This window comes from Acomys russatus, chromosome 18 (genome assembly GCF_903995435.1).
Source record: "Acomys russatus chromosome 18, mAcoRus1.1, whole genome shotgun sequence".
NCBI classification, from domain to species: domain Eukaryota; kingdom Metazoa; phylum Chordata; class Mammalia; order Rodentia; family Muridae; genus Acomys; species Acomys russatus.
Genome location: NC_067154.1, coordinates 8,066,564 through 8,354,921, shown reverse-complemented (window position 1 = coordinate 8,354,921; position 288,358 = coordinate 8,066,564). Strand labels below are relative to the sequence as shown.

At 45.0% G+C, this 288,358-nt stretch overlaps 4 protein-coding genes across 7 annotated transcripts; 2 read left to right on the top strand and 2 right to left on the bottom strand.

The window, feature by feature from the left end:
- Positions 1-29,109: 29,109 nt before the first annotated feature.
- Positions 29,110-58,440, top strand: Pnoc (prepronociceptin). 2 transcript variants are annotated; one of them, XM_051161045.1, is made up of 4 exons: positions 29,110-29,225; positions 44,855-45,004; positions 54,885-55,331; positions 58,343-58,440. In XM_051161045.1, the coding sequence occupies exons 2-3, from the start codon at positions 44,879-44,881 to the stop codon at positions 55,284-55,286; spliced, it is 528 nt and encodes a 175-aa protein (XP_051017002.1). In that variant the 5' UTR covers positions 29,110-29,225; positions 44,855-44,878; the 3' UTR covers positions 55,287-55,331; positions 58,343-58,440. The 2 variants fall into 2 exon arrangements, with proteins under 2 accessions (XP_051017002.1, XP_051017001.1); XM_051161044.1 differs by having other exon boundaries at positions 54,885-55,275; positions 58,343-58,439.
- A 5,128-nt stretch (positions 58,441-63,568) lies between these two features.
- Positions 63,569-102,480, bottom strand: Znf395 (zinc finger protein 395). Of its 2 annotated transcripts, none has more exons than XM_051160723.1 (10): positions 102,394-102,480; positions 74,156-74,419; positions 72,848-73,080; positions 70,629-70,738; positions 67,883-68,121; positions 67,229-67,329; positions 66,455-66,755; positions 64,819-64,911; positions 63,953-64,056; positions 63,569-63,721 (listed from the first exon to the last, which is right to left on the bottom strand). In XM_051160723.1, exons 2-10 carry the CDS (start codon positions 74,396-74,398, stop codon positions 63,610-63,612), a joined length of 1,536 nt encoding a protein of 511 aa, XP_051016680.1. In that variant the 5' UTR covers positions 74,399-74,419; positions 102,394-102,480; the 3' UTR covers positions 63,569-63,609. The 2 variants fall into 2 exon arrangements, with proteins under 2 accessions (XP_051016680.1, XP_051016681.1); XM_051160724.1 differs by having other exon boundaries at positions 74,156-74,416; positions 102,394-102,475.
- Positions 102,481-141,655: 39,175 nt separating this feature from the next.
- Positions 141,656-192,199, bottom strand: Fbxo16 (F-box protein 16). Its single transcript, XM_051160587.1, has 8 exons — positions 191,840-192,199; positions 187,463-187,598; positions 177,463-177,498; positions 170,042-170,248; positions 168,589-168,753; positions 164,501-164,730; positions 159,200-159,302; positions 141,656-141,817 (listed from the first exon to the last, which is right to left on the bottom strand). The coding sequence occupies exons 2-8, from the start codon at positions 187,559-187,561 to the stop codon at positions 141,656-141,658; spliced, it is 1,002 nt and encodes a 333-aa protein (XP_051016544.1). The 5' UTR covers positions 187,562-187,598; positions 191,840-192,199.
- Positions 192,200-205,058: 12,859 nt separating this feature from the next.
- On the top strand, positions 205,059-255,797 carry Fzd3 (frizzled class receptor 3). 2 transcript variants are annotated; one of them, XM_051160722.1, is made up of 7 exons: positions 205,059-205,348; positions 216,669-216,865; positions 220,208-221,225; positions 242,728-242,876; positions 244,744-244,977; positions 249,054-249,066; positions 254,069-255,797. In XM_051160722.1, exons 1-7 carry the CDS (start codon positions 205,160-205,162, stop codon positions 254,207-254,209), a joined length of 1,941 nt encoding a protein of 646 aa, XP_051016679.1. In that variant the 5' UTR covers positions 205,059-205,159; the 3' UTR covers positions 254,210-255,797. The 2 variants fall into 2 exon arrangements, with proteins under 2 accessions (XP_051016679.1, XP_051016678.1); XM_051160721.1 differs by lacking the exon at positions 249,054-249,066.
- The last annotated feature ends 32,561 nt before the right edge of the window (positions 255,798-288,358 follow it).

Here is a 288,358-nt window from a genome sequence, read left to right as displayed (position 1 = left end):
CAACACACCCTTTACCCACTATGCTTCAGGGGAAATTTTTTTAATGTGTGTGTGTATAATTTGTGCATGTATAGTGGGGGGCGGTATGGTGTGTGTATGGTATGTGGTGTGTGTATGTGCATGTGTGTGTGTGGTGTGGGGATATGGAGTGCTGTGGTGTGTGTGGGTGTATATGTGTGTATGGTGTGATGTGGTATGTGCGTGTGTGTGTGTGTGCGTGTGTGTGTGTGTGTGTGTGAGAGAGAGAGAGAGAGAGAGAGAGAGAGAGAGAGAGAGAGAGAATGGGCATGCACTGCTATAGCGTGTGTGTGGAAGTCACAGGACAACCTCAGATGTTGATGTCACCTCCCACCTTTTTAAAAACAGGGTCTCTTCTTCACTGCCATATGTGCCAGGTTAGCTGGCCCATGAGCTCCGGGTAATTTTTCTGTCTCTGCTTCCCATCTTACCACAGGAGAGCTGGAATTGCAGATACAAACTCTCATGTCTGGCTTCACATGGATTCTGGGCATCTGAACTCAGGTCTTCACACTCTCCCCGCAAGCTCTTTACCCACTGAGCCATCTCCTGCAGCCCATCAGGAAATGGTTTTGAGTGCAAGCAGAGGATAATCTGAATTCTTTTTATTCTTTGGCCTGATGACACAGTCTGCGCCACCAGAATGTAACCACATTTGATTGGCCTCTCTTATTTCTATTCAAGTATGAAATCTGAAATTATTGAAGAAGGCAGCAAGAGTTGGGCTCTGTTGAATAGTGATGGGTGCATGAGTTGAATGGTGACAGAGGAGTCATGGAGAGTGCGTGAGTCACGGAAAACACTGTGCCTTCTATCAGATGCTAAGTCGGTAAGTGTAGCACACTCAGGAGCTGGAAAGATGACTCTCAGCCCAAGAATCAGTGCTGAGTGGATTTCTAATCTAGTCTTTAGAAAGCATCTTCTCCTGCGCCTTCGCTGCTCTCCGGGATAATTCTAAGATATGGCCAATCATCATTGATTTCTTTCTCCCCAAGAAGAAAAATAATCAAATGCCGGAGGAAAGACCAACTTTCTACAACTGAGCTATTTTGCACCCCAGAGAGATTCTGTTGTCTCATCTTCAGTATTAAAATTCATGATCGCTCAGCCCCAAGGCAATAGGTTATAAAGACAAGGAACTATAAAGACAAGGAACACATCACTGGATGCGTAAGTCGAGGAAAATGTGAGTAGTGAGTTATGGCACTACCCGTGTCATGAAAAATACCTCAATTGCATCCCTGATTCAAAACCTCTTGATTGCTGCTCACTCTGTCAGAGCCGGATTGCCTCTATGTGGAGAACTCTCAGATAGAGGCATCGATTTCTTGACTTAGCCTGGATACTATTGGTACAGCTTTAGTTTTCACTGTTCCCACACTGAACTGGAATCAGAATCACGATGCCTGATCGTTCTTAGCATCCACAGAGCAGACTGCTACCAGACAAAGTGACCCCATGATGGTTCATTTTATCACCTTGATTCATCAGGAAATTTCTCAGGGTGCTCATGAGGCTCATCTTTGGAGTAATGTCAATGAAAGCATTTCCAAAGATGGTTAACTGAAGAGGAAGACTTGCCCTGACAGTATGTAGCACTGTCTCACAGACTGGAGACTAGGACTAGTTACTTTGGGGAAAGGGAGAAAGGCGGAAGTCAGCTGAGTGTCAACATACCCCTCTCTGCTTCCTGCTCCATGGAGATCTTAGGAAGCCAAAAGAGGTTCTCTACACCTCCAGCCAAACCATCCCAGCTCCTGTCCCTTCTCTGCTGTGTGGACTGTGCCCCCTTAAACAATGAGCCAGTATAAAGTCTTCCTCCCTTAAGCTGCCTCTGTCAGATATTTTGTCCCAGCATTAGGGAGAGTAACAGATGGAACCCCCACATCTCTCCATATACAGAGAGACAGAAAGGACAACGTCTCTAAACGCTCTCCTATGCCTCACACGATTCCCACTAGCTAGCTCATACTCCGAGCATGACACCTCATGGTAATTGCGCCTTCATATCGCCTGTGATGTCTATCAGTGCTGTGTTTTCACATCATTCTTCAGTGACTCTTTCAACGCCTTCCCCCCGCCCCTGCTTCTTTTACTGTATTTATCTTTGAGGTTTGGCTGATTCTTGAAACTTCCTCAACACAATATAACGTGTACCTCTTTTTCCTACAGCAATTACAATCCTGAATGGTGTCTCTGTCATTCTGCCATGTCTTCTCCCTATAGCATCAAAATTAGCACACTGAGAATTTACTAGATAGACTGCTGGGCTAGATGCAGAAATAACACAAGGCCTTGGAAGAATCCATATGAGACTTTGAATACAGTGTATCAGTAACCAGAGAGAAATGATTGTCTACAACAAAATCCAGTTTCTAATTCATTGTCGGGCTCGCTTGCATCCCTCTTTCGACAAACTGTGCACTTGTTCGTGTCCCACGTGGTCACATTCTACATGTGCACGCTCTGCATTTCCGGTTACAGCATTTGTCCTTTTGTCTATATCCACGACTTCCGAGCCATCTAGCCCTTTTGTGAACGGGGAGAATTCAACAATACATTTTTAGTCACGAATATTATCCTAAATGTTTGCTTTCAAGCTTCCAAATGGGTTTTGATTGGACATATTCTCTTCCCCCATGTCACTTGTTTTCTAGATTTTATAATACAAAGGTGCTGAGAATGGATGCAGATTTCAACCCACGCAAATAGCATGTAAATGACATATAAGTGCACTCACCTGAAGAACTGAATTCATATCACCCAAATGTTGCAGATGGTGGTGGCATTATAAAAGCGCATTCATGCATAGCCTTTCTTGCAGTGCAGACTCAACCAGTGAGAAAAACAATGCATCTTAAATCACATTCAGGGACCAGCGAGATGGCTCAGTGAGTAAAAGCGTTTCTGGCCAAGCCTGAAGGCTTGTATTCAGTCTCAAGAAACATACAAGGAAAGACAGAATTTATTTCCAAAAGTTATCCCAACCTCCGTGTACACCAGGCGACACACTAGCTAAATAAGTAATGAAAAAATAAGTAACAACCAGATGTGCAAATGTATAGGGTGAACTACACATGAATACTCTGGTTCCACTGGGCTTAGTTTTTCTTTTTTCTTTTTCTTTTTCTTTTTTTTTTTCATAATGCCAGTGACTCACTGATAGCTGAGTGGGGAACCTTGGGTGATCAGAGATCTACCCTCTCATTTGCCCTCCTAGGTCGCTAAGTCAATAGTGTTTGTTTTCACTTTGTGGCATAGTTTACTTCAGTTTTTGTCACTGAGAATGCTTTTAGGACTGGACAATGGCTCAGTTAAAAAGTACTTCCTGTAAGGACATCGGACCTGAGTTCAAACTTCAGCATGTGCCTGCTACTCCTAGCTATGAGGGCCTGAGGTAGGAAAAAAAATCATTGAGTTTGGTCATCAGCCTAGGTCCGGGCTTAAGGGGAAACCCTGTCTCACGAGATTAAAGAAGAGAAGGACGGAGCGGGCCACCCTACACCTCGTCTGGTCTCCCCTCATGTCCATACATGCAACACGCGCCACCCTACACCTCGTCTGGTCTCCCCTCATGTCCATACATGCAACACGCATGCATCTACTTGCGTGCCTGTGCACCCATGCAAGTGCTCCCATGCCTGTGCACCCATGCAGGTGCTCCCGTGCCTGTGCACCCATGCACACAGATACTTACACAGATACTTGCCTTTATTTATGGAAATTTGTTTTTGTTCCATAACCATCCCCCAGAATAATATTCCAGTTGGCTATAGAAGAGTCGTAAATTTGCATAATCTTGTTTTTCCTAAATCTAAAGCAGAACTCCCAATTCTGGCTTGGGTTAGGTTTCTAGTTGGGCTGCCAAGTCCAGCTATTTGCATGCCCTCATGTAGGGCAGATTAGGGGACTCTGATGTGCCCTGGGGGCTGGGGCTCCTGTGACCCAGAGAGACCCAGACAACAGTCAGGAGACACCTGGGCTTATTGGCTAAAGCACCTGATTGGGCCTCAGTTTTGGGGGGACCATGAGAAGCCCTCCTTTCTCCAGCCACTTGGAAAGAGAGCAGGTCAACCAATCAGGAGGCGTTGTTGGAGGTAGAGACCTATGCCGTTGGGAAGAGTGAGCACTGATTGGCAGGAAACCTGGCTCCTCCCAGGTCTGTGGGCTTACTTTTCCCTCAGTGTTACAGAGAACAGGGTTTCTACCAGCCCACACCTATGCTTCGTCTCACACTCAGTCACCCAGGCTCCCACAATCACATTGGCCCATTAACCCAGCAGAGAAGGCAACAGGAGGTCACCACGGTATACTTCAGCCAGCATTTTCTCAGAGCCCCCAGCATCCGGGCTGGCCCACGGAAACTATCCTTTAAGTTTGTGACATGTCACATCCCATGAAAACCTGGCACTTCTCCCCAGCAGAACAGAAAGCCTGAGCCCCGTAGCAGCGTTGCCTGGCTCTTAACCCCAATCCTCCGGGCACACATAGAGAGACAGGGTGCCAGCGTCAGTGGGCACGAGGGTGTGCCTTTACCCAGCTCTCTCCAGTGCCTTCTCACTTAGCTCAGGTTGACACCTCCTGTAAGAAGCTGTCCCTAAACCCAGAGGTAGGTAATATGCCCTCCTCAGGATTCCAATGGCATTCTGTGAATACCTGTCACAACATCCACCACACTTGATGTTGCCCTTCTCCTGTGCTGGCCCCTACCAAGCTGTCAGTGCTCATGGCTGGGCTCTTTGACTTGTTTTTGAGCCCTTGGTGCCTGGCATGATGCCAGCCACAGGGCATGGCCACAAAACGTTACCGGTGGAATTAAATCAAGCCTGTCACAGTTTCTAACGCCATTGAAATTCTATCCAGAAAATGTTCTAACAACACTTAATGGGTTCTTGACATACAGTATTGCATCTCAGGGGCATTTCAAAGGTTTCATTTCCAGCAGGCTGAGACAGAGGGGTCGTGAGGTTAAGGTTAGCCTGGGCTACATAATAAGACTTTGTCACACACACCATTTAAGATTAAAACATTACCTAGCTTCAGGTTTCTACAGAGAAAACGCCTTGGCCAAGTGATCAGAAACTCTTCTAATCTAGGGCAGAAGAGCTTAACTGTTCACATCAAGTTCTTCAGAGCTGGTCCTCCAGGTTTCAAAGTCACATAAACTGCGGAAGTAGGCCACTGCCTGTCATCAGCAGAGAAGGATGCTTATCCTGGCGGAGGACCTGGCAGTCTTGCCAGCAGGATCCACTCAACCAGACTGGTGTCACTCGGTGTCTGAGTAATACCCACGTTCCAGTCCATTGCTATGCATTCCTCCCCAAATCCCTTTTTACCTGGCCTGATTAAGAGCTGTCGCCTCACCAGCATGGAATTGCTACCACACACTTGCCTCCAACTGTCACAGTTCACAGACACTGGGGGGTAAAAAACAACTTGAAAAGGGGGAAAGGAGAAAAATAAAAACTTTGGAGTGTCCAGGTTACTAAGATTGAGGGAAAGGAGAAAATGGAGGGCAGGGGCCTAGCTAGGGAGTAAATTTTCACACTTAGCCGAATGTGTATTTCACTAATGTGACAAAAGCTTCCGCAATCACTCCGTTTCCTAGGAGATAAGGGCTAAACCTTTGTGGGTGTCAGTTTGTCCATACAGATACCACCACTTCAGGCCATTGTCAGAGGATGTAACTTTGAACCTCCCACTCCATGTTCTCTGAGAGAGCTCCTCTGGTGGACGAGCCATTCAGATACAAGCACTAAAGGCCCTACTTCTGACTTCCCTCCTTAAGCGCCAGAGTCTGCATTCCCAGCTCCCATGAACCCGCTCTGCATAAAGTAGCCTTGTCCGCAGAGCTCACCAGAAGTTCCAACATCAGTTGTCACTGAGCTTGGAAATATTGCCTAGAGATGTGAGTGAAAGGTGATCTTGTCTGGTTATGAATCTTATTATTTAAAGAAATTATTCACTGGGCATAAATATGGAACTAGGTGACTCAGTGGCAGAGCATCTGCCTATCATGTACAAGACCCCATGTTCAATCTACAGGATAGCACAAAAAAATGTAACATTTCTGATGATAACAACAGCAATAATAATAATAACTCCTATAGGAAGAAGCATCTGAGAGACTCACAAACCAGATGAAACTAGTGAGATCAGGGGCCCAAATTAAACAGGGATCTTGGGACAATGAAGGACATTAGTGGGAAACTGGTGAAATTCAAGTATGTCTGGGATTGAGTCAGTAATTACCAGTGTTGATTTCTTAGCATGGGAAAGGGTTCTATAAGGTATATGTAACAACAGGGAATTGGGAAGGAGCATAATCAATGTTTCTGTAGATCTGAAATTACTACCAGATAAAACATTTGTTTCCATTTTAAAATGCATAAGAAGCTTCAAGTCCAAAATAAAATGCCTCCCCTAAGAGTGTCTTACGCAGTCTCCTTTTCAACAACAAGCACCCATAGCTCACGGTCTTTTTCATTCTATCTTTGCTGCTCAGAGCCAAGAACAGCAAGATGGCTCAGCATATGCAAATCCAGCAACTTGAGTTCAATCTCTGGCACCCACATAAAGGTGGACAGAGATCAGACTCCTCAAAGTGGTCCTCTACCCTCTACAACATGCACTGGGCAGCACCCCCCAATACATATGCGTCGTGCATACTGTAATATTAATTTTAAAATTATTATTAAAAAAAAAAAACTAAAAGAATGCTCAGAGCCAAATCCTATGCTGGAGGACATTGGTTTCATTCTCCCTTAGAGTTTTCATGTTTCCTTCCTCGTTTTTCTTCATCACTGTTTCCCCTTTTGCATCAGAATCAAAACCTCACCTTGCTACGTTTCTGCTGTTGTCACACACCGTCTCTAATCCTTTTAGGAGGGAGACAGCATTAATCATAGACCTGAAAACTGTCCAAGGGAAGGAGGCAAGCTCGTGAAGACTCAGGAAAGCGTGGGTCACGATGTACGGCTGCAGGAGTCAGGCTCCTTTAGGCAGAGAGATGACTCAGGGGAGAGACGATAGTTATCTTCAAAAGGTTGAACATTGCCCTTGAGCAAGCGGGGGGAGCTTGCTCCATACTGCACTAAGAGGCCAAATCCCAAGTCTGGCTGTGCAGCAAGGTACGGAAGACCTCAGCCAGAGAAAGGCAGAACTGTGCAAGGCCTGGAGCTCCTGAAGATGCCTGAGGGGTCACCTGAGTGGGCTCTCAGGGATGCACACAATGCAGTCACTGCTAGTCAAAAGTCTATATTGATGTCACACCCGTAGCCTGGACCATCTGACAGAAAGTCCTCTTGAAGGGTCTGAAGTATAAGATTTCTGGGCTTTTTCAGCTGCAAATTCTGAGACAGACAAAGTTGCTCACCTGACATTCTGAGTGACGGCCATGGAATGCAATGCTTTCTCTAGTCAGGGTGCCCTTTGTAGCTGTGCCCTCCTTAATCCTCCAGAAACTTCTCAAGTTGATCCTACAGGAAAGTTCCCTATGCCTTCCCAATGCTCCTGTCTACAGCAGCGGCTTGTCAGCTGGCTACAGCGTGACATCCCAGAGGGAGAGCCTGGAGCACCAGCTGATGTTGATTCAGAGAGAGTGATGGGTGACTGAGCCAGGTGACCCATTTAGTCAACAGCCACAGCCCTTGTAACTCACTTAAATGTGTTTAGAAGATGCCAGAAGGAAATCACCTTGCCTGAGTAGCCTAGCTTCCAGAACTCCCTCTCCTCTGGATTTGGGTTATTAGTGCTGTGTCTTATACCAGTGTCACAGTGTGGTCCCCACTAGTTACATCACCCTGTCTATACCGTATGTTACCCAAAGAGCCTCACAGGTACTTCTGAGGACTCTTAGTTAATGCTGTCTATTATGAATGAAGTTGAACCCATATTCTTAAAAAACAACAATAACAACACCTTAAACTCAATAATGAGCCAAGGGTCATTTAAATGCTTCTAGAGGGAGAAAGGTCAACAATGGGGGCATGAGGTTTCAGTGGGGAGGGGCATGTGGAGGTAAAGAAGAGGAGTGCTGACTACCACAAGGATGTTTGAAAAGGCCGTATGGGATCCTACTGTTTTATAAACTTGTGTGTGTGTGTGTGTGTGTGTGTGTGTGTGTGTGTGTGTGTGTGTGAAGCTACATGAGCTACCCTACATCAGAAATAAATCTCCTCCCAGAAGCCACAGAATGCCAAATATAAATCTCAGTGACCTAGTGATAGATATATGGAGTCTGAGAGATCCCAAAACAGTGCAGGCTGTTAACCTTTGCTCTTGGTTTCCCACTAGAACAAGACCCTACTTACTGCTAAAGAACTTCATACTTTGATTACCAAACTTACAGAAATCAAGACCTTATTGACCTGAGAGCTTCCTCCCTGCTGGCTGTCCTTCATGGTTCCAGAAGATACTATACAGGCTACTAGGGGAGAAAAGTCATCCATAGTCTTATCCAGCTATGAACCCTTTGATCTAGAATATAGACTGCCCTGGGAAGATATACCACAAAAACAATAGTTGCACGATGTTAAAGGAACAACCAAGTAATTTCTGATTAGATTTAAGTCCCACTCCACAGGAGGAAAGTCATTCCTGGAACTGTAGATTTAGCCAAGAAGTCATGAATAGGAAGCTCATAGGCCTTAAGGGTAAACCCACTACTAGAATTTTTCTTTTTTCTCTTTTTTAAAGATTTGTTTGTTTGTTTGTTTGTTTGTTTGTTTATTAAGTATACAGTGTTTTACCTGCATTTACACCAGAAGAGGGCGTCAGATCACATTATAGATGGTTGTGAGCCACCATGTGGTTGCTGGGAATTGAACTCAGGACCTCTGGAAGAGCAGCCAGTGCTCTTAGCCTCTGAGCCATCTCTCCAGGCCCTAGGATTTTTCTAAATGGATATTGTATCATGGGCTTTAAGCTCTCCTTTTTGAGGTCTTTTGTCACAAGAGGTTTTATTTTAACATCTGCAAAATGGTTTGGCGGAATCACCCAGTGATCCACTCTTGGGACGCTGGTAGGCTACTATGCTCTGCTTCAGCAGAGAGGAAACAGCCTGTGTGATCACAACCTTCTGCAGCAGAACAGGGACTGGTGGCACTGGCTGTGTGAACTGGTGCAGGAAGACAGGCAATGGCTCCATGGATAACCACAATCACAAGTCAGAGAAAGAGATGCCAGTCTCACCAAGAGGAATATACACAGTAGGAAAAGGTAACTGCTGCCCACATTTTAGCGGAGTGAGCGATAAGAAGTTTGACGGCTTGTCCCAGAATGTTCAAGTACCATGTACAAGGACAAGGAAAAGCAACAAACGAAGCCCCAGGATTACATGTGATAACAGCATTACAAAGAAATGTGTTCTGCTCATAGAAGCGTGGGTAAGCTTATTAAACTAGACCTTCAAGACAGCAAGTGTTTTATCAATGGGGCCACAGGAGAGGAACGGGAAGGCGAGGAGATCTGAATCAGAATGGTGAGTTATAAATAAAGACACAGAAGCAGCAAAATTAAAACTGACTTTCTGTAGGATTAGAAGCAAGTGATCAGAATTAAAAGGAGGGCTGAAGGGCACAATGCTTGCTAAGGAATTTCTGCCTTGCTTAGGGGCACAGAAGGGGTGGGGGTTGTCCCTCATCCTGAGAGAAGGCTCCAGAAGCACTGAGGAGGCTGTAAGCACCAGAGGCACAGAACAGAAGCTCCTTTCAACTGTTCAGTGTTAGGGGTTCAATGGGCAAGGAGCAGGAAAATTGGAAGTGACCCACTCTAGAACTGTCTAGACATGACCAGGGTTTCAGGTTAAGGCCCAGGCTTCTTGAAAGTCAGGATAGTGGCATTAAGAATGAACACACTGGCTGTGCTGCCACTGAGAGCCGTGATGGTACCCATGGCCCATGATGCAGCAGACGACTGAGTTTATGTCCATGGTCCGTTCTACCACTGGTGACCATGGCACATGCTGATATCAGAGGTCATGTCCATGGTCTGTGCTGCCGCCAAATCCATGGGAAAGTCCATGATCCGTGCTTCTGCTGACTGTAAAGGGCAAAGGCACTACTTTTGCAATGGTGTTGATGACTGTAGATGCACAGTTGAGAAAGAACCTCATAGAACACTCCTATGACGACCCCTACCTCCATCCTATCCCAGCCCACCCCCCCAAAAAAGCAACAGCTTAGACTCTTAAATATTGTGATAAGGATGCCAAAGTGTAGCTCTCCACAGCTGATAACTTCTGGTGGGTGTGTGGGTAGGACACGAACAAGTTTTCTACTGGGAGTGTGACCATGCGCCAATGAGTATATGGATAAGACAATTGGACTTGTGTGGGTTTTTTTTTTTTTTTTCCTTTAGGGAGGGTCACAAGGGTTGGAAGGGCAGACGTGGTAGACTGGGAAGTAAGTGTGATCAGGGTGCACTATGTAAAAATCCCCAGATAATCAATAAAAATATTATGTTGAAAAATACGGACACAGTGGCAGAGCACTATCAAGCTCCATACCACTTCTCTTCGTCCTCTCATAGCTGGGCTACAATAGGGTCCTTGGAGTGTCACTAGCTTCCAGTCTCTTCCTCACAGTCAGTCACCCCCAGTCTCCCTTTCTTTCCAGGCTCAAGGAGTTCATGTGGTTCCTGATGACATTTCATCAGGCTCCGGGCAGACAAGGGAGAGGAAGGTCCTCTGATTACTAACCGTGATCCCATGTCACCAACCCCTTGCCCATGGGGGCTGCCTTGCCAGACACGTTCTGTCTCCAGCACAGGTGATCCCACACTGAGTGCTGGCCCTGGCGCCTCCTTGTCTTATCTGCCCTGCTCCTCTGCCGCCTTTCAGTGGACTCACATTCCTCAAAACGCTCCACTATAATTTGAAAGTAGGCTCTTGTTTAATGTTTGTCCTCTGACTGGTAGCACTCTTCCAGGAGGCCGTGGGACCTTAAAGTAGAGCCTGTCGGGCAGAAGTATGTCTTTCAAGGTGGGCTTTTAAATGTTAGGAGCTGGACTGGAGAGATGGCTCGGTTTAGAGCTTGTTCGGCTGTTCTAAAGGACACAAGTTCAATTCAGTTCCCAGCACCCACATCAGGTGGCTTGCATCTGGCTATAATGCCAGTTCCAGGGGATCTGACATCACTGGACTCTATGGGCACATATACTAATGTACACATGCCCCTACACAGGTACACACACACACACACACACACACACACACACACACACACACACACCTGCACATAAAAATGACCCTTACAGGTTGTAAACGCCTTCTGGTCTACCACCTTGTTAACGGTTTCATCTAGCACTTACTAAGCCACTTCACCATTCTGTCCTTGCTGTGACGGACTGCGATTCTCTGAAAACATGAGCCAAAAATAAATCTTTCCTTCATTTGTTATCCGGTCAGGTATTTTATCAGAATGACACAAAAGTAACTGACAGGTCCATTTTGAAACACCTCTGGGAATAGCTTGGGGTGGGGGTTGGGGGGGCGTGTTGCCTCAATTCTAGCACACAGATGGCGGGCATGACCTACAGGTAAGCTCCCAGTTTGGATTCCCTAGTTCCTTTCTCACTACTGAAAACTGACATCCCTAGAGTTGTTCCTGCTTCCCATGAGGCTCGCTTCTAGCTGGTATGATCATGGCTCTTTAAATCACTCCCCCTGCAGATAGTAGAAGACAGAACTCTGCCTCCTGCAGAAGTCTCCACTTCCCCAAGTCTCTGGCTCCATCTTTCTATCCATCTACCAAAGAGCTAACAGAATGATCTGAGAAGGCCCCCTGGCTGCCCAGGGGTCCCAGAGTAACCTGCTTTCCTGATATCTATAGATTGACAGAAACAGTGAGAGCCAAGATTTCACCAGCAACACAGAACAAGATAAATCCTGCTGATAAGCAAAGCCTTGAAACTCCTCAATGACAGCCATCTGCTAATGACCTTGGGGACAGGAGATAAGAGGAATCAAAGCTACAGATAACCCCTTAATCTAATTATTTTTTTTTAAAGACTTTGCACATCAAATCTGCCACTCCAAGCTTACAAGACACAAAGCAAGCCAGCAAAGGGCTTTCAGGAAGAAAGTAAAATTCAAAGAATGAGAAAGACAGCAATAGACTCTTGGCAAACGGTGAGGATGGCCCAAGGCAGTTATTAGCCACAATTCTGTCCACACTCGCTCCCATTAGTGGTAAGGCTTAACTCACATCGCATCACTCCCTGGACAGACTCTGTTCTTCAGCCACTTAACAGTCACAATAAATTTTTTTTCTGCAGTTCCATTTAAAACATTATCCCCTAGGGGGTATTTTAGTTTATTTTGAGCACACTATAACAAATACTCCCAGCCAGGAGCCAAAAAGGCAGACAGAAGAATCTGCCCAGCCTGAGGAACTCACTAGGCAGTGGTAGGCTCGGGTGGGGAACCAGGTCTGCTCCAGCTCCAACTCAGCTCCCTTACACTTGGAGATGAGCACAGAGAGTTCCAAGGCCTAGGTTCTCACACCCACTCACTGCCAATAAAACCCATGCCCATCTGGGTCCCTTAAATCTCAGACCTCGCCTAATGTAAGTGATATTCTCTGCCTGTTTGCCGCAGACTTATAGCCTGAGTAGAAAGATTTCTCCATCACCTCCATCAAAGAAGGGTTTGTTGTTATCTGTGGGCAGCATGGCTGGCGTTGGCTGCCATTTATCAGCTGCTTTGTGTTCTGTCTGAACAAGAGAAGTCTGTCATAAAGGCCACACCTTTCCTACACACTGCACAGGCAAAGGCAGTGACCCAGGAATACAAGGTAAATCTGGCTCTTCCCACCAAGGGCTTCGGACTTCTCTCTGCCCCGTATTTAGGGAGCAGCTTCCTGTGTCCTTGACCTATGATGCGGCCCATTATGGAAGAATCAGGTGCCTAGGACCATAGGACATCTTCTCATGGTCTTCTACTCATGTACCACAGCTGTACATAGTCCCCAAACAATGCTCTGAGTTCCAGGAGTCACCAAGCAGTTGCTTATAAGAACACTGGGAAGCCGTGGTCTGCTCCTACCCTATGGTGCTATGAACACTTCCTGGCTTTCATTGAAGGGATAGGAAGTGGCTGTGTATGCATCTCGAGATGGAGCACTTGTTCTATCCCCATCCCAGCAAACCATACACATACACACTACAAACTAGAGAGAGGATAAGCTTAAAGATTAAGAGCCTGGTGTGCTGGAAAGATACAAGATATTTGGGTTCAGGGCAAGTCTGGCTACGTGTGAAGAGAATGGCCATAGTGGAGAGCTCCTAGAACAGTCTTGACTGCTTCCTGTCACCCCCCTGGTCAAGAGTAACAGGGTTGCCTTTTGCCATGGCTGACTGTCTGTTTATCCTCCTCCACTTACATACATTAAGAGTGAGATGGGGGGGTGGGTAGCTGGAGAGATGGCTCAGCGATTAAGAGCACCTTCTGCTCTTCCAGGGGTGGTCCTGAGTTCAATTCCCAGCAACCACATGGTGGCTCATAACCATCTATCATGAGATCTGGTGCCCTCTTCTGGTATGCAAGTGTACATGCAGGCAGAGCACTGTATACGTAATAAATAAATCTTAAAAAAAAAAAAAAAAAAAGTGAGATGGTGGCTCTTAGTGATGAGAGGAAGTCACACTGTCCCAGGCCAGCCTGCAGTTTGACTGCCTTCAAAGCCAGCCACCAGCTTGGGACCTCTGGATGATGTCCGTGGCCTCTTGTTGTTTCACCTGAAAGATGAAAATGATGTAATACATCGAGCCCTCCATGAGGTAGTTGTTGAGACTATCAGCTCAAGCAATGGGAAACATTCATTGGCTCCTCTGGGAGCAAGCGTCCACCCAAGAGAAGTGGAAGGTACGCCTCTACGCCCAAGCACTTGGAAATGAATGGCCCTGAGCAGAGTCCCGCAGGCAGGCCATCCGCAGCACACAGTTTCTTCTCTTTGCTAATTCTAGCTGTCATCTCCACCCGCCCCTCAACCAGTGAGATTCATTTTATAGGCTCTGCCACCTCTTGGGATAATGGTTCTAAAAGCTTCCTTCCTACGAAAGTCCTTCCAGTATTTGGAAAATAAATGTGTGTCCTCTTGATCCCCTGCACGTACCAGTTCAGACATTATGATCACATTTATGCATCAGCTTCAGCTTTGCAGCCCGAGGCATCCTGCCCCTAATGGCAAATCAGCTTGGTCCCCTTAATCACCAAGCCCTGCTCAGTCACTGCTAATGACCAATGACATAGTTTAACCAAGTCGCATATGCATGAATGTGGGGCAGATTTTTAATCAGCTTTGAAGGCAGTGTGTGGGCTTTGATCTGTGTTACTGACTGTGGGACCCGCTGAAGAGTCTGTTACACCTGATTTCTGTCACACATTCTGAGTTCACTTTCCACACGTGCGAACAAATGTCGCAATTGCAGTAGAAAGATGCAGGGAAATGTTGGCATGTGTCAGTGTACTGTGCCTCCTCTGCTTAAGACCCTTCAGGGGTGCTGCAGGGTACCTTAAGACCCTTCAGGGGTGCTGTAGGGTACCTTAAGAGTAGAGTCTATGGTAGTTGGACTGACACGTGACCATAATCAGACCCCTGACCTGATGTCCCTACCTCCCTGCAGAACATCAGCTACGAGGACTCTGAGTCACCTGCTGACTTCTATTCGAGCACGCCACACTGCATCTCCCTGCTGCTCACATTCACCAGCCCTACCCTCCACAGTTGGGTGCTCATCGGTCCACTCACTCTAGCAAGTCCCCCAGTGTGTCTCTTACTTTGAATTCTAACTCTTCATAAGGACTGGTATTTATGACATTTTGTAAGGAAGAAAATTCCAAAGAAAATAGTATTTGCACACATTTTATTGTATCAAACTTATTTCATCTTGCTATGACCCTAACATTCCATTAAAGCCCATTTCACCCAAGGACATTATATCTAAGAGATGATGGGATCACACAGATGCCTCTTCTCCTGCGCCTCAAAACAGCTTACTACTGTGTTATCCTGGAGATGTTCATCTTTCACTGTTACAACTGGGCCAGATGTGGCGAAAGTAAGTTTTTAAATGGAAGAATGATTGCTTTGCCTGGAAAGATGATGACACAGGGAGAGGAATATGCCTTGCATTTTCCTGTCTGTGTGTGTGTGTGTGTGTGTGTGTGTGTGTGTGTGTGTTATGATGGGTGTGTATCGTGCATGTGTGTTCATGCATGACAGGCACACGTGTATGCACATGTGTGAAGGTCAGAGGTCATCCTCAGGTGTCTTTCCTCAGGTCCTATCTATCTTCTTTTCTTTTGAGAGAGAGTCTCGCTGGCCTGGAATTCACCAGATAGGCTAAGTACACAGGCTAGAGAGCACCAGGGATCTGCAGGTCTGCACCTTTCCAGTGTTGGAATCAAATTCGGATCCCCCATGCTTGCCTTGTAAAAATGTGGGCAACTGAGCTGTCTCCCCAGCTCATCCCCCATGCTAAAAGAATGACATCATCTTTCATGGAGCTGTGAAAGAAGGCAGGAGACACTATCTTTGTGGTCTACTTTTAGCCTTCATGGAACACAATTAACAATTCAGAATTTTTCATTTTCTATCTTTAAAGGAAAAAAAAAAAAAAAGAAAGAAAGAAAATGGACCAAGAAAGACTTTCCAAATTATTAGATGAACCAGAAGATAAGAGGAACAGCACTCTCGATTCTAATAATGGGGGTAAAATGTACTTTATAAGTGAAATCTCAGACTATGAGTCCTCAGGTGGCTCTACCCTGAGTGGATTTTCTCAAACAAAAGAATTAGTGCATGAATAATACATATTTGTGGACAAAGAGTGAATGTAGGATTTTTTTTTACCCTGCTAGACAACAGGAAGGACTTCATCATGTTATAATTTGGGACAAGATTAGTTGAATCCCTACCGAAGTTTCTAGGGCAGTTGTGTTCAACGCCTTCTGACTTGAAATATAAAAAAATAAGTAAATTATCCAGTGCAGTCTGATAATAGAATGGCGGTGTTCTGAGGTTTGAAGTCCTGATGAGGTGCTGTCTACCTTCTGGAACTTTCTGTTGCTGTTCCACCTAGAAATTTTGCTGTCCCAAGAACTTCCACCAAGCAAAGCCCTGAGGTAAGCTACATTCTCCCTCCCTGCCCCCTTCTCTCTTGTTCTCTCTCCTTGGTGTGTGTGTGTGTGTGTGTGTGTGTGTGTGTGTGTGCGTGTGAGTGTGTTGCACGTGCAGAGGCTACAGGAGGCTATTGGGTTTCCTTTCTGTCTTTCTCTACTGTATTCCCTGGACAGGGCCTCTAACTGGCAGCTCTTGGATTATCTCCATCCTGCTCCAGCACAGGGCTCAAAGGCCTGTGTGGAACCCTGCCCATGACACGGGTTCCGAAGATTTGAACACAAGTCCTCATCCTTGTATAGTAAGTGTTCTTACCCGCTGAGCCATCTTACCAGACATTATCATCTTGGCTCCTTACCTAAGGCAAATCATAAGGCTCTTTAGGGCAAAGATATTTACTCAACAAACATTTAAGGACTGTGGCTACCCATGGGACATAATGTCAGAAAATTAAATATTATCTCCATCTTTGAACCTCTTTCAAAGTAAACACACACACACACACACACACACACACACACACACACACACACACACACACATACACCTCAGCCCTTCAGTGTGACAGATTTATTTCTATACTCTGACATTCCCACTTACTGTCTGCAAGATCTTGAGAAATTTTCTTTAGCTCTCTGAGCTGTTCTCTTCTCTGAACAGTGGTGAGTTTTTTGTTTTGTTTTTTTAAGAATGTATGCTAATTAGCAAGGTCTGCCATAGCAAAACACTACAAACTCAGGGAGTGAAACAACAGACCTGGGGCTGGAAAGATGGCTCAGTGGTTAACAATACAGCCTGCTCTTCTAAAAGATCCAGGTTCGATTCCCAGCACCCACATGGCAGCTCACAACTGTCTGTAACTCCAAGATCTGACACTCTCACCCCAACACCAACACCAACACCAACACACATAAATTAAAATTAAATAAAATATTTTTTTTAAAAAGCAGACCTTTGTTCTCACAGTTCCAGGGTCTGGAAGTCCAAGGTCAAGGTGTCAGCAGAGCTTAGCATCAGTCTTCTGGGCTCACAGACACTCTCGGGTGTGTCTTCATGGCTGTTGCTCAGCGTGTCCCTTCATCTTTGTATAAACACGCCAGTTGTACTGCATGCACTAGGGCACACTTATATGACTTCTTCCAGCCTAAATCACTTTTCAAAATGAACTGTCCCTGATGATAGTGCTATCAGGGGCTAAGACTACAGTGTGTGTGAACTGGCGTGCAGAGCGGGAAGGAGGCTAAACTCAGTGCACAACAGACCTCTACAAAGATTATAGTATATACATGTGTGTGTGTATGTATGTATGTGTGTGTGTATGTGTGTATGTGTGTATGTGTGTATGTGTGTATGTATGTATGTATATGTACTTAGTACAGCACAGATGGTCAAGTTGAAAGTGTCCATCACTTGCAATGATGTCCAAGTCAACATCTTTTTGCAAAACGAACAAATGAAAAAGAATGAATTCAACGGCCATGCTTGGGAAACCTTCTCTCATTCTCCAAACTAACTGCAACCATTCCTTCACTTCTGTCTCTTCCTCTTACCCGTCACTCACAAATGAAATCATGAAGTTCTGACACAATGGGAATCTTGTCTTTTAGTCATTGGCTAGATTAGCAAATCTATCATTATCGGCGCACAGTCGGTGCTTGGCAACTGTATCCTTGAATTCCTCACACGGTTGCGAATACGTAGTAGGTACTTAGGCTTGTCTGGTGATAGAGTCTATCAGAAAAAACAAATCTTAGCATCCAGGCTTACGAAGAATAGGAGAGAAATTTCCTGATCTGGGGTCTGGCAAGTTGAATCCAAGTAAGAACGCGGATACTCACCTGCTTGTAGCTGTAAGCCAGTCACCCTGTCTAAACCGCCTTTCTCCGACCTCATAGCAAAATAACAGCACCTGTTTAGCACAGTTGTTTTGAAGCCTCCATCTGTGAAATCCACTATTCTGTCACCAAGTAGATCAGTTTTGGCTAATTGTATAGGGTTTGTCCAAATATGCATTGTTCAGGAAGAGAAAGGCCAAAACGAATAACACTGCGCTGTGATCCAACTGGATTAAAGTGAGCAGCAGATACAAATTTGAAATGGAAAGATGAGGTGTCCTAAAGGAATGAGAGAAGATTGGACTAGACGCTTGGTCCTCGTCTTGGCATCCCTGGTGCTAAACCAACCCTCCAGATTTTTTTAGCATCCACGGAGCACACACACATAAACACGCGTTGGTAGGGCTAGGAATATTTAGTCTGTGAGGCCATTTTCCTGACCTGTCTGTCAGTCATCACATCCATTGGAATAATGGGGGTGAGGGAGGAATAGATTCATGTTGAACCATTTGGATTCTTTCTTGTGGTTGCTTTCTGATCTGCAGCACCAAAGGCCATGGCAATTTGGGGATTTCTTGTGCCAGAAAAACATAACATTCCCTCTAAAACTAATGGGGTCATTCTGAGGCACAGGAGGGACTGTCAAATGTGGGCCAATTTGAATATCAAAAAATAATATCGCACTAAGTGTGTATGACCCATTGAGCATCCAGGGTGGGGTTCATCACCAGAAATCAAGCCCAGGGAGGGCCTCATGCACTCTTTACTGAACTACATTCCCAGGCCACTGTTGTAAGATCTATGCATCTACAGTGACCATAAAGGTCTGGAGATCATAGTTTGTCTATCACACACATAATCCTGGCCTAGATCCATAGCATTGTGTCAAGTTAATTAAAATAAGCAAATAAATATGCTTATAAAGAGAGAAGAAAAAGAAGAAATGAATGAACAGAAGGGAAACCAAGAAAGGAATCAGAAAAAAAAATCATCGCTTTGCAACTCTCAAGAAAACCTTTGATTCAAGTAAAGATAAAGATTCTCCCCACCCTTTTTTAAAGTGCTGAATAAAATGTTATGTAATGAGAGATGGCTCTGCAGCTAAGGCCACACACTGCCCTTGAAAAGGGCTCTGGTCAGTTCCCAGCACCCGCCCATGTCAGGTGAGGCACAACTGCCTTTAACTCCAGCTCCACCAGACCTGACTCCTTTTTCTGGAAAGGGGGTGCTTTGTAAGTAATACAGACACAAAAGACACACACAGTCTCCAAGCTATCACCTCACAGGTCTCTAGACGACTAGAAAGAGATCAAGTTCCCTCACACTGGTCTGTCAGCTGCTCTCTCTAATAAGGAATCCAAACAGCAGTTGTTTGCTGTATGCTAATGCAAGAAATGCATGGTGTCATAAGTTTAAAATGAATCAAACCAAAATGAAGGAACACCAGTAGAATCCATAGTTCAGCAAGACCACCGAGCAGGGAACGTCAAAAGGTCCCTGTCAGGCACAAAGTAAGACACAAGGACTGTTCTAGATTTTGATGATTTAAAAAGTGGCCTCAAAATACAATGTATAGCAATTGGTTCCTGCATCTTTTTAAGTCATAAAAGAAATATTGGAGACACTTAGAAAGCTTTAAATATATATTGGATCTTAGAGGATGTTGAATTGTGATTGATGAGGATGAGGAGACGGGAAGGAGAGTACATTAACTTTAGTTGGTACCCAACAAGGAAAAGCCCGTAAGCAGTGTGATAATGTGTAACTCGTGGTTTCACTAGCAGTGAGCAGAAGAGGAGGGGAAGTCTGGAGCAGCTTTGATCAAGTTACATTGCATAGGTGTATGAATTTCTAAATATTAATAATAATACTTAAGCTGTGACCATGGGATTTAAAGATACATGCCTTTTTAAAGTTTAAAATGGATACTACCAAATAGTAATATCAGTGGCCTCTGATGAAGTCCAAATGGTTTTTTTGTTTGTTTGGTTGGTTGGTTGGTTGGGGTTTGTTTTGGTTTGGTTTGGTTTGGATTTGATTTTTCAAGCCAGGGTTTTTCTGTGTAGCCTTGACTATCCTGGACTCACTTTGTAGACCATGCTGGCCTCGAACTCACAGTGATTCGCCTGCCTCTGCCTCCCAAGTGCTGGGATTAAAGGTGTGTGCCACCACTGCTGGCTGGTTTTTTTAATTTTCCTTTTATAATTTGTGTAGACTTTGAACTTTTTCTCACAGTAAGTATATATTGGCTGTGGAGTTGGGGGTGGATAAAGTTCTCATTTGGGAAGAAAATACCATTTCCTGTTCCACAGTGATCTTTCCAGTTGAGGATGCTCCTGGGGCAGCTGTTCTCTGGTGGGATGCCTTTTCGCTCAGCAAGGATTTCAGCTTTCAAAGACTGGCTATGTTTTTTTAAAGTCCCCACTTCCCCTGAGCATGTTCCAGTTCCACTGCCTAAGTGTTGCTCTAATCATGTGAAACAAAATTTTGCGAAGAAAGACGTCCACACCCAGGCTTGCATGTGCGGCTCCCTCCAGTTCACATCTGTAAGTCCTTCTCCAGGCCGCCTCTGAAATCTATGTGTCACTGATTTCAAACCATCTGGACGCTGTTCACATTGGGATGTGTCCTGTTTTTATGTCCCTACAAACTGCATTTGACAAGCCCAGAAGGGTCCAAAGTGGCCAGTGTCTCGTTTGTGTGCACAGCTCTGGGCGCAGTGCCTGGACCGAGAAGCTTTGTTGCATATATGCCGATGAATAAATAAGAATACACAGAATTTTGCTGCCAAGGGAGATTTGCTTGCTGTCTTGTTGAAAGTATACACATGCAAGAAGCTATGGAATACAAATCAGAATGTTCCCAGCCCCACCTCTGAGCCCCACACAGAGCCCTCTCATGCCTTTTGTCTCCAGGCAGCAGGGAATTCAAGCAGAAAATTCACTATTAATGGTTCCATAAAACATTCAGGTCCCAGATGCAGCCCCGTGGAGGCCGCGTGACAGCCCGGAATACAGATGTGTTTCCTCAGTAGGGAGCCAGTTCTCAGTCAGTCCTCTGTGTGTTAGGGTATGACTTTGGCCTCGAAAGAGCCAGGCTTGGGGAACTCTGGCCTCTTCTTCCACAGACGGAGGATAGATAAGAGGCAGAGCCAAGGGCCTCTGGGAAAATTCTTGTCCTGGAACAGCTGCGAGACTGTATGACGTTCAACACAAAAGAGTGACCCCCTTCGTTCGCGTTGAGAAACAGCCCCCTTGCCTGAACGAACCATTTGTCTCTGCGTGGATCTTTGGTGCTGCGCTTGTGTGTTTCCACAAGTAAATTCCAAGGATGTCAGCTCGTGTCGGGGTCTGGTAAATGCCCTGGAATGACCACGGGGCCACGTGTCCATGTGTTCAAGTCTACCTAAAGCTTGCAATAACCCACATTGAGAAGAGAACATGGAGGACCAAGAAGGTGGCAATAAAATGCTTGCGTCATTGACTTTTCATGGATGGGGGGGGCGGGGAGGGGAAGAATGGACTTTGAAATGTGTTATTTTATAGTACAGAGGACTGAAACTACTTTGTCCTTCCTCCCCGCCCCCCCCCCCGAAACTGTATTTTATATTTTCCTCTTCAGAACCACGAAATAGCTTCAGGAAGATAGGCATCTCGCATGAAAAACACAATTTTGTGAAACGGCAGTATCAGCTTTAAGCCAACTTGTCTGATATGAGTCAGGGAAGGAGAGGGCGAGGGCTCTTCCCCGCACGGAAGCGCAGATGGGCACTGTAACCATTCAAGCCTCTGAAGGGACGGGGATGGGGGGATAGGGGCTTGGGGGGAGAGGAGGGGAGGGGATAGGGGGAGATTGGAGAGCAGGGATTTCCTAATCTAGAAATAGGAAATGTCAAGAGATTAAGAGGTTTTTTTCCCCCATGTAGCGCTATTGTCAGGAGGCAGAGGACGCTTTCCATATTATTGCTTAAGTATTCCATTGTCTGTTTTGGTGAAGCTCTAAGGCTGTAGACAGTCCCTCCGAGCCAGCCACTAACACAGAAACACTCTCCTGCTCTTTCCAGTCAATAAGTACTGTGGGCCTAGCTGAATGCTCTAAAATACTGAGTAAATAGTTGCCTTGTTTTTTTCCTATGGCCCAGAAAAGCCAGAGTTCCCAAGGCCACCCCTCCAGGCTTCTGCCACCTTATTCAACACTCACTGCCCATGGATCTGAGCCCCGGTCCCACTCCACCTCCTGCTCACTCTTTCTGCCCACCCAGATGTCACTTGCTCTTTGAGACCCCACTCACTCCGTTCCCATTGTCCCTACAAGTGGGAGTCCACATCCTTTCAGGGCCTAATAATCTTTGCAGACACTCTAACTAACTACCTTACGTTCCTCTGCGACTTCTAGCCCAGCTTCCAAACCAGACAGTGCGCTCTACACCACATTTTACTGAGCACCCTACCCATCAACTTTTTGGGTATCAAGAAATATTTGGTGGGGCTGGGGATGAAACTCAGCTGGGAGAGCCCTTGCCCAGCATTCCTAAAGCCATATTCAGAATCTCCAATGCCACACCAACCAGGTATGGTGATGCAGGCTCATAATCCTGGCAGTGAGGATGGAAAGACCAGGCCATCCTTCATCACACTACAGGAGAGAATGGGAGACTAGAATCTCTGACAAACGGCAATGGAGATGAGTTAGTTGAATCAGACAATATCTGGAAACAAGGATGAATGAGGAAGGAAGAAAAAACAAAGTGACTTTTTTTTTTTAAATGTCATATGGAGTTGGAGAGATTGCTCCATGGTTAAGAGCATTTGCTACTCTCACAAAGGACTTGGATTCAACGCCCAGCACCCACACGGCAGGCCATAATTGTCCATGACTCCTGTTCCTGGGGATCTGATACCCTCTTCTGAGTTCAGGTCCAAAACTCGCACACAGTGCACATACACTTTCTCAGGCAAAAGACTCATACACATAAAATAAAAACAAATAGTTTTTAAACTACTATAAACTTAGGCGGTGACACTGTGACCACAGAAAATTTGGACAGGGGCCAATAGGGGTATGACATCATGGTGAGCATCAACATTGAAGGAGAGCACCCTGAAGGCACTGGGAGATTTGTGCGGAGAAAGAAAACACATGGGACACCGCCAAGAATAAAAACATGAGCTACTGTATAAAACTTTCTACTTTAACAAGGGACCGGGAAGATGCAGGGCTCGTGTGATCAATGAGGAACTTGTATGTATTTCTGGAGAGATTTAAAACGTGAGAATATCAATCAGAGCTACCTCCCGGCATCCTGACCAATCCACATTTTACAGAGTTTTCTAGGGTCCATGGTCAAGCTCTAATATGATCAGATGCCGTCTTATTCTAAATACCACCGCATGCTTTTTTTTTTCTAATGTTTTTATGGTCTTAGCATTGAAGGCTCAGAGTCCAGGGTAGGGGCGTGGCTGGAGACATAGCTTTCAAAGTTCAGGGTACAGCTTTTATAGTGACCAGACCGCTAATATGGAGCCATGGGAGCCGTATGAAGAGCTCTAGGCACACCCATCTGATACACCCCACCAGAGGATTATTGTCATCCCAGGGTCAACAGCCCCCGACCCCTGTGGGTAGCAGTATGACAGACCATTATTCACCAATGTCCCCACAGTGAGCTTCCATTCCCTCTCAGTGGTGGTGTCTACCCCCCCCCCCCCCCGTCCAGTGAGCATGGCTTCATTTTTTTCCCCATTTCATACCCTCCCCGCAAATTCCTCTGTTGAAGATTTAGCCCCAGTATTCAGAACACCTTTAAAGTCAGGGCCTTTGAAGGTGTAATTAAAGGCAAATGCAATCTCTTAAACGGACTCTAGTTCAATGCAGCCAGGTGTCCTTGTGAAGAAAGTATGACAAAGACAAAGAACGAACAACCATGTGAAGACTCGGGGAGAAGGAGGGGGCCAATCCACTCGAGAGCCTCTAGTGCAAACCAACCTGGCCTCTAGAACAGAAAGACAATAAACGCCAATGGTTGAACTGGCTCGGCGAGCAGGACTCTGCTACAGCAGCCCAAACAAACTACCACACTCCCCGCTCCTCAGCCTTGGCTGTGTTGAAGGCAAGCTGACACTTCTCAGCCCACTCAGAACCTGCGATGTGTCTTTAGACTCTTGACGTTTTGTTCAGAAGTGATAAACACCATGTCATTTCTCTCCTCACTTGAACTTAATTTACTCCCATCTTGAACCACAATCAGCGCCTATTGTGGGCCTCCTAACTCTAACGGACTGAGCCTCTGTGGCACAGGCCGCGTTGATCAGCACTGCCTCTCCAGCGTTAGCACCCCTTCTGCTCTCGCAGCACCGAGCACAGTACCCACTCCCTCTGTCAATTCCATACCTCCAAAGGCCATCACCTGTGCTTTGCATGAAACGTCTACTCACTTAAAATCTAGCATTTTTGTCTTCTTATGGCAGTTAAAATGTCACCAAAGGTGGCAGGGGGAGGGGGGAGGGGTGCAGATAAAGGAGATTCACCTGACGCTATTGGTGGGGGCGTAAATTAGTAAAACCCTTAAAGAAAACAGTATTAAGTTTCCTCAAGAAAGAAAAAAGTAAAAGTAGAATGAACATATGAGCCAGCTACCCATTACCAGAAATACACCCAATGAAACTAGAACCGGTATGTCAAAGAGGTAAGGGGACTTCCACCTTCACCATAGCCAAGATATGGAACATATGTACATGTTGATGGGCCCAGGAATATTTTTTTTTTAAGTGGTTTGTCTCTATAAGAAAGCAACAGAATCCTGTATAGGACTACAAGGCATTATGTTAAGTGATACAATCTAAACCCAGAAAGACAAACACCAAATGTTCTCCTTCATAAAAAATGAGCTTTAGGAGTTAAATTTAAGGGCTGTCAGAGGCTCAGTCGATAAAAGCACTTGCCACGCAAACCTAACCACCTAAGCTTGGTCCCTGGTTCCATGGTAAAAGGAGAGAACCAGCTCCCAAAGCACTCCCGTGACCTCCACGTACACACACATGCTAATGGAAACAATATTCTAAAGAACTCTTAAGTTGAACTTAGCCTGCTGTGGTGAGGAATGCCTACGCTCCCTGACACCTGGAAACCTGACTCAGGAGGATCGTTTAAGCCTTGGAGTTTGAGACCAGCCTCAGCGAAGACAAACACCGAATGTTCTCCTTCATAAAAAAAAAAAATTTTTTTTTTAAATGAGCTTTATGAGTTAAACTTAAGGGCTGTCAGAGCAAGATCACATCTTAACCACACTATTGATGTCACAGAAGTAGAAAGCAGGATAGCGATGACCAGAGACTGGGAACATCTGGAAGTTAGTTAAGAGCTTCAAGAACACAGTTAGGTAAGAGGACTGCGTTCTAGTGTTCTGCAGCACCGTTTGTGATGATTTTTTTTTTCATAGCTAGAGCAGAGGATTGGGATGTCTATAACAGAGAAACGATAAATATTTAAACTAAATAGCAAAGATAATAACTTCATTCCACACCGTACCCACGAATCCGCGGTCACATGATACCGTAACGAAGGCGCTAAATGCCTAGGCTTTGTTATTCCGTGCTGTAGACACGGCTCTGTATCACTCAAAAACCTTAAATATGAACAATTCTCATGCATCAATTGAAAAAAAAAAAACATTTTGGGTTTGAGATGTGGCTCGGTAGTACAGCACTTTCCTTGCTTGTGCAAGGCCCTGGGTTCCCATCCTCAGCACTGTGTTAATAAATAAACAAGTAAATTACTCCAGTGGGGGCAAACCTGTTTCTTAGACATCGCTGATGTTCACCTTGCCCTCAATACTTCAAAAGTCCATCCTTACTTTGACACGAAGTCACGGGGAAATGTGTCTATTTTTAATGTTCTCTTATGTTGCAACTTGAAAGAGTCTTAAAAATGTGAAGCCAGGTGCCCTCTTTGGAAAAACAGAAGCAGCATTTCCAGCTGGGACCCTGCTGCTGTGGTTACTAAGGAGACCAGTTGGCTGTAGGTGCCTTAGTCCATCAGTAAATCCTGGGCAGGCGGCCACACACCTGTAAGGAAGGTGCTCTTCTCTGGCCTTCTGAGAGAGGAAAATAGCTGGGTGGGTGGAGGGAGGTTAGTGGAGTTCTCCAGAAGAGGCCACGAGGTTCTGAGCATTTTCTTCACGGGCAGCTCCTCTCCAGGGAGGATCTGATGCTTGATGGAAGAGTTTGCGGTGGCCTCAAGACTTTCCAGTGGGAACTGCCGGACTGTGCTCCCTTAGTTACCATCTCCTATAGCCCTCGGCCTGAGCCCTCCTGCAAAAGCAGGGTTAGCTGTTCCGGGAATAGAGGGGACGGAGGGTAGAGCGGGGGGGGGGGGGGGGGCGTTTGGCATCCATCAAGGTGGAATTCACAGCAGCTGTAGCACATAGCGTGCGTTCTTCACATGGTGGTCCATAGCCAGCCCCACCTCCCTAAAGCTCCACAGCCATTCAAATACCATGAGGCCATAGGGGAGCGGAATAATGGGAAAATGGGGGGGGGGGGAGGAATGGGAGGATACAAGGGATGGGATAAACATTGAGATGTAACAAGAATAAATTAATAAAAGAAAAGAAAAAAAATAAAAAATAAAAAATGAAAAAAAAAAAAAAACAAATACCATGAGGCTGCAGAATCAGGAGACAAGCAAGGTTCTGTCATGTTAAGGCTCTGCCTTTGGCATTAAATGTAACACAGCAACCTATAACTGAGCACTTAATGACAGTGGAAATAAAGGAGGTGGGTTTTTTTTTCCTCCTTTAAAAAACGGTGATCATTGGAATATCAATATGGCAGGTTCACAGCCACAGGAAAGGCAGAACCTTCTGTATTTCTTTTGAATCACCTTTAGCCAATGAATGTTGTGGTGGGTAACACTGTCAATTTGGTGGGATTTAAAATCACTATAGAAACAAGCCTCTGGGGGTTGGGGGGGGAAGTTTCTCAACTAGGTTGACTGACGCAGAAAGACGTAGCTTAAGTATGGGCAACACCATTCCTTTTGCTTGGATCCCAAGCTCAATACAAAAGGGAAACTGAGCTGAGTATCATCATCCATCCTGCTCCACTTCCGGGCTGTAGTTACAACATCACACACACACACACACACACACACACACACACACATTGCATCAAACTCTGCCCCATTACATTCCACTGTGAAGGACTGTACCCTCCAACTGTGAGTCGAGATATTCCCTTCCGCCCTTAGATTTTTGCTTCCCAGAAAAAGAAAAAGAAAAGTAGCCATTATACAGCTTTCAACCTCAAAGTTTCTCCGAGATCCAAGATACCAGGCAAGTATGGTGGCACACGCCTTTAATCCCAGCACTTGGGAGGCAGGGGCAGGCGTATCTCCGTGAGTTTGAGGCCAGCCAGGTCTACAAAGTGAGTCCAGGACAGCCAGACAGCCAGGGATACACAGAGAAACCCTGTCTGAGAGAGAGAGAGAGAGAGAGAGAGAGAGAGAGAGAGAGAGAGGGAGAGGGAGAGAGAGAGCAGTTAAAACTCCAGCTCACATATTTGTGTTCTAGGGTTCCAGAAAAGGGGAAGCATGGAAGAGGGAAAGCCTCTGCTGGATGAGTTGAGCCCTTAAAAATAACTTGGTTGAAATCCCACCTAAAAACTAGTGGTTTGAAGTCAGATGTGGTGGCGCACACCTTTAATCCCAGAACTCAGGAGGCAGAGGCAGGTGGATCTCCGTGAATGGGAGGCTAGCCTGGTCTACAAAAAACGAGTCCAGAACAGCCAGGGCTCTGTTATACAGAAAAACCCTGTCTCAAAAAACAAAAACAAACAAAAGAGTAGCTTGACTTTCCCTGACTACCTCAGTTGCGCCAAGAGCTGGGAGAATGCACGGTTTTAGCCGAGCATGCCGTCCGTCACTTTAAGTAAAATCAAAGCCACCAATCAATAAGACATAACAAGAGGGATGGGAAAACATTGGGCAGGCAGCCAGCAAGATCTACCACAGTCTCCCCACACCCCATGTCATACGGAGAATTCAAAAGAGTTCGTGCTGGCTGCTTTGACCCACCATGACCAAGTGGGCCTCAGAGATTTTGGTGCTGAGTGGGCAAGCCGGTTCCCTGGGCCTTTTCACTGGGAACACGCGTGAGTGAGAACTTCATTCTCACGGGTTGCTCTTAACCTGGGCAAGTGCCCGCTGTTTGCTTTTCGTTGAGCTATAATTTCTATAGGAACAAAACTCAGCATTCTAAAGCTCTCTTCCGTCACACTCAAAAGAAACCCGGTGCCCGTCAGTGGTCAGGGTAGGAGCTTCTCTCAAGCCTCCTCTGCCCTGTCAGCACACACCAAAAGCCAGACTTGCCACTTGAACGGGTAGCCTGCTCTCCTTGGATGGTGAAAGCCTTGCATTCTGGAATGTTTTAAATCTTCGTAGGAAAATTAAAAAACAGCATCCTGGTGCAGTCGTCCCCCCCTGGGGGGCAAGGAAAGGGGTCCACAGGGACATGAGAGACTCCCCGCTGCCTGTGAACCACCTGTGGGCAGGTCACTCCTTGCCTGAGCGAAGAACATTTGCAGCAAGGGTTGGGGTGTGTTCCACAGGCTGCAATGCCCTAAGGTGCAGCAGCAGCAGCTTGGAAACTGCCCTGGATGCAGATGGAAGACTTCAGGTAGCACCAATGAGAGCGAAGAGACAACGAGGTGGGAGAGAACACAGCACGAGCACTTAATGAGGGCCTCCGGGTTCCAGATACACATAGAATCTCACCACCTGACTCCCATTTTGGGAGTTGCTGCACCCATTCTACAGAAGGGAACCCAAGGCCCACAGGAGATGCACCTTCTCCAAGGGGAAAAGCTGAGATCTTAGCGTCCCTGCTGAGCTTGTGCTCCGTTATGTACACTGCTCTGTGCTCTGGGCACCTGTGGAGAAAACCTCTGGAACAACCCTGATGCGGCCTAGCGCTCACCACCCCAGTGGGGACAGCACCTTAGGAGGGGGCTCGGCTGAGCCGATGGGAACTGGCCAGGAGCTCCCCCTCCCTCCTGTGTGCTGCCTGATCCTCACTCCTCAGGCACAGAGGTTACTGAAGAAGACTCCAGGTTTTGGGGTCTGCCTTAGCCCTTATCACCAGGAGTCTGTTTTTTTCTGAGTGACTTGCCAGCTTTCCCTGGCTAAGCCATCCTCACAGTGACTCTGAAAGCAACCGGAGAGGCAGCTGAGGGATCCTGGCTGATCCGGAGTCCAGGTGAAGCAGGCTAGAGGCTACGATGATGGGGAGGTTAGCATGTCACAAGTCTGAACGCAGTGCAGGGGAGGGGGCTGGCCAGGCAGGATTGTAGTTGGGCCGTTTGGTTGATGAAGGGGGTCAGCGTAGGCATGTGTCATCGTCGAGGTAGGCAGGGAAGGGGAGGGCTGTGCGAGGGGGGAGGATATATATATGCTAGCGTAGCTGACACAGAGGAACAAGCCTCACTTCTGAGAGAGCCCTGTGACGAACAGCGTCAGGTAGGCAATGCATGTGGCCCCAGCACCAGCTGGCTGGCACTATCTGCCCGGAACCCTCTTGGGAGAGCAGGGCAGCCTGGCCGGCTCCTCCAGCTCCGGTCTTTTGTCCACTGTGGCTGCTTGCTGGCCTCTTGTGGGATTATGGCTTCATTCATCTTACTCTCGGTGTTCCGATGGTAGAGAAAGGGGGAGGGCTGAGGGCTAGCTAATCTCAAAGAGAAATGGAAAAGAAAGCTGAAACTTGGAAATGAAGAAAAGTTTTGTCTTCCCAGTTGTGGCCCCTATGGGTGATGGATACACACGGAAGAGGTGGCTGCGGGAGAGCGGGCAGACATTGGGAAGGGGTTTGCCATTCAGAGTAGCCCTAGGAAGCCCCTGGCACACCTTACAGAAGACTTTTGTTCTGAGGCTTCCTGCCCTTTGTGCAAGCTGCTGTCTGGTGTCATTGAATCTGATGTCATTCTGGCTTGAGTTCTCTTACACGCTAGTGGAAATTGTTGGTAATGTGAGGGGAAAGACCGACCCGAGGGCTGAGCTTCACCTGTGTGCATGGCTGAACGCAGTCAGTCTCTGGCTGGGTGAATCTCATGGGCGTTTCTGAAGGCATGACCTTGGTCCTCCGGATCCTGGGTTGTTTCAAGGTATCCTTTCTTTCTTGACATCTTTCTCCCCACTGTCCGTCTGTCCCACCTCAAGGGTCTCTGCCCAGATCACATGGAACTCTCTCACACGTCAGAACATCTGAACCCTCTCTGCCCTCTCTCAGCTCTTCTCTTTCTCCTCCTCTTCTCTTTGTGCGTCTCTTACCCCCACCCCCTTCTCTGCCATCCTCTCCTCTCCCCCATCTCTCTTTGAAAATGGGCAAGTTGAGGGGGGCGGTGGGGAGGGGGGTGGGATTTCAAGTAAGGCAGGATGATTTGGAAAGGGGGCTATTTAAAGCATGCCGCTTTGGACTTGAATACCCCAAGCCTGGGCTTAAACATCTGTGGTTAGCTTCCTCCAGCAGCTCATAATTGCCCCAATTATAACCAATAACATTGTTCAGCAGCCTAACAAAAGCTGAGCTCCACACGGCACTTGCCAGCAAGCCCAAACGAGAGGTCTCATCACAGAGGGAGAAAAGTAACTACCCGGCTTCGTATCCAAACCTCCCAAAGAGAATGCTGTGGTTTCTCACTGCCAGTGGGTGGATGCCTCACACACCCTCCTTTTTCTCGTTTATGAAGCCTAGCAGGGAGATACCCTGCAAGTTTTCATCAGTGCCATGATACCTTAACAGAAAGGAGTCGTCTCCCTTGGGCTGGCTGACTCTCCTGCAGGGGCAACTGCTCCAGACATTCACCTGCTTTTCCAGGTGACCCTCACGGCGCTGTCTGTGGAAGAGGGGCTCTGGTGCAGCTGACGGTCTCATCAGGTGCAGCCGCCGCAGCAGCTGCTGCTGCCTTATCAGCTGAAGTCCGAGGGCACTTAGAAAACTCAGCAGGTTTTGCATTGCCGGTGAAGGGAGTAATTGCAGGATTAGACATTAGCGGAGCCTGAGAATGGAGCTGTCACCAAGCAATTCCATCTTCAATCAATCAGGTATTTATCAACTACACCCCACCAGGCACGGGAGGCACGGGAGGACTCTATAGATTCAGCGGAGGCGCTAATAACAGCACTTTGTTTGTGCAATGATTTACACACTCCGCACCCATTATCTCCAGCAGCAACCCTGGAAGGCAAAAAAAAATCTTTATCTCAGAGTTACAGGGACAGGACCCAGGGCACCAAGCACAGGCCAGTGCAGCTGTGCCAGGTCTGGTGCTCGCTTCCCTTCAGGTCTGCAGTGCTTGTAAACTAGGAACAGGCACACAGCACAGACAGAGCAGGAAGCAACTCAAGAGAGTGGAATAAGACGGGGCTGGGTCTGATCAGCCCTACACTTGTGGTCCAGATAGTAATGCTGGAGGAATTTGGGGAAGGCACTTTCTCCAGAGACTGAGGCCAGTGGAAGGAGGGGTAAAATTCACATGGATCCGGGGTTTGAAGGCAGCCAAGGACAAAAGCACGAAAGAAAGGCAAAGGAATTAATATTTCTTAAAACCATGAATGACAGGCAGTAATCTAAACTTGGCTATCTACTTATTTCATACACACACACACACACACACACACACGGTGATGATATGAGGTTTGCTCCTGCATTGTTTACTTGCAATGACATGATTCAAAGACCCTTCCTTCCCCCAACTCCTCCACTCACACTAACCATAAGGACATTTTTAAGTTTACTCTCTGCTCTGGGTCATCAGGTATTTTCAGAAAGAATGAACGCATCTCAGAAAATGAGAGTCACCTTAACATCTGCTTTTGGGGGCTTGAGTTCCTGGGGACTCATTAGACAAATGGGATCTCTGAAACCCACAGCTGCTCCCACCATCTCCTGTAGAACTTGCATTCTAACCACAGGCTCTAGCCGTGAGATTTGGGGCACACCAATTTGAGGGGACAAGGGAACACAAGTTGACTTTTCTGAGCATCATAATCCTCGGTAGGTTTACAACCACTTTAACCCTCAACTTTCCATGGTCCTAAATTCCTAGCAGCTGCTTAGGCATTGCAGCCACAAAGACTAGCCAGGTGGCGGGGGGGGGGGGGGGGGAAGCTGGGCTTGCCTCCGGGCTAAGCAGACAAGGCTCTGCGGCTTGCAGTGTCACAGCCAGCCTCCTTTCTCCTAGTGCTGGTCCTCTGATCTTCCCTGCTCCTGTCACCCCATTCATCCTTTCATTCATCCAACCAAGGACGTGCGTGGTGTTCCTGATAGGAGCCAGACAGTGTGTGTGCCAGTAGTGCAGAGCCGTCAGCCATCAGCTTTCTTCCGACTCACCATCAAAGTCACAAGATGTGAATGAGCCCAGACCAATGGTCCCCAAAGGGGTTTACCAACCCAGATACCTCCTAATGTTATTAGAAATTGAGATGTTAAATTATTTTTATTTTAGTGGACACGTGTGCGAGCGCACGCACGCGCGCGCGCGCGCGCGCGTGCGCACACACACACACACACACACACACACACACACACACAAACACACAGAGTTTCCCCTGCAGGCACATGTGGAATGCAGAGGTCAATATCAGGTATCTTCCTCTACTGTTCCTCACTTTATTCACTTGAGCAGAACCATTCACCAAACCTGCATTTCCGGCTTTAGCCAGGCTGACTGGCAAGCAAGCCAGCAGGATCCACTCGTGTCAGCACCCAGCCTGAGCACTGGAGTGGTCATAGGCACGCAATACCACTCCTGGGTTTTTATATGGGTTCTGGGGACCCAAGCTCAGGTCTTCATGTTGGGCAACAAGCGTTTTACATACTGAGCCATGTCCCCATCCCCTAGATCTTATCTTTCTTAATTTGTACACTAGTGGATTTTATAATATATGTAACATGAACAAAGAGGTTGGGAATGGATATTCAAAACTGATTGCTGGAGTAACTAGACAACTAATTTAATTCTTTATTTCAAAATAGCTAGTGTACAGGATTTAGAGCATTTGCTAAACCAAAGAATGATAAATGTCCAAGGCAGCAGATGTGCCCACTACCCCAACCTAATTGCTATACATTACACACATGTGTGGAAATAACACACTGCGTACCTCCATAAATATGTATAATCTTGTCAATTAAAACTTTCTTTAAAATTGGTTGCTAAGCCGGGCATGGTGGCACACGCCTTTAATCCCAGCACTTGGGAGGCAGAGGCAGGTGGATCGCTGTGAGTTCGAGGCCAGCCTGGTCTACAAAGCAAGTCCAGGACAGCCAAGGCTACACAGAAAAACTCAATCTCAAAAAAACAAACAAACAAACAAACAAAAAACAAAAAGAAAAAAAAAACCTGGTTGCTAGAGATAGAAAATTAAGTCAGAAGATTATATGAATCTAGATTTGCCATTCTCTTCCTTTATGGGTTTTCTGATAATTTTTAAAAGAACATAGAGTGATTTTATAAATGTAAATAAAACCTTTTAAAAATCCATTTAAACTGATCTTGACAGCATGTGTGGCAGCATTTACCAGAATCAGGAAGGCGAACATTAAGAGCATTCCCTTCCTATGTGTGACAGCTAAAAGGACATGTGTCTGGCCTCCCTCCTGGGAAGCCAACGCGTCTTCATGACCTTCATCCGGGGCTGTCTGAAGCCACTGCCCTGTCTGTCATCTCCTCCCCTCCCTTTTTCTTGCTTCTCTAACTGGTAGAGGGCAACCCTGGCCATTCATAAAATCAAAGGATATTAACCATCTCATGCAACTGCCCATTTTTGTAGGAAGAGAAATCCAGGCCCAGGAGAAGAAATTGTTGTCCTAAAGATTACACAAGTAACAACAGAACCAGATCTGGAAGCCGGGACCCTGTCTCCAAGCACAGAGTCCTGTCTCGTTCAGAGCTCTACCTGGGCACCCTTGGTCCACATAGGGTGTGCAGGTGCTTTGTGCACTAACACACATACACACACACACACTGATCCCATCCTCTTCTCTCTGGGTAGAAAGTGACAGCAGGAGAGAAACCTTTTCAGAGTAAATGCATCAGTTAGGTAGTGGTTATCCACACCTTTAATCCCAGCACTCGGGAGGCAGACGCAGGTGGATCTCTGAATATGAGGCCAGCCTGGTCTGCAAAGTGAATTTCAGAAAAGCCAGGGGGAGGAGGGAGGGAGGGAGGGAGGGAGGGAGAGAGAAATCGTATCTATTAAAGGAAAGAAAGAAATCGCTCTATTATGGACATTTGAGCTGCCGCTAACCTGGAGTTTCGTGCCCTGGGCTATGAGAAAGCCTGTGACTCTTCAGTGCTTCTATTAGAGAATGTGGGTGGAGCTTTTTCCTTCTAGATGCATGTGTGGCCACTTCCTTTTCACCAATGACATGTATGGATAGTGTTCTTTACAAGTTATAGATGACGTTTATATTCTGTAATCTGGAGGCAACTTAATCTAGCTTTCTGGGGTAAATACAAGTTTATAGGGCTAAGTAGCTTGCCTAACTAATAAATAGCACAGTCCTGCCTGTGATGGATCAGAGAACCAGAATATGAGGAAGACCCTGTATGCTACCCATGATGCATAGCTGGTAGATTGTGAGTGTCTCTTGGTGAATCTGAGAGAGGGACTGAGTCAGTCCTCCAAATGAATTCACATGAAGAAAGATCATCAGAGGTACCCTCAAAACCTAAGTGTGGGGGTGCAACCCCAGCTCTGTCCTCTCACAGTGCATTTCTCCCAGCCTCAGTCTCCTCAACTGTAAAATGGAGTTGACAGCACTTAGCTCATAGGATGGAATCTCATAAAGCCTCTGGCTCTCAAAAGCTGTCAGTCACGGGGATTCCTTCCCAACAGAGCATCACAGGTCACTACCCTTTTCTTTGTTTTCTTTTTAAAGATTTATTTGTTTATTATTATGTGTGCAGTGCTCTTCCTGCATGTACACCTGCAAACCAGAAGAGGGCACCAGATTTCATTATAGATGGTTGGGAGCCACCATGTGGTTGCTGGGACTTGAACTCAGGACCTTTGGAAGAACAGTCAGTGCTCTTAACCTCTGAGCCATCTCTCCAGCCCTCACTACCCTTTTCAAAACATAAACCTTGTATAGAGTTTGTGAGAAATCAGAACATGGGTTAAAATACCTGAGTTCAAGTCCTAACTCTGCTATGCATCATCTTAGGCAAATTGCTTAGCCTTTGTGAGTTGATGTTTAATTTCAGAAAGGAGGGTAAAAAATAGCCCTCAAGTGATAGGGTTGTAGAGGACAATAAATATCATTGTTTTATTGTTATTAAGTAAATAATAATATTCCCTATGTGTCACTGATGAAGAGTGAGCCCTCTTCTCTTCTTCACCAAAAGCACCCAAGTCATAGGCTTTCTCCTCGGCCAGGAAACGGGTCTCAGAGCCTTGATTCAGCTCTCGTTACACATGTCTTCATCCAGCAGAAGGCAGCTAATTACGTTGCCCTTGGAGGCAAGAGTAAACGAAAGTAGATTAGGACTAAATCACAGTGGTCTTTTAGCTTTATAAACAGCAAGATACAATCAAATTTATAAGGTGCCATTACCTCAATAAAAGGTAATTAAGCCTTTCTTTATTCAATACAAAATGGCCTGATTATAGGATTGCCACAGTGAATGGCTAATTGCCCTGGGCTTGTTTATAAAATGGAAGCCATTAAAAACTCAAACATCCTCAGGTGCACTGTGCTCACTGATGGTCAGCCACCATGGCTGGAGAATAAGCCAACAGGGGCGTCCACCAACTTCACCTGGCAGCTGAGAAGACCAAGGTTCTGAGAAGAGAAATAATTTGCCCAAAGTCAGACAGTTACAAAGTGGACAAGGTATAGGCACAAATATGACTCCAATCCCTTCTCTTCAACCCCAGCATATGGGCACAGCTCCAAACCAGCGCACAGATGGAGTTTAGGCTTCTTTTACTTGTTGCTGGTGTGTGTGTGTGTGTGTGTGTGTGTGTGTGTGTGTGACGGTATGTGTTAATGTGTGTAGTGTGTGAATTGGGGGCAAGTATGTATGAGAGTGGGGGAGCAAGTGTGTGTGAGTGGGGGAGGCAAGTATGGGTGAGTGGGGGGCAAGTGTGTGTGTGAGTGGGGGGCAAGTGTGTGTGTGAGTGGGGGAGGCAAGTATGGGTGAGTGGGGGCAAAGTGTGTGTGTGAGTGGGGGAGCAAGTGTGGTGTGTGAGTGGGGAGCAAGTTGTGTGTGAGTGGGGGAGGCAAGTATGTGTGAGTGGGGGGCAAGTGTGTGTGTGAGTGGGGGGCAAGTGTGTATCTGTAGTACATTAGGTGTGCGTGTGTGGTATGTGAGTATGTGCAAGTATGTATGTGAGTGTGTGTGGTATGTGAGTCTATGTGGTATATGAGTCTGTGTGAGTGTTGAGGGCAAGTGTGTGTGTAAGTGTGTATATGGTGTATGTGAGTGTGTGTATGAGTGGGGGGCGAGTATGCATGTGAGACAGGTATGTGCATGAGTGTATGTGGTGTGTGAGTGAGGGGGCAAGTGTGTGTGAGTATGTGTGGTGTTTGAGTCTGTGTGAGTGTGGGGGGCAAGTATGTGTGTGTAGTGTGTGAGTGTGTGTGAGTGGGGGGCAAGCGTGTGTGTGAATGTGTATGTGAGTGTATGAATGGGGGACAAGTATTGTGAGAGTAGTGGGCAAGTGTGTGTGAGTGTGTGTGTGTGTGTGTGTGTGTATGTGTGTGTGTGTGTGGTACGTGAGTGTGTGTAAGTATGGGGGCAAGTGTGTGAGTATGTGTGTATGGTATGTGAGTCGGGGAACAAGTGTGTGTGCGTGTGTGTGTGTGTATGTGTGTGTGTGTGTGTGTGTGTGTGTGTGTGTACACACCTCAGACTTGCAGCAGTCGTCCTGCTTAAGCCTCCTAAGTGCTAGGATCATAGGTGTGTACCACCAAGCCAGACATGTTCAGACTTATTAAAAATTTAAAAAGTTTTGGAGTTGGGGATGAAGCTCCGGTTGGTGGGGTGCTTGCCTAGTGTGCACAAAGCCCTTGGTTCAATCCCCAGTACCGTATAAACTGGGTGTAGGAATGAATGCCTGTAATCCAAGCACTTGGGAGGTAGGGGTAAGAGGGTCAAAAGTTCAAGGCCATCCTCATAGTGAGTTCAAGGCCAACCTAAGCTACATGACACACTGCCTCAAAAAATAAAATAAATCCTTACTTTAAAAAAATGTAAAACAAAGCCGGGTGTATGCCTTTAATTCCAGCATTCAGGAGGCAGAGGCAGGCAGATCTCTGTGAGTTTGAGTCCAGCCTGGTCTACAAAGAGAGTTCCAGGACAGCCAGGGCTACACAGAGAAACCCTGTCTCAAAAACCAAAACAAAACAAAACTTTTTTAAAAATTAAAAGTTCTGGCTGGAGAGATGGCTCAGAGGTTAAGAGTATGGTCTGCTCTTCCAGAGGTCCTGAGTTCAATTCCCAGCAACCACATGGTGGCTCACAACCATCTATAATGTGATTTGGTGCCCTCTTCTGGTGGACAGACACACATGCAGTCAAAGCATTGTATACATAATGAATAAATAAATCATTTTTTAAAATTAAAACTTCTACTAGGCTCTCTATATTTAATGTAATTTTATATATCATACAATTGTCCTGGGTATCATAAAACTACCAAAAAAAGGTCTACATTGTGATGTATTTTCGTTGGTTTTTGCACGCTTGCTTATGCTGATCAAACCATCCACCGTGAGATGGGACCCTGTTGTCACTCCTACCTTGTGGCTTTGTGGGCTTGCATAAGGGAATGGAGGCTGTCCAGTATGGAAGGACTTTATGTAGCAGCTGGAACTGCTTGTTAAAGGGGAGAGTGCAGTGTTGAGATGGCACCCTATATGTGACCTCAGGCAGATGAGACTGTGGCGGGAAGAATGTGAGCTGGAAAATCCCCACACTCAGGAGGCAGAAGCAGGAGGATCTCTATGAGTCTGAGGCCAGCCTGGTCTACAACGTGAGCTCCAGGCTAGCCAAAGCTACATAGTAAGACCCTGTCTCAAAAAAAAAAAAAGTGAAGAGAAAGGAAATAAAGAAAAAGAAGACTGGAGAGGAGAGAAAGAATTAGAGAAGAAGGCAGGGGAGGAGGAAAAAGAGGATATTGAGAGTGGAAGCAAGGACATAAAGAGCAGACAGGAGGGGAGTCTAACGAAAGCCGACCCCAGAGGGCTAGTGAGTTACACATTTTTTACATGCAGCCGGCAGCAGAGGCTAAGTGTTCCAGGATGGCACCCCTACATTCCATTTACCCCAAATTGTAAATGACAACTATCAGTCAAAATGCCAACACTTCTGGCACATCAAGTTGCTGATGGAGTCCTTGAGTACCCTCAGTAGGGGAGTCTCATTAACATCTGTCACAGTTTGTCAGCTCGCCCTAAGACTTGCCTTAAACATTCTAGGCAGGAAATAGAGGAACTGGCCCATACCCTTTCTTCTGTGACATATGGCCACTGCCATCGTGTGGCGATACAGGGAACAGCTGTGCTGTTCTGAATAGATCCTACAAGGAAAAAAACGTTTTCCTAACTAGAAGTACAAAATCTGAGCTGCATATGAAACTCGGAAGCAATTATCAGCTGACAGGAGAGTCATAAAGCCTGTTTAAGAGTGCCTTGTGTTCTGGAGCATGTATTTTGTAATAATAATAATAATAATAATAATAATAATAATAATAATAATAATAATAATAATAGCTATTTGAGCTGCATTTTTGTTTTCACCTCGAAGAAGCATTCCCATTAACCCTCACAGACCTTGTATGGGACACAGCCCCAGCTACGATCCTGTGGGACCAGTTCTCTAGCATATAGGCATCAAAATGTCTGCAAAAGATGACATCATCGTACCTTACTGGGATGACATAGCATCCTCTTCTCCCTGATCACACAGGACAATCCGCTAATAGAGCATTTGTGGGTGGTGCAGGTTCCTGAGGCAGCTTGTGTGTCATGAGCACACTGGACCCCCAGTGAGGCTCCAGAACATTCCAGAACATTCCTCAGCCCTGCATTTGCAGAGAAAAAGGAAGTAGCTCCTGAGATCCCCCACTGTCCTTTGTCAACTGTTCATTGAGCAGATCCTAAAGTTTGTGTCCTAGCTTGGGTACCGGGCAGACAGACAGAACAGGATCTCTGTCCTCCAGGAAGTCATAGGCCAGTGGAAGCAACACAGAAGCTCCTCAGATGCTCCCCATTTTTATGGTGAGATTGAATGCAGGCGGTACATTACAGAATCAGTGGTCTGAATCCAGGACTCTTTTCCCAAGATGATCAGATGAAAAAAGGAAAAAAAGAAATAAAAACTCACATTACACAACTCTGCAGGACCACTCTGGTTAGTCCATGTGACAGATGGGATTGCTGAGCCCCACTTGTTTCCTATGGTAATATGTTGCCTTGGGACGCCACAGCACTAGCAAAGACTGGTCTAGCTCAAGCCAGTCTAGCGATGGCTTTCTGGAAGAGGGGCATTGCTGCCATGGGAATATGGTATTCTGACAGAGGAAACAGTTAGTGACAAGGTATAAACACATTAGGAACCTGATATGGGTGAGAGCTGTGCTCACTGAGTCTGGAAGTGATGCCAGAATGAGTGACGAGGGATGAGGCAGCAGCCAGTGCCCAGCCAAGTCCTTGGAACATCTGATGGCCATGGATATTATAGAATTATTTTAAGAATGAAATGGTATCATCCAATGGCTTGGAGGGAGGCCAGATGATTAGGTGGACTAATTAGGAGAGTATTACAATAATAAGGCAATAAATCTCAACTAGACACTGGCTGTTGGGTTAGAGAAAGAAAAAAAATTTGTGTTGGAGAGACACTCATGGATACAGATGTCTGAGTCTTTTATTTATTAGCTCAAGGCATGTCACCATCTGAAGGATAAAGCACACATGTCCTAGAAGAGCAGACAAGACCTGCTCCCTCTGGACTAGCCTCTTCAGCAGGTGCTAACCTTAAAGAGTGTGCGCAGGCTACTGGTCTACCCTCTACTCTCACAGGCTTTGATCCAGGGCTCCTGGGCTCCCTGTTACCAAATGTTCATTTTTGATACCCACTTCAAATGGTGACTCACTGACTTAAACACCTACTGAGGGCTGGGGATGTAACTCAGTTGGTAGAATGCTTGCCCAGTGTGAATGAAGCCACGGGTTGAATACCCAACACTATAAACTGGGCTTAATGCTGTACATTATAAGCCCAGACCTTGGGAGGTAAAAACAGAAGGACCAGGGTTCAAAGTTCAAGGTTATTTCCAACTACATAGGGAGTCGAAGGACACCCTGGACTGTGTGAGACTATTTCAAACAAGCAGACAAACAAAAATCTACTGAACACCTTTCTAATCACCATCCTTCAGGTGCAAAACACTTCTTGGTACACAAGAGCCTAGTGATCTCCCAATATGGCTCCTTGGTAGTGTCTGTTACATGTCCCCTCCTTAATCCTGTTGACTGCCTCCATTCACCTCTATAGCTATGTCAAACTGATAAGTCACCCAAGAATATTGTTAGTGACACAGATCCTGATATGATGGCTGTGGGTAGGCCCCAGACTATACACTTCTTAGAAGACCCCAGCAGACATTATTTAAAAGGCAAAACCTGATAGATTTCTCAGAATCATCCGGTGAAAAAGCAGTGAAAACAGTTGTGTTGTTGTTGTTGTCCATGTAGAAAAGTTGCATAGAGTAAAATGCACACTCTAAATCTATAATCTGATGGATATTGGAGAATATATACACACCCTTATGGCCCCAGTAAAGAACATCAATATTTCTAGAAAGTTTCTTCTCAACCTTCATTTCTGTTGCTATAAAAAAAAAAAAAAATACCCTGACGCTAAAAAATTTAGAAGGCTGGCAAGTTAGAGCAGTGGTTAAGATCACTTGCTACTCTTTGGTTCTCAGCACCCATGTTGGAGAGCTCCCAGCTGCCTGTAATTCTAGCTCCAAGAGCTCCATTACATTACCCTCTTCTGGCCTCTGGAGGCACCACAAAGAGAGAGAGAGAGAGAGAGAGAGAGAGAGAGAGAGAGAGAGAGAGAGAGAGAGAGAGAGAGAGAGAGAGAGAGAGGAGAGATACATAAACAAAAATAAATTTTATTTTAAAAGCAACTTCTTTAAGCTTACAGTTCCGGGCTAGAGTCTATCAAGGCAGAGAAGCTACAGTGACAAGGACCCGCAGCACTTAGTCATATCACAGTCACATGTGGAGCAGAGGGAGACGAATGCAACCTTGCTTACTTGCTTGCTCTCAGTTGCATCTCTCCTCTCTTATACTGTTCACGACTCATGGCCTAGGGAATAGTGCTGCTCACAGTGGGCTGGGTCTTTCTACATCAATTAACAGTCAAGGCAATCCCACAGTCATGCCCTAGACAAACCTGACCTAGACAAGCCCTTGTTAAGACTCTTCTTAAGTGACCTTAGGTGTCAAGTTAACAGCTAAAACTAGTTTCCTATTCCTCCTCCCTCCATTCAATCCTCCAAGTAAAGATGGTTGAACCCAAACTACCATAATCCAAGGAAGTAGTTTTCAGATTCTAAGGGCTTTGCTAGTCAAGGTTCTGTAGAGAAACAAACTGATAGACTGAATATATACGTTTATAGTTATACATGTATATATTAATACATATATACATATATGTGGGATTTATTAACCTGGCTTTCAGGACATAGCCCAGCTAGTCCAACAATAGCTGTCTACCAATTGAAAGTCCAAGAATCCAGTAGTCATTCAGGCCATGAGACTGGATGTCTCAGCTGGTCTTCAGTAGACAGTAGGCTGTAATGCCAGTGACGGAGTGAACTGGCCAGCAAGAGCGAGAGAAAGCGAGTAAAGAGAACGTTTCCTTCTTCCTTGTCCATTGTATAGGCTGTCCCCAGAGGATGTGGCTCAGATTAAAGGTGGCTTTCATACCTCAAGGAATCCAGCTTAGCCTGGCAGTGGTGGCCCTCGCCTCCAACCCCAGCTCTTGGGAGGCAGAAGCAGGCACATTTCTGTGAGTTTGAGGCCAGCCTGGCCTACAGAGTGAATTCCAGGACAGCACAGAGAAACCTTGTCTCAAAAACCAAACAAAGAAACAAAAGATCCAGATTAAAGATGGGTCTTCACACTTCAAATTATTTAATTATGAGCTGGAGGGATGGCTCAGAGGTTAAGAGCACTGTCTGCTCTTCCAGAGGTCCTGAGTTCAACTCCCAGCAACCACATGGTGGCTCACAACCATCTATAATGTGACCTGATGCCCTCTTCTGGTGTGCAAGAAGACAGTGTACTCATATACAATAAATAAATAAATAAATAAATCTTTTTTTTTTTAATTATTGAATTAAGAGAGATCCCTCACAGGTGTGCCCGAATGCTTGGGTTTAGTTACTTTCTGATGTAGTCAAGTTGACAGCACAGTTAGAATAGCCATCACAGAGGTTGAAGAATTAGAAAAATCAGAATATTTTTATGCAACTCTGCATAAATGTGACAAACTACCGACCTAACTAACTAACCATTGACTCTTCTACTAGAATGGTTTCCTCATCTGTTTTCCTACAACGTTCCCATGCATGGAACACTAAGGTGAGCATCATAACCCTGTATTCAGGAAGCCAGCTTTCATCTTAAATGTTGGCTGCTGTAACAAAAAGACCGTAGACTGGAAGGTTTATAGACAACAGGAGATCATTCCTCATGGTTCTAGAACAGGAAATCCAATGCCAAGACACAAGCATCTTTATTGCCAAGTGAGCCCCATTCCCTAAGTCACAGACAGTACCTCAGGAGCTAATGATCCCCCCCACCAAATCCTACCTTCTACTGGCATCATCCTGGGGGGCTAGGGTTTTAGGTTTCTTTCTTTCCTCATCGCAGACACAACAGCAGACAGAAACAACTTCTGTGAAGAATTGTTTATTCTGTTTATGGCTTCAGAGAGTTTCAGTCTGGAGACTCTCAAGGCAGGGGAGCTTCTTCCTGGCAGACAGAAAGCAGAAAAAAGAAGGCATGGTGAGTAGGGCACAGGAGTCATGTGACCTACTCCTTCCAAGTAGACTTCTACCTTTCTGCCTTCTGCCTTTCACTGCCTCCCAACAAAGTTATCATCTTTGTGCTTACCAAGGGATTAACCTATTTGTTATGCCAGCACCCTCAGGATCTAATGGTTTCTAGAGATGCCATTACAGATGAATCAGGAGTAATTTACTAATATTCTTCATGGGATGTGTGTGTGTGTGTGTGTGTGTGTGTGTGTGTGTGTGTATGTGTGTGTTTGTGTGTGTGTTGTGTACATAGTGTGTGAGTGTGTGTATGTGTGTACAGTATGTGTACATAGTGTGTGAGTGTCTGTAAATAGTGTGTGTGTATGTGCATAGTGTACGTGTGCATAGTGTGTTTGTGTGTGTACATACTGTGTGGGTGTATGTGCATAGTGTGTGTTTATGTGCCTAGTGTGTATACATAATATATAGGTGTTTGTGTATAGTGTGGGTGTACATTCTATGTGGGTATATTGCATAGTGTGTGTGCATAGTGTGTGTGGTATGTGCATAGTATGTGTGTGTAAATTGCATGTGAGTATATGTGCATAGTGTGTGGGTATATGTGCATAGTGTGTGTGTGTGTGTGTGTGTGTATGGTGGGTGTAGGTGGGTGTGCATAGCATGTGGGAGTATGTGCCAATCATGTGTATGGTGGCCCAAAGTTGACTTCAGATATATTCCTCAATCACTAACTAGACTATACACAGACAAGCAGGTTCTTTCACACAGGCCTGGAAGTCACTGGTTCACCAATTATTTGTCCACCCTGCTCTGGTGATTCCCTGCCTCTACCTCCCACTGCACTGGGATTACAGGTAGCCCATCATGCCCACTCAGCCTTTGCTGGTGCCAGGGATCTGAACTCCAGTGCTCACTTGCATAGCAAGCACTTCACCCACTGAACCTCCCACCTCCTCCTATTTGTTTATAATCTGCTCGAGCTGTCTGCTGAGTTGAACCATCATAGATTATGACATATGTATTCTGAGAAGGCACACGCACTCAGACTATAGCAGTAGCTCAGAACGTGGGTGACATACAGGGACACATGGAAGCTTCCTGGAAGAGAGACTTGAGGGACAAGCATTCTTGGTCACTTTGCAGACCTGGCCCATACAAGTCATATCTCATCTTCCAAACATTGCAATGAGGTGGGTGCCATGTTTCCTCTTTTTCTTTTTTTTTTTTTTTTTAAGATTTATTTATTATGTATACAGTGTTCTGCCTGCATGTACACCTGTAGGTCAGAAGAGGGCATCAGGTCACATTACAGATGGTTGTGAGCCACCATGTAGTTTCTGGGAATTGAACTCAGGACCTTTGGAAGAGCAGGCAGTGCTCTTAACCACTGAGCCATCTCTCGAGCTCCCCATGCTTCCTCTTTTACAGTTATGAAAACTGAGGTTTGAAGAGGTTGACCTAACGGCATGCATTTGTCGGCTGGGATGTGATACCTCTGTCCTCCAAGAAGACTGTTGCCCACCCTACAGCAATTCCTGTAGTGACAGAGACCAGCCAAGTGGCAGGAATCACAAGTGCTCTCCCAGGATCCAGACTACACATAGCCTGTGAATGAAAGCAGGCCAGGATGGCAGGGACCAGGCCACCAGCACTTCTGACAATCTATTCTTTCCCAGGTTGACTCTCAGACCTGAGGAGTCTCCTCCCAGAGGAATGATGCTTGCCTGCCCAGGTCATGGTCCCCACAGCTGACTAACCCTCTCCCCAGACTGTACTGACTGACACGTGTCCTCTGTGTTTCAGCCTCTTGCTCCCTGCAGCTACACCATGAGAATCCTGTTTGGTGACATCCTGCTGCTCAGCCTGCTCTCCAGTGCGTTCAGCAGCTGTCCTAGGGACTGCCTCAGCTGCCAGGAGAAGCTCCACCCAGGCCCAGACAGCTTCAACTTGAAGGTAGGTCCGGGAGGTAGAGGGGCAGCCCTCTTCCCTGCCACCCCCTCCCTCTGACTCCAAAGCAAACCCTAAGTGAGACACTCAAGTCTCTCCAGAGGTCATAGGACTTGAGCATTGTCATGTGACCAAGAGGACACAGGTGGACCTGAGCTGCATCTTCCTACTATCACCCCTGAGATCCTCCTTCTTTATTACCAGATCCCTGTAATCCTCCCTCTCCACCACCAGACCCCTGTGATTCTCCCCCTTTAGCACCAGACCCCTGTGGTCCTCCATCTTTAGCACCAGACCCCTGTGGTCCTCCATCTTTAGCACCAGACCCCTGTGGTCCTCCATCTTTATAACCAGACCCCTGAGGTCCTCCTTCTTTACCACCAGACCCCTGTGGTCCTCCCTCTCTATTATCAGACCCCTGTGGTCCTCCCTCTTTATCACCAGACCCCTGTGATCCTCCCTCTTTATAACCACACCCCCATGGTCCTCTCTCTCTACCACTAGACCCCTCTGATCTTCCCTCTTTATCTTCTAATAAATATCTGTTCATGATGTCCTTGTCCCAGTGTCAATGCATAATACACACACACACACACACACACACACACACACACACACACACACACACACACATATATATATATATATATATATATATATATATATATATATATTTCAAATCTTCTTCAACCCACATACTAGTTACTTTTCTCTTTGCTGTGACAAAAACCCTTGAAGTTTAAGGAAGGGCTTAGTTTGGCTCACAGTCTGAGAGCACAGTTTATCATGAAGGAGACAGCATGGAAGCAAGAAATCGAGGCAGCTGGTCTCATTGGGTTACAGTCGGGAAGCAGAGAGAGGTGACTAGCGATGCTCACAGCTCGGTTCTTTGTTCAGTCTTAGACTCCGACTCTTGGGATAACACTACCCACACTCAGTGTGGGGTTTTCATCCTCAATAAGCCCTGTCTTGAAATACCCTCATCAGGGCTGGAACAATGACTCAGTGGTTAAGAGCACTGGCTGCTCTTCCAGAGGTCCTGAGTTCAATTCCCAGTAACCACATGGTGGCTCATGACCATCTATAATAGGATTTGATGCCCTCTTCTGTCATACAGGCATACATGCAAATAGAACACTCATGCATAAATAAATAAATCAAAAAATAAAGAAAGAAATACCCTTATCAACAATTCTAAACCCCTCAGGTTGACAATGAAGATCACTATTATGCTGCATCTATCCGAGAGAACCTTACTTTTTCTTACTTTCTGTAGTATCTCAGGATCAATAGTCTTACGTTATTATACATGACTCCAAGTGATTTCTTTCTGAGTATATAACTTACTCTCCATTCTCCATCTGTTGGATGTGCATATTGTCATCCATTTTTTTTTTTATATTGCAGATAATTCTATAATGAACATCCAAAATGCTCTCTTGTGTTTTAAATTTCCAACTTGGTGTACAAAACATTAAATTTTTATTCATTAAATGAACTGCCTTCTCACGCCTTTAATTTCAGTTTAGATAGCTAGTCTCTCCTATGAAATCCAGTATGATTCAATTATGTTTTCCCTTTGAAGTCAATAAAGCTGCTTTCAAGGCACTGTGTTTCAAACTCTCCCCCCGCCCCCCGCCTAGCCTTTCAAGACAAGCAAATCATTGCTGTTCCTTAAGGCAGATGTGCAGACACAAAATCCAGTGTAGCCGGTGCCCAATACACCTTGCTACCTCCCGGCTCCAGGTAGAAATATGACCTCAGCCCCTACAGACAGACACTGCACTCGCCCAGCCCCAGGCACTCCACAGTCACACGGTCAGGAAGGGCAGCCTATGACCCCTTGGAAGGAAATGTTTCTGATGCACACCCATCATCTTTTCCTCTAGGCATCTATCTGTCCAATAACTCATCCTCCCAGAAACATCTCGTGCTTCTCTTGCCAGCTTTATGGGTCTCTTCCCTCTCTGTCTACTTCCCAGCCTTCCGTATTGGCCTCTATTCCTCTGCCCAACCTCTAAACATAGAGATGGCAAGATAGCTTCTTGCCCCTCTGTCCCTCTCCTTCTGAGTTGCCACCACACGCCCTGGCTTTTCTCCCCCAGGCTGCAGGTAACAGTCAAAGCTATACCCCTGACCCTCTGTCTCTTGGGCTTAAGCCCAGGTCCAGCCACTCCTGACAGCTCCTAGGGAACCCTGACTTTCCTTGCTCTCCTGCCACCTTGCACCTGCCTCTCCCTTACCTCATCCACAAAACCCCACTTATACTTCAAGGCCCAGGGTAAGCTTCGCCGTGTTAACACTTTGTTCACTCATGAAAGTAAAGTTCAGGTGGAGTTTTGATCCGAAAACGCAGAGAAGAAGCACAGGTAGAGCTAAGCTAGCATATAGGAAGAAGGAAATGGAGGCTTCTAGGTGACCCAAATCAAGACAGGAAGTTCAGGAGGGTGGAGCCAAGGCCAGGAGCAGCCAGAAAGAACTGGAGAGATGACACAGTCAGGCTGATGGTCTCCACCAGACACTGAGGTGCAGCAGCAGCAGCAGCAGCAAGTTCCTGGAGCTCTGGGGCCTGGCTTGGGGATGGGGAGGAGCCCCGATGGAATAGACTGCATGCTTAGCCCCACGTGCCCAACCTGCCTGTATCCCAGGCCACTGCTGTAGATCACGCACAGATGAGAATGGCCAGTGTACGTAGGATGAAAATTAGCACCGCCAGCCTTGTTTTCTCCACTGTGACCTTTATTTTCAATATACATGCTGGCTTTACCACCTACTCTCACACCCCTAGGGTTTTTTGTTTTTATTTTTAACCAGTCTGACCTTGAGCTTGATGAGGAAACGAAATAAAATTCTTCTTCCTGGGTGAGGATACTCATGGGCTATACTTTTTCTGGCTGTTGAGGCCCATGCCTGCCTTCACTCCCCCCACCCCCCCCAAGGTATGAGTTCCTTTGTTTACCTATCTAGGCCTCCCAGCATGGGTCTTAGCATGTGTCCCATAACAGGGCTCAGGCAGCCTGGCTTGTGGAAACTGTATGATTCTCAGAACATTAGGCTCCTTGCTGGGCACATCTTGGGCAGCCGCGGTAAAGTCTTGCATTCAGGTCTTGCCAGGGTGGTGAAGAATTGGAAGCATGCTTCTATCTCTACATTAGCATCTCAGATCTTCGGGGTCCAGACAACACCCCCTTTACTTCCTAGAAACAAGTCAGAAAATGGATTGGTAAAAAGCCTCACAGTCGGAGATAAATGCTTCGCGGTGCCTGCTGGCCCCTGAGGACGCTATTACCTGCTTGTTTTTTGTTTCTAGTTCATATTCCCTTTTAACCTATTTTAAAGTAGAATGAAATGCCAAGAACATAGGCAATTATGTCTCGTTTTCTGAATCTGCAAATCTTGCCTATGTCTGCTGTGATGAGGGGAATGGGGGGAGGGGACTCTCGTCTCAGCTGGGGTCACCTCCCCGGTCTTTCTACCAGATTATGTAACCCTGACTTGTTCCCAGGATCTTCAGGACACTTGGCTTCATCTGAAATTTTTCTATTTCTACTCCTGGTAGGTGGCCCAAGCACGGTTGGCTTTTTGATAGACTATAATTTTGGTCAGCACATGACTCACATCCAAACCCACTGCAGTGCCCTCTGGTTTCTCACCTAATTGTCAGTGGCTCTTAGTCCATCGGTTCAAGTAGAAGAAACCAGTTTCACAAGAGTTATTTTAGAGTTCAAGACTAAAACAACACACTCTCAAAAACAGCTTAGGGCGATGCACTGAAAAGTCCTAAAACTATGGCAATAGAAACAACTCCCTCCTGGCGCCTCTGCCTGCAGTGAGTGAGGGTTTTTAGCAGATGATTTGCGGCAGACACTCTCCTAGTGGATTTTTCCATGATATTTATCTGCTGCCCTGGTTAGTGTCTGCCTTTGAATACACACACATACACACACACACACACATTCATGTATGTACATTGTGTACGGGGGGCAGGGGGCTTTGTGTACATGAGTGCAGTTGCCCATGGGAGGCCAAAGATGGTGTCAGAGCCCTTGGAGCTGGAGTTACAGGTGACTGCGTTCCATCCCTACGTGTTAGGAGCTGAAGTTGGATCCTCTACAGGATCAGTGTGTGCTCTTAACCACTGAACCATCTCTTCAGCCTCTCGACTTATTTTTATAAATTTTGCAGTAGTTAGGATTGAACCTAGGGCCCTGTGAATGACCAGGTAGGTGTACTATGGCTGAGCTACAAGCCTAGCCATGCAGGACCTCCTAGAACAAATAGCTCCTAATCATCACTCAGCCAGAAACAGGAACCAAAGCAATGCAGCACCTGCCTTCATTCTCCTTAGAGGACTCGTGTGTCTGACATGTGGTACAAGGCTAGAACCCAGGCCTAGCCGCTGTACACCGCCAGCCTGTACCCTAATCTCTGATCCAGACAGCCAAATGGCCCTTTGCTCAGTCTCTCCAAAAGCCCAGCCTTACAAATCAATTTGGCACCAGTCTAGGACTCCAGATGCTCCAGCTTAATATAGCAATGTCATCATCATCGTGGCTGAGAAAACGTGTCCAGCTCACTTAATAAGCCACTAGCCCAGCCCTCTGAAATGGCTGATGAGGGCCCCAGACCAGAGGGTTAAACATGAGGCTCCATATGCCCATCTGGCACTAAAAATGCTGTTGTACATTTAGATACCCCAAATTTGCCTCAAACTTTATCCTAAAACAACAGTTGTGATGATTTGGTCAGTATCTGCTTTATCTGGTGTTGTATTGAGTCTCAGTAAAGAGCGAGGCATCTGGTTTGATCACAAAATTTCATTTCCTCTCATTGACACAAGATCTAATTACCATCTGGCATAAGGAGCCCAGGAATACTCAGTTCACAGAAAATCCAGCAAGCAGTGAAGGTTCCTTCTCTGTGAAGTTGAACCAGTTGTACCCAAAGGCTGAGCTGTTCCCAACCCCCACGTCTCTATCAGGCTTGTCAGTGCTGCCCACACCACCCTGTGCTCCTGCTGGACTCTGGAAAATACTGTTTCAGCAAATCTGCCACCATGGACTGGAGGAGCTGGGCAACTATTGGTTGCTGGCATCTGTTTGGTGTACTGAAGGCGTTTGCTAACATCTTCAGCCTCTACATGGCACTAGAGGACACCTGAGGACTCGGTTCATTAAGGGATCACTTTGCCCAAATGATGACCTGAGTTCACGCTCCAGAATCTGGGTTGGAACTAATGCACATGCACATGCTACAGAAATTATTTATCAGAAAGAAAAGTTATAGTGTTTTGTTTAACGTTCATTAATAAATGCTTTTGAGCTGGATGTGGTGGCACACACCTGTAATTCCAGCGCTCAGTGAGGCAGAGATGGGTGGATCTCTGTGAGTTTGAAGCCAGCCTAGACTGCAAAGTGAGTCCAAGGACAGCCAAGACGACACAGAGAAATCCTTTCTTCAAAAACCAAAATAATAATATAATAATAATAATAATAATAATAATAATAATAATAATAATAATAATACTTTTGATATAATAGTTGCAATATGTTCTTGTAATTAAACTTACTCTGGAATGAAAAAGAAAAGCAGAGCATGATGGCATGTGCTTGTACTCCTAGCACTGAGAATGTGGAGACAGGAGGGTCCCTGGGAGTCCATGACCAGCTAGTCTAGCCTAGTTGGTAAGCTCCAAGGCAATGAGAGACCCTGCCTAAAAGCAAATGAACAACATTCCTGAGGGTGACACCCCAGGTTGTCCTCTGGGTTTTACACACACACACACACACACACACACACACACATGCACACACACGTGCACATGCACACACATGCACACGTGCACCAAGCACATATATTTTCTAAAAAGACACCTGACAACCAAATGTGTCCATGCACTAGTATTTCCAGAACTTAAGAGATACAATTGACTGCCGATTAATCACTATAAGGAGAAGCACTTACCCAGGACTCATGTAAATAAGATGTGCTCAACTTTTTAGATTATGCTTTATACGGTATTATAAATATCATATCTATCATTAAAATCCCCACAAGTTGGGTGGGAACACAGAGATAAGACAGAGCAACTCTTTACAAGGAACCAAAAGAAGATAAAAGATAAAGAGTTAAAATTAGAATGCAGCCATGTCTACAAGGACGGTACAAGGGTTATTCCATCAGAGGGCACAGAGTGACAAAAGGCAGAGAAGTGTGTAAGGTATAGAAGCCCTGCATGCCTGGGAGGCTGAAAAGGACAAGGAGTTAGAAATAAGCCATAAATGTGGGCTGGGTCACATATCACATATGCCCTGTTCAGGAGTCTGGAGATGTTTTGAAGGCAAGACAAGCTACCAGGGAGTTGTGGGCAGGTCATGATGTGATTAGAGCAATTCTAGACCCTCCAGAAACCTCACATGGATTTGAGTGGCAAAGAGAGAGATGGAAGGAGCAGTGGGAGGTTTCTGTCTTCTGAGAAGCACTCAGGCATTGCAGAAGGAACGGAAAAGGGAGACAGGTGCATGGACTGCTTGGATAGGGGGAAGGCAGGGAGAAGAAAAGCAAAAATGTATGCAGAGTTTAACATCTCACTAAGTCCTGGAGAGATAGCTCATTGTTTAAGAGCACTTCCTACTCTTTCAGCGAACCAGAGTTCAGGTCCCAGCACCTACATCCAACAGCTTACAAATTACTGTAACTCCAGCTTCAGGAGTCCTCTGCTGGCCTCCACAGGCATATGTGTGCACGTGCACACACACACACACACACACACACTAAAGTAAATCTTTTTTTAAAGTCAGCTATAGAATAACAAACCACCCAGAGAGAGCAAGAAAGGGCAAGCAAAAAGGCAAAATAAAGTGGTGCGATATTAACTTCATTTGCCAGCTTACCACAAGCTGGAATCACATAGTACAAAAATCTCAATGCGGGATGATCTGCATTGAGTTGGCCTGTGAGCATTTCTGTGAGGGAACTGTCCTAATTAAGTTAATTGACTTGAGAAGACCTAGCCCCCTGTGGGCAGCACCATTCCCTAGGCAGGGCCTCCTGAGCTATATAAGAGTTGAGCACAAGCAAGCAAGTACATCAGCCTACATGTGTTCCTGTCTCTTTGCTTTTGACTGCGGACATGATGTGACCAGCTGTCTCAAGCCCCTGATGCTGTGACTTCCCTGCAATACTGGGCTGTCACCTGGAGTAATACATAAACCCTTTCTCCTCTAAGTTGGTTTTCATCAGGATATTTTATCATAGCAATAGAATAAAGGTAGAGCAGATGGAAAGAATATATCACATGGGGATTGAATTTACCTGCTGGTATCAAAAGACCAATATAACAGGGACCCAATGAGATAGATGTGACAATCCACAAAGTGAGTTCAGGGCTGGTGTCACAGCCCTAAGGTCTCAAGTCTTTTTATTCTGCCAAAGTACTGTTCCCATGATCATTTGGCTTCCAGCACAGGAGGTCACCCTCCAAGTCACCTTGTAGTTTCAGGATGGCAGGAGAAAAACAGCCCAAAATACCCACATCCCCAACCAGACAAGGAGGGAAAAGGTTGCTCTTCCCTGCGAAGTCAGCCCCTCGCTCATTGGAGGCCCCAAGTGGTCATTTTTATTCCTGCTGCCTGCCACACCTGGCTACAAGGGGGTGGGGGAAATGCACTGTTGTCTTCAGGAAGGAACCAGGGTTATGTGCTAGAGAAAAAGAGACCATCTCCATACCACAAGGAACTTGGGGAGCTGGGCAGGAGTACAACAGTTTGATGAGGGGCTCTGGAAAGGTCAAGGAGAAAGAAGACTTCATCTGGGCAAGGCCAGGAGCATCAGAGCGAGAGTCAAGGGTGAAGCCAAAATGCACATGGTAAGAAAAGCTGGCAGTGAGGCTTCCAGGAACCCCAGATGGAGATAGGAGAGCAAGAGAATGAAGCCAAGGTCACAATCAGCCAGAGGGTGATGGAAAGATGGCATGGTCCTGTCGCTGCTCTCCACTAGCAGGCTTGGCACTTGGAGGAGCAGGCCAGCAGCAGAGAGTGCCTGGAGCATTGCCTAGCTTATATCTAAGTAGGCACAAGTTCAGGAGATTGTAGGGTTTAGCTCCACGTGCCCAGCCTGTCTGCATCCAGAGTCATTTGGACATCACTGTCTACAAATGATGTACGAATAGGATTCTGGAAACTAGTGACACCAGGGTTGATCTTTAGATGATGGCTTTAGTTTACTTCCCATGTGCTCGTGTATACACATGTGTAGTGTGCGTGACCGTGCACCTGTGTGCATGTGAGTCTTCCTCTGGCATTCCCCCACCTTGCTTTTTGAGACAGTCTCTCTCAGGGCGGCCCGTGCTCATCATGGGATCTGAACTCGGGTCCTCATGCTGGCCCAACCAAGCCATCTCCCCAGCTAAAGGGTGACCTTAAAATACACGTGCAGGTATAACCCCCTTTCTCCCCTGTTTCTGTAACCAGTCTGCCCTTCCCTGGCTCAATGGTAGAAAGAAGTAGAATTCTTCTTCCTGAGTGACACTCATGAGCTTTGCTACACTCCAAAAGGCCAAGGCTTTTGCAGGGTATAATTTGGAATGCCTTCATTCTGTGTGAACTCGCTGGGTCACCTGGAGATAAATGAATCACAGCTCTGAACCCTAGTTTCTTCATTAGTAAAATAATGCAGCAGAGTCAACGGGTTCCGTTTCCAACTCTGAAATTCTACAGATTTGGGGGCACGGGGTGGTGCTACCATATGCAAAACTCCTGCAACATGGTTTGGGGAGACGGCTCATCGGTTGTGCTGGATGGCTTTGTGTGGCTTGACAGAAGCTAGTCATCAGAGAGGAAAGGGTGTCGGTTGAGGAAATGACCTCGGGAGATCCGGGTGTAAGGCGTTTTCTTAACTAGTGATTGACGGGGAAGGGCAGGGGAGGGTCTAGCCCATGGTGGGTGGTGTCATCCCTGGGCTGGTGACCCTGGGTTCTATTAGAGAGCATGCTGAGTAAGCCAGTAAACAGCATTTTTTTTCCCATGGCTTCTGCATCCGTTCCTGCCTCCAGGTTCCTGTCCTGACTTCCTTCGGTGATGGACTATGATGCGGACATATGAGCCCAATAAAGCCTTTCCTCTCCAAGTCCCTTCAGTCATGGTGTTTCCTCACATCACAGCACACCCTAAGACATGAGGATCTGTATTCCACTCCCAGCAGCCACATAAAAGCCAAGCACGGAAGCATGTACCTGGGATCCCAGCACTAGGGAAGCAGAGACAGGAAGCCCTCTGGGGCTTGCTGACCAGCCAGTATAGCCCAACTGGACCAGGTCATTCCAGGTCAATAAGAGACCCTGTGTCAAAAAAGAGAACGGAAGGGCCAGGGAGATGGCTCAGTGGGTAATGGTGCCTCTATTCAAGCCAGTTTCCTGAGTTTGCTTCCTGAAAGGCACATAAAGGTAGAAGGAGACTCCACACAGTGTTCAATACCATTTTCTTTATAATAATAATAATAATAATAATAATAATAATAATAATAATAATCTATATAATTAAAAATATTATAAATATACATAAATATAAACAAATTAGTTAAAATAAAATATAAGTAATGAGGTTAATTATTATTATTATTGTAAAGAAAATGCTATTAAAATTAAATGAAGAGTGATGATAGAGGAAGATAACTAATGTGTACATCTGGCCTACACACACATACACACACATACACACACACGTGCACATACATACATGTGCACTCGCGCACGCGTGCATAAACTTCTGCACAATACTTGAGAAATGGCCCCTCAGAAACATGACTTGGAACAGATATAAATGATTCTGCGGCTTAGCTCTTCCCTGGCTTTGACCCTTTTCTCTTCCTCCTGCCTGTGTCTTCGCAGGTGTGCATCCTCCAGTGTGAAGAGAAGGTCTTCCCCCGCCCTCTCTGGACTGCGTGCACCAAAGTCATGGCCAGTGGCTCTGGACAGCTCAACCCTGCTGACCCAGAGCTCGTGTCAGCTGCTCTTTACCAGCCAAAAGCCTCGGAGATGCAGCATCTGAAGCGAATGCCGCGTGTCAGGAGCGTGGCGCAAGCGCGAGATACGGCGCCTGGCGCAGATGACGCTGAAGAGGTGGAGCAAAAGCAGCTGCAGAAGAGGTTTGGGGGCTTCACTGGGGCCCGGAAGTCGGCCCGGAAGTTGGCCAACCAGAAGCGCTTCAGTGAATTTATGAGACAGTACCTGGTTCTGAGCATGCAGTCAAGCCAGCGCCGGCGCACTCTCCACCAGAATGGTAATGTGTAGCCAGAAGAAGCCCCTCCCAGCTGCACCGGCCACTGCAACCCATGAGTGAGTTGGGCGCCAACTAGCAGGGGGCAAGAAGTGACCTCATTCACCCAACTGTCTCAGGCTTCTTCCCAAGCCTAGAAACAATTTAGCCCCAAACACACACACACACACACACACACACACACACACACACACACACACACACACACATACATACACATGCACGCACGCACCCTCTTCCCTCTCTCCACACACATCTCAAGGACTCCAGCTCTTGAGAGGTTTGGTTAATGAAGAAATTCACATCGCTGCCTCCTTCTTACCCCATTTCTCCCAGGAGCAAAGTTTTCCCACCATTTTCCTTGTGGCTGACCACTCCCATTCAGGCACTGGTTACCATGGGGATAATAGTAGTATGTTAAGATAACTAATTCCTCTATAGCTCTCCAGGAGCTTAGTTACTATGGGGACAGTTAAGTGGACCAATTCTAACAGCCAGTTACTATAGCAACCATTCAGCTCACCTTTCCTCAGAGACTTTATCTGCAAAAAAAAACCAATAGCCCAACCCTCCTCTTAGCCATTTGCAAAAAGGCCGATTACTGCTCTACTTCAAAGACAGCTTATCCACTGTACCCCACATACAAGCTGGCTAAACTCCATGGAAACCATTAATATTTCCTATCTCGCCTTGCCAAAGATTTTGCTTTGAGACCCAGAGTTATGCCTATTTCTTCCTCTAACAATTTGGTCATCCTGGCACTTTGCCAGGGAAAGACCAGTTCTTTATCATCAATGGCAATCCTTGCTGAACCAGGATTCCAGAATTTGGCCCACTGGATCTAGTGGGTTTTAAAATATGCACTAAGAAAGAGTGAGTCTTTTTTTTTTTTTCCTGCAGTTTTTTGTTTTTGTTTGGGTTTTGTTTGGTTTTGCTTTGCCTCTTCCCAGGATGGCATTTGTGTTCTTTTCCTCTGTGTCATTCATACCCTGGAGTACACACTTACACACTCATATAAAGCCTATGAGAAAACACACAGCGGAGACCCAGGTATTGCCGACTGATTTTAAGCCCAAACTCTATCAGTGAATGACTATGGAACGGCACTAGGAATTAGCACAGTGGAGTTAAGCATTCTTAAGTCCTTGGCCGGGCGTGGTGGCGCACGCCTTTAATCCCAGCACTCGGGAGGCAGAGGCAGGCGGATTGCTGTGAGTTCGAGGCCAGCCTGGTCTACAAAGTGAGTCCAGGATGGCCAAGGCTACACAGAAAAACCCTGTCTCAAAAAACCAAAAAAAAAAAGAATTCTTAAGTCCAATCGTAAGCCCATGTCCCTTCCTCCATATATGCTAGTGTGAACATGGGCAGGGCAGCCTCCCACACAGCCCAAGACAGCTTGGAAACACATTTTGAAAAAAAACACTAGTTAGTTTGACAATGTGATATTGTCCCAAAAGAGACAATATGGTGTCTGAGGCAGGGAAGGGAAATGCATGCAAGTCTCTCCTTTTGCTTCCCACACAGCCAAGGTAGCTATGTCCTTCACAGTCCTCTTTCAAGGTAGATCCATCCACATGCTAATCTTTGGTGCTCACACTCTGGCACAGGGCCAGCTCACAAGGCCCACGCTGGTAGGCCACTTGTTCGCCCCAAGCTTATCCTCCAAGATGGACACGTGTATCAGGTTGTGGGGAGCCGGCCACTGTACGTATCTTAACAGAATGATTCATCTCCAAAGATCCCAAGGGGACTTGCACACTCTTAAGTCACAAGCTTGGTTCTTGTTTCATTTTGTTTTTGAGACAGGGTTTCTCTGTGTAGCCTTGACTGTCCTGGACTCAATTTGTAAACCAGGCTGGCCTTGAACTCACAGAGATCCGCCTGCCTCTGCCTCCCAGAGCACTGGGGTTACAGGAATGCGCCTCCACACGAGGCACAAGCTCAGTTCTTGACAAGCGTTCTAGCTCTTTCGAAGCCAGACCTGTCTGACATCTAGTAGTAAATCTTTCAGAAGTAGCACGAATTCTTCAAAATCTTAACAGCGTTCTTTAAAGTGGCTCTTAAGGGACACCAAAGCTCATATCTAAACCACAACGATATTCTTTACCTAAAAACAGTTTAAGATCAGTCCCATTAGCAAGAATCAATTTTTTTTAAATACTATTTGAGCCAGACAATTGGTTTTTCTGATTTTCTATTATACTTCCAGCTGAGAAGTGCTGTAACAGGGCTAATAAGTGGCTTCTGTCTGCTGCTTTGCTCAACGTGCAAAGTTCTTGATGGACACATTAGCCAGCTCATTTGGGTATTATTAATGACTGTCCTGTCACCATGTAACCAGCTTTCTCTCTCTCTTCTGCACACACATGTGCTGAGTTCCAGGCCGGCTGTGTGTTAATGAGCCTGTCACAGCCAGAGGAGACTCTCCTGCTTATCTGCATACACACAGCCCAACGTGCCGTGTGCGTGATAGAAATCCTTCCACTCTGGCCCCCTCTCCATTGCCAAAGTTGTCCTTGGCGTGGAAGGTGCCAATGCCAATCCTATACTCAGAAGACTGGGATCCAGGGAGGGGGCCAGCCAACACTGGAATGGAAGAACCTGCAATGCAGAACTGCCCTGGACAGACTGTGAGGAGGAAACAGCAGGTCTTAGGGGGCAGCCTCTCCTCTGACCTATACCTCTAATACTTTCTGCCACATCTGGCCTTGACCTTCTGGACATCGGCGGCACACTCACAATCCCATGTTCTCCACATTTAGCTGAGGGCGCCTGGGCCATATAAGAGAGCTTCAGGACAGTATTTAACATAGACGCCAAGAACTGGGAAGAGGTTTGTCGCCGTGCCTTCTAGGTCAACACCCTTCCTTTTATCCAATGCAGCACTCCTGCCAGTGGTACACAAAAGTGGCGGGTAAGCTAGGGCAGCGAGTAAGGACCCCCTTCTGGTCATCTGGGAACCGCTTGCCATGGTGGCCTGCTTTGGGTTGCTTTAGTCAGCTGGGCTAACAGGATGAACAGCTCAGAAGACTGACAGGGTTTGACATTTTAATCCTTTGTGTCTCTGCAGGCATCCAGGTGATACCCCGAACAGCATGTGTCCACACCCAGACCTGCCGGCCTAGAGTCAGGATTCCTTCTTCCCTGAGGCACTGAGCACCCACAACACCTTCCTGCCCAGTTGTTGTCCCCCCTCCCCATGGCATGTTTCACCACAACCCTGTTGCTACATCAGAGTGTATTTTTGTAATTCCTCCAGCTAACATTTTAATGGCCCCAATCTTCTCATTCACCTCCTGCCCTCTTCTAGGGCCTGGTGAGAGGAGTATTAAAAATCAAACCTGGGGTTTTGCCTCATCACTGCCATAACTTGTTTGTAAAAGAGCTGTTCTTTTTGACCGATCATTTGAAACAACTTTCTCCATTAAACTTCTACTGAGCAAATGGTTCATAAACTTGTTAGCGGTCCTCTAAGCGATGCGATGAGGAAGCAAGGACTCTGCAAACACACACCGTGAGAGCCACCTCTCCCAGAGGCACAGGGCTTGAAAACTCAGAGAGCTATGCGAATTATAAGAAGATGCTGGGACACGAACACGCTGAGGGCAACAGGCCCTGTGAAGCCAGATGTAAGTGGCTGTAAAAATGTGTGAGCAGGGGCTGGAGGGCACACAGAGGTTCTCAACCTTTGAGTACATCCAGCTGCTGTTAGATTCCACTGGACGCCTCAGACCCAGCAGAAACTTAGATTGTTAACAGTTTCCAAGTGATGCAAAGAGCCCGTTGGTTTGGGGCTGGTGGGTTGTGACAGTAAAGGAACGGCAAGCCTGCCCACCTACTTTTTTTTCCTCCATGTAACACTCAATGTGGGAAGGTGTGCGACTGCCAAAAGTCCAGCCAGGAAACATAGGGAGAACGCAATTGGAGTAAGTGACCAGTTCAATGTTTACACGGTAGATGGCTGCCACAGCCCATTAGCTGCTGCTGAAACAGCAGCACACAACTGTTTTTCTATATCCTAGAGGAAATGGTTCCAGAACCCCCTGTGGGTAGCAAAATCATCCACCGCACAGAAAGCGCGTTTGTATATAGCCTACACACAAGCTTCTGTGTATTGAAACTGTTTCTTTCTCTACTACCTAATACAACATAAATACAATGTACACAGTTGTTTAATTGTGCTGCTTAGGGAATGCTAAGAAAGGTCTGTATTTGGTTGGGGCAAACCCAATTTGTTTTTTTAAGAATCTCTGCAACTGGTTGAATCTGCCTGTGTGGAACAAACAGAATTTACCACGTTAACAGGTAAATTCTGAGCAATGCTTACTTTATTCTGCTTACACTTCCTGAGGTCAAAAAAGTCCAAGATCAAGGGGCCTTCACTGTCCAGAAGTATTGGGGAGCCTTAGAGCCCAGCTCCCCGAGATGGCTCCTAGCCCCAGAAGCAGCTCACTACTCCCTTTCAGCAGCCATGCATTCCAGCTCCTGTCTTTCCTGCACAGGGTGCCAGCATGTCTCTGTCCAGCACCCCAGCCACCCCTTTAAAGTCCTCTCAGGACCAAACAGGGTGGTGCACACCTGTCATCTCAGCACTCAGAGGCAGGAGGAGGCTATCCCGGACTGTGTAGAGAAAACCTGGCTGGGAGGAAGGCACTAATTCTAAGATAGGGCAACAACCACCCCCCTACACACACACACACACACACACACACACACACACACTTCCTTCAGCCTGGTTCATGTGGCAGGCTCTTCTTGGAATGAGTCAAGTCAGTGGGGGCAGGAGATGCTTTCTGTCCACAACCTGTGACATCAATATCCTCAGGGGCAGACTATACTCAGATGTTGGGGAAGTCCCCAGCTTTCATGTGCTGGAGGCATGATGTTCAGGGTGGCAGTGGGAGGTGATGCCTGAGTAAGGGACCTAGGGACCCTAGCCTCTCTGGCTTCCTATTTCATACTGTAATCTCTCTTGGCATTAGTTCCCAACACTGCCACCTGCTGGGAGGTGATGTGTTCAGGAAATACCCTGCAAGAGCCTTGTACCATGTCCTTTGGTCTTTCAGCCTCTAAACTTGTTTCTTTTAAAGTTAGCCTGCTTCGAGTATTTTATTATAGCCATGAGAAGCTACTGAGTATATAGAATATGATTTATTTTCTCCTACGTTCCCAACCTATTTACTCCCCATCAGGCCCAGAAATATGCCTTCCTTTGAAAACAAATGTAAGCCACAGAAAAGTTACTTCCCAGATTACAGTATCATCACCCCCAGGTCACAGCCTTGGCAAGACATTCAGCCTCTGTGATTCACCAGTCTCATCTGTTAAGGTAGCTTCCCCAGCCAGGCGGTGGCGCACACCTTTAACCCCAGCACTGAGGAGGCAGAGGCAGGCGGATCGCTGTGAGTGTGAGGCCAGCCTGGTCTACAAAAGCGAGTTCAGGACAGCCAGGACTACATAGAAAAACCTTGTCTCAAAAAGAAAGACGAGGAGGAAGAGGAGAAAAAGAAAGAAAGAAAGGAAGGAAGAAAAGAGAAAAAAGAAAAAATAACTTCCTATAATATAGTTACTATAAGCACTCAGCCTACTTGAATTTGTTTTAGGACACTGAACCCAGAGCCAGACATGGTCCTCCAACTGAGCCACATCCCCAACCAACCAAAGCAAATGAGTCCCCCTACCTACAGCGTCACATGCTATCATTTGTCACTTACTGTAGGAACAGGAAAGTAATCAGTACAGGCACACACTAAGTCAGACAATGTACCATTTTATTCCTTATAAAATATATTTCATATCATTGCTGTAAAAACATTACATTTCATTTCACATTTAAAAAAAATCTTAACAGTAAAAATAATACTTGGAAGACAGCGGGGATGGGGTGGAGGAGGGGGGAAAGCATCAATAAGACAAATTCACAGATGGGATTCTTCTCCCTGTTTGTTTTTTGTTTTGTTTTTCTTTTTCTTTTTTTGCCCCTGGTAAAGTCAGAACCTGGGGTGACCAGAAAGTAACAGATTATTTTTTCACGAGATCAGTTTCCATACTCAGTTTCATAGGGTCCTGTCTAAGGCATCAAGCTGGGTGCTCACTCTGACAAGACAGCCATTGCTCTCAGCACTGTCTGAGCGGCAACATTGTTTCAGGGCCAGGTTAAAAGCCTTATCATCCATCCAAGCCTATGTTTCCAGACAGCCCTTTGGCTTTGTAGCTGACACTTCAGCTGGCCACAGACAGTATCCCTGGACTGGCGGCACGGAGTGAGTAGGGTGCAAGAGCACTGGGGCTGCTCCCAACATGGCACCACGTCTGAAGGTAACTCCGAGAGCTCTGAGTAGCGGCAACATGGCTGGACAGGTTCCCGAGATAACTGCTTGCAAGCTAGGTCCTGATGCTTTTGAAAGCACGCCTGTGGCACCTTCACCCAGTCAGGTTCCAAACCCATGGGGCCGGGAAGCAGGGAGATACAGACATGAAGAAAGCGGGCCTGGATGGCTGACTGTGTTCACAAGCCACCCTTGCCCTTCAAACTCAAAGCCAGACCATGTTTCAGGAACCAACATGAAAGCGTCAAGATGGGGGGGGGGGGCAGAGCGCGGGGGCGGGGCTGAGTGGGGACAATGGGTAGGAGGCCATCGCCACCAGAAAAGAGAGGGAACGAATGCAGGCGTGGCAGGCTGCACAGAAATGAAATAAAGAACCAAACAAAATCGAGACTCCTTCAGTTTTTTAACCATCCCAGTGGTTCCCTTTTCTCTCTCTTCCTTTTCTGTCTGGCATGCCAATGGCGTAGGAAGCCTGCCTCAACTGGAGAAAACCATTACAGTCAGGTATGTCTACACGCTCTAAACCAAGGCTGGGGTTAAAATCCCTCTGCTGAAGTGGACATTCGGTCCACGCTGGGATTGATAAGGGGAGAGGAGAGCCTCTTGGTGGGGTCCCTCCATGTTCAGAAACTCTCTCTACATTACCCTCCTGAATCCAGTAAGATCGGAAGCTAAGCATCATGGGAAGTAAGGAGAGAAAAGAAACTTCGGCTGCCAGCTCTTAATTATCCATGAAGTAGAAGGGGCAAAAGAATCCAGGGCCACCTCTGGCTGGCCTGGCTTATTATAAAAATACAACCCCACCAAAGACACACAAACGCTAGTGCCCCGACTCCACCAGCAGCCCAGGCTAACACACACAGTCCCTTGGGTTCACAGTGTCTTAGACTGCAAAGTAGATGTGCGTTTCCCATGTGATTGCCACCAATGGAGGCACAGTGGTGAGGAGGATGGTCTCCATGACCACTAAAATGACCCAATGGTGCTCAGTCCCTAAGCCTGGGGGACACTTGGGATGTGTCAGTCTAAGACAGCTGGGTCCTGGAAGTCATGTTGAGCAGGCCCAGAGGCAGAGTCTGCTAAGATCTCCCCGAGACCCCTAGGGAAAGAAGGCTTCCTCATCCAGGACTTCCACGTCAGACTAGAAGACCCGGCATCCTAGCACCTCTGTGACACTCTGGAGGGAAGGGGCCTGGGAAGGACTTTACTCAGCGGAAGCAGACTTTCTGTGGAGACCCTCCTCGCGTCCTCTCAGAGCTGGAAGGGTGCTCAGGGTAGTGTTTCAAGGCCACATTTTCAAACTGAATTCATACTAGCCTTTTCAGCTCAGCTTTTTTTGGGGGGGGGGGTGTGTGCAGAGGGGACAGGCTTTGAGAAGATGCCACATAATGTTTGTTGGCATGCAACCCAACATCTGAGGGCACCCAGACCGAAAAGTTGCCACATAAAAAGGTGTCCCTTTTCCGTCTGCAGAAGGTGCTCCAATAGAAGCGAGGCTGTGTCTCCAGCATGGCTGTCTGCTCTTCCCAGGGCCCCACTACTGCACCCCGGGCCATCCACCTGCCAGAAAGTTCTCACTTTAAAAAAAAAAAATTGTTTTGCTCACAGTCCATTCTGGAATAGCTGAAAGAGTAAAGGCCTCGGCAGCTTAGCACACAAGTGGACAAGGCTTCCTGTCCTACTTCTGATGCGTACAAACTAGTCCCAGGGAGGGCAAGATGGGGGGGGGGTGGGGGATGGGGTGAATCTTTGGTCTCTGGTTCACTGCAGAATACCCTTGGTCAATTTTGGCTCTCTCCTATTTTAGGGGGGAAAAATAGTTTCATTTAGTTTTCTTAAAAAATAAAACACTCCCACAAGGGGGGAGAAAGTGTTTTTAAGTGTTATATCTTAGCCAATGGAGCCCCAGCTGCCCGCATCCACTCCACATCTCTCTGTGTTCTGCTGATGGTTGCAGGCCTGGAGGTCTCCTGGCTGCCAGGCAGGGTGAGGAGCGATGGGAGCAGGCTCAGTCCAGGAAGCGCTGGCAGGCCTTCTTCCACCGGCAGGCCGTGCACCACTGGTCCCGGTGTTCGATGCCGTACACCTTACGGCACTTCTTGGCCTCTCCTCGGGCTTTCCTGAATGAAATGAGGGTGACGTCATTCAGTGGAGGTTAGACCCAGATCACAGCAAAGCATGAGCAGGAGCTGGAAGGGGTAGTCAGAGACGCAGGGAAGAGAAGGCAGCTCCACCAGTGTGGCCTCTGTCTGGGGACTGACCCTGGGGACCATGGCTGGGTAGGCTCAAGGTCTACATCACCAGTGCCGACGGAGGGCAGAAACCAGAAAGCTGCGGATGAGATGGCTCACCTGGTGCTGCTCTGAGCCCGGGGTGGGGAGGTGACGATCAGGTGAGACTTCACTGTGGGTGACGGCTGCTGGGGCTCGCTGAAGCTGAGTGAGCGGCTCCGGACCTGGGTATGAGAATTCTAAGCATGGGCTGTGACCCTAAGACCCCCCCTTAGGACAGAGAGGCAACTCCCTGGGCCCTGCCATGCCTCCCTGAGCCCCAGAGCAGGTGCTAGTGCAGGGGACCATGCAGCCTCCCCTAGAAGGGCATTCTCAGCAGATAGGGTTGGGTCAGGGACAGAGACAAGAGCCACCCTGAAGGTTTAAGGGGACTTAGATGGAGTTACCATACAAGGGACAAATAGAGGCACCGTATTGCCTTAGTGACACCTTCTATCAACTAGGTTCTGCAGTGTGTGACACTTCTCCATAACAGACACCTGAATCTAGAGCCGCCCGTGTGTGGTTCTAAGGATTTCCAGTTTACTTCCGTTCAGAGCCAAGGCTACAGGGCCATGGCGGCCTGACTCCCGGGAGTGCCCCTATGATCTTCCTTTGTGTCCTCCCTTCTGACAGCCCCACATTCTCTCCGTTCCTTTTCGTCCAGGCGTTAGAACTCTGACAAGCACTCATAGACGTTCGCAGTAACGAGGGACCGAATCTAGCCTTGTCCAGCACTTTCCTGAGCAAGAAACTGCTCCCTCCTGACCCCCCTGGAAGTGTCCTGCTAGCTGCTGAGAGAAGCTGTAGTCAGAGGAGGACACACAGTGATCTTCACGAAGTATGGGGGCAGAGGCAGGCAACGCCAGCCATGTGCTATGTACCAACAGCACAATCCCCCAGCCAGCCCCGGGGATGTGTGTAAGAGCTTTGGGGTGTACACTCACCGGAGAGAGGGGGGTGGTGGTGGTAGGGGCAGCAGCCCAGCTGATGCTGGTGTAGATGTGGGGGGAGACAGGGATCTGGAAGGATGGGAGAGCCTGCAGAGACAAGAGGGCTTCAGTCTGGGCTCCAACTGAGTAAATATCTATCTGCCTCAGGGCCCAGCCACTTCCCACTGGCAACAGAAGGTGCATCTCTGCCTGGTCGAAAGCCTGGAAAACACTGAGGCAGCTAGGTAAGTTTTCCCCTGAGTGGCCTCAAAGCTTCTAACCCTTCAACTCAGCCGCCACCTCGTTCCTGGAAGGCTCCAGTCTTACTTTGTAACCCTCCCCTTCGTGCTGTTTAGACAGGCCTGCCTCCTGACTCAGTCCTTACAGGTGTTACTCCCAGAGGCCTACTGAGAACATGCTTTGGGTTAAAAAAAAAAGTCCGAAGCCTTCTGAGTCTGAGCTGTATTCCTGGAAAAGGACAGCGACCTGACAGGCAACTACTCCAGAGGCGGGGACACTGAGCAGGCAGGGATATCTGGCTTAGATCTGTCTGTGACAGTGCTGGGCACATGACCCAGATGCCTCAGGGTCAGTGAAGGCTGAGCCTTAGCCAGATACAAATTAAGTAGCTACTAATTCTAAGGAGGACAGCCCACTAATTTTGTAAAGTTTTTTTTTTTTTTTCATTGAAAGCACCACTGGTTTAGGCGGGGAGCCTGGGCCTTACTGCGTAGCCCACAATGACCTTGACCACCTGGGTACCATTATTAGGAGCATGTACAAGCACACTTAGCTGGAAGCAATGCTTTTTATTTACTAACTTGCAAACTGCTAAAGCCAAGCTATAATCACAGAAAGGGTTTCAAGTCAGCACACCAGCGTATGGACATGTGAGCTTAGTTAGCCTGCAGGCTGGAGTTCACTCTAAGTGACACTGCCCTCCTCTCCTCACTGTGACAACTTTCCCAGGCCCATAAGCATAATGGAGCATCTTCCTTGGGCCTAATGGCGCATCTTCCCGTGTCCTGAGGAAATAACACTTTGACAAATCCTCATTACTAACATTAGCTCCACCGTGTACCTTGTAAGAGCAGGGACCATGTCCTAGTCTAACTGAAAGGCTCTCCTAACCGGATGTTGACACCTTTAGTAAGTACTCAAAGCGGATGGGCTGTTGTAACACAGTCCCCGGGGCTTCTAACCATCTCCACAGCAACAAGACAGCTCTCAGTTCACATCCACACACCTGACCTGTGGTTGGACTTCTCACCTCTACAGCGTCACAGGGGGATCCCCTCTCTTCCTTCCTGTTTTGTTCACTGTCGTTGAGACAGTGTTTACATGTAGCCCAAGCTGGCTCTATACTCCCGATGTGCCTGGGGTGACCCTGGACTTCTATTCTCCTGTCTCCACCCCTAAGTGCCGGGACCGCAGGTGAGGCCTCCACACCTGGTTTATGATGTGCTGAGGGTCGACCCAGGGCCCTGTGCATATTAAGCAAGCACTCTACCAGCTGGCCTACACCCCCCAGTCTTTCCTTCTCCTTCTCTGTGGAAGTAAGATTAGGAAGTTGGCCGAAAGGCTCAGACTTCAATCAAGCCAGTCACCACCGGGGTCCCAGGCTAAGCCTCCACACATGCCTGCTCCATACCTGGTATGCATGGTCAGCCTGAATGTGCCAGAAAGAGCCAGGAGCTGACTTGCTGAGTGCAACTGAGGGCAGGGACGATTCCAGGCCAGGGTGTTCTGGACCAGAGGACTGGATTTTAGGTGGAGGCAATGAAAGAGCAGCAAGGGACGGGCTGGTCACACGGGAGGTGGGCGCTTGCTCGCCAGTGGGTGTCCCAGGGGCAGGAGGGGCAGCCACAGCCAGAGCAGACTCTTCCTTCATCTGCATCTCTGTGTAGTAAAAATCTTCCTCTCGCTTGAATTGATCAGGGTCCACAGTGTCCCTGTGTGGAACAGACATCCGAACATCACTAAGGATATGCTGCCTTGCTTCGAAGCCAGAGGAAAGAAAGTTATAAGGAGGAATTGACTGAGTGTGCCCAACCAGGAAGTCAGGGGAGACACCCAAGAGAGCACCCAAGAGCCCTGCTCTCAGAGGCTGTCATGAGGGGCTGGAACATGCCCGACCATAGGAGATAGTCCTCCCAGCACGAGCGCTCACACAACAGCAAACGTGTGAACACAGACCCAGCCCTGGCACGAGCCCATTGACAGCATGCTCTCAAGGCCTGTGTGGCAGTTCATGACAGAGCTACTGTACGGAGACGAGACCCTCACACTAGCGCCACAGCTGATAACGACCAAACTCCCGCACACAGCAGCAGAGGTGTAGCTTGGCCACTATGTCCAAGCCTCAGGCTCTCACCAGCAATTAAACCAAACTGAAACTCTTTGCTCCCTTCACAACAATACCTACCCCAGGTGGAGGGCTTTGACGTGCCGTTTGATGCCCACAATTGAGCGCAGGACTTTGCCGCAGCTGGGCCACAGGCACTTATACATCACCTTCACGGAGTTCTAGGCGGAAAAGAAGTCTTAGTAACTGCCGTACGGCAATCCTCTCCCCAGCCTCGCTCATCGCTAGATGAGGGCTTCAGCTGCCAGCTATCCTCAACCAAACCCAAAAGAAAAAAAAAAAAAACTCCAGGAAAGGGACTCCCAGAGAGCATGGAAACACGCACAAGAGAACTTGAGAAGCGACCTAGTGGTCACAATTCAAAAGAAAGGCAGGTCTGGCGGTGGCACATGCTTATAATAACAAAAGGCGTGGCTCACTGGGGGAACCTGTCTCAACAACTAAGATGGGGTGAGGTGGGGGAGATGAACAGCACCTCAAGATAATACCTGACTGAGGTTGACCTCTGGCCTCCACGTGCATGCATACCCACAAACACACACACACACACACCCCAAAAAAAATGAAAGAGAAGAGGAACCAGCCGCCTCCGTCTGGAGTTTCACAAGTGCAACAAAGGGAAACTAGCAACAGCTAGGACCTATGGCGACCCTGCTTGGCTAGGAACAGCTGCCCCTACCCACCCACGGGCTCACATGCTCACCAGTCACATACCTTCCTCTTGCGTGGGGCTGGTTCATCCAACAGGAAAGGGTCAGGGTCAGTCTCAAAGCCATGATCAGTTTGAGGAGACCCAAAGGCATCCCCCAGGTACTTGGGGCTGGCCTGAGGGTGGGGGGGCGAGGGGGTGGAGATTCCACTGCCCCCACTCCAGTGCCCACTGGTAGTGCTGCTCCCACTGTCTGACACGTCACCGCTCTCCTTCCACGGGTCACCGCAAGCTGCGCGGGAAACTGGCCAGACAGAGAGAGGAGGGAAGAATACTCAGGCTTATCCCCAGGGTCAAAGAAAAAAAAAATAAGTAAATGATAAAAACTAAAATATTATTAAATTTTTAATTACTACTGAAATTTCTTCCTGAGCTATAAGGTGAGGGCAAGTACAAATTCTACAGCAATTTTTGGTGCTACAACCAGTCTGCCTACTGGGTATTTTCTGCCACGGCCACATGGGTCATCACCGACCACCGCATGCACACAGTAACTACAGTTCATTGGGGATTAATAAAAAAATGCAATTAAAACCTAGTTCATGATGTACATGCTAAAAGGAAGGACTTGTTCTGGTTCCAGCCTGGCTGAGAACATCCACATGGTGGAAGCAACCCTGGGATACCTTCTTGATGAATGGCCTGAAAAGTGCCTTTCAGTGTGAACACCTGTGAGGGAAAAGAAACCTCCCAGGACTCTCAGAGAATACAACCAGGTGACCTCCCAGGTGACAGGAGGCCCTGTCGCACCTGTCACTGCCCCCTCAAACTCAGAGGCCTAAGAAGGAAAAATACAATAACTAGTGGGATTCTCCTGTTTAGTTTTTTTTTTAATTGTGTGGGGGTTTTGTGTGTGTGTGTGTGTGTGTGTGTGTGTGTGTGTGTGTGTGTGTGTGTGTGTGTTTTACTTTGTTCTTTGTAGCATAAGACAACCTGGAAGTCTAATACATGGGAATAGCAAGAAAAATGGGGAAAATTTATCTCCCAGCAGTCCCAGCTCCTACCCAAACTGTATACAGTGTCTCCTGATCCTGGGCTTAAAGAGACACCGCCATACCCTAGGTGATCAGGACAGACCTGAAGGTGGGGCCGACTCTGAGGCCCCATAATTCCAAGCCAGGCTCTCTTTACTTCTACGAGACACTTGCCCTAACAGGATGCTGGGTAAAGAACCCCTTCCTCCCCAGATACCCCTGCCCAGTCTTAAAGCTCTCATCACTCGCTCTTCCTAAAAACTGAGAGCGTACCATGGCTACAAACAGAATTTAAAACAGTAGATGTTTAGGGCAGAAGTCAAGAAACATCCAAAGCAACTGATCATGGTCCCATGGAGAGGGAACTCCAGCTATATTTTTTCCCTTCAGCTCCTTTCCTGAATCTGCTGACTCAGCTTCTTGGACTTCTTAAACTTCTTGAGAATTTGGCACCCCCTCCTCTGTGTCTTCTTGTGTTCATTAAAGCAGGCTGCACTGCTGGGATTCTCCACTAGATGTCCCCAAGTGCAGTGACAGCCTCTGGGTGGAATAATTACACGGTTACTTGTGAGGGACACTTGTCTAACTCAGTATGAGTTAGAACTAACTCCATGTTCTCTTAAAAACGTTTAAGTAGGCTTTAAGACTGAAAGATAAGGAATTTGCATTAAAATAACTTAAGTCATTAGCAGTCTTGTCAAAAGGGTGGGGGCTGCTCCCCACCCCAAGGACTGGTAAAGTATGTGAGGGTTATAATCAGAGAATTCTGCTTTTATCTATAAATCAGAAGTCATACTATTGGGGGCTTTTAAAAAAAGATTTATTTATTCATTATGTATACAATGCTCTGTCTGCATGTGTACCTGCACACCAGAAGAGGACACCAGATCTCATTATAGATGGTTGTGAGCCACCAAGTGGCTGCTGGGAATTGAACTCAGGACCTCTAGAAAGGCAGCCAGTGCTCTTAATCTCTGAGCCATCTCTCCAGGCCCTAAGACTTTTTTAAAAATTACTGTGGGGAGGGGGGTGGGTTAAGAAAGAAAGACAGAGAGAGAGAGACAGAGCCATGGGGGCTGGGGAGGAGCATAAGTGGAGATCAGAAAGCAACTTAGTTCTTTTCTTCCTCCATGTGGGTCTCAGAACCAAATACAGGCCCATACTATCTACTGGTTTGTACAAAGCAATCAATTTTTTTGGCTTTTTGTTTTGTTTTGTTTTTGTTTTTCAAGACAGGGTTTCTCTGTGTAGCCTTGACTGTTCTGCACTCGCTTTGTAGACCAGGCTGGCCTTGAGCTCACAGCGATCCACCTGCCTCTGTCTCCCGAGTGCTGGAATTAAAGGTGTGGGCTACTATGCCCAGCTCAAAGCAACCAAATTTGAGATGCCAGTTCAGGCACTTAGCCTGTAAGCCCACTCTAATTTGTGAGGCTGACTTGGGCACTGAGAACTGAATAATGATCATCAGAAGCCACCAGAGGACCACCAAGCAAAGCTCTGCTTTTGTGAACTAAATAAATGCTCCTGTAGGCCTTGCCCAGGCTCCCACAGAGCTTGCTTGAGTGGCCAGGCAGCTTGGCTTGGTGCTGAGTTCAGTCACTGTCACAAAGCACCAAGAAGTTTCTGCTCGGATGAGGAAACTGTGCTTCTGGGTCAAGTGTTAAGAGCCTACAGAACCCTACTGCCAAGCTCACACTGGCAAATAGAAGCTGGGAAGAGAGAGCATTAGCTGCGGGCCTCTGCCATGCCTGGGACCACTCCACCCCCGCTTGCTCACCAGAGAAGATGGGCTCAGCCCCCGGAGGACTCTGCACCACGGGACTGCAGGACAGAGACGTCAGCACCATTGCCGCCATCATCTCATCCATCTCCACCGCATCCGACTTCCTGGATTCAAAGGAGCAGAGAGTGTGCTTTACTTCCTCTGCTTGACTGGTCCGCAAAGCCCACAGACTAAGCTACCACATCCGCTTATCTCTCAGGATCGCCTTCTCGCGCTGCCCCCTCAGAGCCCCCACCCAATCAGCCACCACAAGCTCCACGGGAAGGTGCCCTGCTCCAGGTGAGCCCAGGATGAGCAGGTGGGTCCCCTGCTTAAACTGCGCTGACACCTGAGACAGCACCAACTCTCCTGAAACTCTCCTTTCTCCCCTGCAACTTAAAAGGGAGCGCTTTATTTCGCGGGGGGGGGGGGGGTGTTTGGGGGAGAGCAGAGAAAAGATTCAAGATGGTAAGGTGAAGCTCAGGAATAAATGGGGCCCACTGGAATCTAAACACCGAAATTACCTCCTTCCCCTGCCTTATATTCAAATTTAAGAGGAAACAATTACACTAATGGATTTCTCTCTCTCCTCTGCCAAAATAAACATGGCATTCTGCTAGCTTCTGAGTGTCAACGGAACCTATTACATAAGCCAATGGGCAAACAAACCAGGATAAAATAAATAACCAGATGAAACCAGCTCCCGCTGCTAAGCTCCATGCTTTAAACAGGCTGCTTAAGATTTTATGTGTGCTTTTCTTTTTCCCTCTGAATCCATACAGTTATACGATTCAGAAGTAAAACAGGCACTATCTGAAATCTAAAGTATTTGGGGGAAATCGGAATGTAATAAGCTGCCAGCGGCTTGCCTGTTTCAAAGGACTGCAGTCGCTCATTCTTTATGCACCGGGTCTACTAAACTGTGCAACTGGGCTGAAGTGGATGGACCAGAGCCATCCACATAGTAAACATTACTTTTACACGATCTTCGTGTTCTCGCCTCCTCAGAATAGAAAAACAAGTTCTTTGCTGGCCTTGCACGGGCTACAGTCAGAAGTGCTGCTCCTCTGGCCTTAAAACAGTGGGTCTGCTGGGCGGGTGACACAAAGCGCTTGCTGCCAAGCCTGCCTGGCTGAGTGCAGTGCACGCTACCCACAGAGTAGGAGAGCACGGACTCCTGAAAGTTATCCTCTGGCCTCCACGTGTGCACCGCAGCGCGTGCACACACTCCCATACGTAATAAAGAGAAGAAGAAACTTTTTTAAGCCCGCTGATCTGTCAACAGCCCCCATACCCACAGACGGGGGTGGGACAGCATTTAGCTGTTTGCACATCCTGCATGCAAAACAGTTCAGCTGCCAATGTTTCTTGCTTTTCATTTCTATTTATTATGATTATGCGAGCGCGCGCTTGCGCCACAGCACATGTGGAGGTCAGAGAGCAGCTCTGTGGAGGAGGCTCCTGCTTCTTCAGCCAGTCCATGGCTCCAGGCGTTGAACTCAAGTTGCTGGACTTGCACAGCAAGTACTTTAGAGCCACTGAGGCATCTCCCAGCTCCAGATTCCTCCTTTTAAATCTTAAAAGGTCAGTATAGATAGACCATAGGGTGTACGTAGGGATTTAGGGTCCCAGGGTGACATCATATTATTAAGCTCTAAACAGAAAATCCATTCTTCACACAATGGGTTTTAGCCATGCTCCAGACATAGCCCGCTGCCTGCTTGTCCAGTTTTGAGCTAAGAAAGGACGGCTTTGCCTTTTTAAACGCTATTTAAGAATCAAAAGCATTTTTACTTCTTGACAAACAATATATACAAATGACACTGAGCCACAATAAACTTTGGGGGCCTTGATTAGTTTTCACTGGAGGAAGCACATCTGTGCCTAAACACTTCTGGATCTATGGCTGCTGCAGCAAGTGCTTATGGCACAGTTGGCTTGGCCCACAAGGCTGAAATCATTTTTCTCCACCTTGTATGGAACCAGTGTGGGCACTGATTTAAGCCATCTGCTCCTGTCTCTTCTGAAAAATTATGAGCAGAGTTTAAACTTTCACCAAACCGAATACATGTCACCCCAAGAGAGTTATGAAGAAGAAAGGGTATTACCCAAGCTTCCTAAGAGGGTGCTTCTTCTGTATGGAGTTTCGCTTTCCCAGCAAATAGGTACCCAAGACCCCACCTCTCCCCACCATGTCCCAGACCATGTCTATATCCCTCACCACGCCTACAGACCTCTTCGGGACATCGATGTTCCTGGACACGGGTCTGTAGGTTGGCACCTGGGCTCTGGGCTCCAAAGCTGGCACCTGGGACATGGTACCCTGCAGCTCCGCCAGCCACACCTCTTCCATTTTACAGCAAATTTGCAACTTCTGATCCAGCAGCCGGACTGTCACCTTGTCCTCAGGCCAGCTGTGCTGCTCCACCAGGCCCTTGCACTCCTGACCTCCATACCATACACAAACCTGAAGGGGAAATGACGGCCAGCGGTCAGCACTCAGGAGTCCCCACACCAAAGCCCTCGGAGATCTGTGTGCTGCCTGCAGTTTGTGATTTAATACGCTCACCTTTAACCTTTGTGTTTCTAAGACCTGGCAGACAGACCCCAAGTGTCACATGTTTGACACTTGATGTCCAAGACCCATGTCGGAAAGTGGGGTCTAGGGTGAGCAGATACATCATGAGAACTGCTGCTCTCTCAAGTGGCCTGTCACGACAGGAGAGCTATCCAGAGAGTGGGGAGGTAGGGACAGTGTGAACTGTTATTAAAGGGAATGCAGACCCTCTCGTTTCCTGTCTTTATTCTCCTCTTTGACTTCCCAGTTTCCAGAAGGTTGAGCCAAATTAACTATTGTCTACCTATTAAGCCACCTTAAGTACTCCATTATAGCAACCTAAAGGGGCCTGGAGAAAGCAGGTGGTCCCACCCAAGCACTCAGGCTGGCCACAGGGGATCAAATCTTCTCCTACAGCTCCCTACATGCTTTGCGCCCTAGAGGCTAGAGAGCCAGACAACAAATGGGGTTTCTCTGAATCTCAAACTTATGCTCACCCTTCAGTGTGTCCCCACACCCCCCATCCCCCACCCCCGCCACTCCTTGCCTCTGAACTCTTAAACACGCCTAACTCAAGGCTTTTCTTCTGGAGAGTTCTAAGCCCCAGCATGCATTGGACAGGGAGAAAGGCAGACATCTAGAAAGCATCAGAGTGCCCAGGAGTAGGAAGGCCATCTTATCTCATGAGGACACAGGTCTAGGGGGCACCAAGCCTCTGGGAAAACAAAGGCCAAGCCTCTGTGGGTGGAACCCAGAGAAGGTAATGGCAGGGGCCCACAAATGAGGATCCCCAGAATTCCTGGCTACTTTCTCCTCTACATGACAATCATAGAGATGGCCTGGTCTGAAATGACAGTACATTCTCTGCCTACAGCCCCAGGTCATAGGACTTCAGCCTGTCACTCAGACTGCCAGTCCCAAGGCTCAAGAAATGGGTGTGTGTGTGTGTGTGTGTGTGTGTGTGTGTGTGTCGGGATCAACCTACCTTCTGTCCAGGCTGAAAGGCCACCTGTGGGTGGCCTGAGGTACCCAGAGCCTTGATGACTTCCTTGGGCTGATCCTGGCACACAGGGTCCTTAGAGGTGAGTGAGGACTGGGGCGTGGCTCCTTCGGGCACTTCTACCTGTGGTTCCAAGGGCATGCTGCCCCCTGATGGCACCTCAGAGGCACTAGGTCCCAACACCCGGGCTCCCAAGAGGGAGCGCTTACCAAGGCGTCGGGACAGCATGCTGGATATCGGCTCTGTCTGCTGAGGGGACAAAAGGGGCAGTAAGTGAATGGGCGCTTGTTCTCTCTCTCTCTCTCTCTCTCTCTCTCTCTCTCTCTCTCTCTCTCTCTCTCTCTCTCTCTTCCTCCTTCCCTCCCTCTCAAACACACACACATTTTTGTGCACACCACCACCCATATGCCACAGTCAGAGAACAACTTGCAGGAGTCCCTTCTCTCTTTCACCGCAAGGGGGTCAAACTCAGGACATCAGGCTTGGTGGCAAGCTGCTTTACCCGGTGAAGTGATAAGGAGGTGTCCTGCTGGCTCTACCTTGTCCTCAAACCAAAAAACAAAACAAAACAAAACAAAACACAAAACAAAAAGAACCACCAACCTATTCCTAGGAGGACATGTAAAAAAAAAAAAAATTGATAAACTCAAAGAAAATAAAATCCCTTGTGAACCTGCCCGAGATGCCCACCCCTCCCCATTACAGCTCCCTTGAGTTTGTTTTTTAAGACTCTCGTTTCAGGCAGCTCAGGCTGACAGTTCCTAGGCAGCTGAGGATGAGCTTGAATCTCTGGTCCCCCTTCTCCATCTTCCAAGTATTCACAACCATCCCCAATGCATGTGGCGCTGGAGGCCAAACTGGGGGCTCCATGCATGCTAGGCGAGCACTTTACAAAGTGAGCTGCAGCAGCAGCAGCCCTGACTCCCCAGGTCCCCCTTCCTTTTTTTTTTTATTCTAAAAACATCTGGCTCCTTCTTCTATCACTGTATTCACATACTTTGTTGCTGTTTGGGGTTTTGTTTGTTTGCTTTTGAGACCAGGTCTTGTTAGGTAGCCATGGCTGGCCTGGGACTTACTATGCAGGTCACTTTGGCCTTACTTGTGGCAATCCTCCTGCCTAAGCCCCCTAAGTGCTGAGACCACAAGTGGGAGCCACATCACCCAGCTCGGCCACACTTTATTTCTGTCAAAGTGAAATCATTTTTGGTAAGCTAGTGTTCACTTAATATACCAGCTAACTAACTCTTTCCCATCATTAAGTATTATTCTACAAAAACAGCCACCAGTACTTTCTTGGGCAGGTGTAACACTGCCGTTTTAACAAACTCCCCCAGTACTGGCCGGAAGGCCAAGGCCTGTGTTTTGCTGTCTTGGCTACTCTGCCTGTGTGAGTCCTCCTCCAGGCCAAGCCCCAGCACACACAGCTACCATCACTTCCTCGGTGAGGGTCTGTCATGTGGTAATGCCGGATCAGTACTGAGGGCTTTTGTTAAGACACACAGATTCCCAAGCTGGGGTCTCTTCAAGGCCGCAGACAACCTTGGAAACACACCGTGCTGCTTTCCTCCTAGAAGCTAACTAAGCTTCTCCTAATGGTTCCAGTACCTGCACGGTTAGCTCACAACCATCTGTAACTCCAGTTCCTGGGGACCCAATGCCCTATTTCTGCCCTCTGATGGCACCAAACATGCACACAGTGCACAGACATACACACTAGCAAAGCACTTATATGCATGAAGTAAAAACAATAAATCATTAAACAGAAGAAGAGCCTCTGCCAGCCCAGACTGCCCTCCTCCCCATAGCCATCCTGTGCATCTCAACTGCACTGGGTCCCTGAGCACAGTTCTGGTCTCTGCTGCTCCAAGTCTATTTTTTCTATTCAGCTAGTGTCTAGCTGGACAGCAGACATGCAAGAAGCACATTCCGGAGGTGGTGGGGCTGGGGTGGCCATTAAAACACCAGGGCTTTCAGGACCTCCATTCCAATTGTTGCTTCCCTGGCCCAGAACACCAAAGGGTTAATTACACACACACACACACACACACACACACACACACACACACACACTAAGAATCTCCTCCTCTCGCGCCCCTTTCCTTTCTTCCCTAATCCATAACCAGAAGCCTGTCAGGGCCATCGAGAGAACTCAGCAGATAAAGTCACTGTCCATCAAGCCTGATGGCCAGCCGGAGTTTGATCCTGAGGCCCCACATGGTAGAACCGACTCCTTCAAGTTGTCCTCTGACCTCTACACACAAATCAATAAGTGTAGTAAGTTGCATCTTCTAGCCCTAAATACTTGTTAGCATCAAATGCCTTTGAGCTATTCTATAAGCTTCTACTTTTTGCCCTGGTCCAAAAGCACCTCAGGGCTGGTTTGTCTGGGTCCCACGTCATCCCCACCCCCAATCCTGGCTTCTTTTCCCAACTAGTCAGACAAGTTCTACTAGCAACCATGTCTACAACAACCAACAAAACAGGGGGGGAAAAACTATAAAAGAGGGGGCGGAGACGGTGCAAGAGCCAGAGGGGATGGAGGACACCAGGAGAGCAAGACCCTCTAAATCAACAGGATCAAAGCTCATAGAAACTCAGAGACTGAGGCAGCATGCATAGGCTGCACCAGTGTGTACCAGGTCCTCAGCACATATATATATATATATATATTTTTTTTTTTTTTCTAATTTAGTGTTTTTATGGGATTCCTGAGCGTACAAACTAGGGAGTCTTTGATTCTTGTGTCTTCTCTTGGGCTCTTTGCCTTCTGGGTGTGCTACCACACCTGGCTTTGTTTTATATATATATATATATATTTTTTTTTTTTTTTTTTTTTTAATGAGTAAGAAAAGGAATGAATAAAAACCTAGCTACTATAGGGTAAAGGTTTACAAGTGAACTGTCACTTATAACTGTTGGGAGGGAGGAAATCTGTTCTCCCCAAAGGAGTGACATCAGGTATACTGACCAACCCCAGGGCAGGCCTCGTGGCTCAGGAATAGTTGACCAACATACAATAGACTCCACAGGGTTGTTTGTGTGCTTTTATTTGGTTGCAGTTTTGTGTTTTCTTTTTCTTTGGGGGTGTTGTTTTCTTGGTTTGACAGGGGGGTTGTTGTTGTATTGGGTTTTTATGTTTTGTTTTGGAGAAAGAACTTAAAATTGGGTGGGTAGAGAAGAAGATGCTCTGGGGCCTGGAGGAAAGAATAGTACAGTTAAACCCTACTGAAAATTTAAAACTGTCTTAAATAGTAAAAATATAATAAGAGAAAAAAACAAAAGGATAATTTTTTTAAAAGTGGCAACCAGTGGGTGGTGGCACAAGCCTTTAGTCCCAGAGGCAGGGGCAGGTGGCCGCCAGCCTGGTCTACAGAGTGAGCCAAGGGCAGCAAGGGCTGCAGAGAGAAACCCCGTCTCAAAACAAAACTAAACAAAGCAAAACACAACAACAAACACAAAAGAAAGAGGCAAACGCTGAGCAAAGTGGAATGGCTGGTTCTCTACAGCCATTGCTCAAAAGCTGTAATCTGATAGACTGATAGCTTGGCCAGGAGCTCCAAGAAACAAAGCAAAGATGTGGCATGCAGAGTCCCCAAGTTAGGTGGCTAGGGCCTTCACACTCTCATAGAGCTTTATGACTACCATTTAAAAAAAAAAATGTGCCCCAGATAAATGGCTTTTAAACTGCAGCCACTGGACTGGATATGTGGCTCAGTGTAGAGTGTGTGCCTGGTGTAGGAGAGGCTCTGGGTTCAATCCCAGGCACAGGAAAGAAGGGAGCACAGAGCCAAGTGAAGCTACAGTGCAATACCACTTACTGACAACAGGTGGCAGCACTAACACAGAGAAACCACCAGCCCTTGTCCAAAATTAAAAAAAAAAAAAAGCCCAGGAGCCACCCCCACTTTCCTGAGACGGAAGTTTGGGGTTTCTAGTCCTGAAAATGAAGACAGAGGTGTTTCCAAACCTCCTTGGTCCCCAGTCTTCAGGAAGAGCCTGAGATGTTTGGGCAACAAACTCTGCCGATGTTTTTGGAAGCCTGTCTTCTTTTTAAAGAATGGTCTTCTGTTGGTTGGTAAGCCTGTACCTTCCAGAAGCCAGCAGCAGCCGCACAAACAGGCAAATCGCCTGCTTCTGGTCTGCTTCCACAGGCTGACTACTTTCTCCCAAAATCCACTCAAAAACACACATTATGCTTCCAGGATTCAGAAGTAATGAGGCACTAATAACGGAAGCTGGCCAGGAAGATGGGTAGAGGGGCAAGGTCACACCTACTCCCATGGTGCAAGCTGGTCACTTGGCGTGGAGGATCCCACCCTTCCTCCTAGTGTGCGCACATGCCTCCCACTGCCTCCTTCCCCTGCCTTTGCCTTGATCCACTTCCCCTGGATGCTGCCCTGAGAGCATCCTGCACCAGCCACCGCTCAGTTTACCATGTGACTCTGTAGCAGCCCAGAAAAGTTAAGAAACCCATATTGTACAGTAACAAGGACTGGACTTGAGCATGCAGCCAAATGCCGCCTTTCCCTTCTCCACTCACAGGATTCCTCGCTGGGGCATAAACTCAGAAAGTGGTCTCAGAATGTCGTAAGTAAGGGGCTCTGGAGCCCCAAATGCTGTCACCAATAGGAAAGGGATAGCTTCTGGGCTTTGGTCAGTGTCCAGAGACGGTCAGCTCTCATTCTGTCTCAGCAAACACATCCTGATGTGCTAATGGCCTTTAATGCAGACATCTGTTAACAGTTACCTCCGCAGACCTGACAGAACAGTAAAACAAACTCTAGGGCTCAGAGTTGCGGAGCGCACGATGGCTCAGCTCACATCTGCAAGTGCACAGGGCTGCAGCCTCTCACTACCCAGGGGCATTGCGGCATGCCGTGACATCACCGACCAGCGCTTCCAGGACACAGGTCATAAGCCAGTGGTTTATTGCACAACTCGTGGGATTTTTGTCAGAGTTAAGGAGGGTGAAGTTTGGAGCGAGGCCTCTAACTGCAAAAGCTCTGGCGTTCACTAGGTCACCTAAGAGAGTCAAAGTGAAGGCACGAAGATATCACAGCAAGTGCGTACACAGTAGCCTGCTTTTGTGCTTAATCTCTTGTGTGCTGTCCCTCATACTAGACAATTACCAGGGTTTGTTTTTTGTTTTTTTTTTCCCTTTAAATCTTTAATGTTTTTGGTTTGGTTTGGTTTGGGTTGGGTTGGGTTTTTTGGTTTTTTTGAGACAGGGTTTCTCCGCGTAACACCTCTGGGTGTCTTGGAACTCACTCTGTAGTCCAGGCTGGCCTCGAACTCACAGAGATCCCACCTGCCTCTGCCTCCCAAATGCTGGGATTAAAGGAGTGTGCCACCACCCCCTGGCCAATCTTTAACGTTTTAATTTGAATTGTTTTTCAATGACATGTTCTAAATTCAACCAGAGGACAAAAAGCTACCAGGCAACTGTCTCTTATTTTCAGGGGACCTCCACAGAGCTGTTTCCAATAATGACTAGCCAGCATCTCAGCTGTTGGGTGCCGTGTGCACCCGTGTGCCACGGGGTCACGTACATACACATCCGCGATCATTCTGGTTCACAGGCCACCATTTGCATTTTGTCACATCCCATCACCACTTCCTGGTGGGTCTTAAGCCTTTGGGGATAAAAACAACCCAAAACGTATCCTAGTTGGGCCTTTTCTCCTCAGAGACAGGAATCGACCTAGCTTCGGTTGGAAACCCTGGTGAGGGGGCTGGGGAGGCTTAGCAGTTCACTGTATGAACCCAACACCCATGTCAGGTGACCCACAAGCCACCGGGGACTCCAGTTCCAAGGGATCTGAGGGCATTTTCTGGCCTCTTTGGACAACTGTACTCACATACACATACCAAGCCACACACATGCACGAATAGAAATAATAAAAATAAATCTAAAACAAAAAGAGAGAGAGAGAGACTACATCCCAGCGAGGGCATCCAAGACCCTAATCCAAAGCCTTTCTCAGTTATTCAAGTTCTTTCATGTGTGCATGTATGTGCGCACTGTGAGGACATGTGTAGGTCAGGGGGCAGCCTTGGGTGGCAGTCCTCATCATCTTCCTGTGCACACCAGGCTAGGGCTGCCGGAGCTTCTGCTTTCACCTCCCACCCTGCAGTAGGAGCGCTGGGGTTACTGATGTGTGCCGTCATATGCTTGCGCAGAGAACGCTTTCTAGCCATCCCCCCAGCTCCCGTGTGGCCCGTCTACGGTGGGCACATACAGGTTTAAGATTTCCATCCTCCACTCTGGAGACAGAGGCGCTGAACACATTAGTGATCCATTTGGTGTTTCTAAATCTCCCGGCCTAGAGCTGGTGAGCAAGTGAGCAGACACGATTTTCTCCAGGCCTGATGACCTGAATCTGATTCCCCCCGGACCCACACAGTGAAACGAGAGAACCAAGTCCTGCAAGCTGACCTCTGACCTGGACATGTGTGTTGTGACACGCACAGCCACACCCAAAACTTAAAACAAATAAAACGTAATTTGAAAAAAATTCAAATCAGCTATCCAGACAGTAAAAATTTGGAGTCCCGGAATATTCTAAATATTATTATTGTTTTTTTTTTTTTCTGAAGTTTTTTTTTTTTTTTTAAACAAAGTTACACTGTATCAGGGTCCCATAATGTGGATGACCAGTGAAATTTAAATAAGATCAGCCGACGCAGAATCAGGGCTGGAACCTTCTCCACAGCATCCGGTAACCGGGCGCGAAGCCTCTCACTCTTGCAAGTAATAGATGTGACAGGATAACAGAGTGGAGAATAATGGTCTCAGATAACAGAGCCATTTTCATATCCCAGGGATGGGCCAGAGAAGGAGGTCATCTGATCTGGTTTCCAGCAAATAACAAATTAACCTGATCAAGAAATACGCCTGTGGGTCTCACGTGGGTCTCCCAGCCCAGCTGGCACTCAACAGGGTGACAGAGGCGGTTCTGTTTGTGCTACAGCAGCAAAGGAAGGCGTTCACAGCTCTCCCCGGCAACACACTCCCCGCCCCTCGCACCTACCTCCTCCTCCTCCTCCTGCTTCTTCTCCTGCTCCTCCTGGTCCTTTCGGCAACACAGCGCCCTTTGTTCCTATCTGTCCTGCTTGCTTGACTCTGTCAAGCGAGACAATGCTCAGCATAGAGCCTGGCACCCAGGGAGGGCTCTCCTCTGAAAACCTCAAACGTCATGAGCTCTCTCGTATGGTGCCACCCCGCTAAAACTTCCATACATGACCTCACGTGAAAACACACGCATGTTAAAAAATGGTGCGCAAGGAGCCCCAGAGGCTCCTGGGCAGTTAAGAGCAGCCGCTGCTCTTACAAAGAAAGGGTCAGGGTTCGTTGGGTTCCCAGCACCCGCATGGCAGCTCGCAACCATCAGTAACTCCAGGTCCAACAAGCTCTTCTGGCCTCAAGAGGGCACCAGTTATGCATATGATGCATACATACATGCAAGCATTCACATATACATGCATACATACATACATACATACATACGAGAGAGGGGGGATGAAACACATGAATTCTGTGTTTGGACATGGATTCCCTATCCAGGATGTCTTTTTTTATATATACATAATTTTTAAAAATATAGTTTATTAATTTATCCATATTACATCTCAATTGTTATCCCATCCCTTGTATCCTCCCATTCCTCCCTCCCTCCCATTTCCCCCTTATCCAGGATATCTTATTATGCATTTGCAGGTAATCCAATTTAGGGGCAGGGTGCAATATCCGATACACTTCTGTTCCCAGGCACTTCTGTTGAGGGATACTCAACCTGAACCAGTGGGACTACAGAGCCTTTTGCAGACCATAAAATATGGTCTTGTAGATCAAGGTTTGTTGTTATAAATGAGTCTCCTCGGGGTCCCGGACTCAAGAATAGTTAGTCCGCGGCTTAGAAAGATGGCTCAGTGGTTAAGAGCACTTGCCCTAGCAGAGGAACCTGGTGGAATTCTCAGCCTCCCCAGGGCAAAGCACAATCATCCATCAACTCCAGCTTTAGCTGGTTTGATGCCCTCTGCTGGCCTCCTTGAGCACTGTATGCAAGTGCTACACGGTCAGGCAAAAACACTCATACACATAAAGTAACTTTCCTGGCATGCATGTAGATATCAAAGCAAGGCAGAGGGCTGGAGAGAGAGAGCCCCGCTGTTAAGAGCATTTACTGCTCTTGCAGAGGCCCAGGCTCAATTCCCAGCACCCACGTGGCAGCTCACAGCCCCAATTCCAAGGGTTCTGGTGCCTCCTAGTGCACTCTGTGGGTACTGCACACATGTATGGTACACACGTACACACAAAACACTCACACACGTACACACAAAACACTCATACGTTATAGAAAAAGTAAAGCAGTACTGTTTTGTTTGTTTAGACATATTTTATGTGTTTTGAGTGTTTTATATGTGCGCCACATACATGCCTGGTTCCCATAAAGGTCAGAAGATGGCATCAGATCCCCTAGAACTGGAGTTTCAAATAGTTGTGAGGTGCCATACAGATGCTGAAACTGAATTTGGGTCCTCTGCAAGAGCAACAAGTGTCCTTAACCACTGAGCCATCGCTCCAGCCCACGGCAGGGTCTTAAACAGCACTCAAACTCAGCTCTAAGACTGTTTTCATAAAAGCAGGAAACTGAGACAGGCCTTGTGGGACAGGGCTGAGATCCCAGCTAATTAGGAAGTTGAGGCCAGAGGATCGCAAGTTCAAGGCTTGCCTAGGCTACAGAGTTAGTTCAAGGGAAGCCTGGGAAATTTAGTGAAAGTCAGTTTCAAAATGTTAAAAAAAAAAAAAAAAAAAAAAAAAGGTTAAAAAGGGCCAGGCATGTTAGTGCACACCTTTGATCCCAGCACCCAGAAGGCAGAGGTGGGTGGATCTCTGTGAGTTCAAGGCCAGCCTAGTCTACAGAGCGAGTCCAGTACAGCCAGGACCACAGAAGAAACCCTGTCTCAAAAACAAAAAAGAAAAGGTGAAAAGGATGGGGGTATCTGGTAGTAGAGCACTTGCCTAGCATACACCAAGGCTCTAGGTTCGATCCCCAGCCCTGCAAACACACGCACGCGCACGCACACACACACATGAAACGTCCAAGTGGTGCACACCTATGATCCCTTTAGTCCCAGGCTGAGGCAGAAGGTTCATTAGAGCCTAGGACAACAACCTGGGCAACATAGTAAGACCCTGTTCCAACCAGCAAGTAAATAAATAAAAAACCAGGGAGGAGATGGTGTGGTTAAACCTGACTGAAACTGGGCTGACACTCCTACGTGAGCCTCCCTGAAGGCGGCAGGGAGATAAAGGAGTGCTGACTTGGCATTCTCCCCGGAGCCAGGATTCAAGGGAGGGAGGGGACTAGGAGCTGAGCATCCATACGCAGGAAGACAGGAAGACGGGGCCCAGAAGGCTGACAGCTCTGTGGCTTGTCAAGGTAAGCCTGGGAGCCTGGCGCTGGAGCTCAAGGAACGGAGGATAAACACTCTGGTGGCTCCTCATCCACCCTCAATTTTACAGACATTTTCAGGGCTACTTTGCTTTCCCCGCCTCAGTAACTCAATAAAAATATGGAGGGTGGCTCAGGGCAAAGGTGCCTGTTACCAAGCCCGACAACCTGAATTCTATCCCTGGGACCCACACGGTAGGTTTGAACCAACTCCTGCTGGCTAGCCTGTCTTCTAACCACACTCCACATGCACACACACAAATAATATGGAGGGACAACAGTACCCCTGTTTTATGGCTGAGAAAATTAGGTCCCTTAAGAAAGCCACTCATTTGTCCAAAATCACACCAGCAATAGGGGAAAGGGGGTGTTTACAGCTTTCCTGGCTCCTCCCAGGCCTGGTTCTCTGTTCTTCAGGAAGTGGGGAGGAGGACGGCACAGGATAGGAGAGGTTTCAGGAGGAAAGGAGAGTGATTTTCCCAGGGAAGAAGAGGCCATGTGAAGCACCTACAGGAGTGACAAACCAGGCTAGGAAGAATGATACCCCAAAACAAAGCAGACATTCGAGAGTTTTAAAAACCTACCTAAGAAGCCAGTGGCACCCATTAGGAAGGAAAGCTGGTGTTAACAGCACCCAAGCTCCCCTCCTGACACTCGGTGAACAGAGCTCCTTGAAGAAGGAAGCTGGGCATAGGACATAATTCATATTTTCCCCCCAGAGAAGTGGTTAGAGCAAAGATGCTTTGGAACTTGGCCGTCATTTGAACGAATGAACCTTAGGCCCCGGTGACGCCAAATGAATGGGACCGGCTGCATTAGAAGAGCATGCTGCTGGGTTCAGAGGTCACTCCTGTGCATTACCACGGTCCCTGAGGAGACCAAATAAACAAGCAGTGGGCTCGGAGGACGGGCCAAAGTACCCGGTGATGTTCCTAGCTGGAACCAACAGGTCAGATGGCCCTGCCACTTCCCTGTGGTGGAGAACCAGGGTGCCCCCCATAGCTACAGGTGCTCGGGGACTGCGGTGCGAGATTTAAAACTAACGATGACAAACAATGCAAACAAAGACGCAAGAGGCACTGTGCCTGCAAAGACACTCAACATTGAGGGTGGGAATCAAGGCACCACATAAGTGCTCCCCACCCCACCCCACCCCACCCCGGGAATCCATGTCCATTCCAGAAGGCACTAGCCTTAATTCTGCAGCTCCCCACCTGAGGGTGAGAATGCATCTCCCTCACTGAGCCGATGCCTGCACACTGCTAAGTTCCTGTCGTTGCTGTTAGGGCCATGCTAGATAACACAGGAAGTGACTCTGAGTAGCCACTGGCCACCTACCAGCCATCTAGGAACTGGCACTGTGCCAGGGTACCATACCAGAACCTGAAACACAACTAGCCACTCTCAAGGGAATCCAGAAGCCTATGAAGGGTGAGCCACTAATTAACTGAAATCCCAACAAAGCTGACTTCAGCAAGATGGGGGAAAAGAAATCCAATCTCTTGCTGTTAAGAGGCCTCCTGGCCAGCAAACCCCCCTGGGTTCAGCACTCAGACCAAGCTCAACGCCAACCTAGACATTCAGTGAGTCCAGAGCGAGGACCTGCCCATGCCCCACGTGACCGGGTGCCTGTCACCTCTCTTCAGCCAGGGGCTGCTCCCCTGCTCACACTCCCCTGTGCCTACATCTGTCTTGGGGCCCTGCCCAGGGTGTTCAAGGCTGACTGCCAAACTTCTCCGGGGTGTGGCCTGGCCAGCCTCTCAGAACAGATCCGGCCCACACTGGTGCTAAGACACGCTTAAGCACTGACTCACCACAAACCTGGGGATTGGGGCACCACTGAGCAAAGCCCCAGCCCCTAGCCATCTGCTGACACAGCTACACCCAGGGCCTGGCTCCTGAAGACAATGCTAAGTGGAAGGTGAAGACGATGGAGGTTCCAATCCTGCCTTGAAAAGTGTGGCCTGCCCAGGGTAGAGGCACACATCTACGATCCCACAGCTGTTCCTGGCTACTCCATTAGAAAGGTTGGTTACAACATAAAGAGACAAGCACGGGATAGAAAACCTGACCCATAACCCACAGCCTTTCAGAGGCTGGGTCAGGGCCAGGCCACTAGCTTTGCTGGCCAACTACCTAAGGACTAGTCGCTCACACAGCAGTCCACACACAACGTGTCCCTCATTGAATCCTCCCAGATAATTCACAAGAGGAGCGTCCTGCTCACCCCCAGTTTCCAGATAAGCGAACTGATCCTGGAAGAGGCTGAGCAATTTTCCAGAACACAGACACCAAAATGACAGTTCTCAGCTGGGAGCCTGGGTGATCTGACTCCAAAAGCCCCGAGCTCTCTACTCAGCATTGCCTAGATGGTCATGCTCGAGTGAGAGGCTGGGCTGGCTGGGCAAGACAACTCTTGAGGCTTCTTGCTAAAGATCTTAAGTCACATAGAGGTCAAAGCACTGCTGATAGTTGTCGCACAAAAGGGGAAATGGGACCTGGGGCAGTGATCCAGGGTGGTGTTCCCCCAGCATCAAGGCTGCCCGCAGACAAGGCACAATCCAACACCCTGGGCAACAGAGCAGCTCAGAGTCTCCAACTATGTGACCTTCGGGGGAAAAAAGCCTCTTTGTTATGCCTCAGTTACTATACTTGTGAAATGGTAACATATATACACACACACACACACACACACACACACACTCACACATACATGCACACCCCCCACACACATACAAACACACACACATACATACACACTCACACACATACACACACACGTTTCTATCTTACAGAACAATTTAAAACTTTTTTTGTTGTTGTTTTTTGTTTTTATTGGTGATGGTGGTGGTGGGGTTTGGATTTGGGGGTGGAGGTTAAAGATTTATTTATTTATTTATTTATTTATTACCTATACAGTGTCTTGCTGCATGTGCACCTGCATGCCATAAGAGGGCACCAGATCTCAGTATAGATGGTTGTGAGCCACCAGGTGGTTGCTGGGAATTGAACTCAGGACCTTTGGAAGAACAGGCAATGTTCTTAACCTCTAAGCCATCTCTCCAGGCCCCTAGATTTTTGGTTTTTCAAGACAGGGTTTCTCTGTGTAGCCCTGGCTGCCCTGACACTCATTCTGTAGACCAGGCTGGCCTCAAATTCAGAGAGCCTCCTGCCTCTGCCTCCCCATTGTGAGACTAAGGGTGTGCACCACCACCCTGCAATTTTGTCTGCTTCTCAAAAATGCTTTTGGGGGCCTGGGGAAATGGTTCAATGACTATAAAGTGCTGATGATGTAACTTTAAGGATCAAACTTTGGATCCCTAGAGGCCACGTAAATGCCATCCAGACATGGCAGCAGTGGGCTGCTTATAAAGCCAGTGCTTGGAAGAGGCAGAAGATCCTGCAGAGCAGGCTAGCTAGCTGGACTTAGCTCTAGGTTCACTTGTGAGACCACCTCGATGAGTAAGGTGGGAAGCGGTCCAGGGAGCCTCTCAACCGCGGTCTCCACAAAGGCAGGCACCACAAGCACCTGCTCACAAGCAAGCACACATACATATCCCACAAGCACACACATGGGGGGCCGCCTTGGGTCTCTAGCATCTCAAAGCTCTTCTTCCTCCTAACTATTCTGATTCCCCAGGTCCGAGAGAGAAAACAGTGAGGAGCTGCAGGTCCAATGCAGAGCTTAGCTATGAACAAATGTTAGACACACGCATGCGCTGCCACCACCAATAAATAGGTATAATTTTGTTGGTCAATTAAAAACAAAGAAAAAAAAGAGATCTTCGTGACAGAAAGAAAATTTGTTTAATACACCATAACAGGAGTGGGGGGGGGGGAAGAGGACTGCGGGCATGTGGATGTGTGGCTGTGATGTCTATGGACTAATGAGTAGGCGCATGTATGTTACAAGGCACATGTGGAGGTCAGACGACAACCTGAGGCGGCGGTCTTTGCCTTCCACCTTGTTCTTTGCTGATATACTGCAAACACCAGGTTAGCTGGCCCACAAGCTTGAGAGATCCCCCTGCCACACCTACCAGCTCACCAGAGAAGCACTGGGGTCACAGCACTGGGTACTGTGCCTGCTGTCCATATGCTCCGGGATTACAGAAGTGCATTCACTGCACCCACTATATGTGGGTTCTGGAGATTCAAACTCAGGTCTTCATGCTCACACCCTCCCCCCCAAAAAAGACCTCCAACAAAAGAAACGGGGTAGAGTAGGGCTGAGTCAGGGCTGTGATAAAGTGCCTGGCTAGCATACACAAAGTGGAGGGCATCTGAAAACAAAAAACAAAAACAAAAACAAAAAACAACATCAAAAGCTCGCAAGTGTAGTATAGTGACACTCCCAGACTAGGACCAGGCTGCCATCCTGCTGTAGCCACAAAGGCCAAAAGCAAAATAACACTCTATGCTGAGCGCTTATCTGTAATCTCGGGGGGCGGGGGAGTGGGGGGGCAATACAGAAGGATCAACAGTTCAAGGATGGCTTTGGCTCACCCAGAAAGATCCTAACTCAAAAACCAAAACCAAAGCAAATGTCTTTTTGTTAAGAGATTCAACAAATAAGAGTGCTGGCTGGTCTTCCAGAGGACTTAAGTTCAGTTCCCGGCACCCACGTGGGGCAGTTTATGACTGCCCCAGAGGATCCAATCCCTCCTCTGGCCTCCATGGGCACATACTCACACTAGGAAGACACATACACACAAATCTTTTTTATAAAGACATTCATTCTGCCCGATGAACTACAAATAAAAAAAGTTAACTAATAAAAAAAATAAAAATAAAAAAAGACCAGGAAGGAAGGAAGGCAAAAAGAATACAATCCCCATAAAATTAGAAAGTTATTCACACTGGGAACAGTGGTCACTCCCCTGAAAAAAAAAAAAAAAAAAAGACAACTTGCAAAGTTTGTGCTATGTGGTGGACAAGGCGAGCTGAAAAGGTCAACGCCAAGAGGGCTATAGGAAAACCTACCAAGTGGGAGGAAGCTGGGGGTTGTGCTGGTCTGGACAACAAATCCTGAAAGGACGGAAAGGGCCGGCTCTGTAAACACCTGTAGGCGAGCAGCGGGAAAGCCACCTGAGCACCCCAAGCAAGAAGGGTAAGGCAAGGCCCATGGACTCATGCAGACCACAGAGGGTCCCACAGCCAGCCTTAGAACAGGAACGTGGCCCTAACTCTCTGTCACTATTTTAGCTCCAAAGTACATCAGTGAGACCTAATTAGTGTTGCTGCCATCTAGGAGTTCTGCAGAGGGCAGGCATCCATGCCCGCAAGTGGAAATAGGAAAAAGACACACAGCTTCTTTCTCGAACAAAACACACAAGTGACCTGTGTGGCAGGTGTCTTGACATTCTCAGGGAACACTAAGAACGCCTCCCAGTGCCCCACCCCAGCTTGAGCAGTGAACCCATGCTTTGTGTTCTGAAGGGCACCAGGAGGAGACCTACTGATGCGCTGAGTCCCCAGAGAGACAATGAAGAACTTGGAATTGCCCATCCTGGGGCCATGGCACTGTTCACCCACCCTGTGACTCTTCCTCACACAGGCACCATCAACATACCAAAGTCCTTGGGGCATGGACTCAGATGTCAACAACTAGACCCAAAGGGCCTTTTATTGTTGGCTTGGTTTGGGTTGGGTTTTTTGTTTGTTTGTTTGTTTGTTTGTTTTGCTTGGGTTTTGTTTTGTTTTTTTGTTTTTGTTTTGTTTTGTTTTGAGACAAGGTTTCTCTGTATAGCCTTGGCTCTCCTGGACTCACAATGTAGACCAGGCTGGCCTTGAACTCACGTCAGTCCACCTGCTTCTGTTAGGATTAAAGGGGTGTGCCACCACGCCCGGGTCAAAGGGGCCTTTTTTTTGGGGGGGGGGCTGTTGTTGTTGCTGTTGTTTACAAGACAGGGTTTCTCTGTGTAGTCTTGGCCATCCTGGGCTCACTTCGTAGACCAGGCTGACCTCCAACTAACAGCGATCCGCCTGCTTCTGCCTTCCTGAGCGCTGGGATTAAAGGTGTGCGGTACCACCTCCCAGCTTAGCTTCAAAGGGACCTTTTAAAAACACCAATCTTTCTTACCTACCACCACTTGGCCCGCATGGCCAGTGAGATCCAGAGAACAAGCACCTAGCACTCACTAAACCCTACTCAGAGGACAATGCAAGCATCCTCTGCCTGGCAACTCTGAATTCAGAAGAGCCCCCTCTCCCATGCCTCCATCAGGCTGTACAATCGCCTCACCCTACTCCACAGGACTCCTGTTCTGCGGACTGGTCCTAGGGAAACCTCCCAAGAGCTACAAAGGCTGCAACAATGTTTTTGTTTTTATCTAAGGGCATCTGGAACAGAAAAGGATGAGAAGCAACTCCTGTATCTATCCGTAAAGGAGAGAATGACACAATTGTTCAGCCTTCTGAATCTAGGCAGGAAATAAGATCAAAGCAACTTCCACACACTGACAAGACACCCCGGTAAAGTATATCCACATGCAGCACTGTGCATTTGAGAGTCCGAGAGGCACAGCTCTAAGTATGCAAAGCGTCCGAAGAATATCAACAACCCTAGGCCAGTGGTTAAACCTGGGGGGAGGGTGGGTGACTAGGATTAGGAGTGATTGTCAAGAAAGCCTTTTCTGCCTGCTTGACGTCTGCCTTTCTCTTTCCCTATAGGGAGTATGTTCGTATATTATTTATGCAATAAAACTCTCACTCATTTCATTTTTTTAAAAAGAAGAGTCTGAGACCCTGTGCAATACGTTTTAATAATGTGTTTAGTTAAGAGCGTTTTCCACTGGAATCTGGCCCCTGTCTGCCAGAAGGCTGCAAGCTCAGCAGTGCACAGGCTGTGTGCGATTCGGGCCAGCAGCTCGTTTTGCAACACAGATCTTATTTCAATCTCACAAGCGCAACTCAGTTAACTTGTGGAAACTCTGCAGATGGTTACATTTTATGTCAGTTGGTGGGGGCAAGGGGGGGGAGGTATGTCGTGGGGACTTTGGTAATCCAAAGGGACCTCCTTGGAGTCATTCCAGCTCTAACCCATACTGCAGGGCTCCAAATCAGCAAGCTAAAACACACCCTAGGCACACAGGCATGCACACGGCACGCACGCACGCACACAGCAGTAAGACAGTTCCTGCCCCATCATGCTTCCTGACTCTTCCAGCTGGGAATCCATCGAGCTCCCTTGGGCTAACAAAGAGGAAGAACCTAAACAATTCATAAGAAAAACACTCCAGCATTACGGGGGCCATCCTAGCTGTACAGGAAACTGACTGATTGGTTAACTGATTGACTATTATTGTACAGAGGATCCAGCCCAGGGCCTTACGCATGCTAGGAAATCACACCCCAGAGATAAGAGCCTCAGCCCCAGACAGTTTTATCTACACACACACACACACACACACACACACACACACACACACACACACACACACCCTCCTCATCTTCAGATACTACTTACTGACTCCTTAGGAACACATAATAATTAAGAACTTGACTAACAGAAATAGAAATCAAACTTGTGGTGTTTCCATTAGAGTGAGGATTAAGGATTAATTACTTGAAAATGGTCACAAATGCACACACACACAGTTTTTGTCAAAACTAATTAAAGAACACAAAGATCTAAAATTTCATTGTACTTAAATTATACCTAAAGCAAACAAAACAAAACAAAGAAAAGTTTCAGCTAGGAGTGGCGGTGCATGCCTTTAACCCCACTCAAGAGGCAGAGTTAAATGAACCTCTGTGAGTTCGAGGCCAGTTTGGTCTATATAGTGAGTTTCAGGACAGCTAGAGCTACGTGGAGAGACCCAATCTAGATAGATAGATAGATAGATAGATAGATAGATAGATAGATAGATAGATAGATAGAATTTCAAATACAGCTAAACCTCGGGACTCTGAGCTGTTTTATAGGACTGGAAACCTCTGTTATGCTATGTAAGGTGTGTACATAGCATAGCGACAGTTACATAAAAATGGATGACAAGGGGCTAGAGAGATTGCTCAGTGGTTATGATCACTTACGGATCTTATAGGACTCAGGCTCCCAGCACCCACATAGTAGCTTAAAACTATCCTGTAACTCCAGTACCAATTGTCTAATATCCTCCTCTGGCCTCCTCAGACACCAGGCACAGACATGACGCACAGACATACATCCAGGCAAAACTCATACACATTAAAATAAATCTTAAGAAAAGCAAAAAAATCCCATCTGTAGTGGCAAATGCCTTTAATCCTAGCACTTGGGAGGCAGAGGCAGGCAGACCTGTGAGTTCAAGGCCAACCTGGTCTACATATCGAGTTCCAGGACAGCCAGGGCTACCCAGAAAACTCTTGTGGGGCAGGGGGAAGGAGGAGATAGAAAATTTTTTATTACTCTCTACATTTAGCTACTTATTGGCTGTTTTTAGCCAAGAGTTTTATGACTTCCCAGTACTCAGAGGACAAAATAAAACTGAGAACAGCTAATTCTGTACCAGTTTGCTTTTTTAATTAAAAAAAAAAAAAAAAAGCATGTGGATGTGGCTTCCTATACCTGTCATCCCAGCGCTTGAGGGGTTTGAGGCAGGAAGATGGGTGTTCAAGGCTAGCCTGGGATACAAAGTTGAGATATCTTGGGTCAACTTGAACTACAAGAAACATACTTGTCTCTAACAAAGGCAAGGACTGAGCGTGCTGGGAAGACAGGTCAGGATTTGAGTTTGATCCCTAGAATCCATGTTAATAAATAAGTAAAAGCCAGGCATGCTGCACTTGTAGACAGGCACATCCCTTACAAGTTTCAGGCCAGTGAGACTGTTTCCAAAAAATAAAGTGGACAATATCTGAAGACCACCACCTGACACTGTCCTATTCATACCCCCCCTCTCTTTCTCCCTCCCTCCCTCCTTCCCTCCCTCCCTCTTTTACTGGCACAGTCCTTATCTAGCAGGTATAAGGCCTTGGGTTCCATCCTCAATATTACACACAACAAAATTACATGTTAGTCTAACTTTTCTCCACCAAAGGATCAATTTCCGGCAGCTAGACAAGTTAAGGGCACCATGTAAACACAAGCAACATAGAAACAAAGAAGAGCTAGTCCCTCATCTCAGGTGAGCAACAGCCAGGCTCAGTCACCCAAGCCTATAGCCTCAGCCAGGCTCAGAAGTCGTCCACACCTCTAATCCCAGGACTCTCAGAAGACAGACACAGGAGGGTCACAAGTTCAAGGCCATCCAAAACACATAGTGAGACCCTGGGTCAAAAACAAACAAGTGTACAAAGATTGTGTTTCAGTTCCACACAACCAAATTCTCCATATCATTTTACGTGCATCTCAACAGCCACCCCTTGAGCTGCTAGCCTCCCAAATTACCTTAACTATATGAACAGAGCACTTCTCCTCAACTAATGGTTTTTCAAATGCCAAAACAGGAGCATGGATCACATGGAAGCAGAAGTCAGCTTGTGACAGTCCTGGAAGAGACGCTCAACCACTGTAGCCTCCAGGGAGCTGAGAGTGCTCCGCTCTAAGTTTGCCCAAGCAAAAGTCACCCCAAAACATCCAGAGCTGGTGATGTGACTCAGAAATGTACTTCTAAGAGTGAGGCAAGAAGGTAACTGTGATTGTGAGTCCAGCCCAGGCTATGTGAGAAATTGTCTTTTTTAAAAAAAAAAAAAAAAAAAAAAAGAGGTATGGTAGCGCGGGCGCTTTAATCCTGGCACTTAGGAAGCAGAGGCAGATGAACCTCCGTAAATTCGAGATCAGCCTAATCTACATAGTGAGCACCATGTTAACAAATGCCTTGTCTTAAAACAACAACAACAACAACAACAACAAAAACAAAACAAAACACCCAAAGTTTGAGGAGACAGCTCAGTGGATAAAGAACTTGCCTTGAGGAAAAGGGTTCAGACCCACATAAAATCTGGGCAAACACGCTGGCTACCTGTAATTCTAGAACTCAGGAAGCAGGGACAGGGATCCTGACTGCTAACTCATTAGCTACATTAGCCAGACAGAGTCAGTGAGTTCTAGGTCCTGTAGAGAGTCTGCCTCAACAACTAGCTGAGAACAGCCGAGAAGACACCCAATGGCCACTTCTGGCCTTGCATACATGCTCACACACACACACACACATGCCCATATACATGCAAACACACATATGTACTCAAAATACTCACACTCAAAAATAAACCCAAAAATAAATCAACAGAATAGAGGGTGGAGTGCTCATTATGATCTGCCACTTCCCCCATCTCCTTGTCTTTCTTGACGACCAAATCCAATTACAAGAATCACAAAACAGCCAGGCCAGGGTGGCACACACCTTTAATCCCAGCAAATGGGAGACAGTGGCAGGCGGATCTCTGTGAGTTCTAAGCAAGCCTGGTCTAACCTGCGAGTTCCAGGACAGCTAGAGCTGTTACACAGAGAAACCCTGTCTCGAAAAACCAAAAACAAACAAACAAACAAAAGAAACATATGGAGTGATATTGATTCAAGAGGTACGGCCACTATTCATGTCACCTTTCAGCTGTGACAAGTCACAGAACAACTGAAAATCAAAACTGGGCTCTAGAGATCAACTTGATTCCTTCTTTCCTTTCCAAACATACCTGACCTATAACTTAAATCCAACTTGAAGCCAGGGCATCCTGGTAGCGTACATCTTTAATCCCAGCACTCAGGAGGCAGAGGCAAGCAGATCACTGTGAATTCCAGGCCAGCCTGATCTACAAAGCCAAGTCCAGGACAGCCAAGGCTACACAGAGAAACCATGTCTTGAAAAACCAAAATATAAAAATAAAAAAAATCTACCTTGGATGTGCCCAACATTGGGAAGCTCACTATTGTCCTGGCAGCCATGTCCACTGCTGCACTGCCTGCCAACGGGAAAACCCTTTCACATGCTGAACTGCAATCTGCTCACCCAGTCTTTGGAGTTAAAGGAGAACTTAAAGCCCATCAACTGCCGGGCGGCGGTGGTGAACGCCTTTAATCCCAGCACTTGGGAGGCAGAGGCAGGCAGATCGCTGTGAGTTCGCGGCCAGCCTGGTCTACAAAGCAAGTCCAGGAACAGCCAAGGCTACATAGAGAAACCCTGTCTCGAAAAAACAAAAAACAAAATAAATAAGTAAATAAATAAATAAAGCCCGTCAACTTTAGAGGCACCATCAGTGTCTGTTGTTTTAGTGTCACCAGAGCATGTCACATCCTTCATCCTCTGCCACTGCTTCTTATTAAACATTTGAGTTCATCCTACAAATGAACCTCTGGACAGAAACGTTTCAGTTATTGTTGGAACTATTCCTAAACATTACTTTTCATAACCTTGTAGTATTCCATCATCACAAAACACATCCACCAAAGAACACTGACAGTTGCGCATGCCTGTGATCCCATCACTGAGGAGGCAGAGGCGTGAGGGCTGTTAATGAACTTGAGGCCATCTTAACACTAGATAATAAGATAATTTTTCACTATATTCTTCAATCTCTGCATAAGCCATCATGTACATTTTGGATATGGTCTCAGAAGAGAAACTTCCAATCAGAATGCACAAACATCTTGGAACTTTAAAGCCCAATTTTATTTTTAAGTTTCTTTCTTTTCTTCTCTCCCCCCCCCTTTTGGGGGGGGGTGAGACAGGGTTTCTCTGTGTAGCCTTGGCTGTCCTGGACTCGCTTTGTTTTAATTTTCCAAGGAGTATTATACCAAAAGTGCATGACTGGTGGGTCACACCTGTGTGTATAGAGGTCAGAGGACAACTTGGTGAAGTCAGTTCTCTCCTTCCATGTTCCCAGGGGTCCAGAGGTCATACCTGCTAAATGACAGCAAGTGTCTTTACCTCTAAGTCATCTTCCTAACCCTCACTTCAAAACGTTTAAAGTCACTCTTGACATTCATTACTGAATTAATTTCTTTCTTTCTCTCTTTCTTTCTTTCTTTCTTTTTGGTTTTTCAAGACACTGTTTCTCTGTATAGTCCTGGCTGTCCTGGACTCACTTTGTAGACCAGGCTGGCCTTGAACTCACAGAGATCCGCCTGCCTCTGCCTGCCAAGTGCTAGGATTAAGGCATGCGCCACCACCCCCAGGCATGTCTGGCCTGAATTTCTCATTCAAGCCCCTCATTCTAGATGCTTCTGAACCTTGGTTTTACTGTGAAGTAAGCAATCTATTGCACTTCGGTGACTCTTAAAACTGGAAAAACATCAACACCCACAACACTGGGAAAATGTCGAACCAATCCAAAGCACACAGCTTTGACTTTCAGACCTCCCTCAAAGCTGACACGTGACAATGATTAAGTTCTTGCATTTGATGGTCAAATTAAATTCATAACACCACCAGGACCACCACACTTTACCACCTATGATTTAATATGAACAACTATGTGGGGTTTTTTTGTTTTTTAAATATTTATTTATTTATTATGTATACAGCATTCTGCCTGGAGGCCAGAAGAGATGGTTGTGAGCCACCATGTGGTTGCTGGGAATTGAACTCATGACCTTTGGAAGAGCAGTCAGTGCTCTTAACCTCTGAACCATCTCTCCAGCCCCAACTATGTGTTTTTTAAGAAGTATTAAATACTATACTAGTAGAGGCCACACATCTAAAAACGAAGCCAGAGACAGTAATATTGAGTGATAAGGAAACATAGAGAGGGGGAGGCAAGAGGGCACATGGGACATGAAAGAGGAGAATAATCTCGGGAATTGAAAATACTACAAAGGGAGGATGGCTGTATCAGGAGGATGGCTGTATCAGGAGGATGGCTGTATCAGGAGGATGGCTGTATCAGGAAGATGGCTGTATCAGGAAGATGGCTGTATCAGGAGATAGGGAGAAAGAGAGGCATAAAAACACACTCTGCTCGAAAACGGCCTAATGGTATCTAACACATTATATGCTGACTTAAAATTTTAAATTGCTTAAAAAGTGTTTACTGAAGCCAACATGTAGTTAAACTGCTACCCTTCAGCCAGCATATAAAACAGAAAATGGCTTTAATTGGATAGAACTCAGCTGGCTTCTGGCTACCCCTGCATCCTATATTCTTTAAGAATTAAACTTCAATTTTTTTTCTTTTCTCCTCCACAGTCTATGTAGCTCAGGCAGGCCTCAAACTCACAATCCTATCTCGCTCTCCTAAGTGCTAGAATTATATGTATGTGCCACCAAGTCTAGCTTCCAACGTCTTTGCTTTTTATACTATCAACATTTTTTAAAGAATTGAATTTTGTCCTACCTATACAAAAACAGAACAGGGTGACTATTGGTTGGCCCCTCTCACTTGTAACTCATGTGGGAATGCTTCTGAATCACAGTGACTGTGGATTCTTCAGAGTATGCTAGAATGTTCTAGACTACAGAAACTGGATTTATTCACTTCAGCTGGTCATCAAATCAGACTAGTTTTTCCAGAGTCATTTCTATTACCCCCCTAAACTTGAGCCAGCTGTTCTGCATCTTGGAATCATGCCAGGGATAAACCAAAGAGAAATGGCTTGGCCCTTCTCACTCTTCCCTCAGTACCACCTCACAGAGACACAGGTCCCGAGGAGCCACTGTCTCACGCGCTTGATAGTCATGACTCATATCTCACCAAGTGATCACCATCCTTGGATGATATACCTGGAGCCTCCATCTAAGCCCAAGAACCAGAAACATACAGTGGCAATGCTAGAGCGACTCTGGTATCCCTAGAAACAAGTCTCACCGGAATCTATCCAGGGGAAGCTGGCTTTAAAGAATACTATTCTGAGCCAGGTGTGGTGGCGCATGCCTTTAGCCCCAGCACTTGGCAGGCAGAGGCAGGCGGATCACTGTGAGTTCAAGGCCAGCCTGGTCTACAAAGTGAGTCCAGGACAGCCAAGGCTACACAGAAAAACCCTGTCTCAATAAATAAGTAAACAAACAAACAAAAAACAAGACTCATAAAAAATATATATATAATACTGATAACATAAAAATATATTCAGGCTCTATCTTCCCAGATTCCAGGTCATGCCCTTACAGAATCTTCCAGCGGCCAGGCAGAGGCCATGACATAGGTCCCAGGCTCCCTGCCTTGGCATTCAAAGTCTTAAAACCAGAGGTCCCAAAGCCAAATGTCTGTAGTCCTCTGTAAATAATGTCAAATGACTGTTTCAAAGCACTGGGGAACATCCAGACCACAACAACAGGGACTATAACAACTGTCTTTTTACTCAGCAGATAGCCGTCCCTCAACCTGAGGCGGCAGCCATGTTTGACTCCTCAAAGCTCCAAATCTAAGTTTTCTGGACTGCTCCCAATTTCTTAAAACTTCGGTACTCAGGCACGCCTTTAATCCCAGCACTCCGGAGGCAGAGGCAGGCAGATCTCTGTGAGTTGGAGACCAGCCTGGTCTACAGGCTAGCCAGAGCTACAGAGTGAGACCCTGTCTCAAAAACAAAAAAGCGAAAATTAAAAAAAAAAAAAAAAAAAAAACTTTAGAATTTTGGTGTGCTCTAACCTGTAAGTCACCTGACCTGCCACACACAGGAGTCTTACACTACACGCGCCCCTAAACCACCTTTCCCGTGCCACCCCTCCCTCCTTCACCCACTTTTCTAGCCCTTTCAGGTACTACATTTTCATCTTGGCACTTGACACTCTGCCTTGCCCCTACTCCAAAGTATAACTTATCTCTCCAACTAGACCATAAACCCCCAGCTTGCAGCTGGGCTTGCAGCTACCTTCAGGCCTGGGAGGTGCAGCTCTGCACGAAGGCAACTTTGTAACTACTTGAGGAATGTGGAAAGTCTTCCAATGCATCTCAAACTGTGAGTGGATTACCATCCACTAGAGAGTGGTTGGATCAACTTGGCAAAAAAAAAAAAAAGGATTTTTAGTGAAAAGTAACAGAATAGACAAAAAAGAAAAGAAAAAAAAAATGTTGCACCAAGAGGTTGGACTTCACAAACTGAAATTCGATTTTTACATACATGATTAGGCATACAAAGTCATGATATAAATGTCCTTTTATTATTTTACATTTAGAGAAAGAGTGTGTGAGTGAGTGAGTGTAAGAATATATATGTGGGGCCAGGAGTGGTGTCGCACGCCTTTAATCCCAGCACTCGGGAGGCAGAGGCAGGGGGATCGCTGAGTTCAAGGCCAGCCTGATCTATAAAGCGAGTCTAGGATAAGGATAGCCAAGACTACACAGAGAAACCCTGTCTCAAAAAAACCAAAAAAAGAATGTGTGTGTGTGTGTGTGTGTGTGTGTGTTTAGACGCACCATGATAGGAAAGATTTTTCTTCAAGGTTGCCAAATACAAATAGCCAAAACACTATGAATGTAACATTTATATCATTCCTGATTGTCTTGTGGTTCTTCTTCCCATATGTAGTTTATTTTATTTGTGTAGTAATATAAATATATATGTAAAAAAAAAATAATATGTGGGTGTATGTGTGTGCTTGCCCGCACTTGAAGGAGTTGGTTCTCTCCTTCCACCACGTGAATTCTAGGGATCAAAGACAGGTCTTTCGGCTCAGCAGCAAGCACCCTTACCCTACCCACTGAGCCATCTTGTCAGCCCTCAACTTTGCTTCTTACTGTAGGTCACGGTGACGACCACGTACAAACCCTGCCCTACAGTGAGCCAACGAACTCAACCTCTGTCTGCTTGGCACAATCATTACTGTAATAGTCACTATAAGGGAAAAAAATATCTGTGACACCTCAGGCCTACGGCAGGAGGATTACTGTGAATTCAAGGCTCCTGGGTTACAGAGCAAGGACTGGAGAGAAGGGTGGATGGAGGGAAGAAACAGGAAAAGAGAGGGGAGCGGGAAGGGAAGGGGAGGGAAAAGAAGGGGGAGGGAAGAAGAGAAAGGGAAGAGGGGAGCGGAGGAAAGGAGAGAGGAAAGAAAAGAGGGACAGAAAAAAAGAAAGAACGTGATCTCTGTGGCCTCCAGTCTCCATCCCTCAAGCCCCCTCTTCCCTCAGTTCGCTGACTCCAGAGAGACAGGCAACTGATAGGACAGTCCCAGCTCACTCCACAACCTTTGGCAATCATCCTTCAAAGTCAGATGTTGCAAGCTGAGGCTTGGGGAATTTGTTCAGCAAATCACCCTCAGTCACTCTTGCAAAAAAAAAAAAAAAAAGAAAGAAAGAAAGAAAAGAAAAGAAAAGAAAAAGAAAAAAGAAAAGGAGAATCCAGAGCTGGGGGTGGGGTGGGGGAGGAGAAAAAAAAAAGTGCCAGCTCTCTTCTACTTTTTGATGTCACCAGAATCCTGGGAGGGGGTAACTGGGTGGGACTGGGATAAGCCAGGCCCTACAAAAGGGCCCCCAATTCCTCTGTCTTCCTTGAGGTTGCCTTGCTGTTCGTCCCTCCCCCCCCTGCACAAACAGCGCAGGAGACTTAATATCTCTGTAAAGAGTAAAGTTCAGCATGCAGCAGAGCCCGATAGCTCACTCCTTTAGCAAAGCCCACTCCACTTCCCTCCGACCTCCAGCCCCACCCTAGTGGCTAGAATAAAGGTCTCCGGCTTCCTAGAAGCCCGCTCCCCAGCACTGGCCCTCCTTCCACCTTCAGGGTCAAATCCAGGCAGTGCCGTGTGGAAGGCTGGCAAAGTAGAAGCCCGCCGTCCTGCACGAATCCTCTGCTGCACCTATGACCAAGACAGTGCTCCACCTGTTTGTTCCCTGAGTTCCCGGACTCTTCTCCCTACACCGACTGCCTTCCAGGGTTCCCAGCTACCAGAGCCCCAGTGGCTAGCACCTACATCCCTACATCCGGGTAACCTGGCAACCACAAGAGACTTCTCCAGAGCCCAAGTGTCCAATTGCCTTCTCTACAAAGCACGCATTTCCGACTCCGATTCCCAACCATGGCAGCTCCAAGGCCCTGGTGTGTGATCAGCTTCCACCAGGAATCAATTCCTATTCCCAATTTCCCCTCACCCTGCCCCTGTCAACAAATTGTTCCAACAGCCACGACTTCCAATAAAACTAAGTCCATACCCACGGCACTCCAAAAGTGCGACAGGCTACTCACGGGTCTGTCTCCCTACCATTGGACTCAAAAACCTTCACAAAGACCCTTGTTACATCACTCCCTGGCCTAATGTCTCCCCAATACACCCAGGATAAAAGTCTGACTCCTCAGTCTGACTTTCTAGGACTTTCACAATCTCAGTCACTGTTCCTCTCGATCTCAATCTCTTACTGTTCAGGAAACATTCCAAGAGAGCCAAGGCCATCTCCCGGGCTCTAGAGAAATTCATAATCAATCCCACTTTGGGTCCCATCTACAGAGTCTCACCTTCCAAGGGCCCAACACAGGACTGGTAGTCCTTGTCCTTAGCGCCTTCCCGGTGACCTCCAACAGCACCCATTTCTGCACCTGGCATTTCAACAGCTAACTATGTCCCCATCTGGAGTCTTATTTCACATGCTCAAGTATTTCTGTATCCTCCAAGAGATTATACACCCTGGAGGGAATTTATCTACCTATCTCCAGTAGCCTTTCTCACTGAGACAACCAGCCCCCCCCCAACACAGCCCTTTTGCCAACTTGTCACCTGTGAACTCTTGCTTCTGACTTTGCGTCCGGCCAGGGAATTATCCACAGGTGGAAATTATTTCAAAACAGTGTTGAGTGGCCTTCCTCGTCTTTAACTACCACACCTCCGGTGCCCCAACATTTATGTTAACTTTGCAGCCAGAGCACATTAATTTAAACTAGAGCTCTTAAAAAATCATTTCTCTCTCGTCTTGCAGCATTCTGAGACCTTAGGCTTTTTTACACGCATGCCTCTCTATGCATCATCCAGAAAGCTTGGCAGTGGAAAGAGAACAGAGTCGCTTCTCAGAGGTACCTGTGGGTTAGCCAATTTCCTTCTGGTTCCCTCTTCCAAAGCAAGAACCTCTGCTTACACAGCCTCTTAAGAGGATGTCCCCAGGCTACAATACCTGTTGATCAATCACTTTGAAACAAACTGCCTCACTTTACACCTTTCTGTTAAGGCAGAGTAAAAAAAAAAAAAAAAAAAAAAAAAAAGCGGTGAAGGACTATAGAGAGCCCCAGTGCCATGGGCCTGGCATCATGGGAACCCATGCCTGGTGGAAGTCCTCCAGAACCACAGGAAAGGGAGGGATGGAAAACAGGGCTCGCGCAGGATTGCTGGCAGGTGGGTCTCTTTAGACCTCCAAGTGGGCCCTAAAGTGAAGGCGCAGAGCCTTAACTCCCAGGGAGGAAAGGAACACGGCCTCGAAATTGTTTGCTCATGACAAACTCCTTTCCAGGCCCCCATCGGCCACTCCAGAGGCCCACAGTGCCACGGCCAAGGAGGGACCCAGGGTAAGCCAGTCAGGCTTAGAGCCAAGGGGGCGGCGAAGGAGGCCGCAAGAAGGGTTGAGAGAGGGTGTGTCGCGAGGCCAGTCCCGCAGCACTGCGCTCTTTGGATCTGGAGAGGGCAGGGGCGCGCGCAGCTCAAGGCTGACGGCCCAGCCGGAAAGGGGGCCAGGTTAACAGGTCAGTGTGGCCCCGCGAGGCCACTCCCAGCCACCGCTCAAAGTTGGGACGGAGATCCGGCTGTAGGACCCGCGACATAAACAAGGCGACGCGTGAGAGGAGGGCGAGCGGCCACCCTCACCCGGCCACTCCGCCACCGCCGCTGCAGCCCCAGTCCCGCCCGGGCCGCGCAAGCCTCCTGGATCCCCCACCCACCCCCGACTGCCGCCCCAATCCCGGGCTGCAGCCCCCGCAAGGTCCCGCGCGCAGCTCACCTCCGCCGGCCACTGGCCCGGACAGCTCGGCTCCCTGCAGCGGCCGCAGCCTTGCCCGCCACCGGCACGGCCCCTGCACTGCGCCGCCTCCCGCCGCTGCCGCCGCCGCCTTCGCGCCCACCTGGCCGGCTTGCCCTCCCTCTCTGGGACACTGCGCTCACGTACGCGGCCGCGGCCACAACCCGGCCCGGATTCCCCCGCCCGGGAAGGGAGCGCGCCAAGCCGCTCGCAGCCAGTCCGCCCGCGAGCCAGCCAGCCAGCCAGAAACGGGGACACACCCCCGGCCACTCGCGCGCACGGCTTGCGCGCCTCTAGATACGGCCGCGCGCGCGCGTGCGCGCGCTTCACACACCCCGGCTGGCGGTACACAGTGGGCGCCCAATAAGTGCTGGAGCGACTCCTCTCACACATGCGCACTTGAACCTGACCTAGTTATGACCCCCCCAGCCCCCACCCCTAAATCGGAACGTTCATGTCCGCCCAGAACCGAACTAGAGTACAGAGTATCTGCTCCCCCCCACCTCCTTTTTTTTTTTTTTTTTTTTTTTTTTGCTTTTTGCTTTTTTTTCCCCCCCAACTGAACTGCAAATCCAGCCAAAGTTTCTGGCTGTTGTTTTTCCAGCGCGCCCAAGGGCGGGAAAGGAAGCCAGAAGCTCTGGGCGCCAGGGACAGGAGCTTGGCGAAGGCGACAGGGACCCGAGGTTGGGTAGCCAGAGGGGGGAGGGGGTGCGCGAGGGCGGAAGCGCTTGAAAACCCAACCTTTCCATTTTACTTTAGACCAAGAGTTTTCTTTCCCGGTTTTATGACATTTATTCATTTGTAGTTGTAACGCGCGGCGATGTTTACTGTTTCTGGAATTAAATGGGAGAAAGTTAACTATTAGCCTTCAACCCTTGTGTAAACAATACCGGTTGCTTTTTGGCACCGTTAGACTCTGGCTTTTGGATAATTTGTAACAGGGAGAATCGAAGCTGTTCCATTGTGTAGTCCTGTGTTTTTCCTAGCTAAGGCCAAGGACAGTGGAGAGGGGCGAGCGCGCATGTATGAGTGTGTGTGCTTACAATCAAATTTAAAGAGTAAAAGAGTAATAGTCTGCTCCCTTTCTCAAAAAGGAAAGTTTTCAAATATTTTGAAGTTGCAGTTTCACCTCCAATTTGGGACTTGCTGTGTTTCTAGGAGTCCGTGGAGTGCTGGTAAAGTTTTGGTAGTCACACGTGATCCTGTTTTAAGCACTTGACCTAGCATTGGCATCTTCAGCATGGTCAACAGTGAACATCAGCTTCTTCATATAAAAGATAAAGCAGAGTAACCAGAGATAGTGCCTAGCACACAGCATGTAAGAAATAATACGTCCTGGGGACTGGTGAGAGGACTCGGTGGGTATGGCCTGCCCATATGGCCAAAACTGATGTCCCAAGTTACAGCCCCAGCCAAGTACAAAGTGAATCAACTCCAGCAAGTTATCCTCAGACCTGCACATACACAACAAATAAACTGAATTTTTTTTTAAAAAAATTAGTATGTCCTTTCTCCTGCCTCCAACTGGAATCAAATTCTTATGGGAGATAGTTCACAATTAGGGGTGTTTTTGTCCTCAGGGATATTTAATAATAGCTGGAGACATTTTTATTGGTGTTTGGGGGTGCCCCCCCCCACTGGCATCTAAGCTGCTGAAAGTCAAAGATGCCACCAAGTTCTCACTGCTATACAAGACAGCCCCCTATGGATAAACTAACCTGCGCTCGGACAATCCTGCCGGGTGTAAGTCACCCAGAACTGCTTCTCCCTTTTATTCTCAACCTCGTGAAAGAGTTCTGTTTTGAGTTAAGAAGAACCAAAGCATTGTAAGGAATCACATCAATAACTCTGTTTAATATTACAAAGCCTTCCCTTAATATGAAAATGTAGGTTGGGATTGTGTGTTTTATTATTACAGGGGCCTATACAGTCCACGCATGGCTTTCCGTGCGTGTTCCCAGTTTCCCCAAACGTTTCTGTAGATGCACCCCACTCATGTCTTCCTTGATCAACCTGAAGTTCACAGTATAGTCCCTGCCGCAGGGAACACTTGGCCTGCTCTGGAGCAGCCTGCTTGCTGTTTGCTAACAATCGGGGAGCAACGTGTGCATGCGTGTGTGCAGCCCATTGACTAAAGGCTCTGAGAGGGAAGGGAAAGGGGTCTCATAGTAAAACCCAGGGCTCCAGAAATGTTGAACCAAATGCACGCATCATACGCAAAGGAGGCCTGCTGGAATATGAGCGGCACCACAAGATTTAGACTTCTAGGCTTCATAAAAGGACGCAAGTGCGTGTCTGGCTTTGGCTTTTGTTTTACTATGGTTTTTGAGATAGAGCTGTTAGTTCAGACCTACACTGAACTTGTTAGAGAGCTAAGGGTTCTTCTACTTCCCGAGGGCAGAGGTCACACGCGTGCACCGATACAACCCATTTTTTGCTGCACTGAGGACCAAACCCAGGGCTCCATGCTTACTGTGCGGTCAGTCTACCAACTGAACCATTTCTCCTCCCCTAGTTTACTTTTTTATAATTTTATTTATTTGCCTTTTATTGGAATTTTTGTTTTGTTCTGTTGTGGGTTTGTTGTTGTTGCTGGGGTTTGTGGGGGGTGGGGTTCGAGACAGGGTCTCTCTGTGTAGCCTTAGCTGTCCTGGACTTGCTGTGTAGACCAGGCTGGCCTCCAAACTCACAGAGAGCGGCCTGCCTCTGCCTCTGAGTGCTTAAATTAAAGCAGTGTACCACCAAGCCCAGCTTTGACTTTCTTTCTTTCTTTTTTTTTTTTTTTAAGACAGTGCCTCTCTGTATAGCCCCTCCTGACCTTGAACTCACAGAAATCGACCTGCCTCTGCATCCTGAGGGCTGGGATTACAAGCATGTACCACCATTACTGGCTATGTATTTATTTACTAATTTACTTTTGCAGGACTGGAAATTAAAGCCAGGGCTTTGTGCCCAATGGCCAGGCATTCTACCACAAGCCCTAATCTGCTGCCTGAATTTGTTTTTCTTTTTTTTTTTTTCCCCCTTTTTATTTATTAATTGGTTATTTGGTTTTTCCAAGGCAGGGTTTCTCCATGTGGCTCCTGGCTGTCCTGGAACTTGTTCTGTTGACTAGGCTTGCCAGAAACTCAGAGATCAGCCTGCCTCTGCCCCATAAGTGCTAGGATTAAAGGCATGTGCTGCCACCACCCAGCTGTATTTATTTTTCTTACACTATCTCATTTAAACTTTTAACCGAACATATGCTTCCTTAAATGCCTGAGTTTTGATGAAACTTAAATTCTCACTCGTTTTGACAAAACATATTCCCACATTCACACACCCACTGTGTGCAAAGCGAGCCTATACTCTGGATATGAACAGAGCCCGCAGCTTGTTCTGGTTGAAATCTCTTCTTGCAACCGCAGGCTGTTCAGGGACATATGTCTTCCCCCAGCATATGTTAGATGCAATATACCTTCTTGCTGCAGGCAGTACAGTGTACATCACAGAGTTTTCCACTTTATCCTCAACTCAGAATGTCCCATTACAAACGCCTGGTCTAAACACACAAACACCAAGCGTGAAGCACTGTCCCCTGGAAGCCAGGCCCTGGTCTTGAAGATACACAGCACACACGCGTGCAAAGAGAGTGTGCTTGGGAAGACTGACATTTGGCATTTGCAGTCCTGTTCTCTCTCCTGCCTGCTTCCCCCACGTTATTAAAGGGCTTGCCCTTCCTGAAAGCTGTCTCCTCTTCCGCCTCCCTCCCCCCAGCCTTCCTTTCTCCCACACCCTGGCTCTCTATGAATTTGCTGGCTCTTTCTACCGCTTTTCCTTTAAAGTAACCAACCCTTCGGAAGACTATCTCCCATCAGTTGTCATTAAGCAAAGCAGACCGAGACCTTTGTCCCCTCCCCTTCCTAACATTGTATAGACAAATATATATATATGTCATAGTTGGAGCACTATAGGTCTAAGACAATCACCCTCCTCAGGCTCTTGATGTTTACGGGCTTGGCTTCTCCAATCTACCTTTTCCTTACCCTCCAGAGACTGCCTGAAACTTTCCAAATACAATCCCACCGCTGCCCATAGAACCCCTCCTGGGGAGCCTCCAGCCTCCCTCTCAGTTCCTGCACCCCCAGACCCACCCAGCTGCTCATCAGAAGGCCTGTCTTCCTTTGTCACCCCGACGTAGCCTCTGCCTGAATCAGCCTGCTCACACTCACTGGTCTGCGTGCCTCTCCCTACTCATCCCTAAGCAGGAACATTTGGGGAACAAGTTCTCTGGGGTGCTTTCTCTGGCTTCCAAGACAGGATGAGGCGCCTCTCCCAAGGTCAGAATACCCTCAATTTTCTCTCTCCTCACTGTGCTGACATTGCTACTCTTTCATCTTAACCTCCTACAAGACTAAACAGTTACATGGTGCTCTCATTGTCCGTGTCACAGGCAATGGCCTGCACAGTGAGCGCATCTGTAGCTGAATGGATTACTGATTGGATCTGGTGAAAGAGCAGGAGTTTCCCTGTGGTCTAGGCAGTCCTCAGTTCAAAGCATGCTTTAAATGTCTTGTGTGCTCAGGGCTCTCGGGGAGCTAACTGAAGCTTCCAGTGCAAACTGGGTCTCTGGATTCTACCACTGGGTGAGGCTTTTCTATCACTTGGAGTCCTGAACTCCAAACTCCCTTCTTTGTTGTTGCTGTGGGGTTGTTGTTGTCATTGTTGTTGTTGTTTGAGGGGGTTGGTTTTGGGTTTTGGGGTTGTTTTGTTTTGAGACAAGGTTTCTCTGTGTTGCCCTAGCTGTCCTGGAACTCATTCTAGACCAGACTGACCTCGAATTCATAGAGATCCTCCTGCCTCTGCCTCCCAGGTGTTGGGATTAAAGGAACGCACCACCACCACCTCCAAGCTCACTCTAAATTCTTTTTTTTAATATTTTATTAATTTATTCATATTACATCTCAATGATTATCCCCTCCCTTGTATCCTCCCATCCCTCCCTCCCTCCCATTTTCCCCTTACTCTCCTCCCCTATGACTGTGACTGAGGGGGACTTCCTCCCCCTGTATATGCTGATAGGGTATCAAGTCTCTTCTTGTTTTTTTGTTTGTTTGTTTGTTTGTTTTCTGAAACAGAGTTTCTCTGTGTAATAGTCCTTGATGTCCTGGAACTCACTTTGTAGACTAAGCTTGCCTCCAATTCACAGTGATCCAGCTGCCTCTGCCTTCTCGGTGCTGGGATTAAAGGCTGTGTCACCACATCCAGCCTCAACTCTGCTTGGCATCCCAGCTTGGATGTCTATTAGACCTCAGGGGTTCTCCATCCTGAAACACACTTGTGGTGGCCCTTGAGAGATCTACTCCTTCCCATTCTCCTAATTCTCTATAAACAAGTACACACTCTGGGGAACATCCTTTATCTCACTTCCTTCCTTCCTTCCTTCCTTGCTTCCTTCCTTCCTTCCTTCCGTCTTAAACTCATATATATATATATATATATATATATATATATATATAATTTTTTTTTTTAATTCTGTTGGCTCTAGCTGCCTAATGTCCTAGTTCCAGCACAGCTTCCCTGAACCAGGTACCATCTCTCCTGCCTAGACTTCTGTAATGGAATCCTGCCTCCCTCCTGTCTCTGCTGCCTCTCTACAGTCTATACAGCGCCCGTGCAAACACAGGGATCCTTCAGATCACGTCACTCTTCTGCCCAAACCTCCAAGGGCCCCTTCCACTCACAACAAAAGCCGTGTGATCTCGGCCCAAGCGGTTCTGGCCTATTCAGTGACATTGGCCCCTTGGAGTTTCTCAAAGCAGGCCCAGCTCTGAGACTGCTTATTTAGAGTCGAGAATGATCTTCCACTAGACATCTAGTATTTAACTACATCTCTGCTCAAACCCACAGGACATTTTCCTCCCAACACACCTAAAACTGCAACCAACACCACCCATCCCTTTACCCAGAGGTATTTCTCGTCTCAGCCCTTGTTACCACCTGACAATCTGTCTCCATCTGCTTGGCTAAAGATCAATTCGAACGAGGATTTGTTTGTTTATTTGGTTGGTTTGGTTTGGTTTTCGAGACAGGGTTTACTCTGTGTAACAGCTCTGGCTATCCTGGAACTCACTCTGTAGTCCAGGCTGGCCTCAAACTCACGGAGATCCACCTGCCTCTGCCTCCCAAGTGCTGGGATTTCGAACAAGGAGTTTATTTGTGCTGTATCCTAGGCTTCTAGGACCATGTCTAGTTCATAGCAGATACTTAGTAAATAGTCAGAAACCAAGGGTCTGGTTAATCATAAAGGTCTTCGTGGGTTAAGGACATGGGTCACTGGCTGAATCACAGGCTTAGCAAGCTTGGAGGCTAGGGTTTGGATCCCCAGCTCCCATGGAAATGCCAGGTGGAATCAGTGACCTGCCTTAATCCCAGACTCTGAAGTTAGCAACGGGGGATTTCCCAGAGCAAGATAGCTAGCAGTCAGCCGGGCATGGTGGCACACACCTTTAATCCCAGCACTCGGGAGGCAGAGGCAGGTGGATCGCTGTGAGTTCGAGGCCAGCCTGGTCTACAAAGTGAGTCCAGGACAGCCAAGGCTACACAGAGAGACCCTGTCTTGAAAAACCAAGGAAAAAAAAAAAAAAAGATAGCTAGCAATCCTAGCCATAATGGCAAGCTCTGGGTTTGATTGAGAGACCTTGCTTCAAGGAACAAAATAGAAGAGAGATGGGGGATAATTCCTCCATACATATGTCTACACACATATATGATGCACGTATGCATGTGTATTCATGTGCACGCATGTACCAAAACACATTGAGGGATACACACACACACACACACAGAGAAATGAAAAAAGATGCTGTGGGAGGGGTACTCATGAGTCAAGTCCATCTACAATGTCAATTTCTTTAACTTGCTCAGAATTTGGCTTCCCTAAAGCAGGCCATCAAGGCATCTATCAGCTCAGCTGTTTGGGCTTAGTTTCAAGTCAAAGCAGGAGCCGCTACTGCCTCCTCAATACACACTTCTAAACACAGCTTCCTTTGTGGTCCTCTCAAAACCAGGCTGTGAGTTTCAGATGGAAAGAATAATATGCTATTTTTGTATTTTTAGCATTTTGGTGCTTTTCTTTAGTTAAGAAAAGTCACAGTGTATCTTAGTGGACAGAAAGGGAGGCGGGGAATGCACCTACCCAGAGCATTTTTCAAGAGTGCAAGAGTCAGAAATTTTAGAGAGAGTGGTTTGCAAATGTGCCTGGGGCCAATGGCGGTTCTCTCTGATCTACTTGTCTTAAGGCTTCTCTGGAGGAAGTAGGCTTTGCATTCCATTGCTAGGAGATTGACAGATTGTGTGGTTGTTCAAAGCTCAAGGGTGTCCCAGAAGTCCCAGGCCTAGATCTGTGCAATGACACTTTCACTCAGACAAACTCCCACACGTGTAGACAGCTGGAGACACTCCAGTGCACAAGCTTTCAGCTCTGTGCCTACTTCCTCTACCGATCTCTGCAACTAGAGCTCAGCAAGAATCCATAGTCACTAAAGGGTAGGAAAAAAAAAATGAACACAAGCCCTAAAGACTCTGGGTATAAGAGGATGTGTAAGCCCAGGCAGGCTGTATACGCACATATGGTTTTGTCATTTTATGCTTCTGTGGTTTCTGTGACACAGGAAATTCATTCTGGACAACCCTGCCTGCTTCTAGTGAGGGCAGAAAATAGAGATGGAAAGTATGTTTATCTCAGTGCTTGAAGCAGAACGATAAGATCCAAAGCAGGACCGTTTTGAAGGGGCATGGGCTGTGGCTTCAAGGCACATTAATTCCCTAGGGAGGCATAGAAGACCAACAGAAAGATTTCCGTAACTGCCTTCTAGCTATCTGCATGGCTGTCACTCTAGAGCCTCTCAGATATAGGCAAACTACATATGACAAAAGCACTAACCCAACTCAACTTAATGAATGCCACTTGTATGCTTCCCAGTGTCACCAGGGGCCCTCCTCTGTTATGACCCCTAAGGGAAGAATCTACTTATAGAAGATCCTTAATGAGGCCTGGGGCAGTTTTTCCCACCCACAAGGGAAATAAGTCAGAGCTGTGTAAGGCAATACAACATAAAGCAAGATGGGTAGGCCAAGATGGTTCAACAAATAAAGGCGCTTGCTGCCAAGCCCAGGGACCTAGAGTTTAATCCCTATATTGGGAAATAGGAGAAACAACTCCTGCAAATTGTCCTCTGACTTCCACTCACAATGCCATGGGACATGTCTACCCACAGCATCACACACAACATTAATTAGTTTTTGTTTTGTGTTTAAGGTGGCTGCATTTTTCTGGAAATGGCTTGTCCCCCAAGCCTGGTGTGCTAGAGCTGAGTTTCCAAAATGACAATAGAAAGAGGTAGGAAAACCTTTAAGAGGTAGAGCCTCACCTGAAGAAATTTATCCTGATCGTCAAAAAGGGAAGAAGGTTTTTTTCTAGTAAATTCTTAGATCACTGTGAGTTCGAGGCCAGCCTGGTCTACAAAGCGAGTCCAGGACAGCTAAGGCTACACAGAGAAACCTTGTCTCGAAAAACCAAAAAAAAAAAAAAAAAAAAAAAAAAAAAGAAAGAAAGAAAAAGAAAAGAAGAACGGCAGCGCAGTTGAAGGAGAATCTAAGGTTTAGACAATGGTGCCCTATGATTAAATTCAAACTTTAGGTAAAGAAAACTGGGTCCTACTTTAGGATTGTTTGTTTAAGATTTTGTTTTTAATTACGTGTGCACGGTGTGTGTGTGTGTGTGTGTGTGTGCAGTTCCCTTAAAGGACAGAAGAGGGCGTCAGATCCCTTAGAGCTGGCATTACTGGTGATTGGAAGCTGCCCCATGTGGAGGATGTCGAGAACGAAATTCAGGCCCTCTGGAAAAGTAATAAGCACTTTTAACCACTGAGCCATCTCTCCAGGCCCTGTGTGTTTTTGAGAGTCAAACGCTTTCCCGGAAAGCTAAGTCTCAGCGTCCTACAACAGCCATCACCACACTGATTCTCTCATTAGACCACATCCTGCCTTAGTAAACCTTCTAATACATTGAGATAGAGGCCGTATGAATTATTAAAGTCCTATTCAATTACCCATCTGTATTATGCACCTGGGAGCACTCTGATTTTCCAAAGCTTGTCTCAGGCATGGCCCATTTCACAATGTTCTCACTTATAAACTGTTGATTTACCAAATCCCAACCCGCCCTCTCATACAGTGTAATGGACTGCTTCAGTGCCTCCTGGGGCACAAGAGAAATAGTTAATAACCAAGCATCCTCTCCTTTAGCACTTTGGCGTAGGGGTGAGGACTTTAGTCCTCTTCCAGATGTTTCTAGGGTATTGTCCCTCTCATGTTCTCATTGTAGCTCCCACAGTTTGCCTCATGACCAGAACTAGTCACCTGAAGGCAGCCTCTAAGGCTCACTAGCCAACAAGTTACAACAAATACTAAAAACTGGGGAAATGACTATTATTGCTTACGTTAGCATCATGTAGCCCATTTCCAACAAGCAAACCTACCACCTGGTAACTTCAAGTAATGAATGTCTCCCTATGTGTCTTTATATGGCAAAGCACAATTCTCCTGGCATAGAAAACATCATCTTCTGGAGCTGGACAGATGGCTAACACCTTACTAAGCCAGATGTGTGGGTGGGGGGAGCACACCTTTAATCTCAGCACTCAGGAGGCAGAGGCAGGTGGATCTGTGTGAGTTCAAGGCTAGCCTGGTCTCCAGGACAGCCAAGGCTACACACAGAAGAAACCCTATCTCAAAAGACAAAGACAAAAACAAACAAACAAACAAACAAACAAACAAAAAAACCCCAACAACAAAAGAACTTTGCTGTTCTTCATTTTCTCCACCATCATGGTATATACCTGACTCCCTAGGACTATTCCTTGCATGATTCTTGCACAAGAATTTCTGAGTCAAAGGACTGAATCCAAGAGAAGACAAAAATGCAAATTGCTCCATTCCCTAATGGATTCAGATGAAAACTGGTAACAAAACCAGGTACACTTCCAAGAGGAGACACTGGAAAGACAAACTGGGTCTCTAAGGACTTCCCATGAGCTGGCAAAATAATCAGGATTTGCCAGTTATGACTTATCCCATCACAGCAAAAATGTCACCACTGCCCCAAAAGCTGACATATTTGGGAATCTGACATTTCTTTTTGTTTGATCTGCTCTACTTGGTTGGTTCAATAATAAATATGTGAGGCTTTATTTAGAAGACTGTGTGCAATGTTTTTTGCATTCTCCTCTTTAGTGTGTATGTGTGTGTGTGTGTTCAGGCATGGACATGCATGCCACCACAAGAGGGTGCAGATGAGAGGGAAACTTTCACCAACTCAGTTTCTCTCCTTCTACCATGGGGTCCCGGGACTGCCCTTGGGTGTCACACTTTCCGGGCAAGTGGTTTTAGTTGCTGAGCCATCTTGCCACTCCTCGCTCGACCCCCTTCAGTCATACAGCTCTCTTTGTAGCCAATGATGATGGCCTTGAACTTCTGTTCCCTCTGCCTCCACGGTCCAGAATGCTGGGAATACAGACATGCACCCTCATACCTGCTTTATGAAGTCCTAGAGCTAGAACCCAGGGCTTAGTGCCAAGGGGGCAGGCACTCCACCAAGTGAGCCACAACCCCAGTCTCTCTGTTGACTCTGATGGGAAGGAGCCAAGGAGGAATTCTATTGCACAACACACAACAACGTTTCCAAAACTCCTCTTTCCAAATTCCTCTCCTCAAAATTAAACTCCCACATCTGCTGTTTCTCTCTGCCCCTCTTCCTTCCTTTCTCCTGCTGTCCCTAGCTTTGCCTTTCTCACTTTCTCCCTCTTCTCCGGGGACAACGTGACTTCTGAAGACAAGCTTTTTTGAGGACCTGCTGTCACTAGGCAGAGGCTCTTCCCTGAGAGGAGTCAAGGAGTAGAAGGTGTTTAAATTAATTCACTACTTTTAGATTTATTTATCTTTTCTGGGTGAGGGGGGGTTGAGACAGGGTTTCTCTGTGTAGCCTTGGCTGTCCTGGACTCACTTTGTGGACCAGGCCGGCCTCGAACTCACATCAATCTGCCTGCCTCTGCCTCCCAACTGGTGGGATTAAAGGAATGTGCCACCATGCCCGGCTGATTTATTTATCTTATTTTATGTGTATGACCACTTGGCATGCATGTGTGTATGTATATGTACCACATGTGTCAGAGCCTCTGGAACCGACTTTATGAACCACCATATAGTACTGGAAACAGAATCCTTGTCCTCTGGAAGAACAAGTACTTATAACCACTGAGCTACCTCTCAAACGCCATCATTTCAGCCTCGGCTTTGTTCTCTCCCTTCCTACCACCCCCCTCTTTCTCTCTCTCTCTCTGTTTTGTTTTTGTTTTTCAAGACAGGGTTTCTCCATGTAGCCTTGGCTGTCCTGAAACTCTCTTTATAGACCAGGCTAGCCTCGAACTCACAGAGATTCGCCTACCTCTGCCTCCTGAGTGTGCGCCACCACTGCCCAGCCACTGACACCCTTTTTCTTGGTGACCTGTCCCGTTCTTTATAACTGGAACTTTGTAGGAAGGAGAAAGGGAAACATCAGGGACTCTTGGTGTTTAAGATTTAGTGACTGCAAATATCTCTGCTCCTATCCTTCAGCTATAACCAACTAATAATTGTCATCAGACTTCCTCCCTCTCCCGCTCCCTCTGTCCCTTCTTTCCTCTCCCCCTTCCCCCACCTCTCTCTCTCCCTTCATGTCACTAAAAACCAAGTCATCTCATCTTGCAAAGGTTTCTTAGACTGGAGACAGCTCCACAGAGTGCTTGCCTGGCATCCATGAAGCCTGGAAAATCTCTAGCACACACCTACTCTGATGGCACTCACCCATGGTATACTTGGGAGATGGAAGCAGATCATTGTCCTTGGTCATGAATCCAGTTCAAGGTCAACCTGACATGCATGAGAGGCTGTGCCAATAAAATAAGATGAATGTTATACATAAAGAAACTTGGCCTTGGGCTGGAGAGATGGCTTAGAGATTAAGAGCACTGGCTATTCTTCCAAAGGTCCTGAGTTCAATTCCCAGCAACCACATGGTGGCTCATAACCATCTATCATAAGATCTGGTTCCCTCTTCTGGCCTGCTGGCTCACATGCAGGCTGAATACTGTATAAATAATACATAAATAAATCCATCTTTTAAAAGGAAGAAAGTTAAAAAAAGAAGAAGAAGAAGAAGAAGAAGAAGAAGAAGAAGAAGAAAGAAAGAAAGAAAGAAAGAAACTTGGCCTTAGCTGTCTCAGCAAGGTATGGTGGCCTGTGCCTAAAATACAGTACTAGGGAGACTGAGGCAGAAGATCAGAGGTGTCAGGTCAGCCTGAGCTGTTTAGCAAGATCCTTAAGAAATCTACATAAATCTAAATGCACTCCAGAATCCCAGTGTATATTCTATTCCCCATTCAGACAATTACAGCATCCCAAGGTTAAGTGTTATCTATGTAACCCTTAATTCGGGCTTGTTGGAGTGTGTCCTGCTTGCAATGGCACTAATACTTTATGAAGAATTGGACTTGCTTCTGTCTAACCCACATCCACGGGACGCACACACACTTGGCAGGACTCATTATGGGAAGTAGGACACGTAAGAAGTGACAGTTGTGGCCAGCACCCAACTTCCATTATTCTCGGAGGGAAAAAATAAACTCCGTGCCAAACTTATTAGTCAGACTTCTTTTTAGAGATAAGTAAGAGGAACTCAGTTTATGCTAGCTTAAGCAAAAAAAAAAAAAAAAAAAAAAAAAAAAAAGGAGCAAAGTTGTTGGCTTAACTGAGAAATCTAGAAACACATCAGGCTAAAGTGCTGGGGATTGAACCCAGGGCCTTGAACCCAGGGCCTTGTACACGTTGGTGGAGAGCTCTAACATGGAGCTAGACCCATCCCCAGCTCTTGAGAGCTCAAGCCTAAACAAACTTGTAATGACTTAGTTTCTAAATCTCTCATGTCTGTTTGCTCTTAGTAGTTCCATTTATTTTTCCTACCTCAAAAAAGCCTCCCCGCGCCCCCCACCCCAGGACTTCCTTTATATACTTGGGAACACGATCTGTTGGCAACTCCCAACTCGGACATCTCAACTTAGTAACTCTAGCACTTTTCTCTCCCACCTCTCTCCTGTTGGTTGTGGGGAAAGACTGTAATTGACTGCTGAGATTTAAAAAAAAAAACGCCCCACCCTTTAGGCCACGAGTCCCAGAAAGGGATCCTGGAGCCAAATGAAAGCACAGGGAGAGAGGGTAAGAGGGCTTGCTGCTCTTTAAGGAGACTCCACACTGGGGCAGCTCACCACAGCCAGCTTCAGGCGACCCAGCACCCTTGGTCTCCACGGGAACCTGCAATCACATGCACATACCCATGTGCCAGCGCACACACAATTTAAAATAATAATAAATCATTAATAACTAACCCCAGGGAATAGAAGAGCGATGTCCCCAAAAGCAGAGACACTAGTCCTCACACAATGGGGTCAGCGCCTTTGGGGGAGCCAAAAGCCTCCTGTTCCCTCGTGTTTCTTTGCTTTTTTTTTTTTTTTTTTCCTGTCCTGTGGCTTCTGAGCAACTAGTGTCTTTATGAGCTTCAAGTCCTCAGATATAAAAACGGTTCCATGTTAGTAATGAATACAGAATCGAATGACATGAGTGATCCAGTTTCCCTGTGCTTTTTTTTTTTTTTTTTTTTTTTTGCGAATTCGTTTGTGGAGCACTTTTCGGTTGTGTGAGCAGCCCTCTGGCTCATCCTATGCTTCAGAAAAACCAAGCGCAAGAGATTGAACTGTCTAGAACAACCCCCAAAAGGGCTTACTTGTATAACTGTGGCCACATGCAAGCATGTGAACCACATGAGGACGAGCAAATGAATCATTTCCTGGATTAAGAGAAGTGGCAGAGACCCACTCAGGAACAGCACGCAGCAGGCGTCCACCGGTTGAGGCAGCAAGGCTAGGAACACCGCTCCACAGCCCTACTCTAAAGGATCCAAAAATGTCAGGGCCTGAGAAAGGGTGCATACACCCTTCACCAACTACAGTGCTCTGTGTGTGCAGGGTGGAAGGCGCACAGGCGAGGAGCTGTGCAGCGCCTAGGAGCTCGTTTTATGTCTGCGCTGTGCCAGATCATGCAGCTCCAGTCCAGGCCCACCCCAGCCCCCCCCCCCCCCCCCCAGCCCGCTCCGCTCCCGCAGCGTACAACTCCGGGCCGCATTTTCGCGCTTGCTTTCCCCCTTCGTCCCCCCCCCCCTCCCACCCCACCCCCTAACACCGGGTTACTGCTCCCCCGCCAGGAGTAAACAAGCAGCCGGAGCCCGCAGCCAGTAGGCCGGGCCCCAGAGCCCAGTTTCCTGCGCCAGCCCTAGCAACAGGCCCCGCCCCCAACGACAGGCCCCGCCTCGCGTGCCTTCTTCCCTCCCCCTCCGTTCCTTCTCTCGCCGGGCCGGGAGCCGAAGAGGGCCCGAGCCTCTAGCCAGTCTCCTCCCGAGGGACCGCCCCGCCCACGCGCACGCGCCCACGTGACTCGCGCTATGGGCGGGAGAGAAAAATGAACTGGGGGCGTGGCCAATGCCCGCCCCTCTTAGCCCGGTCCTGCGGCTCGCTGGGCCTGGCCCGGCTCCAGCCAGCTATCCGCGCTGGCCCTTTGGGGCGACGTGGGTCCCGGGGCAGTTTCTGTGGGCGCAGCGCGCTCCACTCCATCTTCCCTGCAGCTTCCGCTCGGCTGACCCTTTTAGATTTACTGCCTGAGCCCCGGAATTGACCTCTCGGTCCTTGTACGTACGCATTCCGACTGCGTAAACACGCCTCCTGTGCGGTCAGGGTGGCTCCTGTTTCCCTTTCCTCGAAGGTGAGCGAACTTGAGGTTCAGGACTGAGGAGGTCCCAGGTCCGACTCGACCTCCTGTTGCTTCTCTATCAGGTCAAAAGACTGAAAACCCCAATCCTGCAGCCCAGTCCAGTCAGTCCCCGGCCTCAGCCAGGAGCAGCACCAGGTCCTCTGTCACCTTCAGGGAGCTAGGCATGGCAGGCAGAGAGAGGTGGGGAACCTTCCCAGCAGTACTTTTTTTGTACCTGTGACAAGAGAAAAGACTGGGCAGGCCAGAATTGCACAGCCCGCTTCCCACCTACTTTTTACCTTGGTTGGGCAAGTCATTTGACTTCTCTTTGCTGGATTCCAGAGATGATTTGTAACCTGGAGGAGTGACAGTAACTAACAGATGTCACACAGATTCATGCCGGTAGGTCAGGTGTTCAGGACAGGGCTTGGCATATGTGCTAATCAAAAGAATCACTCAGGAATGGTCACTGTTCAATGTTGCCTTTTCAATTTATTTATTTATTTATATGAGTGGTTTTTTTGTTGTTGTTGTTTTGTTTTTGTTTTTTTGCATGTATGACAAAAAAGAGGACACCAAACCCCTTTATAGATGGTTGTGAGCCACCATGTGGTTGCTGGGAATTGAACTCAGGACCTCTAGAAGTGCAGCCAGTGCTCTTACCTGCTGAGCCATCTCTCCAGCCTCCATGTTACCTTTTTAAAGTGCTTTCTGATGCCTGCCAGTACCTGAGGCAGCTAGGCTCTGGGGGCCTGAAGCCAAGGTTGCCATGGGGACAAACACAGGGTCCTAGACTAGCTAAAGCAAACACAGCTTATGACTGGTAACACTTGACACACTGAGCTGCATCTCCATTCCTCTTCTTACAGATTGCTTTGAGACAACTTCTCACTCAGTTGGCCACTTAGTATAGCCCAGGCAGGCCTTTAACTTGTGATCCTCCTGCCTCGGCCTCCTGAACAGCCCAGATGACAGTCTTGAGCTACCTGACCCAGCACCAACAAATTTCTAAGTAGAGGAACGTCCTGTGGGATCTGAGTTACTTGTGGTATCGAGGAAAGAGATATAAATGGTGGGGACGCTGGAACAGGAGGCAAAATGGGGCCTGAGAAAGCAGTTGGCCATAGGCCCAGACAAAGAAGGAGACACTACTAGACTCTGGCCTTTTACTCCTGACCCTTCGTTCAATAAATTCCACAAGTAAGTGTTTGCACTTAGTCTTTGCTCAAGTCCCTTCAGAACAGAGCCTTTTGTTCTTTATCCGGCTGCTTTATATTTGACCTCCAACTCCACCCTGTGGGTATTGGTGGTCAGCAAACGTTTCACTGTTTGTTAAATGAAATTTTATGTATGCCACTCCACACACACACACCCTCTCTCTTCTGAAGGCAGGGTTTCTCTATGCAGCCTTGGCTATCCTCCTGGAACTTGCTCTATAGACCAGGCTGGCAGCCTCACAGACATCCTTCTGCCTCTCCCTCCTGAGCAGCTGGGGCTAATGGTGTGCACCACTACTGCCTAGCTCAGAGCCTTCCCTTAGGAAAAAGAAATCCTAACACTCAGGGAGGCACAGGCAGGCAGATCTCTTGAGTTCTAGGCCAGCCTGGTCTACAGAGTGAATTCAGGACAGCCAGGGCTACACACAGGAACCCTATGTTGTGCCTCCCTGCCCCCCAGAAAAAAGGTGACACACACCTTGAATTCCAGCACTGGGCAGGCAAATCCTCTGAGACCAAACTGGTCTACACAGCAAATTCCAGGATATGGACGTCTATGTGATAGACCCTGTCTCAAAAAAAAAAAAAAAAAAAAAAAGGAGGAAGAGGAAAGGGAAGAAATTTTAGGGGCTAGAGAGATGGCTCACAGGTTAGAAGAACTTGCTACCAGAAGACCTGAGTTCAGCTCCCAGCACCCACATGGCTTACATGTATGTAACTCTAGTCCCAGGAGATCCAATGCCCTCTTCTGACTTTCTGATCTCCTGCATGCATGTGGTACATATCATGCAGTCTCTCACACACACATATAAAATAAAGATAAATCTTAAACATATTTAAAGGAATTTTTGTTTCCTTGACTCCAGAATTATAGGAAGCCAAGACAGGTATTTGTGAGGTGTATACTGCAAATGAGACACAGAACCAAGATTCCGCTTTTCAGCTGACTGTGATTGGGAATTGGGAGGGAAAACATAGTACAAAGGGCAGGAGCTGGCGCTGGGGATTTGTTTCAGTGGGTAACAGCACTTGCTGCACAAGCATGAGGACATGAGTTCAAATCCCAGTGCCTGCCTGTGTGAACACCTGTAAGCCTGTACACACCGTGGGACTTGCAGAGAGCTGAGAGAACTTCATTCAGACACCAGAAATACTAGAGAGGACCTGAGAAGCACTCATGGATAAGTAAGACTTGGGTCTGAGGAAAGAGATGTCTTGAGAGGGGAAGTGGCTTTTTAGTAAGGCTGCAACAGATGTTTGTAAGGGCGAACAAAGAAACCAGTTGGGTAAGAGGAGAGGTTTGTGTTGGATCTTAGTAAGACAAGATGCTGGAGGGTCAGGGGCTGGAGAGATGGCTCAGTGGTTAAGAGCACCATCTGCCCTTCCAGAGGTCCTGAGTTCAATTCCCAGCAACCACATGGTGGCTCAAAACCATCTATAATGTGATCTGATGCCCTCTTCTGCAGGTAAAGCACTCATATGCAATAAATAAATAAATCTTTAAAAAAAAAAAAAAGATGCTGGAGGGTCATTGAGGGCAGATTTGGAGAAATTCCAACATAGGGCATAAGTTTTGACCTTTGCCTCTGGGCACCAGAGGCCTGAAATTAGTGAACAGGGTGCTGACCCAAGCGGGGGGTGGGGGGGGTGGGGGGGGTGACCAGCCAGAGATCTGCCAGCTTGGTCTGATTTGCATCTTTTGCAGACGGTCGCTTGCTTGCTGCGTATTCATCCCCAACTCAACAGGAAACTCTACCAACTAGCTTGCGTCTGGTTCATCTCCAAATGAACATGATATCTGTCAAGAAGCAGAGAAGGGGGAGGCTGAGAGAGAGAGACGAGGTACCTTCGCCGTGGTACCTCCTTCATGGTCCACCTTCTGGAGGGGTGTGCTACTGCCTCATTGACTCCCACAGAGCCAGGCTCTTGCCAGCCTATTGACTTTTCTTAGTAATCATCTTCATTCTTTGTTTAATATTTAGTGTGTGTGTGTGTGTGTGTGTGTGTGTGTGTGTGTGTGTGTGTGCGTGTGCGTGTGCCTGAGTATCTATATGTGTACCACATGCATGCAGGAATCTGAAGAGACCAGAAGGGGGCGTCAGATCCCCTGGAACTGGAGTTACGGAGGGTTGTGAGCCACCAGGTGGGTGCTGGGAACTGAATTCAGCTCCTCCGTGAGAGCAGCAAATGCTCTTAAGCACCGACTTGTCCGTCCAGCCCATCATCTTCACTTTTGCTGCCAGCAAATGGGCAGGTTGTAAACTGAGCTCACCAGGCGTGGTGGCGCACGCCTTTAATCCCAGCACTTGGAAGGCAGAGGCTTGCAGATCTCTGTGAGTTCAAGGCCAGCCTGGTCTACAAAGTGAGTCTAGGACAATCAAGGCTCTGTTACACAGAGAAACCTTTCCTCAAAAACCCAAAAGAAAAAAGAAAATGGAGCCCAACATGTTGTTCCATAGATGTCCCTTCTAATTAAAAATTGATTCTGACATGCTATCAAGGGGTGGCAGTTGGACACACTCGTTAAAAAGTATTGCGTAAGTTAGAAGTGTTGGTGCAGACATATAATCCTGGTACTTGAGAGTCAGGAGCACATGGGCTGAAAGTCCGAGGCCAGACTGGGCTACACATACTCCACAAACCAAGGGCTAGGGCTGTTCTCACTAGTGGAGTACCCGGGGTCAAAGTATTGCTTAAGGGAAAACTGCTCAACTGTACACTCTGTCACTTGTAAGTCAGCCCATTGTGCCTAACTTGACTCTTGAAGTGCATGTCAACAGCTGCATACACGGAGGGCACTCCTCAAGGCCCCTTTCCCATAGCTGTTCCACTGGCAGCACACAATGGAAATAGGACGTAAATTCCACAGTCACAGGTCTAAAAGGTAGGAGAGCCAGAATTCAAACCAAGGTATCCATTCACTTACGTGCGTTTTCATTCATTCACTGGTAGTTTTGTTTTTGTTATGAGAATCTTGATACATAAGCCAGGCTGGCTTCGAACTCACAAATATTCCCGCCTCTGCCTCTCAGTGCTAGGATTACAGGCATGCATCGCTATGCCCCACTTCAAACCAGTGTTTGATGCCAAAGGCCACACCTGCTGCTTCTCACACCTTCTAATCAGAAGACAACCATGGGCATCCCAACTCCCAAGTCCTTTAGGACAAGACTAATTCTTTGGTTGGGATTCTATTTCTGCTTTTTACCAGTTAGTCCCAGAGGCTAATCAAATGGAGGGACCTTAAGCTTCGGGCCCCTCACATGAATAAGCCTTTTTGCAAGTGGCCTGCTCAACCATCACTGTCTTTAAGGAGGTTTCCAACAATTACATATGCTTCAGAACCCAGATTTCTGGAACTGGAACTGCCTGAAGACAAAGTACCCCAACAAAGTGCCTCCATCGAGTTACTTTCCAACTCTGTTTTCACAGCCCAGGCTCTGGTCCTACCAGCTAAGCATCCTGTTATGGAAGAGTGTCAGACATGCTGAGAATAACCTGAAAAACTGGATCTCAGAGAGCTGGAGGACTGGGCAAAGGTCACACAGCCCCAAGGACAAAAGAAAGTTCCGAATTACCTGTTTATTTAGCAGTTGAGTCCAAAACCCCTGGAGTGCTTATGCCCTGAAAGGTTAGTAGTTCTTTACAAAAACACAATGTGTACATAAGAAAGGCAAGGTTTTTTTTTTGCTCTGCTTCTTGGTAACTGCTATTACTTTCTAACGGGATGTGCGCAGCTGTTGAACATTAGGCAATTTCCCAAACCTTATAATCAGACTGCACCTACTGGCCCTCGTCTCCTAGTCCCCATCAGGCTTGCGTTTGAACATAGCATCTACCAAGACCTCACCCTGTGAAGACCTGACGCCATCAAAATGAGCTCAATGTAGGCTAATTCAAAAACTGCACTTCTTTCAATAGTCCGTGCCCTTTACGGCAGATATCAGGTACCATCGTGTTTTCCTTGAATGCTTATAAAATATTTTATACCACCCCCACCCCCAGGCAGGGTAAAGGCCAGATGATCAGGATTCAAAGTCATCTTGTACTGTATAGGAACTTCTGATGTGAGCCGGGCCACATAAGACCCTGTCTAAAAATATTATAATCCCTTTTGCAGGCAAAAGGACACAAGTCATGAAAGAGGATATAAGACCTTTCTTTCCCCCTAGTTTCAACTCAGTCATTGTGTGTGTGTGTGTGTGTGTCTGTCTGTCTGTCTGTGTCTGTGTCTGTCTGTCTATCTGTTGGATAAGTGACACAAATGTGATTAATAGTGTGAGAAGCCCTAAGTAAAGCTCCATGGCTTTAGAACAGCCATTGTTTGTTTGTTTGCTTGCTTGTTTTTAACCCTGGTAGTCCTGAAACTCTATAGACAAGGCTGACCTCATCACCACTGCCCAGCTCAGAACAGTCATTCTAACTACAGAGAAATTAACTTAAGGAAGAAACTGGACAAGTGTTTGAGTGGCTTCCTAAAACCAGCTGTATGATATATTAATTTATGAGCTTATTTTACTTGTGAGTTAAATTATAATTCATGGGTTAATTAGAATAAAAATAATTTTGCTTATTAATAAAATAAAACATAAGGCCAAGTGTAGTGGCACACGCCTTCAAACCCAGCACTCAGGAAGCAGAGGCAGACAGATTTCTTTGAGTTCAGGGCCAGCTTGGTCTACAAAGCAAGTTCCAGGCCAGCCAGGTTAGATAGCAAGACCCTATCTCAAAAATATATATATATCTTGAGACACCTCTATAATTTTGTTGTAGTACTATAAGGTATCTCACAATTTGTGGAAGATTGATTGAGAAACAGTCAGAAATGATTTCAAAAGCAACTAAAGGACCTCTTGGTTGTCTCTAGCAGGATGGAGCAGGAGAGACCACTGCCATAGTGCACAGAGCAGGCTCCATCTCTTCTGACCCTGGAACTTACCATGTCTGGCTAGGTCTGGGTCTTGGATGGGTGAACAGAGGAGAGATGCCACTGTACACACCTTTGTTCATGGCTCGCCACAATGTCCACGTTCAACTATACACAGGAAATCTTCCTGAAGTCTCTTTCCTGGTACATCCTGACACCTCTGGTTGGTTATATTACGTAACATCCGTAAAGCAAAAAAAAAAAAAAAAAAAAAAAAAAGCTGGATTGTTTGGCAGCCTGGACTTGCACCCTGGATCTGACACTTAGGTTGAGTGACACCTTGGCCATCACCTCTTTCCAAAGTTTCTTCCAGTCTTAAATATCTCAGAGTGTGCACATCTGTCCTCAGACTCTCTGCTCAGTAGCCAAGGATTATGCTTTTGATTTCACCCCAGCTTTCCTGGGGTAGTGGTGGGGTGCACATCCTCATGCTGCCTTTCAACCATGGAGAATCCTAATGCACAAGAGACAGGTTTCTGGAAAGAAGGAAGAAACAGCAGTGACAAGAGCTACCCCACAGGGTGCTGGCACCAGGGATGCTCAAAGCATTCACTGATCTTGAGGTGACTTGAGGAGATTCAGTTTGGGAAAGTCCATCAAACTGCACTTTCTATGCTAAGTGTGCTTCTTGGTATGTGTACCACACACCTGTGTTTTAAGGAACCAGGAGCCAGCTCCAGTGGTTTGTACCTGCATTGCCTACACTCCAGAGCAGAAGAACAGCAAGCCTGAGACCAGCCTGGGCCACACAGCAAGCTCCAAGTCAGCCTGGGCTGTACAGCAAGACCCTGTCCCAAACAAGACAAATCATTTTTAAAAGTCAGAAAGCAAACTGTATAGTTCAAATAATATTGAAATTATAAAACATCACATTATACGATATTTATTTGTTAAGATTTTTATTTCATGTGCAAGAGTGTTTGCCTGCATATATGTATGTACACCATGCTAGAGTAAGGTGCCAGCTTTCTTGAAACAGTTTTGAGCTGCCATGTGGACGCTATGAACCTAACTTAACTCAGATCCTCTGCAAAAGCAGTAAGTGCTTCTAACCACTGACACATCTCTCTAATTACAATATTATTATTTTTGATGCACTGAAAATCAACTTCATCAGTGTAACCTTGCACTAATGTCTTAAAATAAAAATTAAATCACTTGGAAAAAATTAGCATCCCAGCTATATGTAAGCTTTGGGTCTAGGTAGGAAGGCAGAGAGGCCCTTTCTCTCTGCATGACTTTGATTTTGGTATTCTTTTTTCTTTTGTTTTGTTTGTTTGTTTTTGTTTTTTTCGAGACAGGGTTTCTCTGTGTAGCCTTGGCTGTTCTTTGTAGACCAAGCTGGCCTCAAACTCACATAGATACTCCTGCCTGTGCCTCCCCAAGTACTGGGATTACAGGCATGCACCACTGTACCAGCTACATGGTTTCTTTTTAAGTATGATTTCTCTGAAAGACTTCCTTTGTCACAGTGCGGTCTTCCTGTCTCACTGTCAAGGGTCAGGTGAATAGCTAATCTACATCCATTTAAAAAATTCAGTTTATCAAGAAAGCTTGCAAGTTAAAAATCCAGAATTTGCATTACTCAAAGATTCTTGGTCCCCCCAAATAACCAGAGTGCAGGAGGCATCTGCCCCTGTCCAGCCTAGAAGCAGAAACACATCTGCTTCTATCAGGAAGTCAACCTCAGGACTGCCCAGAGCCAAGGAAATAGCCATATCCCGAGGCTGCATATTCTAGCAGGCTGAGCTCAGGGAGGCTGGTGGTCTGGTCTAAGTACAGAACTAGCTAGGTGACCAAATGGCTTCTTCTTCTTCTGCGGTTTGCTGAGTGGGAAGGAGACAGAACTTATAGCTTGAAAACGCCATCACTTTCTAATCTGACAAGCACAGAAGAGTCTGAAAAGAGAAACAGCATGCCCACCTAGACAGGATGGTCAAAGTCATCTCTTTCTCCTTTTTAATTATGTGGAGTTGTGTGTGTGTGTGTGTGGGAGGGGGTGCCCATGAGTGCAGATACTCAAGGAGGTGAGAGGGCTCAGGTCCTCTGGAGCTGCAGTTACAGCTGGCTGTGAGCTATGTGTGATGTCGGGGCTGGCAACTGAACTCAGGTCCTCTGCAAGAGCATCAAGCAATCTTAACTAATTAGCTGTTGCTCTAGCACCACAGCCATCCTAAGACAGGTCAGAGGGCAAGGGACCCAGATAGGAGCTGCCTGTTGAGTACATGACGGTAACTCTCATCAAGATCAGGGCAAAACAGGGCTCCGAGTGTAGCCGGGGAGCTGAATTTGTGGTTCAGAGCAAGCAGGCCCAATTCTGGGGTCACTTGAGATAAAACCTTGGGGTGTCGAGTGTGCAGCCAAACAGAAGGAGCTGACAAAAGTGGGTGCTCTTAAGTAAGCTGCGCTATGGCCATTTGGATACGGTACATAAGGGCTTTCCTGAGACTGAAGCAGAGAGGAGAAACGGATGCGTGCTGTCAGGGACAGAACAGTAGGAAGATGGGCAGTCACCCCAGCAGCCTCGGTTTCTACAATGTAAAATGGAAGTCAGCGCCCTAGCTGGGTGGTGGTGGCGCATGCCTTTAATCCCAGCACTCAGGAGGCAGAGGCAGGCGGATCTCTGTGAATTCGAGGCCATCCTGGTCTACAAAGAGAGTCCAGGACAGCCAAGGCTACACAGAGAGACCTTGTCTCGGGGTGGGGAGGGGAGAAAGAAAGAAACAAAGAAAGAAAAAGAAAGTTTTAGTTTCTTGAGACAGGATCTTGCTATGTAGTTCTGCCTAGCCTGGTACTATTGTAGCTCAGGTTGATCTTGAACTCATAAAGTGCCTCTATCTCAGTCTCCCTCAGGCTGTAATGACAGGAGTATGCCAGCATGCTGAGCTAGCATTCCATTAGGTCAGTCTCCTGAACAACAGCCTGCATACTCTTGGACACTACTGAGGTCATTGCAATTCTAGGTGGCAGGGACACTGACTTTCTTTTCTTTCTTTCTTCCTTTTCTTTTTCTTTCTTTCTTTCTTTTTTTTTTTTTTTTTTTTTGGTTTTTTGAGACAGGGTTTTTCTGTGTAGTCCTGGCTGTCCTGCCTCTACCTCCCAAGTGCTGGGATTAAAAGGCGTGCGCCACCACACCCGGTGGCTGGACCATACAAAGTGGCAGTATGTGACTGAATCCTCAAGGGATCCCTTTTTGAGTCAGAGTTTCACAAGGTAGCTCAGTCTGTCCTTCTGTGTCAAATGTCCAAGTGTTGGGATTATAGGTTGATCCACCACATGGCTCTAAGGGACTCTGTTGTTTTGTTACTGCCTTTTGAGACAAGGCCTTACTACATAGCCCTGGCTGCCCTGGAACGCGATATATACCAGGCTGGCCTCAGACTCATAAGAGATCTGCCTGCCCCTGGCTACTGAATGTTAGGACTAAAAGCTGTGCCACCAAGGGATGCCTGGCTCCAAGGGACTCTTAATAAGATGATTATTACAACTAGGCAACACGTAATCTTTGACTTCTTTTTTGAGCCTGACCCCATGGGAGCTGCTGAGCCTATTAGCCCAGCTTGCTGAGTCTACTGGGAACCTGGGAGGGAGTCTAACTGAAACCAAGGCCTGCACATGGGGACCCATGGGCAACAGTGTACTGCTGACTCCTCCTTGGACTATTCAAAGTACTGATTTGGTATCAGGATTTTTTTTTTTTTTTTCTTTTTTTAGGTTTTGGAGACAGGGTTTCTCTGTGTAGCCTTGGCTCTGTCTTAGACCAGGCTGGCCTAGGACTCACAGAGATCTGCCAGCCTCTGCCTCTGCCTCCTGAGTGCTGGGATTAAAGGTGTGTGCCACCACAGCCAGAGGTAACAGAATTTTTGAAGCTTGAGGGGAATGGATAATGCCTGGAAAACTGAAAAACAAGAACTGGTCAAAGGTCACCATAGACAGAACACATGAATTTAACTGGTTTTTGTTTGTTTTGTTTTGTTTTCAAAACGAGAAAAAAAAAAAAAAAGAAAGAAAGAAAGAAAAAAGAAGTGTTTGGGACCTACTAGAGGCCTGGTTGCTATTCTGAGAATGAGTACCTTTCCCTTTATCAGGATCCACAGCAACATGGCCAAGTAGTCACGGAACTCAGTCTGTACAATGTTAGCCTAGAGAACCATTTACTTATATTCAGGATGCGTTTAAAGAAATGGAAAACATAAAAGCACAGGCACAAAAGACAGAGCTAGGTGTGGGGGTGGCTCACGACTGTGATTCTAGTAGTTAGGAAGTTAAGGCAGGAGAATTGCTGCGAAGCGGAGGGAGGAGAGAGAGAGTAGGGATGACTCAGCCTGTAAAAGTGCGTGCCCCAAGCCTGATGAACTGAGTCTTGGCAAAGGGGCACCGGCTCCTGCAAGCTACCCTATCACCTCCACGCAGGCCACTCCCCGTCCGTAAATTCATTAAAAGTAGTTTAAAAGCAAGAAACTAAATGATTCGTGCAGAATGATGAAGCACGGAAAGGGTAAGAGACACATCAAAACAGGAAACATTCCACTATACGAAGAATTTGATTTGGGGCGGCAGGATTCTGGGTGTTTTATTTGCGGGGAGGGGGGGGGAGGAATCTAATTACACATTTCCGGGTTTGCCAGTTTATACCCTACGCCATCTATTACTTTATATGTAAGATGGTGGTGGAGATTGAAAATGTCCTCAAACCTCCTGCTTCCTTCCCAGTTCACTGAATCAAGACAACTTTTTCCAGGATCCATCTTAAATGTTGTGAAGGTTGCGCAGGACCTTTGGGCACACTGACTCTTTGGGCTGCAGTTGGAGAAGACGTGGAACCCTGAGGAGGCAGGCGGTGCCACTCCGGTCTCTAGCGTTCCTCTGTACACAGTGGGCCAGCGAACCTAGTCCCACTGGCTGGGGTCAGTGACCCCCGGCAGAGTGCCGACCTGCATTGAGTTGCAGTCACTGAGAGACAGCCTTCGTCCCCTCCCACCCGGACTCAAGCTCAGGCCAGGCTTGCAACACGATCGCCCTCCTCATGATGCGGATATATGGAGCCTCCTGGAGGCCCCTCCCCGCCAGGCCAGCCTTGGTGCACCGCGGACGTGCCCTGGTCCACGGAGGCCCCTACTCTGCTCCAGGCCCGCCCAGCTAGGGGGACATCGGGCCAACACAGGGCTCCAGAGACCGCCTTGCAAGTTCCAGCCTCGCGACTGTGGCGCCGCCCTGTGACCACACGTGGGCGTCTATGCCGATGGCCAGGGACACGAGGGGGGCGGGGATAGAGCCCAAACGCCCAAGGCCTTGGGACTGGGCACTATGCCAAGTTTCCTTCAGTGGCTTCCTTCTCCTGGGCCGCCCCCACCCCCCTTGCCTGGCCAGTTTCTGTCTCCACTTTGTTTCCAGCCCAAGGCTAAATCTGCCTTCCCAAGGCCTTGGACCCATCCTTCACTGTTATCTGCAAATTTGCCCGCTCTTGCTAGAACATTCAGCGCCTCCCTACTGAGTTGCCCTCTCAGTGTCAGCAGGAAATATTCCCCAGACCAAGAATAGTACACACCTGTGCCTTCATCCAGGGCCGGCTGGATAACTTGCAGGGCCTCTTGCTCGGAAGCTGAGTTCCTAGCAAGATACAACAAAACACAGACCCAAACCCAGAATCCTCCAAGGCCCGGACACTAGCATCTGCTTCGGAGCCAGCAAGTCAGACTTGCCAGTACATTTTCCACCCTCAAGTGGCTGTTAGTGAAAGCAGGGTGTGACAGACAGACAAATGATCTCTCCATTATGCCTCATTTCTGAGACCAAAGGTCCTTTCTTCACTTGTCTGAAGCGTTAGCTCAGCCACGGTTCATATAAGCCCCTTTCCGGGTGCTAAGGCAGGGGTTAGCGAGGGGGATGGGGAGGTGTGGAAGGATGGGGGTGGTGGTGCAGGGAGCCGGGGTGCTTCTTGCCAACGAACCCAAAGACCTGCTGTGGAGGTCAGAGGCCAACCTGTGAGAAGCAGCTCTCCTCTTCTACAGTGCGGGTCCTAGGGCTGAACTCGGGTCCGCAGGCCTAGCTTCAAGGGCTTTTGCCGGCTGAGCCAGGAACCCAGGGCTGTATATATATTAAGCAAGGGTGCTAGAACTGAGCTATGTACCCAGCTAAAATGCATGCTTTCCATCTTCTCTCCCTTTCTCTACCACCCCCCCCCCACCCCTTCTTTTCTTCCCTTCTTTTCTTCTTTGAGGAAAAGAATTAGACAGAGCCCGGGGCCCTTCTAATTACAAAATGCTTTGCAAATATACAGGTGAACCTAGCCGCCCTAGCACCTTTCAAAGTGCTTCCTCATAAATTATTTCAGTAGTTACTTGCGGTTGGGGAGTGACTTAACCATGGAGAGACCTGGCTGACACCATCTTAGTCACGTCACGGAAACCGCAGGCCCCGAGATGAGTGGACCTTGTTGTCTACCTGACAGGACACAATATGAAATGATAGTGGAAACACTTTCCTACTTTAGTCTCAAAGAGGCATAGGCTGGACCTAACCACAGACAAACACTGAACGACTCTAAACTGAAGATAGCTGGCAAAACCCAATAAATCAAGGCTGTGTACATACAGGTAACTAGAGGAACTGCTCAAGATTGACACATATGATAGCTGGGTGTAACATGTGACCTCCTACAAAGGATCTTATTGAGACCATAGGTGACACTTGAATGGAGCCAAGTGTGGTTTAAAAAAAAAAAAAATGCATGTCTATAGTCATAGCATTTGGGAAGCTGAGGCAGGAAGGCCAGCCTCTGGGACGTGCCAGGCCAGACTAGGCTGTGGGACAAGCAAACGAACAACAGAAACTGAAACAAAATAAAATCCCAAACAAAAACCTTGAATAGGCTCAGGACCAAAGAATAAATAGGGGGTTGGAGAGATGGCTCAGTGGTTAAGAGCACTGACTCCTCTAGCAAAGGACCTGGGTTTGGTTCCCAGCACCAACACTGTGGCTCACAACCATTTGTAAAAGTTCTGATGGCATCTCTGGCCTTTGTGGGCATAGCAGACATGCAGACAAAACACTCATGCACATAAGACAAAAATAAATCCTTAAGTCACCATCACAAACTCCCTCCCACATCAGCTTTTCCTGTAGCTCATGTCAGTAGAAAGTAGTGTGTTAGTCACCTAAACCTAAACCCCTGGGGGTGGTCTTCCACGTTTCTCACCCCTGGCCCTGAATCCTGCCAGTTCTGGTTTTGTAAAAATCTCTCTCACATACCCATCCACCTTTTAAATTAAACCTCTAAACTCTTAAAAAAAAAAAAAAAAAAAAATCAGTCTAGCTCACATAATTGTTTTAAGAAGGGTCTATAAAAGGAATGTGTATTCATTGTGTAGATAGACGGTCTGATTGCTGCATTTCCAGTTTGGATTACAGCTACTTACCCCTGTAATCTCCTAGTTGGTTTTCTCAGCGCCCACCACCAACCTGTCCTGTATCCAGTTACCAGACTCATCTGTTTAAAAGCACTCGTTCATCCTTTGGGGAGCTTACTTCCCACGGTCCATGCCCAGGCTTAACCTGTGATTTCTGGGAACATTGTGTTCTTTCAGTTGATTGAGGTAGTCTGCCCTCCTATCAGATGACTACAGACTGTGCCCCCATTTCCCAGAGAAAGGAAAGTTAATGGATCAAACTTGCTGGGGTTGAAAATGCTCCCCCACCCCCACTCTTGTTTTTCTCTTAGTAGTGACGATCCACTAGTGTTCATGGACTATAAAGCAAATGGACCAGCAGCACATAAATAATGAATATTTGGCAATAGCAGATTAATCTTCATTCTGAGGTTTGATTTCCTTCTGGGCATGTGTTAGCAGTTATGATTTTTGTAATTCATGTCGGTGATATGGTCAGTTTCCTTCTTGAAAAGTATTCCTGGTTTTTGTTTTGTTTTAAGATAAAATGAAACATATCAAAATTTCATCAGGAACAAATTACAGGACACGTGTATTCCAAATAAACACGAGAACAGTGTAGCCAGGGCTTCTCCAATCTTTCTATATCACCACTCCCCTTGACCTCAAAGTTGTCCAATCTATGTTCATATTTTCTGGGGGGAGGTGTAGTTTAGGGTGTTGAATATGGTCTTCCTAGGTAGCCCTTGCTGGTCTGCACCTCTTTATGTAGACCATGCCGGACTTATTAAAAATATTTATGCTAGCCAAGTGTGGTGGTGTATATCTTTAATCCCAACCCTTAGCAGACATATTGTAGGTGAATCCCGTGGAGTGCAAGGCTATATATCTATCTAGAACTATCTATCTACCTATGTATCTATGTATGTGTATGTATGTATGCATGCATGCAGGCATGTATCTATCTATCTATCTATCTATCTATCTATCTATCTATCTATCTATGCATGCTAGGGGCTGATGAGGTAAGATGGCTTACCCTATTGAGGTGTTTGCCATATAAGCCCGGTGACCTGAGTTCAGCCCATGGAATCTATGGTGGGATGAGAGAACCAATTTCCAGAAGTTGTCCTCTGACTTCTACTCACATGTATACACTGTAGCATGTGCAAGGGTGAGTAGATGCGCGTGCACACGCGCACACACGCACACACACACCACACGCACACAAATAATTAAAATAATAATTTTACACAATAATAATTAAAAATGTGCCGGGCGTGGTGGCGCATGCCTTTAATCCCAGCACTCGGGAGGCAGAGGCAGGCGGATTGCTGTGAGTTCGAAGCCAGCCTGGTCTACAAAGTGAGTCCAGGATGGCCAAGGCTACACGGAGAAACCCTGTCTCGAAAAACCAAAAAAAAAAAAAAAAAAAAAAAAAAAAAAAAAAAAATAATTAAAAATGTTTTGACGGGAAACTAGGCATGGTGGCACATTCCTGTAATCCCAGCACTCAGGGAGGCAGAGGCAGACAGATCTCTGTGAGTTCGAGGCCAGCCTGGTCTACAAACCAAGTCCAGGACAGCCAGGGCTGCACAAAGAAACCCTGTCTCAAAAAATATATAAATAAATAAAATAAAATAAAACAAAGTTTTGATGTAAGAGCTCATTATGTGGCCTTGGCTACCTGGAACGTGCTATGTAGATCAGCCTGGCCTCAAACTTACAAGAGACCGGCCTGGTGTACACCTCTGGAGTGCTGAGATTAAAGGTGTGCACCACCATGCCCAGCTGAGACTATGTATCCTGAAGTGGAGTAATACTAGAGTTTTGATGTTGATTGTGTCTTAAAGGCCCATGTGTTTAAGGTGTGGCCCCCACAGTGTACAGCTGGGAGAAGCAGCCTAGTGGGGGTGTTTGGGTCATTTGGAGCATGCCTTCGGCCCTCAAAGGGGGGTGTCTGTGAGACCCCGACCTTTCTCTTCCTCACTTTTAAAGTTAGTGCTGAGGATCCACCCAAGAGCCTCCTGTTCAGTCTTCCTTTTCTGTCGTCCTTCTAAGCTGTGAGGTGAGTGTTTCATGCTGCCATGTGCTTCCACCATCGTATGCTGCCTCATGATTGGCCCAAAGCAAGATAGCCAATCATTTGTAGGCTAAAAATTCCCAAACTACAAACAAAACAAAACCCATTCCCTTTATAAGTTAGTCATCTCAGGCATTTCATCATAGCTGTAAAAAGCTGACTAGCATGGGAACTACTTAGAAAATAAAATGAGCAGAACACAGAGGTGTGCACACACAGGCAATAAAAAATGGAGAGGACAGAGGAGAAAGCTAGGAATCCTCTATCATGCTCTGTCACATTCCTTTGAGGAAGGTCTTTCCCTGAACCCAGATCTTGCCAGTTTCCAGGTAAGCTGGCAGCCAGCAAGCTCCAGAAAGCCTCCATCCCCTGCTGCCTGCTACCTAGCACTGGGGTTACAGACACACACACACACACACACACACACACACACACACACACACACACACACACTCGCCCAGCTTTTTATGTGGGCGCTGGGGATCCAAACTCAGGCCCTCCGTGCTTGCACTGTGAGCACCCTCATTCACTGAGCCATCTCCCCTGCCCAAACCCCCAATATTTTACCACACTCTACAAGTCTCTTGTGTAATAGTCTGAGAAACTCTCAATTTTTCTTTGCTCAGTTTGTCTCCGTTCCTTTCCAGAACGGAGACAGAAACAACCAGAGGGAGAGGAGGACTGTTTTAGTTCATGGCTTCAAACGGCTCAGTCCATCTTGGGAGGGAAGGCGTGGTGCAACAGGGATCAGACAGCAAGGCACCAAGCAGGCTTCCAAACCAGCTTGGGCTACACAGTGGATTCTAGGCTGTATACCAAGACCTTGTTTCAGAATCTAAATCAGGACCCAAGAGATGGCTCAGTGGGGAAAGACACTTGCTATTTAGCCTGAGGAGCTGACATCTATGCCTGGAGCCCCCAGGGTCCTCTGACTTCTTCTTCTTCTTCTTCTTCTTCTTCTTCTTCTTCTTCTTCTTCTTCTTCTTCTTCTTTTTCTTCTTCTTCTTCTTTGTGTGTTTTGTTTGTATGTTTGTTTTTGTTTTTTTGTTTTTTGAGATAGAGTTTCTCTGTGTAGCCTTGGCTGTCCTGGACTTGCACTGTAGACCAGGCTGGCCTGGAACTCACAGGATTCACCTGCCTCTGACTCCTGAGTACTGGGATTAAAGGCGTGAGCCCAGCTGACCTCTGACTTCTGCATGCATATAAATGTAATTAAAAAACAAACAAACAAACAAAAAACAAGCTGGAGGTTGAGAATACCGACTGCTCTTCCAGAGGTCCTGAGTTCAATTCCCAACAACCACATGGTGGCTCACAACTATCTACAATGTGATCTGATGTCCTTTTCTGGTGGGCAGGCATACACGCTGGCAGAACACTGTATACATAATAAATAAAAGCATTTTAAAAAAGCAAACAACAACAACAACCCAATTTAGTCCAAGTGTCTCCAGACTATGCTGAGCCCTGCCCTTTCTTTGGCCCGTGTCCTGAAGGCAGAACAGCTGTGTGAAGAGGTCTATACAGAGAGACCTGCAAGTCCTTGTCCCCAGGAAGTCCTGAAACCAACAAGTAACAGTGGGTTTTTTCTTCTTATTGTATATGTATACATAATAGTCCCTAGAAACGCACATCAATGCTGGGTGGTGTGAAACCTCCTGTAATTGCAGGCTCTGAAGGCACAGACATAGCATTCCAGAGGAAGCTGGCTAACGGGACAAGAGCCATATCAGTGAGTTCTGAGTTTGATTGAGAGACCCTGTCTCAATGAATAAAGAGGAAGAGGTTGGGGATGATTTCGGACTTTGACCTTGGGCTCTCACGTGCAGTATTCACACACACACACACACACACACACACACACACACACACACACACACACACACACACTCACTCACTCACATTAGCCTACATGCAAGCAGCACAAACATGCATACACTCACATGCAGTACACACATATGCACACATGGGGTGAGGGAGACAGTAAGGCCCCTGAAGATCTCTGGTTGCTGAGTTGGAGGCAAAGACAGAACAGCCCTTGTAGGGAGGAAGTGAGGAGAGGGTCAACACTGCAGCTACAGACTTGGGAATCATCACAGAATCTTTTTTTGGGGGGGAAGGGAGGTACAGGTAGGGTCAAGACAGGGTTTCTCCATGTAGCCTTGGCTATTCTGGACTCACTTTGTAGACCAGTCTAGTCTCGAATTCATAGAGATCTGCCTGCCTCTGCCTGGGATTACAGACATATGCCACCATACCTAGCTCATAGGAGACTCTTTTTTTTTTTTTTAAAGATTTATTTATTTATTTATGTAGTCAGTGTTCTGCCTACATATGTGCCTGCGTGCCAGAAGAGAGCACCAGATCTCATTATAGATGGTCATGAGCCACCATGTGGTTGCTGGGAATTGAACTCAGGACCTTTGAAAGAACAACAGTGCTCTTAACCTCTGAGCCATCTCTCCAGCCATCATCTCAGACTCTTAAGCCAATGGAGAAGGCAAAGGAAAGTCCTTAGAGGAAGCAGAGGGTCACTACCCGTGAGCTGAAGGGCAAGCCCCCAGTGGCAGGAGGGAAGGGGACTCTGGATTGGAGCGGTCAGTGGTGCCCGGGTTGAAACTAAGTGGGTCAGTGGAGAAATGGCCTTGATCCAACAACATCAAATGCTGCAGAGAGATCAGATAGGATAAAAATAGACGAGAGGCCATTGGAGGTGGCCAAAGGAGCCCCTCAGAGGAAAAGTATGTGAGAGGTAAGAGGGCAGTTTCCCCACAGTGAAGACTGGGGCCACATTTCCTAATTTAAGGAGGGCAGATGCTGATAAATATAAAAGGAAGACAGTGACTGACTCACAGGAAAACGTCTTGCTATATATATAAAAAAAAAAAGCAGAGGGACAAATAGCAGTTTTTGTTTTTTCTTTTTTAATGTATTTATTTATTATGTACACAGTATTCTACCTGCATGTACACTCGCAGGCCAGAAGAGGGCACCAGATCTCATTTTAGATGGTCGTGAGCCATTATGTGGTTGCTGGGAGTTGAACTCTGGACCTTTGGAAGAGCAGCCAGTGCTCTTAACCTCTGAGCCATCTCTCCAGCCCCGTTTTGTTTTTTTCAAGATAAGTTTTCTCCGTATTAGCCTTGGTTGTCCTGGATTCCCTTTGTAGACCAGGCTGGCCTCGAACTCACAGCTATCACATGCCTCTGCCTCCGGAGTGCTGCGGTTAAAGGCATGCGCCACCACACCCTGCTACAAATAGTATTCTTGAGTGTATGAGAAAGGGTAGAAAGTCACTGAGTGTGGTGGCATGCCTCTGAAATGCCAGCATTTGCAAAATGGAGGCAGGAGGATAAGTTCAAGGCCAGCCTCAGCTTCATAGGAAGTTTGATGCCAGCTTAGGTCACAATAAACTGCCTCACTCCTGTTCATGTGCCCTGGAATGACAGTGTCTGGGATGTAAGACACATACATGAAAGAGGCTAACTGAGAAAGCAGGCCCTGAGATACTCCAGGAAGGCAAGGCCAGGATCAGGGTGGGGTGAGGTCCAGTGGTCCTTGCTTTATCTGTAGCCATGTCCTATCCTCTACTGACTTGGAGCTGCCTCGCTGAGAAGTTCTCTGTGAATTCCAAGCCAGTCTGGTTTACAAAACGAGTCCAGGATAGCCAAGGCTACACAGAGAAACCCTGTCTCAAAAACAAAAACAAAAACAAACAAACAAAAACAGGCTGGGCATGGTGGTGGCGCACACCTTTAATCCCAGCACTCAGGAGGCAGAGGCAGGTAGACCAGCCTGGTCTACAAAGTAAGTCCAGGACAGCCAAGGCTACACAGAGAAACCCTGTCTCAAAATCAAACAAACAAACAAGGCTTAAAGCGGGTGCTGGTATATATAATCAAAGCTCTGAAAAAGCTCCTCCCAGAAGCTGGTGAAACAGCAAATGGAAAGTGATGGAACTTTGGAAGGAACTATATGATCAGAAGGGGAGCTGCAGCCTAGACTTAGAAAAGACGGAAAGGAGCGCCCTCTAGCGCCTATTCTTTGCTGGAGGCCCGAACTAACAAAGCCAGCTGAGAAATGTGAACTTCTCAATTTAGGATGACATTCTGATGACAGTATTATTGTCAAATACCAGCCACGTGCCTGATGAGTAAAAGAAATGTGGAAATATTGAGTGAATGTGGGATCCTATGAAGGATCCCCATCCTAGAGGGTAGGAAGATGAGGTTCATGCAGCAATGATTACAATAGAGGATGGATGGAGGAATGAGGAAATGTAAAATGAAGAATCAAAACTGGAAAGGACAGACATTAAGGTCCATGTGGGAATGGAAATGTCTGGTGTAGACACTTGAGATGACATTGGGCTTTCTTTGCAGTCTTCAATTTCATCTTTTCTCCCTCACTCTTTAAGACAGTCTAACCCCCTTTTTACAACAATCCCCCTGCACATACACATAAAACATTTTAAAATATGAAAAACAAGAGAAAGAAGAAATTATCTAACAATTCCATTTTGTTGTTTGTTTGGTGTTTGTTTGGAGACTGGGTGTCACTATTGTGACTCTGACTGTCCTAGAACTCACTATGTCGACCAGGCTGGCCTCAAACTCAGAGATCTGCCTGCCTTTGCCTCCCAAGTGCTGAGGTTAAAGGCATGTGTGCAGCACCATGCACAGGCTATTCCAGTTCTTTTTGTTTGTTTGTTTGTTTGTTTTTGTTTTTTTTTTTCAAGACAGGGTTTCTCTGTGTAGCTTTGGCTATTCTGGACTCCCTTTGTAGACAAGGCTGGCCTCGAACTCACATCGATCCACCTGCCTCTGCCTCCCGAGTGCTGGGATTAGAGGTGTGCGCCACCACACCCGACTTCCATAGCTCGAGCTCTAACCCTCTGGTTTCACATCGCATCTTCTCCACTCTGCTAGGAAGACCCTCTTTCTAGCCCAAATGCCGAAAGAGGATCAATCCGAGCAGAAGTGAGGACTTATCCACTCAAGAAGGCAGTTGTGGCTCTACTGGGGATGGGGAGTTGGGGGTGGGGGGTAAAAGGAGTGGCAGGAGGGAGGGTAACAACTGGGGTGGGAAGAGCTGTTCTTTGGAGTCAAACCCCTTATAGTCACAGCCCAGGCCTGCTGTTCTGCAGTCATTGCTTGGGCTTGCTACTTTATCCTAAGTTCCCCAACTATAAAATGAGGGTGCTGGTCCCTCCCTCCTCCTCTCCCTCTTCTCCTCCCACCCCCTCTCACTAAGGGCCCTGCGGAAACAAGAGTAGGCAAGTTGCTTCTGAAGTCTGTACTTCCATGCTGGCTCTCTTTCCCCCTCACTGCTCCAGATGAGCTTGCAGTTCTCACAAGCTCCCCTCGTCCCTGGGATGTCCAATACAGTTGCACACCCAGCAAGATGCCTGTGGAGCCAGCGCGGGCTGCAGGGGAAGGAACTGTTTGTTTGCATTCCAGGGCAGGGTGGTGTGGGAAGGCCTTTCTAAACCACACTCATTACTTCCCCAGAGTTTTCCAATTGCCGATGCCAGGCACATGGGTGTCTCTCTCACCAAACTTCTGTCTCCAAGTCCTGCTGTGGCTCTGAGTCTATATCCATCTAGTCCTTGTTCGCTCCCTCCCTCCAGTCAATTCACCAGCCCTCCTTCCCTGGAGAAAGGTGGGGGACCTCTGTGATGGGCCATCTTTTGCACAGCCCCTCTTTCTAATTACCCAAGCACCAGAGCCTCCTATGTGCAAGTCTTCCCGGGTCGCTTTCCTACTTAACAGTCCCTTATCAACTGTTCAGTACCCAGGGTGAAGCTTTGTCTTCCTGGCAGGAGCCTGCTTTGGTCAGCGCCTGTGAGAGAGGCTGTCCCCACCCCTCCCCTTTATTTTGTTTCTGCATATTAGGGAGAAATCACAAGCACCACCCAAAGATGCCTCAAGTATGGCTTTGTTCTTGGCTTTGTTCCTGAGGCAAAACTGTCAGGGCTAGAGGAAGATGAGGCAACGTGGGCAGAGTTTTGAAATTTTAACCCAAGACTTCAAGTCTATGCCACTCAGCCATCCAAGTTGGTGAAATAAAGCAGAGTCCGTGTTCCCTCTGTTTCAAATGGAACAGCTGCCTGGCCAACTGAAGAAATGGAAGCGTCCACAAGGACACAGACTCCAGGGAGAGGCCACCCTTCCTATGGGAAAGACACAGGATCTCAAAGTGGAGGATGCTTTAGTGTCACTACAGATCCTGCTCTGTCCCTACCCATCATGTGGACAATTCATTCTGTATCATCAGTCTAGGCCACTGTTCAAAACCATTGTGTGTGTGTGTGTGTGTGTGTGTGTGTGTGTGTGTGTGTGTGTGTGTGTGCGTGTGTGCGTGTGCGTGCACGCACCTAGAAAGAGTAGTCTGGTAGCACAATTGATGGCCATGTTTGCCATCTTTTTCAATACTGCTCAACATACCTACAATAAACATCCTGCAGAGGAAGGATTTATTTTGGCTGCTGGCTTCAGAGTTTCAGTCCCTGGCCACTTGACTTCATTAAATACGGGTCCGTGTATGACAGGGCGGAACAGCATGGGAGGAAACCAGAGCCGCTCACCCTGTGCCAAACAGGGCAGAGAGTAAGACAGGAAGGGGCCAAAGACAAGACAGACCCTCCAAAGTATGAACTCTGAGACCTACTCTGTCCAACCAGTCCCCACCTCCTAAAAGCGCATTTGGTATAAGCTCTGCAATGAATTAACGCACTGATGATGATGTCACAGCTCCATGGTGCAGTCACCTCCCAGTGCCTGGAATCGCCCCCTGGGGACCCTTCCTCCAGCGCATCAGCCTCTGGGGGGTGGAGTTCCCTCATATTCAAACTTTCACAGCAAGCACTGGTTTTCCATACATCGGTCTACTTTACTTAGGGAACTGCACCCTAGAACAGTAGTTTCTGGGACACCGAGATGGCTACGTACATACGTGGGTGTTTAGTGTAGGAGGTAGTGCTGCGAGGTAAGCCCACCAGAGACCACCACATAGAGTCGTTACTGCTGGCCAGTGGCTGCACAGGGAACTTGCCCAAATCATGCCGCCCCCAAGCCTACAGGCCTTTGTCTTTCATGCACAAAAACCCTATCCTATTTGCCACACTTTAGTTAGCAAGAAGCAGAGCTACAGAAGCCAAAAAGCAACGTTAGTACATTTAGGGACTGTCCTGGAACTATGGCCTAGGTCTTTTTTTTTTTTTTTTTTTTTTTTTAATTTTTTATTTAATTTTAATTTATGTGCGTTGGTGTCAGATCTTGGAGTTATAGACAGTTGTGAGCTACCATGTGGTGTTGGGAATTGAACCCTGGTCCTTTGGAAGAGCAGGCAGTGCTCTTAACCACTGAGCCATCTCTCCGGCCCCTGGCCTAGGTCTTTGTTTCCATGTTGACAAGCAGTGGGGCCTACATGCTAGCTTTTAAGATCAGAATGGTGCCTCTGACATGGCGTCCATTGTGTTAAGGTCTAGGAGCCTGTCACAGTAGCACTCATGTCTTTACGGCTAAGTGTTCTGTTTTCCAGTTACTCCAAGGCTCTTTTAAACTGCTTAAATGCCAACTGTAACTCCTCCAGACACGTGTTCTACTATTGTTGGGGTGGGAGGCTGGAGTGTGTGTGTGTGTGTGTGTGTGTGTGTAGGCTGGGGCACACCTTTCAGGAGTTAGTTCTCTCCTTCCACCATGGGTCCCAAGGACTGAACACAGGTTGGGTTGTCAGGCTTATACACGAAATGCTCTCACTGGCTGAGCCATCTCACTTGTCCCAGCCCCGTATTCTTTTCCTCTTCACCGCTGGTTATTTTCCATGGGCCAACCCAGACTCACTGCTCAGCCTTGCCAGCTCTGCTCTCTTGCCTAGGGGGGCTGGCAGCTAAGGGCTCAACCACAAGTTTCTTCGCCTCTACTTCCAGATGAGTTTTGCCAGGAGTATGCTGAGAGGGAAGAGTTGGGTATCAGCTGCTTCCCTCCCCACCCTCCTCTGCCACCTCCAACACATCCTGTCTGCCAGCCTCCGTCTCAAGGCCACAGCAGCAGCTGGATTCCAAGACTTCCACTCTCCCTGTTCCCTTCATCTCTTATCAGCCCTAAGGTTCCTGGGCTAACAGTTCTTGCTGCTGCCAGTTCTAGCAGCTCCAGAATCCTATTTTGATTCTCCTAATCCTGCCCCATAGCAAGCGGTGCTGGCTGAACCGTCTCCCCTACAAATCCACATGCTGAACTCCTAACTCTCAGGATCTCGGAATGAGCCTGCATTTGATTCGGCAGAGACTCACATAAAGACAGGGAGAAGATGACCCCTGGAGAGAGACCTCGGCGTCCCTTGCTGACACGTCACCTCAGACTTCCAATATTCAGACTGTGAGCTAATACATTTCTGTCGTTGAAACCTCTCAGTCTGTGTTACAACCCAACACCCTAAGCATCTCCTTTACCAACCACTCAAGGAGCCCTGGGGGTGTCATTCCCTTCAGAGACCCCAACTCTCCCAGTATTATCAATAAGGCCATCAGACGTGCCTTTACCAAACCCCAGGTATCTACCGCCATATTTCCAAGGTTCTGCATTGGTGCCCATTTCTGTCATTTATTCTCTTCTCCTCAGATTCACAGACTCACAGGACCATTCGCAACAAGGTATTTGAACCAAAAGAGTTTACTGGAGGGACTAGCAGGATCCGACTCTCAGCTGTAAAGAATATCTTGTCATTTCTAGAGAAGTCCTTTTCCATCCTCAAATCAGCTTTGACTCTGGAGCCTCTGAGGGGGGTGGCTGACCCGGGGCGTCTCCGAAAGTACTCCGAGATTCTTAGTTGCTGTTTCAGGATCCGAGGGATCCACTGGCAGATAAAGAGGCCAGGCGAGACGAACCGGAACTTTTGGAAGGGAACTCAGGGACATCTAGGGAAGAAAAAGTGTCATTAGAGGGAAGGGTATTAAAGCGCCAAAGGAAGCCACACAATTAAACTTCTTATAATGATGCGATGTGACGTGGTGCGGTCCCTAAGGCAGATGGGGACTCCTGACATTTCCCAGTCCCTTCTTCTACACCGCTCCCATGCAGTCTTCACCGTGAACTACAACTAGTAAAATGTCACCCTCAATAAAGCATTCACAAACTCGTGTGCGTGTTCTGCGAGTGTGCACGCATGCACATGACAACACTGAGTTCATTCCTCGAGAGCTATCCACCTTGTTTTTTTGATACAGAGTCTCTCAGTGGTCTGGGGCTCATCAATTAGGCCAGACTGGTCAGTGAGCCCCAGGGATCTGCCTGTCTCCTACGTGCTGAGATTATTAGCACACACCCCACCGTACCTTACTTTTTACATGGTTACCGGGGGTGGGGGGTGGGCGTGGGGTCAAAATCAGGTCCTCATGCTCGCAAGGCAAACACTTTACGGACTGAGCCGTCATCTCCCCAGTCCCCACCACATTTCATTTAAACCTCAAGAAAACCACGAAAGAGAAAGGGAGGGAGGGGGAGGGGTACCCACAATCTCCATTTCACAAGTAGATGAAAGGGAGGAACCAGCATATAGCTGCAGCCACACAGCTCAGCCACACGGCTGGCTCTGGAGACCCCTGCACCTTAGGCCAGGGAGTGCCACTCTACCAATCAGCATGCACCCCTTCTAACAAGGCAAATGGCCCAGGGTGAAGACCCAACCCCAACTCACAGTGACAACAGATCTCTCCTTGACATCTGGCCGTGTGCAGGAAATGGAAGAGGGGAGAGCAGAGAGTGAAAAGATAAGGCCATCTGAGCTTCCGGCAGGAGAGGGGAAGTACTTCATAAAGCCTGCCTTTGTAGCCAGGCACTCGGGAGACAGAGGCAGGCAGATCTCTGTGGATCTGGGGCCAGATTGGTCTACATAATGAGACCCTATCTCAAATAATTAAGCTTAATTAAATTAAATTAAACTTAAAAAAGTTTGCCCTTGGGGGCTGCAGAGATGGCTCAGAGGTTAAGAGCACTGACTGTTCTTCCAGAGGCCCTGAGTCCAATTCCCAGCAACCACATGGTGGCTCAGAACCATCTATAATGAGATCTGATGCCCTTTTCTGGCCTGCAGGTGTACATGCAGGCAGACCACTGTATACATAATAAATAAATAAATAAATAAATCTTTTAAAAAGTTTGCCCTTGAGCCAAGCATGGTGGTATAAATCTATAATACCAGCTGCCTGAATTTTAGAGGAAGGAGGGGGCTGCTGAAAAGTTCAAGGCCAGCCTGGGCTACATTGTTCTAGGCTACAGGACTCAAAACATAACAAACACAAAACCCAAAATAAATAGTTTGCCTTTTCCTCGGCTTCAGTTGCACAGCGGCCACAGCACCCGCAGCCCAGCACTTCTACTCCATCTTGGCAGGCAAGGTGCAGATCACTCGAAATCATTAATCCCTTTTTTTGCCCTAACTTGTGTATGCAGGCTTCCTCTCAATCTTAGAAAATCTCATTCTTTCTTCTCATTGATTCAGAAACCAGTGGTTGCTGTCACTTGCTCTCCCCTCAGCTAACTTGCCCTGTCACTGTCCCTCAAGGATGCACTGTGTGGAAATGGTCCTGCCCCATACCTCTGACCTGCCTGAATTTCTAGCAGCTAACTCATCCTTCAAAGTCTGCCTCTCCTAGAAGTGCCAATGATCCTCCTGCCTCTGCCTCCCCAGTGCTGGGATTATAGGCATGTTTGACGACCTCACCTGGAGATTCTAATGTATTACACTTGGGTTCACACACGTGTACATGTGGAGGCCAGAGGTTGACATCACATGTTCTTCCTCAATTGCTCTCCACCTTGATTTCTGAGGAATGGTCTCTTGTTGGCTTGGAACTTGTTGGTGCAGCTGGACTGGCTGTCCAGGAAGCACCACTCTTGTCTCTGTCTCCCCAGAGCGGGGGTTATGGGCATGCTGGGATTGCAGATACATGCCACCCATGGTCCTTGGTTGGGTATCAGACTCAGGTCCTCACGCTCGCATGGTAAACGTTTTATTGACTGAGCCATCTCCTCAACCTTGTCGTTGTGTTTTGGGATAAGATGTCTCTGGGCAGCCCACGCTAGCCTTGAACTTGCAGTAATCTTCCTGCTTCTGCCTCAAGAGCTGGGATTGCACAAGCCTGCCTACCTCGAATGCTTTCATCTTCTGGGGTTTCCCCATCAGTGGGAGCCCAGAATATTACTGGGTTCTCCATTTTGCCCTTGGCTGCTTGCTCTTGCGCACCAGTGTTTATCTCTGTGTCTTGGTCTGCCTGCCTGCAAAGCAGGAATCTTGCCCTTCACTGTTTCTACAGGGGCTGTCTACAGATGTCCAAAATATATTGGATGGTGATTTTTTTTTTTTCCAGAGAAGTAGACAAAACTAGGACTGAAGTAGCAAGTAGGTAAGTTCAAAGGGTCAAAGGGTCAGCGTTGGGGGTAGGGGCAGGGGGATGAGAGCATATAGCCTCCTATCCCCCCTCCCCCATTTGATCGTTTGATATTTTCAGTGTTGTTTTAGTATCACTGGAGAGGCTGGTCTGCTCATGCAGGCCTGTGATCCAAGCTCCTCATGAGGCTGAGGCAGGAAGGTTAAAATTCAAAGCCTACTTGGGCTACAGAAAGAATTCTAGGTCAGCCTGGGCAACTTAGCTAAACCTTGTCTCAAAATGAAAAATAAAGTTGGGTGTGGTGCTGTACACCTTCAATCCCGGCACTGGGGCAGGCAGAGGCAGAGGCAGATGGATCTTTGTGAGTTTGAGGCCAGCCTGGTCTACAGAGTAAGTTCCAAGTTATCCGGGCTGTTACACAGAGAAACACTGTCTCAAAAACAAAAGCAAAAACAAAAACAGAGGGGAGGGGAGAGGGAGGGAGAGAGAGAGGGAGGGGGAGGGAAGGAAGGAGGAAGGGAGAGAGAGAGAGAGAGACAGAGACAGGGACAGAGACAGAGACAGAACGCACTCAGTGATAGAAGACTTGCTGAGCACATGAGAGGCTCTGGGTTAAATCCTCAAAACCAGTAAATAAATCTAAACAAAAGGGGAGGGGGCTGGCTCAATGGCTCAGAGGTAAAGAGCACTGTCTGCTCTTCAAAAGGTCCTGAGTTCAATTCCCAGCAGCCACATGGTGGCTCACAACCACCTATAATGAGATCTGGCGCCCTCTTCTGGTGTGCAGGTGTACATACAAGCAGAACACCGTCTACATAATATTAAATAAATCAATCTAAATCCTCAACACCACAAAAATGAAAACACAAACAAACAAACAAACCATAGAACCATAGAGCAATTGTTTCTAGTTGTCTTCAGATTCACATAAGGTGAGAGAATAAACTGGAGTGTTCCCTTGTGCCCTGCCAGGAACAACACGAAGTGCTGGCTGTTGAACGAGGACAAGGCCTGGCTCTCGTGATAGCAAGCCCAGGCTTGTCTCCCCTCACCTGTAACACTTTCAGGTTTAATCCTATTACTGAGCCCTGCTTATCTGTCACTGAATTTGAGGAACCCTTTGCTCCAGAGCGGAGCCCCGGGCAGCCACAGGCCTAGGCAGGCTCTTTGCCGCTCTCCTTCTTCATGGTGGCATGTCCCAGGGGCTCCCATGGCCTTGTTCCCTTATGGTAGCTGTCACCACCTGTCCAGACTGTTGCCTTTCTCTTTCCTGCTGAGAGCAGCTCTGGGAAGCCGGTTTTCTTTCTTTTTTTGGATTTTCGAGACAAGGTTTCTCTGTGTAGCCTTGACTATGCTGGACTCACTTTGTAGACCAGGCTGGCCTCAAACTCACAGCGATCCACCTGCCTCTGCCTCCCAAGTGCTGGCATTAAAGATGTGTGCCGCCACCACCCGACCTTTTAAATGTGCAGCCCAGGCTGGCCTGGAACTCCTGACCCTCCTGCCTCCGCCTCCTTCAGTAAATCCTACCAGCTGGCGCGAGCCACCACAACCAGCAAAGCTGCTTCTCTTATGTTTACTTTTCTTCTCGTCCCAGGAAACAGCTACAGGCCCTCTCGGTGTAAAACTGGATTTTTGATTTTCTATTTTTTTGTTTTTGTTTTTTTAGGTGTGTGTATGTAAGTGCATATGGGTGTGCAAGTGTGCATACATGTGGGTGCAAGTAGGTGTGTGGATGGATGTCCATGTGGACGCCAGAGGGCAACCTTCAGTGTCTTTTCTTGGGAGTCATGCCTCTTGTTTTCTGAGACAAGACCTCTCAGTGGCCTAGAACTTGCCTACAAGAGAGGCCAGGGAGCTTCACTGATCTGCTTGTCTTCACCCACCAGTGTCCACCACCATGACCATGCCCCCAACACACACACACACTTACACAGGTGCTGGGGACCAAGCTCAGGCCCTCATGTATATGAGGCAAGCACTCTACCAACGCAGCCATCTCCCCAGGCATAGTTTAAGACTTCCGTGTCTGCTTTTTATTGCTGTGTGTGTGTGTGTGTGTGTGTGTGTGTGTGTGTGTGTGTGTGTTAGAGACAGAGGCTTACACTGTAGCCCAGGCTGGCTTGGAACTTTACCAAGATAGCACAGACTAGTCTCAAACTCATAGCAATCCTCCCGCTTCAGCTTCCCAAGGGATTACAGGCATGAGCCTTAAGACCTAAGAGAAAACCAGGGAAGATATATAAAGGAATGGAAACCTTAGAGGCTGGGCCTTGGTCTGCAACACCTGACTGTTGTTGAGATGGTAACTAGCAATGTCCCTCATCCCAACACCAGGGCTCCCCAAACCTTCTGCTTCCTGTTGATTTTTTTTGCTACTTTGCCATGAGCTCCCCGAAATGCTTACCTTCTCAAACATAAACATAGCAACACGGAAAATTTTAGGAAGGCGACAGAACTCCTAATTTCAAGTGGTTCATTTGAGCCCTGAACACTGGATCTGTTCTCACTGACCCTCCATCCGGCACAGGGCAGCTTCCCTAACAAGCATCTCCAACAGGGCCTCTGAGATTTTGCTCCCTCTCCATAGAATAGAGGTTTTTTTGTTTGTTTGTTTGTTTTTGGTTTTTTTTGTTTTTTTTGTTTTTTTGCAGAGGCTACTTTTCTGCATAATTTAATATTCAAAAGATGAGAAAGGGCTCAATGAACCGCCCCCCCATCCATGGTCCATGGTCCCCCTTATAAGGCCAAAATAATGTGTGCAATCACACATGTTCACAATAAATGTAAGTGCAAATGTACACTGCACATAAAATGCAATCACTGCTCATGGGAACATGCATGAACATGCTCACACACCGCACACGTGTCAACACAACGACATAAAGTTGGATGTTGTTTCTTGCTTTCAAAAACATCTTTGTTTCTTCTTTGACAATTTCATAATGCATATAATTTATTTTAACCATATTCACCCTCAGTAACCCCTCCTACTCCATCTGAACCTGTTTTCCCCAGTAAGTCTTCATAGCTTTTACATTTTTATTAGTACAACTCTCCAAACTTAATTAGTGTTCATTGGAACATGGGCACCTAACTTACCACTGAAGAAAAATGACTCCCGCTCCCCCAGCAGCCATCAATGCCAACAGCTCTTTAGCTAGAGCTGGGACTATGAGAGCCCATCCCCCATCCCCCATGGGATGTTGAGTGGCCCCTTCTTGTGTGGATCTTGTGCAGCTAACCGCAACTGCTCTAAGTTTGGCCTTCCGACAGTAGAATTGTTAGATTTGGCCTACTTGCTGGGCAGCTGGAACCTAGCTCATCATGACTGGATCTACTACTTCTCTGCTTACATTCCCTTGTCAGTTCTGGCTCTTACGTTTCAGACCTCCCCTGGGTGGCTTACCTGGAGACCCACAAGTGCCTCTAACCTGCTATGTCTGCCGAATTTCTGGCCTCAATGAGTGAACACTGCTACAGTTGCCCACCCCAGACACCTAATTATTTCTTCCCTCAGCTGGGAACTCACCCCCTCTAGCCTATAGCCCACCTGAGGGAAGGAACTGTGTCTTGTCCTGGCTGTGTCCCTAGTGCCTAGTCCAATGCCTGCAAAATACTTGTTGAATCAGTGACAGCCATGCCAGTGGCTCCTCCTTTTAGTATAGGGCAATGGCTGCAGCAGGTAGACCCTGAAATAAGGACAGAAAACGCTGGTGGTGATAGGCTGGATGCTGGAAAAGTGGGTGCAAGGACCCAGAGGCTGCAGAAGCTGAGAGACCTAAGAAACAGCAGTGCCCTACAAAAGTGGTAAGCAGGAAACACCCTGCATAAATAAGTTGGTACACCAACCTGCCTTTTTCATCCTATAGTTGACTTTTTTAAATGTTCATGTTAGCTGGGCATGGTGGTAACACCTTTGATCCCAGCACTCAGGAGGCAGAGGCAGGCAGATCTCTGTGAGTTGGAGGCCAGCCTGGCCTACAAAGAGAGTCCAGGACAGCCAGGGCTCTGTATAACAAAGAAATCCTGTCTCAAAAAACAAACAAACAAAATGTTCAGGTTATATGTAGCCAATTGGAAACAATCAGCCATATGAACAGCATCACTGAATAAGCCCAGGGACCAATCAGGAGAGTTAGGTAAAGCACTCCGTGAGAACGGAGAGTAAGGAAATGCAGTCCTAAGGACAGTGTGTAAGGTGTGCCGGTAGCTCCTCCAGAAAACAAACGGCCATCAATATAAGGGCCTGCACTTCTGTAATGTGGAAAAGAAAAGAAAGTGGCAGAGCCAAGCACAGGCGCGTGCCTACAGTCCCAACACGTGGCGAGCTGAAGCAGGAGGCACACTGGAGTCCACTGGTTTGAGGCCAGTAATGAGATCCCATGTCACAGAGGCAGGGGCAGAAGGCCTCAGCACCTCCTTCAACGTCTAGGAAGCATAGCGCTTACATATTGTACTGTGACTCCTAGTTTAGGTGATAAATGACACTGTGTCTAAACGGGGATGATGATGATGATGATGACGACAACGACGATGATGATTTAACCCAGATGATCTAAGCACTGGCTGGTGACCCTCGGTAGAGATGAAGGCTCACTGAATGAGGGGTTCTCACTCCTCCCAGGGCAGGATCTGTAAGGGGCGATGGCTGAGCTGTGTTCTGCCTGCTATTCTGTAAGGAGGGCACCTGCCCTGTGGCTGTGGAGCCCAGAAACTGCTCAAGCCCAATCTGCTCAGGAGCCTGCTTTGGTCAGCGCCTGGGAGAGGCTGTCCCTGTTCCTCCTCTTTGTTTTGTTTCTGCATATTAAGGAGAAATCAGGAGAGCCGCGCGAAGATGCCTCGAGCATGGCTTTGTTCTAGATTTCTTGAGGCAAAGCTGTCAGCTGCAGAGGAAGATGAGGCAACGGAGCCAGAGTTTTGAAATTTAACCCAAGACTTCAAGTCCATGCCACGCAGCCATCCAAGTTAGTGAAATAAAGCAGATATGTTGCAAAATATACACAGGCTATATAATCCCGGCAGTGTGCTGACTCCTACTTTAAAACATCCAGGTCTTAGCACATGGGCTTCTAGTAGATTTTCAAAAAAGCCCATATTATCAAATGCTACACACAAATACACACGATGCACACACACAAATACACATATACAATACATAAATATATAACATATATACAAATACATATTTACATATACAATACACATGCATATACAAATACACATATACAAACAAACACACGTAAATTCTTACAATATACAAATACATGCAACACACATACACAAATCAACATGTACACACATTTATACACATATACATGTACATTAACACAATACATACATACATATATATGCACACATAAAAGCATACACGCACACAAATATACATATATACATACATTCACATATATACATATGCATATACCTACACACATATATATGTACATACACAGATATTCGAGTGCACCTACACACACATATTCACACACATGCATATACATACACAAACACACATATGTATACACAAAATACACACATACATACACACACAAACCACATAAACACATTCACATATAGCTTAAACACTATGGGAGCGGGGATTGAAGCCTGTCATCATGGATATGCAGATAACTAATAACACATAATTCACAAGCAAAATTCTTTTGTAGTAGATCCTAAGTAGATGCCACTTTGTGCTAAATGTTTTGGTTTAAACAGCCATTTGGCATCTGCCTCAATATTTGGAGAGAGAAGCAGGGAGGCTCCTTTTAGTGGGGAAATGCCGAGGTCATTCATTATATCTCATATGCCAACACAGGAGGCAATGAGACAGAGCGTACACTCAGCTCTCTCAGCAGTAACGGAGAAATGCAGGTGCTAGACAGGAGGTCCAAGGCCTCTTCCTTTTAGGCATCAACACTGACAGCCAAAGTGGTGCTGGTGTAGTTCGTACACTCTGCGATTAAGTTTGGGAGGGTGAGGTGCAGCACAGTGCTGAGGAGCTAGTGCAGGGAATGTTCACATACCCACAATACATACATAGACACATACACAGACACCGATACTCAATGATGCAGATACAGATACAGATACACAGTGATGCAGATACAGATACACAGTGATACAGATACAGATACACAGTGATGCAGATACAGATACACAGTGATACAGATACAGATACACAGTGATACAGATACAGATACACAGTGATGCAGATACAGATACACAGTGATGCAGATACAGATACACAGTGATGCAGATACAGATACACAGTGATACAGATACAGATACACAGTGATACAGATACAGATACACAGTGATACAGATACAGATACACAGTGATGCAGATACAGATACACAGTGATGCAGATACAGATACACAGTGATGCAGATACAGATACACAGTGATGCAGATACAGATACACAGTGATGCAGATACAGATACACAGTGATACAGATACAGATACACAGTGATGCAGACACAGATACACAGTGATGCAGATACAGATACACAGTGATACAGATACAGATACACAGTGATGCAGACACAGATACAGACACACAGTGATACAGATACAGTTACAGACACAGATACAGAATGATGCAGATACAGTTACAGATATAGATACACAGTGATGCAGATACAGATACACAGTGATACAGATACAGTTACAGACACAGATACACAGTGATACAGATACAGTTACACAGTAAGGCAGACACAGATACACAGACACAGATACAGAAAAACAGTGATGCGGATACAGATACAGACAGTTACAGATACAGATACACAGTGATGCAGAGGCCATGTGGGCAAAGAAAACATATGACTTGCACTTCATTTTTACTTTGTTTTGAGACAGGGTTTCTAGCCTAGGCTGCCCTTGAACACCTGAAGTCAAGGTTGACATTAAACTTCTAATTCTCCTTTCTCTATCACCTGAGTGCTGGGATTACAGCTACAGCCACCAAGCCCGGCTGATGCGGTGCTGGGGGCTGAACCTAGGGCATCATAAACCCTAGGCAAGCACATGAATAACTGAGCCACAGCCTCACCCACTTCAGAAGGCAAAGCAAAGAGGAAAGGAAACTGGGGGAAGATGGGTAGAGTTGGAACATTCCTGCGACTGGCTGGAGCCCCTGGCCACTACCTTCAGTCTAATGGGCTGGTCTCTCTGCCAGTTCCTCCTCTGTCTGCTCCTCAACAGCTGTCCCTCACACCTGCTCTGTGGTCTCAGGTGTGATTTTTTTTTTTTTAACTGCTGCTGCTGCTAGTACAGCAATCATTATCTGAAATGCTTCGGAGCAGAGGGCTTTGATTTTGGAATATTTGCATATGGGTGATGAGATACTTTAGGGATGGGCCCTGAGTCTACAAAGGAAATTCACTGATGTTTTGTGAACACTTCACACGTGCATCCCAAAGGTGGGTTTATGGGTATTCTCCATGCACTTTAATTTTTCCTGTGACTTGTGTGAGGAGATCAGGTGTGGAATCCGACCGCCCCCCCCCCACTGCCGTCCCCCCTCCCCCTGCCCCCGTGTCACTCAGAAAATGCGATGCTCAGTTTTAGTTGTCAACTTGACACAATCTGAAATCACCTGGAAAAGGTCTCAGAGAAAGCCTGTCTAGATCAGGTTGGCCTATGGTCCTGTCCTTATTAGGAAGATCCATCCTGAAAAAACTCAGTGGGTGGCACTGCTTTGGGGTTCTGGCCTATGAAAGTATATAGAGGTGCTGAGCACCGACAAGTACACATGTATCCATTCTCTCTCTGCTCTCGACTGGATATGACTGGATGCTTCCAGTTTCTGCCTGGACTTTACTTCAGCAATGGATTCTAACCTGGAATTATGAGCTGACTAAATGGCTTCTCCCTTAAGGTGCTTAGCATCAGGGCATAATATACAGCAAACAGAAACAGAATGAGAGCACAGAGCATCTCAGATTCCAGATTAGGGATGCACCACAGATATCACCATGGCTGGCAACTCCTGACGGGTGCCCACTTTGAGCGAAGAACTACGCTAAATGCCTCATCACCTCCCAGCCCCGTGTCAGTCCTATTAGTGGTCTCCATTTTTCCAGATGAGGAAATAGTCCCCAAAAAGCTTAAATGCCCTGGGTTAAACTTCAAAACTACTAAAATTGTGATACTGGACATTGAGCCTAGGCTATCTGTGTCCTTAGACAGCAAAGTAAAAGAAGAAAGATGGTGTGTAACCAGGAGAACACAAACACATAGCAGGTGCTTGTGATGCCTAGTGCTGGTTGTCAACTTGAAAAAAATCCAGAATCACTAGAGTTAGGTCTCTGAGTCTACCTGTGAGGGGTTGTCTTAATTAATTAATTATTATATATTATATATTATTTATGCTATCACATATAAATAATATGTAATAACTAAAGATCCATCTTCACTCACTCACTCATTGCTGCCTGTGCTTCACTGTCACTGCAATGTGACCGGGCTATTTCAAGCTCCTGCTGACTTGATTTCCCCACAATAATGATGTATAACCCAAAACTGCTAGCTAAGTAAACCTTTGCCCCATAAAGTTGTTTTATTATGTTTTTGTTTTTGTGTGGTTTTCTGGTTTTTGGTTTTTCGAGACAGGGTCTCTCTGTGTAGCCTTAGCTGTCCTGGACTTGTTTTGTAGACCAGGCTGGCCTCGAACTCACAGCGATCCGCCTGCCTCTGCCTCCCGAGTGCTGGGATTAAAGGCGTGCGCCACCACGCCCAGCTTGTCAGAGTATTTTAATGCAGCGTCAGAAAAAGGAAAAAGAGACAGAAATTGGCATCAAGGTATGGTTTTGCTCCCGTTATAAGCGGGATTGTGTGGCTCCCGGGCTGATGGAACTGTTTTGCGGGAGGACTGGGGAGGACCTTGAAATTTTGTGTTAGAAAACCCACTGAATGCTGTGAGCCCTGAAGAGATGAACTGCAACCTGAACTGTAAACCAAATGAATCCTTTCTTCCTCCAATTGCCTTCATGAGGGTATTTTTTTAATCACAACAGTGAAAGAAACTAACGGTCCTCAATTTATACTTTATATTTATGTGCTAACACCAAGCCTGCAAGATAAGTCCCACGATTCCCATTTTACAGATGGGGAAAACGAGGCTAACTCACCTGCAGTCATGCCACTTAGCAGAAGAACCCAGTTTCACCCCCCATGTACAGCCACAGGCTTCCTGCTTCTTTTCAAATGAAATCCCCAGATGCTTCCTTGGTGGAATGAAACTATTTCAAATGTCTCCGTTGGAAACGTGTAGCTTTGTACATCAAAACCAAATAGATATTACGGAACAAACGGGGGTGGAGGGGGGGAATACTTTGCTGGAATTTGAAAGCAGTTATTGAAGAGTCCCAGCAAGGGAAGCACTTTAAGCTCTCTCTCTCTTTTTTTTTTTTTTTTGTAACATCTTCAGTCTCAGGGAGTCGCATCTCCCCCGAGTTCAAAGAAAAAAGACGAGAGAGTAAACAAGAATTACTGGCTTAAACGCTGCATTCACAGATGCAATGGCTTGCCTTTGGTATTCTCTAATGTCACTTTAATCACCGCTGTGGCCTCCAGGAAAAGGGGAAAGAGAGGCGTGAATCAATACCGCAGAAGCCCAGGGGACCCCGTAGAGTCAGGGTTTAGGCAGGAATGTGCGCATGCATGTGTGTGCATCTGCAAGTGAGGGCCAGATCGCCTCTGGTGTGGCTTCTCAGGTGTTCATCTACCTTGTTTTTTGACACAGGATCTCCCACCGGCCCGAGGACTTAGCAATCAGGCCAGACTGGCTAGTCAGTGAACGCCAGGCACCCCCTTGTCTTTGCCTATAAGGACTGCTAGCACGCTGCACTGCTCCTGGCTCTCCCCAACCCCTCTCAGCTTTGTGGGTAACTAGGGATTGACGGAGGCCTCATTCTTGCAAGGCAAGCATTTTACCAACGGACCATCTCCCTATGCCCCAGCCCAGAATACGCTTTCACAACGCTGTCACTCAAATTCTCATTTTTATACACAGGAAGATGGAAACTCTAAAGGAATCGGTTGGAACTGAACCCTAGCTTCTTTCAGTCTTTCTACCACGCCATCCCAGAATCACTTTAGCATACGTGTTTTTCCTCCTATTTGATTTAGCAAGGCAAAGAGAGAATGCTCAAAGAAACATTAAAAAGAAAGAAAGAAAGAAAGAAAGAAAGAAAGAAAGAAAGAAAGAAAGAAAGAAAAAGTCAGGATACTAAGAGTAAAGTGATCCTGCAAAGAGGTGAAGAAGGTAATTGCCTTCTGGAGGATGGAATTAGCAGCGGGTCTCATCTAAGGCAATTAGAGAAAATAAGCGGGTAATTAAAGGCTCAACAGCTTTCTGAAATCCCCAGTCTAGGCAAGACCTGGAAAGCAAGGACCAACTTCCAAGGAAAAGTCTGATGGAGCCGAAGGTGTATGTGTGTGTGTGTGTGTTAACTTTTTATTAAGTATACAGTGTTCTGCCTGCATGTATGCCTGCACACCAGAAGAGGGCACCAGACCTCATTATAGATGGTTGTGAGCCACCATGGACCTTTGGAAGAGCAGCCAGTCCTCTTAACCTCTGAGCCATCTCCCCAGCCTGAAGGTGTATGTTTTGTACTCATCCTGGTGGGAAGGAAAGATCAACAGGAGATGTCAGCTGGTGGCTTGGGAGCGAGGCACAGGGCGAGGGGCTCAGCTAGAGAGATGGCTCACTCGGTGGTTAAGAGCACGGAGCTGCTCTTCCAGGACTCAGAGTCCCAGTTTCCATAGAATAACCACCTGCAACTCCAGGCCCAGAGGATCTGACACCCCCTTCTGGCCTCTGTGGACACTGCACAATGTGGAGCACCCACACACATGCAGGCCAAACACATAAACAAATTAAAATGAATAAAACATCCCTCCCCCCTCTCTGTATGTATGTGTGTATGTATGTACATGTATATGTATATATTTAAAGATGTCATCTATGGTCCTTTGACGTCCTGGACTTTTGTGTTGTCCCAAGAGACTTCTGTTTTCTTGAGCTTGAGACTTGTTAAAATCTTATTTGTATGAACAAAGTGAGCAGAATTTACCATAGAGATGGAAGGAGGTTCACACCCCAATACTAGCAAGCATACTTCACGTTAAATGGGATGAGGAGTCACTCTTGTCCTGGTCCCTCTCTTTCCCCTCTCACTTTCCCACTCCCTGCCTTCATCCCTCCTTCCCTTCCCCTCCACCCTGCTCCCTCCCTTCCTCCCTATCCCCAAGCTACAGCTTCGGTCTTGGGCACTGTAGACTCAGGCTACCCCTCCCCTGCATCCTAACACCAGGCACCTGGCTATATCCATTCCTCATGCAAACTCACCAACACTTGCCTGCAGGGAGACAAGTCCCTCCTTCCCCAAATGGCTTCTGCATGCCAACTGTCAAGATGTCAGGGGGAAAATGGTTTATGTGTTAGTGTGTGTGTGTGTGTGTGTGTGTGTGTGTGTGTGTGTGTGTGTATGCGTGCACGCGTATGTGTGCATGCGTGTGTGCTTGTGTGTTTATATTTTGATATTAGACTAACATAATCTTTGAAGGGCTGGAGAGATGGCTCAGTGGTTAAGAGCGCCACCTGCCCTTCCAGAGGTCCTGAGTTCAATTCCCAGCAACCACATGGTGGCTCACAACCACTTATAATGTAATCTGATACCCTCTTCTGCAGAAAAAGCACACATATGCAATAAATAAAATAAATAAATCTTTTTAAAAATCTTTGAAGTTTAACAAAGATGCGGGCATTGGCAGTGTTGGTACTCTTCCCTGGTTCTGTTTGGTACGGAATACTGTCATAACTAATAGTGGTGATTTCTTCATGTGTGTAAAATTTTCCCAGGAAGCCTTGGGAATTTCAAAGCACACCCCGCGCCCCCACCCCCCACCCCCACCCCCAGCCAGACCTAAGCTTGATTCCCACCTTCTAACAGATGCTAGAGACTCTCGGCTACATCTCAAGCAGCCCCTGGGGATCTCACGTGGACGTGAGAACACAGAGAAAGGCGACTTCCAAACTCAGACCTGCTCAGCAGGAATTGGGCAAGCTCACAGTGCTCCATGTGCAAAATTAGAAGCTGGTGCCCTGGGGACGTTCCTCTTTAGACAGAGCCCCATCTCAGCTTGCTCTGAGGAGTGACAGGCAGAAGAGAAGCCAGGCTCCAGCAGCTGAAGCCAGGACCCTAAAGCGGGCTGGAGTGCCTGATGTATTCTTTCGTCTATACTTCCTTCCTCCCCAGGCCTTTCCATTTAACAGCACTTTACCTTCGCCAACTACCACACATCTCTCTCCCACAGGATAGGAACCAGTCGTAAGTTATTGTAGTCTCAGTCTCACCCTCTGGCTAGGTGATGGAATAATGTCTTCAGTGCCCACTCTCTCCCCTCTGCAGCCTCCCTGCAGCATCTCTTTACTATCCTAAGGGCCCTGCATCACCTGCCTGACTTTTTCCTTCCCAGGACTGCGGCCAATAGTGAAGGCAAACTGCCACTCTGTAGAGAGGGGTCCCGAACCGTCATTTTGCAGTCCCAATGGCCGGGCTTGACACAGGCAAGCATATTATAGGCACGAGTCAAAGGCCACCGCATAGTTCTGGAGGGGGAATCAGTTAATTATACCCCACGCTCCTTATCAAAACTACCAAGTGTATGTAGTAATTATAATTAGCACACTTACAAAACCAAAATAAGATATAATAATCATGTATTTAGTAATAACTAATTGTTCTCCATCACTAATTCATCTGGGTTTCCTCTTAGCCCTAATTAGTACAATTTCTTCATGGCTTATCTGTCTGACATCTATCTATCTATCTATCTATCTATCTATCTATCTATCTATCTATCAATCATCTATGATTTTGAGGCAATGTTTTACAGCTAGCTCTGGCTGGAACTCACTTTGTAGACGAGGCTAGCCTCGAACTTACAGAGATCCACCTACCTTTGCCTCTTGAGAGCTGGGATTAAAGGTGTCCAGCTGCCCTGCACCTAACTACTTTTTAACGTCTTCATTTGGGGGAAGAGCACAGGGTCTTATGTAGCTCAGGCTGGCCTTGAACTTGCTATGCAGCCAAGGATAACCTTGAAGTTCTGATCCTCCTGCCTCCATCTCCCCAGTACTGGTGAGCAGATATTAATCGCCATGACCAGGCTGTGCAGTGCTGGGGATTGAACCCAGGACTTCATGCTAAGAAAGCATCCCACCAGCTGAGTGGGCCCCACTTTTTAGTTCTGATGACCACTTTAAGAAATTTCTGCTAGTGTTTGATAGATGGTTAGTGTCAAAGCCACAGCTTTGTGTGCTTTTTAAGTAGGGGAAACATTCAGTTGCATTGATTCTTTCTTTCTTTTTTTTTATTTTATTTTATGCATCGATTATTTCTAAACATACATTGCCACCAACTCTTATTATCTTTAGATTCATATTCCCTTTTTCTTTCTTTCTTCCTTTCTTTTCCTAAACAAGGTTTCTCTGTGTAGCCTTCAATGTCCTGGACTCACTTTGTAGACCAGGCTGGCCTCAAACTCAGTGATCTACCTGCCTCGGCCTCTGCCACCACCTCTCTGTCTCTCTGTGTGTGTGTGTGTGTGTGTGTGTGTGTGTGTGTGTGTGTGTGTGTGTGTGTCTCTCTCTCTCTCTCTCTCTCTCTCTCTCTCTCTCTCTCTCTCTCTCTCTCTCTCTCTCTCCCTCTCTCTCTGTTTCTCTGGTAATTTGAGTCCAGTCTCAGACTCAGGCTCCTGAGTTTTGGAATTGAGCGGGCCACTATACTCATATTGGCTGTTGTTTATTTTGTTTTGTTTTGTTTGTAATCAGCAGATTCATGGACAGCTTCACGGTCTGCACATTCTTACAAGGAGGCCCCCCCACCCCACCCCACACGCCACCCCACCCCTCCCCCTCTAGCAGAAGAACTGGTCTTCAGCATACAGGCGGGTCTATTTTAAGAATCTCATTTCTCACTCACTCACACACACTCTCTCTTTTTTAATATAGCAGTTGAAAGTACATTTCATTAGAAAGCAACAGGTTCTCAAGCAGAGCTGTGAAAAGGATTTACTCCCAAGTGGGTGCAGATTATCCCGTCAATTGATATCCATTCTCTATTAATTTTACTGGAGTGTGTCCTCAGCTTTCCTCTCAATTCTTATTACATTACATGCACTTTTAATTCCACCCATATTCCTTCTTACTTTGCTCCAAACCCTCTCATAATGTGATAAAAAGGGATCCCCCTGTGGTCCAAATCACAATTTGGAAAAGAGCTATAAATTAATTGTGTTCCCTAGTCATAATTACTGACATTATTATGTTGCTGATTAGCTGCTTTTTAACTGGACACAGGAGGGAAAAGTTTTTTTTTTTTTTTAATTTATGTTCATTGGTGTGAGGGTGTCAGATCTTGGAGTTGCAGACAGTTGTGAGCTGCCATGTGGGTGCTGGGAATTGAACCCAGGTCCTTTGGAAGACCAGGCAGTGCTCTTAACCACTGAGTCATCTCTTCAGTCCGGACAGGAGAAATTTTTAATGCAGTCTTTTTTTTTTTTTTTTTTTTTTAGCCCAAGTTGGCTTTGAACTTGCTATGTAGCCAAAGATGACCCAGAACTTCTGACCCTTCTGCTTCTATCTCCCAAGAGCTGAGGTCATGGGCATGCACCACTGTGAGGTCTTTGCTGCTCTGGGGATGAAGCCAGGACTCCGTGTGCTGGCAATCGCTCCAGCAACTAACGGAAGCAACATCTGCTGCCCCAGAGACGGAGGTTTAAAGAACCACTTGATGATTCTGATTTAGCAAAGAAATTCAATTTCACAAATAGGATTAGGGATCGGGGTAATTTCCTGATTATGGGAGGAGAGTTTTGCAAGCAGACTTACCAGTGACCTTGCTTTCCTGAGCCTGGCTCTCTCCTGAAGCTTATTTTTCTTATCTCGCAACTCCCGCTTGAAGTCTGGGGTCACTTCGTTTCTTTTTCTTCTTCTACAAAATTGCAAAGAGATGGGAACGTTATAACCGATCATTTTAAGTCTTTGGCAGTTCACACAGTTGTTTTTTCATTTTGTTGACTTTTGTTGGCGCGGTGACTTAAGGACTGCCTGCACGCCACTGGAAATAAATCAGATGTCTGTCTATAGAGAGCTGGTTCAATTAACCCTGGCATGGTGACACAGTAGAGAGCTATGAGCTGTAAAAAAGGACATTTCTATAGACAACTGCAGAGTGAGCCTCAAGATACAATGACACATGAAAAAGAAAGTCAGGAAAGGAAAGATGAACACATTGTATGTGACATTCCACTCGGGAGGCATCTAAAAACATGTCTACTATTTGCTAGGACTTTTAAAAACATTACTTTTCTTTCATATGTATGAGTGTTTTGCCTGTATGTGTGTATAAGCAGTGCCTGTGGAGGTCAGAAGAGGGAGTCAGCTCTCCTGGAACTAGAGTCACAGGCAGCTATGAGCTGCCATGTAGGGGGCTGGGAACTGAACCTCAGGTCCTCTGCAAAACAGCAGCCCTTGTACTTTCTATCTGTTAAATTTTATTATTACATTACTATTAAATTGTATTATTATTATTACTCTTACAGTTATTAAATTATTATTAAATTTATTATTATTATTGTACTTTTTATTTTATGTACATGGGTTCTTTGTCTGCATGTACATCTATCTGTACATGAGAAGACAGCATCAGACAGTTGTGAGCTGCCAAGTGGGTGCTGGGAATTGAACTCAGGACCTTTGGATGAGCTGTGTGTACTCTTAATCACTGAGCCATCTCTCCAGCCCTATTTATTTATTTTTGAGACAGAGTCTTACTATATAAACCCTTACTGGCTGTTCCTGAAATTTGCTGCACAGACCAGGCTGCCCTAAAATTCCCGCTGATCATCCGGCCTTTGCCTCCTAAGCCTGTGAGTCACGGGCATGAGCCACCATATCCATCCAGTTCTTTGAATTTTTTAAGATGGAAGAATGATACAAAAATTTGAAAAATTACTATCAGCAAGTAGGATTTCTCATATGAATCCATCAGAAACAACTTGGAGACTTAGGGGCAAAAGCTTAACTCCCTCAAACATAATCTTATTTTATATCCTTAACTTCGGAACCATCTAAAATGCTCTCCAGATTATGAGCTAAGATGACAGAGAGGAAATAACAAAAGGCAAAATGAAACAAGTTTGATCTTGTCTGTAAAGTTAGTGGCACTGCCACACACAAAACATTTTTTTTTCTTTTGCCTTTAACACCATTATCTGTTTGAATATTCTTTGTTTGCTTTTTTTTTTTTAAAGATTTCTTTATTTTATTTATTTATTGCATATGAGTGCTTTATCTGCAGAAGAGGGTGTTAGATCACATTATAGATGGTGGTGAGCCACCATGTGGTCGCTGGGATTGAACTCAGGACCTCTGGAAGAGCAGGTGGTGCTCTTAACCACTGAGCCATCTCTCCAGCCCTCTTTGTTTGCTTTTTACAGAGTCTTATTTATGTGGTCCTGGCTGGCCTGGAACTCACTATGTGGACTAGGCTGTCTTCAAACTCACAGAGACACACCTGCCTCTGCCTCTCTCTATGGCTCTGTCTCTGAGGATCCAGATTAAAGATATGCACCATCATTGTTACCACTAAACATGAGATGCCAGGCAATAGTGTGATATGAAGAGGAGAGGAAGGAAAGGGGGAAGGCAGCCCCAGGGGGACGGACAGAGAGAGAGAGAGAGAGAGAGAGAGAACAGGTGGTGGCAGGGTGGCTGCTTCACAGTCTGGCACACACCTAGCAGTGGCAGGTGATGACATCATAGGTTGCTAAGCAATGCAGAGGCAGCCACCTATGTGCTAACAACCATGCCCAGTTTGTCTGAATAGTCTTAGTAAGGTATCTCCCAAAGATAAAAGTACAAACCAGAAATCTGAGGCTATTTTCAAGAACCATGTGTGTGTTGGTACTAACATTTGTTTAGTATCATACATAAGAGAAGACAAAGGCCTTCAATCCTTGGCCCACAGGAAGTCCAGCCTGCTGCCTACTTTTTGTTCATTAAGTTTTATTAGAAAACAGTGGTGTGGGGTGTGTGTGTGTGTGTGTGTGTGTGTGTGTGTGTGTGTGTGTGTGTGGTCTAGGCTATTTTTCAGACTAAGCTATCAGAACTGAGCAGTTGGACCACAGAGCTTATGTCTTAGAAAGTCCAAAATACCTCCCATCTGGCCCTTGATGGAATAAATTTGCCTAAAATAGTGGACCTAGGTAATGAGCTTCCATGGTTACCAACAGCACAGAAAGAACCAGGAATGGAGGTGCGTGTCTGTGTCCATATATTCTAGAGCCTCTAATTCTGACTATCAGTGTGGCCAGGAGCAGAGGACAAGGGACGGCAGAAGATGCACGTTGGTGGGGCATCCCACAGAGGCCAGAATGTAGGATGCATGACAAATGCCCGGATCTCCACAACAAACAGCAAGAAGCGGGCGAGGAATGAGGAGGAGGGCGAGGAACAACAGAAGAGACGGAGGTTGACCAGAAGGTTAACTCACAGTTCAGAACAAGAAGACTGTACATGTGAGTCAAACACAACACGCATTTCAGCCTTTATCTGGGACCCAATTAAACAAAGCGTTCATAAAAAAGCCAAGTGTCCGTGTGACATCCAAGGCACCCTGAACACCGATGATCTTTCATTGTATTAAGCTATTCCCTGAGTTTAGATGATGATGATGCCAGCTTCTGATTTTTATAAAGAGCCCTTACCTTTTAAAAATACAGATTGAAGTATATGACATGAAATACATCATATGTGAAATAATATAACATTATTTAAAAAAAATAAGTTAGAAGCCTGGCAATGGTGCCACACATCTTTAATCCCAGCACTTGGTACACAGAGGCAGGCAGATCTCTAGGAGTTCAAAGCCAGCCTGGTCTACATGGACAGCCAAGGCTACACAGAGAACCCCTGTCTTGAAACAAACAAAAATTAATAATAATAATAATAACAATAATAATAATATTATTATTTAGGAGATCAAAAACAAACAAAAGAAAAAAGGAAGGAAGAAACAAGGAAATAAGCAAAAAAAAAAACAACAAACAAATCCAAATTATTGTTACTTTTTAACTTTTGTCTTCCTCTCAGTCAGGTGTCCACCTGGTTTGTGCTTGTCTTTTAGTTTCTGGTGTGCTTGCAATGCTTTGTGTGGCCCCAAGAAGAGCTACTGACACTCTATGGACCCCAGGTGCCCAGCTTCATTCCCTATCCACTCTCTTTCAAGTGCAGGACTAGAAGGAAACTTCCAGACGATGCTTAATCTTAAAACTGCCTTAAATTAGCTCTGTCTGTCTAACTTTGTCACACCGTCCAGCTGGGCCCCATGCAGGAAAAAAACGAACAGCCACAAAATTGTAATTTGATGGAGAGCATCAATATAGAGACATTTCAGATGTACAGGAAAGCCAGACATGGCGGCACACATATATAACCCCAGCACTCATGGTTCTGAGGCAGGAGGAGCACAGGTTCAAGATAAGCCACCCGGGCTACAAAAAGAGACTCTGTCTCTACAAACAGAGCAGCCTCCAAAAGGCAGGAAGGTTAGAGATTAAGAGCATAGTGAAGAACCATACTTTCTTCATCTCATTTTGATAATTGATAATATTTTATTATATATACCTTAACTTTCTACTTCATTAAAGTACACTTTTTGGTCTGAGTTTTTTGTTTTGGGGACAAGATATCTTTTTGTAGTCCAGATTGTCCTTGAATGTGCTATCCTTCTGCCTCAGCCTCCTCAGTGTTAAGATTACAGGTGTGTATCACCAATATATTATTATTATTATTATTATTATTATTATTATTATTATTATTATTATTAATTTGTTATTTATTATTATTATTTATACAGTGTCCAGCCTGCTTTTATGCCTGCAGGCCAAAAGAGGGCACCAGATCTCATTATAGATGGTTGTGAGCCACCATGTGGTTGCTGAGAATTGAACTCAGGACCATTGGAAGAACAGCCAGTGCTCTTAACCTCTGAGCCATCTCTCCAACCTGTGTATCACCAAAATCCCAACTATCATTTTTCTTTTGAGACAGGGTCTTGTTACTTATCTCAGGTTACCTTGACCTTGGTCTGACCTCTTACAGTCTATCCCTTCTTTTTTTTTTTTTTTTTTTTTTTTTTAAGATTTATTTATCATGTATATTCTACCTGCAAGTACACCTACACACCAGAAGAGGGCACAAGATCTCATTTTAGATGGCTGTGAGCCACCATATGGTTGCTGGGAATCAAACTCAGGACCTCTGGAAGAGCAGCCAGTGCTCTTAACCTCTGAGCCATCTCTCCAGCCCAGTCTATCCCTTCTTAGCTTGGTTTCCCTGGCCATGAGTCCAACAGAAAAGTCAGTAGCTGTCTCCTATCTTATGCTGTATGTAGGAGTCGGGGGGTTTAAAGTCAGTCCCGCCCCCTCCTTTTGTTTGCCTACTCACTAGTAAAGGAAGGAACTATAAAAAAGGAAAAGGAAAAACAAGCTAGAATGTACCACATGATGCTAGCTTGAAATTAATATTAAAATAGTAAAAGGCACCAGGGGCTTGAGACATGGTGTACCAGTTAAGAGCTCTTCCTGCTTTTGCGCAGGACCCAAGTTCAGTTCCCAGGATCCACACTGGACAGCACACAGCTACTTGTAACTCCAGTTCAAAGGCAGTTACCAGACAGTCACCAACCCCAACACACACACACACACATACACACACACACACACACACACACACACACACCCCACATACACACAAATAAATAATTAAACTATTTAAGTAGATACACACTACACAACTGGCTGGCCAGGTATCTCAGTGGGTAGCAGCCCTTGCTGTACATGCCTGATGATCTGAGTTTGATGCCCTGAACCTAGGGCAGAAGGAGAGAATCCACTCCCCCAAGTTGTCCTTTGACCTCCATGTGCATGCACCACGGCGTGCACATGCAGTAGTCACAGTAATTAAAACGTTAAGTAGGTTGTACTGCAGAGTCATTGGCCAGTCCACATGCACCTGTTGAAAAGCATCTGCAGTTCACACTTCTTCTTCTTCTTCCCCCATCTCCTCAAGGGTCAACGAGTTATTCTGAGGAACAAATGGGCTGAGAGGGGGCACGGAGCATCTCACCCTTGCCAGATGTGCTCGGGGTCACAGTTGTCCAGATAGTTAAAGCGGATGATGTCAGTGGGATGCTTATCAGACGACCGCCACGGTGGAAGCTCTTTCTCCCCTGGGTTACTCTTCTTTCTTAAAGAGGAGGAGGACCGCAAAGCTAATGAAGGGGACTGCTCCTCCTCTGGAGAACTGCGAGGAATTGGCTGAACGTCAGCAACTATGAATCCATCCTTTGGAGGGGTCTAGAAGAAGAAAATGTATGGTTTCTACTCTCAGAGCAGCAACACCAATAGACAAAGGACACATGACTCTTAACCACCTCCCAATCACCGTCACCCTCACCCTCACTATGGCAGTGACAACGGCGATGAGGATGACAGCCACTGTCCCAAGAGCACTTGGATGGAGGATGTAGAAGTTCCTTTGTACTTTTTAATTCCACCTTCATAGCAATTTCTTTATATTGGGTCTTGTGCAGCCCGGGCTCACCTCAGACTCCCTGTGTGGCCCAATATGACTTGGAATTCCTATCTTCCTGCCTCCGCCTCCCCAAATGCTGAGGTTACAGGCCTGGAACACCAGGCCTCCTTTATCTAGTGCTGGAGACTGAGTTTAGGACTTCGCGACTGACAGGCTAACACTTTGCCAAGCCAAGCTGTATCACCAGCCTTACTTTAGTTTTTGAAATACAGTTCTCAGTCTGTGACCCAGGCTGGTCTAGAGCTAGGTAACTAGGCTGGCTTTGCACTCACTGCAGTCCCTCCCCAACCTCAGAAGTGCTGGGATTAGAGATTTGAGCACCATTTTCACCTTCCGCAGTCAGTTAAAGAGAGCTCGTCATCGCCCCTATCTTACAGAGGCAGACGCTAAAGCTGGAAGAAACAACTTAACTGGCCCACGAGGACTTAAGTAGAATTTGAATTTGAATCGAAAACTCAAATCCAAGTCTGTTGTGCTTCAGGTCCACATGTCAAACTTTGAATCGAAAACTCAAATCCAAGTCTGTTGTGCTTTGGGTCCACATGTCAAACTTGTCCATCCAATCCTGTAGCTCTACTGCCCGTTATCTACTCTGTCACACTGCAGTTAGTATGTTAATACTATATTCTATAGTATAGAATCCATAGTATATTCACACACACACACACACACACACACACACACACTCCTAGCCTTAATGACCTAACAGACAAGACACGTTCATGTCGCACTGACTGTAGCCATGCCAATTATCTGAGGCCAAGCAACTCCCTAGAATAATTCTATTTCATGTCCAGAATTAGAAGCCTGTCTTTTGTGTGCTCAGTTCACGAAGTGTTTTCACTGTGGGTTTTAGCCTAAGGGAAGTGGTACTGGTATGCTGGGAAGCCATTAAGGGCTCAAGTTTTGTTCATTAAGAGATTAGGGAAGCTTTGCTTGGTAAATTAGGTTGTTTCAATTGTGAGTCAAAAAAAAAAAAAAAAAAAAAAGAAAAAGAAAAAAGAAAAAAAAAAAAGAAAGACCGAGAATTTCCCCAGTTGGGACTGGAGTGTAGCTCTATGGTAGAAGATCTTTGCTAGGATCTTATATTCCATACCAAATGCCACCACCAAAAATAAAGAAGGAAGGAAAGGAGGGAAGGAGGGAGGGAGGGAGGGAGGGAGGGAGGGAGGGAGGGAGGGAGAAAGGGAGAAGCAACCCCTAGTTCCCAAGCATAACAAGGTAGTGGTTCATTGTTTGAGCCACTCCTTGTCTGTTGTACTCATTTCTACTCCAAGACTACCCTTAGTATTAAGTGTTTCTATTACAGTGTTGATTTGGCTATGCCATGGCTACTAGACTGAGTTCTGTGGAAACCTGGTTAGGACCTTTGTGCTCTTAACACCTAGCACATAACAGTGTTCAGTAAATATGCACTCACTCAATTATGGCTGTATCCGTTTGCTGTCTGCTGCTATGATAAACTCCATGACCAAAAGCAATGTGGGGAGGAAAGGGTTCATTTCATCTTACAGGTTACAGCCCATCATGAAGGGGAGTCAGGGAAGGAACTTGAAGCTGAGACCATGGAGGGATGTTGCTTATGCACTTGCTTCCAGGATCATGCTCAGCTACCTTTCTTTCTTTTTTTTTTTTTTTAAATATTTATTTATTATCATGTATACAGTGCTCTGCCTACATATACATCCGCACACCAGAAGAGGGCACCAGATCACATTATAGATGGTTGTGAGCCACCATGTGGTTGCTGGGAATTGAACTCAGGACCTCTGGAAGAGCAGGCGGTGCCCTTAACCACTGAGCCATCTCTCCAGCCCTCAGCTACCTTTCTTATACAGCTCAGGACCACCTGCCCAGGGTTAGCAGCGCCCACAGTGGACCAGCCCCACCCCCTACATCCGCAACCAAGACAAGGCCTCACAAACATGGCAGCGGGACAATCGCAGGTATGTCAGGCTGACAATCAAGATTATCCATCACTGTGGCCCCGTAGCCAACTAAGAAGACATTTAATATTTGTGTTATCCTGTATGTTGTCCAGGCCTCATCTAGAATGGACATAGACTTCTGTTGGCCTATTTAGAAATAAACCCTTGTCTTTCTGTTGGAGGGCTCTTACTTTAGTCCTTGCCATGGTTGGTCCTGTCGGTTTGACAGGATCTAGAACCATCTACTGGGCATGTCAGTGATGGGGTTTCCAGGCTGAGTTAACTGAGGTGAGAAGACCCACCCTAACCGGGGCACCATCGTTCCGTGCACCAAGACTCCTGGCTGCATAAAGAGGAGGCAGTGAACTAAGCACCATCTTCCTGACTGTGGATGCCACCCCAAGACCTTCAGCCATGACCTCCCACCTACCACTGTAGACGGTACCCCTGAACTGTGTGCCCAAATCAACCTTTCTCTCTCTGAGTTGCTTTTTGGCAGATCTTCCGTCACAGCAATGAAAAAAAAAAAAAAAAAGCAATTAATATGCCACTGCTAGAAATAAAATAATACATGACAATTAAAAAAAGAAGCTAAGTATTAAAGTATAAGCAATAGTAGCATATAGAAAAAACATTAGTTCTGAAAAGCACAAAATGCTTGATACTCTAACAAATCGGCAAGAAGGAAATCCACAGCAATGAAGTAATTAAGTTCTGCTCTTACCGTTTGAAATATTTTGTGCTGGTGCTGGGGTTAAACCCCGGGTCTGATACATGCTAGGAAAGCACTTAGTCTGTTATATTTCCAGCCTGGATGAAGTCTTTCCGTCCTCATGAATGCATGCTGAATTTTGTTAGATGATTTGTGTGCATATCTGCATTAAAACGATCTCATATCTCTTCTCTTATTCTGTGAATGTGCATATCAAATGATTGTGTGCATGCATGTTTCTGTGTGTGCTCTCCCATTTGTCTCAGCTAGCTTGCCAGTGAGCCCCAGGTTCCTCCTCTGTCCACCTCCACGGTACTGGGATCACAACTGTGTTGCACCACGTCTGGCTTTTTTATATAGCGGCTGAAGATCCAAACTCAGGCCATCATGCTTGCATGCGGCCCTTGTATGTGGATCCCCAGGACAGCTGATAACTAAACAGCCAAGCCCGGTGGCACATATCCGTAGCATCCCTAATGCTCAGGCAGGAGGCTCTTGAGATCAAAGCCTGTCTAGCCCACACAAGATGTTCTTTCAACCAATGAACTAATTATCCCACTGGCTGACCATCCAGTTCATCTTACAGAATCATAGAAAATACGAATGTATAAATTCTGATGGCCCATGCTGACAGTTACTCAAGATAATGTGGAATTCCCGTGCCAGAGTTGTCTGCTGTCTGAGGGAGAAGCAAAGAAATCAAGGGTGGGGGATACAGAGAGAAGCACCCCGCCCTCCCCACCCCATCCCCGACCCCCGCCCAGTTCCCACTTCTAAAGGTAGCTGTGATTGGAGGGCGTGAGGTGAGAGCTCGTGGCAACACAATATTGTGAAAAGCTCTGTAACTGCCTCAGAAAAGAAGCTTGAAATCCTTTGACCCCACTCCCTTTCCTACACTCGGACTGGATCACTCACTCACAGTTCTAGAATTTGCTCCCGCTGCCAGTTTCTAAGTGTGCCGCTTTCTGCCTCGAACTTGCCTTGGGTTTGGTGACGTGAAGTTCTCTCACCATCTGAATGTAGTGTTTCTTCCAGACGCCCTGCTCGAAGGGCGTTGGGGAGAAGCCGATGTACCAGTTAAAGCGCAGGCACTTGAGCATCCAGAGCTGGTCCAGCTCGGCCAAGCTCTTCCAGTACCAGCTCACCTGGGAAAACAGAGCAACCTACTCATGTCACATTCCCATAGCCTCTACTGCTTGCATTGCTTTCTGGGACCCCCCCCCATAACGTCTGTCGCTTTCCTTAAAGGCACAGCTCAGTAATTTAACACTTCTGACCCTCCTATGGCGTGCTGCAATTACAGGTATGCCCTACCAAGCCTGATTTACAGGTTTCTATCTTAATTTAACTCTGGCTTATTTATTATTATTATTATTATTATTTAACATTTACTTATTTTTACTCTTATATGTATGAATATTTGCTTGTGTGTATGTATGGACAGGCATGCAATCCAGAAAAGGGTGTCAGATGCCATGGAACTGGAATGTACGATAGGCAGTTGTTGGATGTCACATGGGTGCTGGGAACAGAACCCGGATCCTCTGCAAAAGTAGTAACAAGTGCTCTTAACTGCTGAGCCATCTCTCCAGCCCCTTACATTCAGTTTAATACAGTTTTAAAAAAATTACTTTTAAGAAATATTGTCCTCTTTTCCCCCAAGCACTCACCGTCTGAATGGCCTACTCATATTTACCTATCTTTCTCTCTGATTTTTTTTTTTTTTTGAGACGAGGTTTCACTCTGTTGCCCAGGGTAGCCCTGAACTCACAACAACACTCCTGCCTTAGCCTTCCAAGTGCTGAGTTTACAGGTGTGCAGCTTTGCTTAGACATCTCTCACTCTCATCCTCTTTGTAGGTTTCCCATAAACACCCTCTTTTGAGCTTTTCTATTCTCAAGTGCCCTGCACTGCATGGTCGAGAGCAGCAGTTCTCAGTATGTGGGTCACAACTTTTTGGGGAGTCAAATGACCCTTCCAAGGGGTCACCTAAGAACAGCAAAAAACAGAGATTTACATTACAGGTCTTAGCAGTAGCAAAATGACATCCATGAAGTAGCAATGAAATTAATTTCAGGGTTGGGGGTCACCACAACATGAGGAACTGTATTGAAGGGTCACAGCATTAGGAGGGTTGAGAGCCACTGATGTAGGGTATTGTTGTAGCTGTGTGCTAGGAGATGTGCTGTCCTGCTGAGGAACCACTTACATGTGCATAACTGCTAGGAGTTTTTGTCATCCGACACTCATGGTGTCTGACTTTGGAGCCTACAGAATTAAACATTAAAAAAGGTCCAGGGTCATTCAAACTTTGCAGAGTAAAATCTGTTGCTCGGCTTTATGCACATGTATGTGGGTTTTGTCTTTAAGTTATTCCACTTTCAGGGTTTCCTAAGCCCATCCCAACAAAACCCCACGTACCACGGCCTTTACCTGCGCGCAACGGCAAAGGCTCCGGGGATCCAGGAAGGAAAAGATATAGACAGTTAACACCCTCGGAAGCTTGGTAGTAAAATCCAGGGCCTCTGCTGGAATTTTTTCCTGCAGCTTTCGGCAACAGAATTTCTTCTGAGACAGGGAGCAGCGCTCTAGCAGGCCTATGAGAATTCTTCTCCTTTGAGAGTCTGTCCACTTGTCAAACTAAACAGAGAACACAAGAGCCCCGTGTGTCTTCTGGTCAGTCGTGAGGAGGAGAATGGCACAGAAAGCGAGCCTAGTAAGTGATGGCTAAGGCACAGCATGCATTTGTTTCTGTTCCAGCTCAGCAAGTCCCACGTTTCTGCGTACATGGACCAGACTGCATCTGCAGAAGTGCATCTGACCTAGACCTTCAGTGTATACGCCATGGTTAGTCAACTCAAGTGTCTCGATGAAGGATTGTCTTGATTATGTTAATTGATATGGGATGGTCCAGCCTACTATGGGAGGTGCCATTCCCTAGGCAGAGGGGGTCCTGGACTTTCTAAGAGCAGAGACAAAGCTGAGCAGAAATGTGCTTGTATGAACTTATTTCTCTCTGCTCTTGGCTACAGATGTGACTAGCTGTTTTAAGTTACTGATTTGACAGCCTTACTATGTTGGACTATATATAACTGGAATTGTGGACTAAGGTGAACACTGTAGTGGAAGTTTTGGTTTCTTTAAAAACCCAGTTATATTATGTTTTTGTTTTAATCCCACGTGTTAGATATGGGGCTGCTTTTTAGTTTGTCCACAGCTGATAAGTGTCTCGTATGGGCTTGGAGAGGGGTTTGGTCTTTGCCAGCTGCAGATACTTTAATGCTGAGGACTCTGAGAGAGTATAACTACTAGAGTCCAGGGGCAGGGGGAAAGCTTCAAATAGACAATTCGAAGGATGCTGCTGGGGGGCAGTGCTTTGAAGAAACGGTTGGAGGAATAAGAAGGCTGCTTGCTTGTCCTGCTGCCGTGTTTGCTTGTTTGCTGGTTAGCTGGACTATTGGACATCCTGCCAACTGAGATTGGTATTTCTCAAAGACCCGGAATCCCCTAACCTGCTGAAAATAGGTAAGGAAAACTACACCTCCTTTCCTTTCTTTCTTTCTCTCCTACCTAGTGTTGGGGAGTTGGTAGAAGGGAGGTAGAGGCATAAGAGACCCAATTAAAAGAGCTTTAAAAAAAATTGCACCAACAGAACCCTTTCTCCTATGAATTGTTTTGTTGTTGTTGTTGAGGTGTTTTATCACAGTAAATAGGAAATATAATAAATAAAAAGATAGATAGATAGATAGGTAGGTAGGCAGGTAGGCAGGTAGATAGATAGATAATAAATAGACGTGTGTGTAGAGCAGAGAGACATGAACTATCCTTGACTGCTCTCAGCTGGCTTTCTCCTATCTGATAAAGTTCAGAAGCTCATGCTCAGGAAGCAGTGCAGCCAACAAGACAATCCCCCACTGACGTGGCCACGGGCCAACCTACGCTAGATAGCTTCTCAATTGAGACACCCTACTCAAATGAGTCTAGACTGTGGCAAACTGACAGTTAAAGCTTTCCTTCATAGTATGTGTGTGAATTCATTTTCTGCTGGGCTACAGGCATGAGAAACGCTCCTTCGGGGCGTGCTCTTCCGGCCCCGCACTCTTTTCCAACTTCAACCTCAAAAGGGGTCTTTCTTTACGTGGTTTAAATTTCCTTGCGATGGTTTTAGAGCTGGTCTGTAAAGGTCCCACTCGCTCCGCTTCCTTCCGAACACCGATTCGGAGCTGTTGGAGCCAGTGTCTCCTGGATTACAATTCCCCAGACCTCACATAAAGTTCTGAGTTTGGATTGTTTGACAGCACTGAATACTCAGTGTCTCACTCTCAATTTTCTGTTTGTAATATTCAAAAGTCCTCACTTATACATTAGGAGTCACTATATCTACATTGTAGGGCCACTGTGAGGATGACATGTATGCATGGATGCACGGATGTACGTGTACATGTAATTGTATAGAGGGCAACTATTATTCTAAAATGCTATGGAGATCTTAAAAACATATGTAAGTGGCCAAATCAATGTAAAAATGATATATATAAAAACATTTTTTTTAAAAGACAGGGTCTCTCTTGTGTAGCCTTGGCTGTCCTGGATTCGATTTGCAGATCAAGCTGGCCTCGAACTCCCAACGATCCTCCTGCCTTGGTGTTCCTGAGTGCTGGGATTACAGGTGTGTGCCACCACGCCCAACTACAAAAAGCTTTAAGAGCATCAAGCGGTAATGCTTGTGCCTAGACAAGGATGAGGCCAGGTAAGCTCACCAGATTTTCTTAATGCCACATAAGAGAATGAACTCGAATTATAGTGTGACTTAAAATGAATATTAGAGAACATTAGGATCATAAAAACCTATAAAAGAAAACACTGAGGCACTCTCCCTGGAGATTAAAAAGATAATTACACTGGCTCTTCATTTGTTTCCCTGATCAAGAAGGTGCAGGATATTTTTTTTTTTTTTTTTTTTTTGCCTCAGGGATTTTTCCTTTCTAATTGTGTTTGTTTAAGCTAATAGAAAATGAATTTGCATTCCTTGAACCCTTCCCAATTCAAGGTAGGGTGATGACTGAGAATATTGAGCAGCAGGGGGAACAATCCCTTTGGCATTTTAGAAGGTGTTAGGATAAACCAGAAAGTACATAATCCACGCAGAGTTCACCGTGCAAGAATTCAATAATCTCCCTTATCTCTCCCATCAAATTCTCCAGTAAAATCCTGCAACACAAAAGCGAGGGACCAGTGTGTGAGGCTGGGGAGCCATCAGAGTTCTCTCATTCTACCGTGCACAGTGTCAGTTGATGCCCGAAGGGCGTTGTTTGGTGGGGTGTTATTGGTAACTGTCAGCATGCTAGTTTAGAATCGCTGTAATAGAATGGTCAGGGTTCACCAGTCTCAAGATGAATGGCAAGAACAGAGTGGGGGTGGTCAGGGAGGTTCCCCCCTCCAATGTGTGTGTGTGTGTGTGTGTGTGTGTGTGTGTGTGTGTGTGTGTGTGTCCAAGTCTGATGCCCGGAAGCATCATCTAGTACTTTATACTTCAAGCTAGGGTCTCAGCCAGACCTAGCATTCACAGACAGGGCTGTCCTCCTAGCCAGCTTGCTCTGCTGACAAAGACTAGACTTACAGGCAAGTACCACACCTACCTGGGATTTATCTGGGTCCCGCGGATGCAAAGTCCCCTTCCCACACTTCTGAGGCAAGTACTTTAACCACTGAGCTATCCTCCCTAGCCCTACAGAGGATTTTTTTTTTTAAAGACAGGGTCTCACTGTGTATCTCAGACTGCCCTGGAACTCACAATCCCCCTGCCTCAACATCTAGAGTGCTGGAAGTACAAGTGTGTACCACCACACAGTGCACCGCCACACCTACCTTCAGTTTCTCACCATTATCTTGTTTGTTGCTGTTCTAAATGTTAAACAGAACGTGTATATGCATGCACAAAAAATGAAATTATTGCCAGGCGGTGGGGGCGCACGCCTTTAATCCTAGTACTTGGGAGGCAGAGGCAGGTGGATCTCTGGGAGAACAAGCCTGGTCTACAAAGCAAGTCCAGGACAGTCAAGGCTACACAGAGAGACCCTGTCTCAGAAAAACAAAACAAAACAAAACAACAAAACACACACACACAAAAAAACCAAAATCAAAAACCAAAAAAAGAAATTATTTAATGGGCTGGAGTGATGAAGAGAACATATTGTTCTTGCAAAGGACCTGACTTTCATTTCCAGTGCCCATGTCATGCAGTTCACAGCCAGCTCCAGGGATCTGACACGGTCTCCTGGAGTCCTTTGGTACCTGCATTCAAACACACATACCCTGCCCCCTCACATATACACATAATTAAACATAAACATTGTAAAATGTTAAGACGTTAAAGGGCTGAAAGACAGCTCAGCTGCTAAAGTGCTTGCTTGCCTTGCAAACAAGACCATCTGGACTTGGATCCCCAGCACCTGTTTAAAGCTGGTCGTGGTAGCACGCATCTATAATCCCGGTGCTGGAGAGGCTGGGGCAAGGGGATCCTTGGGGCTACTGGCCAGCCAGTGTAGCCGAATCCACGAGTTCCAGGCTTAGTAAGAGACCCTGCCTTAAAAGGTAAGATGGGGCGGGGCTGGGGAGATGGCTCAGCAGTTAAGAGCACTGACCGCTCTTCCAGACGTCCTGAGTTAAATTCCCAACAACCACCTGGTGGCTCGCAACCATCTATAATGTGATCTGATGCATACTGTATACATATTAAATAAATCTTTAAAAAAAAAAAAAAAAAGGTAAGGTGGGAGGCCAGTAAGATGGCTCAGCAGTTACACGTCTGATGACCTGAGTTTCATCTCAGAAACGTATGTCAAAGTGGAAGGAGAGGACAGACTCCACAAAGTTGTCTTCTTGTTCTCTGGCCTCCACATGAGCAGTGTGACACATGTGTCCTTCTACAGGCATCACACACACACACACACACACACACACATGAAAATGAAAAAAAAAATAAAGTGTACAGTGGACAAGGTCACAGAGCCATCACTGTTATTTAATCTCGGCACATTTCCTACCCCTTCCAATTAAAAAAAAAAAAAAAAAAAAAAAAAAAAACCAGAAAATAGGAATACATAAGCATTTCATCCTATTTTAAACTTCTTTTTTCAGGAGGGGAGGAGGTGGAGGGTAGAGGAGGAATGGTTTATGAAAACAGGGTCCCAGGCTAGCCTTGAACTTGGTATATAGCTGAGGCTACCCCTGAGCTGACTCTCTTGCCTCTGCTTCCCAAGTGCTGGGATCACAGGCTTTTATTACATACCTGGCATCTTACTTTTTTTTTTTTTTCTTACTTTGGTAAAATTACTATAAAATTCATCACTTCCGCCATTTAAGTGTACAGTGGCATAAAATAAACTCACATTATAATGCAACCACAACTACCACCTGTCTCCAGAACTTTCTCAAGCCAAGAGTTTGTACCAAATACTATCTCCCCAACCCCTGGTACCCTCTACTTCTATTTTCTCTCTTTATGGATTTTCCCACTCTAAGTACTTCATATAAAATGGAGTTGTATGATATTGTCTTTGTACCTGGTTTATTTCACTTAGCGCACAATGCCTTTAAATTTGCCCATGTTATAGCATATATCAGAAATATTTTCACCTTGCGGCTGAATAATATTCCATCATATGAGCATAACATATTTTGTTTATTCATTTACCTGTGGATATATATTGGATTATTTGTGCTTTTGACTATTTTGAATACTGTTGCTATAAACACTAGGGTGCAAGTTTTTGTATGGCCATCTGTTTTCAATTCTCTTGAGTAGTAGAAAATATTTAGTTGAGACTGTAGAGCAATTCAACAAGTAATTTGTTGCCCAGAAACACATAATCTGCCATTATTAAGGAATGGATAATGACCTTTGGGATTCTGTCTCCTTGTTAGAGGAGCAGATGAGAGAGTCCCCATTGATGATGAAGGGGAGCTGTATCTTGTTAGGCAAAAGCATAAACTCATTAGTGTCCTCATGGGAAAGTTCGAATATATACAGATGAGTGAATGAGTGTACCTGGTACCTTGCTGCTGAGAGCCCAACGGATGAACTGCATTGGTTACTAGGATACCATCTCTCAGATCCAAACCCACATCACTATACACCGTGAGTCCAGGAGGCTGGAACTCTGTAGCCATATTTCTTCTCTGACAGCTAGCTTTGCTAAATTCTGCCTGTGAAGAGGGGGCACTAAGAGGGAAATTGAGGAAGAAGTGACGTAGTCCCTTCTGTTGGCTGGCTGTCCCTGTCAGGGTTACCTGGACAGGTTACCTGAATCAGGGTTACCCTGATTCCTGGTTCCAGCTTTCCCCCCAGACAACCTAGAATCATCACACCTCCTTGGATGCACCAGAAGCAACTGGCTGTGCTATCTACTTTATTCTCAGGGGTGTGGGTCCCCTGCTGGGCTGGAACTCCTCCTTCCAAAGTGAGGCTGGCATCAGCCCAGTTCTGTCTCCCCGAACCCTCATCAATCCCTTCCTGTGTCTTTTTTTTTTTTCCTTTCAATATTTGTTCACCAATGCTTTTGATTAAGTTATGTCCATTAAAGTAATGGATGAGCTCTGTTTTCCAGGTAGAATCTAAACGGAACTCATCAGTCATGTTTCCCAGGAGAGAGCTGACATTCCATGGGCACCAAGAGAATGCTCCAGACTTAATGCCAGTGTCCTGAGACATCGCATCATGGGGCGGGAATACCCACCCCCACAACCCCAGACTTAGAAAGCTGAGACAGAGGATCCTTGAAAGTATATAAGTTTGAAGCCAGCCAGGGGCTACAGAGTGAGACACTGACTCAAACAACAACAGTCAGGGCTAGGGAAATGATTCAGGGGACCTAACACCCACACAGTGGCTCACAACCATCCATATAGCTCCAGTTCCCAGAAGATACAATGCCATTTCCTGGCCTCCATGGGTATTGGATATCTGCACGGCGCGCGCGCGCACGCGCGCACACACACACACAAAACACTCACCCACATGAGATTAGCCTGGCCTCCATGGGTATTGGGTATCTGCACGGCGCACGTGCGCGCGCGAGCACACACACACACACACACACACACACACACACACACACACACACGAGATTAGCCTTAACAAGAAATGTAAATCAACATGAAATCCTAACCTGCCCAGTGATAGGGTTAGTAGGAAGAACCTTTGGGAGGTGGAGCCCTCAACAGGATCAAAACAGATCCCAGAGAACTCTTTCCCTCTTTCTGCCATTTCAAGAGGCAGCAAGATGGCTACTCAAGAGGGTTCTCACCAGACACTAATCACCAGCACCCTCATCTTGAGGCTTTCCAAACTCCAGAACTAAGAAAAATAAATAAATAAATAAATAAATAGCACTTGGCCTATGATTTTCATGATCGTAGCTTGAATAGACTAAAACAGATAATATATCATGATGCAGGAACAGGCATATTTTATCTTTATTATCCATCTATCTATCTATCTATCTGTCTGTCTATCTATCTATCCATCCATCCATCTGCCCATCTATCTGTCTGTCTATCTATCTATCCATCCATCCATCTGCCCATCTATCTGTCTGTCTATCTATCTATCCATCCATCCATCCGCCCATCTATCTATCTATCTATCTATCTATCCATCCATCCGCCCATCTATCTATCTATCTATCCATCCATCCATCCATCCGCCCATCTATCTATCTATCCATCCATCCATCCGCCTATCTATCTATCTATCTTGTATTGAGGATTGAACCCAAAGCCATGTGCATGCTAGCCAAGTGCTCTATGACTCAGACATCCCCAGCCCTGTATATTTTAAAGAAACATTTTACCCATTTTCCAAGCAGAGCTCTTCGTTCTTCAAATACCTACAGCAAATAAAAGAGAATAGGGTCATTTTGTGCTTCGTGGCTTAGGCTGTACATTACAAACAACATCGGTCAAGGATCAGTGAGCAGGTATCCGCTATCTCAACCAAGTTTGAAGAGACAGATTGCATTTCCCAGATGGCACTTTTATTTATTTATCAAATGACCTTGAACTCTTTATGTAGGTTAAGGATGACCTTGAACTTCAATCTTCCAGAGGGCTTGGGTTACAGACTGCACTACCATGTCTGATTTACACAGGACTGGGGATCAGACCCAGGGCTCTGTGCATTCTGGGAAAGCAGTTACCACTGAACAACACTACCAGCTCACTTTACTTACTTTTAACCTAGAGGAGGCCTCTCTGTCATTTTAGTTTCTGTATAGGGAATAAAAGAAGTGATATGTCCTCCCTTCTTTCTTTCTTCCTATCCTTCTTCATTTATTTCTCTTTTCCTTTTAGTCAGGGTCTCGCTCTGTAGTCCAGTTGGCCTGGAATTTACTGTATAGCCCAAACTGGCCCAGCAAGCTTGATCTTCCTGTCTCTACCTCCCAAGTGCTGGAGTTACAAGTGTATACCACCATGACTCACTGAGAAAATGTTCTTTAAGAGAAATTAACCATGAAAGAGAAAAGAATTGTAAAGAGTATCCAAGTCTCAAATTTGAAAGGTCATAAATAAGAAAACGGGACTCCTGGAAATTGATCGCATAAGAACTTGTAAAATACATGAGTGAGTGGCTCTGGCTCTCCTCTCTCTCTCTCTCTCTCTCTCTCTCTCTCTCTCTCTCCCTCCCTCCCTCTCTCATGCGCGAGTGTGTGTATACACAAATGACGTGTGTATAGAGGCCAAATATCAGCAATATCTGGCATCTTCCCTACTTTCTCCAACTTACTTTTTGAGACAGAGCCTCTCACTGAGCCTGGAGCCCATCAATTTGGCTAGGCTGGCTGACCTGGCAGGCCCTAGGTATCCCCGTGTCTCTGCCTCCTGGACACCGAGCTATAGATGCATGCCACCGTGTCCAGCTTTTTTCTTTTGCAGGTGCCGGGCATCCAACTCAGGTCCTCATGCTGGCTGAGCGAGCACTATACTGACCAGGCAATCTCTGCAGCCCTGCCTTTGTCCTTCAGGGTATACTGATATACAGGGACGTGCATGGACTTATTAATTATAAGAAATGAGTCGTTTCTGTATGTGTACCTCTGAGTTTGCAACTCTTGTGTCTACACAGGTTTGTTCTTATATACTGTTTTGGACAGAAACCAAGTCTTACTCATTTGACACATTCTAGCAGAGTACTGGTAAAGCATATCACGAGTATTCCAAGATACCCAAATCCAGCGCGTGTGACTGTAAGAACTGTGGCCTTGGCTGGAGAGATGGCTCAGAGGTTAAGAGCACTGCCTGCTCTTCCAATGGTCCTGAGTTCAATTCCCAGCAACCACGTGGTGGCTCACAACCATCTATAATGAGATCTGGTGCCCTCTTCTGGCCTGCAGGTGTACATGCAAGCAAAACACTGTATACATAATAAATAAAAATAAGTCTAAAAAAAAGAACTGTGGCCTTCCGGGTGTTTCAATACAGTGTGCATGAACATATATGTTGACGTTTTCCTGCGCTCCAGAGCATATGTGGATTTGAGCAAGTGAAGAGGGGAAGACCAACGTGGGCACATTTGGCAGAGGATGGGCCATGAAGAGAGGAGGAGAGACTAGTGAACATATGTGACTGTCTCTCCGGTGCCAACACAGACACCCTCTGTCGGCTTTCAAATGGGGACCGACGCTGCATCTCTTGGGCTGCTCTGCAGGAATGTTCAGCTGAGAGACAGTGCGGACCTCGCTCCTTCCTGACTCGAGGAATGAGAAGCTGGCTTCGCCGCCAGCAAGTCACCTTTCCCTTCTTTTTCAGTCGCTCACACTCTGGTTGCCAAAGACCTATGGAAATGGGGGGGGGGGGCTGACTTAGAGGCTTCAACAAGTGCCCTGAGAAGTCCTCACTCGCCTGTCCAAGGAACCTCATACACTACATGTGGATATTTTTGCATATTAGAGGGGGTGGGAAGCCTCTTGCCTCCTCCCAGCCCTCTCACTGCCACTGAGAGGCTATGGACCTATACTCACGACAAGAGGTAAACTCAGGGTTGCACATGCAAATAGAAGGGAATGTAGTGAGCACAGAGGAGACCAAACTAAATCTAGATCCAGTGTTTCTGGAGCTCTTTCTCCTCTACCAATGCCCTCCTCCCAAGCCAAGCCACCAGTGCGGACACGATCAGATGCCCAGGGCCCCTCCCCTTTCTGCTCTACTCAAGCTCCACAGGGCCTGAAGAATATCTGGGTTTTGAGGTTTTGTTTGGTTGGTTGGTTTTGAGACAGGACCTCTCTATGCAGCTGTGGCTAATGCACTATGTAGTCCAGGAACTCTATGTAGACCAGGCTGGCCTTACAGAGCTGTTTGCCTCTGCCTCCCGTGTTCTGGAGTTAAAGGCATGTGCCACTATGCCCAATTGGGACTGTCTGGTTTTGTCTCTAGTAGTTTCTGTTCATTTTGCCTCCCCACATAGACGAGAAGCCCTTTCTTGTCCATGCTCCCCAGAACTAGCAAGAACAGGTTCCATGGCAGACTCTTTACGACACTGCTGTTCAAGCAATGAAAAGGTTTCTGAAGTCACAGGTGATCAGAGCTCAAAGAAATCCTGAAGAGGAGCTGGAGAGATGGCTCGGGGGTTAAGGACACTTGGCAGCTTACAACAACCTAGAACTCGAACTCCAACTCCAGGCGATCCGACACCCTCTTCTGGATTCTCTAGGCACTGCACTCGTGTGGACATATCCATACGTAAATAAAAACATTAAAATATATAAATAAGTAATAAAAACCCCAAGATGAGCTTTTTGTTCAACTACTTCTTTTAGGTAGGATACATGAACTCCCATGAAAGTTACTTTGTTCAGATTTTTAAAAATATAAACAAATCACTGGGTCTAGCTGGGCATGGGGGGGGCAGGACAGTAGTCCCAAGACTCAGGAGGCAGAAGCAGGAAGATAGTAAGTCTGGGGCTGGAGAGATGGCTCAGTGGTTAAGAGCGCTGCCTGCTCTTCCAGAGGTCCTGAGTTCAATTCCCAGCAACCACATGGTGGCTCACAACCATCTATAATGTGATCTAATGCCCTCTTCTGGCCTGCAGGTGTACATGCAGATAGAGCATTGTATATATAATAATAAATAAATATTTTTTAAAAAGATAGTAAGTCTGAGGCATAACTGGACATACACGTGCACTCCCAGCACTGGGAAAGCAGAGGCAGGAGGAGGATCAGTGCAAACAAAGGGATAGGAGGGGCGGTCCACTCAGCTTAACTCGCCCTTGGCCTTTCACGATGGCTGTGGTCTTCTCCATCCTGACTGCCTGGAACTGTGTGGCCCAGACGGATCGGAACTGATTCTTCTCTTGCCTCAGCTTCCTGAGGGTATGGGATACCACCAACCCGGCAGCCCAAAATTCCTAAGGAACTTCTGCCAGTGTTCTACCTGTGGGAAGAAGACTGAGTCTTGACATCCTAACCGAGTTTTCCAAAGGGAGATTCGGCCCCACCACCGTGGTGTTCTCCAGGGGTGTGGCTCACGCTAACAAAGGGACAGTGATGTGGAAGGGAGAATCAGAAAAGGAATGAGGTGGGAAGTAGGTCTGACTAAGCCAAGATGTGCTGGTGCAGGCTTGACATCCCAGCTACTCAGGAGGCTGAGGCAGGAGGATCAGAAGTTCAAGACCTGGGCCTAGGCTACAGAATGAGTTCAGGTCAGCTTAGGCAACTCTGTAAGTCCAATGTCTTAAAAAGTAAAAAGGAGGGCTGGGGACAGGCACAGCTAAGTGACAGCATGTTTGCTAAGCACCTGTGAGGCCCTGGGTTTGTGCCCAGGCACTGAAAAGAAAAGGAAAAACCGACATCTATTCAGACTCCAAGCAAGCCCAGGTGTTCACAGACATATCTCCACCCAGAGGAAGCTGATCACCAAAGAGAGGAGGGAGAGGGAACCACTGAAGGGATACCACAGTCTCTCCTGCTTGATACATCCTGACTCAAAGTCAAGAGGGCTCCAATCTGGTTAAGTCTGCCCTTGACAAATTATATGTATTTGTTTTCAATCATTTTGTTGTCAGCCCTCAGGTGGATTTGCATTCTAACGTTCCCTGAATTTGAGTGAATTTTCCTTCCAAAGATGTGCAATCAAGGCCTTCATTTTTAAGAATCCGGAAAACAGACTATCTCTTTGAAATGGCAATATTAAAGTGGCTCTTCTCTCACAGACGGCTGCAATCTGTTTATATCACAGTTTACCCACAGCCTGCTGTTAAGTCAAAAATCCCTTCGTTGTTATTTCAGTCTGTTGACACTGCAGTTACATATTTCCTCGTGTGACATCACCACAGTGGAGGAGGGAGCTATTTTGGAAATCCTAAATGATGAGTGATGGATGGCAACAGAGGTGCTGTCTCCCAAAACACCCTTTTCACAGGCACTGGGGTGCATGTGCACGTCATGCACTGAAGAAATGGGCACGTGCACTTTTCGGTCTTTTTAAATTATATATATTTAAGGTGCACAACGTGATGTTTTGGGCTGCATATACAAGACAGAAATCATTGCTGGAGTCAAGGCAACTATCCCGTCCGTCCCTGTTCAGGGTTAACTTTGTATGTGGGGGAAGGCGATCCTTCTAATTACAACATGGGCTGTCAACATAGATACCATTACAACATTCGCCCCTAGGAATCCTCAGTGCCCAAATTACTCTGTAATCTGCCGCATTTGCCTACGTTGATGGTACTTTTTTTTTAAAAAGTTATCTAAATTTGAATTCAGTGTCTCTGCTGAAAACCTGCTGTGAAGTTAAAACCCCGAGTCTCTTATTTTAGGCTGAGTCTGTAATTACGTACTTCATATTCTACAGAACAGAGGAAAGACACACATTAAAGAACAAAACGGAGGGCTGGAGAGCAGTTGGCAGACTGCTTAGGTAGCCTGTGTGATGCCCTCCCTGGCTTCCCCCTCCAGCTCCTCATACATGGGGCTTAGAGCCACATGCCTATAGCTCTTGGACTCGGAGGGTTGGAAGTGCAAGGTCATTTGTGGCTACACAATGACCTCAAGGCCAGTTGGGCTTACATGATACTCTATCCCAAAAGAAAGGCGATGGGTGCTAGAGAGATCATGTGCTGCCCTTGCAGGAAACCTGGGGTTCAGTTCCCAGCACCCAAGTAGGGTGGGGCACAACTGTCTGTAACTCCAGCTCCAGGTCACCTCTGGCTTTGTAGCCGTCATGAGCACTTACACTTAGGTTCTCTGTGTCTGTCTGTCTGTCTCTCTCTCTGTCCCTCTCTTATACACACACACACATCAAAAATAATTATTTTTTAAAAAGGAATTCACAATGGCATACATATTTTTAAATTCATTTGAAACAAGAAGCTAACTAAATGATACTTTCAAATATTGGAGTTATGAACGATGAGTATTTTCTTTAAAAATTATTGTTAAATGTGACAAAGATCATTAAAGAACAAAGATAAAACCATGCCATGTTTGCTGTGTTGTATTGATCCTTTCCAGAACTGGGGATTTATTTAGTACCCATGGGGAGGCAGCTGGTTGACAGCTAGAAACTCAAAGGAGCTGCCTTGGCCAAGGTCATGACCTGGGAGGGGAGAGCAGCTGGTCACTGAAGGGTAGTGTCAACTCTAAAGGCCAGGCCTCCTGGCTGAGTTGTGAGATAACTCTGAGAAACTGTAACAGCTGGTACCCTATGGGGCCAATGGAGATGTCATGGAGGTTGCATTGCAGCTCACCTTCACCCTTGACCCCAAACCTTACACCCTTCCCTTCTGTGTTAGTTAGAATTCTCTATAGGAGCAAAACTTACATACATACACAGTATTTAGATGGCTTACAGGCTGTGGTCCAGCTAGTCCAACAATGGCTGTCTACCAACAGAAGGTCCAAGAATCCAGTAGTTGTTCAGTCCGTGAGGCTGGTTATCTTGGCTGGTCTTTAGTATATGCCAGAATCCTGAACAAGTAGGCTCTGATGCCGGTGAAGGAATGGACTTGCCGGCAAGAGCAAGCTCCCCTTTTCCATGTCTTTTATGTTTTCTTGGCTGCCACCAGAAGGTGTGGCACAGATTAAAGTTAGATCTCCCCACTTCGAATTATTTAATTAAGAAAAAAAATCCCTCACAGGTCTTCCCACCTAGTTAGTTGGGTTTTGGTTAACCGATGTAGTCAAGTTAACAACTAAGGATTGCCATCACACCTCCTCTCCCCTTCTTTAGAGTCAGTGTCTTATATGCTCATTTCAAAATCTGCTTCTCAAGGCTGGGGCTATACATCCGTAGGAGAGCCCGTGGTTCACATGTGCACCGCCCTGTATCCAATCCTCGCACCGCCAAATAAGGACATCACCGCTAATGAATAAAGGACCTTTCTTTATCACCCCACCTACAACACGCACCTGGGTACTTTGGGAACTATTAAGGTACTTTTAAAAAGATTTATTTTTTATTTTTATTATGTTCATGTGTGGGTATACACATGTGACTGCTAGCACCCCAAATAGCCAAAGGTACTAGATCTTCTTGGAGCTGGAGCTACGGGAAATTGTGAGCCAACCCATGTAGGTGCTAGGAATTGAACTATGGTCTTTTGGTTTTTTAAGACGGGGTTTCTCTGTGTAGCCTTGGCTATCCTGGACTTGCTTTGTAGACCAGACTGGCCTCAAACTCACAGTGATCCACCTGCCTCTGCCTCCTGAGTGCGGGGATTAAAGGCGTGCGCCACACACCAGGCTCAAGAGAGTCTTGCTCTGCAGCCCTGTGTGGCCTGAAATTCACTACCTAGACCAGGTTGGCTTTGAACTCACAGACACTTTTACTCCTTCTGCCTCTGCCTCTGAGATTTGGGATTAAAGGTGTGTGTCACCAGGCCTAACTTAAGATACTTTCTTCTTCACATGTCCAAATTGATCTAGACTTTTCTAGGAAATTTTCTGAAAAATCAAGACAGTTAACAACTTTGTATTTCAACTGAAGTCACTTTTTCACATATGTGCAAAACCTTCACAATTCAATGAGAAAACAGATTTCTAAATTTGACACTGAAGTTGGAGAAATAAGCTGTTATATAAACTGTTGGAGAGCTACGAGCGTCACAACAGGTGCTCAATAAATAATTGTTGTGCTGAAAGGAAAAGATTTCCATACGTTCATTTGGCACTGTGAGGCCAGGCTCCATCTGCCTCTGCCTGTCCTTTTGTTCCTGAGGCCTCTCCCATCTCTCTCCCCTTTCATGTCATTTCTGTATCTTTTTCCTTTATAGCCTCTCCCCATTTTATTTCTCAAGATTCCAATCTCTTACACACACACACACACACACACACACACACACACACACACACACACCATTTACTCCTGTTTCACATCAGAGTAGGAGAAAGTTTCTAGTTCTAAGATGAGCCAGGTTTGACTATGTAGTTTGCCAAAAAGATCAATATTCAGTTAGGATTATAGAAACAAAGGACCAACTCCAGCCAAAGAAAGGGCTGGAAGGGCCCAGAGATAAAAGTCAATGAATGTCTAAGAAAGGGCTCAGTCAGTGAAATACTTGCCTTGCAAATACAAGGACCTCAACCGCATCCTCCAGAACTCACACTTAAAAACAAACACCAAACAAAACCAAACACAAAGTATTGTGCTGTTTAACATCCTAATGCTGGAGAGGCAGAGACAAGCAGATGCCATGCGGCTCACTAGGAAGTCCACATCCCCTGCTTGGTGAGAAGCAAGCTTATGAGAGACCCTGTCTCAAAAAAACAGGGTAGAGCACAGTAGAGGAATAGCAGCTGAGGTTGTCCTTTGGCCTCCACACACTTGCACGCGCGCACACACACACACACACACACACACACACACACACACACACACACACACGAAAGAACAATGAGATGACTGGACTTGTGTTCTGGAAGCCACACCCAGACCTGTGTATTCTGAGAGAGTTCGAGAAGGGGAACACGTCTGTTTTGATGGGCTAGAGTTGACTGGGAAAGCCAGAAAACAGCAGCGAGGGCACAAAGGAGGCAGGAAGTGGTGGAGCTGCTGCAGAGGGGACACTGAAGCTGACTCACAGGGGATGAGGGCAGGAGCTGTGTGGCACTGTGGACTTCACCTGGCTGGCCTCAAGTGTCAGGGAGTAGCAGCAAGGGTGGGAGCTGGGAGGTTGGCTGGGGGTCAAGGCCTGAAGGGACCTCAAGGATATGTATGTGATGTGTGGGGGTGGGGGTTGGAATTTGCCCTTTGGAGGAGGTCCCATTTTCAGCCTCACCTAATACGATCAGTATTTCACAAAGATCTTTCTGGAGCCCTAACAGAGGATAGGCATGTGAGTTAGAGGCAGTGACAAGAGCCAAGGAGTTACCGTACCATGCCTGACAATCGGTGGTGGTGAGGATGTGAACTGAGGACACGGAGCTGGGCCAAGCAGATCTCCAGAGAAGACTAAGAGACCCAGAGAGCACAGGGGACAAGGATGCAAGGGTGTGGAGAAAGCTATTCCTCCACAAGCTTCTCCATCCTAGAGTCTGGGCATACTCAGAAGTCTGGGCCCTGAGCACTCGCCACATGGACCTGTTTTCCAAGTTACATTGCAGGAGGGCAGCCTAGAGGAAGGAGTGTGTTTCTTGCGGCTAACTAGAAAGTAGCAGAGTCCTGTGCTCACTGCTCCTCAGCCGCCAGGAAAGCCACCATGAGCTCACAACAATTTGGGTGATCAGCATCACTCAACAGGTCAAGGTCGACCAGAAGGGCTGGTGTCTAGGCTGGATGCAGGATGCTCACCCCGACAGCTCTGCTGTCAGCAGACGTTCTTTGCCCCCACCCAGACCCTTGTGTCCTCTACTGTGATGAAATAGTGCTGTCTTTTGTTTCACCAGCAGCCGGCTCACCTATTAGCCTGTAACTTGGGGTAAAGAATCAAATCCCAGGGGGTCTGGAGAGATGGCTCAGGGGTTAAGAGCACTGGCTCTTCTTCCAAAGGTCCTGAGTTCAATTCCCAGCAACCACATGGTGGCTCACAAACATCTACAATGAGATCTGGTGCCCTCTTCTGGCCTTTAGGCACACATGCAGGCAGAATACTGTATAATAAATAAACAAATCTTTAAAAAAAAAAAAAAAAGAATCAAATCCTACATCTGACAGAAGAAAAAGGGAGATTTTTTTTCTGGTCCCATGATGGTATAAAGTGGGGCTTTTCTCCTGGAGGAAGGGCCGGTGTGGAGAAGGAAGATAGGTCAGTTTTACACACTAATTGTGTTTCATTGTCAGGTGTGGTCCAGGGACTGATCAGAGCTCTGCAGCCTGTAGAAGCAGGAACATAATAAACCCCAGAGGTCAGCCATTCTCACACCCCAGCCACCTGCTGCAATCCTTTACCAGGTGTATTTCACTTGTGTTTCCCAAGAACTCAACTGGGAAGCAGGCTTCTTAGGACAAGTTTGGTATCGCGAGTACTTGCCTGAAATGTATTCTCTAAGTGCCCTCAACCTCATCCAGAAACTCAAGGATTGTTTTTGGGGTGAATCCCACTAAGACATCTTTTCTCCCTTCCCCAAATTCTGTTGGCTCCAAGGAGAACCAGTGATTGGGAAAAAGAAGACGCCTTGGACAGACAATGCAGGAAAGAGTAATGACTTTTCCCTTGGGCAGAACTCTGATCTAGTTTTAGTCTTGTGCACATAGCAAAGACACAGGTAAAGTTGTTGTTGTTGTTTAAATAAACCTCTCGTTTGCTCTTTTGTTCATAGATTGTGCCATCTTAAACAATTCCTGTTCGAATTCTATCAGAATTTTACTTCCCTACCCCCATGGAACCAAATGATAAAGTGCCTCTGACCACTCACCTGGTCGTTCAGAAGCTGATGGTTTAGGGGTGTCCAGGTGCTCATCTTTGTCTGCATTTTGGGGCCATCGATGCTTTTTGGAGGTGCAAATGCCATCATGAAATGACCTGATATTTTTCCGTAAGAAAGACTACACCTATCAGGGGAAATGAATCATTGAGTTTTCTGAGAACCAAATAAAGTTGTTGTTGTTATTGTTATTGTTGTTGTTTTTAAATAAGCCTCAGATTTAGATTTAGACTCACAGTACAACATAACACCCTTCACCCTAACATTTAGGAGGCAGAGGTAGGTGAATTTCTTTGATGTATTGCATACCCAGGGTTCTGTATGTGTGCCAGAAGAGTGTATCACATCTCATTATAGATAGTTAGAAGCCACCATGTGACTTCTGGAAATTGAACTCAGGACCTCTGGAAGAGCAGCTAGCCAAAGCACTCTTAACCTCTGAGCCATCTCCCCAATAGTCAATCTCTTTGAATTTAAGGCCATATTGGTCTTCATAAAGATTTCCAGGCCAGCCACATAGTAAGATCCTGTCTCAAAGCAAACACCCAATTCTTGTCTTTGTGTCATTAGCTCTCCTCTTCTAGTCTCAGCATGGAAGAGTTGCAACCTAAGACATACCAAGGCGCAGATGTGTAGTGATCAAGGCTATGGCTTTGGAGGACAGATGTGTTTATCTGTTGGTTTGGGTTATCTGGTAGACAGTCTGCCTACTTTTAATAAAAGCAGTTTAGTTTCCATGAAGAACTATTTCCTTCACTGGTGTGGAGTCTGCTGGTTGGCTGGCTGGTTTTAGAGGTGTCCAGTTGCTAGTTGCTGCCTTCATTAGGGGCTGTCAGTAGTCTCTCTCTTGGCAACAGGTGGTGGGTGGTTGGATCAAGTTACAGCCGGACTTGGCTTATCTTTTTCTGCATGGGGTGGTCACTCATTGTGGCATTAGTCACCTGAGCAGATTGCAGGGCTGTCCCTGCTCTTCTGTGCCCCAGAAGCTACATGCCCATTTCCTCTTCTGCATTTGCTAGCTGGACACTGTTTCTAGTTTCACAACATTTTTTTTAACCTTGTGCAGTTTTTTGTTTGTTTGTTTGTTTGCTTGTTTTTTTGAGGCAGGGTTTCTCTGTGTAGTTTTGGCTGTCATGGACTCACTGTATAGACCAGGCTGGCCTTGAACTCAGAGATCCACCTGCCTCTGCCTCCCAAGTGCTGGGATTAATGGCATGCGCCACCACACCCGGCTCCCTTGTGCAGTGTTTTAAATACTAGTTCTATTTCCTTTGAAATTTTTTTCTCAGGTTCATTTATTTTATTTCTGTGTGTGAGTGTTTTGCCTGCATGTATATATGTGTACCACGTGCACGCCTGGTGCCTGAGGAGGTCAGAAAGGGGCATCAGATCCTCTAGAGCTGGAGTCATAGGTGCTTGTGAGCTATCATGTGCATGCTGGGAATTGAACCTGGGTCCTCGACAAGAACAACAAGCACTCTGACTTCTGAGCCATCTCTCCGGCCTCACTTTGTAGGGTTTTGTTTTGTTTTCCTATGTATGTGTACCTCCAAAATGATGCCTGGAAGGTAAGAGAGGAAAAAGCATTGACAAGGTGGCTGGTGGTTTGGTGGCCTGAGTAACTAAACCTCAGTCAGTCTTTCTTAGAACTTGCCAGTTACAGAGTGCCCCAGACCTGTCCTATTGCAGGGGGTATGATGGAATATTTTATAACGGTCAGTAGTGTCAGTACCTGCCCTCAGTGTTTTTACCCTCCCTACTCTCTGAAGATGGATTTGCACACACAAATAACACCGTGGCTGACATGACTCTACACATGAACAATGTTGACAAATGTCCAACAGTCAACACCTTCCCATGGTTTCGTCCTGCCACCATAGTCCCGGTATGAAGGGGTTTGGATCAGCCTTTGAGCTCTCCTCAGTTCCTAATGTTTAATTATCTAAGTCACTACATTCTCAGCTAGGTTATAAAAGGCACAGGAAATGATGTCGTGGCAGCATCATTAACTAGCAGCCAGAGATACAGGCACAGGTGAACAGGCAAACCACAGATACAAAGCACCGCCACCAAGATCACATCTGTCCAGGTGAAAACCATATACTGCTTGTTGTTTTTTATTTTGAGACAGGGACTTACTATGTAGCCCAGGCTGCCCTCAAACTTAAGGTGCCCCCTCCTCAATCTTCCCAGTGCTGGGACTACTGGAGTTTGTCCCCATGACCAGCCCTCCTCCTCCTTCTTTTAAGATGGTAGCTATTTTAAAAATCTTTGAGAGTCATAAAGCCTCTGGGATAAAAGCTATGAACCTTTTCCTAGAAAAATACACAGGGAGCTAAAATTCCGCTTCCCCCAGGTTAAAAAAATCTCTGCATTAAACTGAGAAGCTGCCTTGCCTCCCAGTGTGTGTGGAAAGCCATTTGATGTATTCTAGGTACCATTTCTGAAGGAAGATAAAGTAGCTTTTCTCAAAGGCACCCTAAGGCTCTCTGCACAGGCTGTTTTCCTCCTCCTGGTTCCTCAGGTCTGAAAACCACTTTGGATTAGGCTTTCTTCAAAGCAGCTGTGGTTCCCAGGAGGCGGGCTTGGCCAGGAGGCACAGCTTCTTGGTGACAGCTGTGCAGAAGCATGCCAGTGGCGATGTCTTGCCTGTCTTTGGTGATTATTTCTTTTCAATTTTTTCCTCCTCCCTTGGTCCCAGACGATGAACAGTGTACATAGTTTGTGTGCATACACAAGTTCACAGAATAGACCACTGGCTACTATTCAAACACAGAAGCTTTCACATGACACAAGAAACAAGTGCACCCTGTCTGACAAGAGAAAACAGATGGTCTCACCCTCTTCCACAGATACAAGCTGTGGGTACTTTCGAGACTTCTTTTCTTCTTAACGACTGCCTGTCATTATGTTTTATGATCCTTGGGATAAAACTGTAGAAAGACGGCCCGGAGCCCTCATCGCCTACATACAGCTCCGGGCTCATGTTCAATAACCAAGCAGGGGTCCCAGTGGTCACACACTTCCGGTCTGGCCTTCTAAATCTTCCGAGCCACTGTTCACACCATCACCATTACACAATAATTTTACTAAGGATCTATTCCAGGCAGGCCTCACACCTACTTGTGCAGCCAAGGATGACCTTAAACTTCGGATCCTCCACCTCCCAAGTTCTGGCTTACAAGTGTTCACCACACACCTGATTGCTGAAGTCCTGGATCCCGGCTTCATGCACTCTAAACAAGCATTCTACCAACAGAACTATATCTGCAGCCCTAAGATTTGCTGTGTTTTTTGTCTTGATTTTGTTTTTGTTTTGAGACTAAATTCTGCCTCATATCCCTAGTTGGCCTGGAAATTGCTAGTGGACCAGGCTGACCTTAAACCAATAAAGATCCACCTGCCTCTCCATCCCAGGGCCTGTTTTATTTGTTTGCCCGTTTTTAAAGGACCACTCAGTGAAGTCACTTTTCTACTCAAAGCACTTTGGACTCTCACGAATGACAGTGGAGTCTAATTCTTCGACATGAGGTCTGGGTCAACTATTTCAAGCTGGTCCCACCTTTTCTTGTACTCTGTCCAGATCCACTGACAGCCCGATCTCTCTAAGGATGAAACCCTGATGCTTTCGGGCTGTTCTGACATTGCTTATCTCAATTTCAATCACAGCCGTAAGTAATAAATGCTCCGTAAATGTTTGTTACTCGATGGAAGAAAGAAACGTCATGGTGGAGCAAGGGGAGGGGCAGTTTGAGGGGTAAACCGCTGCGCTGAAACGCAGAACGTGATGAGTCTGGCACAGAGGAAATACTCAGGGTGGTCGGGGTTTTAGTTGGACGTTACAGAGAAGACTAACACACAATTCACCCACAGTACACTGTAATGTCACCAGACAAGGGGAATCTCGCATAGTATCAGAAATAGAGGAAGGGTAGATTTAAATACGAATTCACCTATATTCAACCAGCTAAAAACTAAGTAAGCACTGCAAAGCATGTTTTTTTGTTCTTCGAGACAAGGTTTCTCTCTGTGTAGCCCTGGCTGTCCTAAACTCGCTTTGTAGTCAGGCTGGCTTCGAACTTCACAGAGATCCGCCTGCCTCTGCCTTCCGAGGGCTGGGATTAAAGGCGTGCGCCACCACGCCTGGCACAATGCATGGTTTTAAAAGCTAATGCTTGACCTGCACGTAATTGTTGGTTGTTAATTTTATAGGTGTGAAGAAACCACTGATACTGCAGCGGACTGCAATCCCCTGGAACACCCACACGCACACCCCTCCCCTGCCCCACTCCCTCTCACACCTCCGGCAAGCTTGTGGAAGGCTAGGGAGAATCTCCATTTTTTTTCTGTCCTACCCACTGTCCTCACCTCAGCAGCTGGCCTCCTTTTCAAGCCTCTGGCTCTGGGGTTGCCATCGTTGCACTAGAGCAGTTTTCTTTGGCTCCTTCCAGCCCCCACCTAACTGCTTCCAGCAGTCCAATCACCATCTATAAATCCTGCCGCTGGCATCCGGGGTCTCTTAGGCAACAATGTGTGGTTTCTTGATTGGCCGGGGCATTCAAGGAGGGGCTGGCCCCAAAATTGGGCACAGAGATAAAAGGAGAAAGCGTGGTGGTCGGGGGGAGTGGGAGGAGCTGTAACATCCTGATAAAATGCTGGGAGGGAGCTGTATCCAATCCTGAAACCAGCAGCCTTGAGAAAAAAAAAAAATCTTCCTTCAAGACTTGCTGCGTTTGTGTTCCAAAACAGCTCTTCCCTACCGAGCATGCCCAGTTATGTTCCTCTGGTCACTCGGGAGCTCCGAAAAGCAAACTCCATTGTGCCAGGTTTTAAGACTGCCCAGACAGTGAAAGGGGGTTGGCGGAAATAAACATTTGCAAGGGGTAGGATGAAAGAAATGCACCTGCAGAGCAAAAGGGAGGTCGTGGGGAAACTGCCCCAAAGCTGAGTGACTGATACACCAGGGAACCAGCAGATGGCACGCCGTTGTAAGAATAACTCTGAATTTAGGTCTTAAAGCCCAGTCACATTTAATTAGTTAAATGTACTGAGCGCCCACCTTGTAGTGAGAACCAGAAAATTCAAGGATTAAAGAAAGAAAGGAAAAAGAAATATGAAGCCCGGCGTGGTACCTCAAGCCTGTAATCCTAGCACTCAGAAGGTGGAGGAGGCAAGAGGACCAGGGGTCGTGGGACAACCTTGGCTACATAGGGAGTTGGAGAGCAGCCTGGGCTCCAAAACCCTGTCTAAAACACACGAGAAATCTAATGAGAGAAACTTAACAGTGTAATGTGAAAAAACAAACAAACAAAAAACCCAACAACAACATAAAGCTCATAAAGCAACATAAAGATCTGGTAGCTGTGATAGCAAGTTCTGGAGAATTCCTGGAAGCTGAAATTCCACGCCTGCACCCACAAAACAAAACAGTTTTGATGACCACCAGCTACTCCTCCCAAAAATTAACCCCAGAACCTAAGACAAAAACAAAAGCTTCCCTACTGTCTTTGCTTGTTAAACAATGGACTCTCCAACTCAAGCAGTCCTACGAGTCTTCCATGATTCATTATTTCTGCTTTTTAATAGCGTAGTTTTAAGTGTACACTTACTTATTTATGTGTCTATGTCAGAATGTGGGCATGTGTGTGCTATGTGTAGAAGAGGTCAGAAAACAACTTTTGGGAGTCGAGTCTCTGAATCATGTTGGGCCAGGGCTCAAACTCAGGTGAAGAGGCTCGGCAGCAAATGCCTTTACCCACTCAGCCATCGTGCCAGCCTTGTGTTTCATACCTTAGAAACAGGCATCGTTTGCATATCTCCGATTAAAATAAAAAGGGGAAAGTGGATCTCATGGGCACTGGTGCTTTGCCTAAGTTATTAATGGATGAGTAAGTGGCCAAGCTAATGTCTGGATTCCCACCTAGTGTTTTTCTTTCCCCCAAATGACCAGATTGTAACATAAATGAATAAACAAAGCCTTTGGGGATGTGAGGGGGTGGCCTGGGGAGGCAGGTAGAGATGTCATACTAAATTACCATTCATTACCAGTTAACATTTATGGTTTCAAGAAACGGGTTCATCCAGAAAGGGACCAGTTTTAACAATGCCTAGGTGGCTGAGTCTCTCTGTGAAGTTCCCGCTTGTTAAAAACTTTCTAGTAGTGGTTACAACATGGAAGAGCATCTGGAGTTATCCCCGTGGGATTTGCATGTTGTTTATTCCTCACAGAAGATACCCTTCCATCTCTGTTCTTATCAGTACCTTCTGAGTCTCCTCATGTCCTACTGTTCCTCCAACTGACTGTTTCCCCAAAAGGGGAATGAGTCACCCCGTTCCCACTCTGTTCCTAGGGAGCACGCACATATAGCCTAGTGTCTGTGATACTTTGACGTTGCTTCAGTGTGGAACATATCACGCATGAAGAAAAGCTTAGAGACTCTGGTAACAAATACCTGTATCTCCACAACGATGTTTCAACTGTTGTCTTCTCTCTCCCCGCCCCCCCCCCCCCCCCCCCCGCTCTGGTATGTTTACCAGACATGTAGTAACTCTTTCTGCACACAGATCCATTGTCTTCTCGCTGTCTAGAAAGCCTTCTTGTTCCATTTTGATAGCTTCATTAGATATAAGTTCACTCTTTTTTTTTTTTTTTTTTTTTTGGTTTTTTGAGACAGGGTTTCTCTGTGTAGCCTTGGCCATCATGGACTCGCTTTGTAGACCAGGCTGGCCTCGAACTCACAGCGATCCACCTGCCTCTGCCTCCCAAGTGCTGGGATTAAAGGCGTGCGCCACCACGCCCGGCTTAAGTTCACTCTTATAAGCAATTTATTCTTGCCACTTCTAAAAGATGCACCACCGCTTACATATATTGTAGTTTCCTTTCCTGCTAAGTATTGTATTCATTTGTGAGACTTGGTCATGTTGATGTATTTGTATCTGTGTCATCCCCATCTCCTGGTGTGAGCAGTGTTGTGGCCTGAGTCTGTTTTTACATCGTGATGTGTACACTGAAGGCGGCGGCCCCTGGCAAGCATACTTGCTGTGCTTCGGCTATGGGGATCTGGCAACACGTACATCTACCTCAAAGTTTCCCTCATATGCCACCTGCCTCCTTATTCACTCTCATTGAGATGCCACTGGGTCCCCGGGACACGATGACTTGCTTGGAATGGCCCTAAGAATCAATATTACTGTCTTTAAAATATTGCTGCCCAAATGTCAGTAAGGAAAATGGAAACTGTTGTTTCAGATTTTATTCATCATGCTGGTCTATCAGGGCCACCTTCTGCTGTGATACTGATACAAGCACAAGGCTTTTCAGTGTTCATTATTTGAGAACCCTTTAAATCTCACTGGCCTGAGGATTCACCAAATGGCCTAGGCTGAGTGGCCAGCTAGTCCTAGGAATCCCCCCTGTCTCCACCTCCCCAGTACTGGGATTACAAGTGCCTCCTATCAGGACTGCCTTTTTGTGGGTTCTGGGGATGTAACTCGGGCTTTTCTGCTACAGAACCGTATCTCCAGCCCATATGTTATTATCTTAACCATTTATAGACATATGGGTCAGCAATATTAAGTACACTCATTTGCAACAGGACCAATGTTGCCCGTGAGCTACCAAGAGACCCAAATGATGCCATGAACTCCAAGTTAAAGGTGGACAAAGAGAAAGATAGGCAAAACGCTGTAGCAAAGTGAATAGCAATCACAATTGGGTCCAGACACTTCCATTCTGTGTGGCTTTAAGTTAAGACACCCAACCTTTCCAAGTGTCCTGTAGGGGGGAAAACGTGTTTAGATGACCTCTAAAGAATCTTCCAGCTCTCAAGTTGTGTATATAGCAAAGTGCAAGATTCCCTCTGAAGAGCAGAAGATGAAGCAAGCCGCCAGCCTAGTGAGCACAAGCTCCATCTGTTTATAGTAAGGTCTCGGTGGAGAGGATACAAAGCGTGCACCTGCTTCGCTTGGTCAGAGTGCAGCGTTGGAACAGGCCAGGTGTCCCTTGCTACCTGTACTACCTTCTGCTCCCTGACGGGTCCCCGAGGTCCTGGGGTTGGCATACTGACTCTCAGGGCAGGTGTTGGTAGACCCGCACGGAGAGCTAGGCTCGGGAAGGCTTTGTAAGGAGGACTGGGCACATTTCAGATGAACGCCAGTAGCGCTGGGAACCACTACTAAGCCGACGCGCGACAACTCAAGGCGTCACCATCACCTAGGACGCCAAGCTGAGAACAACGAAGCACCGGTCCGCACCACACAGCCAGCATCTGGCTGGGGAGGCTGGGCGCAGCGCGCATGCGCGGCACGTGCGCGCGCACCTTCCTTCCCGGGCCGCGCGCCCCGACGCTCGCGGAGGCTCGGCGCGCCGGCGGTCCTCGGCCGCTCGGGGGACCTGAGGGACGCGCGGCCGCCTGCGGGGCCAGCGGTGCAGCCCGGGAGAACCCGGGAGGCTGGCGGTGAGGTGAGTCCTGCGTCCGGCGCTTCCTCCGGGGCTCGGAGAGGGGAGAGGAGCGGAGCGTGTGGAGAGCGCCGAGGCGCCTGCCCCTGCCCGGCCGCCCCTCGTCAGGCGGCGCTCGCTGCTCGCGTCTCGGCCGAACAAAAGCCCGAGGCCGGCGCTGCTGAGGCGGGCGCGGGGCGGCAGCTGGCGAGCAGCGGGGCCCGAGCCGGGTCGGTGTGGGCGGCGTGGAGTTCGGGACTGCTGCGGCGCCGGGCGAGGATGCCCCGGGAAGGCGGCGGGGCCGGTACGTCCCGCCCGCGCCGGGCAACCTGTGCGAGTGTGGTGGACGCAGCGGGTCCCCGTGCCGGCCGCCTGCGGGGAGCGAGGCCGGCCCCAGCCGGTTTCTGTTCTCCGCGCCGCGGGGGCGTGGGCGGGAGGACGATGCACCAGGCTCCGGCGCTGCCGCTCCACCGCAGCCCCCCGGCCGACCCCAGCCACCTAACGCCCAAAAGTTGTCCCCTGCTGCCCATCACTTTGCAAAGTCCGCGCCTCCCCAGCTCCGCGCACTCCCCACTTACCGCCGTGGAGGTGACTCGGGGTGGGTGGATTTGCTTTGGGATGCGACGGATGGGCGATGAATTTGTAGCCGCTGGAATAAAGGCGCTGGGATGCGGGTATCGTTAAGATTGTAAACATCCCATAGGCTTCTTACATCTTGGGACTCTTGGAGGTTGGGGCTTCCTCAAGGGAAAAGAGGGTTTTGGTTTTTGTTTTTCGTTTTTCTTTCCTTCTCCCTTTTCTTTTATGGGTAGGAAAAAAAAAAAAAGAACAAAAGCGCATGCCATTCATTAGGCAGAAGAGACTTAAAGTTGAAAAGTGCCACGACCCGAGATGCCCCGGTTTTCACCCAATGTAAATGAAATATCAGGATTTTTAGCTCCCTTCTGAATTTCTCAGGCTGCCCAACGGACGCACCGCCTCAAAAATCTCACAGTAGAAAAGTCCTTCCGTACATCTGGAATGTTTGTGGATGGGAATTGGGTTACTTTGCACAGCTAGGACATGAGAGCAAGGAAACAAAGGCCCAGCTGGGCTTAAGGATGTTACCTCCCTCCCCAGCCGCCTGTGGTCCTCGGTGGTATGCTGGTGGCATAATGGGCTAGAAAGGACTAGATAAATCCTGAGTAGTGTGCTAAGAAGCCAGTACTTAAGACGACGAGTCATGGCTGTAGATCTAGTAATCGAGAACTGAAGCAGGAGAATCGCCGAAAGTTCTAGGCCAGAATAGAACATGTGGTGGACCCCTGTCTCAAAAAGAAAGGTGGGGAGGTCCTCTAGGTGGTATTGCTTTCCTTTCCATCTTTACCTTTAAACAAATCAATGCCCCGCGCACCCCCCCCCTCCGGAAACGGAACACATTTACTTGAGCTCTATCAAGCCACAGCATAAAGGTAAAAAGGTTCAGAGTTGAACCAACGAAAGAAGTGTAAATATTTAGAAGGATAAAACCAAAAATAAACCATAACCTAGTGGCAACTCTTAACAGGCTTCCCTATGCTTGGTAAAACAGCGTGTGGTGCTGATCTCTTTGCCCCCAAATGCTTTGAATCTGATAGGAGGTGTGTGTGTGTGTGTGTGTGTGTGTGTGTGTGTGTGTGTGTGTGTGTGTGTGTGTGTGTGTGTGTGTGTGTTTCCACTTGATCTTTCCTGTTTTTTCCAGTGATCATCTCCTAAAAACATCAGTGAAAGAGAAGGGACAGTGTTATTCATTTCCTCTATTTTCTGTTTTGGGTCTTTGGGTGAATTTTTCTTGGGCATTCAGGCATTTGAAGTAGTAAGGGTCCAGAGCAGTTTAACAGCAGAGTGCACACTCTTTCTTTGTATAGGACAGCCTGAAACCTTTATCATCTAGGAAGAAGAGAGGAGGGGTTCTTGCTTACAAAAGATTGCCTGTTTCCCTGCTTGATGTCGGGGCTCGGGGTGGTGAGAATCCACCCAATTTATGTTTCGTATCTATTTGTTAGTTAAACTCTGCAGTGATTTTGTATGTAAAACTTCTGAGGGTGAGATCAGGTGTGGTGGCACACAGCTTTCATCCCAGCGCTGGGAAGAGGATCTCTGTGAGTTTGAGGCTGGCTTGGCTTACATAGCGAGTTCCAGGACAGCCAGAACTATATAGAGAAACCGTGTCTCACAAAACAAACGGACAAAGCCTTCTGAGCATATTAGTGTATTGATTTTTCTTAGGAGACAGGTGGTAGGCAAGAGTTCTTAACACATCCTTATCTTCTTTTCACTCTGCAGAGATCCGGGCAGAGATAGAGTAAGGTTCTGAGGAAAGAAAATGAGAGTTTTCGGTGACGGTACTTGTAAAGCTGGGAGTAACAGCTCCTCATGGCTCACAAAGACTTTTAGCTGCTGTTTCAGAACTAGACGCCCTCTCAGCTTTCCAGGGTATCATCCTGGGAACCACTAATTTTGGTGGATCCAGGGAATGCAGTGTACATTAAGCTTTTGAAGGCTAACTCAGGGAGTGAGCTTAACACAGTTCAGCCTCCCTCTCATTATGCCCCACTGAAACAATACTTAGTCAGAGCATACCGAGTATATAGTCTTGTTAAGGGGAAAACACAGGGATTCGTTATTTCCTCACAAAAGTTCAGTTTTTCTGACCACTTTTACTTACTTTATTTACCTTTTTGCCAGACTATCCAACTTTAGTACTGGAGATACAGCTCAGCTGGTAGAGTGCTTGTCTGGCATCTACAAGGCTGAATCCAGTTCCAAGTACTAAAAAAAACAAAACTAACAAAAAACCAAAACACAACAAAAACAAAATAATCAAGCAATTGATCAGAATTTGTCTTCAAATTTTCAATTTTACTTCCAGGTTAATTTTGACAGATTGTCTGCTGTTAGTTTCAGAAATTTGTAGGTTGTAAATCTGATTGAAATGTGATGCCTACTCTTCCTTTTAGTTCTGAATCTAGAAGTACTTTTTAGTTTTATTTCTTTAAGCAGTACCACTCAGCATAATGATAGATTAGATTATTTGTTGTAATTAGTAGATGGCAAAATAAAATTTTAGAATTAGAGAGATGATGGTACTAAGGCACAACCTGTAATCCCAGCAGGAGAAGCAGGGGAAGAGAGGGAGAGGGGCAGGAGTCAAGGGATAACCTTAGCTACAGAAGAGATCTTGTCTCACCCCTTGTCTCAGGTAACAGTTAGATTGTTCTGGTAGAAAAGACCAGAAAAGAATTATTCTGAGACTAGTAAAAATGTAGGTTCTATAAATTAAATATGATGTTTATATAAGCTTTTTTTTTTTTTTTTTTTTTTTTTTTTTTTTTTTTTTTGCAATAGCTAAGAGGCAGTTTTGTGAGGATGAGTTTCTTTGTTTGTTTTTTGAGACAGGGTTTCTCTTTGTAGCCTTACCTGTCCTAGAGGCTCTTTGTAGACCAGGCTGGCCTCAGACTCACAGTGATCTGCCTGCCCAGCTCTTTTTTAACCTTATGATGGAGGGCTGTGGAGGTAGCTCTGTTGGTTAGGGTGAGTGCTTGCTGTATGCGCATGAGGACCTGACTTCGGATTTTCCACACTCGTGTAAAAAGCACTGTGTGGCAATGGGTGCTTGCAAACCAGTGTTGGCAAGAGTAGAAACAGAAAGATCCTGGGGGCTTGCAGGTCAGCTGATCTAGCCCGTTGGTGAGCTCCAGGCTCAGCTCAGGTTCAAAAAACAGGTAGAAAGCAATATAGGAGGACATTGACACAAAAAGAAATGGAAAATAACAGGCCACATCCTAAGTGGGCTTTAGGAAAGAGGAAGTGATACTGGAATATGTCGTAGGAATATTTCTCTAATAAGATGATGCTTTCCTTCAAAGAGACTGACTTCGAGGAACTCATTGCTAATCCTTTGTGATGCATTGATGCATTCTTGAAAAAAGTGTGTCTGAAAGGGGAGACCATCCTAGCTTTCTACACTGGAGCTAGTGTATCCAGCTGACAGATGATATTTCTAAACTGCCTTGTATTTACAGGCTGTCAAAATTAAATGTAAACTATGAATGGTGAGATGGACCCTGTCTGTGGAGAAAGTGATGGAAAAGTATTTCTGAACACAGACTTTTGTTGCCATTTTTTTCTTGACAGGCCCTTGTGGTACACTTTTTTCATGGTTGCTTCTGGGATCACATCACTTTTTCTACCTGAGTTCGTTGGGTCTGGCCTGGGAAAACAGTCTTTCAACATTTCGTTATCTTTTGCTGTTCTTCCGATCATGTGCTCAGCTAAGTTTATTTTAGGGACTTTTACTTTTTATCATCAAAGCTGACAGTAATTGGAAAATATCAGATTCCTCATGATCTATATTCATAAAACTAAAAATGTATAAATTTCAAGTGTTTGCCATGTCCCACCTAGTACAGGAGCTCAAGCCAAGGCTTCACACATGCTGGGAAAGCACTTTACTGCCAACCTGTGTCCCTAGCCCTAGTCTAGACTGTCACCAAGCACTTAAAATCAATTTTTCAAATATTTTATATTGCTCTGTGGAGAGGTGAAAGTGCCTCTTTCCCCACAGTGCATGAACTGTCATAGCAGTCATTTTTCCTTAGACCATGGTGCCCCAAACTGCTTACTCTGTCAGGGCAGTAGTTTTTTTTTTTTTTTTTTTTTTTTTTTTTTTTAGTTTTTCGAGACAGGGTTTCTCTGTGTATACTTGGCTGTCCTGGACTTGCTTTGTAGACCAGGCTGGCCTAGAACTCACAGCGATCTGCCTGCCTCTGCCTCTTGTGTTGGGATTAAACGTGTGTGCCACCACGCCTGGCTTCAACAGGCTTCTTTATTCTGTTGGAATCCTACAGATTCCTGCACCCCCCTCCCCCAAGTATAATAATGAAAATAATGCCTCAAACAACTGTTAATTGTTATTTAATGGGTTGTTACATTTTGTCACGCTCTCTCTGAGTCCAGAATTACCTGTTTCCTGCTTTTTCCGCCTGAGTTCTTTGGATCTGGCTTTGATAGCCAATCTGGGAAGACAGTCTTTCAACATTCATTTGTCTTTAGAGCTTTCCCATGAATGAGCCTACCTTGAGAAAAGTGGCATGCTCTCGTGCTTCTGATTAGAAACAGGTATTTCAGGGGCTGCAGTAAAGTGCATGCCATAAATGTATGAGGCCTGATCCTTGGCACCTCCATAAAAGAGATGCCCTGTGTGTGAGGTGCATGCATGTAATTTGAGCTTTAGAGACAGGTAGGTCATTGACACTGGCTCACCAGACAGCCTAGCTGAATCAGATAGCCATTGATGAAAGACCTGGTCATCTCAGCAAAACAAAATGGATGCTTCTGAGAAAGACACCTGAGCCTACACCTCTAGCCTCCACATGCACATGTGTGTACATGTACACACATACAGGTAATTTATTGTTCACGTGTGGTATGAGTATATACAAGATGCTTTAAAGTACACAGACACTTGATTGAGCTAATAGGTAACTTGGTTTTATTTATTTATTTATTTATTTATTTTATTTTTTAGTGTTAAAAAAGCAAGGTTTGGACAGAGAAACCTGTCTCAAAAAGCCAAACCAACCAACCAAACAAAAAAGCAAGGTTTGTTTTGTTTGGTGTTTTATTTAGGGGTGTGTGTGTGTGTGTGTGTGTGTGTACATGCCACAGCATGCCTGTAGAGATCAGAGTATAACTTTTGGGTGTTAGTTCTCTCTGTCCTGTGAATTCTGGGGATTGAACTCCTGTTATCCAGGCCCAGTGGCAAGTGCTTTTACCTAATGCGCTATCTGGCTGGCCTCAAAAATCTATTTGAACCATACGAAATTATCAATTATCACTTCTTTGCTTTTCTTACTACCTTCAGTGATACAAGTAGTACATCCCTTGGCTTGTTGCTTTAATTACCAGCCAACAGACTGTTCAGCTAGCGTTTATTTCCTGTCTGCCAGACATTTATAGATTTAAAGTTACTTGCCTTATATACAAAATAATGTGTTGTTGTGTATAAAATTAGGTCTTTCATAAAATTTCATAAAGCATTTGTGTTATTTTTAAATAATTGAAATGCCCCTCTGCTCTTAAAGATGATCTTACCTTCTAGCCCAGACTGTTGTCCATTTGTAATCCTTCTGCTGAATTCTGGGGTTATAGATGTGCACTACCTATGGCTGAAATAGCTGCCTGGTGGCTTTTGCATGCGTGTTTTTCTGACAGAGGTGAGTTACATAGATATACCTACACACTGTCTTCTTAGCTGATCTAACCTTCTCTCTGTTAGGTCATATGTGGTGACACATAATCCCATTCCTTGGGAAGTACAGGCAGGTGGATCTCTGAGGTCAAGGCCAGCTAGAGCTAAATGGTGAAACCTTATCTCAAAATAATGAGTGTGCGTGCGTGTGTGTGTGTGTGTGTGTGTGTGTGTGTGTGTGTAAGAGTATTCATGTAGTGGCATATGTATGGCAGTCAAGACAACTTTTTATGTCAGCTTTTGCCTTCTGTCTTGTTTGAGACAGTATTTTGCTTACTGCAGTATATGCCAGGCTATCTGGCTCTCTGGGTTTCCAGGGATTTTCCTGTATGTGCCTCCCCTCTCCGTAGCATGCTGGGATTACAGATACATCCTATTGTATCTGGCTGTATGTAGGTTCTGGAAATTTGAACTCAGATACTCTTGCCTGTACCACGAGTGCTTTACCTACTCAGCCATTTTTACAGTCCTAATTTTATTTTACTTTATTTTTGCTTATCATTGTTATGTTATTATGTCAATAAATACAATCTGTACTCATCTTTTGGGAAGGAGGAACAGTGTCAAGGATTGGCTTTATGCAAGCTAGATACACAGGAGCACTGCAGTGTGCTCTCAGTCATACTTATCCTTTTTAGGGTCTATATAATAGTCTGTCGTGTGATTATACCATATTGTTTAGCCAAACCCCTATTGGTAATTTTTAAGGTTATTTTTAGATTTATTAGTTGTTATAAATTACTACGCTACTATTTCAGTTGAATACCACATGCACTTGTATACGTCAGGAATAAATTATGAGTAGGTTTGCTAGATCAAATTGTGCACATTTGAAGTCTTTTGGTATAAGAAGCTATTATAAATTATTTACTTACTATTTTATGTGCATGGGTATTTTGCCTGTGTGTATATGTGTACCGTGTACCGTGTGCCTGCAGTCCCTGTAGAAGCCAGAAGAGGGTGTTGAATTCCTTGGAATTGGAGTTACAGATGTTTGTGAGCCACCTGCAGGCTGGGAATTGGAGTGGAAGAACAGTATGTGTTCTTAACCACTGGAGCCATCTCTCCAGCCCCATACGTAGCCATTTAAAAAGAAAATGACCAACTGGTTTATAGTCTTATCAAAAGTATTTTTTAAATGTTGAATATAATCTCTTCCCTATAATCTGTTCTGTCATTGTTATTTTTATACATCTGATTGCCAAAAGTATTGTGTTTGTCCTGTACATTTGAATTTTTTATTAGTGAAGTTAAACATCACTTCATGTGTTTATTGGCCATGTGTATATTTCTTTTGTCCTTTGGTACTTTTTCTATTACTCTTTTTAAAAATTATTTTATGTGTATGAGTGATTGCCTGTATTGATGTCTGTGCACCATGTGCATACCTGATGTCCTCAGAAAAGGCTGTTGGAGCTGCTGGAACTGGGGTTATGGATAGAAAATTGTGAACCACCATGTGGGTGCTGGGAACCAAACCTGAGTCCTCTGCAAGGGCGACAAGTGCTCTTAAGCCCTTAGCCATCTCTTTAGCCCTGTTATTCTTTTTATCCACTTACTTCTTAGTTTTATGTAGAATGTTATATATAAACATACCTCTTCTTTTCCTTGTTCCGTTTTAGCATAGCATTTCTCAAGACCTGACTTACAGGGCATTTATAACTAGGGTCATCCTTAGGAGGTAGTCCTTAGGCAGTGATTGTTAGGCAGTGTCTCTCTCTTGGGGGGAGTTATGCAGCTTATGGAAGTTGCTACAAACTTGGAATCATTCCTAGCCCTACTCTGGCTTGTCTACGAAGACATGCTGTGTGGTGACCAATTGTTGATCATGAGTTTGAGATTCTGGTGCAGTATATGTGGCATTAAATGTTTGTGCTATCTAAAATGATGTAATGTTGGCAAAATTGGCTGGTGATACTTTTAGAACTTTCTATCTATAAGTTCAGTATTGGTTGATAGAGGTAGCCTTATCAACTGCAGTTCAGAGCCCAAAACACCTAATGCTTGGTGCTACTTTTTTTTTTTTTTTTTTTTTTTTTTTTTTTTTTTTTGCATTATCTCATAATTTACTCAGATTCTCATGCTCAAGAAGTGACATTCAAATCATTTTCAGGAAAGAAAAATATGGGCTTAGTGACAGTGTATACAATATAGAATTACTAAGAAGCTTTAATCTCTCTCAGACCTTTCACAGATGTTTTTTACCAAATCAATTAAAATAAAAGTGTATTGTTGATGACCAAAACACATAAAATCAATCTGAATTCTATAATCTAGTTTACCACAAATATCACTGAAATAGTTTGGGGCAAAGGGAAAATATTAAAAATGGATCAGTTATATCTTATGACAGAATTCTCCACTATGTATTTTATATACAACTTAGGATATAAAATTAGGCCTTAAATGTTAAGGACTATTTTTAGTGTGATACTTGTCTGTCTGTGTCTATCCATCCATATATATGTATAATATATATGTGTGTGTGTGTGTGTGTGTGTATATATATATATACATATATAATCTATGATAAAATGGAAGAACTATTATTTTTTGAATACCCCTGTGTTTTTTCTATTAAATCAATATGATGTCTCGCCAAATATTTTAATGTCGAGTCTGCAGTATTTTGAGAAGTGATTAACTTTCCTACTTTCAATACTTTTCAGATATTTCAACAAGGAAGAACTCACTTTCCTCCTAAGATGGAATCTGTGATTTGGGAATGTGGTTGATCAACTTGATATGCTGGCCAGATGTGCCCTATGTAATATAATGAAGAGAAGATACAAGATGATGTCATTTTCCCATATTGTGAAACCAAAAACAAATGCCTTTTGTGAGACCAAGTTAACAGACCTCTGACAGCACAAGGAGCCAGCAGAGACAGAAGGGGCACTTTCAAGCCACGGCCTGCAGGTGTATTTTGATCTAAAACACATCTTGTAGATCTGATCAGCCTCATTCAGACCCAGGAAGAATGGCCATGAGCTGGATTGTCTTTTGTCTTTGGCTCTTGACTGTGTTTGTGGGGCAGATAGGTGGGCACAGTTTATTTTCTTGTGAACCTATAACCTTGAGGATGTGCCAAGATTTGCCTTATAATACTACCTTCATGCCTAATCTTCTGAACCATTATGACCAACAGACAGCAGCTTTAGCAATGGAGGTAAGACGTTCCAAAAATAACCTACACTGCCCTGGCAGATCACCTAATATGTTTGATATAAGCAATAGCAAAACACTGCTGTTTTTAACTGTATCTTTTACATTTGGAAATTTGTATAGCTTGGCGCATACTATAGTAGATTGAAGATTTTGGGTTTGGAGAAAGTCTAGTCATGAATTTATTTTCAGATGTGTTTTTATAAAGAAATTGGAAACACTGAAACGTAGGTAGCGATACCTCTTCGGAGATTACATCTCTGTCATTTGACTAACAACTTCATAGCAGGGTGTAATAATATCACATATAGCTCAGTAGTTGAAAATGGAATGTGATGTGGTTTTGTTTTGTTTTCAAGACAGGATTTCTCTGTAGCCTTGGCTGTCCCGGAACATTGTAGAACAGCATGGTGTAGAACTCAGAGATCCACCTGCCTCTGCCTCCTTAGTGCTGAGGTTAAAGGCATGTGCCACCACGCCTGGCATAGTGTGATGTTTTTCAGACTGAATTCTTTTGTTCTTTAGGTTTACGATGGTTTTTGGTTTTGTTTTTTTAATATCCAAGATGATTTCCTGGTTATGTCATACTTATATCAGTTTAAGAGTAGCTTACAAGCAGTGAAAGAGGCTTTGTTGTGTGAATCTTATGAAAGTGTGTCACCTTACTTGAATTTTTCTTATGGTAATTCTTCAGGTACGTCTTAATAATTTTGTTTAGAAACTATGTCCAGTTAATGGATATGATTGATCCTAGGTTTAAGAGTGTCTGTCTATAATGGTCTTATATTTGAAGGCAAAGATATATTTACTAGGTAGAAATGGGGAGGCAGAAAGCAGTCTAAGAGTATGGTCTTTGGAGCTGGGCAGTCCAGTGTTTGAACTCTAGCAGTGTCACCATGGCAACTTGTGTGAACCTTACCACCCTACTTTTTTTCATTTTAGTAACACCAATATCCAGGTGTGGTGGTGGTGTTCCAGCACTTGGAAGGTGGAGGCAGGAGGGTCAGGAGTTCCTGACAGTTCCCGCTACAGGATGAGGTGGAGACCGGTCTGGGATGTGTATGACCCTACCTCAAAAGCACAATAAAATAGGCTAATAGTAATCACACAAGCTTTCATAGTACACAAGTAAAGTATGTCTGTAGAGTACTCAGTCCTCAATAAACACTCACTTTGCTTGCTATCTCTCTCTCTCTCTTACAATATCTCACCACATAGCCCTGGCTGGCATGGTGGAGCTCAGTAAAGGTCTGCCTGCCTGCCTGTGCCTCCTGATTTCCTGGATTAAAGTCATACCCTGGCTATCTCTGTTCTCATATTAATGTGGCCATGTAATAATTGGATAATTTCTTCTATTTTAATCAGTTTGATAGTGTTTGCAGAGCCCACATTTGGAATTTTCTACTTTACAGTAAAACATGCATTCACTGTTTCAAAGTCTGATACAAATCTGGTGAAATTTGTAGAAAGATCATTATTCATAAATTTCAAAGTGTGTCAGGCATGTTAATATTTTCCTAATATTTGATGATGCTACAAAGATTGGACAAAACATTTTTCTGCTCTTCCTATGACTATACAAGGTCATAAAGAGAAATATTTGTCCTCAACTATTGGATTAGGATACATGAAAGGGGTATTGTCTGATGGCAGTAAGTTGGCTCCTGTGTGATAGCTGTAGCAGTCTTTGCTATGTGCTGAAGATTGGGTTAGCAATACCCTCATATCTAGTATCACTATAAAGTCATAACTTGTTGGAAGCAAGTCATAAAGATGCTTGTACTAACTTAGGTTCTGCTTTGCCTCTGCCATGCAGTAGGTATAAGACTTTAGACAAATTGCCTAACATTCCTACATCTTGTTTTCATTAACTTATTTAAGGCAACAGTAATGAAAAAAGTAGGGCTTGTTAGGATTAAATAAGAGATTTGTAAGTAGCTGTAAAATGCATGGTGTACAAATTTTAATTGTTGTAGAGAGTTACTAGGAAGTGATGGATTTGTATCATTACTCATGGTTTCATAGGACATTCAGAATGATGGCATGATAGGCTTTTTCTGTCTTCTCAAATATGTCCAAGTAATCCATATAGTTTATTGCCAGTTGGTTTGCTTCTGAATTTCTGATAGCCTAGGAAGAGTCCGTAAGTGGGAAGTTTCTAAGAGTAGGCTTCAGAGATTTGATGAAGCCCTGAGGAAGTTGCTTATTGCATGGTTGTCATAGCAGGGCAGGGATGCCACTGACAGAGTTATCAGGCAGTTTGAGAGTGTGAATTTCATGTGATAACAAAAGACTTGAAAATTCAGCAGAAACTACATCATGCTCATAGCTGCCTCTCAGCTCAGTAATTCTGTTAAAAGTTTTTTTTTTTTCTAGTGCTGGAGATCAAAATAGGGCCTTCTTTTTGTTTGTTTGTTTGTTTGTTTGTTCCTCTGCCTTGAGAGGCTGGCTAAACCAGGGTCTTAAGCTGCTAGAAAAATGTTGATTCAAACCATTGAGTGTTTTGAGGAGCTCCCATACTGCTTTCTGCAGTGGCCGCACAGTTTCAGATTCCAGGTAACACACAAGGATTCCTAATTGCTCTCCTTGCTCACCAGCACTTACCTGCCTTTCTTCCTTCTTCCTCTCTGAAAAAAAATAATGATGATGAATAATAAGCCAGGTGTGATGGCACATGGCTGTAATCCCAGCACTTAGGGAGGCAGAGGCAGGTGGATCTCTGTGAGTTCAAGGCCAGTCTATCTACAAAGTGAATCCAGGACAACCAAGGCTACACAGAGAAACCCTGTCTCAAAATAACAAAACAATATAGCAATACTACTCTAATGAGTATAATGTTTTTGGTTTTTAAAGCTACATTTGAGTTGACTAATTAGCATTTCTTCACTTACTGATGAACATTTGGCTTTTTTTCCCCGTCTTTTGCTCTTACAAAAAGTGCCACATATGTGTTTTCATACTTTTGCTAATATATATGTTTGTAAATATTTATTTATTTATTTATTTATTTATTTATTTATTTATTTATTTATACAATATTCTGTCTGCATGTGCACCTACAGGCTAGAAGAGGGCACCAGATCTCATTATAGATGGCTGTGAGCCATCATGCGGTTGCTAGGAATTGAACTTAACCTTTGGAAGAACAGCCAATGCTCTTAACCTCTGAGCCATCTCTTCAGCCTGCAAATATATATTTTTAATGAAATTAAACTATTCAAGTCAAAAAAATGCTTTCATTGATATTTTAAAACTCTGAATAGAAGTTGTACAGTATTTTTTGTGTCCACTAGCAATGCATGAGAGAACCTGTTTCTCACCATTAGCAGTAGAATCTGCTCTTTGTCTCTGTATTAGTCTGTCACTGACCTACAGAAATAACATAAGGGTGAAAAGATTTATTTGGGCTCACAGTTCGGGGACTTTCATTGCACCATGGGGAAGATGTAACAGGGTGACTCGTTCATAGTACACATTTGTGGCCCTGCTGGAGCCAGCAGCTGAGCTTTGCCCTCAAATGCAAGCCCAGTGGACCTGATTCCACTAGGTAAGCCTCACCTCCTAAAGGATCTGCAGCCTTCCAAAACGCCACACCTGCTGGGACCAAGTGTTCAAACATGAGCCTCTGTGAAATTCAGATTCAAGTCATAGTATTAAATAGTAGTTTTAAGCCAATCTGGTAGCTGGAAAATCTCATTGATTTTTAGCACTTACACAGAGACAGAAATTGCATCATATGCAAAAGTAGTTAAATGAAGATTAATTGTACTGTAATGAAGAGTTTGTAATGAAGAGGTAAGAGTAAGAAGTTTGGAGGTGCAGTAATTGAAGCCCAAGTTTTGCTACTTACAGTTGGGACTACGAGTCTTACTCTACCATTATGAGAATGGAATTGGTTACAAAGATCAAACAAAATATGAAAATTACTTTTTAAAAATAACGGTGCTAGTGCTTGTGCACAGGATCCGATTTGAAGCAAAGTAGACATTTGTAAATGGCTTCTGCTTTAACATCTAGTCTCAGTGGTCTCCAGAAGCCTTTTATCACAGTTGCACAGAACTTCTTTGCATTCCTTGACCTTATCAAGTTATTACAAATGTCACGTTTGCCTGAAAGGCTCTGCCAACATCTGGGTGATCTTACTTTATTCTCAAGGCCTGGTTTGGTCTGATTTCCTTGTGCAACCTAGGAAGACCAGTTTGTGCCCCTTACCTCTGTGCTTAGCAATATGCTTTGTTTACCCATGTTGTGTGTGTATGTTAGTTTGTTACAATATTTACTTTTTGTCCTCCCTCTTTTTTTTTTTTTTTTTTAAGCTTGTCCTTACTCATTTTTGTATGCCTAGTAATTAACCCAGAACTTCACACTTAGTAATTACTAAATGTTTGAATTCTAGATGTTTGGATTAAGCTGTAAATTCCTTAACAACGGCTGTAATCTTATGTTTCGCTGCTATACCTAAACTCTTACTCTCCTGGTGCTGAAAATAGTTTGGTGGGATAGTAATGCTGATCACAGTTCCTAAGCTACCACCTACCTGTGAACAGTAGTGTGATTACCACCCCACCTCCCTTTAGTTGTTGTTGAAACTGATTTTAAATTTTCAACATTATGTGTTTGAAGCAACATAATTTTGCTTTCTCTAGAATATTGTTTTGCTTTTGCTTAAGTATAATTATGCTTGTCCAAATTTTATTGTTCTTGATGTATTGTTAGGTTTTTTAAAAAAGTGCAGGGGGTGTATGGCTTAACCAAAACATGTGATGCTGTGTTCACTAATTTATGTCAACTTGACACAAGCTATAGTCATCTTAAGAAAGGGGAACCTCGATTGAGAAAATGCCTCCATAAGATCAGGCTGTAGACAAGCCTGTAGAAAGAACATTTTCTTAATTAGTGATTGATGGCAGAAGGCCCAGCTATTGTGGGTGGGGACACCCCTGGCTGTGGTCTTGGGTTCTATAAAAAGGCAGACTGAGCAAGCCATGGCAAGTAAGCCAGTAAACAGCATCCCTCTGTGGCCTCAGCTCCTACCTCTAGGTTCCTGCCCTGTTTGAGTTCCTGTCCTGACTTCCTTCAATGATATGAAAGCTTAAGCCAAATAACCCTTTTCCTCCCAAGTTGCTTTGGTCATGATGTTTCATCACAGCACTAGTAACCCTAACTAGGACAGAAGCTAATATAAGAACCTTCTAAATTAAAAAAACAAAAGTAAACAAACAAAACCTTGTACATACAGATAGTGGAAAATTATTTGCAGTTATTTCTGATTTTAGAAACAAAAGAACCCAGCTTTTAGAAATTTTGAATTGGACTTCTTATGATAAATTACATTAAAGGAATTCTTTGAAATTCTTGCTTAAATCAGATTATTAAGTGGAGTAGAGTTTGACTTGAAAAGTATTTTTTAAGTATGCCACCAGAACTCTTACCATAGTGGAAGTATTAAAAGTTCACTTACCAAAGAAGAGTCTTGTGTACTGTTTTAGGAACTCCACTTTGCGTATAGAAGTGAATAGTGATAATGGCAAATTTCCAAACAGATTATTCGGTTTCCCAAGCTGTTATCAGTGAATAGACTACCATGGTACATTTTTAAAAAATAAAGTTTGAAAAGAAAAAAAAAAAAGCTACTGAATTAAACGTTGTGTTTTGTTTCTTTGATCAAGAGGTTTTTTGGTTTGGTTTATTTTTTTAGAGACAAGAAATCTTAAAAGTTTTGGACCTTATATCATAAGAAACTTCATAGCTCCAGAAAGGGAGATTGGGTTTTGAGTTTTGTTTTGTTTTGCTTTGTTTTCTTTTGATTTTGAGAGTCTCATAATTTTACTTACATAAAATTATTTTTATAAGTTATTTGGAATAACTTCTTATTCTAGTTGGATCTAAAGTAGCTATGAATAGGAGTTTTGAATTTTCAAGGCTGTTCCACATTGGTTCACATTTAGTGAATTTAGACATGCTATTCCCAAACCTACTATGGTACAGTTTCTATGGTTACCAGGCCCTTTGTACAGTGACAAAGGTTGGAATTCTGATTCTCCTGAGTCAGATTTTGGCCTTTGACACTGTCCTCTTTTCACACCCTTGCTAAGCTTGGACTGTTGCTATGCTTGAAGGCTTGTCAGTTAGCAGGTTGCTATGGTAACTAATGGAAATTTGAGAGAAGAAAGAATGGGAGCACAGAGGCTTGGTTGATTTGAATTTAAACAAAGAATGTAAGGTTCCATACAGTGCACCTTTGTTGTAGAAATCAGAAATCTAGTTTTAGAAAGTTACTTTCCAGTTTGTAAACTTCCTATATTCTAGTCTCGATTTAGGAAATAAAAACATCACTGCTTAAATAAACACTCAGGAAGAATCATTTAGAATTTAATCAGCCAAGTTCCTTTCTCTATCTCATACATTGTGAATAGATTGCGAGTACTGTTCCTTATGTTTTGCATGTATTCTCAACCTGAGTGTCAAGGCTAGCTGGGTGTGGTGGCGCACACCTTTAATCCCAGCACTCTGGGAGGCCGAGGCAGGTGGATCGCTAAGAGTTTGAGGCCAGCCTGGTCTACAAAGCCAGCATAGGACAGCTAAGGCTACACAGAGAAACCCTGTCTGGTGGGGAGGGGCTAAGAAAGAAAGAAATTGTTAAGGCTAAGATTAATGTAATTTGCTTACTTTAAAAGTATTAATACTTTTAAATTTTTATTTATTTACTTATTTATTTTTAAAGATTTATTATTTAGCCGGGCGTGGTGGCGCACGCCTTTAATCCCAGCACTCGGGAAGCAGAGGCAGGTGGATCGCTGTGAGTTTGAGGCCAGCCTGGTCTACAAAGTGAGTCCAGGACAGCCAGGGCTACACAGAGAAACCCTGTCTCGAAAAACCAAAAACAAACAAACAAAAAAAAAGATTTATTATTTATACAATGTTCTGCTTGCATGTGAGCTTGTACATCACAAGAGGGCACCAGATCTCAGTATCGGTGGTTGTGAGCCACCACGTGGTAGCTGGGAATTGAACTCAGGACCTTTGGAAGAGCAGACAGGGCTCTTAACCTCTCAGCCATCTCTCCAGCCCATACTTTTTTTTATAATAGCTTTACTGAGTTGGAGCATGTATAATAAACTACACTTATTTAAAGTATTCCCTTTGATGAGTTTTAACAGTTGCTATGACACCTATAGGTTTTGTTTGTTTGTTTGTTTGTTTGTTTTTAACCTACTTTACTCTGGGCTCCTTAGTGCCTCTACCCCCTTCCAACCCGCCTGCTTTAGGTAGGAGAGAAGGAAGACTAGTAGGGAACAAAGGATGCAGGCCTTTTTAGACTCAGTTCCCGGGGTGATTCCATCCTTTGTTGGCAGGGTTACAGCATTCCAGCTAAAAGTAAACTGCAAACAGCAGCAGCAAAACCAATTTTTGAAGCATTTTCCAGAGTGTTTCTCTCTAGGAGCGTCTTAAAGGGCGTGTGTGCGCGCCCGTTCCTCCCCTCCTCCTCTTTATATCCTCTCAGAGTCTGCACAAGGATGTTTTCCAGCTGGCAAAGACCCCCCCCCCCCCCACGAGGCAGTTTCTAGCTGACCAAGATCATGCACCCTCTTAGGAGCTGTTATTAGCTGTAGATAAACTAAAGGCAGTTTCACACCCCACACTTGGGATCAAAACAAAAACATCTTTACATAACATAAGTAAAACTACCACTACAGACCCCATCACCATTACCAAAGCATAGAACATTTCTGTCGCACCAGAAGCCTTCTCACATCTCTTTGTAGTCCACCCATCTCTGCTCATGCCTCCAGCCATCACAGATGAGCTCTCTGCCCATGTGGAGTAGTGTGCATCCTAGAGTTGTATAGACACTGGCTCTTACAGCGTCCACTGTTCTGTTTAGATTTTATTTTTAGTTATATGTATGTGTGTAACTGAGTGTGGATTTATGCACATGAGTACAGTACCCATGGAGGCCAGAAGTGGTCATCAGATTCCTGGTGTTGGACTTACAGGTGGTTGTGAGTTGCCTGATGTGGGTGATGGAAACTGAACCCTGTCCTCTGCAAAAGCAGTTTGTGCTCTTACCTGCTGAGCCGTTGCTCCAGGCCTACAGTATCTACTTTGTTATATGTTTTCTTTTAGCTATCATCATGATTTTGAGGTTACTTACTTTGTTTGTCATTTAAAAATATTCCAGTTGTTTCCCACTTGACAGTTGAGAACAAGAAACCAAATCAGCCTCCTATACTTGAAATTATTCCCTAGCTTATTTATAAATATTATTTATTAGTTATGTTCTGTATGTGTTAATACCATTTTATAAAAGGGAAAACTAAAACATAGGGGTTAAGTGGAAAAAAATTGTTTAAGTTCAAGGGATCTGGGAAAATGTCAGTTTAACTGACAGTTGGATTCATGTTTATAGTATGACCTTGAACAAGTTAGCATTCTGTGTCTAGGGTATGAAATTGTGTGATTGAAATGAAATGTGCTTGAGGCACTTAACACTGCCTGTCCTACAGTGTAGTAAGTGTCAGCTAAAATCTAGCTCAGGGTATTTATAGTTCAGTGCAAATACAAAATAGTCATTAAAATAAAATTTTTAGCTTATGATGTTGCTCACAGATGGGTATTTTGATGACGTTAACAAAGATGCCCCGTCATGTGGTCATTCCTACACATGTATGTGCGTGTTTGTCATGTATGTGCATACATCAGCATATGAATGTAACTCCTTTACCTTTTTTTTTTTTTTTTTGGGTCACATTAGTTCTGGCTGATTTGGACCTTGCTATGTAGACCGGTCTGGCCTTGAACTCCCAGAACTGCTTGGCCTTTGTCAGTTTTTGTATGCATGTGCACTCACTTGTCTGTGTATTAGAAAGTGTGTGTATAGGCTTTGCCATTATCCTTTTATCATCATTCACATTGTTTTATGTTTTATCTTGAAATCTATTATTCTGAGGTAAATTTTATGTAGAACATGGCTAATTTTTTGGCTTAATTAATACTCATTAACTGAAGCAACATTTGCTTAAAACATACATTCTGTGGTAAGTTTTAGAAAAAGCTTGCTTTTGACTACTAGAAATCATGCTGAGTGTGTAAGTATGAGAGTAGTCAGTGGACTGAGGATCAACTTCATACATAAAAGAGGTTTCATTAAATTTTAGGGATGATTTGGGGGAAGAATTGGCATCTTTGCATGAACTCTTCCAGCCAATGAACAGTTATGTTTTGGTTTGTGACTCCCTGAAATGCATCATATATTAGAATCCTAACCTTGTGCCTCACACAGAGCCTTTACTTTAAAACAGAGCATTCCAGGAGTAATTAGTGTGAGGTAGCACTGAAGTACAAGGGCTCTCTATGTGATGTGCTGCGATTAGCCCTTAGATGAAAGGGAAATTTGAGCATAGAGAAAGGCACACCCACAGGGAAAGTGATAGGTAGCCATGGGCAGAGTGCTGAGTGAAGGGACCCTGCCAGAGCGAAAAAACTGCCAAAGAGACAATGTCTTGAACTGGCTTTGAACTCATCACTTTCCTACCTTAGTCTTCCAAGTATTGTGATTCCAGGCTTCTGCCATCATATGTGGCACTTTTTTGTGTGATTGTAGATGAACTGTTTTTCTCTGGGGTTCTATTCTCCTCCCACATTGTGTTTTCCTCTGCCATCTTGCCTTCTGTGTTAATTTTTTCCATTTCTGTTACTTTGTTGTTATCTATTCTATATTGTTTACCTTAAAAATTATGATAATGTACTTTTGATTTATAATATCCTAATAAAATAATTACATCAGTTACTCCTGTTAGTATTCCCAACTCAACTTTTACATTTTATTGTTATACATATTAACTTTAAATGCATTTTATATGCATTTTTATCAGCACATGGAATATTCATTAATGTATTTCCATATATTCATCCCTTTTGTTACTCTTTCTTTCACATTTTCCTTTTTCTCAGTTCCTTAGCACCAGCGTAGGCAATGCTTGATTCTCAGCCCCTTGCCTTCTTCCCAGGTCCAGCCAGTGCCTTCATGTAAATGTGGCTGCACTCGCCTACTCTTTGTGGTTTTTTTCCAGCAGCTTAAGTAGGTAACTCAAAACACCAAAGCACCTAAGTCGTTCTTCATGGAAACTACTCTGTCATACTTGGAAGTGACTGTTGATGGGCATGTATTAGTTATGTGTACTCTGCAGTTAGTTTCTTTGGCACTGTTTTAACTGACTCTTGCTTTTCTGGTTGTACTGTGCATAGAAAGAAATTAATTCTTACTCAAAAGATAAGCCTAGTGGTGAGAGTAGAACCAGTTCACAGTCAGCTGCAGCTCAATTTATTTTACCAACAACTGGAAAAACAGTCAGTAGTCAGAAATGCAGTGTGCTTTGGAGAGACACTTGATCTGTCCCTGTGGTTACAGTAGACCTCCTAGCTGAGTCGTATGTGTGGCACCACAAGTTTTCTTCTTATCACCTTAGTATCAAATTATAGCATTAGCTGTATTTACAGCATTTGATTTCAGTAAGGAATTGTCTAATAGTTTTGGGGTTTGGGTTGTTTGTTTCTGTAAAAAGAAAAAAGAATAGGGGCTGGAGAGGTGGCTCAGTGGTTAAGAGCACTTCCTGCTCCTCCAGAGGATCTGGGTTCAGGTCCTAGCACCCACATGGCAATCCTAGGGGATCTGACAACTTCACACAGACATACATACAAGCAAACACCAACACATTATATAAATAAATAAATAAATAGCTCTTTTAAAAGAAAAATCATCAACCAGCAAAAGGTGATTTCTCTACCAGGACACCCTTTACTGTGTGCAACTTCTGTGCCCAGCTATTGAGAGGCCTTTCTCATCGCCACCCTTTACAGTGTAACTATCTGCCTTCTCCCAGAACCTCTTGCTGCTGCTAATTTGCTCTTTTTGATAGGTGTTAATTGGTAAAATGTAGAAATTGAAATATATGAGAAAAAAAACCTTTACAGTCCCACCACCAAATAACGAAGCTGTGATCATTCTTGAGCTTTAGTCATGTCTTGTGTAGTGTCTTTTCTCTTTCCTATTAAAGTGGCAATTCCTAGCCTGCTTCTTCATTAATATCACCTGTAACACTTACCTATCTACAAAGGTTTATAAATTCTGTCATGGTTCTTGGATTTAACCAAATTAAACTCTTGAGAAATAGCTCAGGAAACATTTTTTAAAAAATAAATCTTAGAAATATTAAAAGCCTCAAAGTTTTCAAAAGATGAATAAAAAAGAAATGAGCTATTAGTAAACACTTAATTTGTCTAAAGTTCTTCATGTAATTATTCAATTTTTAACTTTTTCCTAGCCATTCCACCCTATGGTGAACCTGGATTGTTCTCGGGATTTCCGGCCATTTCTTTGTGCACTCTATGCTCCTATTTGTATGGAATATGGACGTGTCACACTTCCTTGTCGTAGGCTGTGTCAGCGGGCCTATAGTGAGTGTTCAAAGCTCATGGAGATGTTTGGTGTCCCTTGGCCTGAAGATATGGAATGCAGTAGGTATGGATCATTTTTTATGCTAATGTATCTTCTATTTTAAAGGGCAGGGTTGTTTGTTTTTTAGGATGTATGAGTGTGTATCCAAATGCTGAGCGCTGTTTCATGACCTCATTTTTTTTTTTTAGAGAAATTAGGAAGAATTAAATGAAAATGATAGAAAAAGAAATTTTCTGTGAAGAAATTTAAAAGAACTAAGAATTACATAGACAGGATGTTTGGTTGATTTTTTTTTTTTTTTTTTTTTCTACCTTTAAAATACTTTCCTGTTTTTTAGAAGTAATGCTACTCATGAAAAGTTAGAAAATATAGAGAAGAAAATAATTACTCATGACTGTCATTTATAGAAGCTTAAATGTATTTGATATAGATGTGCTGATATCTAAGGCTGCTGTATCGACTTTGTTTTATCATTTTTTTCTATCACATATTAACACCCAGTTGAGAAAATGTTGACTGCTTTTCAAATCTCATCTAACACGTAGACTGTGAGCTGTTACAAAAGACTTAAGGATTTGTTTAGCCAATGTACCTGTAGTTTTATAGGAGTCAAGATTGTTAATTGTAATGATATAGAATGTTATAGAACAGCTTTTTATTTTCTGAAATATTTGAAAAATAAAGAATAATATGGAAATACATATGCACTCATAATGATCTGCCTTTTTCTTGTCTCAACATTTTGTAATGTTTACCTTCAGATCTTTTAAGAAATAAAACTGTAGATGGAAGCTGAGCTTGGTGGCATATGCTTGTAAACCAGCATTTGGGAGGCTGAGACAGGAGGATTGTGAGTTTGAGGCCAGCCTGGGCTACATAGTGAGTCCCTACCTAGGGTGGAGTTGAAGGGCTCTGTAGTACATTTACATCTTTTGCTGGTCCTTGTCTGGCTCACAACCCCTTGTTTTCTCCCTTAGGTAGGTAACATCATGGCAAATTAACTATTAATTACTCCACACTCAGTTTTATACATTATATATAACACAAAGTATATGTATTCCATAAGCAAAATGTTTCCCCCTTTTATCTATGTGTGTTTATTTGTCAGTTTGGTTCTTTTTTTGTAATTACTGGCTAAAAGTTAGTATTTGATAGTTGTGTTACTATCCTCTAGATACTTAGCCATCTCCTATTGATAATCATTTAGGTTGCTCTGCAGTTTTCCTTAGAAACTGTTCGTTTCTTCTTTAAAGTAATTATGACCTTGATCTGGCCATAGTTGGTAGAGGCGTATACCATGTCCTCACTTTGGCAGAAGGGCTAGAAAGCAAGAGGGCAAACTCCTGAGGCCCAATCCATGAGGGTTTTGCCTTCATAAATCTACCACCACCACAGGGAGGATTAAGTTCCATCACATGAGATGTGGGGAATTCAGACCATAACTTCATGGACAGCTTCGGTTTCTTTCCCAACCTCTTTTTTTTTTTTTTTTTTTTTTCCCATTATTTAGTATAAGCTTTGTTGCCTGCCACTTGAAATAATACTTTTGTTGATAATTTCAGTTCATTCTTTCCTCTGTACTTGTTCAGATCTCCAGTTGGACTGTTCTAATCCATTTTTTATAAATTAATTATGGTGTGTATTAAATTCTCAAACCATAGCTCTTCTTTTTGTTATTTGTAGCTACTTGTCCTGGTAAAGAAATGTTCCCTTATTTCCCTCAGCACTTTTGCTGATAGAATTTTAGCTCCATAAGAACAGGGCCTCTGTTCTGTTCATTGCTTGCCTTCATCATCTACCAGAGTCTGGCACACTGAAAACACTCAATATTTGTTGACTTTATGCCTGTCAAATAAGTATATTCTTTTAACTCTGCCTGAGTAATCTAAAAGGTAGCAGAGAGCACTGTGACAGATTCAAGCTGAGAAAAAATATATGCAAGGAGAACAGTTGGAGCATAGTTGATACATTTAAAAAATAAATAAGATGGCTCCAGATGAGGTAGTGAGAATGGGGCAAATCTGAAAGCTCTTAGAGGGAAGCAGCACAGCTCCTGACTAACAGGGTCTAGGGACTGAATGAAAGCTAAACAAAAATAACTTGCAGAGAACTAAGAAAACAAGAAATTTTAGGCATGTTAAAATTGAGATCTTTGAGACAAATTTAAGAATCAAGATTCTGGCATTTATTTAAACGTGTATTCATCTTTATTTCCCCCACCTCAGCCTGCCGGCCTTTGTTTTTGAGTTTAGATTCTAATTTGGAATCTAATTTAAACTGTACAATATCATATCTGAGCTGCTGTGTCAGACCAGTTGTCTCCTTCTTGGATCCTCTTCCTGTGTGTCCTTTGTGTTACAGCTCTTCACAAAGTTCAGTTCGTTCTTTGATACTTCCATGGACTCTTACAAAGCAAATCTCAGCCAAATAGGAAAATTGAAATAATTTCTTGTATTCTATCTGATTCTAATGAAGAAAAGCTAGAACTCAACCTAGAGAAACTACAAAATACATAGACTCACGTAGACTAAACACACTATAGAATGATGAATGGGTCATTGAAGAAATCAAGGAAATTTTTTTGATGCCTGGAGTCAAATGAAAATGAAAACACGGCACACCAAACTCCATGGGATATAATGAAAGCAGTCCTAAGGGAATCTGAAATAAGATTTGTGGTGATAGGCACATAGAATTTACATTAAAAATATTCTTAATTTTATACACAGCCATGTTTGGAAATAATTGAATTAAAGGATACAGTAGGTTGGAGAGAAGTTATCAGGATGGTATGAAAAAGCTAGGTGACATTAAAGGCCTTGGATGCTGTTTAGTCGCCCAGAGATATAAGCAGAGACTTAAATGGTAGTGTTTGCTTGGCATTCATAAAAGCCCTAGGTTCTAAACCCAGCGTTGCTCACCCCAAGAGATAGTCAGAGACTGCATGAAATTTAAAAGTCATATACAAAGTTGTTTATTACTGTTCTAGTTCACAGCACCTTGGACATTTAAGGAAACATTTAAGGAAGATTTTAAAATTTTAGGTCTGAACTTTTAGCTGCTATTCTTTTGATACAATATAATTGCACACACACACACATTTCATATTTGGAAACTATAAATATTGTACTAGACACATGTTCTATATATGTGTTGTTTATTATTGATGGCTGGTTTCACTGTTTTAATGGGTTACTGATTTTGAAGGTAAAGCAAATTTAGTTTTATGACTATGTCATTTAAAATCTGCTTGAAGCCCCTAGAACATGCCACTGTCTTTATTTCTGTTTATTCTAAGTGATAGGAATAGAAGAGGTCATAGGTGCTAAATTTAGAAGTTGGAATTGTTAAGTGACAGCAGATTTCCCTGAAAGTAAAAATGGTTCTCATCTTTTGTTTTTTTAGGTTTCCAGATTGTGATGAGCCATATCCCCGACTTGTTGATTTGAATTTAGTTGGAGATCCAACTGAAGGAGCCCCAGTTGCAGTGCAGCGGGATTATGGCTTTTGGTGTCCACGAGAGTTGAAAATTGATCCTGATCTTGGCTATTCCTTTCTGCATGTGCGAGACTGTTCACCACCGTGTCCCAATATGTACTTTAGGAGAGAAGAGCTGTCATTTGCTCGTTATTTCATAGGCCTGATCTCAATCATTTGCCTCTCTGCCACGTTGTTTACTTTTTTAACCTTTCTGATTGACGTCACAAGATTCCGTTATCCTGAGAGACCTATCATATTTTATGCAGTCTGCTACATGATGGTATCATTAATTTTCTTCATTGGGTTTTTGCTTGAGGACCGAGTAGCCTGCAATGCATCTAGCCCTGCACAGTATAAAGCTTCCACAGTGACACAAGGATCTCACAACAAGGCTTGTACCATGCTTTTTATGGTCCTCTATTTTTTCACTATGGCTGGCAGTGTATGGTGGGTAATTCTTACCATCACATGGTTTTTAGCAGCCGTGCCAAAGTGGGGTAGTGAAGCTATTGAGAAGAAAGCATTGCTCTTTCATGCCAGTGCCTGGGGCATCCCTGGAACTCTAACTATCATCCTTTTAGCGATGAATAAAATTGAAGGTGACAATATTAGTGGCGTGTGTTTTGTCGGCCTCTACGATGTTGATGCGTTAAGATATTTTGTTCTTGCTCCCCTCTGCCTGTATGTGGTAGTTGGGGTTTCTCTCCTCTTAGCCGGCATTATATCCCTAAATAGAGTTCGGATTGAGATTCCATTAGAAAAGGAAAACCAAGATAAATTAGTGAAGTTCATGATCCGGATTGGTGTTTTCAGCATTCTTTACCTTGTACCACTCTTGGTTGTAATTGGATGTTACTTTTATGAGCAAGCTTACCGAGGCATCTGGGAAACAACCTGGATACAAGAACGCTGCAGAGAATATCACATTCCATGTCCGTACCAGGTAAGGGAACCCTTGTTGTCATTCTCAGAATGTGTGATAGTGAAAAGAGGGCTACGAGGAAGGGGTAATCTTACCTATTGTTTTTCTTTCTAATTCTTCATGAACATTAAAGTTTTAAAGTGAGGATAATTGATAAGTACATTGTAGTACGTATATAATACACATATTTGTATAGGCATTCATTTTAAAAGATGATTTATATTTCCATATTATGAGCCTAAAGTAACTTACTTTCATTACCACAAAATATTTATTGATATTTTGAAAGTCAAGGTTTATAGGGGAAAAAACTGTTCCACCTCTGAAAAGGGTTATGTCTTCTGTGGAAATTTCACTGAAAGTCCGGTTGGTAATTATTTGAAGTTTTACAGAAATAGCAGAATTCAATTTCATAAACTCTCTTGGCCTTATTTCTTCTTGTTTGTATACTGAATGTTTTGTGATGTAGATATACCTTTGAGTTTGAAGAGTCAACAGTCTAAAGATCATTATTTGGATTCTGTATATAATTTAATTTTTTATACATGTTTATTTTGCTTGAACATTTGAAATACTGAATTACTTGCCCATGTTTAGTGTGTAACCAGCTGGTATTTAGTCTTAGGAGAATAGCTGAGAACAGCTCAGAGGACCCATCCTGTAGATGGTTCTTAATCTTCCTTTTAAAGGGAGTTTTCTTTCTTTTTTTTTTTCTAAGTTTATTTATTTAATTTTATGTATATGAATGTTTTGCCAGCATATACGTATGTACACCACATGTATGCCTAGTGCCAATGGAATTCAGACAAGGGTGTCAGATCCCCTGGAACTAGGGTTGTATATAGGTGGTTATGAGCCATCATGTGCATGCTGGGATCCTCTCCAAGAGCAGTAAGTGATCTTACCTGCTGAGTGGTTTCTCAGTCCCTCAGAAGAAGCTGTGTTGTTGTTGTTTGGGTTTTTTTTTTTTAAGAGAATGTTCTGACGTTCATCTGTTCATTTTCTTCTAAGTGCACCAGTCGCCTTACAGCTCCCTGACACTTCTCAGATCTCTAAACACTATTAAAGAGCTTACATCTCAGACTAAAAGACAGTGAACTCTTTGAGAGCAGCAACTTTTTCTTCTTTTATTAAAAATAGATTCTAGTCTTGTATCCTGATTATAGTTTCCCTTCCTCTACTTCTTTCAGTTCCTTCCTACCTCTCCTTCCCACCAGATCTAATCTCGTGTCTCTCTTAAAAGAACAGGTCTCTAAAAGATAACAAACATGACAAAACATAAGATATAGCAAAAGCTATCAAATTGAAGTTGGACATGGTAGTCCAATAGGAGGAAAAGTCAAAGACCCGCTCATTCTCACACTAAGGAGTCACATAAAAATACTGAGTTAATAGCTATAATATATATGCAGAGGCCCTGGTGTAGACTCACATAAGCCCTTTGCTTCAGTCGCTGTGTGTTCATATGCGTCTTGCTTAGTTGATTTACAGGGCCCTGTTCTCCTGTTTCCTCCATCCTCTCTGGCCCTTGTAGCCCTCCCACCTCCTCTTCTGTGGGATTCCCTGCCTTGAGGGGGGTGGTCAGGGGTCGGGGCATGGAGTAGAGGGAGAGAATACAAGGAGAGTCAGCTGGAACTCAGGGACATTTGAGAGGTGGTGTGGGAACCTAGTGCAGTGAAAACTTCTGGGCTCTATTAAGGCAGTCCTTCCTCCAGTCTGCTTGTAAATCTATTTTATTTCCCCATCCCAGGGAGATACATATGTCCTACCCCACCCCTCCTCCTTATCTAACCTCTCTAGGTCTATGCATTGTAGTTTGGTTGTCATTTACTTAACAGCTGATTTCCACTTACATGTGAGTATATACCATAGTTATCTTTCTGGATCTGGGTGACCTCACTCATGATGATTTTTTTCTAGTTCCATCCATTGCCCACAAATTTCATGGTGTCAATTTTTTACTAGCAGCTGAGTTATATTTCATCATGTAAATATGCCACATTTTCTTTATCCATTTATCTGTTTAGGGTCATCTAGGTTGTTTCCAGTTTCTGGCTATTATGAATAAAACCATAGTGAACATGGTTGAACAAGTGTCTTTGTGGTAGAATGGAGAGTTCTTTGGGTATATACCAAGAGTGGTATAGCTGGGTCTTGATGTAGATCCATTCCCAAGTTTCTGAGAAACTACCATATTGATTTGGAAAGTAGCTGTACAAGTTTGTGCTACACCAGCAATGGAGGGGAGTGTTCCCTTTGCTTTACATCCTTGCCAGCATGAGCTGTCACTTGGTTGTTGATCTTAGCTACTCTGACAGGAATCTCAAAGTAGTTTTGATTTGCATTTCCCTGATGGCTGAGGTGTTGAACATTCTTAGTGTTTCTCAGCCATTTGAGATTCCTCTATTGAGGATTCTGTTTAGATTTGTACCCCCTTTTTTAGTTGTATTATTTAGTTTGTCTAGTTTCTTGAGTTCTTTATCTATCTTGGATATTAGTCTTCTATTGGATACAGAGTTGGCAAAAGTCTTTCCCATTCTGTAGGCTACAGCTTTGTCCTATTAACAGTGTCCTTTGTGTTACAGAAGCTTTTCAGCTTCATGAGGTACCATTTATTAATTATTAGTCTTAGTGTCTGAGCTGTTTGTATTCTGTTTGGAAAGTTGTCTCCTGTGCCAATGTGTTCAAGGCTGCTCTCCACTTTCTCTTCTATCAGGTTCAGTTTATCAGGTTTTATGTTGAGGTCTTTGATCCTCTTGGACTTGAGTTTTGTGTAAGTGATATCTATGTATTTCTTTTTATTCTTCTACGTATAGACATCCAGTTTGACAAGCACCATTTGTTGAAGATGCTGGGTTTTTTTCCAATGTGTGTTTCTGGCTTCTTTATTAAAATTTAAGTGTCCATAGATGTGTGGATTTATGTCTGGGCCTTCAGTTTGATTCCATTGATCAACATGTGTGTTTTTATGCCATACTATACAGTTTTTTATTACTATAGCTCTGTAGTACAATTTAAGATAGGGATGTTGGGACTTCCATCAGCTTACTGTTATTATTTTATTGTTACTATTCTTTTGTTTTAGTTACTCTGGGGTTTTGGTTTTCCATACGAAGTTGAGAATTGTCCTTTCAAGGTCTGTAAAGAATTGTGTTGGAATTTTGATGGGGATTGCATTGAATCTGTAGATTTCTTTTGGTAGGATGGCCATTTTTATTGTTACGCCTACCAATCCCTAAGCATGGGAGATCTTTTCATCTTTTGCTATCTTCTTCAAGTTTCTTCAACAAGTTGATATTTTTATCATGTAAGTCTTTTCACTTGGTTAGAGTTACTGTAAGATATGAACTATTATATGAACTATTGTGAAAGGTATTGTTTCTGTGATATTTTTTCCTAATTCATTTGTAATTTGTATATAGGAAGGCTACTGAATTTTGGTTAATCTTGTATCTATTTTGCTGAAAGTATTCATCAGCCATATGAGTTCCCTGGTAGAATTTTTAGGATCACTTATGTATATTATGATATCACCTGCAAATAACAACACCTTGATTTACTCCTTTTCAATTTGTATTCCTCTGATCTCCTTCAGGTCTCCGGCCATACCACCCTGAACACACCCCATCTCCTCTGATCTCCTTCAGTTGTCCTATTGCTCTAGATACAGCTTCAAATACTATATTGAATAGATATGGAGAGAGTGGGCAGCCTTGTCTTGTCCCTGACTGTAGTGGAATTGCTTTGAGTTTCTCTCCATTTAAGTTGATGTTTCCTAAGGGCTTGCTGTAAACTACCTTTACTATGTTGAGGTATGTCCCTTATGTCCCTATCTCTCCAGGACGTATATCATGAAAGGGTGTTAGCTTTTGTCAAAGGCCTTTATTGCATCTAATGAGAACTTTCAGGTCTCTAAACACTATTAAAATGCTTACATCTCAGACTAAAGGGCTTGTGTTCATATATCTTTTCTTCTTATTAGACAGTGAACTCTTTGAGAGCAAAACTATTTTTTAAAAATTTAAATGCATATTCTGTAAGTTAGTAAATGATGGATGACAGTACAGAAATGGAGAAAAAAAGGGGGCATTTAGAGAAATAGCAGCAGCAGTGCTGGGGTGTGGGTGTGAGTTAACCTAAAGTCGGTGCTCACAGGAGACAGTGAGGATGGCAGTTTCCTTGTGAAAGACTGCCTCGCAGCCAAACATTGCTTCTCACCAACCCTAAAGTGACACATAGTTGAGTGCTAGGTAGTGTGTATGTAGGGAGCAGTTGCTGTGACTCAGCCACCTCTTTCATTTACTTTCATGTCTGAAAATTGTATTAAGACTTTTTAGTAAGCAAGGGTGGCGAGAAATTCAACACAAGTTCAATTATTATTTTTCCACTAGCCTATAAACTATGAGTTTTAAAGATAGTAGCCAATATTTCTTACAAAAATGAAAGCATTGTACAGGCTATGCCACAAAGCAAACAAGAAACTGTCCTTCTCCTCATCTAAGCACGGACTGTTTAACAGCATATTCATGACCCCAACAATGATGTTTCCATTTATTTAAAGTAACATTTCTTCCTCATCCAGCCACATTTTTTTGTAATATCCCTTCCTGGTCTCTATAGGTCATTTACCAAAATCTGCAATTGTTGCATTGTAGGAAAAGGAATCTTCAACTCAGGTGGCTGTTTTAATTTATATTCAGATACTTGCTTTCCTTTGAAGTACTACCCCAGTGCTTTAGTGTTTATGTCCATCCCCTATTAGTAACAAGATGATATTTCTGTGTACTTATTGGACTTCTAACTTTACGCTGTGACTTGCCTATTGGTTACTTTTGTTCACTGCTCTATTGGGTTGCTGTTCCTGGTTGTTTCCAGGCATTTGCATCACAAATATCTTCTCTGGCTTATCTTTTATGATTTGTGGGGGTTTTGTTTATTTGGTTGGTTGGTTGGTTTTTTCTTTCTTTTTTCTTTCCTTATTTTTTTTTCTTTTCTTTTTTTCTTTTGAGTTTTTTTTGTTTGTTTGTTTGAGTTTTTTTGTTTGTTTGGTTGGTTTGAGGTTGGTTTGCTTGCTTTAAGAAGTTTTTCTTCAGGTTGAATTTGGCCTTTTTTTTTTCCATAGAAAGATTTTTCTAAAACTTTTTTTCTCCCCCCCCACAATTTTTGTTGATGTTGTTGTTTTGATTATTTTTGGTTTTGTTGTTGCTTTGGTTTTTCCAGACAGGGTTTCTCTGTGTAGTCCTGGCTGTCCTAGAACTCTTTCTGTAGACCAGGGTGGCCTGGAACTCACATGTCAGCATGCATCTGCCTCCCTGAGTGCTGAGATTAAAGGCGTGTGCCACAATCTTGCAGCTCACAAATGTTTTATTAATGAAACATACACAGACTATAAAGGGAGTAAGAAATTGAAATTTCTGCATCCTAACAGTTGACAATTCAACATTCAGGGTGGAGAGAGTATTGGAAAGAGGCTGCAACAGATTGATTTCCATGGTAGGAAGGGCACCTGCATAGGCAAAGAGGGGTGCAGGCTCTGTGCCTTCTGCATATACATTGCACCCAAAGGAGAGCATGAGATCACACAGGGCTACAACTATACAGTTGTGAGCCGCCATGTGGGTGCTGGGAATTAAACTTGGGTCCTCTGGAAGAGCAGCCAGTGCTCTTAATCACTGAGCAATCAATCTCACCAGCTCCTGGTTCTGTGCCTTCTCAAGCTGTCTCTCCTTGCTTATGGACATGAGAGACACTCCACTCAAGGGGAGGTTGTGTGATCTGGTACTCCTCAGGCAGGCCAAAACTCAAAGTCTAGAGCAATGGTTCTCAACTTTCCTAATGCTGTGACCCTTTAATATAGTTCCTCATGTTATAGTGACCCCCAACTATAAAATGGTTTTTGTTGCTACTTCATAACTGTAATTTTGCTATTGTGATATAATGTATATGTAGGATATCAGATATGTGCCCTGTAAAAGGGTCATTTGGCCTTCAAAGGGATCACAACCCACAGGTTGAGAACCACTGGTCTAGAGGATTGGAAGGGAAGAATTTTTGTGTTTTTGGATAGGTATCATCAGAAACAAGAACAGAACTTTGTGCTTTAACAGTCCTCTTAGTGATCTTTTTCACAGTGAAAGTTGGTTATTTTTGTTTAGGAGTCTATTTGGTCTTCACTGACTTTTCCTTGAGCAATCTTTCTGCCAGTGTTAGGTAAGGCTGGTGGAGCATTGGACACTTTGCCAACTAGTGGTTTGAAAACCTGTTATTTCCCATCTAAGGTTTTGATACTAGACCCCAGCATCAACCCATCCTTAGCCAGATGGCTTCCAGGTTATTATCCTCATCAAAGGAGACCAGAGTAATTACTCCAAGACTGATCCAGGTTTCTAAAACTCGATGGGGACATTTTCCACACTCAAATATCATGGTTAAGAACACTTATATGCATACATTTAATTTTTTCTTTGTTATTTAATTTTTCTTTTTTATGGTTTTTAATTATTCTTAGATAATTAATATGACCTCTCTCTTTAAATAATAGTGCAGTTTAATAAATTCCTTTGTTATTTCATGGTTTTTAATCTCACTGGAGTAAATGGATGTTGAATTAAATTTGCTATATTTTAAAAGACGAAGTACTGTAAAGACTTCACTAGTTATATTGACTTGATGGTGGGTAAAAAGCCTGTGATATCATTTGATACTCACAGTAACCTCAATAAGTACAGTATGGCTTCATTCTAAAGCACTTGAAGTTACATGGCCTAGAGAGTCACATTAACTAAGCGATCAGTACAGGTAACTTATACAAACTATATTTCAGTGATTTCAAGGCTGGCCACATGTGGTTATAAAATACATGCTACTCATCCTTGTACTTTTTTTCTTTCTAACACAGTATTTTATGTAGGCCAAGTTTGTCTCAAACTCACTGTGTTGCCAAGAATGATCCAGTTTATAAAGTGCTAGAGATGGAACTCAGGGATTTGTGCTTGCTAGAGGACTGAAGGGAAAAGAAAAGCTCAACCAACTGAGCTGTACTCATAGTCCTATTTAAGCATTTTTATGTGCACCATCCTAAGTATATTCACAATTAGCAACCCTCCCTAGCTTTTTAAAAAATACTTATTTATTTTATGTATATGGGTGCTCTGTTTTTAATGAACACCAGAAGAGGGAGTCAGCCACCATGTGATTGCTGTGAGTTGAACTCAGGTCCTCTGGAAGAGCAGCCAGTGCTCTTAGCCACTGAGCCATCCCTCCAGCTCCCCCTAGCTTTTCTTTTTTTCCAGAAATATTTTTATTTTCTCAAACTGAGGCTGAATCTTTTAGCAGTGACCCTACACTAACTCCCCACAGTCTCTGGCCCCCACCATTCTACCTCCTATGTGTGACCTCTGTAGTACCTAACATAAGTGGAATCATACAACATTTGTCCTACTTCATGGCTTTTAACAACCAAATATGAGGATATTAGTTTTCGTTCAGAATTTCATTTTAGAGGCATCTTGAGCACCAGTGATACTGTCTTTTCATTTTGAAGTGATATTAAGCATGCCTAAAGGAACATGTAGGAAGCTCTGATGCTAATCCTAATGGGAGGCTTAAAGTGTTTGAAGCAGTAGCGGGGTAGCTGCCTCAGGAAACTTAGAAAGACTAAATAGAATTTGAATGTGTTTGATTAAAAACACATTGTAAGCCAGGTGGGGTGGCTAACACCCATAATCCAAGCACTAGTGTTTAAGGACAGCCTGGGCTATATTGTGAGACCCTAAATAACAAAGAGTATAAAGCAGGTGAGAAAGAAGATATTTGACTTCTAACAAAAATAGTAACGTTGACTTCTAATATCTAAAGAAAATCAGTTGTAAAGTAATACATCACATTGTTTTAAAATACCAATTGGATTTAATGCACATCACATGTACATAAGTTTATGATTTGAATAAAATGAGCTAAATATAAGTTTAAAAATCCTTGAAATGAATGTTCTTCCTGAAAATGGAATTTCACTGCCTACACTTGTACCAACTGTTTTTTTTTTTCAAGAATGTTCTTTTTTTTTTTTTTTTTTTTTTTAATGTGTATTTAGTCACAATGTAAAAAAATATCACTTAAAGCCAAAGATATGTCTCGTTTGGTGGAGTCTAGGAACCCTGAAGCTCTAGGTCTCGTCCCCAACAGCACGTAAAGCAAATCACTGTTGGTGGTGCATGGTTCAGTTCCAGCACCCACACTGTTACCCTTCACGGAGACTTGACTCTCTGCCCTCTACAGGAAATGCATATAATTTTTAAAAATCTCTAAAAACAGTGACATTTACTTCTAGAGCAGTTGTCAGGTTAGTAATTTCCCAGGTGCTTGGGTGGTTTTTGTTGTTGATTCCTTAAATAGCAATTCTTTTATTTATTTAGCCTGTTTTAAGAGATTTGAAGCATTTATGTTTCCCAAGAGTTGTTGATGATCCTATAAAACTGAACGGACTTTTTATGTCTACCCCAGCTCTGAATAATGACACGGAGACTTACATTTTTAATAGCTTTAGACCTTAGCTGACTGTTGTTCCCAACTAGCTCTCATAACCTGTGTTTAATCTATGTTCTGTCATGTGGTTCTTCCTCTCCTCACTTTCATACACTTGACATTTTCCATGTCTCATAGGCGAATCTTTTCCTGCCTCTTTCTTTCCCAGAGTTCCTCTCCAGAAGTTCGCCTATTCTCTCCTGCCTTTGCCATAGGCCATTCAGCTAAGGTGATGGAGAACAATTTACAAAACATTGAGACAGGTGATGCTGAGCAATACCAAAGTCAGGTCTGTACTTAGCTCTCTGCTGATACAGAAATCAACATTTGAATATACAAGGACCACCTTAACAAAATGTACCCCAGCAATCCTAGAATTCAACCCTTCAATGTTAGAGGACATATTAGTTTAAACTGGACAAATCAAATGGGTTGAGTTCATACCAAGTTTTTACCATTTATTCGTGTAAGGAAATAATATGTTACCTTTTAAGTTGCTATAAAGATCAAACAAGATAAATTTTAGTCTCTTACCTGAGTGTCTTGTATAGAGTATAATTTCACTGTTGGGATAAGTATATTTTTTCCTGTGTTCTCTACTGCAAGCATATTTCTTCTAAACATTAATTTTCAAGAGCATATGAGGTTTTTTTTTTCTTTCATTTTTCTCATGTCCCAGGGAGCCTGACACTACTGCTTTGGCTTTGGCCATAGAAGGTATGTTGCCATAGTACAAGCAGCTTAGCTGAGGCTATCGAGTTCACATTAGAACCATTTGCAGATTCTTAAGAAAATGTACTTTTATAGATCAACAAACATCATTTACCCTTCCAGACACACAAGACAAGCCATCTGTTGTTTATCTAGTCTTGTTTCTATTCAGAAAATATAAAAATAGCAGAATGACATTAAATCTAATTTGTTGTGGTTTTAGCTTCATTTTCCAATAGGAATGTTCCATTTGCTGGGTAGTTTCAAAGGAATCAGCCGTTCTTAGGAAAGTCTGTGATGAAAATGAGATTTCTCTTCTTGAACCATGAAAACTGTGAAAGATTCTTAAGTTTTTCTCATATTTGATGAAGGTATCTACCAGCCTTTACAGTGAAAGCTATCCTTGCTTGTAACTTCTGGGTTCAATAGTTTTATTCTCAAACTTTTTTTTAGTTCCTTTTAAAAAAGAAAAGAATGAAATTCTCCGAAAGTCTCTTATGGAATTATGATATAAGCTATTATAGCTTCCTACCTTTGGCTCTGTCACTCAGAAGTTGTATCTTTAGGTTAGTCAGTTAGTTTATAATTTCTTTAGCTCTAATTTTTTTGTTTGAGACAAGCACTCATGTAGACCAAACTGACCTCAAATGTACTATCATGGAGGATGACCTTGAATTTATGATCCTCTTGCCTCCATCTCCCAAGTGCTGATATTACAGATGTGTGCTGTCACATCCAGTTGCTGTTCTTCTGGGGCTCAAACCCAGGCTTTCCTGCATGCTAGGCAAGCTCTCTCTCTCCCAAGTGAGCTACATCCCCAGACTGAGCTCTAATGTCTCACAAGACATCTAAAGTTCTTCTCTCTCATATGTAAAATTAAATGAATCAAGAAACTGCTTTCCCATAGCCACTACTTTTCTCCCTTTTATAAAAACCATTAATTCAGAATAATTATACTTCTACTCTTCTGCCATGTTGACAGTTGCTACAGAACTTGGGAGTGACTAAGATACTACCATTGTCTTGAAGGAGTTCATAGCCCAGTGGAAGAAAGTAATGCTGTGACCAAAGCAGAGTTATGTGTGAGCTCTTCTTGTTTCTTATTCCTTAGAAAATGAGCTCTTTCTTAACACATACCAGGAGAAATTACATGAATAACCACAGACCTAGAAAAACCTGCTAAAAACATCTTAACATTTCTATAGCAAAAAGTACAAAGTTTATTAAGTGTACAAAGATTGTGTGTGTGTGTGTGTGTTCTGTGTGTGTGTTCTGTTTTTTCCAGACAGGGTTTCTCTGTGTAACAACCCTAGCTGTCCTGGAACTCTCTTTGTAGACCAAGTTGGCCTCAAAGTCACAAAGATCTGCCTGTCGAGATTAAAGGCATATGCCCGATTTACAAAGATTATGTTTATCTTTCTAGCGTTTCATAGCCAGGTTAAAATATCTCTGAGTAAGAAAATCTTGTGTCGGATGCTGGAGTTTAGAAGTGGCTAAAGAGTCATGGTAACAGATTTCCAGACAAGTGGTTTGGTTTTTTGTTTGTTTGTTTGTTTGTTTGTTTTGGGGTTTTTTGAGACAGGGTTTCTCTGTGTAGCCTTGGCTGTCCTGGACTTGCTTTGTAGACCAAGCTGGCCTTGAACTCACAGTGATCCACCTGCCTCTGCTTCCTGAGTGCTAGGATTAAAGGCGTACACTACCATGCCCGCTGGACAAATGTTTTAACTCTACCTTAAAATAAAACACAGCATTTAAGGGGCTGGAGAAATGATTCAGCAGAGGACCCAGGTTCTATTCCTAGCACCCACATAACGCTCACAGCTGATGGGATTGTTTGTTTGTTTAATCATGAAGTTGTGAACAATTTGGGGAACTTTTAAAGCTCTCATCTATGAACGTGGTCTATCCTATTTATTGTGTACAATAATGTTGTACACAATGTTACATTGTTATCAGGTATTACAGTGCTTTATAAAGAAGAGTCCTTGTTTATTCTGTTAAAAACAAAGTAGTTCCCCTTTTCTGATTATTTTTTTAGTCTATGTTTGAAAAAGACAAAACTTTGCAAAATAATTTGTGTGTGTGTGTGTGTAATTTGCTTTAGGAAGAAAAACAGGTTTTGTTTTGTTTTTAATCCAAGAGAGAAATTACACTCTTCACCTGTGTACACATCATTGTTGCACTATGCATTAGCGTTACCATTCCTTATGCTCACCAAGATCTTCCACTTAGTGCATCTATTGTTGTGTAGTCTATGTGGACATTGTTGTTTTTCTACTTTCTAGCTATGCCCTGTCGTAAAACAGTCACATCAGCAATGATCAACACCGGTCATTGAGAATTGGATGAAAGTTCAGGATGTTGCCCTTTGCTTAATCAAATATAACTTCTTCATAGCGCCAGCAAGACAAAGAATGCTAGGATTGCGATAACTGTATTGTTTCTATTTTCATTTTGAGCTTTGAAGTAAGTTTGGCTTTTGGTGTTAGCTAGATCACAGGTGCAGTCTATGGTACGTGCATGACAAGGCTGTCAGGTGGTAACGTCTGAGCATTTGCAGTCTGCTGGGCGATTGGTTCTGAATTGGGCAAGTACTGTTCTTTTTTGCCTTCTGATCTCTTACTTAAGTAGTTAGGAGCTTGAGTAATAAGATGCAGATTTGTTCTTTAATCATTAAATTTCACTTTTTACTTAAAGGTTGACAGTGAATAGTTATACAGTAGTCATTGTAAAGATACCAGAACCCAAGTTGTTGAACTTTGCAAGAGCTGGCCACGTTGGCTGCTCTTAACTTTGTAAGAAGTAGTTATTTTAAGATGGCAGTCTCTCTATTTAGAAAACAAAGCTTATTTATGAAATGTTTGAAAAATAAATTTATATTGATTTCCTTACAGTGATTGAAGGAAATTCTGGAGGTTGAAATCCTGCTTTATTAGACATTTTTCACAGTGGCACAAATAAATTGGTGGTCCAAACATGGCAGAATAAAGATTTAGAAAAAAGAGAAACCAAACTATGAAAGAGTGAGTTGCTGACAGCTCTTTACTTGCCCAACCCTGTGCTGCTTTAATTTAAAGCCATTGCTTTCCTGAAAGGAACAAATTATAGTTCAGAAGCCATGCCTGGTGAGTAGGCAGCAGTTAGCATTTCCTGACTACTCCATCCTCTCTCCACTGCCCTGTAGTGCTTCCTCGGGCAGATGTGAGGAGTTCACAGCGGAGCTTGCTCTCACTGTTTCATGGCTTGCTTGTCTCTCTGTGCCACATTATCTTAATTCACTATAGCATTATAATAGGCTTTTATTTCAATAGGGCAAGTAATTGACTTTTCAAAGTGTAATAAAAGCAAAGGCTGATAAAGCAGCATAATGTAATTAAGAGGTATATAAAAGTTGTAACTAGAGGCTTCTAGTCAAGGACTGGTAGCAGTGGTAGAACATTTGTCTAAGCATGCAGAAGGCCCTGCATTCTCGTCAGCTCCTAAGAAAACAAAAAATGCCCACGCTGTGTTACTTGTATGGCAAGCTGCCTGAGCTTGATTAGTAGTTTATTTTCATATGGCTTTATATGATTACAGGCTTGATATAGGTCAGTGTTTTGTGATTAACTTATTTTAAAAAAAATAAAAGCTAATTGAACACAGTATATATTTCCATTAGAAAATATAGATTTTTCTTGGTAAGGAAAAAGAGCCAAAAGCTAAAGACTCTGACAACTTGATTACCTGATTCAAAGCCAAAGTCTTAATAACAGTGTAGGCAACCAGATAATGTGAATATGTACCTTAGGTGGTTTCCTTTTTATGCAAGGCTTTCCTCCTTAATACGACTAATTTCTTTCCATATACTTAAAAAGAATCTGACCTCAGGGCTTTGTTAGATGATGACTCTAAATAGGAAAAACAAGATATAGGTGAATATTTTCTGTATGCTCCTTAAATAAGGCCATGCAGCAGTACTGTTGGCCAAAAGAGTGATTGTGGAGATGAGGTGTTAGAAAATCATACATATAGGTTGTTTATGGCTAGCCAGGCTTTTTTACAAGAAAGGGACAGTAATCAAGGTAGATGCTCATGTCTCCTTTGGCTAGGATGCTCCTTGGTTTCCTGGATGACAAGCCAACGAAATCCACCAAATGAATTGTGTTGTTAAGGGGTATGTGATCGTCAGTTATGAATGTCAACTTGACCCAGTCTGTTCTAGAAACACCTGGGAGGAGAGTCTCAACAAGGGATGGTCAAGATGCGATTGGCCTGTGGCTCTGTTGGTGGGGAATTATCTTAATTACAAGAAATAATGCGGCTCTGAAGACCTAGTCTATATGGGCAACAGCATGAATTCGGGTCCTAGACTCTGTAAAAGTAGAGAGAACTAACTGACCACCAAGCATGGATGTATTCACTGTTTCCCTGACCCTGACTGTGGGTGTGATGTGGCCACCTGTCTCACGGTCCTGCTCTGTGACCTCCCTGAAGTGGTACGCTGTAACCTAGAATTGTGAACTACAATAAGCCCTCTGTTCTGTCTCAAAGTTGTTTTCTGTCAGGGAGGGTATTTTATCACCACAACAGAAAGGAAATTAAGATGGGGTGTCTTTAACACCAGAAAGATTCTGTTGCTTTCAGGAACTTCCTTTTTTTTTAAGATTTTATTTTTTTAATTAATATTTTTACATATACATTTGTATTATTATACACATACAAAATAATCTACGTAGAGCAAGAAGAACCATGAAACAATCAGGAATTATATTAATGTTACATTCATAGTGTTTTGGCTATTTTTATTTGGCAACCTTGAAGAAAACATATTATAAAAAGAAAAATAATTTAGTGCTTCTCATTTGCCTCCTTTACTATATAAGGATTGGTTTGTTTTTTCAAGTTTTTTTCTTTAAAAAAAACTATTAATTCACCGGGTGTGGCACGTGCCTTTAATCCCAGCACTTGGGAGGCGGAGGCAGGCCAATCACTGTGAGTTCAAGGCCAGCCTGGTCTACAAAGCAAGTCCAGGACAGCCAAAGCTACACAGAGAAACCTTGACTCAAAAAATGTGTGTGTGTGTGTGTGTGTGTTCAGTTCATTATAGGGCTGTTTTAAATTAAAATGGCCATATATTCCTTTTATTTAAATATACTTATTTGATGAATTTTTCCCAGTATGTTATGTTTATATACTACCTATCCTTAATACTTTTGTGTTTTCTATGATGTGTAACCAGTAATGCATTCTCCTCGCTCATCTTCTCAGTCAAATAACGGATGCTCCTTTCCGCCTCCTCCTCCTCTTTTTTTTTTTTTTTTTTTTAACAGTGCCCACTTGACCATTGTCCCCTAGTGTCGTGGACGTCTGCTCTAGCACTCCAGCATAGTTGAGCAGCTGTCTTGCCATCCACAGGTGCTGACTTGTTTCCCCTAGAATTTGGGGCTTACTTGAAATCTTGAGATACAAACTGTTAGTGCTCCTTCCCTGTTCTCCTCAGATCTCCTGTGTGCTGCTTGCATAAATGAGGGTTTTGGTAATGCTTTGGGTATTATGGATTTTGTTTTTTAGCACTCCTTCCCTCTAATTCTAGCATTTCTGTTATGTGAGTAGTATTGGTTTATAAAAGACTGTACTGTACAGCATAAGACACTAGAGGAAAGAACTTGGAGAACAGAATTTCTTGCCTGTGCTGTTTCCCCACTCTTTGTATGTAGTCTTACGCTCCCTGTGTTTTAGACACGGATCCAAGCTCTAGGATGCCCATTTGCATGATGTTTCCAAACCTAATTTAGAACTCTTTTTGTTTTTGTTTGGTTTTTTGTTTTGTTTTGTTTTGGGGTTTTGAAGACAGGGTTTCTCTGTGTGATAGTCCTGGCTGTCCTGGACTTGCTTTGTAGACCAGGCTGGCCTTGAACTCACAGTGATTCGCCTGTGTCTGCCTCCTGAGTGCTGGGATTAAATGTGTGCGCCACCATGCCCAACTCTAATTTAGAATTCTTAGTATTCTCCTAAAACCTGCTTCCTGCATCTCACTCCCAGTTCCCCCCATTTGCTGAATGGTATTTGCTCAGACTCCTTTTTAAATTTTTTTTATTTATTTATATTTTATGTGCATTGGTATTTTGCTTGTACATGTGTCTGTATGAGTGGGTCAGATCATGGAGTTAGAGACAGGTATTGAGCTGCCCTGGGATTAGAACTCAGGTCGTCTGGAAGAGCAGTCAGTGCTCTTAACTGCTAAGCCATCTCTCCAGCCCCTAGTTTAGCCTCTTAGTTTGCAGCCATCTTTGGGCCCTGTCTCCTCTCATACTTTGCATTCAACCCGTTAGCTTTGTACAGCCGCCACTTCTTCCCTTGACCAAGCATTCACTGCTTGCACAGTGGCCTTCTGGCTCATCTCCTGCTGGCACTCTTACCCTTTTACAGTTTGTTTCAGCATGGTAGCCACAATAGTAAACTTTAAAAGCATAAGAGAACTTGGTTGCCCCTTTGGACAAAGCCTTCAATGGCTTCCTGTTGTTCGGGAATAAAGTTTGTATTGGTATCATTGCCTGCAGGACCAGTTGCCATTTGGTTCCTTCTACTTCCCTGACTCTGTCTCCTGCCATTCTCCTCCTGGCGTGCTCTAGCTTTACTGGCCACTTTGTTTTTCTTCAAAAATAACAACTTTTTCTTAGGATTATTGTAATCAACATTTCTGTTTGAAATACTTGTACTCCAAAATATACCCTCAACTCCTCCTTATAGATGTGGAGAGACCTTGAGCACTCTAACCTAATATCTAACATATCTATCAGTTCATTCCCAGTGCTCGTCTCTTCTTTGCTCCTCACTTTCATTCTTTTACAGCTCCCTCCAAACCTAAGATCTCCTGTCTCCTTGTGCAGGAACAGCATTCTACCCTACCTCTCCCTAGAATGGAAACTCAACAAGGGCACACAATTTTCTGACTCATCTGCTGCAGGAGATAACACTCAAAATTTAAATGACTGAAAGTGCAAATAAATTTAACCTTCAGGTGAATCATTCTGCCTCTCTGTCCTTGGATTCCACATCTATAAAATGAAGGCTGTGCACACAGTCCATGAGTAGTCATTTCATCTTAATTCCCTTATAATCACAAGTTCAAGGCATCTAATTTTTCAAGTGATTTTTGAAGACACATTGCTCAGGCCAGTACTTGATAGCCACAACACTTCTAGGGATTGTGATCTCCGATGAGCTCTCACACTACACTTCCTTGTTTACGACTTCGCCAATTGTATTTTCTAAAGTTACTATGCATCTTCTGCCTCTTTGTAGTATTATTTTAATATTATTATTAATGTGTATGAGTGGTTTTTTGCTGTATGTATATCTGTATATGCCTAGTGCCTAGGGAAGACTGAAAAGGGCGTCTGATTTCCAAGTACTGGAGTTAGAGATTCTTGTGAGCCACCATGTAGGTGCTAGGAATCAAACCCAGGCCCGTTGGAAGAACCCTTAATTTCTAAGGCATCTCTCCAGCCCCTCTTTATAGTGTGAAATTAAATCACCTCTCTACCGTTAAGGTTTTTTCTGATCAGTCCTCACTTGACCATTCATTGGATATAAGCAAATGTGATTTGAAGCATATTTCTTGCCTGTTTCATTCTTGCTGTGCTCTACCTCTGTAGGGATTCCCCTTCCCAGCTCTCTCTCCAGATACATACAGCCACGGTTAATGTACATGCTCATTGGTTTGATGGGTTTTAAATAATGGAGAAGATGTAAAAATTAGTGCCTCGTTTGTAATCTTAGTTCTTGAGAAGTTGAGGCAGGAGAAATAATAGCTCAAGGCCAAGCACAGGTGGTAGCTCAATCTGAACTATGAACTCAGGTAGCGGAGGAGGAGCTTCACTGAAGCCCAGCCTTGTCTTAAAAAACAGAAGCAGTGGAGCCAGAGTGCAGGAGAGAGTTTGCTAGTTAAGGGTAGCCCAAATTTTCTGAAATGAATAGGCTCATAGACTAGGACAATGCCTAGAGTTTGCCCTTTCCAGCTCCTCGTGTTTACAAGCTTAGATTAAAAACAAGGTAAGCAACTTCCTTTCTCCAGGACTTTTCAGAAACCTCAGCAACTAGAACCCTTCAAGAGGGGATTACAGTCTATGTGCTTTATTTCACTATGAGGTATCTTTTAAGCTTCATTGTCATTTATGTCTGGGTGAATATATTCCACGTGTGTGTGGGTGCTTGAGAGGACCAGAAGAGGGTGTCAGATACTCGAGAGCTGGAGTTATAGGTGTTCATGAGACTCCCCAGCATGGGTGCTAGGAACTGAAGTCAGAAACTGCTGAGCCATCTCTCCAGCTTCAAACGGGAGACAGCAGTGCGCCATGAAACATAATTTTTGAACATTTATTAGGTACAAGCTTTGTTGTAACTGTTTATCATTTTTTATGAAGCATACATTTATTCCTAAATATTTTAAGAAGAAAAATTAGTGTGGGGGTACGTGTTTAATCCTATCAACTTGGGAGGCAGAGGCAGGTAGGTGGCTCTCTAAGTTTGAGGCCAGTCTACAAAGCAAATCCAGGACAGCCAGGCTGTTACATGGAGAAACCCTGTCTCGAAAAAAACCAAAAAAATAAAAAAAATTTTAAAAAATGTTGTGGGGTCATAGAGACAGCTCAGATATCTAAAGAAATAGCTAAGAGCCCTTGCTGCGCTTGCCAAGAACCTGGGTTCTATGTCCAGCACCTACATGACAGCCTGCAACCAGTTATCACTCCAATTTCAGGCGGTCCAGTGCCATCCTCTGGCCTGTGTAGAACCAAGCATGCAGGTATACATGCCGGCAAAACACCATACACATATAAAATACATAGCTATTTTAAATATATATGTTGAAACTGGTCATAGTGGTACACACCTTGAATCCCAGCACTAGGGAGGCAGAGGCAGGTGGATCTCTTTGAGGACATCCAGGGCTACACAGAGAAACTGTCAAAACAAGTAGACAAACAAACAGAATTCATAGAGGTGTGAAGTTGGTGGCTCAGGCCTTTAATTTGAATACTTGGGAGACTAACAGGACTGCAAGTTAAAGGACAGCCTGGGCTACATAATAAGCTAGACAGGCTGGACCAGAATAAGACCCTCAGAAACAAGCAATAATACCGTACCATACCAGAGAATGAATATTAGACTATGTAGGGAGATGTGTGTAAATGCATTTCATAAATCCTAGATATTGGTTCATTTATAAAATTATTTTCTATCTAGTTTATCACTAACCTGTTGTTATGTCTTTAAAGTTTACAATATAAGCTATATACTTCAGACCACCTATCAATGTGATTGTTGTAGAACATATCTTGATGTGTGCCATGATCAAATATACATTGTATTTTATGAATTTTTAGCATTTCATTAGAACATTTTTAATTTTTCATATTAAATACTTGGTCAATTTTGATTATACAAATAAAAATTTTACATTTAAGAAATTGCAAAATAGGGCACTGGAGGGATGGCTCAGTGGTTAAAAGCACTGACTGTTCCCAGAGGACAATTCCCAGCACCCACATGGCAGCTCACAACTGTCTGCAACTCTAGTTCCAAGGGACCTGACACCCTCAAACCAACATACATAAAGTTAAATAAAATACTTTTTAAATTTGCAAAATACTGAGCCAGGCATGGTGGCACATGCTTTAATTCTAGTTCCTGTGGAGGCAAACACGCGCAGATCTCGGGATTCAAGGCCAATCAAGCAAAACTTTCCTAAACTAAAACAAAACACTCTAAACTATGTTCAGAGGAGAAGCTTCTCTTCATCGGTATAACTATGATCTACATTCTGCATACTTTTCTAGACGCTTTGGTCCTATGTTTGCTAATGCCCAGACCTCGTCTACAGCCAGTGAAGCATATCTCTTGTGCTTGCCAAAGCCTTTCCTGTGAATTAGATAGTCCTTGACTTGGTTTTGATTAATAGACTTCAACAAAGGTGGTTCTGCATGACCCTGAGATACGCCTATAGAAAAAGATCTTGTTCAGATTTGCCAAGTAAAATTCTAGAATATCTGTCTCAAAGAAAAAGGCACAGGAGAGTAAGAGGGATGGCAGGACTAGAGGCACTCTTGGGATGACTGTAGAATTTGTTTGTTTGTTTTTTGAGACAGCGTTTCTCTGTTTAGCCTTGGCTGTTCTAGACTTTTTTTGTAGACCAGGCTGGCCTCAAACTCACAGTGATCGCCTGCCTCTGCCTTCCAAGTGCTGGGATTAAAGGTGTGCGCCACCACGCCCGTCCCGACTGTGGAGATTTTAGCAGGGACTGTAGTAAATGATGTTAAAGAGTGTTCATCTCCCACTGAGTACTGATGGTAGTGGGCTGAGTGGCCAGTGCCCTCATTTTAGAGGTAGGTGTTGAAATGTGAAGCGGTAAGATCTGACAGAGCGCTAGGTGGGACAAGGTGAGAACTGAGAAGAGCACCCAACAATCTTAACCATCAAAACGTGGAGTTCTTCCCAGGTAAAGTAAATGCTAATAGGCTGATTTTAATGGGTCATTAAAAGTAGGCATGTTTAAGATTCTTCAAAATATAAATAAAACAATGTTTAGGAAAATGGTAATGTAGTGAAATCAGGACAGAGAGTTGACCTAAAGAACTGAGTAAGCATAGCAGAAGTGAAATATGAAGATAGAGGTTTAATTAATCAGCAGATGACAGTGAAGCCTAAAGTTAACATGGATGAAGAAAGAATTATTTATTCAAGTAGGAAATGGTTCTGAAGAGTTTGCCTTGAGAAAACTCTTAAGAGAAAAATCTTAAACTATGTAATGACACAGTTGGGCATTAAGAAAGATTGAAATCCCTCCGTTGGGGGAGGGGCCTGCAAGAATGATTAAGTGGTAGCCTAAGAGCTAATAATGGCTGAGAACTTTGGAGAATTAAAATTTTGGTTAAAGCCAGGTGGTAGTGGCACACACTTTCAATCCCAGAACTTGGGAGGCAGAGACAGGCAGACCTCTTGAGTTCAAGATCAGCCTGGACTACAGAGTGAGTTCAAGGATAGAAAAAGCTACACAGAGAAAAACTTTGTCTTTGAAAAAAAAAATTGGTTTAAACTACAACCAGAGCAGGGCGTGGTGGCGCACGCCTTTAATCCCAGCACTTGGGAGGCAGAGGCACGTGGATCTCTGTGAGTTCAAGGCCAGCCTGATCTACAGAGCGAGTTCCAGGACAGCCAGAGCTGTTACATAGAGAACCCTGTCTCAAAAAACCAAAATAAAAAGATGCTAACATATTAGCATCACTCTGCTGTGCGTCCACTTAAAGTTAAGGGACAAAGATGCTTTTAGACAAAAGCTTGGCATACTGGACCCAAGAAGGCATCCAAAGGGCATTGTGTCAGTGGGAAAGGAAGGAACCTGTGTAGTTTTGAGCAGTTAGTGATGATAAACTAATATTTTTGTGAAAGTTACTCTGAGTACTTCGAAAAATATACAGAAGATAGGTAACTGTGGAAGGCAATACTGTCTTGTGAAGAGTGTGGTGTATTGAATAATTTCAACTGTAATTTCTTTCTAATAAAACCAAGCATCAGTAGCCCGGTGTGGTGGCGCATGCACTCAGGAGGCAGGCGGATCTCTCTGGGTCTGACACCAGCCTGGTCTAAGTAGGGAGTTCTGCAGCTAGAGGAACACAGTGAAGCACTGTCAAAGAGTTTAGAAAGTATAAGTATATATTTTAAATGCATAGGAGCACTACTTAAGGCCCTGGGAATAAAACATTTTGCAGGCCAAGGGAACCTTCGACTTCATGGAGCTTACATTTTACTGATAAACTACACATTGCTTTTAAAAGGCACAGCTAGCACAAGCATAGAACTTGGCAAGGGGCCAGGGCAGCCTATAAAAGAGGAATCCCTTGAGAACATGTTGATAAGGGTAAGAAAATTGCTGATGAACAGTGTTAAAGTTGGACAAAATGTAAAGTGAACAAGCATTAGCAAAGTCCTCCCTTCCTAGCAGGATGCAGAATGACAGTTGATGGGCAGAGTAGGCCGATCTGCAGTCATGTGAGTGGTTAGGGTATCTCTGTAAAACTGAAAGGTAGACAGAAAATTAGTCAAGAATGTAAAAGATCTAGGGTTGGAGAGATGGTTCAATTAAAATACTTCCTGCTCTTTGGAAGATCTGAGAAAATTATTTTTAGAACTTTATAAGTGAAAATACTAAAACTTGTAACATAATTTCACTGCTACCTTTTGTGTCTATAATTTCTATAATTGCCTTTAATAGACGCACACATTTAAGATGATTTTCTTTACCTCCCTGCAGGTTACTCAGATGAGCCGTCCAGACCTGATTCTCTTTCTCATGAAGTATCTGATGGCTCTCATAGTCGGGATTCCCTCTATTTTTTGGGTTGGAAGCAAAAAGACATGTTTTGAATGGGCCAGTTTTTTCCATGGTCGTAGGAAAAAAGAGTAAGTTAATGAGTTCTGTGTGTGTGTTTGTGTGTGTGTGTGTGTGTGTATGTGTGTGTGTGTGTGTGAGAGAGAGAGAGAGAGAGAGAGAGAGAGAGAGAAATTAAGATTGAGATAAGAATTTTAATAAGGTTGTAATTTTATCAGCAGTGACTAATAACATTGGCACAGTAGCATGACGTTAAAATGAAAAACTAGCTGGACAGAGTGGCTCATGCCTGTAATCCTAGTTACTGATTAGGCTAAGGCTGGAGAGATGGCTCAGAGGTTAAGAGCACTGACTACTGTTCTAGAGGTCCTGAGTTCAATTCCCAGCAATCAAGTGGTGGGTCCCAACAATCTGTAATGAGATCTGGTGCCCTCTTCTGGGTTGTAGGTACCCGTGCAGGCAGAACATTGCATAATAAATAAATACATCTTTTTTTTTAAAAAGGAGAGAAACAAACTATTACACCATTCTAATATAGGGCACATTAAAAGTTTATAACCTTAATTTCTTTTTTTTTTTTTTTTTTTTAGGTAGGGTTTCTTTGTGTAGCCTTGGCTGTTCTAGAACTTATTTGTTTTGTCTAACTGTAGTCTGAAGATACTGAAAGAGTTAAATACATGATGGAGTGGTTTTTTAATTAAGTCATATAATTGTAACTGTAGCTGATTCTCACAGGCACTTTACAGTGATTTAATTTTATTTTTTGTTAGTCCAGTTATTGCTTTGTTCATCATCATGTGTATCTATCTACTGTTTACTCTTTCTTTCATAGCATTTAAAAACTTCTGGTTTTTTGAAACAGAGTTTCTCTGTGTAGCTTTGGCTGTCCTAGAACTCACTCTGTAGACTGTGTTGGCCTTGAACTCAAAGGTCTGCCTGCCTATGTTCCCCACATGCTGGCATTAATGGCCTGAACCACCACTGCTAGGACACATTTTAAAGCCTTTTTTTAAAAATTGTATTAGATTTATTTATTTTATGTATGAGTGCTCTATCTGCATGTACATGTGTATGCTAGAAGGGGATATCAGATTAACTTGTAGATGGTTGTGAACCGCTATGTAGTTTTCAGGAATTAAACTCAGGACCTCTGGAAGAGCAGATAGTGCTCTTCACTGCTAAGCTATCTCTCCAGCCCCACATTTTAAAACTTTTACTTCAGATAATTTGTCCTTTTAAATTGTTTGGGACTTCACTGAATATTTGTGTAATTTAATTTTTTATATTACTTTGTTCTAAGGTCAACCACTCATGTTTGTTCTAGTACTAAACAGCTGTTGTATGTGCTCACAGAATTGGAACTACAATCTTGATTTTCTTTTCTTTTTTCTTTCTTTCTTTTTTAAAATTTTTTCAAGACAGGGTTTCTCTGTGTAGCTTTGGCTGTCCTGGACTCACTTTGTAGAACAGGCTGGCCTCGAACTCACAGAGATTCACCTGCCTCTGACTCTCTGAGTGCTGGGATTAAAGGCGTGCACCACCACCACCTGACCAATCCTGATTTTCTTACTCGTAACCCAGGCCTTCTGTCACACCACTTTTAGGGCAGAGTAGTATTGGGTTTGTTTTCTTGTTAATTGTGTTTTGAGGCAAAGTCTTGGGTATTTAGGCCCGCTTTGAACTTGAAGATAATCTTGAACTTTCTATCCTCCTACCTCAATCTCCCTGATCCTGGGATTACTGGTACCAAGCCCATGTTTTGACAGGAATTTTTGTTATATTCTACCCTCTGCAGAAAGTGTTACCTCAAATTGGTCCCAAAGACTTAATTTGGGAACCAGTTAACTTCAAGACTAGCATCAACTAGTACTGCGTAGCACATTGTTTGTTGGTCTATAGGAATGTTAGTTATATGTGACTTCCTGTCATATTGTCTAGGATAGTGAATGAGAGCCGGCAGGTGCTTCAGGAACCTGACTTTGCTCAGTCACTTCTGAGAGACCCAAATACTCCTATTATAAGAAAATCAAGAGGAACTTCCACTCAAGGGACGTCCACACATGCTTCTTCAACTCAGCTGGCCATGGTGGATGATCAAAGAAGCAAAGCAGGGAGCGTCCACAGCAAAGTGAGCAGCTACCATGGCAGCCTCCACAGGTCACGTGATGGCAGGTAAGCTCTGGGAGCAACTGAGTTTATTTTATGTATTCAGTTAGGATCATATGGACTTAGAGACAGGAGGCAATTCTGGAATGGAAGTGGGACATTAGTAAGCTTTTTTAACTTGCTAGATATAGTTGTTTCGGATTATGGGATTTAAAGCCAACCAAAGGACTTTGGGGTTTAGACCTGATACAAAAGCAATATGATGTAGTGGGGCACTGAATGGGCATATAAGAAGGCAGACCAATTAGTTTATAAAGATGCTTTCAATCAGGGCTGGAGAGATGGCTTAGCAGTTAAAAGCACTGACTGCTCCTCCAGAAGACCTGGGTTCAAATCTCAGCACCCACATGGCAGCTCACACCTGTATGTAACTCCATGATCTGACACCCTCACACAGACACACATGCAGGTAAAGAACCAATGCACATAAAATAAAAATAAATAAATGTTAGAGAGAGAGAGGGGCGGGGAGAAATGCTTTTAATTGAGCCTTGGTGGCACACACCTTTAATCTCAGCGCTTGGGAGGCAGAGGCAGGTAGATCTCTTGAGTTCAAGGTCAGCCTGGTCTACAGAGTAAATTCCAGGACAGCCAAGGCTACACAGAGAAACCCTGTCTCAAATAAGCAAACAAACAAAGGGAGGAGAAGAAAGAAGGAAAGATGAATTTTGCCAACATTTCTTATAGTGGTGGTGTGCGAGCCACTGGGAATACAGAGATTATGGACATGAGCTTTGCATTTCATAGGTTCCCAATCTAGAAAGATGCTTGTATTCAGTGTTAACAGTTAAGAATGTGGATCTAGGGAGTTGTAGATGTGGTTTAGTGGTTAAAAGTACTTGCTCTTCTTCCAGAGGATCTGAGTTCAGTTCCTAGCACCCACATTAGGCAGCCGAAAACCATCTGTAACTCCAGCTCCAGAGGACCCTGAAGACATGTGCATATACCCACATGCAGACACACACGTATACATGACCAGAAATATTAAAAGTAAATATTTTACATTCGGGAAGCAGAGGCATGCAGATCGCTGTGAGTTCGAGACCAGCCTGGTCTACAAAGCGGGTCCAGGACAGCCAAGGCTACACAGGGAAATCCTGTCTCGAAAAACCCAAAAATGTAAAGGAGAAATAGTAATAGCCACTCCTGTAGTAATGTCATAAAAATTCAATGAGTTAAAGTGCCTAGTCACTAGAAACAGCCTGACTCAGTATCAGATACAAGTTTTAGTTATTAATATAAATGCATAAAGTAAAATATAAACATAAAATAAAATCTATCCCAGGGCTGCACAAGAGTTTTCCTAAGGAGCCAGATAACCAATGCTTAGGCTTTCTAGTTAGTGACGACCACTGCTCGTTCCTGTTATAGTGGTGTGCAATCAGGTAAGACGCATCTCAGTAACCTTATTTATGAAACCAAGAGGTAGCAGGTGTGGCCATTAAGTCACTCATCAGCCCCTGCTGATTTCTGGGGTGCTAGGGTTTAACCAAGGCATTGAGCATGCCACCTCCCAGCACCCCAGGACCCAGCCCATGCTTATTAGGTGCAGTGGAAGCAGAGACCAGGTGTGATTCTTTCTGGTATCATGGAAAGCATCTCGGGAGAGAAGCCTGGCTGTTGGTTTCTCATTAAATTTGAGGTTGGCATACAAGAGCTAGGAACTGCTGAGGAGCTGCCACATTAAGTCATTTGAGAGAAAAGAGTATCAGAGAGTAGGCAAGCAGTGGGAAGAGACAAACAGTGGACTTGAAACGTGTATTTTTCTTTAAAAGAACAAACAAATGTTGGAAGGATGGATAGGGAAGAGATGGGAAGAACATTGCTGGGGAGGATGTAAATATCCTAGCCACTGTGGGCACCAGAATGGAGGTCCTTCAGAACACTAAAATAGAACTGCTTTATGACTCACCTGTATGATTTCTGAGAAGATATACAAAGGGATCTAAGTCAGCACAATGCAGACACCACCACCACCCCATGCTTACCACACCACTGTTCAGAATCATCAAGTTGTAGAATCAGCTTAGATTTTCATCAACAGATGAATAGGGAAATGAGATGTAGTGCATGAGCAGAGTGAGGTTTTATTTAGCCATAAAGAAAATAATCATTCCTTGCAGATAAATGAGTGGAACTGGAGATCATCATTTTAAATGAAATAAGCTAGATACTGAAAGACAACTCTTTCTCCCTCTTATGGAGGGCATAAAATTTGTGTGTGTGTGTGTGTGTGTGTGTGTGTGTGTGTGTGTGTGTGTGTGTGTGTGTTTTTCTGTGTCAAAATGTGTTCAGGGTGCTTCAGGGTCTCAGAGAAGGGCACCATCTACCTCATCACAGGCAGTCAGAAAGTTTCCCAGCTGATGGCATTTCTGCTTCCAATAGAGTTCAGAGGGGAGTGCAAGACAGGGAACAGTGTACACAGAGGCAAGAACAGGCGGCCAGGGTTAGCTCCTGGGTGTGGTCAGAGCATGGTGTGTGATGGGACTTTTAGGAGATGAAAACATGCTGAGGGTTTGGTTTCTCTCTGACAGCGAGAGGCTGCAGGACCCTGAGTACTACAATAATACTGTCTGACTTGAATTTTAGAGCAGTCACTTCACAACAGCATGAGAAAGGAAAGTATAATGAAATTGTCTTAAATTAAAATCCTGATAAGGAGATAGGGAGTTCACCCATGAACTCTTAGTGATGGTATTTGACATCCTGGCCTCATCCTTTTCAGTGGTGAACAGACATTATTAAGTAATATGTCTATGGGTATGGAATTCTGTACGTAAGTATACAGTAGAGAAAGGTTTTTAATTTCTATATTCTAGGAGTATAGAACCTTATAGAAAAGGTATAGTACATACATATGAAGCAGAATATTGTGGGTAGAGTCTGTGTCTGGGTGAGTAAATATGCATCCATAGGACTCTGTTCCTCACCCAGAACTGTGAGGCAGGTGTGAGAGGCTTCAAGACGACATTGAAACTGAAAGTCTGAACAAAGTTTCCATAATCCAAAGGCCCCTCATGCAGACTTCTGCTTCAGTCAGGCTTAACCTGCATGCTGTCACTGTCCTCAGGCTGTCTTACTGTCTCAAGCCACCCTGCCCATCGGTCACAGGTTCCTAGTACTCGCTTAGATTTACTACTTAGATAATTATTGATATCTGTACTACATACACCTACATGAAAACACCACTTCAAAAAATAAGCAATTGGTAGTTAGAGGAGAGGATAGGTAGGAAAGAAAGTAAGTAGGTAGAAGTGTGGGAATGAGTGACTAAATTAGAACACAGGCGACCTGGCAAGGGAGAGCAATGGAGTGCATAAGAAGACACCACCAAAGCTGTGCTTAACTTCATTATTTAGAGGAGTGGTAGCAAATAATGAAGAGATTCAAAACGTAAGTCATCACTTTTTGGCTGATTCTGGAATATTCATACTATATATTTAACAGCAACAGCAAAGTGACCCTCCTAATATTATGCCTAAGCATATATTAAAATTATATTTTACGTGGTATGCTATATAAAATGTTTTCATATTATATATTATATAATCATATTGATTTAAATAGCTTTTGAAAGGTACAGAAATTTGACAATTTCTACATACACAATTTATATTAAACACTGTAATTTAACTTTTTTCTGTATGGTTGATTCTTATTTATCCATGGACAGAATATTTATATTTTAGAATTCTATAAATAGTCAATGATTCTCAGACATAATTATAGAATGTAATTTTTCCTTGGAAAGTGTATTTCTATGGAAGAGGGCAGGCATGAGTTCAGTCTCAGTACACACATAAAAATCAGGTGCAAATGTCACATGCTTGTCATCTCAACACTAGGGAACGGTTTTAATTTATGTGTGGGATAGAAGAGGGCATCAGTCTCCTGGAGCTGCAGTTACAGGCAGTTATCAGCTACCTGATGTGGGTGCTGGGAACTGAGCTCCAGTCCTCTGGAAGTTCCCAGTTCATGTTTTTAAATGACTGAGTTTTCTCTACTCTCCTCCCTTCCACCCTTTGCCCTCTTTTCCTCTCTTCCCTTTTCTCTCCTCCTCTCCCCTTCTTGCTTAAACCCAGGGCCTTGCACATGGTAAGCAAGTAATTTACTGTTGAATTTCATTTTTCAGCCAACGCTTTTTTAGTGTGTGTGGTGTTCGTGCTTGTCTGTGCACGTGTGTGTCTGTATACATGTGTGTAGAGGTCAACATGGATGTCCTCATTCTTTCTGAGTTGAGGTCTGCCAGTGAGCTCCAGCAGCTTGCCTGCCTCTTCCTCTGCAGCACTGGGGCTGGTGCCCACGGCTATGCCAGCTTTTATGATGCTCTGAACATTGAACTTGGGTCCTCATGCTTGCATAGCAAAGTCTAACCTACTGAGCCAGCCCCACTGTCCTGTTTTGCAGAGGGTTTCTTGTTACATTGCACAGGCATGCCTCAGACTTGCCAATGCTCCTGCTTCAGTCTCCCAAGTAAGATTACTGATATGCACCACCACACATGCCTTGGTTTTGGGGTTTTTGTTGTTGTTATTGTTGTTGTTTTTAAATTACTTTCTATCATTACTTGAACATTTGCTTTCTTTTTTTGCCATGTTTATTTGAAATTGATACTTAGGAAGTCATTGGGAGGTAAAGTTAGCAATTCATGTTTAACTTGAAGAACAATAGTCATTATGCAAAATAATAATTTAAAAATAGATTCTAACAGGCCCATTGTAACATGTTTGCATTTGCAAGCCTTCTAATTATTTTACCTAAACATTTAGTACAAATGTAAACGTCTTTTGGTTCTAAATGTAAAATGTCTTTTTTTTTTATTTTTGGTTTGGAAACAGGGTAGGTCTCTTGTAGTCCAAGTTAGCTTTGAAATTCATTGTGTAGCCAAAGCTGAGTTGATCCTTCTATCTCCACCTCCCAATTTCTAAGATTACACGCATGTGCACCATGCCTGGCTGAAGTGTTTACTCATTAATATGAGAAATTTTAAAAACATTTAAATATGCATCTGTTGTGGTTTTATGTCAGCTTGACACAGCTAGAGTCAGTCATTGGGAAGAAGGGCTCTCAATAGAGAAAATGCCTCCATAAGATTGGCCTGTAGACAAGCCCGTCGGACGGTTTTTTGTTTTGTTTTGTTTTGTTTTGTTTTGTTTTGTTTTGAGACAGGGTTTCTCTGTGTAGCCTTGGCTGTCCTGGGCTCGCTGTGTAGACCAGGCTGGCCTCGAACTCACAGTGATCCGCCTGTGTTACAGTATTTTGTATCCGTATCCGTTCGGCCTACAAAGCAAATAACTGACACAGGGAGACTGAAACGTACTTTAAAGCTGCCAACACTTCACCAGGCAGAGTCTGAACTGATTCTAATCTCGTAAACTAAATAAACTACTCTACATCTTATAACATACATATATTCCAAACACTTGCCACTATGACCCCTGGGCCCATCCGTGTCCAGTTCCCACCGTCCTCCTCCAACCGTCCAAAAAACCCCTTTCTATCCAACCTTCAAACTTTCTCCTCCCCTCCTGGAAGTCCCGCCTTCCACTTCCTGTCCTTCTGCCCAGCTGATTGGCTAAACAGCAATTTATTGACAGTTAGTACATTCACTCAGCATTCCTCCACACGCTTGCCTCTTCCTCCGGAGTGCTGGGATTAAAGGCGTGCGCCACCACGCCCATTGGGCGTTTTATGATAGGGTCCACTCCACTTTTGGTGATGCCATCCTTGGGAAGTGGGCCTGAGTTGTATAAGAAAGCAGGCTGAGCAGACCGTGGAGAGTAAGCCAGTGAGCAGTGCTCATCCATGGCCTTAGCTTTAATTCCTGCCTCCAAGTTCCTGCTTTGACTTTACACTGTAAACTGACATAAACCCTTACCTCCCCAAGTTACTCTCATCATGGTGTTTTACCTGAACACCAAGAACCCTAAGACAGCATTTTTTCCCTTTATTCAAACTGGAAATAAGCCAGGCATTGTGATAACACGCCTTTAATCCCAGAACATGTGATGCAGGGGCAGGTGGATCTTTGAATTTAAGGCTAGCCTGGTCTACAGAACAAGTTCTGGGACAGCTGGGACTACACAGAAAAAAAATCCTGTCTTAAAACTAAACAAACAAATGAATAAAAACTGGAAACAAAGATAGGGTTGGAGGTGTGGGTTTTTTGTTTGTTTTTTGAGGGGGCTGGTGTTTTGAGACAGTCTCACTATGTTACCCTTGGTGGGCTTCAAACTTGTGGAGATCTGCCTGCCTCTGCTTTCTCCTGAGTGCTGGAACTAATGGTGTATACCCTCATGCCTGTTCCTTAAAGTAGGGTTTTTGTTTTGTTTTATTCGTTTATTATGTACACATCTGCATGTGATGGCTACACACCAGAAGAGGGCACCAGATCTCATTGTAGATGGTTGTGAATCACTATGTGGTTGCTGGGAATTGAACTCAGGACCTTTGGAAGATCAGCCAGTGCTCTTAACCTCTGAGTCATCTCTCCAGCCCCTAAAATAGGGTTTTAAAAGACTTTTCAAAGGAGATATCAGTTTTAAACTCCATAATTGAAAGAAAACATCCATTGACAAGCACTGCTATAAAACAAGATGGCCACCTCAGCAGTGTTCATGAATCTTTCAGAGCTTTTATTTTTCTTATTTACTTTTTTATCTCTCTCTCTCTCTCTCTCTCTCTCTCTCTCTCTCTCAGTTTGGTTTTTCAAGACAGAACTTTTAATTTTACAGATGATTTACCTGAAGCATGGCGCATATATAAATATGAAAGAGTAGCAGTGAACGCCTTTTTATAGTTTTGCTTGCGAGCTTAGTCTTTAACAGCTGAGCTATCTCCTAGCTGGTGAATACTTTTTTTTTTTTTAAGGCAGTAGCTCCTTAGCTGCTTAAAATGATTTATTTTGATCGCCAGGCGTGGTGGCACACACCTTTAATGCCAGCACTCAGGAGGCAGAGACAGGCGGATCACTGTGAGTTTGAGGCCAGCCTGGTCTACAAAGTGAGTCCAGGACAGCCAGGGCTGCTACACAGAGAAACCTTGTCTCAAAACAAAACAAAAATATTTATGTTGATATTTGTTAGAAAGGGAATGATCTGGGCATGGTGGCACACACTTTAAACCCAGCTCTTGAGAAGCTTAGGCAGGAGGATGTCTGTAAAATTACGACACCATGATCTGCATAGTGAACCCCAGAATAGCCAGGGTTACTTAGAGACCTTGCCTCAGAAAGGAAGGAAGGAAGACAGAAGAGAGCAAGACTGGGGTTCATTACTCCATGGAAGGTTCCTTGCCAATATGCCAAAAGCCTTACTTTAATTCCCAGCTCTACAAGCAAAACAGACAGACAAGAAACAAAATAGTTTGCTATGTTCTGAGTTGTTTCTATCGTTCTTTTGCAGTGCCAGGGATGAAACCCATGAGCATCTGTCTAGGTCAGCACTGTCTGCACAACTGCACTGCATCCATCCCTTGTCCTCTGTGTTGCTCAGGCTGGCCCTGAACTCTCAGTTCTCTTGTCTCAGTTCTAGCCCTGTTTACCTTAGAAACATAACATCTAGGCAGGGCTTGTAGCCCAGGGCCTCTTAGCCCTGTGCTATAAAAGCAAACAAAAGCAGCATATTCATTAAAGTCATCAGGGATACTTAGATCTCTTAATTTTATTATATTTTTAAATTTTTTAAAGATTTATTTGTTCATTATATATACAGTACTCTGCCTGTATGCATGCCTACACACCAGAAGAGGGCATTAGATGACATTACAGATGGTTACAAGCCAGCATGTGGTTGCTGGGAATTGAACTCAGGACCTCTGGAAGAGCAGTCAGGACTCTTAACCTCTGAGCCATCTCTCCAGCCCCCTGAATTTTATTATCTTAAACTATGTTTTCCAAAAGACTGTGTATATGAACAAAAGTATTTTAGAAAAAATTTCTCAAAGTACTACAGATTAAAAGATAAAATATGGTAGTTATTCTGAAAGAACTCATAACTAAACCAGAAAGATTGATAAATACCATGTGAGCTCTATAAATGAGCCAATAAAAAAGTATAGCTCATTTTCTTGATTTTGACTGGTTTGAGCTAATAATTCCTCATTTCAGTGCCTGAGGTTTTTGTTTTGTTTTATTCTTGCCTCTTATGTGGCTCAGTGAGTCAGGATTTCAACAAAAGAAAATTTGAGGGGCTGGAGAGATGGCTCAGCGGTTAAGAGCGCCACCTGCTCTTCCAGAGGTCATGAGTTCAATTCCCAGCAACCACATGGTGGCTCACAACCATCTATAACGTAATCTGATGCCCTCTTCTGCAGATGAAGCACTCATATACAATAAATAAAAATAAAATAAAATTTAAAAAAAAAAGAAAGAAAAGAAAATTTGAGCAGCCCACTGTTGCATTTCTGGATAGGAAGGCAGCTGTAGTCAGCTGTGTAGCCCAGCTCGTGCATGCAAAGCCCAGCTGATGAGAGAGTTGGTTACAGAATGTCAGGATGCAACCTCCAAGTGGATGCAACTTCTACAAATTAATGTCTTCATAGCTTTAACCCTGAGGAAAATAAAAGATCATCTACAGATGACTGATCCAGCTGTTAAGTAGCCCATCTAGACACTACAGGCACAGATGTCATCCGTACATGGCAGTTCATTCGCTGATATTTAAGTTACTCTTAATTTCTCCTCTGATTTCCTGTGTTCACTCTTCCCAGCCTTCTAGTAATATTGGCGTTTGCACTGCTGCTGCCCTTCCCATCTTCTAGAGTCTGAGGGCAGCTCTTCCCTTTCCTCATCTCTGAGCTCACTGTATTTGCAACTTACTTGAGTAGGAAAAGTATCCATAGTTCCAAGTAGGTCAACCTAACTTTTGCCCTTTTGTAGGGAATAGGACTTCATCCTGAACCTAAGTGGATTATTTCTTTCTGTCAGCCACATCAGATAATCTACAGAATAATAAAATACTCTAATAGTAAGTCAGTTATTGCTTGCTCACTGTTGATTTACTGAGCACTTCAGTTACTAAGTCATTTTAATGTGAATTACTAGTCTTGTTTTCTGGTGTGTTCTGTTACCCACTTTGAAATGAATCTTCGTGTGCAGGTACACTCCCTGCAGTTACCGAGGAGTGGAGGAGAGACTACCTCACGGCAGCATGTCACGGCTGACGGATCACTCCAGGCACAGCAGTTCTCATCGGCTCAACGAGCAGTCACGACACAGCAGCATCCGAGACCTCAGTAACAACCCCATGACGCACATTACACACGGCACCAGCATGAACCGTGTTATTGAGGAGGATGGGACCAGTGCTTAGTCTTGTCTAAGGTGAAGTGTGTGCTGTTAAAGAGCAGGTTGTATAGTCTTTGCCTTCGCATGGCTGGCTGTTGTAACTCGCTGTCACCCTGCTTGCAATTGGGCAGGCTGTGCCCACTGCAAAGGTAGATAGATCTTTGCTCTTTGTATGACATCAAACTTGGAACGTGAACACATCCAAAACATTAAGACTCATATCATCACAAAAATAATTCTTTGTAGGTTGTGAAGAGATGATTGTCTGGTAAGCATTTTTATAAACCCACTTATTTTATATTTAGAAAAGTCCTATATGTGTGGTGACTGCTTTGTAGTGAACTTTCATATAATATGAACTAGTTGTGAAATGACATTCTGGTAGCTCTGTTAATAAAACAAAGTTTCAGAATTAAAAAGAATTTCTATGCAAGGTTTACTTCTCAGATGAATACTAGGACTTTGTAGATTTATTTCCACTGAGTAAAAAAAGGAACTGTTTGTAAACCATAGAAGACTTTGATAAGCCAGCAAGGGTATTTTAGCTAATAGGATAACAGTGCCACAGAAGATACAGTTGGCCTATGGAAGGTTCTCTCAAAGTCTGTCGATCTTCCCCCAGAGATATTTAGGATGTGGATTAGCACTGGAGTGAAGGCAGAGAGAAGCATTTCCCCTGCAGTTGTATTGTTTTTTACTTTTGTAAATATTGCTTTTATTGGCTATGTTTTTATAATATCCATATGCATGATAGAAAATTTTTAATTTGTGGTCATTTTTCCCAGGAAATAGTATTGATTCATAGACAATTCCATGTTCAGATATGTTCTGTGGAGGCATGCAGTTATAAGCATCACACATTATAAAGGTTTTTAGTGGTAAACAAATTACAAAATGGCAAAATATTTTCTCTGTATTCATTGTTGTATTTTTCTACAGTGAGATGTGACCTTGCCAAAGCCATCAGACCTTGGTGTGCAGGCCTCCTGCAGTGAGTTGATTGTCTGCACTCGGTTCCCCAGTAGCCAGCTGACTACAGCTTTTGTCCTACATCCCTGTTTTCAGTTTCTAGATTATTGTTGTTTACATCTGAAATATTATAAACAAAGTCCAAAATGGTGATGAATTTGGGTTCTTGAAAATCACTGTAGCTAAGTGGAGCATGGTTACTCTTTCTGTGAATACCTATTAGTCCTAAAAATAGCAAGTAAAAACTCTTGACATTTTATCTTGTAAAGCTTAAATGACTTAGGATATAAACTGTGAACTTTATTGGGATATATACTGATCAGAAAGGAAAATCCTAGAAAATGTTACTATGTTACTCAGAAAACACAAGTGGTCCTTGGCCCTGATTGCAGGGAAGATCACTCTGGAGCCTCCTAACAGCCAGCGTCTTCCTCTCAGGTGAGAGCTGATGCTTTAAAAACAAGCGGCTTCAGGTGACTATCAGTGTCGCCAGGCGGGAAGCCCGTTCTTTCTTTCCTAATGATGGGCTGATGGCATCACATTCAGTCCTGGGGAGATCTAGCCACACTCAATGATACACTTGACATTGTTACCCAACATACAGTTATTCTTCCCTTATTACATACAATCCATATAAATGCAGAATTCTCAGCTCTCATCTCTAGAGATTCTTACTCAATGCATCGAAGGCAGTAGGATTTTACAAATCTGTATTTCTAAAAATACCACAGAAGATTCTTAGCAGGTTATTCAAGAATCACACTCAGAAAAAAAAAAAAAAATTTCCTCCTAGACTGTGGAGAGGCCTGGCTTTGCCATATGCTAGTTTTAACTCTGAACAAGTCAGCCTCCTTGAACCTAGCTTCCCTTGTTTGAAGATGAATATCTCCTCTACCTACCTCACAAAGTTGTCAAATTAAGATCAAATGAAAACTCCCGTCTGGAAGCTCTTTGAGACTGTGAAGCATTGTGAAATGTGTGGGATTAAGATTCTTGAGGACTAAAGAGCTTCATTGGAGGGCTACATTTCCCGACACATGTTTAATTCATGTGTATGCTTCTCTCGCCCTTTAAAACTGAAAGCACCCATGTGACAGAAGAGCCAGTTTTCTGGTAGTCATGATTTATCTGTGCCATGTTGCTTCTTCAAAGTATGTATCAGTAGAGATTGCTCATTCTTCATAAGACACATTTGAGCATTTGGCCCCAAATGTTTTCTCTTTCCTCTGTCCTCCTATCTTTCTACTTGGATCTAAAGTCACCACTCAGAGGATAGAAGTCCCTTATAACTGATAGTTGGTAAGCCCTTCCTTAAACTTTACAAGGCACAACTGATAACTTGTCTATAAACAAATCCACTGACAAGCCTCTGTCTGAGAAGCTCCACAGAACAGCGCGAGTAAACCAGAGCAAACATCCACAAACAAAAATAGAAAGTTAAGATAGAAGTACCAGTTTGAGCTCAAAGACATTGTCATCTGTCACCATCTGCATGACTACCAATTGCCAAGTGTTGATGGGTTGTCCTTTAAAGTGGGCCAAGTGTAGACAGTGAAGTGAACATGCCGTGAGCGTCTTGCCCTTGTGCTTCCAGGTTTCATGTCTGCTTGCATCTCCACTAGCTTCAGCCGGCGGTGCTGTGTGTGTGAATGCCGTTGGCCTTACAGTCACCTTCAGCAAGTACCATTCTTCCCTCATTCTGTACAGTCCTCAAAATAGTGTTTGTTCTGAATAACGCTGTTCAGGTTGGGCCTTATTCTTTAGCATACTGATGCTCCAAGTGAGGAGTCTTTTTTTCTTTTTGAAGAAACCATCGAAGAACTAACACAGAACAGTTGATTTCAAATCTTAACTGCTTAATTTGACTTGAACAAGTCTGGACAGTTTTCTTACCATATGGGTAACTTTAATTTCTGTTGTGATTGGCTTTTGTTAATACTTACTGGGTTTTTTTGTTGTTGTTGTTCAGTTGACAACCAAGAAAATGATAATTCCCTCTAACATGTTAGTATATTATCAAAAGGGTTTTGAAAAGTACTTTGATTTTAGCAATATTGTCTTATTCAGTAATTAGGCAAAAGATCTAAGGCAGTATTAAGCTCAAAACAGTAATTTGTTTCAGAGAGCAGTTGACGAATAACAATTAGCACAGGGCTTGGTACAGGGTAAGCTTTCCAGTAAATATTTAATGAACAGCTAATGACATGACACTCAACTTAGACCATGAGAATGTTTATAAATTTTTTTTTTAAATCTGTGTAAAGTAAGAATTCTTTTCAATTTCACACAAAAAACACAAGGGATAAGAGTTTTATAAAACCTAGATTTATAAGTAAGCTCATAGTTTTGTTGTGTTTTGTTTTTGAGACAGGATTTTTCTGTGTAGCCCTGGCTATCCTGGAACCTGCTCTGCAGACCAGACTGGCCTAGAATTCACAGAGCTGCACCTGCCTCTACCTCCTGAGTGCTAGGAATAAAGGTGTGTCACCATGCCAAGCTAACTCTTGATTCTTTTAAGCTTCTTTTATGCCTTTTTGTGACCAACTACGATGAGAAAAGGTTAGGGTTAGAGAAATGGCTCAGTGCCTAAGTGAGTTTGCTGCTCAGTTCCCAGTACCCGTGTGCTCACAGCTGCCTGTAGCTCCAGCTCTGGGGATCTAACCTCTCTTCTGGCCACGTCTGACACCAACATACAGAATAATACTTACCTTTTAAGATCCAAATCTTCTGGGAAAAGAACAGGGTTAAAAGTCTGCCTAGAGCCAACCATCTTAGTAGACATAGGTGTTTGATTGACTTACTAAAGTGTGTATTCCTGTGTTCTCTAATTAGAAAACCTTGCTTTAAAGATTTTTTTTTTTAAGTTTTCATTAATATTTTGGTCAAAGGCCAAGCCAGTACAAAACCCATTAAGTTCAATCTATTTAAATGTGTTGAAAGATAATTATCTTTAGCTTTTGTTTAAATAGCCACCCAGAAACCTGTCTTGCCCTTCTCATGGATTTTCTGTTGGTGTAGTAGAATTGTTATAACTTACTCTAGTTTTATTAGCCACTGCACCATTTTCCCTTGGTTAAAAGTGGTTTGTACTTCTTAACAACTTAAAGGTTTTTAAATTTGCCAGGAGTATTGGCACACACCTTTAATCTTAGCACTTAGTTGACTGAGGCAGGAGCATCTCTGTGAGGTCGAGGCCAATGTCTTCTACATAGTGAATACAGGTCAGCCAGGGCTATATAGAGAGACCTCATCTCAAATAAATAAATTAACAAACAAAATTAATAATATTTTATTTATAAAGATAAATAATTTTTATTTATAAACATTTAGTGTCGCATTATTCTGCCCATTACCACTATTGAACTAGGTTTTTTGTTTTGTTTTGTTTTGTTTTTAGTTTTTCAAGACAGGGTTTCTTTGTGTAGCCTTGGCTGTCCTGGACTTACTTTGTAGACCAGGCTGGCCTTGAACTCACAGTGATCACCTGCTTCTGCCTCCCAAGTGCTGGGATTAAAGGCTTGTGCCACCACGCCCAGCTTAAGTGTTTTTCTATCTTGTTATATTTCCTAAAAGCAGATAAATGTATTATTTTATTAGTATTGTTGCCTTAAGCTTTTGGTATAAGGCTCGCTTATATTTGCAAACTTAAAGATTCTTTTTTTGTTTTATGCCAACTGGCTTTTCAAAATTTAAAACTTTTTGTTTTGGCCAAGCTTTAATTAATAACTAGCAAAAATGCATTGTGTTATTTAAAAAAATATCTATCCTAGGATTTTGAATACAAAAGCTGATATCTAGTCTTGCTTCTCCTTTCAATGAAGCTGTGTAACATCAGACAAAGCATTTTTGTTTGCAGTTGAAGAAATGCAGGGATTTGAGTAAGAGTCTCAAATTCCACTGGATGCTAATTTGTTTATCCCTTGACCATTTTATAGTCATTGCTGTGAGCTCACTTTTGTTCTCTTCCCATAACTGTGTTTATGTGGTCAGCTTACACAGCTAAGGCAACTTGAGCTTAAGTTGACAGATACTATGAGAGGTTTGCTAGTGTTTCTTTTGTTCTGTCACTGCGATGCAGGAGCTCACACTCCAGGACCCCCAATGCTAGGAAAGTGTCCTGCCATTCCTCACAAAATACCTCAGGCTAATCTGGCTTTGAATTTATGGTCACTCCCAGGCAAGTGCTGGGTTTTCAAGTGTGCCACTATGCCCTAGCTTGAATGATTTTTTTTTTTTTTTTTTTTTTTTTTTTTTTTTTTTTTTGCTTAAATGATTTTTTAAAAAAGATTTATTTATTTATTATGATGTAACAGTGCTCTGCCTGCATGTACACCTGCAGGCCAGAAGAGGGCATCAGATCACATTATAGATGCTTGTGAACCACCATGTGATTGCTGGGAATTGAACTCACGGCCTTTGGAAAAGCAGTCAGTATCCTCAACCTCTGAGCCATCTCTCCAGTGATTTTTAAAAGAGGAAAATTGTATTACAGATATAAAAGTAAAAGAAGTTATAAGTACCAGACATGGTTTTTAATCAAAAAACAAAAACAACTTAAACATCAACATGATAAGTTGATAAACGAAAAAAATGACATGATATTTTGTGGTCTTTGTTGTCTTAATTATTAATGTAGGTATTTAATCAAGGTCTCAAACACAATGCAATCCTTAGAGCTGTAGTGTAGTTTATTGGGAGAACAGCCCTAGCATGTGTTCAAAATAAAATTAGTGACAGCCAGTTACAGCACTGGCCCCTTCGCTAAGTTAAAGGCTGTCAGGTTGTACCACCATTCACATGATCATAAAAATTATTATTATTATTATTATTATTATTATTATTATTATTATTATTATTGTTATTAATTAGTTTTTTTCTGTGTACCCCTGGATGTCCTGGAACTCACTCCGTAGACCAGGCTGGCCTTGAACTCAGATCTGTCGGTCTGCCTCCCAAGAGGCAGGATTAAAGGTGTGTACGGACCACTACTGGATTGATTATAAAATCTAAAAGAACTCAGAGAAATTGAATAGGATTTTTTCATTTAATTGTTACTCTTTAACTGCCTCCTCATACTCATTGAATATGTTTTTTGCTAGATTGCCACAGAAAAGTGATGACCTACTTTAAAATATTAGCAAGATGAGGAGTTAGCTCAGCAATAGACAGGGCCCTGGACTCAGTCCCAGCATTGAAAACAAAATTCATAAAATATTGTTAGAGATAGATGTGATTTGTTATTGTCAATTTGTCCTGCCTTTGGAGAAACTACTACAGTAAAGTCTCCTTAACTATTCTCTAATGGGGCCAGTGAGATGATTCAGCAGGCACGAGTACTTGTTGGTTTCCATCCCAGAGAGCCATGTGGTGGAAAGAGAGAACAAACCCAGCAGACCCCTGCGAGCTGTCCTCTGAACACCACATGTGGGCTGTGATGTGCATTCGCATGTAGAGTGTAGGTGCCTGAGCGCGTGTGTGCATGTCTAGACAGCAGTGGTCCCACAGGTGTGTGATTGGGTGAGTGCATCCTATGATGTTGCAAAGTGACCCAGTTGCCTAGCAACACATTTCTCAGATATATCCTGCTATTAACTATGACCGTTATCAGTTTTTAATTGTCTCTTAAAAACAACACATTTATTTTTCGTTTTCCGGCTCTACAGGTTTTTATTGTTGCACATGTTGAATGTGAAGTCCAGTTTCAGTGACTATTTGAGATTGATAATGAGAAGCTCTGTGAGGGAAAACCAAGTGACCCCAGAGTGGTTCATAGTTAGCTATCTTGTATTTTTCTGTTTGTCTGGCTGTTCCTTCCACCCTCAGTTTTGAACATTTCTTCCCTCAGCCTATCTCAGATCATTTTCCCAGAGCTAATCTTGCCAGCAGAAGCATTTACTATGAAATCTGTTTTTTAAAGAGAACAACACAGTAGGTTTGACATTGAGCTGAGATGAATATGCCTTGTATAAATCATAAAAAAGGACTCTCTAGTGTGAAAATGTTTGTCTGAGGTAAATGTGCTGGCTCACACTGGGCAATTTTTGAGAGACTAAGACAGAAGGATTACAAAGTTAAGGCCATCCTGTGCTGCATGGCAAATTCCAGGCCAACCTGAGCTGCATAGTGAGACTGTGTCAAAAACTAAGTAGAGAAAGGTGTTCAGAGTCTGGAAGTTCTCCTGTCGTTGAGTATTATTTCTTATATATCTTGGCTATGAATTGAAATAAATCTGAATTTATTTCTCTTTTTATAGTATTCTAACTTCCCCCAGAACCATCTAGCTTCTTGTGATTTATGTTTGTTTTATTATTTTGCCTGATGCTAGGGCCTTGCATATACTGGACAAGTGCTCTAACTCAGCAGGCCTAGGTCTTTTCTACCAAGTATCAAGGCCTTGAACTTGCCATGTAGTCCAGGCTAGCCAGGAGCTTACAGCCCTCCTTCATGGGCCTCCTGGGTGCCAAGACTGCAGGCAGGAGCCACCCCATCATGCTTCCGTGCGCTTAACACCAGCTTGTAGTTTTCCCTTCCTCCCCATCTTCCCTCCTTCTGTGTGTGTGTGTGTGTGTGTGTGTGTGTGTGTGTGTGTGTGTGTGTGTGTGTGTGTCACTAATGATGGAACCGTACGTACCTTTCCTTCATTATCCAAACCTCCTGCCATTGAACAGTGTTATCTCTAGTCCTTAAATACCAACTTCAAACTAATTTTCTGCTTTTATTTTCAATTTCTGGATTTTGTTCTTGATTTTTATGTTCTCACTGAAGTCTAGATTTTTGTTTCATCGTGATAAAGATACACCATTGTCACCACACCCCCTCCCCTCCTCCAACTTCCAAAAAGTTCACTGACAACTTTAAGCATTGCATTGTCTTATTTTGTTTGTAGGAACCACTGTATTATGAAGGCTAACCCTTCAGAATTAGGATTTTAAATTACGACCTTGTTGTTGTCAGCCCTAGCATGATGACATGTGTCTTAGTTAGGAGGCTAACTAAGGACAGAGGATTGCCAGGAGTTCATGGCCAGGCTAAGCTACATAAGGCCCTGTTTTAAAAAAGAGAAAAGAAAATACTTCTTGATATTTTAATCTAATAGTCAGTTTGGAGGATTATATTATTTATATGTTGTATCTATGATTAATAGTTACTTCATTTTCTATAATACAGAATATCTAAGTCTAGTATTTACTAAATGAGCTGCCTCTTGTTGTCTGTCTCAACAGACAGCTCTTTGTTGATCAGTGGTTTTCTGACAGTCAAGGTTCCTGCTGTCTGAATAGTTGGAAAATATTCTTCTAAGCATGTGAAATTGCTGTCTTAGGGAGTAAAAAGTAACCACATGTTAGCCATCTGATGATGTATATTAAAGGAACAACCAAACAAAAAGATTTTCGTCCCAGCTCTTCCCAGACTGTCAGAAGAGGAGACTACGTGAACTCTTAGGCCATCTCAAAAGCTTCTGCTTGTCTTGTTGCTGAATTCCTGCTTTTACAGATATTTTATCAATTTGAAATAAATGCTTCTGAGGGCTTTTAAGTTACATGAGCTCTTCACTAAGTCTGCGTTTGATTTTCATGCTTTTTATAAGCTGAGGCACTGCCTCAATGTCACAGAAGTAGTCGATAAATGCCGCTTAGAGGAAGACGAGTCCCCCAGTGTGCTGTGTGCTCCATGTCTGCTAACTACTGAGTTTTATCCTCTGATGGACACTCCGCAGTAACGAATGTCATGTTACACGGTCAACACATGTTCTATAAGCTTCCATCTAAAGATTTCTTTATGCTTAGATTCTGGTTATATAAGAACAGAGATATAAGAATATAAAAAACACATGTAAGAATATGAAAGTCCCATATAGAAAACCCCCAGTTATGATCCAAAAAGGTATAAACTAACTTATTTCAAACTCAAACTAAGTTGCCCTGTATAGTTGTAAGTAATTAAGATAGCTGCTAGCAGTCGCTGCTCAGTACACAGCACGCTCTCACAGGGCCTCTGGGTGTCCTAGTCTTTGATGCATTCTTAGGCTGGAGAAAGCTATGGTTTTTTTGTTTGTTTGTTTGTTTGTTTTTTGTTTTTCTTCAAGACAGGGTTTCTCTGTATAGCCCTGGCTGTCCCAGACTCACTTAGTAGACCAGGCTAGCCTGGAACTCACACCGATCCTCCTGCCTCTGCCTCCTGAGTGCTGGGATTACAGGTGTGTGCCACTGCTCCCAGCTTGAGAAAGCTACTTTGATTTCAGTAGAGACTTGGTACACTTCTTCCTAGGTGATCCACCCAAGTGATGCCCTGAGTGAGCCCTTCTTTATCTGACTGGTTTCCCAAATGCTCAGCCTGGACCTTCCTAGTTTCCTTCTAGTCCCAGCTGTTGTAGTCAGTGTGTCCAAAGTGAGACCCACCTCCCGTGTTAGAAGGAATATCAGACAACTCCTATTAAATTATTAGTAACTATAATCTTACTGTCTTGGTGAAAGAAATCAGCATCAAAAGCAAACACGTCGTCATTTGACAGCTCTGGTCAGTGATAGGAAGTTTATGGGTGAATACTGTCCATGCTTGCTCAAAAAAGACTTTCCCTATTTTCTGTTAACAAGGGATATGGAGGTAGGAAATCTACTCCTTTTTTCATTCTTCTGAAACTTATTTTTAAATAACTGGTACTTAGCAATTTAGTTTTTAAAAGTGTTATTCTGAATTACTGAGTTGATTCTAAATTCTAAAACTCTAACCTTGTTTTATCATACAGTTATCTAGTTAGAAAGTGTTTGTGATGAAAACTTGTGTCTTGTGGCATTGGTTCTTCATGGTTCTTCTGCATACATCAGCTAAAACTGTTCATTTCCAGGTGAGTGGAAAGTTGCTGTTGTTGGGGTCTGTGTCGGGCGAGCACACCCAGTTAGAGCATGGGCTGGACTTTCACGGTAGCTGGGTGTGCTTTGCACTCTGCTGTTGTAGATTTATTTTGTTTACAGTAGACTGATGTCAGTTTTGTAAATGTTTTCTTAGCACTTTAACTGTGAGTGTAAAAACTGATTTTAAATGTAGTGGTTGTATATTTTGGTTATAAATTGGAAATTTTTAATAAAGCTAAATAATTTGTTCTCTTTTCTGTAACTAGTGTATTATTGAATGTAACTTCCTCTGTCATCATGCAGACTCAGTCCATCATATCAACTGCATCTTTAAAACTTGAGTTTCGAGGGAGCAGGAGAGGTGACTGCTCTTCCAGACCCAGGTTCAGTCCCCAACATCTGGGTCAGAGGACCCAACATGCTGCTAGCCTCCATTGCCACCAAGTGTGCATGTGGTACACACGTATACATGCAGGCAAAGCACCCATACATGTACAATTTAATTTAACTTCAAAAAATAAATTTCATATTTAATTTTTTACAGTATTTTTATTTGTAAGTACATAAGAAACATTAACCTGGGATTTAGAAATATATAAAGATTTCTATTGGGAGAATGATCTGTGATAACTGTTCAATTTTGAATGAATGAATTTAAATATTTAGCAAATAAAGTTAAAAAAAAAAAAACTATAACGAGCAGAGAGACACGAGTGTGGGAGCTTACAGCAGCGGAAATGATGAGGTCCAGCTTTGTCACACAGGGACTCCCAGTGGAGAGATTTCCAGGCAGGACCGTCTCCACAGCAGCACATGACAGTTTACCAATGCAATTTATATTGCACTACCTTCAATTATTTTCCCTCTCACTTTCATCAATATAGACTGCATATATATGTTCATTGTTATATCTCAATTGCATATAATAGAGATATAAATCTCAGTAAATACTCAATTTTTTCATAAGCAGATACTTTCTTGGGTGAATTTGTTTTCAAACACAAGAAGGCAACCCAGGCCTTAAGTAGTTAGGAGAACCTTAAAAATCATAAGATCCAGTTCTAGCACTCAAGAGGCAGAGTTAGGTAAACCTCTGTAAAATTTATGCCAGCCTGGTCTTCAAAATTCCAGGCCACCTAAGACTACACATAGTGCTGGTCCTCACAAGAAGTCATAAGGTCATAAGCATATACTAAAATTGGAATAGTAAAGAGACTAGCGTGGCTCCTGCCTAACAGTAACTTGTAAGTTCTGTTTAAAAAAGGAAATCCTATAGTTCCTCAAAACCTTTTACTGGCTGTGGATTGAATGATGTCGGTAGCTAGCCGCCCACTGCTCTGCTTTAGGATTAAAGGCTTCCTATAAGTTGAGTGTGGGCGCTGGGAACCACACTTGGGCTTAACTCCTGAGCCATTTCTCAGGCTCCTGAATTTAGTAATTTTAACCTTTTTGGGTGGGGGTTGTTTGTTTTTTGGTTTTTTGTTTTTCGAGACAGGGTTTCTCTGTGTAGCCATGGCCATCCTGGACTCACTTTGTAGACCAGGCTGGCCTCAAACTCACAGCAATCCACCTGCCTCTGCCTCCCAAGGGCTGGGATTAAAGGTGTGCACCACCATGCCGAGCTGAATTTAGTAAATTGTTGACTCTATTTCTTAGTAATTAAACTTTATTATACAACCCAGCTAGCTTATACAAGAAGGAAAAAGGTTAAAGGGACAAAAGAGTGAACCTTCTGGTAGCCGTTCCACGGACGGGTCCTTAGGTGTCTTTCTGGCCCGCATGCTGGTCTAGCTGGTCCGCTGCTCTCACGCTCTCTTCCCAGCTGACTTTGTTGTTCTCTCTTCCCCAACTGCCTGAGTCAGTGGGAAGGACCGGCTCCTTCTCCCGGTGAGGGTCAATTAGAAAGACAATAGTCCAGGTGGGGTTCCCAGGTCTGCTTCCTGAATTCCAGACCCAGGATGGCTCCACTCAGTCTGTCACAAGGTATTCATGGGGTGCCCCAAGGGTAAAGCCCGCCAAGATTGCTCCCACCTGTGACAAGGCTTAATCTTTCCCACAGTAAATTTTAAAACAGTAATTCTTTCCTAGGAAGACTTCCTAAATACTTCCCCCAGACAACACTCTGTTCTCCCTGCATCATCCAGTGGGGCGGGAGCTGTCCTTTCCCACATGCCTCTAGTATGAATAGCTGCCGATGTGTTGAGTCAGTGAAGGGCTGTACACTGTGTTCTCCTCACTGCCCCTTTCATTCTAAGTTTACCTTGAAACTGTTTCCAATGATTGAGGCATCCAACCATCCATACAGTGAAATATGAAGATGTGCGTGTTTAGCAGTTGAAACTATTTCCAACAGGTACCAATTGACTTGCTACTGTGTGCTAGGCATGTGACCCAAGCAGTCATTAATGTCTCATCAGTTCCCTTCTAAACAAAAAATACCTAAGATGAAAAAATAGACTAAATCATTATGTTTGCTGAATGTCAGGTGTTCGCATTCCAGGGGAAGTGGGAAGGTTTGGATTTGGAATGTTTTGTGGTGTTCGCTGGTTAACTTGACCCATGCTGGTCGCCACCATAATGCATATGCTGGCGCTCTAGGGTGCATGTACACAGGTTAACTTCTTTCCAAAATGAAAGTATTGGGCTTTTAGCTGTGGGATCCGTTCATCAAATGATAACCGTTTCTAAAATTACTAAATTCAGGAGCTGGAGAAATGGCTCAGGAGTGCTGTTCTTCCAGAAGGCCCAAGTGTAGTTCCCAGCGCCCACACCAAGGCAGCTCACAACCACTTGTAACTCTGGCTCCTGATGGTTCAACACTGTCTCCTGGCCTCTGAGAGTGGCACATTCATATATTCTCTGTCTTTCTGTGTCTCTTTCTGTGTGTGTGTGTGTGTGTGTGTGTGTGTGTGTGTGTGTGTGTGTGTGTGTGTCTCTCTCTCTCTCTCTCTCTCTCTCTCTCTCTCTCTCTCTCTCTCTAATGTTTTTAAAAACCACTAAATCCAGCCAGTTGTGGTCCTACACATCTGTTGGAGGCCAGCCTGGGTGGCATGCATAGCAAGGCTCTATGTCCAAAAAACCTCAGTTGAGCTGAATGTGGTGGCGCAAGCCTTTAATCCCAGCACTTGGGAGGCAAAGGCAGGTGGATCTCTTGTGAGTTTGTGGTCAGCCTGGTCTATAAAGTGAGTCCAGGGCAGCCAGGGCTACAGGAGAAACACTGTCTTGAAAACCCAAAAAACAAAAACCCTCAGTTGTTTTCACCCTGACTGTGAGGATGCTCACTCACTCAGCTTAACACATGAGAACACTGTATGGATTTGTGTACACATGAGTGAATGTTCCTGTAAGGAAGAAATCTGAGTAAGAGTGTAGCAATCAAACCAGCTTCCTGGTTTTGATACTGTGTGGTGTTTACAGAAGAAATGTTGCTACTGGGAAAAACTGGGTGTAGGTATTATTTAAGTTGTATTTGAATCTACAATTATCTCAAAATGAATATACCTCAGTGCTTTGGGGTTTTTTGTTTTGTTCTATTTTGGCTTTTAAGAGTGTCTTGCTAAAATCTCCCACATACTGAAATTACAGACATTAAATACCACATCTGACTCTATAAAATTTTAAGTACTCGGTTAAGAGGATCTCTAGTTGTTTTTTTAAATCCTCTAGCTTGTGCTCCACTTATTTTCTATCTCTTTTTTTCCTTCAGTTGCTTTAAAGAATATATTAGCAATATATAGAAGTTTGACCCATTCTTTTTTTTTTTTTTTTTTTTTTTTTTGGTTTTTTTGAGACAGGGTTTCTCTGTGTAGTCTTGGCTGTCCTGGACTCGCTTTGTAGACCAGGCTGGCCTCGAACTCACAGCGATCCGCCTGCCTCTGCCTCCCGAGTGCTGGGATTAAAGGCGTGCGCCACCACGCCCGGCTGACCCATTCTTATTTTACCCTCCAAATTTAATATTCTCAAAAGAGAATTATACTCTGCTAATATATTTATGTAGAGAAAGTAGCCTTTGGCAGTACATGCCAATCTCATGCCAGCTCCAAGTCTCTGAAAAGCAACAATTCAGAATACAGACTGCACAGCAGCCTCTACCCTGGCAGACTGTCACACACACACACTCCCAGGACCTGGAAATGGTACCTTATCTGGCAAAGGGACTGTTCTGCTTTGTTTGTCTTCTGCTGTGATAAAAACTGTAACTAAAGCGAGTTGAAGAGGAAAGAGTTTATTTCTGCTTTCATGTTACAGTCCGTCATCAAGGGAAGTCACAACAAGAATTTGACATGAAGCATGGAGGAGTGCTGCTTACTTGCTTGTTCCTAGGCTCATATTTAGCGACTTTCTTTAATGCAGCCTAGGCTCACCTAACCTCGGGATGGTACCACTTACAGGGATATGCCCTCATACATCAGTTGGGCACGGGGGAAGCCCTACAGACATATCCACAGGCCATTCTAATGGCCAGAGTTGTTTCACTGAGGTACATCACGTGACAACCAAGATTAGCCATCACAGGGACTTTGCAGATATGATTAGGGAGACTATCCTGAGTTATCATTGGGGCGGGGAGGTCCCAGTCAAGTCACATGGCTTGGTAAAAATCACAGAACATCCTTGACCTAGATGGTAAAGGATGAGAAGAGTGCCACATTGCAAGGGCTTACTCCACTGTCTCTGGCTTTCAAGATGGAAAAAGGATGCCACGATGGATACAGCGGCCACTGAGAGCTGGAGGCAGCTTTCCATGACAGTCAACAGGAATGAGGAATGTAGTAACCCCAACCCTAGCCTTCAGAAAGGAAGTGCTGGCACCTTAGGCCGCCTGAGGCCTTCAAATTCAGAGCCACAGAGTCGTAAGACAGCTGACGCGTGTTGTTCAGCCCCAGTGGTGGGAATGATTCGTTAGAACAGCAATAGAAAATGCAAACCCTAGACCTCACACTTGCGTATCTGCCAACTGTTGGCAGTTCAGCGAATGAGTAATGGAAGTGGCCCAGGGAATCCATTAGGAATCGAACAGTTCATAGATCTGGCCAGTTGCCGCGATGCTGGCTGTTGACAGGGTGGAGATTCGGTAAGAGCAGCCAGTCCCCTGAGCCTTTTATCTGGGGCTCTATGTCAGTTGCCTTTCCATTTATGTTCATATGAGACTTCGTTGTTACACTCTCCTCCTCCAAAACTGTTCCATTTCCTCCGGCCGTCTTCTCAAGCTGTGTTTTCATCAACCCTGCATTGCCACCAGCAAATCCAGCCGCGTGGGAAGGACGTCAGGCCTTAGGAAGATCCTGAGGTTTTCCGTGGGGAACCCAGCTCTGTTCCCTGGTCTGTGTGCTCCCGTGAAGTAGTCACAGAAATGAATTACATGTGAAGCCATTTATTTAAACAAACAAACCAACAAGCCTCCCAAAGTCAGGCACTTAAAAGTGTTTTGAAATATTTGGACACGGGAAGCTCTTGGCCAAAGTTCCTAATGAGTCAGCGTCATCTGCTCTGCAACCCGAGACTTAACACTGAGTCCTTTTTGTGCCTTGTCGGCTGCTCAAGTCATAAAGGCTCTTGGGCAGTCTTCAACCCCTGCATACTATCAGATGCGCTGCTACATAATAAATATACTAGAAATACACAGACACTGCATGTGAGGTGGATCAGCGAGTCAGATATATTTTAGGAATCTTTTGACAGCAGACTGGTTACAAAAGTGTTTGCTAAATATGGGAAAGAAATGCATGCTCTAAGTCTGTAGGCAGCGTCTGCTTTCCCATATGCCCAGAAGGGTAGCTTGTTCTCTGGCAACAGACTGGACACAGTTAAGCCAGTCGAAGGAACTGTGGTGATGCACGTTCCCGCCGTCAGCTGTCAGTTGAGTGCAGGCCAAAGGAGCCTTTGTCACAATGACAAGGATGCGTTCCAGGGTGAGGATGAGCATTTCTGAAAGTCCCCAAGACCACGTGGCTGCAGGAAATTGTTTCCCTCCTACAGCCATTGCTATAGCATTAAAGTTCATTATCAGATACAGAAGGACTCAAGCTACATCTGTGCATCTTAGAGCCCTTCTTTCTCCTCCTGCTCATTGGTGGAAATTGTTTCACAGACACAAGACATGATCAAGTGGGAGTCTGCTTTAGCTGTCACTCTTTTAATACTTTTAGAGTGAAGGGTCATATATTGGGTTTTTTTTTTCTTGCCTATTGGTGAGTTATGTTAGAAAATGTTTCTCAAGTCTCTATGACCAGTCAGTAACATCCCTTCATTCACTCACTCACTCACTCATTCAGTACTCGTTTGTTGACCTACTCCTTACTCCAAGTAGTAAAACTGGCTTGAAAAAGAAAATGACAGTTCCTCTTCTGGCAAAACTTACATTGTAGTTAGTAAGCTTACGGCACGCAGAACGATATCCTGCTTTTCCCAAAGTATGGAGGGAGCACAAAAGTGGAAGGAGTTACTTCTGCCGCAAGGAATGAGTATACAGAGAATAGGACTGGTGAGAGATTAAATCAGCAATTATTTATTGATTATGTTTTAGTTGCTGGGATTATGGTGTCTCCGCTGATTTCTGTTACTGTAACAGAACACTTGAGGCTGGATAATTTATAAAGAGGTTTATTTAGGATACGGTGCTAGGCTAGAGAGAGGTTAAGGGCACTGACTGCACTTCCAGAGGTTCTACCCAGCAACCACATGGTGGCTCACAACCATCTATAATGTGATCTGATGCCCTCTTCTGGCCTGTGGGTGTACATGCAGGCAGAGGACTGTACATAGTAATAAGTAAATAAATCTTAAAAAAAAAGAAAAAGATACAGTGCTGGAAGCTGCAGTCCAAAATTGGGTGGCTGTATCTGCCTGGCTCTTAGATGAGGGCCCAGTGCTTCTTCATCTATGGAAATAGAGCAGAAGGGCAGGTAGGCACATGCAAAGAAATCTCTTTTTAATAGGAATTTTATGTGCATGAGTGTTTACCTGTATGTATGTATGTATGTATGTATACCGTATGTGTGCCTGGTGCCCATAGAGATCAGAAGAAGAGGGCCTCCAATGACCTGAAAGTAGTTACAGCTGCCACATGAGTGCTGAGAATCCAGTCAGGGTCCTATGGAGGAGTAATCGATGCTCTTGCTCATTGAGCCATCTCTTCAGTGCCCCACAAAGAAGTGTGTGTGTGTGTGTGTGTGTGTGTGTGTGTGTGTGCGCGCGCGCGCATGTGTGTACGCGCACCTTGGGTCTTCAACCTTGTAGAAGCAGGGTCCCTCTTGTCTCTGCCATTCTTTGGGATACACCCTTCTCACCTTGGGAGTACTTGGAATTCAGATGCACAATACTGCATCCAGCTCTGGGGATCAAACTCGGGTCATCAGGCTTGCTCAGCAAGTGCCTTTGCCCACTGACCCATCTCTCCAGCCCCCAGGTAATCTTTCTACACTGCACTTACAGGAAAAGTGAAGGACAGTAGAGAGGAAAAAGAAAGCAGCAGCCGGGCATGGTGGCGCACACCTTTAATCCCAGCACTTGGGAGGCAGAGGCAGGTGGATTGCTATGAGTTCTAGGACAACTTGGTTCATAAAGTGAGTCCAGGACAGCCAAGGCTACACAGAGAAACCCTGTCTCGGAAAAAAAAAAGAAAGAAAAAGAAAAGAAAAAAAAAAGCAGCTATTGCAGAGCCAGATAAATCACAAAGGAACAGCAGTTCCAATGAAGGCTTATTTCTCCACAGCAGCAGAAGACAGGAATACATCTTCATTTACTGAGTGGAAAAATACACTGCAAACAAGATGTATAAACCAGCAAAAGTGTCTCTTAATGAGTGATAAAATCTGTGTCTGAATATTCAAGGAACTGTGGCCACCTACTCCAGATCCCTCCCTTGCTATTTACTCAAGTAAAAGACTAATACAGCTGTACAAATCCCACCATTAGCATAACAAGAAGACAAACACCTGACATAGAATAGTATTTTATAGAAGACATTTCTATTGAGGTCTTGCTACCAAGCTTTACAGAGCCAGAGAGTCCAAAGAAGTCAAGGATGATACACTGGGGCCTTGAAAACCGAGGGGAGTGGGATCGCCTATAGCCAATGGAGAAGGCTCCAGTTAGAGCGACTGGAGGTCAGTGTTTGGATATGCCCCGTGCGATGCCTGTCTGACCTCTAAGTGGCAGGTAGATTCCAGTTGAGGTGTTCAAGGAAGAAGGTCAGAGCTGCTCAGTGTGGGCCACATGCACATACAGATGATACTAATGCTGTGGTGTGCACTTAAATCCAACATGACTCAGACACCAGGTCAATGTAGATAACAAAAATGTATTGTAACCAAGCCACTACTGATCAGTCAGGGCCAAACTACAGACTGAAAAAAGAGCTGAGCCAGGTGTGGTGGCGCACGCCTTTAAATCCCAGCACTCGAGAGTCAGAGGCAGGTGGATTGCTGTGAGTTGGAGGCCAGCCTGGTCTACAAAGTGAGTCTAGGACAGCCAAGGCTACACAGAGAAACCCTGTCTTGGGGGGGGATATATATATATATATTGAACTGCGACCTTGAAGGGACATTGTACCATATATTTAAAGAATGAAACCATGGGCTGGAGAGATGGCTCAGAGGTTAAGAGCACTGCCTGCTCTTCCAAAGGTCCTGAGTTCAATTCCCAGCAACCACATGGTGGCTCACAACCATCTACAATGAGATCTGGTGCCCTCTTCTGGTGTACCTGCAGACAAAGTACTGTGTACATAAGAAAGAAAGAAATCTTAAAAAAAAAAAAAATGAATGAATGAAACCATAAGAGGGGGAGTGGGTTGGGCTGTAGCATTGTCCAATCATATTTTGACATAAGGGGTTGCGCAAAGGAGTTTCCATCAATCAGCATATGAGTAGGTCTTTGGACCTGGGACCATGAACTTAGTGTGACCCCCCCCAGCAAGATGGAGACAGTTGTCTGAGATGGCTGGATTCAGACAATTGTCTCCTTACAGTTCCTGCTCAGCTGTTGGGAAGTGCCCAGCTGCCCTAGGGCCTGGCATCTTAGCTTCTCCCTCCGATTAAATGGAGTGTGCAAATGAAATGGCAGCACTTAGAATAAGTTTCTTTTGCTTGTTCCCAACACTTAATAATCAGCAAAGTCACGTCAAAGAGGAAGAGAGTCCAGAAACTCAGTACTGGATACTCCGGCATTTGGGAGTTGGGAAGATGAAAAGAGACTAGGAAGACTGGACTGAAGAGAACCATCCACATGTCCAGAAAAGTGAGTGACAAGTTCAGACAGGAGCTTGACTGCATGACTCCTCCCGCTGGCCAGACAGGTAGGCTGAGGACTCTGTGTCCAGCCAACTCTTTTTTTTTTTTTTTAAGATTTACTTATTTATTTAATGTGTATGAGTGCTTTATGTTTATGCTGCAGGCCAGAAGATGGTTGTGAGCCATCAGATGGTTCCTGGGAATTGAACTCAGGACCTCTGGATGAGCAGGTGGCGCTCTTAACCTCTGTGCCATCTTTCCAGCCCATCCAGCTAATTCTTAATAAAGTTGGTGGGGGAAGAAAACGTGCAAAGGATGGGATTAAGAGGTGAATTACTATTATTATTATTATTATTATTATTATTATTATTATTATTATTATTATTATTATTATTATTATTATGTGGATTGAGCGTGGGTGTGCACATCATGCCACAGTGTGCATGTGAAGGTCAGAGGACAGCTAGTAGGTCTCAGGGTTCAAACTCAGGTCACTAGGCTTGGTGGCAGGCAGCCTGACATACATTCATTCATTCATTCATTCATTCATTTGAAACTGGGTTTCTCTGTGTAGCCCTGGCTGTCCTAGAACTCAACTATGTAGACCAGACTAATGTCAAACTCAGAGATCCGCCTACCACTGCCTCCCAAGTGTTGGGATTAAAGATATGTGCCACTCTGGCCAGATTGACATTTATTATTCTTTTTTTAATATACAGAAATAGTAATGTGTTTGTATTCTGATGAGAATGAGTAAACAAAAGGGCATAAGCTACTGCAGTGGCTCCAGCAGACTCCAGGACGGCAGCGCAGGGCTTGCCCATTCACCATAACAGGGCACGGGTAACAGTACAGGAGGGGTGCATGTGAGAGCTTGGGGAATTTTCTCCTGGAAGTTTCCAGAATGAAGCAGGAAGACAGGACATTAGGAATGGGTCTGCCGAGAAGAGACAGGCATCTAAGGAGATAGGAGAAAGTGTGCAGTCATCACCCAAGAGAACAAGAGAAAAGAACCAACCGGGAACATGCAGTTTGCTTGCCAGACAGCAGTCAGCGGTAAAGGCCCGGAAGAAATCAGCAATGCGCAGGGACGGCTTCTGCCTGCCTGAGACACCGGCACCTAGGCTTCTGCACTTCTTTGGAGGTGAGCCAGTTTTGGTGAGCTGGTGATTAAAGTCATTCCGCACCTTTTTATGGGAGTGTTTGTTTGTCTGTTTGTTTGTTTGTAGGCAAGGGTCTCTTGTAGCTCGGGCTGGACTCAAACTACTGTGTAGCCAAGGGTGGCCTCCTCTTCCAAGTGCTGAGATTCTGGCTTTATTATACATCTTTTTTTTTTTTTTTTAAGATTTATTTATTATTATGTATACAGTGTTGTGCCTGCATGTACACTTGCGGGCCAGAAGAGGGCATCAGATCACATTATAGATGGTTGTGAGCCACCATGTGGTGGCTGGGAATTGAACTCAGGATCTCTGGAAGAGCAGTCAGTGCTCTTAACCTCTGAGCCATCTCTCCAGCCCCTATTATACATCTTATAGTCAATGTTAAGATGATATATAAATTATGTGTTTTGAAGATTGATTAGATCATTTACCTTCAACCTTAAACATACAAATGCTTTTTTTTTTTTTTTTTTTTTTTTGCTAGTGATACTCATTTGGTTCCCAGTCAGCCCCCTGACATGACCAGCAAGCTCTTCAGTGGGCCTCCTGTGGTGGCAATTTAGAATCAGGTGGAAACAACCCCCCCCCCCCACTATGTCTGTGACAATGTTTCCAAAAGGAGGAAAGGCTGGCCATGAAAGTGAGCTGCACCATGCCGTGGGCTGGGACCGTAGGCTGAATAAAAAAAGGAGAAAACCGGTTTAAAAGCACAAGCATTCATTCCTCTTGGTTTCCTGACTGTGGACACCAATGTGGCCCAGCAGCCTCAAGCTCCTCCCACTATCTCCTCCCTGCCAGGATGCAGGTGATGTGAACTGGAGACCCCAAATAAATTCCCACGTGCTAGTCAAGCTTCTCTGTGAGCCTGGCCTGAAAAGAAAGAGCCGTGTTGAAGAACTGCCTCTATGTGATTGGCCCCTTGGGTATATCTGTAGGGAATGGTCTTGAGTGGCCACTGATAGAAGAGGGCGCAGCCCCGGTGGGTGGTGCCGCCCCTGGGCAAGTGGGCCTGGGGTGTGTGCAAAAGCTGGGTGGGCGGGATCAGGGGAGCAAGCCAGTAAGCAGCATTCCTCTACGGTCTCTGCTTCAGTTCCTTCCTTCAGTTCATGTCTCCTTCCCCGAATGACAGGCTGTAAAGTGGTAAAGTGTAAGGTGATGTGAGTCCTTTACCGCCCCCCCGCCCTCACCCCCACCCCTCACCCCTGCCCCCCACCCCTCACCCCCCGCCCCCCAAAGTCTCTTTTGGTCACTCTTTGATCATAGCAACTGGGAAGCAAACCAGAGCGCCCTCTTTCCTGACACCTCAGAGCGCTCATGCTGCTGTCTCTGCCCCTTGTTTCTTGGCGACGCTAGGACCATCTTAGCTTATGTCACTGTGCTTAGTTAGGCTCTGGTTTCCCTGGGCTGGTAGCTTCTAACAAGCTACTGTTCTAGAGATACTTTAAAAACAGTTTTGTAAAGCGTGTGGTGTGCACTGGGCACAGGGGTCAGTGAAGGGTTTGTTCTGATGTGGCTGTGGACTGTCTCTAGAGATGGTGGACCCGGGATCCAAATGTGAGACAGACTGGTCAAGGTAGGGGACAGGAGATGGACACTGAAGATGAGGCTGTCAGTGTGCATCCTGCAGTGCTGAGGGCAGGTCTAGGAGCTGCTTTGCAGAAAGAAAAACGAAAACGAAAAAAGAAAGAAAGAAAGAAAGGAAGAAAGAAAGCAGAACCGGAGCTACAGTCTCCAGTGGGCAAAGGAAGGGCGGCACAGTAGTAAGGCATGTCGCTGCAACAAGATGAGGGCAAGAGTGCAGAAAGACAGAGCAGGAAGCAAGGTGCATGACCTGTGCCCTCGGCTGCTAGATGCTCAGAAATTTATTTCACTGAAATTCTCAATATTAGAGAGCCCAAAGCGCTAAAAATCCTTCTATTGCGTAAGAGGCTCAAGTAAAATGCCCCTTTCCTCTTGAGAAGGGCCCTTCTCTCTCTAGTGTCTCAGCCTGGGCTGATTTGCAGATTAGCATCTGTGTTTCTAAGTACAGACGGGACATTTTGTAAGGCAGATGAACCCATGGTGTAGCCTGGGAGCTTGAAATGGGCACTCAGTGTACCAGAGTTTGAGACTAGATCACCCTTGACTAACTTAATACAGACTCTGAACAGGGAATCCTGCCCTCTGTCGCATCTCCAGCTTCGCTTTGTTTTTCTGTGGTACTAGTTCCAACCCCTTAGTTGTCAGTCCATAAGCGGCGTCACCTGTGTTGTTCCTCCCCTCACCCTGGCCATCTGTACAGCAGACGAAACGACTGCTACAGCGCCGACGTAAATGTCTATAGAGGTACAATTGAGATCCAAGGTTGGAAAAGTCCTTGCGCCGCTGCGCTGAGGTGCAGGAGCTAATCTCGTGGGGAAACTAAGTGTCCCACAGACAAGTGCCAGGAGAAGGAGAGGCAGAGATGTGTCCGCTGGCCAAAGAGCAGAGGAGCGGACCTTCTGCTCCTGAACTAAGTTCAGGAACAAAAGAGAGTTGAGCGGTTTCAGAGTGAGCCGCAGAGAGATAATGAGGGATAGAGATAGGCTAAGAAAAGGGAGGGATTTCCGCGTCTTCTCTGGGGATAGGCGGTAGGAACCAGGAACTAGGTTGCTTCCGCTTTCTACTTCCGCTTTCCACGCCTCTTGGTTCTAGTCATGGCTGCTGGTAGATAGTGTTAGCCTTGGAGCGGGGAGTAGAGGAGCGAGGCCAAGTTCACAGGATGTTAGAGTTCCTTGAATGTCAACGTGTCTACATGCAGAGCTGAGTAGCATCTGGCCTGGTGCTTAGGACAGACCCAAGCTAGAGACAGAGAAGCCACGCATCTTCGTCCCGTTCCAGTTACCCATAGGTTATCTGCAGGCCCAATGAAGAGTTAGTGTCCTCAGCAAAAGCAGCCTTGAGGACCCTGGAAAATAGCCCAGGTGAACGTGGTCACAACCCACATGTCAGATGTGCCATTGCAGCCAAGCCAGAGGGAGACCCAGTGTTGCCCAGGCAGTGTGACTGAGACAGCTGTGAGCTGGTGAAACTAAAGGGTATATTCATGTTCTTCATAAGACACTTTTAAAAAATCACTTAACTTGGGGGAGGGACAGGCCAGGTTTGTGAGGGGCAAGACAGGAAATATTTTAAGCTACAAGCAATGCTCACAGCTCCTCTATTCTGCGCTCACAGCCCACATGATACCCATACATATTTCATTTATACTAATACATAACAAATGCTTGGCACTGGAGCCAATAAAACTTTATAAAAACAAGCAATGGGCCAGATTCGGTTCCAGGACTGTAGTGCACCCCCAAGTCCACCAACAGATGATAGAACCAACACCTGCAGGTTGAGGGAAATTAGGAATGGAGAAACACCTGCCCTGAATCTCAGAGAAACTCCTTTCACTAAAGCAGGCTCTCACATTTTACCTGCCTGGAATGGGGATGTTACAGACGAACAGGTTGGAGCTTCTTGCTTCAGTAAATCTGAAGTAAGAACTGCGATTCTAAATGTGCCCATGGCTCTGCTGCCGGGGGCCCAAGGACCAACCTTTGCAACGCACCAAGTGCTCTTAAGTTTTCCAGGCAACAAATCAACCCTGTCTCGCAGCTGGACAGATAAGCAGGTGCCCGAGGAACTGTTCTGGAAACTTCCCCAGATTAGTTTTCTCCTCCTCTTTGTTCCAGAAACCCTCAGAGGGCATCAGCTTGCCTGTACATGGTGGGCAAGTGAGGAGTATGCAGGCACCTGCCGCAGGCTGGGGGTGGGGGTGGCAGGGTGGAGCCTGCTAATGAGCACCCCTCGCTGGCAGACTGACTAGAGGGGAGGTGCTCATTCCAGGCCTCTGGCCAGGAGCCTTCTCTTGTGGGCTTGTCAGCGAGCCAGCACCACAGGCTTCAGGTTCCCCTCAATGGAAAAAGGCATCAGAGGCGCAGCCCAGGCCACATATGTCTCTGAAAAGGGTCAGGTCAGCTGGAAGGAAGCTTGTTACTTGGCACAGAGCCTTCACAGTTGAACTGTTCCTTTCTGCTTGCTTAACTCCCCCTTGCCCAGCCCACCTTCAATGTGGACATTGTCTGTTCTCAGTCATCCAAAGCGAGGCCTCTGTTCTCTGAGGAAGCCTGTCCCCCACCCTCCAGATTCTTAAGACACATAACCCCTAAGAAAACAACCGGGCTTTAGGAAATGTCAGGAGCCCTGATTCCAGTAAAGGGGCAGGCCTAATCCAGAAACTCCAGCCCTGACATTAGCCTGGCTTTAGACCTGACAGTACCCTTTACCGCACATAAACACTCTCGGATGAACCCCAGGGTTGTTTTTATTCTGTTGGAATTAGTCAGAAAACTTAAACAAGGCACATGTCGAAGTTGAAAGAGGGCTTGCCTTGGGCACACAAGAAACCCCATTTCAACCCCCAGCTCCACGTGCAGCATTTGGGAGGTAGAAACAAGAGGGTCCCCAGCTCATTCTTGGACGGCACTGAGTTCAAGTCCAGCCTAGGCCACATGAGTACTGTCTCATAGGCAAACAAACCCAGTGGAAGTCAGCACTGAAATGCCTTCCTGGGCTGTGTCCAGCCGGCACTCCCCGGGAAAGGAGGAAAGTGGCTGCAGGCTGGTGCCCATGCTTCGAGTGATAGCTACCTCTAGTCTCAAACTCACACTGCACTGACATGTGGTAAGGGCTGCCTTCCATTCCTGAAGCCCACAGCACTGTCCTCACGGGAGCCCCTGCTGCTGTCACTCACTCTGTGACCTGGGAAGTCTACCGCCTCCTGAGCAACTTCAAGCCAATGTATATTCATTTTTTTAATGTCCATTTTCATCAACGTCTCTTCATTCTAACAGATGAAAAGCAAAGGCTATGCTAGCCTAGGCCAGAGTAGTATGCCCAGTGGAGCAAGCATCCTTACACACAGTGTTAGCCAGGCTCCTATGGGTACATGTGATGATAAAGCAAGTATCCTTACACACAGTGTTAGCCAGGCTCCTATGGGTACGTGTGATGAGAGAGCAAGTATCCTTACACACAGTTCTAGCCAGGCTCTATGGGTACGTGTGATGAAGGAGGGGACAGGCTAGAACAATGGAAAAGCACTGAGAGATGTTCCCTGTCTTCTGTTTAGCCCAGGATGGCCCTTAGGGGACACTTTGGGGGCGGGGACTGCTATGGCCCTTCTCTTCCGCTTGCTGTCTCCCTTTGTGAATCTCTCTGATGTTTCTCCACCTCTGGCCTCACTGCTTCTTCTTACTTGCTTTGTGACGCTGTTCGGATTGGTGGCACATAGACTGCTGGAGTATAGGGACACATCTCTATATGGAAACACATCTATCGTGTGGGCAAAGACCCACAGCTTCTCAGATTCCTGCGGGGATTGTGACGAGGAGACTCCTCCCTGCTTGGAGCCCTCCTCACTCTCTCCCCTTCTATTTTTCCAAGCCTTCTCTTTCCCTTCCATCTTTGGCTTCCTGCCCCATGCTCTACTCCACTTCCTTTTGGTCACTTAGTCACCGTGTGGAACCGAATATTAATAACTGTTACATGTTGCTGAGTATTCGGTAAACAAAGCTTCTTCTAATCTTCAAGGCTACTTAGTCGGATGCGATATGAGGAAATTTGCCCAAAATGTGCTCACAGCTGAACAATGATACTGTTCTTGCAGTGGGTGTTTTCCTTAAAGAATTCCCGTGATGGGTAGCCATATTGCTTATCTCTGACAACTAACTGTACGTGGCCCCTCTGACAGGTCCCTCCCCTGCTCTAAATGGTAATGCGCCCAAACGCTGATCTGGTTAAGCATCTGGTACATAAGCGCCCCCTGGTGTCACATCTTTAGATTATACACTGATTGAATGAGGGAGAAAGGCAAGGGTGCTACAGGGCTGGGAGTCCGGGAACAGACTCAGCAGGTTGCTGCGCCGTCAGGTGGCTGCCTAGACAAGGAAGGACATTCAGGGTGTCCTGTGAGCAACTCGAAGCTCTTCATGATTCACCCCAACAACTGCATAAGCTGACCTTCAGCTCTGCAGCATGGATTCCAGCCCGTGGCTTCTCTCATGCTTTGTTGTATGAATATGCCAGTGTTTTGCGTTACCTTTCCGTGTCAAGACACTTGGCATTTACTGACATAATGTGGTATTTGGAAAATCTGAGCATTCACATATTAAATTGTTCTTAGAGGGCTGGACACCACTTTAAAGTTCAAATGAACCAAGGGTGCAGGAAGTCAGGTTGCATGATTCTGAGACATTTGAGAGGAGAGAGGAAGAGCATTGATAAGAATGTCTCACAAGGGGCTGGAGAGATGGCTCAGAAGTTAAGAGCACTGTCTGTTCTTCCAAAGGTCCTGAGTTCAATTTCCCAGCAACCACACGATGGCTCACAACCATCTATAATGTGATCTGATGCCCTCTTCTGGCCTGCAGGTGTATTGCAGACAGAGTATTATATACATAATAAATAAATCTTTAAAAAAAAAAAAAAAAAAAAAGTAATGTCTCACAACCACAAGTCTTGGGCTGGGCCATGGTGGCACACACCTTTAAACCCAGCACTTGGGAGACAGAGGCAAGGAGATCTCTGTGATTTTGAGGCCAGCCTGGTGAGTTCTAGGATAGTCAGGGATACACAAGAAAACCCTGTCTCAAAGAGAGAGAGAGAGAAGAAGTCGTCTTGGGGGGGTGGCAGTGCTGCGACTGGTGCTGGTAACTGTTGGACTCTCCACTGTCTGTGACAACAATGAAGAAGACACTGGGGATATAGCTCAGTGTAGAGCACTTGCACAAGGCAGCGGCCTCAGCACCACAGACCAACAACCTAAATACATCAGAAATAAAGAAGATACAAACAACCAGGGGAAAAAAAATCTCTAATGGAGACTTCTACCTGACTGCAGTGCCTAGGCTGGAGCAAAGCCATCAGATCTGAAGTAGATCCAGAAGGAAGCTCCCCCTTTTCCCGTTCTTCCCACAGAACTAGGAAAGGTCTTTTCAGCACCTCTAGAAAGTATTTTGTGGAAAACATATTCAAGACTGAACAGCTAGCACGTTAAAGCATTTCACTTCTTAGTGTTTCACTTTGTAAATTTTTTTAAAGTTTATTTATTTTAGGTACATTGGTGTTTGACTGCATGTATGTCTGTGTGAGGGTATCGGGTCCCCTGGAACAGGAGTGTCAGATAGTTGTGAGCTGCCATGTGGGTGCTGGGAATTGAACCGGAGTCCTCTGGAAGAGCAGTCAATGCTCTTAGCTCTTAACCGCTGAGCCATCTCTCCAGCTCGCCCCCCCCCCCTTTTTTTTTTTTTTTTTTTTTTTTTGTTTCGGAGACCAGGGTTTCACTATGTCATCCAGGCTTGCCTAGAAATCATCCTCCTCCTGCCTCAGCTTCCCATGTGCTAGGACCGAGAACAGTTCTCAGCACACACATCAGGCAGCTCAGCGTGCAGCTTTAGGGAATCTGGTGCCCTCTGGCTCTATGCACTCACAGAGCACTCCTGAGGAGCACTCAGGAGGTGGAGGCAGGAGGGGCAGGAATTCAATGTCCTTCACCACTGAATAGCAAGTTTAAGGCCAGCTTGAGCCGCATAAGCCTCAATAAATAAGTAAGCTGAAATTCTGTGATCTCACATTCATTCACCCTGTTTCTTTATAATGACAATGCTACTTGCGTACATTCTACTTAATGGTTTCATGTGCTTCTGATCTTAATACAGCATCTCAGATGCTGCAGAACGCTCGTGATGTGATGGTTAGCTCTGGCATGACCTATCATGATTGGACTGAGAAGAACCCAGCAGCTTAGCAGGCAGACTGGGGAGTGAGTGTCTGTGAAGGTGGTTCCAGGAGAGATACTTTGAATGTGGGCCACACCATCCAATAGGCCGGGGACCCACACAGAATTAAAGCAAACAAGGAGGAACTTGCTAGCACAAACAAACATTCTCTCGTTCCCTTTCTCTCCCTCCCAGCTTTGCTGGGCACATGCTCCCTGCCATGGTGGTCTATTTCACAACCAGCCCAAATACAGCTGTCAAGTGCATTTGGGCCAAAATGATTTATTCCTGTCACTCCCGTCTTGTTTCATGCATGTGTCACAGCAACAAAAAGCCTGACAAAAAGGGCCTCCATTTCACAGATGGGAAAATAGAGGAAGATTCCATAGGTTTTCCAAGGTTATACTCTCACTTGTTACTTATTTCTGTGACCAAATACCTGGAAAAGGCAGCTTAGTATATGTTGGCTCTCTGGTTGAGGATACAGTCCATTGTGGCAGGGCAGGCATGGCTGCAAGTGTGTGAAGTGGCTGGTCACATCACATCCATCATGGCAGGAGTGTGAAGTGGCTGGTCACATCACATCCATCATGGCAGGAGTGTGAAGTGGCTGGTCACATCACATCCATCATGGCAGGAGTGTGAAGTGGCTGGTGACATCCCATCCATCATGGCAGGAGTGTGAAGTGGCTGGTCACATCACATCCATCAATGGCAGGAGTGTGAAGTGGCTGGTCACATCACATCCATCAATGGCAGGAGTGTGAAGTGGCTGGCACATCACATCCATCATGGCAGGAGTGTGAAGTGGCTGACACATCACATCCATCATGGCAGGAGTGTGAAGTGGCTGGCACATCACATCCATCAATGGCAGGAGTGTGAAGTGGCTGACACATCACATCCATCATGGCAGGAGTGTGAAGTGGCTGGTCACATCACATCCATCATGGCAGGAGTGTGAAGTGACTGGTCACATCACATCCATCATGGCAGGAGTGTGAAGTGGCTGGTCACATCACATCCATCATGGCAGGAGTGTGAAGTGGCTGGTCACATCACATCCATCATGGCAGGAGTGTGAAGTGGCTGGTCACATCACATCCATCATGGCAGGAGTGTGAAGTGACTGACACATCACATCCATCAATGGCAGGAGTGTGAAGTGGCTGGTCACATCACATCCATCATGGCAGGAGTGTGAAGTGGCTGGTCACATCACATCCATCAATGGCAGGAGTGTGAAGTGGCTGGTCACATCACATCCATCATGGCAGGAGTGTGAAGTGGCTGGTCACATCACATCCATCATGGCAGGAGTGTGAAGTGGCTGGTCACATCACATCCATCATGGTAGGGCAGGCCACATGGCATGAAGTTACTGGTCACATGACATCCACAGCAGGAAGCAGAGAGAGATGGATGTGGGTGCTTAGCTCATTTCCCCCTTTTAATTTAGTCTGGGGCTCCCCGTCCTCAACCCCACAGCATGGCTGAGCCCACCTACAGGATGGGTTTTTCTGCTTGATGAAACCTTTCAGGCAATGTCCTCATGGATACACCCAGAGGTATGTTCCCATGTGATCCTAAGTCCACTTACGGACAGGGAAGACTAACATTACACAGCTAGTGAGGGGCAGGGTTAGCATTTGCTCTGTGTAATCTGGGTCCAGAATGTAGACTCTTATTTATTTATTTATTTATTTATTTATTTATTTATTTATTTATTGAGACAGAGTTTCCCTGTGTAGCCCTGGCTGTCCTGGAACTCTCTCTGTAGACCAGGCTGGCCTGAAACTCACAGACATCCATGTGCCTCTGCCTCCCACTAGGATTAAAGGCATGCACCACCACTGCCCAGTAGAATGTTTACTCTTAAACATTGTGTCAGACAATAAGCTCTAAGGACTATCACCAGCAACTCAAGGGCACTCTCAGAGAAGGGAAGACAGTGTTATTTTCTTGCATTATTTATTTTCTTTCTTTCTTTTTTTTTTTTTTTTTTTTTTTTGGTTTTTCGAGACAGGGTTTCTCTGTGTAGCCTTGGCCATCCTGGACTCACTTTGTAGACCAGGCTGGCCTCGAACTCACAGCGATCCGCCTGCCTCTGCCTCCCGAGTGCTGGGATTAAAGGCGTGCGCCACCACGCCCGGCTATGTTTTTCTTTCTTTCTTTTCTTTTTTTTTTAAGATTTATTTATGTATACAGTGCTGTGCCAGAAGAGGGTGTCCGTCAGATCACATTGTAGATGGTTGGGAGCCACCATGTGGTTGCTGGGAATTGAACTCAGGACCTCTGGAAGAACAGTCAGTGCTCTTAACCTCTGAGCCACCTCTCCAGCCCATTTTTCTTAAACATTTATTTACTACCTCAATTTTTTTTAATTGGCAGTTATAGCTTTTTTTTTTTTTTTTTTTTTTTTTTGAGACAGGGTTTCTCTGTGTAGCCCTAGCTGTCCTGGACTCACTTTGTATACCAGGCTGGCCTCGAACTCATAGCAATCTGCCTGCCTCAGCCTCCCGAGTGCTGGGATTAAAGGTGTGCACCACCATGCCCGGCTAGTATTTTTTAAAATCAAAAGAAACATACATATGATTCAAATACAAAAGAAAAACCCACCCTTGGTTAATTTCGTCACTTTAAACATGTACATGCTTTTTTTTTTTCAGCAGCACACCCGCAGGTGCCCAGTGTACTGTGGACTTCCTCGTGCCTATCAAGGGCTCTACCACTGAGTTACACGACCAGCCACCCCACCACCACCACCAAAAAAAACCAATCCAATGTTGCTTGTACTGTTTCCATCCAGATCTGCCTCCAACACTGAGCTTGAGTGTTGGCAGCTCTTCAAAAAAATTCAAGTCCTTCCCTGAAATCACTTAGCAACTGCTGCTTAGTCCAATTACATGAGGTTATTAGAAGGGGGAAAGCTTCTCACTTCCATCACCCTGGAGAGATTTCACATATTGCTTTCTCTTCTCCGTTGTACTGCCAGGAACAAGGCTCTGTGGCATCGAAAGTCCCTGGGTCGATACAAATATAAAATGCAGAGCTCTTGGGGATACACTCAAAGCGTCTTCTAGTTTGAACTTAACATTTCCAGAGTGCTGAATTGTTGAGCTTGGCGAATATAGCCTAGCTCTTTCTTCCGGGTTGGACAAAAGCATTGCTGCCTTGGAGCAAAACAGCTGTAACCACCCACATTGCCGGTTGTGGTGGCGCACTTCAGTAGTATTTGCTGAAGGAGGCAGAGGCCGGAGGATCACGAGTTCGAGGCCAGCCTGGGCTACACATTTTGGGCGGGGGCTGGGGAGATGGCTCAGAGGTTAAGAGCTCTGACTGCTCCTCCAGAGGTCCTGAGTTCAACTCCCAGCAACCACACGGTAGCTCACAACCATCTATAATGAGATCCATTGCCCTCTTCTGGCGTGCAGGTGTACATGCAGACAGAGCACTGTACTCATAATAAATAAATAAATCTTTAAAAACAAAACCAAAAAAAAAAAAAAAAAGAAACCCTCAGGAGAAGGAGCCCGCTAACATCATCACGTCCAGGAGCGGTGTTGTGGTTTTGAATGGCGAATGCCTCGCCCCAACCCCCACACTTATATAGTTCAGGACTAGGAGGCGTGGCCTTGTTGAGGAGGGTCTGTGCGAGATTCAAAGCTAAAGACAAGCCATTCCATATCTCTCTCTCTCTCTCTATCTCTCTAGTCTCTCTCTCTCTCGCTCTATCTCTCTCTATTCTCTCTATCTCGCTCATCTCTCTCTCTCTCTCCTCTCTCTCTCTCTCTCTCTCTCTCTCTCTCTCTCTCTCTCTCTCTCTCTCTCTCTCTCTCTCTCTCTCTCTGCCTGTTGATCAGAAGTGAGCTCTCAGCAGCTGCGCTAGCACCGTGCCTGCCTGCCTATCACCACACTTGTTGCCATGATGGTCGTGGACTTACTTGCCCTCTGAAACTCTAATCAAACCCCCCAGCTAAATACTTCCCTTTATAAAGCTCTTCACAGCAGTAGAGCAGTAACTGAGCCGAGTGGGGAACGGGGAGGAGGTTCATGAGACCCTTACAAGGCGTCCGCCCTTGCGGGCAACTGCAGTTTTCTCTTGCAGACAGAAACCTGGCGCACCTGACGGGTGAGCCAGGCTCCTGCGGGCTGTCCTCTGGGGATCGGGTGATGCCTCTTTTCTTCTTCCCGGTTTATAACTTATTGTTCAAATGGAATATTACATGAGTGGACTTTAGCTTCTCTAGGCATGGGACTTGACAGGCAAGGCCAGGGATTTTAGAAAAACCCATTTGTGTTGCTTTCATGGCTGGGGTGTTTTTAGACCTGAAAAAAAAAAAAAAAAAAAAAAAAGCAATGGTCTTCCTATGTGGCCAGGAAACAATTCATTCTATCCAGGAGAGCGTGGACTGAAATGTCCTTTTTGGGGGGTAGGGAGTTCAAGATAGGATTTCTCTATGTTATCTTGGCTGTCCTGGACTGGCTTTGTAGACCAGGCTGGCCTCAAACTCACAGCGATCTCCCTGCCTCTTCCTCCCGAGTGCTGGGATTGAAGGCGTGCACCACCATGCCGGCTTGAAATGTCTTTTAATACCAGTGTATGAGAAGCAGGCATCAATTTCTGAGTCTGCTGTGACTTCTATTTTTGTCTAAGCCACAAATTCTACAGCCAAGGTTTTCAAACCCAATGCCAACTAAGCCCAGCCAGATAGACGACACTTTCCTATCCTCTGTGCTCTTTTGGTTTTTTGTTTTATGACAAGGTTTCTTTGTGTAGCTCCGGCTGTCCTAGAACTAACTCTGCAGACCAGGCTAGTCTTGAACTCAGAGACCTACCACCTGCCTCAACCTCCTGAGTGCTGGGATTAAAGGCATGCATCACCACTGCCAGGCTCCATGCCTGCTTCTTAAGATAAAAACGGTGGTGACATTTGAGGAGTCTCAGAATGCTCCTGCACCAGAACTGCTGCAAGTACTGTCACCAACCTATAAGACGCGCAGCAGCGTTACAGAGACACCAACTGGTAGGAGCCGAGTGACCCCGCCCACATTCAGTTTGGATAGCTTAGTAGCCGCCTGGCAGAAGTAACTTCCCAAGCTGTCCTTGTGAGGGGTGTGAGATGGAGTGACAGTGGGTGGCAGTGGAAAGGAACCAACATTTACTGCACTCTTAATATATGCAAGGCCTCACATCAAGGCAAGCCCGGTGCTAGGTAGGATGGGTCTCGTTTTGAAACACCAAGGAAACAGAGTTCAGGTTGAATGGCCCAGCTACAGCTTGGAACTGAGCTGAATCAGAGGTTGACCTGGCTCGCTGTCAATCTCTCAAGAATCCTGCAACCTTGCTGGAAATGTAATGAAGTAGAGGCCATTGCACTCCCAGGACTTCTCTCAGAGAGAGCAGAGTGAGTGGCCTGGAGAAAAAGTGTAGCAGGGGATTGGGGGGTGGGGGGGGGGGGGGGGGAGGGAGGGGGATGACGGGAGGAAGGAATCTAAAGCCCTGGCTAGGTGGCTTGGGAAGGGCCTGACTAATGCAGGCTTTGGACTGATGGGTTGCTGTGCAAGGAAGAATGGAGAAGTGGGTCCTTTTGGACCACAGGAAAGGCTAGACAGTTGCCAAGTTGCATGGGGTCCTCTTCTCCCTGAAGCCTCTTCCTCCACTCCAGATGAGACTCGGCCTCCCTGGCAAGCATTAAGCAGATAGTTAAACACCATAGGCTTGAGGGAGAGGGGACTTAGCAGCCTCTGAGGTTCCATCAGCATCTCCCAGGGACACCTTTCCCCAGCCCTATGCGCAAGGGGGTTCCTGCCCTCTACTTGAGCTGTCTACTTTGTGCTGGGGGTCAAAGGTGAAAATGGATGGCATCTGCACTTCAGCCTTCCTACCTCCAGTCATTTTGCAAGTGACTGTGTCCAAATGGAAGTCATTTCCAGATTTCATGTGACCTTGTCTTTGAGTAAATATTTTCAGAGCTCAATAGCACTGGCACGATAAATTAATTTTCCTGAGGAGAAAACAATAAACCGCTGTCCTGCAAAATCAACTGGCCTTGACTTTAAGAAAAAAAAAAAAAAAAACTTTTACAGTGACAGGTAC

Bases quoted from the DNA above. Each gene is read 5' to 3' on its own strand.
- Fbxo16 (XM_051160587.1), bottom strand. From the start codon at position 187,561: ATGATGGCATTTGCACCTCCAAAAAGCATCGATGGCCCCAAAATGCAG. The intron at 164,731-168,588 runs GCAAGTTCGAGG...TTCTTCTTCTAG, and splicing joins TTCACGTCACCAAACCCAAG to ACCCCTCCAAAGGATGGATT. The intron at 141,818-159,199 runs GTAAGTCTGCTT...TTTCTTCCCTAG, and splicing joins TCAGGAAAGCAAGGTCACTG to ATGTCCCTGAGTTCCCTTCC.
- Pnoc (XM_051161044.1), top strand. From the start codon at position 44,879: ATGAGAATCCTGTTTGGTGACATCCTGCTGCTCAGCCTGCTCTCCAGT. The intron at 45,005-54,884 runs GTAGGTCCGGGA...GTGTCTTCGCAG, and splicing joins CAGACAGCTTCAACTTGAAG to GTGTGCATCCTCCAGTGTGA. The intron at 55,276-58,342 runs GTAATGTGTAGC...GTGTCTCTGCAG, and splicing joins GCGCACTCTCCACCAGAATG to GCATCCAGGTGATACCCCGA.
- Fzd3 (XM_051160721.1), top strand. From the start codon at position 205,160: ATGGCCATGAGCTGGATTGTCTTTTGTCTTTGGCTCTTGACTGTGTTT. The intron at 205,349-216,668 runs GTAAGACGTTCC...ACTTTTTCCTAG, and splicing joins CAGCAGCTTTAGCAATGGAG to CCATTCCACCCTATGGTGAA. The intron at 216,866-220,207 runs GTATGGATCATT...TTGTTTTTTTAG, and splicing joins GAAGATATGGAATGCAGTAG to GTTTCCAGATTGTGATGAGC.
- Znf395 (XM_051160723.1), bottom strand. From the start codon at position 74,398: ATGCTGTCCCGACGCCTTGGTAAGCGCTCCCTCTTGGGAGCCCGGGTG. The intron at 73,081-74,155 runs GTAGGTTGATCC...TTTCCCCTTCAG, and splicing joins CCTTTCAGCCTGGACAGAAG to GTTTGTGTATGGTATGGAGG. The intron at 70,739-72,847 runs GTCTGTAGGCGT...CTTTGAATCCAG, and splicing joins AACATCGATGTCCCGAAGAG to GAAGTCGGATGCGGTGGAGA.